At 44.7% G+C, this 288,358-nt stretch overlaps 11 protein-coding genes across 29 annotated transcripts in view; 10 read left to right on the top strand and 1 right to left on the bottom strand.

Annotated features, from left to right (window-relative positions):
* The window catches only part of LOC106592223 (kinesin-like protein KIF13A), a 267,758-nt gene extending 254,493 nt beyond the window's left edge, over positions 1-13,265 (top strand). For 2 of the 4 annotated variants that reach the window (XM_082975855.1, XM_082975854.1), the window contains 5 exons: positions 3,511-3,607; positions 3,854-4,005; positions 9,117-9,308; positions 11,132-12,326; positions 12,631-13,265. In XM_082975855.1, coding sequence (XP_082831981.1) covers positions 3,511-3,607; positions 3,854-4,005; positions 9,117-9,308; positions 11,132-12,326; positions 12,631-12,767 — 1,773 coding nt within the window. In that variant the 3' untranslated portion in view covers positions 12,768-13,265. The remainder of the gene's footprint in view (positions 1-3,510; positions 3,608-3,853; positions 4,006-9,116; positions 9,309-11,131; positions 12,327-12,630) is intronic. The other 2 variants (XM_082975857.1, XM_082975856.1) reach the window with 1 other exon arrangement.
* A 23,877-nt stretch (positions 13,266-37,142) lies between these two features.
* Positions 37,143-53,568, top strand: LOC106595240 (RNA-binding protein 24). Of its 2 annotated transcripts, none has more exons than XM_082975852.1 (4): positions 37,143-37,557; positions 38,164-38,353; positions 39,368-39,422; positions 49,838-53,568. In XM_082975852.1, the coding sequence occupies exons 1-4, from the start codon at positions 37,384-37,386 to the stop codon at positions 50,193-50,195; spliced, it is 777 nt and encodes a 258-aa protein (XP_082831978.1). In that variant the 5' UTR covers positions 37,143-37,383; the 3' UTR covers positions 50,196-53,568. The 2 variants fall into 2 exon arrangements, with proteins under 2 accessions (XP_082831978.1, XP_082831979.1); XM_082975853.1 differs by having other exon boundaries at positions 37,151-37,557; positions 38,164-38,287.
* Positions 53,569-59,016: 5,448 nt separating this feature from the next.
* On the top strand, positions 59,017-72,589 carry grina (glutamate receptor, ionotropic, N-methyl D-aspartate-associated protein 1 (glutamate binding)). 4 transcript variants are annotated; one of them, XM_082974875.1, is made up of 7 exons: positions 59,017-59,210; positions 65,943-66,336; positions 66,559-66,674; positions 66,924-67,124; positions 67,411-67,539; positions 70,683-70,826; positions 71,247-72,588. In XM_082974875.1, exons 2-7 carry the CDS (start codon positions 66,000-66,002, stop codon positions 71,394-71,396), a joined length of 1,077 nt encoding a protein of 358 aa, XP_082831001.1. In that variant the 5' UTR covers positions 59,017-59,210; positions 65,943-65,999; the 3' UTR covers positions 71,397-72,588.
* Positions 72,590-72,848: 259 nt separating this feature from the next.
* On the top strand, positions 72,849-93,343 carry LOC106592634 (speriolin-like protein). Of its 2 annotated transcripts, XM_082975851.1 has the most exons (5): positions 72,849-73,242; positions 74,107-74,307; positions 78,705-78,829; positions 91,823-92,028; positions 92,438-93,338. In XM_082975851.1, exons 1-5 carry the CDS (start codon positions 73,077-73,079, stop codon positions 92,562-92,564), a joined length of 825 nt encoding a protein of 274 aa, XP_082831977.1. In that variant the 5' UTR covers positions 72,849-73,076; the 3' UTR covers positions 92,565-93,338. The 2 variants fall into 2 exon arrangements, with proteins under 2 accessions (XP_082831977.1, XP_082831976.1); XM_082975850.1 differs by having other exon boundaries at positions 72,849-74,307; positions 92,438-93,343.
* A 708-nt stretch (positions 93,344-94,051) lies between these two features.
* LOC123724062 (sphingomyelin phosphodiesterase 5) lies at positions 94,052-102,595 on the top strand. 4 transcript variants are annotated; one of them, XM_045719218.2, is made up of 8 exons: positions 94,052-94,283; positions 95,258-96,457; positions 96,903-96,978; positions 98,271-98,411; positions 98,669-98,758; positions 99,153-99,216; positions 99,816-99,975; positions 101,805-102,595. In XM_045719218.2, the coding sequence occupies exons 2-8, from the start codon at positions 95,279-95,281 to the stop codon at positions 101,913-101,915; spliced, it is 1,821 nt and encodes a 606-aa protein (XP_045575174.2). In that variant the 5' UTR covers positions 94,052-94,283; positions 95,258-95,278; the 3' UTR covers positions 101,916-102,595. The 4 variants fall into 4 exon arrangements, with proteins under 4 accessions (XP_045575174.2, XP_045575171.2, XP_045575173.2 ...); XM_045719215.2 differs by having other exon boundaries at positions 94,053-94,283; positions 95,170-96,457; XM_045719217.2 differs by having other exon boundaries at positions 94,058-94,295; positions 95,173-96,457.
* A 355-nt stretch (positions 102,596-102,950) lies between these two features.
* On the top strand, positions 102,951-112,507 carry malsu1 (mitochondrial assembly of ribosomal large subunit 1). Its single transcript, NM_001141515.2, is given in 4 exon segments — positions 102,951-103,323; positions 104,402-104,580; positions 104,824-104,905; positions 111,994-112,507. Coding segments are annotated over 4 exon segments (732 nt in total). The 5' UTR covers positions 102,951-103,013; the 3' UTR covers positions 112,155-112,507.
* A 1,740-nt stretch (positions 112,508-114,247) lies between these two features.
* Positions 114,248-148,148, top strand: LOC106577404 (serine/threonine-protein kinase 31). Its single transcript, XM_082974953.1, has 25 exons — positions 114,248-114,522; positions 114,626-114,678; positions 114,853-114,951; positions 115,058-115,126; positions 115,960-116,118; positions 116,297-116,419; positions 116,507-116,718; positions 125,570-125,714; positions 125,810-125,935; positions 132,880-132,995; positions 133,272-133,428; positions 133,646-133,771; positions 134,037-134,219; positions 134,558-134,680; positions 135,441-135,560; positions 135,865-135,996; positions 139,561-139,662; positions 141,361-141,441; positions 141,719-141,844; positions 142,217-142,348; positions 142,842-142,928; positions 144,801-144,950; positions 146,951-147,082; positions 147,402-147,476; positions 147,655-148,148. The coding sequence occupies exons 1-25, from the start codon at positions 114,516-114,518 to the stop codon at positions 147,754-147,756; spliced, it is 2,937 nt and encodes a 978-aa protein (XP_082831079.1). The 5' UTR covers positions 114,248-114,515; the 3' UTR covers positions 147,757-148,148.
* Positions 148,149-153,090: 4,942 nt separating this feature from the next.
* On the top strand, positions 153,091-154,631 carry LOC106592859 (pro-neuropeptide Y). The gene is made up of 4 exons (XM_014184208.3): positions 153,091-153,158; positions 153,519-153,700; positions 153,984-154,073; positions 154,348-154,631. The coding sequence occupies exons 2-4, from the start codon at positions 153,519-153,521 to the stop codon at positions 154,373-154,375; spliced, it is 300 nt and encodes a 99-aa protein (XP_014039683.3). The 5' UTR covers positions 153,091-153,158; the 3' UTR covers positions 154,376-154,631.
* A 1,180-nt stretch (positions 154,632-155,811) lies between these two features.
* Positions 155,812-199,615, top strand: LOC106591575 (protein PALS2). Of its 4 annotated transcripts, XM_082975848.1 has the most exons (14): positions 155,812-156,093; positions 161,893-161,992; positions 171,900-171,985; positions 172,434-172,552; positions 176,518-176,670; positions 186,547-186,696; positions 187,074-187,301; positions 189,788-189,919; positions 193,081-193,177; positions 193,655-193,726; positions 195,868-196,029; positions 196,561-196,763; positions 197,345-197,473; positions 197,822-199,615. In XM_082975848.1, the coding sequence occupies exons 4-14, from the start codon at positions 172,436-172,438 to the stop codon at positions 197,996-197,998; spliced, it is 1,620 nt and encodes a 539-aa protein (XP_082831974.1). In that variant the 5' UTR covers positions 155,812-156,093; positions 161,893-161,992; positions 171,900-171,985; positions 172,434-172,435; the 3' UTR covers positions 197,999-199,615. The 4 variants fall into 4 exon arrangements, with proteins under 4 accessions (XP_082831974.1, XP_082831972.1, XP_082831975.1 ...); XM_082975846.1 differs by lacking the exon at positions 171,900-171,985 and having other exon boundaries at positions 155,816-156,093; XM_082975849.1 differs by lacking the exons at positions 171,900-171,985; positions 172,434-172,552 and adding an exon at positions 180,123-180,153 and having other exon boundaries at positions 155,820-156,093.
* A 3,467-nt stretch (positions 199,616-203,082) lies between these two features.
* LOC106606044 (gasdermin-E) lies at positions 203,083-217,365 on the bottom strand. Of its 4 annotated transcripts, none has more exons than XM_082975844.1 (10): positions 217,211-217,365; positions 216,611-216,818; positions 215,244-215,436; positions 211,845-212,019; positions 209,285-209,405; positions 208,216-208,335; positions 205,391-205,518; positions 204,095-204,497; positions 203,830-203,903; positions 203,083-203,436 (listed from the first exon to the last, which is right to left on the bottom strand). In XM_082975844.1, the coding sequence occupies exons 2-10, from the start codon at positions 216,816-216,818 to the stop codon at positions 203,212-203,214; spliced, it is 1,647 nt and encodes a 548-aa protein (XP_082831970.1). In that variant the 5' UTR covers positions 217,211-217,365; the 3' UTR covers positions 203,083-203,211. The 4 variants fall into 4 exon arrangements, with proteins under 4 accessions (XP_082831970.1, XP_082831969.1, XP_082831971.1 ...); XM_082975843.1 differs by having other exon boundaries at positions 216,611-216,871; positions 217,136-217,356; XM_082975845.1 differs by having other exon boundaries at positions 217,136-217,356.
* A 15,920-nt stretch (positions 217,366-233,285) lies between these two features.
* LOC106592543 (gasdermin-E) lies at positions 233,286-255,225 on the top strand. Of its 2 annotated transcripts, none has more exons than XM_045719213.2 (10): positions 233,286-233,550; positions 235,108-235,360; positions 236,350-236,554; positions 238,408-238,552; positions 240,148-240,268; positions 240,443-240,568; positions 244,250-244,377; positions 252,464-252,635; positions 252,744-252,817; positions 254,815-255,225. In XM_045719213.2, the coding sequence occupies exons 2-10, from the start codon at positions 235,138-235,140 to the stop codon at positions 255,037-255,039; spliced, it is 1,419 nt and encodes a 472-aa protein (XP_045575169.2). In that variant the 5' UTR covers positions 233,286-233,550; positions 235,108-235,137; the 3' UTR covers positions 255,040-255,225. The 2 variants fall into 2 exon arrangements, with proteins under 2 accessions (XP_045575169.2, XP_045575168.2); XM_045719212.2 differs by having other exon boundaries at positions 238,408-238,582.
* Positions 255,226-288,358: the final 33,133 nt, after the last annotated feature.

Here is a 288,358-nt window from a genome sequence, read left to right as displayed (position 1 = left end):
GTACAGTAGGATGGTTCATTATTATAAACAGACCTGATTGGCTGGGAGGATGTAGACTGGAAGGTACAGTACAGTAGGATGGTTCATTATTATAAACAGATCTGATTGGCTGGGAGGATGTAGACTGGAAGGTACAGTACAGTAGGATGGTTCATTATTATAAACAGATCTGATTGGCTGGGAGGATGTAGACTGGAAGGTACAGTACAGTAGGATGGTTCATTATTATAAACAGATCTGATTGGCTGGGAGGATGTAGACTGGAAGGTACAGTACAGTAGGATGGTTCATTATTATAAACAGATCTGATTGGCTGGGAGGATGTAGACTGGAAGGTACAGTACAGTAGGATGGTTCATTATTATAAACAGACCTGATTGGCTGGGAGGATGTAGACTGGAAGGTACAGTACAGTAGGATGGTTCATTATTATAAACAGATCTGATTGGCTGGGAGGATGTAGACTGGAAGGTACAGTAGGATGTAGACTGGAAGGTACAGTAGGATGTAGACTGGAAGGTACAGTACAGCAGTATGACTCTTTATTAAACAGTCTGATTGGCTGGGAGGATGTAGACTGGAAGGTACAGTACAGCAGTATGACTCCTTGTTAAACAGATCTGATTGGCTGGGAGGATGTAGACTGGAAGGTACAGTACAGTAGGATGGTTCATTATTATAAACAGATCTGATTGGCTGGGAGGATGTAGACTGGAAGGTACAGTACAGTAGGATGGTTCATTATTATAAACAGATCTGATTGGCTGGGAGGATGTAGACTGGAAGGTACAGTACAGTAGGATGGTTCATTATTATAAACAGATCTGATTGGCTGGGAGGATGTAGACTGGAAGGTACAGTACAGTAGGATGGTTCATTATTATAAACAGATCTGATTGGCTGGGAGGATGTAGACTGGAAGGTACAGTACAGCAGTATGACTCCTTATTAAACAGATCTGATTGGCTGGGAGGATGTAGACGAAGGTACAGTACAGCAGTATGACTCCTTATTAAACAGATCTGATTGGCTGGGAGGATGTAGACTGGAAGGTACAGTACAGTAGGATGTAGACTGGAAGGTACAGGAGGATGTAGACTGGAAGGTACAGTACAGTATGACTCTTTATTAAACAGATATCTTACTGTAGGTCTACTGATCTAACACATAGAATGGAAATGTCTAATAAAACTGTACTGTCTGGTCCTCCTCCAGGACCATTGTGACTCTAACCTGTCTGTCTGTCTGGTCCTCCTCCAGGGCCATTGTGACTCTAACCTGTCTGTCTGTCTGGTCCTCCTCCAGGGCCATTGTGACTAACCTCTCTGTCTGTCTTGTCCTCGTCCAGGGCCATTGTGACTCTAACATGTCTGTCTGTCTGTCTGTCTGTCTGTCTGTCTGTCTGTCTGTCTGGTCCTCCTCCAGGGCCATTGTGACTCTAACCTGTCTGTCTGTCTGGTCCTCCTACAGGGCCATTGTGACTCTAACCTGTCTGTCTGTCTGGTCCTCCTCCAGGACCATTGTGACTCTAACCTGTCTGTCTGTCTGGTCCTCCTCCAGGACCATTGTGACTCTAACATGTCTGTCTGTCTGTCTGTCTGTCTGTCTGGTCCTCCTCCAGGACCATTGTGACTCTAACCTGTCTGTCTGTCTGGTCCTCCTCCAGGACCATTGTGACTCTAACCTGTCTGTCTGTCTGGTCCTCCTACAGGGCCATTGTGACTCTAACCTGTCTGTCTGTCTGGTCCTCCTACAGGGCCATTGTGACTCTAACCTGTCTGTCTGTCTGGTCCTCCTCCAGGACCATTGTGACTCTAACCTGTCTGTCTGTCTGGTCCTCCTCCAGGACCATTGTGACTCTAACCTGTCTGTCTGTCTGTCTGGTCCTCCTCCAGGACCATTGTGACTAACCTGTCTGTCTGTCTGTTCCTCCTCCAGGACCATTGTGACTCTAACCTGTCTGTCTGTCTGGTCCTCCTCCAGGACCATTGTGACTCTAACCTGTCTGTCTGTCTGGTCCTCCTCCAGGACCATTGTGACTCTAACATGTCTGTCTGTCTGTCTGTCTGTCTGTCTGTCTGTCTGGTCCTCCTCCAGGACCATTGTGACTCTAACCTGTCTGTCTGTCTGGTCCTCCTCCAGGGCCATTGTGACTCTAACCTGTCTGTCTGTCTGGTCCTCCTCCAGGGCCATTGTGACTAACCTGTCTGTCTGTCTGTCTGTCTGTCTGTCTGTCTGTCTGTCTGTCTGTCTGTCTGTCTGTCTGTCTGGTCCTCCTCCAGGACCATTGTGACTCTAACCTGTCTGTCTGTCTGGTCCTCCTCCAGGACCATTGTGACTCTAACCTGTCTGTCTGTCTGGTCCTCCTCCAGGACCATTGTGACTCTAACCTGTCTGTCTGTCTGGTCCTCCTCCAGGACCATTGTGACTAACCTGTCTGTCTGTCTGGTCCTCCTCCAGGACCATTGTGACTCTAACCTGTCTGTCTGTCTGGTCCTCCTACAGGGCCATTGTGACTCTAACCTGTCTGTCTGTCTGGTCCTCCTCCAGGACCATTGTGACTCTAACCTGTCTGTCTGTCTGGTCCTCCTCCAGGACCATTGTGACTCTAACCTGTCTGTCTGTCTGGTCCTCCTCCAGGACCATTGTGACTCTAACATGTCTGTCTGTCTGTCTGTCTGTCTGTCTGTCTGTCTGTCTGTCTGGTCCTCCTCCAGGACCATTGTGACTCTAACCTGTCTGTCTGTCTGGTCCTCCTCCAGGGCCATTGTGACTCTAACCTGTCTGTCTGTCTGGTCCTCCTCCAGGGCCATTGTGACTAACCTGTCTGTCTGTCTGTCTGTCTGTCTGTCTGTCTGTCTGTCTGTCTGGTCCTCCTCCAGGACCATTGTGACTCTAACCTGTCTGTCTGTCTGGTCCTCCTCCAGGACCATTGTGACTCTAACCTGTCTGTCTGTCTGGTCCTCCTACAGGGCCATTGTGACTCTAACCTGTCTGTCTGTCTGGTCCTCCTCCAGGACCATTGTGACTCTAACCTGTCTGTCTGTCTGGTCCTCCTCCAGGGCCATTGTGACTCTAACCTGTCTGTCTGTCTGGTCCTCCTACAGGGCCATTGTGACTCTAACCTGTCTGTCTGTCTGGTCCTCCTACAGGGCCATTGTGACTCTAACCTGTCTGTCTGTCTGGTCCTCCTCCAGGACCATTGTGACTCTAACCTGTCTGTCTGTCTGGTCCTCCTACAGGGCCATTGTGACTCTAACCTGTCTGTCTGTCTGGTCCTCCTCCAGGACCATTGTGACTCTAACCTGTCTGTCTGTCTGGTCCTCCTCCAGGACCATTGTGACTCTAACCTGTCTGTCTGTCTGGTCCTCCTCCAGGACCATTGTGACTAACCTGTCTGTCTGTCTGGTCCTCCTCCAGGACCATTGTGACTCTAACCTGTCTGTCTGTCTGGTCCTCCTCCAGGACCATTGTGACTCTAACCTGTCTGTCTGTCTGGTCCTCCTCCAGGACCATTGTGACCTTCATCAGGATGTCTCTGACTGTACTCCCCAGGACGGAGGTTCTCTGTGTGGGACGCCACTCAAAAACAAGACAGAGAATCACGGTAAACAACAAGAAATCAATAACCAGGAGGCCTGACCAGGAAACTCTTGTTTTAGATCATATTTAGGGCCCTGAGTGTTTCTCAGTCAGGAAAACCTCCAGGCCCTCTCTCCGTATGAGGACTGTGATAAGAAATCAATGGTTGGTTTCCCAGGCACAGATTAAGAATAGTATAGGACTAAAAGCATTCTAAATGTAGAATTTAAAGAGCTATGATGTTTGTTTTTACTACTGCGTTCCCCCTCAGGTCTGGTACCAGAGAGCCCCACCTTCTTCAACTCCAGCCCGTTCAAGGCCCTCTCTCCCCAGACGCCCAAGTTCCTCAAGTCTCTGCTGCCGGTCAGAGAGGAGAGCAAGACCAAGAGAGTCCTGGAGGCACGACCACTCCTGGGACAGGAGGTATGGGCCACAACCATCCCTCTCTCTCTTTATCCATCCATCCCTCTCTCTCTTTATCCATCCATCCCTCTCTCTCTTTATCCATCCATCCCTCTCTCTCTTTATCCATCCATCCCTCTCTCTCTTTATCCATCCATCCCTCTCTCTCTTTATCCATCCATCCCTCTCTCTCTCTCTCTAGCCATCTCTGGCCCCTTTTATCTCATCTCTCCTCTCTTTCTTTCTTTCTTTTTTCTATCTTTCTTTCTTTCTGTCTTTCCTTATTTTCTTTCCTGTGTTTTGCTTCTTCATCTCCTTTTTCTTCCCCTGCCGTTCCCATCGTTTCTCTTCATTCAGCGTCCAGTGACATCCCTCCTTTTCTGCAATGTGACAGTACATCAGTAGTAGTCATTGAAAACAGGACATTTTCCCCATTCTAAGTGAATCCAGTACACACAGACAGATATTTACTACATTCAACAGCTACTAATTCTACTAAACCTGTCTGATGATTGCTGATTGTTCTGGCTGAATGTGATCTGCTCACATACAGTCAGGGGAAAAAAGTATTTGATCCCCTGCTGATTTTGTACTTTTGCCCACTGACAAAGAAATGATCAGTCTATCATTTTAATGGTAGGTTTATTTGAACAGTGAGAGACAGATTAACAACAAAACAATCCAGAAAAACGCATGTCAGAAATGTTATAAATTGATTTGCATTTTAATGAGGGAAATAAGTATTTCACCCCCTCTCAATCAGAAAGATTTCTGGCTCCCAGGTGTCTTTTATACAGGTAACGAGCTGAGATTAGGAGCACACTCTTAAAGGGAGTGCTCCTAATCTCAGTTTGTTACCTGTATAAAAGACACCTGTCCACAGAAGCAATCAATCAATCAGATTCCAAACTCTCCACCATGGCCAAGACCAAAGAGCTCTCCAAGGATGTCAGGGACAAGATTGTAGACCTACACAAGGCTGGAATGGGCTACAAGACCATCGCCAAACAGCTTGGTGAGAAGGTGGCAACAGTTGGTGCGATTATTCGCAAATGGAAGAAACACAAAAGAACTGTCAATCTCCCTCGGCCTGGGGCTCCATGCAAGATCTCACCTCGTGGAGTTGCAATGATCATGAGAACGGTGAGGAATCAGCCCAGAACTACACGGGAGGATCTTGTCAATGATCTCAAGGCAGCTGGGACCATAGTCACCAAGAAAACAATTGGTAACACACAACGCCGTGAAGGACTGAAATCCTGCAGCGCCCGCAAGGTCCCCCTGCTCAAGAAAGCACATATACATGCCCGTCTGAAGTTTGCCAATGAACATCTGAATGATTCAGAGGACAACTGGGTGAAAGTGTTGTGGTCAGATGAGACCAAAATGGAGCTCTTTGGCATCAACTCAACTCGCCGTGTTTGGAGGAGGAGGAATGCTGCCTATGACCCCAAGAGCACCATCCCCACCGTCAAACATGGAGGTGGAAACATTATGCTTTGGGGGTGTTTTTCTGCTAAGGGGACAGGACAACTTCACCGCATCAAAGGGACGATGGACGGGGCCATGTACCCTCAAATCTTGGGTGAGAACCTCCTTCCCTCAGCCAGGACATTGAAAATGGGTCGTGGATGGGTATTCCAGCATGACAATGACCCAAAACACACGGCCAAGGCAACAAAGGAGTGGCTCAAGAAGAAGCACATTAAGGTCCTGGAGGGGCCTAGCCAGTCTCTAGACCTTAATCCCATAGAAAATCTGAGGAGGGAGCTGAAGGTTCGAGTTGGCAAACGTCAGCCTCGAAACCTTAATGACTTGGTAAAGATCTGCAAAGAGGAGTGGGACAAAATCCCTCCTGAGATGTGTGCAAACCTGTAGCCCAACTACAAGAAACGTCTGACCTCTGTGATTGCCAACAAGGGTTTTGCCACCAAGTACTAAGTCATGTTTTGCAGAGGGGTCAAATACTTATTCCCTCATTAAAATGCAAATCATTTTATAACATTTCTGACATGCGTTTTTCTGGATTGTTTTGTTGTTATTCTGTCTCTCATTGTTCAAATAAACCTACTATTAAAATTATAGACTGATCATTTCTTTGTCAGTGGGCAAACGTACAAAATCAGCAGGGGATCAAATACTTTTTTCCCTCACTGTATGTTTTAAATCTATTGTGTGAATGGGGAGCTCCATGCTCTAAATCTATTGTATGAATGGGGAGCTCCATGCTCTAAATCTGTTGTGTGAATGGGGAGCTCCATGCTCTAAATCTATTGTATGAATGGGGAGCTCCATGCTCTAAATCTATTGTGTGAATGGGGAGCTCCATGCTCTAAATCTGTTGTGTGAATGGGGAGCTCCATGCTCTAAATCTATTGTGTGAATGGGGAGCTCCATGCTCTAAATCTATTGTGTGAATGGGGAGCTCCATGCTCTAAATCTATTGTATGAATGGGGAGCTCCATGCTCTAAATCTATTGTGTGAATGGGGAGCTCCATGCTCTAAATCTGTTGTGTGAATGGGGAGCTCCATGCTCTAAATCTATTGTATGAATGGGGAGCTCCATGCTCTAAATCTATTGTGTGAATGGGGAGCTCCATGCTCTAAATCTGTTGTGTGAATGGGGAGCTCCATGCTCTAAATCTATTGTGTGAATGGGGAGCTCCATGCTCTAAATCTGTTGTGTGAATGGGGAGCTCCATGCTCTAAATCTATTGTGTGAATGGGGAGCTCCATGCTCTAAATCTATTGTGTGAATGGGGAGCTCCATGCTCTAAATCTATTGTGTGAATGGGGAGCTCCATGCTCTAAATCTGTTGTGTGAATGGGGAGCTCCATGCTCTAAATCTATTGTATGAATGGGGAGCTCCATGCTCTAAATCTGTTGTGTGAATGGGGAGCTCCATGCTCTAAATCTATTGTGTGAATGGGGAGCTCCATGCTCTAAATCTATTGTGTGAATGGGGAGCTCCATGCTCTAAATCTGTTGTGTGAATGGGGAGCTCCATGCTCTAAATCTATTGTGTGAATGGGGAGCTCCATGCTCTAAATCTATTGTGTGAATGGGGAGCTCCATGCTCTAAATCTGTTGTGTGAATGGGGAGCTCCATGCTCTAAATCTATTGTGTGAATGGGGAGCTCCATGCTCTAAATCTATTGTGTGAATGGGGAGCTCCATGCTCTAAATCTGTTGTGTGAATGGGGAGCTCCATGCTCTAAATCTATTGTGTGAATGGGGAGCTCCATGCTCTAAATCTATTGTGTGAACTGGGGAGCTCCATGCTCTAAATCTATTGTGTGAATGGGGAGCTCCATGCTCTAAATCTGTTGTGTGAATGGGGAGCTCCATGCTCTAAATCTATTGTATGAATGGGGAGCTCCATGCTCTAAATCTGTTGTGTGAATGGGGAGCTCCATGCTCTAAATCTATTGTGTGAATGGGGAGCTCCATGCTCTAAATCTATTGTGTGAATGGGGAGCTCCATGCTCTAAATCTGTTGTGTGAATGGGGAGCTCCATGCTCTAAATCTATTGTGTGAATGGGGAGCTCCATGCTCTAAATCTATTGTGTGAATGGGGAGCTCCATGCTCTAAATCTGTTGTGTGAATGGGGAGCTCCATGCTCTAAATCTATTGTGTGAATGGGGAGCTCCATGCTCTAAATCTATTGTGTGAATGGGGAGCTCCATGCTCTAAATCTGTTGTGTGAATGGGGAGCTCCATGCTCTAAATCTATTGTATGAATGGGGAGCTCCATGCTCTAAATCTATTGTGTGAATGGGGAGCTCCATGCTCTAAAGCTATTGTGTGAATGGGGAGCTCCATGCTCTAAATCTGTTGTGTGAATGGGGAGCTCCATGCTCTAAATCTATTGTATGAATGGGGAGCTCCATGCTCTAAATCTATTGTATGAATGGGGAGCTCCATGCTCTAAATCTATTGTATGAATTGGGGAGCTCCATGCTCTAAATGTATTGTGTGAATGGGGAGCTCTATACTCTAAATCTATTGTGTGAATGGGGAGCTCCATGCTCTAAATCTATTGTGTGAATGGGGAGCTCCATGCTCTAAATCTATTGTGTGAATGGGGAGCTCCATGCTCTAAATCTATTGTGTGAATGGGGAGCTCCATGCTCTAAATTTATTGTGTGAATGGGGAGCTCCATGCTCTAAATCTATTGTGTGAATGGGGAGCTCCATGCTCTAAATCTATTGTGTGAATGGGGAGCTCCATGCTCTAAATCTGTTGTGTGAATGGGGAGCTCCATGCTCTAAAGCTATTGTGTGAATGGGGAGCTCCATGCTCTAAAGCTATTGTGTGAATGGGGAGCTCCATGCTCTAAATCTGTTGTGTGAATGGGGAGCTCCATGCTCTAAATCTGTTGTGTGAATGGGGAGCTCCATGCTCTAAATCTATTGTATGAATGGGGAGCTCCATGCTCTAAATCTGTTGTGTGAATGGGGAGCTCCATGCTCTAAATCTGTTGTGTGAATGGGGAGCTCCATGCTCTAAATCTATTGTGTGAATGGGGAGCTCCATGCTCTAAATCTGTTGTGTGAATGGGGAGCTCCATGCTCTAAATCTGTTGTGTGAATGGGGAGCTCCATGCTCTAAATCTATTGTATGAATGGGGAGCTCCATGCTCTAAATCTATTGTGTGAATGGGGAGCTCCATGCTCTAAATCTGTTGTGTGAATGGGGAGCTCCATGCTCTAAATCTATTGTATGAATGGGGAGCTCCATGCTCTAAATCTATTGTGTGAATGGGGAGCTCCATGCTCTAAATCTGTTGTGTGAATGGGGAGCTCCATGCTCTAAATCTATTGTGTGAATGGGGAGCTCCATGCTCTAAATCTATTGTATGAATGGGGAGCTCCATGCTCTAAATCTCCAAACTCTAAATCTACCATCTCATCCAAAGCGTTGATGCGCTGCACTGAACTAGCATGACATTTAGAATGCCAACCATATTCATCTAATACACATGGTTTTCCATTCAATGTGTCCTGCATGTCTGTATCAGCAGTTCCTCTAACTACCTCTACACCCTATTGACTGTACTGGACTGTGCATGTCTGTATGTTAACTCACCTGCTCCATGCATGCCTCCTGTGTGACTCCCATCTGCAGAGCATGCGCTCCTCATGTGTGGACAGCTCCGTGCTGCTCCCCCCTCCGTGCCGCGGCCATGCCCCCTGGCGCAGGCCCAGAGCGGGCAGCGAGGGCCACCGCAGCCCCTCCACCACCACCCTCACCCCTTCCACCCTCACCCTCAGTACCTGCACCAGCAGGCAGCTCTGCCTCACACTGCCACACACAGCTGTAAGTCACACACACACACACACACATGCCATGGTGTCTTGAAGTGAATACGGCATGAAGTGCATGATGTCATCAGCTCATGTTTCTTCCAACATCATCTCAACCAACCACCATCCATCCATGGTTACAGTCACTGTCCTCAATGCATTTTAATATCATGTAATAGGTGGTAGGCTCCAGTGGGGGCTGGTGACACATTCAGTCAGTAGACAGGAGACTGATTCAGTCAGTAGACATCCATGGTTACAGTCACTGTCCTCAATGCATTTTAATATCATGTAATAGGTGGTAGGCTCCAGTGGGGGCTGGTGACACATTCAGTCAGTAGACAGGAGACTGATTCAGTCAGTAGACATCCATGGTTACAGTCACTGTCCTCAATGCATTTTAATATCATGTAATAGGTGGTGGGCTCCAGTGGGGGCTGGTGACACATTCAGTCAGTAGACGGATCTTTGTAAACAGCTGGATGGTAGAAAACATATCAAACACTTCTTTAATTCCATTCACTCAATTCAAGCCCCCTCCCCTGATAGGCTCCCCTGATAGGCTCCCCTACAGAAAGAAACAGTAGCTGACATTGTCCCTGTGTGATGTCTGTCCTGTGTCCCTGTCTGTCCTGTGTCCCTGTCTGTCCTGTGTCCCTGTCTGTCCTGTGTCCCTGTCTGTCCTGTGTCCCTGTCTGTCCTGTGTCCCTGTCTGTCCTGTGTGCCTGTCTGTCCTGTGTCCCTGTCTGTCCTGTGTCCCTGTCTGTCCTGTGTCCCTGTCTGTCCTGTGTCCCTGTCTGTCTGTCTGTCTGTCTGTCTCTGTGTGGTGTCTGTCCTGTGTCCCTGTCTGTCCTGTGTCCCTGTCTGTCCTGTGTCCCTGTCTGTCCTGTCTGTCCCTGTCTGTCTCTGTGTCGGTGTCTGTCCTGTGTCCCTGTCTGTCCTGTGTGCCTGTCTGTCCTGTGTCCCTGTCTGTCCTGTGTCCCTGTCTGTCCTGTGTCCCTGTCTGTCCTGTGTCCCTGTCTGTCCTGTGTGATGTCTGTCCTGTGTCCCTGTCTGTCCTGTGTCCCTGTCTGTCCTGTGTCCCTGTCTGTCCTGTGTCCCTGTCTGTCCTGTGTGATGTCTGTCCTGTGTCCCTGTCTGTCCTGTGTCCCTGTCTGTCCTGTGTCCCTGTCTGTCCTGTGTCCCTGTCTGTCCTGTGTGATGTCTGTCCTGTGTCCCTGTCTGTCCTGTGTCCCTGTCTGTCCTGTGTCCCTGTCTGTCCTGTGTCCCTGTCTGTCCTGTGTCCCTGTCTGTCCTGTGTGATGTCTGTCCTGTGTCCCTGTCTGTCCTGTGTCCCTGTCTGTCCTGTGTCCCTGTCTGTCCTGTGTCCCTGTCTGTCCTGTGTCCCTGTCTGTCCTGTGTGATGTCTGTCCTGTGTCCCTGTCTGTCCTGTGTCCCTGTCTGTCCTGTGTCCCTGTCTGTCCTGTGTGATGTCTGTCCTGTGTCCCTGTCTGTCCTGTGTCCCTGTCTGTCCTGTGTCCCTGTCTGTCCTGTCTGTCTGTCTGTCTGTCTGTGTGTGGTGTCTGTCTGTCTGTCTCTGTGTGGTGTCTGTCTGTCTGTCTCTGTGTGGTGTCTGTCTGTCTGTCTCTGTGTGGTGTCTGTCTCTGTGTGGTGTCTGTCTGTCTGTCTCTCTCTGTGGTGTCTGTCTGTCTGTCTCTGTGTGGTGTCTGTCTGTCTGTGTGGTGTCTGTCTGTCTGTCTCTCTCTGTGGTGTCTGTCTGTCTGTCTCTGTGTGGTGTCTGTCTGTCTGTCTCTGTGTGGTGTCTGTCTGTCTGTCTCTGTGTGGTGTCTATTCCAGGACTCTGAGGAAGAGACAGACATGGTCCTGAGTTTGGGCCTGGGCTCTCAGGACTTCCACAGCTTCCAGTCCTACATCCCAGAGGACTTTGCCAACTTTGAGGTGTACAACGCTACACTGGAGAGCCAGGAGGTGGGGGTTGGTGTGGCGGGGGTCAGGGGAGAGCTGAGGGGGGGTCGGGGAGGTGGTGGAGGGGGGGATAGAGAGGGGGCTCCACGGAGCCCCACCGCCAGCAGCTGCACCAGCGGTTACTTCTCCCACAGTGCCTCGGACGCCACGCTCTCTGACGTGCCATTCGGCGGCAGCGACAGCTCCGACCAGCTCAGCGCCTCCGCACTGGCTCAAGACAGACATGACCCTGACCGGGAAACCCACAATCTGCACCCCCACGAGTCCCCCTCCTTCCACTGCACCAGCACGGGCCGAAGCTGCGCCCAGACCAGAAGTGCCTCGCCGTGCGGTGACACCCAGACCCCTGCATGTCCCCCTGGCGTCCCCTCCCAGCCCCTCCCCACCCCCCAAACCACCACCTCCCCCTCCTCCCCTGTCAGTATTCCTAACTGCTCAGAGCAGCCACCCTCACCGTGGCCCCGCAGGTGTGTCCTCAGCGTCAGCCAGGAGTTTACAGACTTCAAGGGGGCCGATGACGGCATGGAGGATCTGGGTGAGCTGGGACACTTCCAGCCTGGGGATGCAGCACACATATCCCCTGTCCCAGCGGAGGAGGAGAAAGAGTGCTCTGGCAGCAGGGACCAGACCTCTGACAAATCCCTGGTCGTCATCAACCCACAACAACAACAACGTTCATCTCACCTCCCTCAGCCCCACTCACACCTCCACAACGGCAAACAGTGTGTCGGCAGCGTAGCCGTGCCCTGCCCACCCCCCTCCATCCCCCCAGGCCAGCTAGCAGGAGGAGAGCCCCAGGTCCAGGAGCCAATCCAGGGAGACCTACCTCCAGGGAGCCCCTGTCCCAGCCCAAGCTGCCCCAGCCCCAACCCCAGCAGCACTGAGGCCTCTGGGGACTCCTGCAGTGGGGACGAGGGCTCTGGTTCTCCCGTGGCCCAGCTGCCTGACTGGATGGCTCCCGGGGAGCAGGTGTGGGTGGGGAAGAGGAGCGGCACGGTGCACTACGTCGGCGGGGTGGAGTTCGCCAAGGGGATCTGGGTCGGGGTGCAGCTGGACCTGGCTGTGGGTGAGTGGCTGTTTAGTTATCAAATGATGTTCTGTGTAATAATGATGTAATGGGATGCCTCCCAAACAGTACCCTATTCTTTATCTACTGTAGTGCACTATGTAAGGTGCACCCATAGTGCGCTGGTCAAAAGTAGTGTACTATATAGGGTGAGACTGTCATTTGGGACACTCTCTTAGAGTGCTGGTGCTCTGGCAATACTTAACTGACCTTAATTGGACCTGTGAGGAACCTGTCATGTGTTTGAGATGTATGGTGAATGGTCACATGACTCCTGAATATCCCCTCTGTCTCCACTGTCCAGGCAAGCACAACGGGACAGTCCAGGAGAGGGTTTACTTCCGCTGTCCTCCAGGCCACGGGGTGTTCGTCAAGCCCTCCTGTCTCACTAGAGGACCCCCCTCCATGGACACCACAGACCCCCAGCCTCTGGTCCGATAAAATTCACTAAACTCCCCAAATTCCCAGTCTTTCCAGGAATCCCAGTTGGAATATTCCCAGAATCAGGAGGGAATAAGAAGGAACTCATACCAGCATTTCTGGAAAACCTGGGAATTTGAGGAAAGTGACTTTCCACCCAGGACTATCATCTAAAGGGGGTCCCCAGATCCAGAACAGTTCCTACTAGACCAGGCCCAGATCCAGAACAGTTCCTACTAGACCAGGCCCAGATCCAGAACAGTTCCTACTAGACCAGGCCCAGATCCTGAACAGTTCCTACTAGACCAGGGCCAGATCCAGAACAGTTCCTACTAGACCAGGCCCAGATCCTGAACAGTTCCTACTAGACCAGGCCCAGATCCAGAACAGTTTCTACTAGACCAGGGCCAGATCCAGAACAGTTCCTACTAGACCAGGCCCAGATCCAGAACAGTTCCTACTAGACCAGGGCCAGATCCAGAACAGTTCCTACTAGACCAGGGCCAGATCCAGAACAGTTCCTACTATCAGATCCAGAACAGTTCCTACTAGACCAGGGTCAGATCCAGAACAGTTCCTACTAGACCAGGGCCAGATCCAGAACAGTTCCTACTAGACCAGGGCCAGATCCAGAACAGTTCCTACTAGACCAGGGGCAGATCCAGAACAGTTCCTACTAGACCAGGGTCAGATCCAGAACAGTTCCTACTAGACCAGGGGCAGATCCAGAACAGTTCCTACTAGACCAGGCTCAGATCCAGAACAGTTCCTACTAGACCAGGGTCAGATCCAGAACAGTTCCTACTAGACCAGGGCCAGATCCAGAACAGTTCCTACTAGACCAGGCTCAGATCCAGAACAGTTCCTACTAGACCAGGCTCAGATCCAGAACAGTTCCTACTAGACCAGGGCCAGATCCAGAACAGTTCCTACTAGACCAGGGCCAGATCCAGAACAGTTCCTACTAGACCAGGCCCAGATCCAGAACAGTTTCTACTAGACCAGGCCCAGATCCAGAACAGTTCCTACTAGACCAGGGTCAGATCCAGAACAGTTCCTACTAGACCAGGGTCAGATCCAGAACAGTTCCTACTAGACCAGGCACAGATCCAGAACAGTTCCTACTAGACCAGGGCCAGATCCAGAACAGTTCCTACTAGACCAGGCCCAGATCCAGAACAGTTTCTACTAGACCAGGCCCAGATCCAGAACAGTTCCTACTAGACCAGGGTCAGATCCAGAACAGTTCCTACTAGACCAGGGTCAGATCCAGAACAGTTCCTACTAGACCAGGCACAGATCCAGAACAGTTCCTAATAGACCAGGACCAGATCCAGAACAGTTTCTACTAGACCAGGGCCAGATCCAGAACAGTTCCTACTAGACCAGGGCCAGATCCAGAACAGTTCCTACTAGACCAGGGTCAGATCCAGAACAGTTCCTACTAGACCAGGGGCAGATCCAGAACAGTTCCTACTAGACCAGGGCCAGATCCAGAACAGTTCCTACTAGACCAGGCCCAGATCCAGAACAGTTCCTACTAGACCAGGGCCAGATCCAGAACAGTTCCTACTAGACCAGGGCCAGATCCAGAACAGTTCCTACTAGACCAGGACCAGATCCAGAACAGTTTCTACTAGACCAGGGCCAGATCCAGAACAGTTCCTACTAGACCAGGGCCAGATCCAGAAGAGTTCCTACTAGACCAGGGTCAGATCCAGAACAGTTCCTACTAGACCAGGGCCAGATCCAGAACAGTTCCTACTAGACCAGGGCCAGATCCAGAACAGTTCCTACTAGACCAGGGGCAGATCCAGAACAGTTCCTACTAGACCAGGGTCAGATCCAGAACAGTTCCTACTAGACCAGGGGCAGATCCAGAACAGTTCCTACTAGACCAGGCTCAGATCCAGAACAGTTCCTACTAGACCAGGGTCAGATCCAGAACAGTTCCTACTAGACCAGGGCCAGATCCAGAACAGTTCCTACTAGACCAGGCTCAGATCCAGAACAGTTCCTACTAGACCAGGCTCAGATCCAGAACAGTTCCTACTAGACCAGGGCCAGATCCAGAACAGTTCCTACTAGACCAGGGCCAGATCCAGAACAGTTCCTACTAGACCAGGCCCAGATCCAGAACAGTTTCTACTAGACCAGGCCCAGATCCAGAACAGTTCCTACTAGACCAGGGTCAGATCCAGAACAGTTCCTACTAGACCAGGGTCAGATCCAGAACAGTTCCTACTAGACCAGGCACAGATCCAGAACAGTTCCTACTAGACCAGGGCCAGATCCAGAACAGTTCCTACTAGACCAGGCCCAGATCCAGAACAGTTTCTACTAGACCAGGCCCAGATCCAGAACAGTTCCTACTAGACCAGGGTCAGATCCAGAACAGTTCCTACTAGACCAGGGTCAGATCCAGAACAGTTCCTACTAGACCAGGCACAGATCCAGAACAGTTCCTAATAGACCAGGACCAGATCCAGAACAGTTTCTACTAGACCAGGGCCAGATCCAGAACAGTTCCTACTAGACCAGGGCCAGATCCAGAACAGTTCCTACTAGACCAGGGTCAGATCCAGAACAGTTCCTACTAGACCAGGGGCAGATCCAGAACAGTTCCTACTAGACCAGGGCCAGATCCAGAACAGTTCCTACTAGACCAGGCCCAGATCCAGAACAGTTCCTACTAGACCAGGGCCAGATCCAGAACAGTTCCTACTAGACCAGGCCCAGATCCAGAACAGTTCCTACTAGACCAGGACCAGATCCAGAACAGTTTCTACTAGACCAGGGCCAGATCCAGAACAGTTCCTACTAGACCAGGGCCAGATCCAGAAGAGTTCCTACTAGACCAGGGCCAGATCCAGAACAGTTCCTACTAGACCAGGGCCAGATCCAGAACAGTTCCTACTAGACCTGGGCCAGATCCAGAACAGTTCCTACTAGACCAGGGCCAGATCCAGAACAGTTCCTACTAGACCAGGGCCAGATCCAGAACAGTTCCTACTAGACCAGGGCCAGATCCAGAACAGTTTCTACTAGACCAGGGCCAGATCCAGAACAGTTCCTACTAGACCAGGCCCAGATCCAGAACAGTTCCTACTAGACCAGGGCCAGATCCAGAACAGTTCCTACTAGACCAGGGCCAGATCCAGAACAGTTCCTACTAGACCAGGGCCAGATCCAGAACAGTTCCTACTAGACCAGGGCCAGATCCAGAACAGTTCCTACTAGACCAGGGCCAGATCCAGAACAGTTCCTACTAGACCAGGACCAGATCCAGAACAGTTTCTACTAGACCAGGGCCAGATCCAGAACAGTTCCTACTAGACCAGGGCCAGATCCAGAACAGTTTCTACTAGACCAGGGCCAGATCCAGAACAGTTCCTACTAGACCAGGGCCAGATCCAGAACAGTTCCTACTAGACCAGGGTCAGATCCAGAACAGTTCCTACTAGACCAGGCTCAGATCCAGAACAGTTCCTACTAGACCAGGGCCAGATCCAGAACAGTTCCTACTAGACCAGGGCCAGATCCAGAACAGTTCCTACTAGACCAGGCCCAGATCCAGAACAGTTTCTACTAGACCAGGCCCAGATCCAGAACAGTTCCTACTAGACCAGGGTCAGATCCAGAACAGTTCCTACTAGACCAGGGTCAGATCCAGAACAGTTCCTACTAGACCAGGGTCAGATCCAGAACAGTTCCTACTAGACCAGGCCCAGATCCAGAACAGTTCCTACTAGACCAGGACCAGATCCAGAACAGTTTCTACTAGACCAGGGCCAGATCCAGAACAGTTCCTACTAGACCAGGGCCAGATCCAGAACAGTTCCTACTAGACCAGGGCCAGATCCAGAACAGTTCCTACTAGACCAGGGCCAGATCCAGAACAGTTCCTACTAGACCAGGCCCAGATCCAGAACAGTTCCTACTAGACCAGGGCCAGATCCAGAACAGTTCCTACTAGACCAGGGCCAGATCCAGAACAGTTCCTACTAGACCAGGGCCAGATCCAGAACAGTTCCTACTAGACCAGGCCCAGATCCAGAACAGTTCCTACTAGACCAGGGCCAGATCCAGAACAGTTCCTACTAGACCAGGGCCAGATCCAGAACAGTTCCTACTAGACCAGGGCCAGATCCAGAACAGTTTCTACTAGACCAGGGCCAGATCCAGAACAGTTCCTACTAGACCAGGGTCAGATCCAGAACAGTTTCTACTAGACCAGGGCCAGATCCAGAACAGTTCCTACTAGACCAGGGCCAGATCCAGAACAGTTCCTACTAGACCAGGCCCAGATCCAGAACAGTTCCTACTAGACCAGGGGCAGCTGTCAGCGCTCAACAGCTGAGCCCGAAAACCAGCTCTTCTCTCATTCTCACCCTCCCTCTGTTCCACTAGACTTCCGATCATGTGTTCTGTCTGTGGGTATAAACATCTGCTTTCCCTTTAACATATCTGTCCCATGCGTTTTATGAAGGCATATCATCGTTCAATATCGTTGTTCACTGAAAGTCAAACGCACACATCCAAGTTTCCTGCTGCGTTATTTTAGCTAGAGAGCGTGTAGATGGATAGACATGACCCACACGTGTTTATCTAACGCTAGTATCATTCAATCAGCTCAGCAGCTGATCCTGTTGAAACACCAGATCTTCCTGTAATGGTGACAGAGTTGTCATCTGGGGTGTGTGGATCCAGAATGTACTAGTGTTGATAACTCACTGATATCCGGATTGGTTATCCAAGTCACTGTGATATGTCGTCAGGGGTAACCAAAGAACTAAGGTTTCATATCTGCTGTTTTAACTGATATCTTATGTTGCTTGTGTGTGTGTGTGTGTATGTGTGTGTATCTGTGTGTGTGTGTGTACATATTATATGTGTGTCAAAGTAAACATAGTGCCTAGGCCACGAGTCCTCCTGAACTTTTGGGCCGTCTGCAAACAAGTAATGAATTGAACATGAATTGATGAATCATGAATTTGAAGATGTACAGTACGTATGACTGTGGATGCTATGTTGCCCATGAAGGCTTCATTAGCCTGTTGTTGGTGGTGTACTGTAACACTGTGGAATGACAGACAACCCCTCCACTGAAACTATTGGGACTGTTGCCATTGCTGACTGACTGAATCATGCTTCTTGCACTGGAGTGGATCAACCCTCGCAGAGTTCCTCAGACAAGACTTCTGTCTTCCATTCAGGACAAATGAAACATATACTATCCTATTTGTGCGTGTTTCTCGACTGTCCTACATTGTGCCTCTCAAGGGGGTGGAAACTGAGGAGTCCATGTTGGATCTATGCTGTGTCAACTATCTGAATGAAGCGACTAGGCTTCCTCTGGGTCGTATTCACTAGGCACAAAATGGAAGAAAATGGACTGAAAAGGGGAAGGAGTACATGAACTTGTCCAATAAGAAACTCTGGTTTTTGTTTTGCGAAACATTTTCCGTTGCAGAACGTTTTGCTACGGTGTACACTAATGAATATGACCCCGGTTGTGAGGATTACTTCACTGAGTATACAAAACATTAAGAACACATGCTCTTTCCATGAGATAGACTGACCAGGTAAATCCAGGTGACAGCAATCCCTTTTTGATGTAACTTGTTAAATCCACTTGTAGATGAAAGGGAGGAGACAGGTTAAAGAAGGATTTTTAAGCCTTGAGACATGGATTGTGTATGTGTGCCATTCAGAGGGTGAATGGGTAAGACAAAATATTTAAGTGCCTTTGAACGGGGTATGGTAGTAGGTGCCAGGCGCACCGGTTTGTGTCAAGAACTGCAACGCTGCTGGGTTTTTCACATGCAACAGTTTCCTGTGTCAATCAAGAATGTTCCACTACCCAAAGGACATCCAGCCAACTTGACACAACTGTGGGAAGCATTAGAGTCAACGTGGGCCAGCATCCCTGTGGAATGCTTTCAACTTCTTGTAGAGTCCATGTCCTGAGAAGTTAGGCTGTTCTGAGGGCAAAAGGAGGTGCAACTCAATATTAGTAAGGTGTTCTTAATGTTTGGTATACTCAGTGTATACTATAATGCATTGTGCCTCTCAAGGGGGTGGAAACTGAGGCTAGACTGGGCCTGACTGAAGGCTGGCTGGCCTGATGCATTATGACCTGAAGCTCACAGGCATTTACAATGCCCTCCACCAATACCCTGGACTGTTACTGTTAGGTTGAATGCCCTCCACCAATACCCTGGACTGTTACTGTTAGGTTGAATGCCCTCCACCAATACCCTGGACTGTAACTGTTAGGTTGAATGCCCTCCACCAATACCCTGGACTGTAACTGTTAGGTTGAATGCCCTCCACCAATACCCTGGACTGTAACTGTTAGGTTGAATGCCCTCCACCAATCCCCTGGACTGTAACTGTTAGGTTGAATGCCCTCCACCAATACCCTGGACTGTTACTGTTAGGTTGAATGCCCTCCACCAATACCCTGGACTGTTACTGTTAGGTTGAATGCCCTCCACCAATACCCTGGACTGTAACTGTTAGGTTGAATGCCCTCCACCAATACCCTGGACTGTAACTGTTAGGTTGAATGCCCTCCACCAATCCCCTGGACTGTAACTGTTAGGTTGAATGCCCTCCTCCAATCCCCTGGACTGTTACTGTTAGGTTGAATGCCCTCCACCAATACCCTGGACTGTTACTGTTAGGTTGAATGCCCTCCTCCAATCCCCTGGACTGTAACTGTTAGGTTGAATGCCCTCCTCCAATCCCCTGGACTGTAACTGTTAGGTTGAATGCCCTCCACCAATACCCTGGACTGTAACTGTTAGGTTGAATGCCCTCCTCCAATCCCCTGGACTGTTACTGTTAGGTTGAATGCCCTCCTCCAATCCCCTGGACTGTAACTGTTAGGTTGAATGCCCTCCTCCAATCCCCTGGACTGTAACTGTTAGGTTGAATGCCCTCCACCAATACCCTGGACTGTAACTGTTAGGTTGAATGCCCTCCTCCAATCCCCTGGACTGTTACTGTTAGGTTGAATGCCCTCCACCAATCCCCTGGACTGTTACTGTTAGGTTGAATGCCCTCCTCCAATCCCCTGGACTGTAACTGTTAGGTTGAATGCCCTCCTCCAATCCCCTGGACTGTTACTGTTAGGTTGAATGACTAACGATGAAGCCTACCGAAGCCTACAGTGATTTGCTCTGACAGCATTTTCTATGTTAATTTGACTAATGAGTAACATTTAAAGTATTTTTTTAAAGAGGTACTCATGTCAACAAATGAATGGAGTTTCTTTTACAGGGAGAGCTGTATGAACGGGGGATAGACACTATGAGGAAATGGGAGGGGAGAGGAGGGGACGTCACATAGTTTTACAACCTGAAGGATGAACCATGTCTCTAACATTTTGTATTTTATTGGAGCTGTGGATGTGGCTAGCTCTGGTCCAGGGGGTTAGTGCATTCCTCGCTAACGCCCTGGACCAGAGCTAGTTGTGGCTAACTGTGGTGGGACTGAGGAGAAATAGAATTTTAAAATGCTGTAAAAGAAACCCAAGACCTTACTTTAAAGACAAGATCAAAGCTGCTCTCCCTAATGAGGAGTTGTACATATAAATATATTTGAACATAGTATTATTTGCAATATTATAATGTACAGAATTGTATTTATATTGTATCTCAACAAACTGTTTTAATTGGTACCAAGATGTTCTAGAATACAGAACGTTTACAATCTAAACACTTGTGTGTGTCGCCTCTTATTTGCATCCAATCAGTTGAGTCAATGCAGGTATTTATTGAGTCAATGCAGGTATTTATTGAGTCAATGCAGGTATTTATTGAGGCAATGCAGGTATTGAGACTCGTGCAACTATTTCTTTGTGATTATAGTCTCATTGTAGTGTTTGAGTGTAATTCAAGGTGTCCAGTAGGAATAATTATACTGAACAAAAATATAAAGGCAACATGTAAAGTGTTGGTCCCATTTTTCATGAGCTGAAATAAAAGATCACAGACATTTTCCAAATGCACAAAAAGCTTATTTCTCTCCAATTTTGGCACAAATTAGTTTACATCCCTGTTAGTGAGCATTTCTACTTTGCCAAGATAATCCATCCACCTGACAGGTGTGGCATATCAAGAAGCTGATTAAACAACATAATCATTACACAGGTGCACCTTGTGTTGGGGACAATAAAAGGCCACTCTAAAATGTGCAGTTTTGTCAAACAACACAATGTCACAGATGTCTTGTCACGTCCTGACCAGCAGAGGGCATAATTGTATTAGTTTTGGTCAGGACGTGGCAGAGTTTTTCTATGTTTAGTTAATTGAGGTTGGACTCCCAATTGAAGGCAGGTGTGTTGAGTTGCCTTTGATTGGGAGTCCTATATAGTAATGTGTATTTTTCTTTGGGGTTGTGGGTAATTGTTTCTTGTTTAGTGTGTTTGCACCTGACAGGACTGTTGGCTGTCAGTTTCCTTGTTTTGTTTGTTATAGTGTTCTTTCTAATTAAATTGAAAGATGAATACTAACTCCGCTGCATTTTGGTCCATTCCTGAAGACAGCCCTTACAGAATTACCCACCACAAAAGGACCAAGCAGCGGAGGAGGAGGGAGCCACAGGAGAACAGCGTTGATGGATGGACTTGGCAGAAGGAGCGAAGATTCTGGGAGGACAAGTTAAGGGAGCTAAGGGAACCCGAGAGGCAGCCCCAAGACATTTTTTGGGGGGGCACAAGGGCTGTTTGACGGGGCGAGGATGGAGCCCCAGGCCAGCTCCCCGTACCCTGTTTAGGCTGAAACAGACTGGACAGGTCCCGTGCTTTGGGGTTGGGGCTGTGGTGAGGCCTGGGATTTTCAGGCCGGTAGGCACAATACTAGCGCCCCGCTTGTGCCAGGGCGAAGTGAGCATCGAGCCTGAAGGGGTGATGCCAACCCTGCGCTCAAGACCGCCAGTGCGCCTCTACAGTCCGGTGTTTCCCGCTATACGCACTAGCATGGAGGTGCGTGTCTCCAGGCTGGCACGTCCAGTACCAGCCCCACGCATCAGGCGTCTAGTGCGTCAGCCCAGCCTCGCCAGTCAGGAGCTGCCAGAGCTGCCCGGCAGTCAGGAGTCGCCGGAGCCGACGGCCAGTCAGGAGACGCCGGAGCCGCCCGTCAGTCAGGAGTCGCCGGAGCCGCCCGCCAGTCAGGAGCCGCCGGAGCGGCCCGACTGCCCGGAGCCGCCGGTGCGGCCCGACTGCCCGGAGCCGCCCGAGCGGCCCGCCTGTCCTCCGGCCCAGCCCGAGCGGTCCATCTGCCAGGGTCAGCCCGAGCGGCCCGTCTGTCCGGCGCAGCTATCGGCGCCACCGAAGTGGGCGACGCCGAAGGTGGAGCGAGGTTCACGTCCCGCACCTGAGCCACCTCCTGGATAGGTGGGTTGGAGAGGGAGGGTGTAGCACAGTGCCGTCGTTGACGGCAGCCACCCTCCCTTCCCTCCCTTATTGTTTAGGGGGTATTGTTTATTGGTTTTGTTGGGGTATTTGGGATTTTTTTTGTGTTTTCTTTTTTAAGGTGCATTCCGGGGTCTGCACCTTTAGGGGGGGGTACTGTCACGCCCTGACCAGCAGAGGGCGTAATTGTATTAGTTTTGGTCAGGACGTGGCAGAGTTTTTGTTTTTGTTTTTCTATGTTTAGTTAATTGAGGTTGGACTCCCAATTGAAGGCAGGTGTGTTGAGTTGCCTTTGATTGGGAGTCCTATATAGTAGTGTGTGTTTTTCTTTGGGGTTGTGGGTAATTGTTTCTTGTTTAGTGTGTTTGCACCTGACAGGACTGTTGGCTGTCAGTTTCCTTGTTTTGTTTGTTATAGTGTTCTTTCTAATTAAATTGAAAGATGAATACTAAAACTCCGCTGCATTTTGGTCCATTCCTGAAGACAGCCCTTACATGTCTCAAGTTTTGAGGGAGTGTGCATTTGGCACCCTGACTGCAGGAATGTCCACCAGAACTTGCTAGACAATTTAATGTGAATTTCTCTACTATTAGCTGCCTCCAATGTCATTTTAGAGAATTACGTCCAACTGGCCTCACAACCGCAGACCACGTGTAACCACGCCAGCCTAGGACCTCCACATCCGGATTCTTCACCTGTGGGGTTGTCTGAGACCAGAGGAGTCTTTCTGTCTGTAATAAAGCCCTTTTGTGGGGAAAAACTCATTCTGATTGGCTGGGCCTGGCTCCCTAGTCGGTGGGCCTATGCCCTCCCAGGCCCCCCATGGCTGCACCCCTGCCCAGTCATGTGAAATCCATATTTTAAGGCCTAATGAATTTATTTAAATTGACTGATTTCCTTATATGAACTGTAACTCAGTAAAATCGTTGAAATTGTTGCATGTTGTGTTTATATTTTTGTTCAGTATGTTACTGTATGCTTCATAGTTGAAATGCTGTGTCATTGGTGCAATATTATTTTCAAAGGTTGTGTTTTAAGACTGGTTTCACTAGGTGGTGCTAGTTAACAGTCTGAGTTAGAGGTAGTGCTCTCCACGGTCACCCAGAGAAGAGACTGAGTTAGAGGTAGTGCTCTCCACAGTGACCCAGAGAAGAGACTGAGTTAGAGGTAGTGCTCTCCACAGTGACCCAGAGAAGAGACTGCGTTAGAGATAGTGCTCTCCACAGTGACCCAGAGAAGAGACTGCGTTAGAGGTAGTGCTCTCCACAGTGACCCAGAGAAGAGACTGCGTTAGAGGTAGTGCTCTCCACAGTGACCCAGAGAAGAGACTGTGTTAGAGGTAGTGCTCTCCACGGTGACCCAGAGAAGAGACTGCGTTAGAGGTAGTGCTCTCCACAGTGACCCAGAGAAGAGACTGAGTTAGAGGTAGTGCTCTCCACAGTGACCCAGAGAAGAGACTGAGTTAGAGGTAGTGCTCTCCACGGTGACCCAGAGAAGAGACTGAGTTAGAGGTAGTGCTCTCCACAGTGACCCAGAGAAGAGACTGTGTTAGAGGTAGTGCTCTCCACAGTGACCCAGAGAAGAGACTGCGTTAGAGGTAGTGCTCTCCACAGTGACCCAGAGAATTGACTGAGTTAGAGGTAGTGCTCTCCACAGTGACCCAGAGAAGAGACTGAGTTAGAGGTAGTGCTCTCCACAGTGACCCAGAGAAGAGACTGAGTTAGAGGTAGTGCTCTCCACGGTGACCCAGAGAAGAGACTGAGTTAGAGGTAGTGCTCTCCACGGTGACCCAGAGAAGAGACTGAGTTAGAGGTAGTGCTCTCCACGGTGACCCAGAGAAGAGACTGCGTTAGAGGTAGTGCTCTCCACAGTGACCCAGAGAAGAGACTGCGTTAGAGGTAGTGCTCTCCACAGTGACCCAGAGAAGAGACTGAGTTAGAGGTAGTGCTCTCCACAGTGACCCAGAGAAGAGACTGCGTTAGAGGTAGTGCTCTCCACAGTGACCCAGAGAAGAGACTGCGTTAGAGGTAGTGCTCTCCACAGTGACCCAGAGAAGAGACTGAGTTAGAGGTAGTGCTCTCCACAGTGACCCAGAGAAGAGACTGCGTTAGAGGTAGTGCTCTCCACAGTGACCCAGAGAAGAGACTGCGTTAGAGGTAGTGCTCTCCACAGTGACCCAGAGAAGAGACTGAGTTAGAGGTAGTGCTCTCCACGGTGACCCAGAGAAGAGACTGCGTTAGAGGTAGTGCTCTCCACAGTGACCCAGAGAAGAGACTGAGTTAGAGGTAGTGCTCTCCACGGTGACCCAGAGAAGAGACTGCGTTAGAGGTAGTGCTCTCCACAGTGACCCAGAGAAGAGACTGCGTTAGAGGTAGTGCTCTCCACGGTGACCCAGAGAAGAGACTGCGTTAGAGGTAGTGCTCTCCACAGTGACCCAGAGAAGAGACTGAGTTAGAGGTAGTGCTCTCCACAGTGACCCAGAGAAGAGACTGAGTTAGAGGTTGCCAGACAGCAGTGGTGATTTTAGCATGTAAATCTTGGTGGGGCAAAATCCCAAAACAAATTTGGGATGCATGCCAGCAAAGTCACTACACAACACAACACTAAACAATACATGAATTGCACTATAACAGTGTCAAACGGGGACAAACAGTGCCCACAAACTGTTAGGGCCTACATAAAATCGTCCCAACAGAAGAGCTTTCTTTTCAGCACCATGGAGTGAATCCTTACCACCGCTACACCTGGCTATCAATAGAGCCTTGTCTGGCAGCGAAACAGTTCATTCAGACTCATTTACTGCCTTTAAAAAAACATAGCTGATATGGCTGACTTGCTTAAACAAATGTGGTTTCTACTGACAATTGAGATGTATAAACTATGGCATAAGGGGACGACGAGCGGATAAGAGGCAATCGTAATTTTGATCAAGACATTAGTGAGAGAGCTAGGACAGACGTTGTCAATATAACTGTTTATCACTTTTGAAATGTACAGCAACAGAATTCAGAACATGAGCCGTTCTTACAGTATTCTCTCTGCACACCAAGTCAGAACCGTAGGATAAATAAAGGGGGCATATAAGCAGACAATGAAAGCTCTTACAATATTTGATGATTACATTTCTCTAAAACAGGCTATAGGCTACATGTGCACCACCAAGTTAGAACAGTAGGCTAAGTTATGAGGGGGAAAGGGACCAAATTATTAGGGGGAGGCACATGGGCTACTAACAGCTTACTACACAACATACACTCAGTATTGCTTTCTTAGCTACAGTATACATATCTCTCTGGCATATTACATCATTTATGCAGCAGCATACAAGACATTTTTGGACTCACCTTGTTGTGCTGTTATCACTTGAACAGGAAGGTGGTGCGGTGGTCCTTCTTGTGGCCAAATTTTGTCATCAAACTTTGTCATCAAAGTCTGCTATTCTCTGGATTTATGGTGCTGTCAAGACAACTGGGAACTCAAAAGAAACAAGGTAGAATCATGAAGTCAGTGATCTTCCAGTCGTAACTCTTGAAAGAGGCCCGAGTTCCCGACTTGGTATTCCGAGTTGGATAACCGTTCAAAACGTATTTTCCCAGTCGGAGCTCGTTTCTTTACGAGTTCCCAGTTGTCTTGAACTCACTGAAGTCTGAGAATTCACAGTTCTGAGTTTCCAGTTGTTTTGAGCGTGGCAGAAGTCATGCTGGATTGACGGCTTGGCCAATGTATTCAATCTTTTCTGGCCCATGGTGTTGCATGTGAATGTTTAACCTTTTAAGCTTGGAAAAGAGACCCTTAAACCCAGACTTGGACCATACACCCTTTCCACTGAATAGCAGGCTAGTGATTGCTTTGCAACACTTGCAGTCAGCCACTGATTCCTGAATTTGCAATTTCCAACTTGTTGTGTAATGTTTATGTCCAATGGCCAATGAGCACCGATACGTTTTATCTATAAATTCTATTCATATGACAAGGCTTGAAAAGGATTTGCCAGTAGATTGTCAACTTGATTCATGATGATGACTGCATGCTTGCTAGCTAAGATTTTGAAAGTATGATGTTGACATGATCAGTCCAATCAAAGCTACGGTAGATATAATGTGATTTGATGTAATTTTATCTGTGGCCAATGACCTTGAGTCTTCTTGGATGGGCACTTCTAATGTAACTCTATGGCAGCACCCAAGAGGCTTGAATTTTCGAGCTCTCCCTATAGATTTTGACGTGACGAAGTGTCCCCAGGAGTGACAGAACACTGAGCCAATCACTTCACAACTAGAGAACATGACCAACCCCTACGCTGTGTATTTTCCGCTGCCTGCCCCACCACCACAGAAAACACTGAGCTAGGATGAAACACCTGCATGTTGGAGATGTCTTACTCAAGAAAACACTGAGCTAGGATGAATCACCTGCATGTTGAGATGTCTCACTCAAGAAAACACTGAGCTAGGATGAATCACCTGCATGTTGAGATGTCTCACTCAAGAAAACACTGAGCTAGGATGAATCACCTGCATGTTGGAGATGTCTTACTCAAGAAAACACTGAGCTAGGATGAATCACCTGCATGTTGGAGATGTCTTTCTCAAGAAAACACTGAGCTAGGATGAATCACCTGCATGTTGGAGATGTCTTTCTCAAGAAAACACTGAGCTAGGATGAATCACCTGCATGTTGAGATGTCTCACTCAAGAAAACACTGAGTTAGGATGAATCACCTGCATGTTGGAGATGTCTTTCTCAAGAAAACACTGAGCTAGGATGAATCACCTGCATGTTGGAGATGTCTTACTCAAGAAAACACTGAGCTAGGATGAATCACCTGCATGTTGAGATGTCTTTCTCAAGAAAACACTGAGCTAGGATGAATCACCTGCATGTTGAGATGTCTTTCTCAAGAAAACACTGAGCTAGGATGAATCACCTGCATGTTGGAGATGTCTTTCTCAAGAAAACACTGAGCTAGGATGAATCACCTGCATGTTGGAGATGTCTTACTCAAGAAAACACTGAGCTAGGATGAATCACCTGCATGTTGAGATGTCTTTCTCAAGAAAACACTGAGTTAGGATGAATCACCTGCATGTTGGAGATGTCTTACTCAAGAAAACACTGAGCTAGGATGAATCACCTGCATGTTGAGATGTCTTTCTCAAGAAAACACTGAGTTAGGATGAATCACCTGCATGTTGGAGATGTCTTTCTCAAGAAAACACTGAGCTAGGATGAATCACCTGCATGTTGGAGATGTCTCACTCAAGAAAACACTGAGTTAGGATGAATCACCTGCATGTTGGAGATGTCTTTCTCAAGAAAACACTGAGCTAGGATGAATCACCTGCATGTTGAGATGTCTTTCTCAAGAAAACACTGAGTTAGGATGAAACACCTGCATGTTGGAGATGTCTCACTCAAGAAAACAAAAAAGAGACAATGTTTGTATGTGGCTTTATGTATATTACATGTATTAATGCCAAAATAACATGCAAAACAGGCAACAACAACAACAATATATATATATATTCTTTAGCTAAACAGGTGGGGCTCAAAACAGCCCTGAATGACGGGTCGCCACTTCCGGACAGACACTATCCTGTGACACACTATCCTTATCATGTGACAGACATTGTCCTGTGACAGACACTATCCTTATCCTGTGACAGACACTATCCTGTGACACACTATCCTTATCATGTGACAGACATTTTCCTGTGACAGACACTATCCTTATCCTGTGACAGACACTATCCTGTGAAAGACACTATACTTATCCTGTGACAGACACTATCCTGTGAAAGACACTATACTTATCCTGTGACAGACACTATCCTGTGACAGACACTATCCTTATCCTGTGACAGACACTATCCTGTGAAAGACACTATACTTATCCTGTGACAGACACTATCCTGTGAAAGACACTATCCTTATCCTGTGACAGACACTATCCTGTGAAAGACACTATACTTATCCTGTGACAGACACTATCCTGTGAAAGACACTATACTTATCCTGTGACAGACACTATCCTGTGAAAGACACTATACTTTTCCTGTGACAGACACTATCCTGTGACAGACACTATCCTTATCCTGTGACAGACACTATCCTGTGACAGACACTATACTTATCCTGTGACAGACACTATCCTTATCCTGTGACAGACACTATCCTGTGACAGACACTATACTTATCCTGTGACAGACACTATCCTGTGACAGACACTATCCTGTGGGACAACAGTACATAGACCTATGGATGACAGACTGAGTTGTCAACACAGGTGTTTCTTGTGAGCTCAGCTCTACATGAAGGGGACTTTGCCCCAAATGGCAACCTATTCCCTATATAGTGCACTACTTGGCCGCAAGAATAGGGTGCTGGGGACAATGCTGTCTGGATATCTGCTTTTGACTGCTAGATTTACAGGGACTCCATCTGTGGCTTGGTTTTGTAAGGGGATCCTGTCTGCCTTAGCCACAGCCTCAGACCCAGCACCGCATCACAATACTGTCTGTCTGGCTGGCCGCCTGGCTGTCTGTCTGGCTGTCTGTCTGGCTGGCCGCCTGGCTGTCTGTCTGGCTGTCTGTCTGGCTGTGTGTCTGGCTGGCCGCCTGGCTGTCTGTCTGGCTGTCTGTCTGGCTGTGTGTCTGGCTGGCCGTCTGGCTGTCTGTCTGGCTGGCCGCCTGGCTGTCTGTCTGGCTGTCTGTCTGGCTGGCCGCCTGGCTGTCTGTCTGGCTGTGTGTCTGGCTGGCCGCCTGGCTGTCTGTCTGGCTGTCTGTCTGGCTGTGTGTCTGGCTGGCCGTCTGTCTGGCTGGCCGCCTGGCTGTCTGTCTGGCTGTCTGTCTGGCTGGCCGCCTGGCTGTCTGTCTGGCTGTGTGTCTGGCTGGCCGCCTGGCTGTCTGTCTGGCTGTCTGTCTGGCTGTGTGTCTGGCTGGCCGTCTGGCTGTCTGTCTGGCTGGCCGCCTTGCTGTCTGTCTGGCTGTGTGTCTGGCTGGCCGCCTGGCTGTCTGTCTGGCTGTGTGTCTGGCTGGCCGTCTGGCTGTCTGTCTGGCTGGCCGCCTGGCTGTCTGTCTGGCTGTCTGTCTGGCTGGCCGCCTGGCTGTCTGTCTGGCTGTGTGTCTGGCTGGCCGCCTGGCTGTCTGTCTGGCTGTCTGTCTGGCTGTGTGTCTGGCTGGCTGTCTGTCTGGCTGGCCGCCTGGCTGTCTGTCTGGCTGTCTGTCTGGCTGGCTGCCTGGCTGTCTGTCTGGCTGTGTGTCTGGCTGGCCGCCTGGCTGTCTGTCTGGCTGGCCGCCTGGCTGGCCGCCTGGCTGTCTGTCTGGCTGTGTGTCTGGCTGTCTGTCTGGCTGTCTGTCTGGCTGTCTGTCTGGCTGTGTGTCTGGCTGGCCGCCTGGCTGTCTGTCTGGCTGTCTGTCTGGCTGTGTGTCTGGCTGGCCGCCTGGCTGTCTGTCTGGCTGTGTGTCTGGCTGTCTGTCTGGCTGTCTGTCTGGCTGTGTGTCTGCCTGGCTGTCTGTCTGGCTGTGTGTCTGGCTGGCCGTCTGGCTGTCTGTCTGGCTGGCCGCCTGGCTGGCCGTCTGGCTGTCTGTCTGGCTGGCCGCCTGGCTGGCCGTCTGGCTGTCTGTCTGGCTGTGTGTCTGGCTGGCCGCCTGGCTGGCCGTCTGGCTGTGTGTCTGGCTGGCCGTCTGGCTGTCTGTCTGGCTGGCCGTCTGGCTGTGTGTCTGGCTGGCCGTCTGGCTGTCTGTCTGGCTGGCCGCCTGGCTGGCCGTCTGGCTGTGTGTCTGGCTGGCCGTCTGGCTGGCCGTCTGGCTGTGTGTCTGGCTGGCCGTCTGGCTGTCTGTCTGGCTGGCCGCCTGGCTGGCCGTCTGGCTGTCTGTCTGGCTGTGTGTCTGGCTGTCTGTCTGGCTGTCTGTCTGGCTGTGTGTCTGGCTGGCCGCCTGGCTGGCCGTCTGGCTGTCTGTCTGGCTGTGTGTCTGGCTGTCTGTCTGGCTGTCTGTCTGGCTGTGTGTCTGGCTGGCCGCCTGGCTGGCCGTCTGGCTGTGTGTCTGGCTGGCCGTCTGGCTGTCTGTCTGGCTGGCCGCCTGGCTGGCCGTCTGGCTGTGTGTCTGGCTGTGTGTCTGGCTGGCCGTCTGGCTGTGTGTCTGGCTGGCCGCCTGGCTGGCCGTCTGGCTGTCTGTCTGGCTGTGTGTCTGGCTGTCTGTCTGGCTGTCTGGCTGGCCGTCTGGCTGTCTGTCTGGCTGTCTGTCTGGCTGTCTGTCTGGCTGGCCGCCTGGCTGTCGGTCTGGCTGTGTGTCTGGCTGGCCGCCTGGCTGTCTGTCTGGCTGTGTGTCTGGCTGTCTGTCTGGCTGTCTGTCTGGCTGTGTGTCTGCCTGGCTGTCTGTCTGGCTGTGTGTCTGGCTGGCCGTCTGGCTGTCTGTCTGGCTGGCCGCCTGGCTGGCCGTCTGGCTGTCTGTCTGGCTGGCCGCCTGGCTGGCCGTCTGGCTGTCTGTCTGGCTGTGTGTCTGGCTGGCCGCCTGGCTGGCCGTCTGGCTGTGTGTCTGGCTGGCCGTCTGGCTGTCTGTCTGGCTGGCCGTCTGGCTGTGTGTCTGGCTGGCCGTCTGGCTGTCTGTCTGGCTGGCCGCCTGGCTGGCCGTCTGGCTGTGTGTCTGGCTGGCCGTCTGGCTGGCCGTCTGGCTGTGTGTCTGGCTGGCCGTCTGGCTGTCTGTCTGGCTGGCCGCCTGGCTGGCCGTCTGGCTGTCTGTCTGGCTGTGTGTCTGGCTGTCTGTCTGGCTGTCTGTCTGGCTGTGTGTCTGGCTGGCCGCCTGGCTGGCCGTCTGGCTGTCTGTCTGGCTGTGTGTCTGGCTGGCCGTCTGGCTGTCTGTCTGGCTGGCCGCCTGGCTGGCCGTCTGGCTGTGTGTCTGGCTGGCCGCCTGGCTGGCCGTCTGGCTGGCCGCCTGGCTGGCCGTCTGGCTGTCTGTCTGGCTGTCTGTGTGTCTGGCTGTCTGTCTGGCTGGCCGTCTGGCTGTCTGTCTGGCTGGCCGTCTGGCTGTCTGTCTGGCTGGCCGCCTGGCTGTCTGTCTGGCTGGCCGCCTGGCTGTCTGTCTGGCTGGCCGCCTGGCTGTCTGTCTGGTCACTCCAAAGAGAGAGTTTCAGACCAATTCTTCAGCTGGTTCTCTGTTGCTCCAATTCCAAATTGACCCCCACCCCTGGTCCTGGGGCGCTAGCAGGAGATTCATGTTTTTTATTTAACTGACCTGAAAGACCAGGTTTGTTGAATTTAGGCAATCATTGAACTGATCAATTAGCTCAGTTGGTCAGGTGTGGTGTGTGGTGCCTAGTTGGAACCAAGTCCTGCATTACCTGCTGCACTACAGGAACAGGGTTCCCTACCCCTGCACTAGTCCATAGTAACCAGAGTATTTGAGCGGCGTTGAGCGGTCGGAAATCGCTCTTGGAGTGATGCTGCTCCAGCGCTCCAAATCCTTTCCCACCGCTCGGCAGTCACAGGAGAAAACAAGTCCTAACTGCCACTCCAAATTCACTCCATTTATTAGAATCACCATTTAACCAACAGCCATCTATTGTTGTGACTACCTGGACCTACCATTTGGGTTTGAAGTATTGAAGACCATATGATTTGAATGAAAGGTATTTATGAAAAGGTGAACGTAAGAAGCGCTCATGATTTCTAAATGTTATAGTAAACAGCATACGGTATAAACACTGTAAACAGGTCAGCAGCCTGACAGGGAGCCTGAGAAGGAACCATTCATTATTTAGGCTATATTATTTACATTATTTCAAGCCTATGGCCTACAAAGAAAGAAGTTGTGAAGCATAGCGACACTAGGCTGGTAGAGAGTCAGGGACATTTAAACAACATTTGGTTGTATTCAATTATTACAGTCTATAAATTGCGCATATAGGCTGTGACTTTGAATTAAATACAAATTAAATGAAAAATCCCTTAAAAGGCTAAAGTGCCTTTGAATCCATTTTTAGAAACACCCGTTTGGCCCGAGTGGTACTTGCCATGGTGCCTGGAGAGCAGAGCTTTCAGAGCCACTGCGGATGCTAAACACCCTTTTGGCCGCTCTTGCCAGGCTGGGCAGGGATGCCGAGTTAAAAAAAAAATGTATTTATAGGTATTTAAAGGTTTAAAGGTTTTTAGGCAAAATAACCCAATCAAAACGGAAAGCTCCTTGAAATGTGGAATATGCCAGGCCTATTGGTCCAAAATCAATGATGGCCTATTGGTCCAAAATCAATGATGGCCTATTGGTCCAAAATCAATGATGGCCTATTGGTCCAAAATCAATGATGGCCTATTGGTCCAAAATCAATGATGGCCTATTGGTCCAAAATCAATGATGGCCTATTGGTCCAAAATCAATGATGGCCTATTGGTCCAAAATCAATGATGGCCTATTGGTCCAAAATCAATGATGGCCTATTGGTCCAAAATCAATGATGGCCTATTGGTCCAAAATCAATGATGGCCTATTGGTCCAAAATCAATGATGGCCTATTGGTCCAAAATCAATGATGGCCTATTGGTCCAAAATCAATGATGGCCTATTGGTCCAAAATCAATGATGGCCTATTGGTCCAAAATCAATGATGGCCTATTGTATAGATAATAGAACAAACATGAAGGAACATTTTAACAGCTCAGATGTTTTGTTTATAGATACTTTGCTACAATGACACTTAATTAGCTACCCATCTCATACATTTATTTTAGCATGTGCCCCTAGTAAGTACACCATCATGCTTTCAGGACATTATATCACCACACTCCCTCTGTAAGTCACCTTGGTTTTGCACCTGTGTGTTTTTTGGCTAGGGTGGAGGGTTGACTTGGAGCTGGTGAGAGACTAGTGGCTAGGGAGTAGGGAGTAGGGTTGACTTGGAGCTGGTGAGAGACTAGTGACTAGGGAGTAGGGAGTAGGGTTGACTTGGAGCTGGTGAGAGACTAGGGAGTAGGGAGTAGGGTTGACTTGGAGCTGGTGAGAGACTAGTGGCTAGGGAGTAGGGAGTAGGGTTGACTTGGAGCTGGTGAGAGACTAGTGGCTAGGGAGTAGGGAGTAGGGTTGACTTGGAGCTGGTGAGAGACTAGTGGCTAGGGAGTAGGGAGTAGGGTTGACTTGGAGCTGGTGAGAGACTAGTGGCTAGGGAGTAGGGAGTAGGGTTGACTTGGAGCTGGTGAGAGACTAGTGGCTAGGGAGTAGGGAGTAGGGTTGACTTGGAGCTGGTGAGAGACTAGGGAGTAGGGAGTAGGGTTGACCTGGAGCTGGTGAGAGACTAGTGGCTAGGGAGTAGGGAGTAGGGTTGACTTGGAGCTGGTGAGAGACTAGTGGCTAGGGAGTAGGGAGTAGGGTTGACTTGGAGCTGGTGAGAGACTAGTGGCTAGGGAGTAGGGAGTAGGGTTGACTTGGAGCTGGTGAGAGACTAGGGAGTAGGGAGTAGGGTTGACTTGGAGCTGGTGAGAGACTAGTGGCTAGGGAGTAGGGAGTAGGGTTGACTTGGAGCTGGTGAGAGACTAGTGGCGAGGGAGTAGGGAGTAGGGTTGACCTGGAGCTGGTGAGAGACTAGTGGCTACGGAGTAGGGAGTAGGGTTGACTTGGAGCTGGTGAGAGACTAGTGACTAGGGAGTAGGGTTGACTTGGAGCTGGTGAGAGACTAGTGGCTAGGGAGTAGGGAGTAGGGTTGACTTGGAGCTGGTGAGAGACTAGTGGCTAGGGAGTAGGGAGTAGGGTTGACCTGGAGCTGGTGAGAGACTAGTGACTAGGGAGTAGGGAGTAGGGTTGACTTGGAGCTGGTGAGAGACTAGTGGCTAGGGAGTAGGGAGTAGGGTTGACTTGGAGCTGGTGAGAGACTAGTGGCTAGGGAGTAGGGAGTAGGGTTGACTTGGAGCTGGTGAGAGACTAGTGGCTAGGGAGTAGGGAGTAGGGTTGACTTGGAGCTGGTGAGAGACTAGTGGCTAGGGAGTAGGGAGTAGGGTTGACTTGGAGCTGGTGAGAGACTAGGGAGTAGGGAGTAGGGTTGACCTGGAGCTGGTGAGAGACTAGTGGCTAGGGAGTAGGGAGTAGGGTTGACTTGGAGCTGGTGAGAGACTAGGGAGTAGGGAGTAGGGTTGACTTGGAGCTGGTGAGAGACTAGTGGCTAGGGAGTAGGGAGTAGGGTTGACCTGGAGCTGGTGAGAGACTAGTGGCTACGGAGTAGGGAGTAGGGTTGACTTGGAGCTGGTGAGAGACTAGTGGCTAGGGAGTAGGGAGTAGGGTTGACTTGGAGCTGGTGAGAGACTAGGGAGTAGGGAGTAGGGAGTAGGGTTGACTTGGAGCTGGTGAGAGACTAGTGGCTAGGGAGTAGGGAGTAGGGTTGACCTGGAGCTGGTGAGAGACTAGTGGCTACGGAGTAGGGAGTAGGGTTGACTTGGAGCTGGTGAGAGACTAGTGGCTAGGGAGTAGGGAGTAGGGTTGACCTGGAGCTGGTGAGAGACTAGTGGCTACGGAGTAGGGAGTAGGGTTGACTTGGAGCTGGTGAGAGACTAGTGGCTAGGGAGTAGGGAGTAGGGTTGACCTGGAGCTGGTGAGAGACTAGTGGCTACGGAGTAGGGAGTAGGGTTGACTTGGAGCTGGTGAGAGACTAGGGAGTAGGGAGTAGGGAGTAGGGTTGACTTGGAGCTGGTGAGAGACTAGTGGCTAGGGAGTAGGGAGTAGGGTTGACCTGGAGCTGGTGAGAGACTAGTGGCTACGGAGTAGGGAGTAGGGTTGACCTGGAGCTGGTGAGAGACTAGTGGCTACGGAGTAGGGAGTAGGGTTGACTTGGAGCTGGTGAGAGACTAGTGGCTAGGGAGTAGGGAGTAGGGTTGACCTAGAGCTGGTGAGAGACTAGTGGCTACGGAGTAGGGAGTAGGGTTGACTTGGAGCTGGTGAGAGACTAGTGGCTAGGGAGTAGGGGCTAGGGAGTAGGGAGTAGGGTTGACCTGGAGCTGGTGAGAGACTAGGGAGTAGGGAGTAGGGGCTAGGGAGTAGGGTTGACCTGGAGCTGGTGAGAGACTAGGGAGTAGGGGCTAGGGAGTAGGGGCTAGGGAGTAGGGAGAATGGTTGATTTGGAGCCGGTGAGAGACTAAGGAGTAGGGGCTAGGGTTGACCTGGAGCTGGTGAGAGACTAGTGGCTAGGGAGTAGGGAGTAGGGTTGACTTGGAGCTGGTGAGAGACTAGTGGCTAGGGAGTAGGGAGTAGGGTTGACTTGGAGCTGGTGAGAGACTAGGGAGTAGGGAGTAGGGTTGACCTGGAGCTGGTGAGAGACTAGTGGCTAGGGAGTAGGGAGTAGGGTTGACTTGGAGCTGGTGAGAGACTAGTGGCTAGGGAGTAGGGAGTAGGGTTGACCTGGAGCTGGTGAGAGACTAGTGGCTACGGAGTAGGGAGTAGGGTTGACTTGGAGCTGGTGAGAGACTAGTGGCTAGGGAGTAGGGAGTAGGGTTGACTTGGAGCTGGTGAGAGACTAGTGGCTAGGGAGTAGGGAGTAGGGTTGACTTGGAGCTGGTGAGAGACTAGGGAGTAGGGTTGACTTGGAGCTGGTGAGAGACTAGGGAGTAGGGAGTAGGGTTGACCTGGAGCTGGTGAGAGACTAGTGGCTAGGGAGTAGGGAGTAGGGTTGACTTGGAGCTGGTGAGAGACTAGTGGCTAGGGAGTAGGGAGTAGGGTTGACTTGGAGCTGGTGAGAGACTAGTGGCTAGGGAGTAGGGAGTAGGGTTGACCTGGAGCTGGTGAGAGACTAGTGGCTAGGGAGTAGGGAGTAGGGTTGACTTGGAGCTGGTGAGAGACTAGTGGCTAGGGAGTAGGGAGTAGGGTTGACCTGGAGCTGGTGAGAGACTAGTGGCTAGGGAGTAGGGAGTAGGGTTGACCTGGAGCTGGTGAGAGACTAGTGGCTACGGAGTAGGGAGTAGGGTTGACCTGGAGCTGGTGAGAGACTAGTGGCTACGGAGTAGGGAGTAGGGTTGACTTGGAGCTGGTGAGAGACTAGTGGCTAGGGAGTAGGGAGTAGGGTTGACCTGGAGCTGGTGAGAGACTAGTGGCTACGGAGTAGGGAGTAGGGTTGACTTGGAGCTGGTGAGAGACTAGTGGCTAGGGAGTAGGGGCTAGGGAGTAGGGAGTAGGGTTGACCTGGAGCTGGTGAGAGACTAGGGAGTAGGGGCTAGGGAGTAGGGAGTAGGGTTGACCTGGAGCTGGTGAGAGACTAGGGAGTAGGGGCTAGGGAGTAGGGGCTAGGGAGTAGGGAGAATGGTTGATTTGGAGCCAGTGAGAGACTAGGGAGTAGGGGCTAGGGAGTAGGGAGAATGGTTGATTTGGAGCCGGTGAGAGACTAGGGAGTAGGGGCTAGGGAGTAGGGAGAATGGTTGATTTGGAGCCGGTGAGAGACTAGGGAGTAGGGGCTAGGGAGTAGGGGCTAGGGAGTAGGGAGAATGGATGATTTGGAGCCGGTGAGAGACTAGTGCCTCGTTGTGGGAGTCAGTCAGCTGTCCATGTTGACCCCATAACGTGGTGTGACTCAACAGGTGTGTTTTGTGTGTCAGGGTCAAGCCAAGTGGTATCTGTTACTTCACCATCATGCAGAGCTACGGTGTGTGGATCAACATCAACAACATGCAGATATCTGACCCTGAACTATTAGTGGACCGCCAGCTCAGATTCATTACATAGTGTTTTTAGATTGGAGGAGATTATTTCATAGATTTACAGTAAATGGCAAGTGGGATATCAATAAATGAACGTTTTTTTCAAATAGAGTACAGTAATGTTTTACACGTGGGAATAGTCAAAAGCAATGTCAGACTGACGTGTTATTTTGGGTTCTGTATTGAAATGAGCTAATGTTTCGCGATCCTATGATCGAGGTCTGTTCATGTTTGGTCGGTGCCTGTGACCCTGTATGCTACAGAGGGAGGGCCCGGGAGAGAGCGTGTTCACGGCCCAGCCCCCTGGACGTGACAGCTGGCTGAAGCTGACTTAGACACCAGTGGTAACCATCTCCTAAATTAAGCAGTGTCAAACTGAACTGAAGTTGGGGACGACTGGAAATCCGCGTCAAACAAGTGTCTGTTCAGTTCCAACGAAACCTACCTTAAATTAATCTTTCTAAATAGCCTGTGCTTTCACAGAGCTGACTGATCTCTGTGAGATTGCAAAAACATTCTATATAAAACATTGTTGCCTACCGCTTACCGCAGAAATGATGATGCACTCGTCTCAGAAAGACACAACCTACACAAAGATATTTGTAGGGGGTCTTCCATATCACACCACGGACTCCAGTCTCAGGAAATACTTCGAAGTGTTCGGTGATATCGACGAGGCTGTTGTTATAACAGACAGACAGACGGGCAAATCCAGAGGTTATGGATTCGTAAGTATTATAGATGTACATTTAAATGTCATTGTGATTGATTGATTGATAGATCGATCGACTGCGTAATTATTTTATGTCATGTTGTTAAATGCAGACATTATGGGTAGAATCTAAAATGTTTCCAGCACCAATATGTCTTAAATGAAAAAGGCTATCATTAGCCTATCCATAATGCATCTGATGTCACTTATTGATTCACACCATTTTGTATCCCATTTATGAACGGTCAGTGAATTGCATTGCATGAACAGTTCCTGAATGGACTAACCATTCTATTCTGCTAAGTATTCAGCTGAAGGTTAGGCGGGGTGTCTTTGGCTCAAGAGGCCCACGGTGATGTGATGTAATCATCCTAGAATTGCTGACTTGTGCTTCATAAACCATGTCTTTACCTTCAACTAATGAAGGGACATTTTTCTCTACACTTTCCTTATTCTGATTGTAATTCCCTCATGCTTTTCTTATTGGGACATGATTAATACTTCTAAATGAATTGTAGTTTAATGAACAACTTTAGCCAGCCTCCCCACTGAGTGAACATCTGATCAGTTCAGACAATGGAAACATGTATTTCTTTTTTATTCTTCCCTTTCCATCCCTCAGGTGACGATGGCAGACCGGGCGTCTGCGGACCGAGCCTGCAAGGACCCAAACCCCATCATCGACGGCCGGAAAGCCAATGTGAACCTGGCCTACCTGGGGGCCAAGCCCAGGGTCATGCAGCCAGGTGAGGGGATGGACGCGCTGGCGGAGGGCTGCGCCACACGTTTATTTCACAGCTTGGACGACCAAGGTGGCGTACAAACAATGACGAGCTGCTAAAACGAGCAAACTAACCACCTGCTTACAGTGTGTTAACACACGGTGTGTAACATGGTAGATGTGTAGCATGGTAGGTGTGTAACATGGTAGGTGTGTAACATGGTAGATGTGTAGCATGGTAGGTGTGTAACATGGTAGATGTGTAGCATGGTAGATGTGTAACATGGTAGGTGTGTAACATGGTAGATGTGTAACATGGTAGATGTGTAGCATGGTAGGTGTGTAACATGGTAGATGTGTAACATGGTAGATGTGTAGCATGGTAGGTGTGTAACATGGTAGATGTGTAGCATGGTAGATGTGTAACATGGTAGGTGTGTAACATGGTAGATGTGTAACATGGTAGATGTGTAGCATGGTAGGTGTGTAACATGGTAGATGTGTAGCATGGTAGATGTGTAACATGGTAGATGTGTAACATGGTAGGTGTGTAACATGGTAGGTGTGTAACATGGTAGATGTGTAACATGGTAGATGTGTAACATGGTAGGTGTGTAACATGGTAGATGTGTAACATGGTAGATGTGTAGCATGGTAGATGTGTAACATGGTAGATGTTGAACATGGTAGATGTGTAACATGGTAGATGTGTAACATGGTAGGTGTGTAACATGGTAGGTGTGTAACATGGTAGATGTGTAACATGGTAGATGTGTAGCATGGTAGGTGTGTAACATGGTAGATGTGTAACATGGGATTCAGATGAAGTGTACTGTAGTGGGGGGAACTAGCAGAAACAGTGAAGCTAGTGTGAATGAAGATACGTTATGATTAAAGTGTGTCTCCATTTTTACAGACACCAAATGTTTAAAATGTGTTTTTTTCCCTACCATTTACATGATCTATAAGTACTTGAGGAGTTACATTGGAAGCACTGATCACATTTGTTATAATGGAATTATAATGCATTTATAATATGTGTATGGTTCAAGCTTTAGATTGAAAAAATAACAGTAGAGTTAAAAACATCTTGTTCTTATTCTAGGTTTCTCATTTGGTGTTCCTCAAATCCATCCAGCGTTCATCCAGAGGCCTTATGGGTATGTTATGGCATAGTGATACTCCTTGTGTTGTTGGAAGTGTGTCATATTAAAACTATGTATTTCACTGCACCTGTCCAGTGTATGTGACAAGAACCTGTATTTTATTATTATTAACTTCTTTTACAGGGTAGAAAATGTTCAACTAGTGGAAGGTTGTAGAATTACCCTAACTTTCTCTAGATGTTCCAGAAATCCCGGTTAGAAGATTGGGACATTGGGAAAGTTACCAGAATTTTTCATCCCTAAACTAGTTGTAGAATATCATACTGTAACACCACCTGTTTTGTTCACAGCTGCTCATTTTGACTGATCTATGTGCCCGTTTCTATTCTTACCCACAGTATCTAGTGATTTTCATCTTTTAAAAAATAGCTTGGATTGTAAAATGTAAGGTTTTCCTCCTCCAGAGTGGTGTAACTGTAAGCCACCGCCCATTCATTCTCTGTTGAGTGTAGAGGTGGGACTGTGTCTTGTGTGGTGTGCATCTCTGCTGTCATTCTTACATTCTAAAGTCTGAATCAAATTGTGATTGTAAACGTTATGTCACCAGTTGTCAATGTTGTCTGTCTCTCTCTGATCTGACAGGCTGGCTTACGGTTAAGAAACATTATCTGATGGAGGGACATGATGGTTTGAGGATGAATAACTGAGTCTGCCTTGGGCAGATCACTAAGGTCTTACCTTTATACTCTGACACACACAAACAAGCTCAAATGGTGATTAGATGCATGGAAGCTGTTTTTCTTTTCATTTTTCTGTTGCGGTTTTCCATAGTCCATAGATTGGTGTGTGTGCCTTTGTTTCAGTATGAAGTGGTTTTCAGCTTAACTGCGTGCTTCTCTTTACTTGCAGTGAGGGGAGGGGGGGGGGGGGGGGGGGGTCAGGAGCGGTGGATGAGGGGTATTTCTGCAGACTCTGAGAGTTTGGATATTTCAGATTTAACTTTGTCACGGGGTGTTGATTCTGATGTGGTTTTTACTTGGTTTTTAACGACTGATTGTGCTGTAGCCTGTGTTGTTTCCCCGTTCTTTAGTTAACAACGTTTTCATATGTTTTGTTGTTGACGGGGTTGATCACCAGTGTTGCTACGTGACTTGTCTTGGACCTTCCGGACCCCCCACGCAACAAAACAACTCTTGGCTTGCATGTCGGAGATCCTTTCCTACCTTTGGTTTTCTATACTGATGATGTTGTGGTTTCAGTTTTCTTTCTCAAATTAACCCATTGCTTCCTTCTGTAGCTCACATCATCTTCTTCTGTCTCTGTCCCTCCTGCTCATGACATAGACCAGGAACCAACTCAGTGAAAGATATTTGATGGCTAGAACTAAGGTTGCAAAGGCAGGGTATATATTACTGTAAACTTTCCAAGTTTATATTGGTATCTTTCAAGGATTTTATGTAATCTGTCACAAAACAGATTATCTCAGGTGTCTAATCATCTCTGGTCCTCTCTCCGGCCTTATCACAAGTCAAATATATTAAATCATTAAATAAGATGATTTTAAAACAGAAAATAGAATGACAAAGCTGTAAAACATTCTCCTAAATACAACCATCAAGTTAGTGAATATCACTGCTGGTTAAATACAACCATCAAGTTAGTGAATATCACTGCTGGTTAAATACAAACCATCAAGTTACTGAATATCACTGCTGGTTAAATACAACCATCAAGTTAGTGAATATCACTGCTGGTTAAATACAAACCATCAAGTTAGTGAATATCACTGCTGGTTAAATACAACCATCAAGTTAGTGAATATCACTGCTGGTTAAATACAACCATCAAGTTAGTGAATATCATTGGTGTTTATATTGAGAGTTTCAGCATGAAACGATTTGAGTTATTTTACTATGTCAACATGTATTTGTTGTCAACATGTATTTGTTGTCAACATGTATTTGTTGTCAATGTTTTGGAGTCAAACTGGTGGCAGGTGAGATAAAAGTCACTAGTTGGGAGAGTTGCAGAGGTAATTGAAAGTAATTCCGTTGTTGATTAGATGCTTTTTAAAAATTAATTAGGCAATTTTTATTTCAACCATATGGTCTATTTACTAGAAAATCATGGACAATATGGACACAGATATAACAAATGAATAACATATAATAAACAAATTCAAGTATAAATTACCAAAGTTACAATAGATTGCCATAGATTTTCTGTTAATTTACCAAAATTACTGAAGATTCCAGTAACTTTTGTAAATTACTGGTAGCTTTGCAACCCTAGCTAGAACTGTGAAGCCATAAACCACTGTAGAAATGTGTCCATATAGAGAAGAGAAAGAGTAGTGAGAATAATGGCGAGAGGAAGGATGGAATCGGAGAATGGTGTCACTACTGTGGGACACACGAGCCAGTATGTTTATAGTGTGGATGGATTTGTAATGGAGCCAGGCCACTCTACTGGAACAATACAGGGAATTGAGATGACTGAGAACACCCACAGCTCCAAAAGAAACTCATTTATTCAAACGGACATCCTGATCCACTCTGGTGTCTCTCTTCGGTGACCCAATATCTCATTTGTTTTAATACCAAAGGTCTGATACTCGTTCTCACTGAGTGTAAACTGACAGCAAATACCAAATCTAAGTAGCTTGTAGTGTGGAACATAGATGAATACTAACCAAGACATCCAAGTAGGATACAGAAGTTATAACCTTTACCATGTAAAACATCCAGCATATTTAAAAGGCATACATACAGCCAGTAAACATGGAGTGTAAACTGATCTCAGATAAGTTGTTTGCAGAGTGGTAGACTACTGGTCAGGCAGCAGCTGTTCACAGTGTTCTACACGGCTTCTCAAATTCCGCTGGAAAATAAGAGTGGCTCGGCGTGCCCTAAATAATGGATGTTGTAGACAGGGCCTTCGCTGGCTCCATCAGTCGCTCGCCCGCGGACAACAGGTGGGCTGCCTGAGACATGAGCCCGGGGGCCCGGGGGCCTGTGTGCCTCTGTTCTAGGGGATTACCCATGTGTCTCAGTGATTTACAAAGCACCTTTATTTAGCCCTGAACTTTCAACACAAAATGGCCGCCTGCCCTGTCGTCCTCCAACCAGAGGAAAGGTTAATGTCGATTGGACCAGTTTTAGCAGCAGCAGTAGGAGTAGGAGCTCTGCCTGTCCTCTGTGTCTTCTACAACTCTGTCTGTCCTCTGTGTCTTCTACAACTCTGTCTGTCCTCTGTGTCTTCTACAACTCTGTCTGTCCTCTGTGTCTTCTACAACTCTGCCTGTCCTCTGTGTCTTCTACAACTCTGTCTGTCCTCTGTGTCTTCTACAACTCTGTCTGTCCTCTGTGTCTTCTACAACTCTGTCCTCTGTGTCTTCTACAACTCTGTCTGTCCTCTGTGTCTTCTACAACTCTGTCTGTCCTCTGTGTCTTCTACAACACTGTCTGTCCTCTGTGTCTTCTACAACACTGTCTGTCCTCTGTGTCTTCTACAACTCTGTCTGTCCTCTGTGTCTTCTACAACTCTGTCCTCTGTGTCTTCTACAACTCTGTCTGTCCTCTGTGTCTTCTACAACTCTGTCTGTCCTCTGTGTCTTCTACAACTCTGTCTGTCCTCTGTGTCTTCTACAACTCTGTCTGTCCTCTGTGTCTTCTACAACACTGTCTGTCCTCTGTGTCTTCTACAACTCTGTCTGTCCTCTGTGTCTTCTACAACTCTGTCCTCTGTGTCTTCTACAACTCTGTCTGTCCTCTGTGTCTTCTACAACTCTGTCTGTCCTCTGTGTCTTCTACAACTCTGCCTGTCCTCTGTGTCTTCTACAACACTGTCTGTCCTCTGTGTCTTCTACAACTCTGTCTGTCCTCTGTGTCTTCTACAACTCTGCCTGTCCTCTGTGTCTTCTACAACACTGTCTGTCCTCTGTGTCTTCTACAACTCTGTCTGTCCTCTGTGTCTTCTACAACTCTGTCTGTCCTCTGTGTCTTCTACAACTCTGTCTGTCCTCTGTGTCTTCTACAACTCTGTCTGTCCTCTGTGTCTTCTACAACTCTGTCCTCTGTGTCTTCTACAACTCTGTCTGTCCTCTGTGTCTTCTACAACTCTGTCTGTCCTCTGTGTCTTCTACAACTCTGCCTGTCCTCTGTGTCTTCTACAACACTGTCTGTCCTCTGTGTCTTCTACAACTCTGTCTGTCCTCTGTGTCTTCTACAACTCTGCCTGTCCTCTGTGTCTTCTACAACACTGTCTGTCCTCTGTGTCTTCTACAACTCTGTCTGTCCTCTGTGTCTTCTACAACTCTGTCTGTCCTCTGTGTCTTCTACAACTCTGTCTGTCCTCTGTGTCTTCTACAACTCTGTCTGTCCTCTGTGTCTTCTACAACTCTGTCCTCTGTGTCTTCTACAACTCTGTCTGTCCTCTGTGTCTTCTATAACTGTTTGACAGACAGGTTGACTCTGTTACAGTCATAGAGAGACAGACAGATGGACTCTGTTACAGTCATAGAGAGACAGACAGGTGGACTCTGTTACAGTCATAGAGAGACAGACAGGTGGACTCTGTTACAGTCATAGAGAGACAGACAGGTTGACTCTGTTACAGTCATAGAGAGACAGACAGGTGGACTCTGTTACAGTCATAGAGATACAGACAGGTGGACTCTGTTACAGTCATAGAGAGACAGACAGGTGGACTCTGTTACAGTCATAGAGAGACAGACAGGTTGACTCTGTTACAGTCATAGAGAGACAGACAGGTGGACTCTGTTACAGTCATAGATTGACATTTACTCCTCTAGTGAGGTTTCCAAAATGTCAGTGTGTCTTTTACAAAGTAATGAACTCCCTCCAGTTTATGAAGAGGATTTGGAATTGGGCGACCTCTGACATTTACCACAGTTAGACCACACCACTCAACAGCTGATTTAACAACCCACCTGTAGCCTGTAATGAAGAAGACAGAGAAGACAGAGAAGAGAGAGAAGACAGAGAAGACAGAGAAGACAGAGAAGACAGAGAAGAGAGAGAAGATAGAGAAGAGAGAGAAGAGAGAGAAGACAGAGGAAGGGAATAGTTATCCTCCAGAGTTGAAGGAGGTCATGCCATGTGCTGCTGTAGGAGAGAGAGAAGACAGAGAAGACAGAGAAGACAGAGAAGAGAGAGAAGATAGAGAAGAGAGAGAAGAGAGAGAAGACAGAGGAAGGGAATAGTTATCCTCCAGAGTTGAAGGAGGTCATGCCATGTGCTGCTGTAGAAGAGAGAGAAAGAGAAGACAGAGAAGACAGAGAAGACAGAGAAGAGAGAGAAGACAGAGGAAGGGAATAGTTATCCTCCAGAGTTGAAGGAGGTCATGCCATGTGCTGCTGTAGGAGAGAGAGAAGACAGAGAAGACAGAGGAAGGGAATAGTTATCCTCCAGAGTTGAAGGAGGTCATGCCATGTGCTGCTGTAGGAGAGAGAGAAGAGAGAGAAGACAGAGAAGACAGAGAAGAGAGAGAAGAGAGAGAAGACAGAGGAAGGGAATAGTTATCCTCCAGAGTTGAAGGAGGTCATGCCATGTGCTGCTGTAGGAGAGAGAGAAGACAGAGAAGACAGAGAAGACAGAGGAAGGGAATAGTTATCCTCCAGAGTTGAAGGAGGTCATGCCATGTGCTGCTGTAGGAGAGAGAGAAGACAGAGAAGACAGAGAAGACAGAGGAAGGGAATAGTTATCCTCCAGAGTTGAAGGAGGTCATGCCATGTGCTGCTGTAGGAGAGAGAGAAGACAGAGAAGACAGAGAAGACAGAGGAAGGGAATAGTTATCCTCCAGAGTTGAAGGAGGTCATGCCATGTGCTGCTGTAGGAGAGAGAGAAGACAGAGAAGACAGAGGAAGGGAATAGTTATCCTCCAGAGTTGAAGGAGGTCATGCCATGTGCTGCTGTAGGAGAGAGAGAAGACAGAGAAGACAGAGGAAGGGAATAGTTATCCTCCAGAGTTGAAGGAGGTCATGCCATGTGCTGCTGTAGGAGAGAGAGAAGATAGAGGAAGGGAATAGTTATTCTCCAGAGTTGAAGGAGGTCATGCCATGTGCTGCTGTAGGAGAGAGAGAAGACAGAGAAGAGAGAGAAGACAGAGAAGACAGAGGAAGGGAATAGTTATCCTCCAGAGTTGAAGGAGGTCATGCCATGTGCTGCTGTAGGAGAGAGAGAAGACAGAGGAAGGGAATAGTTATCCTCCAGAGTTGAAGGAGGTCATGCCATGTGCTGCTGTAGGAGAGAGAGGAGCTCAGCATGTCCTTTAGTGATGACAAGAGGAGAAAAAATAGCCTCCAGCCTCTCCTGTCACTCTCCCAGACGTGTGTGCGTGTGCGTATGTGTGTATGTGTGTGTGCGTGCGTGCGTATGTGTGTGTGCGTGTGTGTGTGTATGACACATCTTAGGACAGTTTTAACACCTGGTCTCTGTTTGCTGGAGGTGACTGACGCTCAGAGTGGAAATAGGGCCAAATCTGCCCAGATACACAGGCTTGGATCACTCCATTTATACCCTCTCTCTCTGTCTCTCTGTCTCTCTATGTCTGTCTGTCTCTCTCTGTCTCTCTATGTCTGTCTGTCTCTCTCTCTGTCTCTCTGTCTCTCTATGTCTGTCTGTCTCTCTCTCTGTCTCTCTATGTCTGTCTGTCTGTCTGTCTGTCTGTCTGTCTGTCTGTCTCTCTGTCTCTCTGTCTCTCTGTCTCTCTATGTCTGTCTCTCTCTCTCTCTCTCTCTCTCCCTCTGTCTCTCTGTCTCTCTGTCTCTCTATGTCTGTCTGTCTCCCTCTCTGTCTCTCTGTCTCTCTCTCTCTCCCTCTGTCTCTCTCTCTTTCTCTCTCTGTCTCTCTCTGTCTCTGTCTCTCTGTCTCTCTCTCTGTCTGTCTGTCTCTCTCTGTCTCTCTCTCTCTCTCTCTGTCTCTCTCTCTCTCCCTCTGTCTCTCTCTCTTTCTCTCTCTGTCTCTCTCTGTCTCTCTCTGTCTCTCTATCTCTCCCCATCGTGCTCTTCCAATAATAAACATATTTATATCTAGTCAACCATAGGGTCTGGAGTTCAACAATACACCTGGATTCATTAGAAATGAATGTACACCACTATTCACTATAGGATGGATTGTTCATAATGTTACTGGTCGCCGTACTCACACAATAGCACTTATCCAAGCTCTATTCACTAGTACTCATAGCAGGACAGAGAGTCATTTTACAAAAATATTTACAACAATAATATTAGAAAACTAAAGTATGTCATTTAATAATAGAAAATGTTGAAGTGTGAACCTTCATACTCCGTCTGTCTCTCTGCCACATGCTGCCACGTTTTCATTTTCTTTTGTGAGGCTTCTGTCATTTTAGTGGACTGTTTATCTGCGTTTGAGGACTTACCGTGTGTGGGCATGTGGTGTGTGGTGTTGGACTGATTGTATGTTGACTGGGATAAGTTGAGTTGCAGTTCTTTCTTGATGTGTTGTGGTGCTGTGCGATCAGCTGGCATTGTGAGAGAACCCTCGTTCAGACACAGAGGGCTGGCCGGTCTGTCTTCTCTAATGCCTAATTAAAGGATGAGGATTCCTGAGCTTCAGACAGAGCTGCTCTGGTTTCATGATGATTCCTGAGCTTCAGACAGAGCTGCTCTGGTTTCATGATGATTCCTGAGCTTCAGACAGAGCTGTCTGGTTTCATGATGATTCCTGAGCTTCAGACAGAGCTGTCTGGTTTCATGATGATTCCTGAGCTTCAGACAGAGCTGTCTGGTTTCATGATGATTCCTGAGCTTCAGGCAGAGCTGTCTGGTTTCATGATGATTCCTGAGCTTCAGACAGAGCTGTCTGATTTCATGATGATTCCTGAGCTTCAGACAGAGCTGTCTGGTTTCATGATGATTCCTGAGCTTCAGACAGAGCTGTCTGGTTTCATGATGATTCCTGAGCTTCAGACAGAGCTGTCTGGTTTCATGATGATTCCTGAGCTTCAGACAGAGCTTCTCTGGTTTCATGATGATTCCTGAGCTTCAGACAGAGCTGTCTGGTTTCATGATGATTCCTGAGCTTCAGACAGAGCTGTCTGGTTTCATGATGATTCCTGAGCTTCAGACAGAGCTGCTCTGGTTTCATGATGATTCCTGGGCTTCAGGCAGAGCTGCTCTGGTTTCATGATGATTCCTGAGCTTCAGGCAGAGCTGCTCTGGTTTCATGATGATTCCTGAGCTTCAGTCAGAGATGCTCTGGTTTCATGATGATTCCTGAGCTTCAGACAGAGCTGCTCTGGTTTCATGATGATTCCTGAGCTTCAGACAGAGCTGCTCTGGTTTCATGATGATTCCTGAGCTTCAGGCAGAGCTGTCTGGTTTCATGATGATTCCTGAACTTCAGACAGAGCTGTCTGGTTTCATGATGATTCCTGAGCTTCAGACAGAGCTGCTCTGGTTTCATGATGATTCCTGAGCTTCAGACAGAGCTGTCTGGTTTCATGATGATTCCTGAGCTTCAGACAGAGCTGTCTGGTTTCATGATGATTCCTGAGCTTCAGGCAGAGCTGTCTGGTTTCATGATGATTCCTGAGCTTCAGGCAGAGCTGTCTGGTTTCATGATGATTCCTGAACTTCAGGCAGAGCTGTCTGGTTTCATGATGATTCCTGAGCTTCAGGCAGAGCTGTCTGGTTTCATGATTATTCCTGAGCTTCAGACAGAGCTGTCTGGTTTCATGATGATTCCTGAGCTTCAGGCAGAGCTGTCTGGTTTCATGATGATTCCTGAGCTTCAGGAAGAGCTGTCTGGTTTCATGATGATTCCTGAGCTTCAGGCAGAGCTGTCTGGTTTCATGATGATTCCTGAGCTTCAGGCAGAGCTGTCTGGTTTCATGATGATTCCTGAGCTTCAGTCAGAGCTGCTCTGGTTTCATGATGATTCCTGAGCTTCAGTCAGAGCTGCTCTGGTTTCATGATGATTCCTGAGCTTCAGACAGAGCTGTCTGGTTTCATGATGATTCCTGAGCTTCAGGCAGAGCTGCTCTGGTTTCATGATGATTCCTGAGCTTCAGTCAGAGCTGCTCTGGTTTCATGATGATTCCTGAGCTTCAGACAGAGCTGTCTGGTTTCATGATGATTCCTGAGCTTCAGGCAGAGCTGTCTGGTTTCATGATGATTCCTGAGCTTCAGGAAGAGCTGTCTGGTTTCATGATGATTCCTGAGCTTCAGGCAGAGCTGTCTGGTTTCATGATGATTCCTGAGCTTCAGGCAGAGCTGTCTGGTTTCATGATGATTCCTGAGCTTCAGTCAGAGCTGCTCTGGTTTCATGATGATTCCTGAGCTTCAGTCAGAGCTGCTCTGGTTTCATGATGATTCCTGAGCTTCAGACAGAGCTGTCTGGTTTCATGATGATTCCTGAGCTTCAGGCAGAGCTGCTCTGGTTTCATGATGATTCCTGAGCTTCAGTCAGAGCTGCTCTGGTTTCATGATGATTCCTGAGCTTCAGGCAGAGCTGCTCTGGTTTTATGATGATTCCTGAGCTTCAGGCAGAGCTGCTCTGGTTTCATGATGATTCCTGAGCTTCAGACAGAGCTGTCTGGTTTCATGATGATTCCTGAGCTTCAGACAGAGCTGCTCTGGTTTCATGATGATTCCTGAGCTTCAGACAGAGCTGTCTGGTTTCATGATGATTCCTGAGCTTCAGACAGAGCTGTCTGGTTTCATGATGATTCCTGAGCTTCAGGCAGAGCTGCTCTGGTTTCATGATGATTCCTGAGCTTCAGACAGAGCTTTCTGGTTTCATGATGATTCCTGAGCTTCAGGCAGAGCTGCTCTGGTTTCATGATGATTCCTGAGCTTCAGACAGAGCTGCTCTGGTTTCATGATGATTTCTGAGCTTCAGACAGAGCTGCTCTGGTTTCATGATGATTCCTGAGCTTCAGACAGAGCTGTCTGGTTTCATGATGATTCCTGAGCTTCAGACAGAGCTGCTCTGGTTTCATGATGATTCCTGATCTTCAGACAGAGCTGCTCTGGTTTCATGATGATTCCTGAGCTTCAGACAGAGCTGCTCTGGTTTCATGATGATTCCTGAGCTTCAGACAGAGCTGCTCTCGTTTCATGATGATTCCTGAGCTTCAGGCAGAGCTGCTCTGGTTTCATGATGATTCCTGAGCTTCAAACAGAGCTGCTCTGGTTTCATGATGATTCCTGAGCTTCAGACAGAGCTGCTCTGGTTTCATGATGATTCCTGAGCTTCAGACAGAGCTGTTCTGCTTTCCTTTTGGCTTGAAACCTTCTCTTTTTTTACCCAGGGTTCCATTGGGTGGTGTTGCTGTGTTAATGAAATGAGGACTGGGTTGACGTTGTTTTGTCTTTGTGACGCCTGCTTTCCTGTGTTCCTGAGCTCGGTTTCAGTGTGTGTCCCAGATTGCTGAGTGGCTCTGTCTGTCCTCTGACCTTTGACATCTTTGTCCTGCAGGATCCCAGCCCACTACGTCTACCCCCAGGCCTTTATGCAGCCAAGCACCATGGTCATCCCTCACAGCATGCAGTCGCCCGCCGCCACCGCCTCCGCCGCCTCCTCCCCGTATCTCGACTACACCGGAGCAGCCTACGCCCAGTACTCAGCCGCAGCTGCCAGCGCCGCGGCCGCCGCTGCCTACGAGCAGTACCCGTACGCAGCCTCCCCGGCCCCTGCGGGCTACATGGCTGCAGCAGGGTATGGTTATGCGGTCCAGCAGCCCCTAGGAGCCGCAGCCACCCCAGGAGCAGCCGCTGCAGCTGCAGCCTTCGCCCAGTACCAGCCTCAGCAGCTTCAGGCAGACCGCATGCAGTAACTGACCACAACTACTACTATTACTGAGCCTGGATAACAGAGGTGGGGGGAGAGTGTGAGGAGGGGGGGATGAAGAGTGGAGTGGGGGTCATCAATCCTTGGCTTTAGAACATGCAGCGCTGCTACCAAAAGAGCCTGAAGAGAATCATCTCATAACTGAAGAGAATCATCTGGATAACAGAGGTGGGGGGAGAGTGTGAGGAGGGGGGGATGAAGAGTGGAGTGGGGGTCATCAACCCTTGGCTTTAGAACATGCAGCGCTGCTACCAAAAGAGCCTGAAGAAAATCATCTCATAACTGAAGAGAATCATCTCATAACTGAAGAGAATCATCTCATAACTGAAGAGAATCATCTCATAACTGAAGAGAATCATCTCATAACTAAAGAGAATAGTTACTTCGTTATTCAAATATCATCAGTGTTGTCATCACTAAAGTATTGTTTTTTGTTGTTGTCATTATATCAGAAATATTTAATATTTATTCATCAGGACAAATATCTAGAATTAGTATTTAAGATATGACCTCATAACCAACCTTTAAGTTTAAGTTAATAATTTTAAGTAGATTAAATGTGTGATTTTGTACAACTTTCACAAGTGCACTGAAGTCTAATCAGGTATTTTCCCCTCAAATTTCATAAACAAGATGGTCAAACCAAAAACACTATTGGTCACTTTTCACCTTTAATACTTTTAGACCTGCATTTTGAACTATGCAATTTGAACTTGTAAAAGATATTTTGTGAAATATGTCTTCTACAAATATATATATACAGTTGAAGTCAGAAGTTTACATACACTTAGGTTGGAGTCATTAAAACTCTGTTTCAACCACTCCACTAAGTTCTTGTAGCAAACCATAGTTTTGGCAAGTTGGTTAGGACATCTACTTTGTGCATGACACAAGTAATTGTTCCAACAATTGTTTACAGACAGATTATTACACTTATAATTCACTGTATCACAATTCCAGTGGGTCAATAGTTCACATACACTAAGTTGACTGTACCTTTAAACAGCCTGGAAAATTCCAGAAAAGGATGTCATGGCTTTAGAAGCTTCTGATAGGCTAATTGACATAATTTGAGTCATTGGAGGTGTACCTGTGGATGTATTTCAAGGCCTACCTTCAAACTCACTGCCTCTTTGCTTGACATCATGGGAAAATCTAAAGAAATCAGCCAAGACCTCAGAAAAAATAATTGTAGACCTCAACCTTCCAAAGGCCTGAAGGTACCACGTTCATCTGTACAAACAATAGTACGCAAGTGTAAAGACCATGGGACCACGCAGCCGTCATACCGCTCAGGAAGGAGACGCGTTCTGTCTCCTAGAGATGAACGTACTTTGGTGCGAAAAGTGCAAATCAATCCCAGAACAACAGCAAAGGACCTTGTGAAGATGCTGGAGGAAACAGGTACAAAAGTATCTATATCCACAGTAAAACAACTCCTATATCGACATAACCTGAAAGGCCGCTCAGCAAGGAAGAAGCCACTGCTCCAAAACCACCATAAAAAAGCCAGACTACGGTTTGCAACTGCACATGGGGACAAGATTGTACTTTTTGGAAAAATGTCCTCTGGACTGATGAAACAAAAATAGAACTGTTTGGCCATAATGACCATCGTTATGTTTGGAGGAAAAAGGGGGAGACTTGCAACCCGAAGAACACCATCCCAACCGTGAAGCACGGGGTGGCAGCATCATGTTGTGGGGGTGTTTTGCTGCAGGAGGGACTGGTGCACTTCACAAACTAAATGGCATCATGAGGATGGAAAATTACGTAGATATATTGAAGCAACATCTCAAGACATCAGTCAGGAAGATAAAGCTTGGTTGCAAATGGGTCTTCCAAATAGACAATGACCCCAAGCATACTTCCAAAGTTGTGGCAAAATGGCTTAAGGACAACAAAGTCAAGGTATTGGAGTGGCCATCACAAAGCCCTGACCTCAATCCCATAGATAATTTGTGGGCAGAACTGAAAAAGCGTGTGCGAGCAAGGAGGCCTACAAACCTGACTCAGTTACACCAGCTCTGTCACGAGGAATGGGCCAAAATTCACCCAACTTATTGTGGGAAGCTTTTGGAAAGCTACCTGAAACGTTTGACCCAAGTTAAACAATTTAAAGGCAATGCTACCAAATACTAATTGAGTGTATGTAAACTTCTGACCAACTGGGAATGCGATGAAAGAAATAAAAGCTGAAATAAATAATTCTCTCTGCTATTTTTCTGACATTTCACATTCTTAAAATAACATGGTGATCCTAACTGACCTAAGACAGGGAATTTTTACTAGGATTAAATGTCAGGAATTGTGAAAAACTGAGTTTAAATGTATTTGGCTAAGGTGTATGTAAACTTCCAACTTCAACTGTATATATTAATGTTACTATAATAATGTTTGAACCTATGCAGAACAGTGACGTAGAGGAGTGATGTTAGCTGTCTGTCCTGTGTTCCTATGAGGGTCAGATCAGATCCAGTGAGGGCAGGACAGAAGAGAACAGCTACTGGCCTGAAGCTGCAGCTTTTCCTGTCTATAGAAGCTGCTCCTCTCTCTATGTTCATTGTTGGAGCACCAGCTACCACACACACACACACACACACACACACACACACACACACACACACACACACACACACAGAGCAACAGAGCGGAATGTGGAGCTTTTATATTATAGAATGTTTTTCCTAATGTGCCTTAAAATATTGGTATTTGGAAAATATTTAGGTATCTTTTAATTAGAAAAGACAGATTTGCACCCTTTAGATAAGAGTCAGGGAGTAGGACTGTATTGAATAAATAATGTGTTCATGTTATATTAGAGGTATGTTCTGCTGAGATATTCACATTGTTATTGTCAGGTATGTACTATAGCTACAATGATAATTAGGACTTTTATAAAACCTAAATATAACGGCATGAAGGAAACCTTTTCTTTATCTATACAACCTATTTTCTTGTTATTTTGTAGATATCTTTCTCTTTGTAATGTGTGCGGACAACGATAGAGAAACGTTACAGTATAAACTATTAGATATACATTATAATACTCTCTATCCTTAAAAACATTGTTTTTTACATTTTATTTCCATAGCTGTGAGTTTGTTATTAACTTTGTGAGATTGACTGTTTTACAATGTTGGGAACTTTTTATACTTGAACTGTTTCTTACAAAGGAATATGTTAACACACGCTATATCTTTTAAAGAAGAATACTGTGAATATCACTGGACATAAACTACCAAGTCTCTCAGAGATTCCAGTACAATATTCTATTTATCTTGCCTTTTCAAATGTGTTGTTCTGCAAATACAATCATTCATTTAATTAGATTAAATAAACAGCCTTTTAGCTACTAATATTCGTATTATAGTTTTTACATAATTACACAACTGACAGAAAGCAGTTCACTGTACATCAACCAAGTCTGACCTGCTGGTGCACATCTTTCTGTCCAACACATTCAACACCTCATCAGCCTGATCTCTTATTTAGAAGAAACCTTGCCTTGCCTTATCATGGGGAGGTATTGGAGTTACAGGGTAGGTTAGAAGAAACCTTGCCTTATCATGGGAACGTATTGGAGTCACAGGGTAGGTTAGAAGAAACCTTGCCTTGCCTTATCATGGGAACGTATTGGAGTTACAGGGTAGGTTAGAAGAAACCTTGCCTTATCATGGGGACGTATTGGAGTCACAGGGTAGGTTAGAAGAAACCTTGCCTTATCATGGGGATGTATTGGAGTTACAGGGTAGGTTAGAAGAAACCTTGCCTTATCATGGGGAACGTATTGGAGTTACAGGGTAGGTTAGAAGAAACCTTGCCTTGCCTTATCATGGGGAACGTATTGGAGTTACAGGGTAGGTTAGAAGAAACCTTGCCTTATCATGGGGAACGTATTGGAGTTACAGGGTAGGTTAGAAGAAACCTTGCCTTATCATGGGGAACGTATTGGAGTTACAGGGTAGGTTAGAAGAAACCTTGCCTTGCCTTATCATGGGAACGTATTGGAGTCACAGGGTAGGTTAGAAGAAACCTTGCCTTGCCTTATCATGGGGACGTATTGGAGTTACAGGGTAGGTTAGAAGAAACCTTGCCTTGCCTTATCATGGGAACGTATTGGAGTTACAGGGTAGGTTAGAAGAAACCTTGCCTTATCATGGGGAACGTATTGGAGTTACAGGGTAGGTTAGAAGAAACCTTGCCTTATCATGGGGAACGTATTGGAGTCACAGGGTAGGTTAGAAGAAACCTTGCCTTGCCTTATCATGGGGACGTATTGGAGTTACAGGGTAGGTTAGAAGAAACCTTGCCTTGCCTTATCATGGGGACGTATTGGAGTTACAGGGTAGGTTAGAAGAAACCTTGCCTTATCATGGGGAACGTATTGGAGTTACAGGGTAGGTTAGAAGAAACCTTGCCTTGCCTTATCATGGGGAACGTATTGGAGTTACAGGGTAGGTTAGAAGAAACCTTGCCTTGCCTTATCATGGGGATGTATTGGAGTTACAGGGTAGGTTATAAGAAACCTTGCCTTATCATGGGGACGTATTGGAGTTACAGGGTAGGTTAGAAGAAACCTTGCCTTGCCTTATCATGGGAACGTATTGGAGTTACAGGGTAGGTTAGAAGAAACCTTGCCTTGCCTTATCATGGGAACGTATTGGAGTTACAGGGTAGGTTAGAAGAAACCTTGCCTTATCATGGGGAACGTATTGGAGTTACAGGGTAGGTTAGAAGAAACCTTGCCTTGCCTTATCATGGGGATGTATTGGAGTTACAGGGTAGGTTAGAAGAAACCTTGCCTTATCATGGGGAACGTATTGGAGTTACAGGGTAGGTTAGAAGAAACCTTGCCTTATCATGGGGACGTATTGGAGTTACAGGGTAGGTTAGAAGAAACCTTGCCTTATCATGGGAACGTATTGGAGTTACAGGGTAGGTTAGAAGAAACCTTGCCTTGCCTTATCATGGGGAACGTATTGGAGTTACAGGGTAGGTTAGAAGAAACCTTGCCTTGCCTTATCATGGGGAATGTATTGGAGTTACAGGGTAGGTTAGAAGAAACCTTGCCTTGCCTTATCATGGGGAATGTATTGGAGTTACAGGGTAGGTAGGCCATACAATGTACATAGCTGAGGTCCAATGACATGTGAAGCACACAGTCAGGGTGAGAGACTCTTTAGAGGGAAACAGCTGTGCACTGATCCAGTCAGAGGCTGCGTCCCAAATGACACCCTATTCCCTATATAGTGTACTACTTTAGACCAGAACCCTATGAGCCCTGGTCCAAAGTAGTGGACTGTATAGGGAATAGGGGGCCATTTAGGAAGCAGACAATGTTATAGAGTTTGGACAGCTGAAGATGGGGACAAGTGGGAAAATACATTCACTTCCAAAGAATGTACGAACTGTAAGAGACACTACTCTGCTCTTAACCATCAGATCATCTCTGTCTACGTGTGTCAGGTCTGAACAACGGTGGACTGAAGTCTCTTCCAAAATGGTTCTCTTCAAACTTTATTCTAAGACTCAATTCTAAATGGAACTAAAATGAATTCAGGTGAGTCAGTGTCTAGTTCATCTCTATGTGGAATTTGAATGTCTTAGTTTGCCAGTTTGGTTGCTGTCCATGGTGCTACATTCCCATGTTGTTCATGACACTGCTGTTTAGGTGATATATGATTGGCCTGACAAATCAAAACAAACTAAAACCAGGAAGAGGAAGCTGAACTAGACAACTTGTATTATTACTTCACTTGATCATCTGAAGAAGAACAAATCTTGGTTGGTGTCCTCTAGTCTAAACATTAACTCTCAAACTGGAGAGATTCTGAGTCTTGCTGATTACATTATCCCCCTCTCTTGAGAGATTCTGAGTCTTGCTGATTACATTATCCCCCTCTCTTGAGAGATTCTGAGTCTTGCTGATTACATTATCCCCCTCTCTTGAGAGATTCTGAGTCTTGCTGATTACATTATCCCCCTCTCTTGAGAGATTCTGAATCTTGCTGATTACATTATCCCCCTCTCTTGAGAGATTCTGAATCTTGCTGATTACATTATCCCCCTCTCTTGAGAGATTCTGAATCTTGCTGATTACATTATCCCCCTCTCTTGAGAGATTCTGAATCTTGCTGATTACATTATCCCCCTCTCTTGAGAGATTCTGAATCTTGCTGATTACATTATCCCCCTCTCTTGAGAGATTCTGAATCTTGCTGATTACATTATCCCCCTCTCTTGAGAGATTCTGAATCTTGCTGATTACATTATCCCCCTCTCTTGAGAGATTCTGAATCTTGCTGATTACATTATCCCCCTCTCTTGAGAGATTCTGAGTCTTGCTGATTACATTATCCCCCTCTCTTGAGAGATTCTGAATCTTGCTGATTACATTATCCCCCTCTCTTGAGAGATTCTGAATCTTGCTGATTACATTATCCCCCTCTCTTGAGAGATTCTGAATCTTGCTGATTACTATCCCCTGATGTGTGCATCCAAAATGGCACGCTACAGTAGTCCCTATATCGGTCCCTGGTTAAAAATAGTGCACTACATAGGGAATAGGGTGCCATTTGGGACGTAGTCTGATCTCTCAACCCTTCCTAGAAGGGTCGTTGGTCTGCCAACTTGCAGCCACAAGTCTCTCTGACAGCTACAACTCTCCACTGAGTATTTCATCAAAACATATCAGTTGACCAATGTAAAATACATACTGTATCATGTTTACCATATCCTGATGATAAACATCCACGCTTCAGTTCTATTAACACACATCTATATAATGAAGTACACTATACTGTATACAGAAAGCCTTTTTAATGGGGCTTTGACTTCATTCATGGTGTTGAATCCTATCAGATAGTTGATTGGTTGATTGGTTCCTACATGACGTTCCCTGCTGTGGTCAGTCAGGAAGAGCAGCCAAAGGTTAGCTGTGTGTGTGTGTGTGTGTGTGTGTGTGTGTGTGTGTGTGTGTGTGTGTGTGTGTGTGTGTGTGTGTGTGTGTGTGTGTGTGTGTGTGTGTGTGTGTGTGGATAGCAACCAGGCCGGAACAAATGAGGCTGCAAAATCTGCGACGTGACCAGTCAGAGAGGATCCTGGGAACTCCTCTTTCCCCTGTTCCACCTGTTTAGAATCCTTTTGAATTCCAGGCAAATTGGAACTTCAATATGGAAATAAAGTTAAGAGCACTGATGGCCACGTAAGCTTTAACATTAGTCTGACAGTTTCAGTGGAATAGAGGACATGGTATATAGTGTTCTATCTGCATTTAAGAGTTATAATACGATACATACATTATTGTTCATTTTCATGGAGATATATTTTGTGAGGCCAAGACTTGGTCACGCTTGTCCCCATTTTTACAACAGCTGAACCCTATTAGGCAGACAGACAGCTGCAGAATGTCACCTGTCAGGCCTCAGTGTCTGAGTGTGTGCAGGCACAGTGGGGACAGGTGGTGGCCTACAGGCCCTCCTCAGTGGAAGGAGCATAAAGATAGAGGAGTCCTCTTTATATCTGTGCCATAATAGTGTCTTTGACAGCATGGGCAGCGGCATTTAGGCTACAACCCCAGGAATCCCCACCTAGTTGACTACTTTAACTACTTTAAAATGGCGGAAGCATGCTGGAAGCCCTCAATGGTGCTGCCCATGTTAAAACTGTATTTTGACCACTAGAGGCCTCTATCATACTCAATGGGTAGGAGGAACAACAAAAGCCCTCTCGTGTTTTGTAAACAAGACCCTTGAAAATGTCTTCATTTCTCCATTCTGATCAATGTGAGAAAGAGTTAGACTTGGTCAGTGTCCTTCAATTCAACTAAATGCTGAGCTTGTGGTCTGTTCATTTAATTAGTTGTGTTAATACTGGGCTAAAGCAATTAAGCACCCTGATGCCAAGACTGGAATTAATTGAAGAACACAGAATTGTAGATGATTGAAGAACAGAGTTGAAGGGGAGAGAGCTAAGGTCAGTGTGTGTGTGTGTGTGTGTGTGTGTGTGTGTGTGTGTGTGTGTGTGTGTGTGTGTGTGTGTGTGTGTGTGTGTGTGTGTGTGTGTGTGTGTGTGTGTTCAGATGTGACATGCTGACATCTAGTAGACTTTTGGCCTAGGCTCACTTTTACTTTAAAATAATAATAATAATTAACTGGGCACTAATTTATTAATCCTCATAAATAAACAAAAAGGTATTATTGAAAGTACTTGTTGTTAAAGGCCCAGTGCGGTCAAAAACATGATTTCCCTGTATTTTATATATATTTCCAGGTTGGGATAATACTGTGAAATTGTGAAAATAATGATAAAGCTCTTTTAGTGTAAGAGCTGTTTTAAAAAGACCGCCTGAAATTTCAGCCTGTTGTGGTGGGATGGATTTTTGGTCTGCCTGGTGACATCACCACGTGGTACGTTTGTTAATAGACCAATACGAAAGAGAGTTCCAAACCTATCTGCCAATAACAGATCGTTTTCAGTTTTCTCCTACCCACTCAGACCACTCCGACAGTCCTAGCAAAATTGTTGTTTGAGAAATTTCTCTTCGCTAAGAAGCAATTTTTTGTTTCTTTTTGGCCATTTCAATAGAAAACAATCACAGTAAGGTACTTAATTGTTACGCATAAATGTATTGGCCCTTTAACGATCAAGTTATAATATTTACTCATTATTGGCCCTTTGTTGACATATGTGCGAGCCCTGCTGCCGCCAGATGGCGCTATTATCCCTCACGTCTTTTGTAATTGTCACGTAAGGAATAATCGCGCCATCTGGCGGCAGCAGGGCCACAGTTCATTCGAGAAATGACGTGTCTCAGGGGCGCGCATGACCTCTTGGACTGAAACATGTAACACAGGACTTAGCGGAACAAATATCGCCTACCGAAAAGGAAAGTAATTTTCTTCTTTCCTTTTTAGCTTCACACGACTGAATTTAAAACTGGGAGCAACTTGGAAAACGCTTACGGAAAACTTTCAAACTTCATCCACGGAGAATACCGGTAATGTGAGACTGTTGTTTGTTACAGTGGTATTTTTTTTTAGATATTTTGTACAGCCTGTTATAGTTTTCCACTTGTACAAAACAACAACGGTTGTCTGTGGCGCAGTAATAGTTCTCCACAACCGTAGTTTAGTCGACTAAACTAATCCTAGATCTGAGCTCATGAATCTTGTAACAGTGAAATCTTGCCAGTGAAAGTTATTATTGGTAGAAGGGTAAAATTGCGGCCCGCAATTTTGGCCGTTCCTGCATCTGCACCTCTTTCTTAATATGATATACAAAAGTATGTGGACACCTCTTCAAATTAGTGGATTCGGCTATTTCAGTCACATTTCTGACAGGTGTATACAATCAAGCACACAGCCATGCAATCTTCATAGACAAACATTGGCAGCAGATTTTGTTTTTTAATTTAACTAGGCAAGTCAGTTAAGAACAAATTCTAATTTACAATGACGGCCTACCGGGGAACAGTGGGTTAACTGCCTTGTTCAGGAGAAGAACGACAGATTTTTACCTTGTCAGCAAACATTCGGTTACTGGCCCATCGCTCAAAACACTAGGCTACCTACCACCCCCATAGAATGGCCTTACTGAAGAGCTCAGTGACTTTCAACATGGCACTGTCATAGGATGCCACCTTTCCAACAAGTCAGTTAATCAAATTTCTGCCCTGGTCAACTGTAACTGTTATTGTGAAGTGGAAACGTCTAGGAGCAACATTGGCTCAGCTGCAAAGTGGTAGGACATAAAACCCCACAGAACGGGACTGCCAAATGCTGAAGCTCAGTGTGTAAAAATCTCTGTCCTCGTTTGCAACACTCACTACCGAGTTCCAAACTGCCTCTGGAAACAACATTAGCACAAGAACTGTTCGTCGGGAGTTTCATGGAATAGGTTTTCATGGCCAAGCAGCCGCACACGAGCCTAAAATCACCATGCGCAATGCCAAGCGTCCCCTGGAGTGGTGTAAAGGTCGCCACCATTGGACTCTGGAGCAGTGGAAACGTGTTCTCTGGAGCGATGAATCACGCTTCACCATCTGGCAGTCCATCGGACGAATCTGGGTTTGGTGGATGCCAGGAGAATGCTACCTGCCTGAATGCATAGTGCCAACTGTAAAGTTTGGTGGAGGAGGAATAATGGTCTAGGTCTGTTTTTCATGGTTCGGGCTAGGCTCCTTAGTTACAGTGAAGGGAAATCTTAACGCTACAGCACACAATGACATTCTAGACAATTCTGTGTGGCAACTTTGTGGCAACAGTTTGGGGAAGGCCTTTTCCTGTTTCAGCATGACAATGCCCACGTGCATAAAAGTAAGGTCCATACAAAAATGGTTTGTCGATTTGTTGTGGAAGAACTTGACAGGCCTGCAGAGCCCTCACCTCAACCCCATCGAACACCTTTAGGATGAATTGGAACGCCAACTGTGAGCCAGGCCTAATCGCCCAACATCACTAATGCTCATGTGGCTGAATGGAAGCAAAACCCTGCAGCAGTGTTCCAACATCTAGTGGAAAGCCTTCCCAGAAGAGTGGAGGCTATTATAACAGCAATGGGGGACCAACTCCATATTAATGCCCATGATTTTGGAATGAGATGTCAGACGAGCAGGTGTCCACATACTTTTGGTCATGTAGTGTAGTTCCAATGGTAACCTTTTTTTAAAGCTAGGACTCCGGTACAGTAGGTGGCGGTAACGCACCATAACGTTGGATGCCAAACGTTGATAAACCCCACAGAAGAGGCGGGGGCGACAACGCTGGTAGCTAGCTAGCTAGGACAACGGTAGTCAGTGTCCTTCGCCCCCGCCTGACCGGGACTGTTTTCCCGCAGTGCGGTTAACAACGGCGAGGGCAGGCGTTAGCGAAGCCGAAGGACACCGGGTTTCAGCTAGCTAGGACTCCGGTACACATCAGGCGGGATAGGTAGCTAGCTAACGATAGCTAGGTCTCTGGTACACAGCAGGCCGGGGCGACACCGGTAGCTAGTAATGATACCGGAGCTCCGAGCCATGCGTGAAGATCTGACCGGTTCAAACAGTGTTTTGCAAAATGAGAGATCCCACTGATTTGGCCGTTGTCTCGGCGCATTCTTCTCCTATTCCAAGCTGCTTTCAAACACTGACCTGGACACAGCACTTCCAAATGTAGTTAGGATTTTGTCCAAGAAGTTTCACCTGACTGGTAGTTTAGCAGGTAGAGTATGGACCATTCAGGGACGTGAGGCATCAGGTCGAAACCCGTTGAAGGAACACCATTTAGAAGGAAAAAAAGTGAAACCACACTTTCTGCTCAGTTCAAATAATTTGTTTTATTTATTATAATATAATCTTCTGTCTTCAGCATCCTAAATAATGCCACAGATTCTGTTTTGTTTTTAAAATGTATTTTGAAGGCAAAAAGGGGAAGTAGGATTTACTGCTACACCACCGAGTTCTGATGAAAACAGTGGAGAAAAAACAACTGATAATCACACCGCTATTTATTTCTGAACAGCAGAAGTTACTGATGTGCATTGTGAACAGATAATGAAGCTCCCAGTAATTGACCCTTTTTCGGCACAATTTGGTGAAAGCGGCGAAGCGTTCAGAAAGCCTCGATTACCCAGCTAACTAGGATAACGTTACACAGATGGAACCAGGGTTGCCAGATCTAGCTCAGATGTAGAGCCCGATGATCCCTGAAACCTATACAAAATGCCTGAACTAGCCCCCCAAAAAATGTTGCAGCAAGAGAGGAGTTGCCACATTTATCCAATAAATCCTTTTCCTATAAAGTTATTAAGCAAATTAAGGAATATAATTTTAACTGACATAGGCTGAGAAGCAAAATATGGTTTTCCATCAAAATAATAATTATTGCGAGTTTAAGAATATGTCACGATAGAAGATAAATTGCCCCTATTAAACTCTCCAGAACATTTTCATCAATGGATGTCAGTTTAACTTGTTTAGACTGCTATGCTTAAGCAATAAGGCACGATGAGGTGTGGTATATGGGCTGTTCTTAGGACACAGCCCTTAGACGTGGTATATTGGCCATATACCACAAACCCCTGACGTGCCTTATTGCTATTGTAAACTGGTTACCAACAATTAGAACAGTAAAATGTTTTTGTCATTCCCATGGTACACATCTGATATACCATGGCTTTCAACCAATCAGCATTCAGGGCTCAAACCACCCAGTTAATAATTGTAAATATAAACTAGGTGGTTCGAGCCCTGAATTCTGATTGGCTGACAGCCGTGGTATATCAGACTGTATACCATGGGTATGACAAAACGTATTTTTACTGCTCTAATTACGTTGGTAACCAGTTTCTAATAGCAATAAGGCACCTCCGGGTTTTGAGGTATATGGCCCCTAGACCACGGCTAAGGGCTGTATCCAGGAACTCCGCGTTGCGTCATGCATAAGAACAGCCCTTAGCCGTGGTATATTGGCCTTATATCATAAAACCCGGAGGTGCCTTATTTTTTTAATATATCCCGTTTGCGCATGTAGATAACTATATAGATAAATCCAACAGGAGAGTGTGAGTGATGAATATTGAACAGAGGATCTCAGTCTCTGTGCTAGAAACACTTGGATTATCTTCTACAAATGAATGTTAGGAAATGTTCTGGTCATTGTGCAGTTATTATGTGCCAGATGTTAAGACTACTAACTGTTATAAACGGCCTATTTTTGGAACGCCCCGAATTGCAGGCCGCAATCACACACTGTTGGACAATTGTTGTGAACAGTCTAGTTAAGAGCGGGACGGGGAGGGATACTTTAAAGTTGGACCACTGCCCCCTCGTTTCCCGTAACCATAGTTCATTTTTAGTCACTGATCAACAGTCACAGTTTATTTTGGGTTATATTATTTTGAGCTCTTACATTGTAATGAATAGCACACTGCTGTTTGCTTATCATTGTTCTAATCTAGATAGTTTGCTGAATCATGCTCCCTCTCTCCCTCGTGATGTACAGTTAATACAGGGTGGATAGAGTATTCCCTCCCTCCCTCCCTCCCTCGTGATGCACAGTTAATACAGGGTGGATAGAGTATTCCCTCCCTCCCTCCCTCGTGATGCACAGTTAATACAGGGTGGATAGAGTATTCCCTCCCTCCGTCTCTCGTGATGCACAGTTAATACAGGGTGGATAGAGTATTCCCTCCCTCCCTCCCTCCCTCGTGATGCACAGTTAATACAGGGTGGATAGAGTATTCCCTCCCTCCCTCCCTCGTGATGCACAGTTAATACAGGGTGGATAGAGTATTCCCTCCCTCCCTCCCTCGTGATGCACAGTTAATACAGGGTGGATAGAGTATTCCCTCCCTCCCTCCCTCCCTCGTGATGCACAGTTAATACAGGGTGGATAGAGTATTCCCTCCCTCCCTCCCTCCCTCGTGATGCACAGTTAATACAGGGTGGATAGAGTATTCCCTCCCTCCCTCCCTTGTGATGCACAGTTAATACAGGGTGGATAGAGTATTCCCTCCCTCCCTCCCTCGTGATGCACAGTTAATACAGGGTGGATAGAGTATTCCCTCCCTCCCTCTCTCGTGATGCACAGTTAATACAGGGTGGATAGAGTATTCCCTCCCTCCCTCCCTCCCTCGTGATGCACAGTTAATACAGGGTGGATAGAGTATTCCCTCCCTCCCTCCCTCCCTCCCTCGTGATGCACAGTTAATACAGGGTGGATAGAGTATTCCCTCCCTCCCTCCCTCCCTCGTGATGCACAGTTAATACAGGGTGGATAGAGTATTCCCTCCCTCCCTCCCTCCCTCGTGATGCACAGTTAATACAGGGTGGATAGAGTATTCCCTCCCTCCCTCCCTCGTGATGCACAGTTAATACAGGGTGGATAGAGTATTCCCTCCCTCCCTCCCTCGTGATGCACAGTTAATACAGGGTGGATAGAGTATTCCCTCCCTCCCTCCCTCGTGATGCACAGTTAATACAGGGTGGATAGAGTATTCCCTCCCTCCCTCCCTCGTGATGCACAGTTAATACAGGGTGGATAGAGTATTCCCTCCCTCCCTCCCTCGTGATGCACAGTTAATACAGGGTGGATAGAGTATTCCCTCCCTCCCTCCCTCCCTCCCTCCCTCCCTCCCTCCCTCCCTCCCTCCCCCTCCCTCCCCCCCCCCCCGTGATGCACAGTTAATACAGGGTGGATAGAGTATTCCCTCCTCCAGTATCTGTGCATTACAGATACCTCTAAACTGATTCAAACTCCCATTAGACAGCTCTACAAGCGAGCTTACCAAATAGGGAGTTTCGCTCAGCAGCTATGTTCATTTCCTCCCGTTACGGCCTGTATGTACTTCCAAAAAAGGTCTAAATAAAAATACAAGCAACCAAAAAAAGGTCATTTTCAGCACCTCCAATGTATTGAGATGTTGTATACTTTCTGTTTGTGGCAGCATGAGTGCCGAATATGCATTTGTTTCCCTTTGCTTGTACATTTTTATTTATACCTTTTTTGGAAGTACATACCGGCCATAACGGGAGTAAATTAAGATATTTGGTGAGTAAGGAACATATTTTGACATAACGCTTGCAGAACTGTCTAATGGGAGTTTGAATATGAGCTTCCTGGGCGTTAGAGAGGAGAACCATCCTACTCATTGTCGACATCTCTAATACACAGATACTGGGGCAGCTATCCCCTAGGGATACCCGGACATCTCTAATACACAGATACTGGGGCAGCTATCCCCTAGGGATACCCGGACATCTCTAATACACAGATACTGGGGCAGCTATCCCCTAGGGATACCCGGACATCTCTAATACACAGATACTGGGGCAGCTATCCCCTAGGGATACCCGGACATCTCTAATACACAGATACTGGGGCTGCTATCCCCTAGGGATACCCGGACATCTCTAATACACAGATACTGGGGCTGCTATCCCCCAGGGATACCCGGACATCTCTAATACACAGATACTGGGGCAGCTATCCCCTAGGGATACCCGGACATCTCTAATACACAGATACTGGGGCTGCTATCCCCCAGGGATACCCGGACATCACTAATACACAGATACTGGGGCAGCTATCCCCTAGGGATACCCGGACATCTGTAATACACAGATACTGGGGCTGCTATCCCCTAGGGATACCCGGACATCTCTAATACACAGATACTGGGGCAGCTACCCCTAGGGATACCCGGACATCTCTAATACACAGATACTGGGGCTGCTATCCCCTAGGGATACCCGGACATCTCTAATACACAGATACTGGGGCAGCTATCCCCTAGGGATACCCGGACATCTCTAATACACAGATACTGGGGCAGCTATCCCCTAGGGATACCCGGACATCTCTAATACACAGATACTGGGGCAGCTATCCCCTAGGGATACCCGGATGGACTTTGATCTCCTTAAACCCCTTTTTAGATGACATTATGTACTCTTAAAACCTTTACCATCCTAACCTACTAAGATACCTACTAGGATCCTAACCACCCATCTGACTAGGTGAAAAATTGATGTGCCCTTGAGCAAGGCACTTATCCCTAATTGCTCCTGTAAGCTGCTCTGGATAAGAGCTTCTGCTAAATGACTAAAATGTCAAAAGTAACTTTTGTCATTCGTCATCATGTGTCTCTGTCTCTAGTGCCCTGTTTCTACAGTCCAGACAAGATCAACACTTCTTGAACCCCTCTCCTAGTGATGTCCCAACCTGACAGGAATATCTATTCTTCATTGGAGGGGGGCATCCAGCCCCCAAATGTAGGCTTTGGGCAGCCAAGCCCACCAGGATATGGGATGACCTTACCAAACACGCAGGGAATGCCGAACCCATTTGGGGGGCCAGGGCCTGCTCCAGGGGGGATGCCCTTCCCCACGCCTGGTGCATTTGGTCAGCCCATGTACTCCCAGGGTCACGGGAACCCAGGATATGGGATGACCTTACCCAACACGCAGGGAATGCCAAACTCATTTGGGGGGCCAGGGCCTGCTCCAGGGGGGATGCCCTTCCCCACGCCTGGGGCATTTGGTCAGCCCATGTACTCCCAGGGTCAGGGGAAACCAGGATATGGCACTGCACCTTATGCTCCCATGCCTGGGGCCTACGGTCAGGGCTTTGACAACCCAAATCATGGTGAGTACTTCAAGTGTTAAAGGGATAGTTCACTCAAACTATCTTTGAGTATTTTGTTCATTAGTCCACAAAATGATGCATGACAGCAGTGAAGTTTTCAAGATGGAGCACTTTCAGTAGGGAGCAAAAACGATGTGTGTTATCATTCATTGATAGATAGAAAGGGGCATTGGAAGTGTTTGTGGTCTGATGTGCATTGCATTGAGTCTGTCTTTTCTCCAGAACCAAACACTGATTACCACAGCGATGATCAACCCCCAGGCTTCAGTGACAATAGTTCCTTCTCTCTTGGCTCTGGACTGGATGACAAGACCATAAGACGAGCCTTCATCCGGAAAGTAAGGGACAACCAGGATGACAAGAGGCTCCAAATCAGGACCTCAAGCAAACTTGAACTAAAGAAAAAATATGAACTTAAGATAAAATGGTTGTACATGCATCTGTATAGCCATCATAATAATCAAACAAAATGGCTTCAGAACATTTTTAAAGAGCAATCCTCAGAGTCTACATTTCATCTGTAGTTGGACTTGTAGTACAGTATGTGTCCTGTATCTAATAGTCTCTGTCTCCTTGTCCACCTACAGGTCTTCATGGTGTTGACCGTCCAGCTGATGGTAACATTCTTCTTTGTGGCTCTCTTCACCTTTGTGGAGGAAATCAAAGTGTTCGTCAGGGCCAACACATGGACCTACTGGGCGTCCTATGGCGTCTTCTTCGTCTCTCTCATCACCATCAGCTGCTGTGGAGAGTTTCGCCGCAAACATCCATGGAACCTGATTGCACTAGTAAGTTAATAAGACCTGTCTCATTTAAATGGCCATTATTACCATTATAATTCTATACTTTATGGGCCTGTTTTCCAAACTCAGATGAAGCCTTTACCTGGACTAAAAAGCACACTCAATGAACAATAGTATTCCTAGCTATTCTTTATGGGCCGGTTCTGTACATTTATCTAATTGAAGAAGAAAAATGTCTTATTCACTAAGTTTGTGTTGATATGTGCACTTGTACATAAAGTATTGTTGAAGTTGTAAAAGAGGTTGATTGACTCTCCTCTGGTGTTTCCAGTCCATCCTGACCCTGGCTATGTCCTACATGGTGGGGATGATAGCTAGTTTCTACGACACTGATTCAGTCATCATGGCCGTGGGCATCACTGCTGTTGTCTGCTTCACCGTGGTTATCTTCTCTCTCCAGGTCTGTATCTCTCTATCTCTCTATCTCTCTCTCTATCTATCTCTCTCTCTCTATCTCTCTATCCACAGTTCAACATGTCATAGGGTTATCAGGGATGGGGTGTATTCCAGTCAATGCCAGAATTAAAGGTAGACTCAGTGAAATGACATTGCCATGAGCGAGATGCAAGACTTCGCTCACACACAGTATCTGTGCATGGGTTCACTTCACGCTGTTAGAGCGTGGTAGGTACGGGACCAAAACAGAGGGGGAGCTGAGCCTCACGCTTCAACGCTCTTAGTTGGGGAAATTGATGAACTTTGCTGTTTACTTTGTGCACTTACGTCATATCGCTGAGTGTACCTTTAAACAGCATTCCTATGGAATCAAATTTAACAGGAATTGAACTGGAATTGACCCCAACCCTGCCATCATAGATACTGGCCCTGTTCAGTGATGGTACCGACCCTGCCCTGTTCAGTGATGGTACCGACCCTGCCATCATAGATACTGGCCCTGTTCAGTGATGGTACCTGCCCTGTTCAGTGATGGTACCGACCCTGCCCTGTTCAGTGATGGTACTGACCCTGCCCTGTTCAGTGATGGTACTGACCCTGCCCTGTTCAGTGATGGTACTGACACAGCCCTGTTCAGTGATGGTACCGACCCTGCCCTGTTCAGTGATGGTACTGACCCTGCCATCATAGATACTGACCCTGCCCTGTTCAGTGATGGTACTGACCCTGCCCTGTTCAGTGATGGTACTGACCCTGCCCTGTTCAGTGATGGTACCGACCCTGCCCTGTTCAGTGATGGTACTGACCCTGCCCTGTTCAGTGATGGTACTGACCCTGCCCTGTTCAGTGATGGTACTGACCCTGCCCTGTTCAGTGATGGTACTGACACAGCCCTGTTCAGTGATGGTACTGACCCTGCCCTGTTCAGTGATGGTACTGACCCTGCCCTGTTCAGTGATGGTACTGACCCTGCCCTGTTCAGTGATGGTACTGACCCTGCCCTGTTCAGTGATGGTACCGACCCTGCCCTGTTCAGTGATGGTACTGACCCTGCCCTGTTCAGTGATGGTACCGACCCTGCCCTGTTCAGTGATGGTACCGACCCTGCCCTGTTCAGTGATGGTACTGACACAGCCCTGTTCAGTGATGGTACCGACCCTGCCCTGTTCAGTGATGGTACCGACCCTGCCCTGTTCAGTGATGGTACTGACCCTGCCATCATAGATACTGGCCCTGTTCAGTGATGGTACCGACCCTGCCCTGTTCAGTGATGGTACTGACCCTGCCCTGTTCAGTGATGGTACCGACCCTGCCCTGTTCAGTGATGGTACTGACACAGCCCTGTTCAGTGAGGCTAGTGATGGTACCGACCCTACCCTGTTCAGTGAGGCTAGTGATGGTACCTACCCTACCCTGTTCAGTGAGGCTAGTGATGGTACTGACCCTACCCTGTTCAGTGATGGTACTGACACAGCCCTGTTCAGTGAGGCTAGTGATGGTACCGACCCTACCCTGTTCAGTGAGGCTAGTGATGGTACCGACCCTACCCTGTTCAGTGAGGCTAGTGATGGTCCTGACCCTACCCTGTTCAGTGAGGCTAGTGATGGTACCGACCCTACCCTGTTCAGTGAGGCTAGTGATGGTACTTACCCTACCCTGTTCAGTGAGGCTAGTGATGGTACCTACCCTACCCTGTTCAGTGAGGCTAGTGATGGTACCGACCCTACCCTGTTCAGTGAGGCTAGTGATGGTACTGACCCTACCCTGTTCAGTGAGGCTAGTGATGGTACTGACCCTACCCTGTTCAGTGAGGCTAGTGATGGTACTGACCCTACCCTGTTCAGTGAGGCTAGTGATGGTCCTTACCCTACCCTGTTCAGTGAGGCTAGTGATGGTCCTGACCCTACCCTGTTCAGTGAGGCTAGTGATGGTACTGACCCTACCCTGTTCAGTGAGGCTAGTGATGGTACCGACCCTACCCTGTTCAGTGAGGCTAGTGATGGTACTGACCCTACCCTGTTCAGTGAGGCTAGTGATGGTACCGACCCTACCCTGTTCAGTGAGGCTAGTGATGGTACTGACCCTACCCTGTTCAGTGAGGCTAGTGATGGTACTGACACTACCCTGTTCAGTGAGGCTAGTGATGGTACCTACCCTACCCTGTTCAGTGAGGCTAGTGATGGTACTGACCCTACCCTGTTCAGTGAGGCTAGTGATGGTACTGACCCTACCCTGTTCAGTGAGGCTAGTGATGGTACTGACCCTACCCTGTTCAGTGAGGCTAGTGATGGTACTACCCTACCCTGTTCAGTGAGGCTAGTGATGGTACACCCTACCCTGTTCAGTGAGGCTAGTGATGGTACTGACCCTACCCTGTTCAGTGAGGCTAGTGATGGTACCTACCCTACCCTGTTCAGTGAGGCTAGTGATGTTACCGACCCTACCTTGTTCAGTGAGGCTAGTGATGGTACTAACCCTACCCTGTTCAGTGAGGCTAGTGATGGTACCTACCCTACCCTGTTCAGTGAGGCTAGTGATGGTACCTACCCTACCCTGTTCAGTGAGGCTAGTGATGGTACCTACCCTACCCTGTTCAGTGAGGCTAGTGATGGTACTGACCCTACCCTGTTCAGTGAGGCTAGTGATGGTAATCACCCTACCCTGTTCAGTGAGGCTAGTGATGGTACTTACCCTGTTCAGTGAGGCTAGTGATGGTACCGACCCTACCCTGTTCAGTGAGGCTAGTGATGGTACCGACCCTACCCTGTTCAGTGAGGCTAGTGATGGTACCTACCCTACCCTGTTCAGTGAGGCTAGTGATGGTACTGACCCTACCCTGTTCAGTGAGGCTAGTGATGGTACTTACCCTACCCTGTTCAGTGAGGCTAGTGATGGTCCTTACCCTACCCTGTTCAGTGAGGCTAGTGATGGTACTGACCCTACCCTGTTCAGTGAGGCTAGTGATGGTACTGACCCTACCCTGTTCAGTGAGGCTAGTGATGGTACCTACCCTACCCTGTTCAGTGAGGCTAGTGATGGTACCTACCCTACCCTGTTCAGTGAGGCTAGTGATATTATTATTGTTTGATAGTAAATGTCCCTTTGACCTTTGGCATTCTTCCTGACCCGACCTCCGACCCCATACAGACCAAGTATGACTTCACTTCCTGTCATGGTGTGCTGTTGGTCTGTCTGATTGTCCTGGTCCTCTTCGGCTTCCTCTGCATCTTCATCCGCAACAAGATCCTGGAACTGGTCTACGCCTCGCTGGGCGCTCTACTCTTCACATGCGTAAGTCCTTGTCACAAATGCCACCCTATTTTCTTTACAGTGCACTACTTTTGACCATCGTAGTGCACTATTTAGGGAATGGTGCTATTAGGGATGCATACTAAAATCTCTTTCTTTGGTAATGATCTTGATTATCATCGGTGGTGTCTCTTTTCCTGTAGAAACGATACTGGTGGTGGTAGTAGGGCAACTATTTAAGTATTCATGCAAGTGTTTTGATTGATGGGCCCTGGCCAAAGTAATGCACTATATAGGGAACAGGGTGCCATTTTGTTCAGTCTTAGTCATTATTTTGCATGTGTTGTCAGACCAAATCGAGACCTTATCTCACAGCACATATCTTGCTAAATAGAATGAGTAGAATGCTAATTCTAATTGTGATAATAGAATGATCATTCTTTTGAATGTGATTGATTCCAGTTCTTGGCTGTGGACACTCAGCTGCTGCTTGGCAACAAGGAGAATGCCCTGAGTCCAGAGGACTATGTTTTTGCTGCTCTCTCACTGTACACTGACATCATCAACATCTTCCTCTACATCCTGGCTATCGTTGGAAGAGCACGGAACTGAGAGCTTCCTCTAAAGGAACCATTTGAAGGATGAAGGAGTCTTTTTACAGGAGTTACTCATCTGTTCCCATATCTAGTACAACACCTGCTACACATTGTTTTATGTGCCTATGTCTCAGGTGAACACTGCTGTCGCCTGTCGTCCTAAATGTGGTTCCCTATGCGCTTTTAGAGCAGTGGTTCCCAAACTGTGGGGCGCGCCCCCTAGTGAACTCAGTCCGGCTTTGAACTTACTGTTGAAAGTTGTAACAGTAGAATGCACAAGGTGACGTTTCTAAACGGGGTGGTGCATCATCACTTCCTCTTGTCAGTCATCGCAGAGCGTGTTTGGGAAACCCTGATTTAGCAGATGTTCTTATCCAGAGCCATGTATTTTTCTATTGTGTTAATATTTTTCTTTGCTAATTTTCGTACTTTTTTAACTCTGCATTGTTGGGAAAAGACTCGTAAATAAGCATTTCACGGTGAAGTCTACACCTGTTCTATTCGGCGCATGTTACAAAACATTTGATTTGACTTAGTTCATTTAACATGGGTAACTAAACAACCACATATCACAGTCATAGCCAGTAACTCTGCTTGACTCCCTCATCTTCATTGTGCTCAGTTTTTCTTTCTTTGTAAATTATTTCTCTTTTTTCTTCTAGGGGGCATCAGCTTAATATTGCCGAAAGAATATTGCTTCCATCAATGTAATTGTCTGCATCATTTCCAATCCCCCATTTATTTTTGGGGGTAAATATATATATCCATACATGCATGCATACATATACACATACCTATATAGACATACATACTTTTTTTAAGAATATACCTTTATTATTATTCCCCGCAAACCCTACCACCGATCCCCCAATTGGAGTAAACTAATAAACACTTCGGCTTTTACCTTCAATTTATTGATCTTATACACATTTTACAGACAGTCTATTTTACAATAGTTATTTTTTTGTTTGTTTTTAGTCCTTCCTCTATTTCTGATGTCCATCCAGTTTGATTTCTATTTGTAACTGTGCTATATCACAGTTACAAATCATTGTGCTCAGTTTTACCACAATCCACACTGGTTTAAATTGTGTAGTGTGAATCATTAATAATATTTGAATTCAATTTGTTTTGTGATATTTCTGATGTTTGAGTCTTTGCAGCTGTATTTGTTGATAGTTATTCAATTAAAACTGAATTGTAATCTCTCTTTTTATCAGTGCTGGCGATTACTGGATGCTTCTAAATCGTTTCTAATGGTGTATGAATCATGATTATACACTTTGATATGATTTTTTTCTAAGCCAAAAGCATGAATGTCAGTTTGTTAATTATATTTTTCAAGACATTTGTGCCTAGTTTTCAGCTTTTCAGTCTGGAGAGAAATGGTGTGAGAAATGATTTCCTCTGATGCAATGCAAATGTACAGCGTCAGAAAGGCTATAGTCATTCTGTTTAGACGTCATAAAGGAGATTCTATAATTATGTTCAATGTGTAATTATGACACACGACATAACGGTGTTAAAAGTTAAATCCAACGTGCTGACACCCTATTATGATGCTATTTATAACCTATTTCATTTGAGGATTTGATTTATAAGACAGACGGAAAGGGTCTACAAACTTACGGGTTGTGCCTCAACTGTCTGAACGCCTGAAGTAGGCGCTTGGAGTCGGAGAAGTGTCTGGGTGGATATGGATACAGAGGGGGGCGGTGCGTCATTGCGCTTGGAGAATGAGAAACTGCGGCACGAGAATGACGACCTGAAAATAAGGCTTGGCTTGATGAAGGAAAACTTTGATCTGAAGTCCAAACTGCAAACCTCCGCTCTAACCAGCGATACTCTCAGGGAATCGACAGGTAACTGTTCAAGTATGTTTTACGCATCGCAATCTCCATCTATGTGGGTGACGGTAGTGCGCGTGCCGCTCTTTGCCACTAGAGGACGTCCAAGGACGTCAGTACGGTTCGAATTAATAAGCAGGGTTGGAGAAGCTAAACACATTTAATTGGATTTGGAATTTCACTATACGTCGTGAAATGAAATTGACTTAATCCCAACATCAGTACTGCCATGCAGGTCCTAGCAACATCCAGCTAAAATATTGGACGTATAATAATAATAATAAGGGTGGCAGATAGCCTGGTGGTTAAGAGCTTTAGGCCACTAACCGAAAAGATGCTGGTTCGAATCCCTGAGCCGACTAGATGAAACATCTGAGCAAGGCACTTAACTCTGTAAGGCACTCTGGATAAGAGCATCTGTTAAATGACTAACATTTAAATAATTTATTCAATTTATATAGCTCTATTCATTACATAAAGACATTTCGTAGTGATGTAAAGCAACAAAAATAAATAAAAAATTAAAAACAACATTAAGTTCATGAGTTGATCTAAGGTCAAGAAACTGAAGGTTGAGAACGTTCATGGTTCCATTGTTAAGACGTTGCCAGATCTTAAAACGTCTGGATAGATATTTTACCTATCGACTAACCAAATCATATGTTATAGCAATCTGTCAATCTGTCAGCATCAACCAATGGTTGCGTGCGACGTCTAAGCAACCCATGGCTTCAGTGAGGTCAGCAGAGGGAGGATGTAGTCAAAGGGGAGAGCATCTACATATAATTGCTTATTATTTTTTGCCTGGTTTCTTTTTGTCTCAATTTGTCACCCTTTTTGCATTTCGAATTGATTCTGATGTGAATTTCCTACCCAAAGGCAGGAACACAACTATTCAGTGGCAAGACATCGTGGATGAGGACAGATTCAAACATGAGCTGCATCAATCGTCCAAACATTCTCACAGAACGTCTTCCCCGGTTAACCTGGAGTCCTACACCAAGAGCTGCATGTACACAGACCCACGAGAACATGAAGAGACTGCAAGCTGTTCTTACATCATGTCTCACAAGGTGAAAGGTGTGTGAAATGGTCGTTTGCTCATTACAATGTTGTGACATGATCCTTACAGAAAAATGTTAGTCAGAAATTGAATCACCATTTTGTATCAACTGAGCTGATTATGACAATATTGTAATAGCAGAATAGAATAGAAAAATATGTATTCAAAACTATTGTGTAGGTCCCAAATTGCACCCTATTTCCTATATAGTGCATTGTTAGGTATGCGTAACTGGCTGTAAGGGAGTCATGCGCAGGAGAGCAGAATTTGGGTAGCAAACGGAGCCTTTTATTTAGGCGAACAAAAACACACTGCACAACGAACACTAAATATACTGCTAAAAAAAATAAAGGGAACACTAAAATAACACATCCTAGATCTGAATGAATGAAATAATCTTATTAAATACTTTTTTCTTTACATAGTTGAATGTGCTGACAACAAAATCACACAAAAATAATCAATGGAAATCCAATTTATCAACCCATGGAGGTCTGGATTTGGAGTCACACTCAAAATTAAAGTGGAAAACCACACTACAGGCTGATCCAACTTTGATGTAATGTCCTTAAAACAAGCCAAAATGAGGCTCAGTAGTGTGTGTGGCCTCCACGTGCCTGTATGATCTCCCTACAACGCCTGGGCATGCTCCTGATGAGGTGGAGGATGGTCTCCTGAGGGATCTCCTCCAAGACCTGGACTAAAGCATCCGCCAACTCCTGGACAGTCTGTGGTGCAACGTGGCATTGGTGGATGGAGCGAGACATGATGTCCCAGATGTGCTCAATTGGATTCAGGTCTGGGGAACGGGCTGACCAGTCCATAGCATCAATGCCTTCCTCTTGCAGGAACTGCTGACACACTCCAGCCACATGAGGTCTAGCATTGTCTTGCATTAGGAGGAACCCAGGGCCAACCGCACCAGCATATGGTCTCACAAGGGGTCTGAGGATCTCATCTCGGTACCTAATGCCAGTCAGGCTACCTCTAGCGAGCACATGGAGGGCTGTGCGGCCCCCCAAAGAAATGCCACCCCACACCATGACTGACCCACCGCCAAACCGGTCATGCTGGAGGATGTTGCAGGCAGCAGAACGTTCTCCACGGCGTCTCCAGACTCTGTCACGTCTGTCACGTGCTCAGTGTGAACCTGCTTCATCTGTGAAGAGCACAGGGCGCCAGTGGCGAATTTGCCAATCTTGGTGTTCTCTGGCAAATGCCAAACGTCCTGCACGGTATTGGGCTGTAAGCACAACCCCCACCTGTGGACGTCGGGCCCTCATACCACCCTCATGGAGTCTGTTTCTGACCGTTTGAGCAGAGACATGCACATTTGTGGCCTGCTGGAGGTCATTTTGCAGGGCTCTGGCAGTGCTCCTCCTGCTCCTCCTTGCACAAAGGCGGAGGTAGCGGTCCTGCTGCTGGGTTGTTGCCCTCCTACGGCCTCCTCCACGTCTCCTGATGTACTGGCCTGTCTCCTGGTAGTGCCTCCATGCTCTGGACACTACGCTGACAGACACAGCAAACCTTCTTGCCACAGCTCGCATTGATGTGCCATCCTGGATGAGCTGCACTACCTGAGCCACTTGTGTGGGTTGTAGACTTCGTCTCATGCTACCACTAGAGTGAAAGCACCGCCAGCATTCAAAAGTGACCAAAACATCAGCCAGGAAGCATAAGAACTGAGAAGTGGTCTGTGGTCCCCACCTGCAGAACCACTCCTTTATTGGGGGTGTCTTGCTAATTGCCTATAATTTCCACCTGTTGTCTATTCCATTTGCACAACAGCATGTGAAATTTATTGTCAATCAGTGTTGCTTCCAAAGTGGACAGTTTGATTTCACAGAAGTGTGATTGACTTGGAGTTACATTGTTGTTTAAGTCTTCCCTTTATTTTTTTGAGCAGTGTACAATACGGGTTGACATAACCCAGCGCAACCAGTCTAACGTGCGCTTACACGAAACAATAAACAATCCCACACAAAGACATGGGGGGGAACAGAGGGTTAAATACACAACAAGTAAATGAGGGAATTGAAACCAGGTGTGAGGAAAACAAGACAAAACATGTGGAAAATGAAAGTGGATCGATGATGGCTAGAAGACCGCCGAGCGCCGCCCAAACAAGGAGAGGACCTGACTTCGACTGAAGTCATGACATGCATAACTTTTGAGTAGGGCCTATAGGGCTCTGGTCAATAGTAGTGCACAATATACAGTGAGGGAAAAAAGTATTTGATCCCCTGCTGATTTTGTACGTTTGCCCACTGACAAAGAAATGATCAGTCTATAATTTTAATGGTAGGTTTATTTGAACAATGAGAGACAGAATAACAACAAAACAATCCAGAAAAACGCATGTCAAAAATGTTATAAATTGATTTGCATTTTAATGAGGGAAATAAGTATTTGACCCCTCTGCAAAACATGACTTAGTACTTGGTGGCAAAACCCTTGTTGGCAATCACAGAGGTCAGACGTTTCTTGTAGTTGGCCACCAGGTTTGCACACATCTCAGGAGGGATTATGTCCAACTCCTCGTTGCAGATCTTCTCCAAGTCATTAAGGTTTCAAGGCTGACGTTTGCCAACTCGAACCTTCAGCTCCCTCCTCAGATTTTCTATGGGATTAAGGTCTGGAGACTGGCTAGGCCACTCCAGGACCTTAATGTGCTTCTTCTTGAGCCACTCCTTTGTTGCCTTGGCCGTGTGTTTTGGGTCATTGTCATGCTGGAATACCCATCCACGACCCATTTTCAATGCCCTGGCTGAGGGAAGGAGGTTCTCACCCAAGATTTGACGGTACATGGCCCCGTCCATCGTCCCTTTGATGCGGTGAAGTTGTCCTGTCCCCTTAGCAGAAAAACACCCCCAAAGCATAATGTTTCCACCTCCATGTTTGACGGTGGGGATGGTGCTCTTGGGGTCATAGGCAGCATTCCTCCTCCTCCAAACACGGCGAGTTGAGTTGATGCCAAAGAGCTCCATTTTGGTCTCATCTGACCACAACACTTTCACCCAGTTGTCCTCTGAATCATTCAGATGTTCATTAGCAAACTTCAGACGGGCATGTATATGTGCTTTCTTGAGCAGGGGGACCTTGCGGGCGCTGCAGGATTTCAGTCCTTCACTGCGTAGTGTTTTACCAATTGTTTTCTTGTTGACTATGGTCCCAGCTGCCTTGAGATTATTGACAAGATCCTCCCGTGTAGTTCTGGGCTGATTCCTCACCGTTCTCATGATCATTGCAACTCCACGAGGTGAGATCTTGCATGGAGCCCCAGGCCGAGGGAGATTGACAGTTCTTTTGTGTTTCTTCCATTTGCGAATAATCGCACCAACTGTTGTCACCTTCTCACCAAGCTGCTTGGCGATGGTCTTGTAGCCCATTCCAGCCTTGTGTAGGTCTACAATCTTGTCCCTGACATCCTTGGAGAGCTCTTTGGTCTTGGCCATGGTGGAGAGTTTGGAATCTGATTGATTGATTGCTTCTGTGGACAGGTGTCTTTTATACAGGTGTAACGGTTGTCGTCGGGGATAGAGGACCAAAACGCAGCAGGAATGTGGATGCTCATCTTGTTATTTATTTTACATAAAGGGAACACCAAAATAACAAAACAAAGAACTCACGAACAACAAAACAGTCTTGTCATGCTCACACAGGCAAAACAAGAAACAATCTCCCACAACACTACACCGAACAATTACCCATATATAGGACTCTCAATCAGAGGCAACGAGAATCACCTGCCTCCAATTGAGAGTCTAGCACCCAAACCTAAACATAGAAAACCTAACCTAGACAGAATGCAGAAATACAACCTAGAACATACACCCAAAACCCAGGAACACATAAATCAAACACCCCTCTACAACACACACAAAACCCCCACCATACAAAACAAACATCCCTCTGCCACGTCCTGACCAAAATACTAAACAACTACTCCCTCTGCTGGTAACAACCTGAGATTAGGAGCACTCCCTTTAAGAGTGTGCTCCTAATCTCAGCTCGTTACCTGTATAAAAGACACCTGGGAGCCAGAAATCTTTCTGATTGAGAGGGGGTGAAATACTTATTTCCCTCATTAAAATGCAAATCAATTTATACAATTTTTGACATGTGTTTTTCTGGATTTTTTTTTGTTATTCTGTCTCTCACTGTTGAAATAAACCTACCATTAAAATTATAGACTGATCATTTCTTTGTCAGTGGGCAAATGTACAAAATCAGCAGGGGATCAAATACTTTTTTCCCTCACTGTAGGAAACAGGATGCCGTTTGGGATGTTGCTTATAATAGGAACATTTTGTTAAACTAGGTGTGGATGAATGTTTCTGTTGGTGTAATGAGATCTATTGAAGTAATCCATGCAGATTCAGAGGTTGGTGTTGTAATGGTGTTTATTGTTCAGATCCAGAGCGGTTGGTGGGGGAGATAGCCTTCCAGCTGGATCGAAGGATCCTGTCCTATGTATTCCAAGGCCAGACCAGACTCTATGGGTTCACTGTGCTCAATATACGAGACAAGATCATTCAGGTGGGAACTGTGTGTGCGTTGTCCTTTTATACAAAAGGCGGTCATTCTAGTTTTTGAATTTTAAGAAAGTTGGAATACCATATTCCTTCCTTCTGTCTGCTAAGGGATAATAGGCTAGTTGAACAACATATTCCTTCTGTCTGCTAAGGGATAATAGGCTAGTTGAACAACATATTCCTTCCTTTTGTCTGCTAAGGGATAATAGGCTAGTTGAACAACATATTCCTTCCTTCTAGTCAGCTAAGGGATAATAGGCTAGTTGAACAACATATTCCTTCTGTCTGCTAAGGGATAATAGGCTAGTTGAACAACATATTCCTTCTGTCAGCTAAGGGATAATAGGCTAGTTGAACAACATATTCCTTTCCGTCAGCTAAGAGATAATAGGCTAGTTGAACAACATATTCATTCTGTCAGCTAAGGGATAATAGGCTAGTTGAACAACATATTCCTTCTGTCAGCTAAGGGATAATAGGCTAGTTGAACAACATATTCCTTCCTTCTGTCAGCTAAGGGATAATAGGCTAGTTGAACAACATATTCCATCTGTCTGCTAAGGGATAATAGGCTAGTTGAACAACATATTCCTTCTGTCTGCTAAGGGATAATAGGCTAGTTGAACAACATATTCCTTCTGTCTGCTAAGGGATAATAGGCTAGTTGAACAACATATTCCTTCTGTCTGCTAAGGGATAATAGGCTAGTTGAACAACATATTCCTTCTGTCTGCTAAGGGATAATAGGCTAGTTGAACAACATATTCCTTCTGTCTGCTAAGGGATAATAGGCTAGTTGACCAACATATTCCTTCTGTCTGCTAAGGGATAATAGGCTAGTTGACCAACATATTCCTTCCTTCTGTCTGCTAAGGGATAATAGGCTAGTTGAACAACATATTCCTTCTGTCTGCTAAGGGATAATAGGCTAGTTGAACAACATATTCCTTCTGTCAGCTGAGGGATAATAGGCTAGTTGAACAACATATTCCTTCTGTCTGCTAAGGGATAATAGGCTAGTTGAACAACATATTCCTTCTGTCAGCTAAGGGATAATAGGCTAGTTGAACAACATATTCCTTCTGTCTGCTAAGGGATAATAGGCTAGTTGACCAACATATTCCTTCCTTCTGTCTGCTAAGGGATAATAGGCTAGTTGAACAACATATTCCTTCTGTCTGCTAAGGGATAGTAGGCTAGTTGAAAAACATTCCTTCTGTCTGCTAAGGGATAATAGGCTAGTTGAACAACATATTCCTTCTGTCTGCTAAGGGATAATAGGCTAGTTGAACAACATATTCCTTCTGTCAGCTAAGGGATAATAGGCTAGTTGAACAACATATTCCTTCTGTCTGCTAAGGGATAATAGGCTAGTTGAACAACATATTCCTTCTGTCTGCTAAGGGATAATAGGCTAGTTGAACAACATATTCCTTCTGTCTGCTAAGGGATAATAGACTAGTTGAACAACATATTCCTTCCTTCTGTCTGCTAAGGGATAATAGGCTAGTTGAAAAACATATTCCTTCTGTCTGCTAAGGGATAATAGGCTAGTTGAACAACATATTCCATCTGTCTGCTAATGGATAATAGGCTAGTTGAACAACATATTCCTTCTTTCAGCTAAGGGATAATAGGCTAGTTGAACAACATATTCCATCTGTCTGCTAAGGGATAATAGGCTAGTTGAACAACATATTCCATCTGTCTGCTAAGGGATAATAGGCTAGTTGAACAACATATTCCTTCTTTCAGCTAAGGGATAATAGGCTAGTTGAACAACATATTCCTTCTGTCTGCTAAGGGATAATAGGCTAGTTGAACAACATATTCCTTCCTTCTGTCAGCTAAGGGATAATAGGCTAGTTGAACAACATATTCCATCTGTCTGCTAAGGGATATAGGCTAGTTGAACAACATATTCCTTCTGTCAGCTAAGGGATAATAGGCTAGTTGAACAACATATTCCTTCTGTCTGCTAAGGGATAATAGGCTAGTTGAACAACATATTCCTTCTTTCAGCTAAGGGATAATAGGCTAGTTGAACAACATATTCCATCTGTCTGCTAATGGATAATAGGCTAGTTGAACAACATATTCCTTCCTTCTGTCAGCTAAGGGATAATAGGCTAGTTGAACAACATATTCCATCTGTCTGCTAAGGGATAATAGGCTAGTTGAACAACATATTCCTTCTGTCTGCTAAGGGATAATAGGCTAGTTGAACAACATATTCCTTCCTTCTGTCAGCTAAGGGATAATAGGCTAGTTGAACAACATATTCCATCTGTCTGCTAAGGGATAATAGGCTAGTTGAACAACATATTCCTTCTGTCTGCTAAGGGATAATAGGCTAGTTGAACAACATATTCCTTCTGTCTGCTTAGGGATAATAGGCTAGTTGAACAACATATTCCTTCCTTCTGTCTGCTAAGGGATAATAGGCTAGTAGAAAAACATATTCCTTCTGTCTGCTAAGGGATAATAGGCTAGTTGAACAACATATTCCTTCTGTCTGCTAAGGGATAATAGGCTAGTTGAACAACATATTCCTTCTGTCTGCTAAGGGATAATAGGCTAGTTGAACAACATATTCCTTCTGTCTGCTAAGGGATAATAGGCTAGTTGAACAACATATTCCTTCCTTCTGTCTGCTAAGGGATAATAGGCTAGTTGAAAAACATATTCCTTCTGTCTGCTAAGGGATAATAGGCTAGTTGAACAACATATTCCATCTGTCTGCTAATGGATAATAGGCTAGTTGAACAACATATTCCTTCTTTCAGCTAAGGGATAATAGGCTAGTTGAACAACACATTCCTTCCTTCTGTCAGCTAAGGGATAATAGGCTAGTTGAACAACATATTCCATCTGTCTGCTAAGGGATAATAGGCTAGTTGAACAACATATTCCTTCTGTCAACTAAGGGATAATAGGCTAGTTGAACAACATATTCCATCTGTCTGCTAATGGATAATAGGCTAGTTGAACAACATATTCCTTCTTTCAGCTAAGGGATAATAGGCTAGTTGAACAACATATTCCTTCTTTCAGCTAAGGGATAATAGGCTAGTTGAACAACATATTCCATCTGTCTGCTAATGGATAATAGGCTAGTTGAACAACATATTCCTTCTTTCAGCTAAGGGATAATAGGCTAGTTGAACAACATATTCCTTCCTTCTGTCTGCTAAGGGATAATAGGCTAGTTGAACAACATATTCCTTCTGTCTGCTAAGGGATAGTAGGCTAGTTGAAAAACATTCCTTCTGTCTGCTAAGGGATAATAGGCTAGTTGAACAACATATTCCTTCTGTCTGCTAAGGGATAATAGGCTAGTTGAACAACATATTCCTTCTGTCAGCTAAGGGATAATAGGCTAGTTGAACAACATATTCCTTCTGTCTGCTAAGGGATAATAGGCTAGTTGAACAACATATTCCTTCTGTCTGCTAAGGGATAATAGGCTAGTTGAACAACATATTCCTTCTGTCTGCTAAGGGATAATAGACTAGTTGAACAACATATTCCTTCCTTCTGTCTGCTAAGGGATAATAGGCTAGTTGAAAAACATATTCCTTCTGTCTGCTAAGGGATAATAGGCTAGTTGAACAACATATTCCATCTGTCTGCTAATGGATAATAGGCTAGTTGAACAACATATTCCTTCTTTCAGCTAAGGGATAATAGGCTAGTTGAACAACATATTCCTTCCTTCTGTCAGCTAAGGGATAATAGGCTAGTTGAACAACATATTCCATCTGTCTGCTAAGGGATAATAGGCTAGTTGAACAACATATTCCATCTGTCTGCTAAGGGATAATAGGCTAGTTGAACAACATATTCCTTCTTTCAGCTAAGGGATAATAGGCTAGTTGAACAACATATTCCTTCTGTCTGCTAAGGGATAATAGGCTAGTTGAACAACATATTCCTTCCTTCTGTCAGCTAAGGGATAATAGGCTAGTTGAACAACATATTCCATCTGTCTGCTAAGGGATATAGGCTAGTTGAACAACATATTCCTTCTGTCAGCTAAGGGATAATAGGCTAGTTGAACAACATATTCCTTCTGTCTGCTAAGGGATAATAGGCTAGTTGAACAACATATTCCTTCTTTCAGCTAAGGGATAATAGGCTAGTTGAACAACATATTCCATCTGTCTGCTAATGGATAATAGGCTAGTTGAACAACATATTCCTTCCTTCTGTCAGCTAAGGGATAATAGGCTAGTTGAACAACATATTCCATCTGTCTGCTAAGGGATAATAGGCTAGTTGAACAACATATTCCTTCTGTCTGCTAAGGGATAATAGGCTAGTTGAACAACATATTCCTTCCTTCTGTCAGCTAAGGGATAATAGGCTAGTTGAACAACATATTCCATCTGTCTGCTAAGGGATAATAGGCTAGTTGAACAACATATTCCTTCTGTCTGCTAAGGGATAATAGGCTAGTTGAACAACATATTCCTTCTGTCTGCTTAGGGATAATAGGCTAGTTGAACAACATATTCCTTCCTTCTGTCTGCTAAGGGATAATAGGCTAGTAGAAAAACATATTCCTTCTGTCTGCTAAGGGATAATAGGCTAGTTGAACAACATATTCCTTCTGTCTGCTAAGGGATAATAGGCTAGTTGAACAACATATTCCTTCTGTCTGCTAAGGGATAATAGGCTAGTTGAACAACATATTCCTTCTGTCTGCTAAGGGATAATAGGCTAGTTGAACAACATATTCCTTCCTTCTGTCTGCTAAGGGATAATAGGCTAGTTGAAAAACATATTCCTTCTGTCTGCTAAGGGATAATAGGCTAGTTGAACAACATATTCCATCTGTCTGCTAATGGATAATAGGCTAGTTGAACAACATATTCCTTCTTTCAGCTAAGGGATAATAGGCTAGTTGAACAACACATTCCTTCCTTCTGTCAGCTAAGGGATAATAGGCTAGTTGAACAACATATTCCATCTGTCTGCTAAGGGATAATAGGCTAGTTGAACAACATATTCCTTCTGTCAACTAAGGGATAATAGGCTAGTTGAACAACATATTCCATCTGTCTGCTAATGGATAATAGGCTAGTTGAACAACATATTCCTTCTTTCAGCTAAGGGATAATAGGCTAGTTGAACAACATATTCCTTCTTTCAGCTAAGGGATAATAGGCTAGTTGAACAACATATTCCATCTGTCTGCTAATGGATAATAGGCTAGTTGAACAACATATTCCTTCTTTCAGCTAAGGGATAATAGGCTAGTTGAACAACATATTCCTTCCTTCTGTCAGCTAAGGGATAATAGGCTAGTTGAACAACATATTCCATCTGTCTGCTAAGGGATAATAGGCTAGTTGAACAACATATTCCTTCTGTCAGCTAAGGGATAATAGGCTAGTTGAACAACATATTCCATCTGTCTGCTAAGGGATAATAGGCTAGTTGAACAACATATTCCTTCCTTCTGTCTGCTAAGGGATAATAGGCTAGTTGAACAACATATTCTTTCTGTCAGCTAAGGGATAATAGGCTAGTTGAACAACATATTCCTTCCTTCTGTCTGCTAAGGGATAATAGGCTAGTTGAACAACATATTCCTTCCTTCTGTCTGCTATGGGATAATAGGCTAGTTGAACAACATATTCCTTCTGTCAGCTAAGGGATAATAGGCTAGTTGAACAACATATTCCATCTGTCTGCTAAGGGATAATAGGCTAGTTGAACAACATATTCCTTCTGTCTGCTAAGGGATAATAGGCTAGTTGAACAACATATTCCTTCTGTCTGCTAAGGGATAATAGGCTAGTTGAACAACATATTCCTTCTGTCTGCTAAGGGATAATAGGCTAGTTGAACAACATATTCCTTCCTTCTGTTTGCTAAGGGATAATAGGCTAGTTGAACAACATATTCCTTCTGTCTGCTAAGGGATAATAGGCTAGTTGAACAACATATTCCTTCTGTCTGCTAAGGGATAATAGACTAGTTGAACAACATATTCCTTCCTTCTGTCTGCTAAGGGATAATAGGCTAGTTGAAAAACATATTACTTCTGTCTGCTAAGGGATAATAGGCTAGATGAACAACATATTTCATCTGTCTGCTAATGGATAATAGGCTATTTGAACAACATATTCCTTCTTTCAGCTAAGGGATAATAGGCTAGTTGAACAACATATTCCTTCCTTCTGTCAGCTAAGGGATAATAGGCTAGTTGAACAACATATTCCATCTGTCTGCTAAGGGATAATAGGCTAGTTGAACAACATATTCCATCTGTCTGCTAAGGGATAATAGGCTAGTTGAACAACATATTCCTTCTTTCAGCTAAGGGATAATAGGCTAGTTGAACAACATATTCCTTCTGTCTGCTAAGGGATAATAGGCTAGTTGAACAACATATTCCTTCCTTCTGTCAGCTAAGGGATAATAGGCTAGTTGAACAACATATTCCATCTGTCTGCTAAGGGATATAGGCTAGTTGAACAACATATTCCTTCTGTCAGCTAAGGGATAATAGGCTAGTTGAACAACATATTCCTTCTGTCTGCTAAGGGATAATAGGCTAGTTGAACAACATATTCCTTCTTTCAGCTAAGGGATAATAGGCTAGTTGAACAACATATTCCTTCCTCTGTCTGCTAAGGGATAATAGGCTAGTTGAACAACATATTCCTTCTGTCAGCTAAGGGATAATAGGCTAGTTGAACAACATATTCCTTCCTTCTGTCAGCTAAGGGATAATAGGCTAGTTGAACAACATATTCCATCTGTCTGCTAAGGGATAATAGGCTAGTTGAACAACATATTCCTTCTGTCTGCTAAGGGATAATAGGCTAGTTGAACAACATATTCCTTCCTTCTGTCAGCTAAGGGATAATAGGCTAGTTGAACAACATATTCCATCTGTCTGCTAAGGGATAATAGGCTAGTTGAACAACATATTCCTTCTGTCTGCTAAGGGATAATAGGCTAGTTGAACAACATATTCCTTCTGTCTGCTAAGGGATAATAGGCTAGTTGAACAACATATTCCTTCTGTCTGCTTAGGGATAATAGGCTAGTTGAACAACATATTCCTTCCTTCTGTCTGCTAAGGGATAATAGGCTAGTTGAAAAACATATTCCTTCTGTCTGCTAAGGGATAATAGGCTAGTTGAACAACATATTCCTTCTCTCTGCTAAGGGATAATAGGCTAGTTGAACAACATATTCCTTCTGTCTGCTAAGGGATAATAGGCTAGTTGAACAACATATTCCTTCTGTCTGCTAAGGGATAATAGGCTAGTTGAACAACATATTCCATCTGTCAGTTAATGGATAATAGGCTAGTTGAACAACATATTCCTTCCTTCTGTCTGCTAAGGGATAATAGGCTAGTTGAACAACATATTCCTTCTGTCAGCTAAGGGATAATAGGCTAGTTGAACACCATATTCCTTCCTTCTGTCTGCTAAGGGATAATAGGCTAGTTGAACAACATATTCCTTCCATCTGTCTGCTAAGGGATAATAGGCTAGTTGAACAACATATTCCTTCTGTCTGCTAAGGGATAATAGGCTAGTTGAACAACATATTCCTTCCTTCTGTCAGCTAAGGGATAATAGGCTAGTTGAACAACATATTCCTTCTGTCTGCTAAGGGATAATAGGCTAGTTGAACAACATATTCCTTCTGTCAGCTAAGGGATAATAGGCTAGTTGAACAACATATTCCTTCCTTCTGTCTGCTAAGGGATAATAGGCTAGTTGAACAACATATTCCTTCTGTCAGCTAAGGGATAATAGGCTAGTTGAACAACATATTCCTTCTGTCTGCTAAGGGATAATAGGCTAGTTGAACAACATATTCCTTCCTTCTGTCTGCTAAGGGATAATAGGCTAGTTGAACAACATATTCCTTCCTTCTGTCAGCTAAAGGATAATAGGCTAGTTGAACAACATATTCCTTCCTTCTGTCTGCTAAGGGATAATAGGCTAGTTGAACAACATATTCCTTCCTTCTGTCTGCTAAGGGATAATAGGCTAGTTGAACAACATATTCCTTCTGTCAGCTAAGGGATAATAGGCTAGTTGAACAACATATTCCTTCTGTCTGCTAAGGGATAATAGGCTAGTTGAACAACATATTCCTTCCTTCTGTCTGCTAAGGGATAATAGGCTAGTTGAACAACATATTCCTTCTGTCTGCTAAAGGATAATAGGCTAGTTGAACAACATATTACTTCCGTCTGCTAAAGGATAATAGGCTAGTTGAACAACATATTCCTTCCTTCTGTCTGCTAAGGGATAATAGGCTAGTTGAACAACATATTCCTTCTGTCAGCTAAGGGATAAAAGGCTAGTTGAACAACATATTCCTTCTGTCTGCTAAGGGATAATAGGCTAGTTGAACAACATATTCCTTCTGTCTGCTAAGGGATAATAGGCTAGTTGAACAACATATTCCTTCTGTCAGCTAAGGGATAAAAGGCTAGTTGAACAACATATTCCTTCTGTCAGCTAAGGGATAATAGGCTAGTTGAACAACATATTCCTTCTGTCAGCTAAGGGATAATAGGCTAGTTGAACAACATATTCCTTCTGTCAGCTAAGGGATAATAGGCTAGTTGAACAACATATTCTTTCTGTCAGCTAAGGGATAATAGGCTAGTTGAACAACATATTCCTTCCTTCTGTCTGCTAAGGGATAATAGGCTAGTTGAACAACATATTCCTTCTGTCAGCTAAGGGATAATAGGCTAGTTGAACAACATATTCCTTCCTTCTGTCAGCTAAGGGATAATAGGCTAGTTGAACAACATATTCCTTCCTTCTGTCTGCTAAGGGATAATAGGCTAGTTGAACAACATATTCCTTCTGTCAGCTAAGGGATAATTGGCTAGTTGAACAACATATTCCTTCCTTCTGTCAGCTAAGGGATAATAGGCTAGTTGAACAACATATTCCTTCTGTCTGCTAAGGGATAATAGGCTAGTTGAACAACATATTCCTTCTGTCTGCTAAGGGATAATAGGCTAGTTGAACAACATATTCCTTCTGTCTGCTAAGGGATAATAGGCTAGTTGAACAACATATTCCTTCCTTCTGTCAGCTAAGGGATAATAGGCTAGTTGAACAACATATTCCATCTGTCTGCTAAGGGATAATAGGCTAGTTGAACAACATATTCCTTCTTTCAGCTAAGGGATAATAGGCTAGTTGAACAACATATTCCATCTGTCTGCTAATGGATAATAGGCTAGTTGAACAACATATTCCTTTTGTCTGCTAAGGGATAAAAGGCTAGTTGAACAACATATTCCTTCTGTCAGCTAAGGGATAATAGGCTAGTTGAACGACATATTCCTTCCTTCTGTCAGCTAAAGGATAATAGGCTAGTTGAACAACATATTCCTTCTGTCTGCTAAGGGATAATAGGCTAGTTGAACAACATATTCCTTCCTTCTGTCTGCTAAGGGATAATAGGCTAGTTGAACAACATATTCCTTCTGTCTGCTAAGGGATAATAGGCTAGTTGAACAACATATTCCTTCCTTCTGTCAGCTAAGGGATAATAGGCTAGTTGAACAACATATTCCATCTGTCTGCTAAGGGATAATAGGCTAGTTGAACAACATATTCCTTCTGTCAGCTAAGGGATAATGGGCTAGTTGAACAACATATTCCATCTGTCTGCTAATGGATAATAGGCTAGTTGAACAACATATTCCTTTTGTCTGCTAAGGGATAAAAGGCTAGTTGAACAACATATTCCTTCTGTCAGCTAAGGGATAATAGGCTAGTTGAACGACATATTCCTTCCTTCTGTCAGCTAAAGGATAATAGGCTAGTTGAACAACATATTCCTTCTGTCTGCTAAGGGATAATAGGCTAGTTGAACAACATATTCCTTCCTTCTGTCTGCTAAGGGATAATAGGCTAGTTGAACAACATATTCCTTCTGTCTGCTAAGGGATAATAGGCTAGTTGAACAACATATTCCTTCCTTCTGTCTGCTAAGGGTTAATAGGCTAGTTGAACAACATATTCCTTCCTTCTGTCTGCTAAGGGATAATAGGCTAGTTGAACAACATATTCCTTCTGTCTGCTAATGGATAATAGGCTAGTTGAACAACATATTCCTTCTGTCTGCTAAGGGATAATAGGCTAGTTGAACAACATATTCCTTCTGTCAGCTAAGGGATAATAGGCTAGTTGAACAACATATTCCTTCTGTCTGCTAAGGGATAATAGGCTAGTTGAACAACATATTCCTTCTGTCTGCTAAGGGATAATAGGCTAGTTGAACAACATATTCCTTCCTTCTGTCTGCTAAGGGATAATAGGCTAGTTGAACAACATATTCCTTCCTTCTGTCTGCTATGGGATAATAGGCTAGTTGAACAACATATTCCTTCTGTCAGCTAAGGGATAATAGGCTAGTTGAACAACATATTCCTTCTGTCAGCTAAGGGATAATAGGCTAGTTGAACAACATATTCCTTCTGTCAGCTAAGGGATAATAGGCTAGTTGAACAACATATTCCTTCCTTCTGTCTGCTAAGGGATAATAGGCTAGTTGAACAACATATTCCTTCCTTCTGTCTGCTAAGGGATAATAGGCTAGTTGAACAACATATTCCATCTGTCTGCTAAGGGATAATAGGCTAGTTGAACAACATATTCCTTCTGTCTGCTACGGGATAATAGGCTAGTTGAACAACATATTCCTTCTGTCTGCTGAGGGATAATAGGCTAGTTGAACAACATATTCCTTCCTTCTGTCTGCTAAGGGATAATAGGCTAGTTGAACAACATATTCCTTCTGTCAGCTAAGGGATAATAGGCTAGTTGAACAACATATTCCTTCCTTCTGTCTGCTAAGGGATAATAGGCTAGTTGAACAACATATTCCATCTGTCTGCTAAGGGATAATAGGCTAGTTGAACAACATATTCCTTCTGTCTGCTAAGGGATAATAGGCTAGTTGAACAACATATTCTTTCTGTCAGCTATGGGATAATAGGCTAGTTGAACAACATATTCCTTCTGTCTGCTAAGGGATAATAGGCTAGTTGAACAACATATTCCTTCTGTCTGCTAAGGGATAATAGGCTAGTTGAACAACACATTCCTTCCTTCTGTCTGCTAAGGGTTAATAGGCTAGTTGAACAACATATTCCTTCTGTCAGCTAAGGGATAATAGGCTAGTTGAACAACATATTCCTTCTGTCTGCTAAGGGATAATAGGCTAGTTGAACAACATATTCCTTCTGTCAGCTAAGGGATAATAGGCTAGTTGAACAACATATTCCTTCTGTCAGCTAAGGGATAATAGGCTAGTTGAACAACATATTCCATCTGTCAGCTAAGGGATAATAGGCTAGTTGAACAACATATTCCTTCCTTCTGTCTGCTAAGGGATAATAGGCTAGTTGAACAACATATTCCTTCTGTCTGCTAAGGGATAATAGGCTAGTTGAACAACATATTCCTTCTGTCTGCTAAGGGATAATAGGCTAGTTGAACAACATATTCCTTCCTTCTGTCTGCTAAGGGATAATAGGCTAGTTGAACAACATATTCCTTCTGTCTGCTAAAGGATAATAGGCTAGTTGAACAACATATTCCTTCCGTCTGCTAAAGGATAATAGGCTAGTTGAACAACATATTCCTTCCTTCTGTCTGCTAAGGGATAGTAGGCTAGTTGAACAACATATTCCTTCTGTCAGCTAAGGGATAAAAGGCTAGTTGAACAACATATTCCTTCTGTCTGCTAAGGGATAATAGGCTAGTTGAACAACATATTCCTTCTGTCTGCTAAGGGATAATAGGCTAGTTGAACAACATATTCCTTCTGTCTGCTAAGGGATAATAGGCTAGTTGAACAACATATTCCTTCCTTCTGTCTGCTAAGGGATAATAGGCTAGTTGAACAACATATTCCTTCTGTCAGCTAAGGGATAATAGGCTAGTTGAACAACATATTCCTTCCTTCTGTCTGCTAAGGGATAATAGGCTAGTTGAACAACATATTCCTTCTGTCTGCTAAGGGATAATAGGCTAGTTGAACAACATATTCCTTCCTTCTGTCTGCTAAAGGATAATAGGTTAGTTGAACAACATATTCCTTCCTTCTGTCTGCTAAGGGATAATAGGCTAGTTGAACAACATATTCCTTCTGTCTGCTAAGGGATAATAGGCTAGTTGAACAACATATTCCTTCTGTCTGCTAAGGGATAATAGGCTAGTTGAACAACATATTCCATCTGTCAGCTAAGGGATAATAGGCTAGTTGAACAACATATTCCTTCCTTCTGTCTGCTAAGGGATAATAGGCTAGTTGAACAACATATTCCTTCTGTCTGCTAAGGGATAATAGGCTAGTTGAACAACATATTCCTTCTGTCAGCTAAGGGATAATAGGCTAGTTGAACAACATATTCCTTCCTTTTGTCAGCTAAGGGATAATAGGCTAGTTGAACAACATATTCCTTCTGTCTGCTAAGGGATAATAGGCTAGTTGAACAACATATTCCTTCTGTCTGCTAAGGGATAATAGGCTAGTTGAACAACATTCCTCCAGGGTGTGGTTGTGTGCCATGTAGTCATTTCAATCATTCACACACAGATGGAAATCAAAGCCTCCTAAACCGGTTTATTCCCAGGTCAAAATGGTTTTCCTTTTCCTAAGAAGTTAATTCCAAATCTGTTCTAAACAAATGTGTAAGAGAGAGTTGGATAATGACATGTACAGTATAACTGAATTAGAAACTCTACAGGCTAATCCCCCACTCCCATGAGGTTGTGACTGTGTCCCAAATGGCACCTTCTAAACTATATAGTGCACTACATTTGACTGTGTGTCCCCCAAATGGCACCCTATTCCAAATGGAGCCCTATATGGTCCCTGGTCTAAAGTAGTGCACTCTATTGGAAATAAGGTGCCATATGAGACTCACATCTGTGTTTCACTCAAACCAAAGGCTTGACCCCCCCCTCACCCCTTTCCTCAGGTCTCCACACACCCTCTGACGGGGAAGGTGGACGAGGGCTACAGGCTCCAGCTGTCCCAGCGTCACGCTGAGCTGATGGCCAAGCTGAAGCAGCTAGGCTATAGTATGACTCTCCACCCCCCCTTCACAGAGTTCATCATCAACACCTACGGCATCCTGAAGCAGAGGGCTGACTCCTACAGCGCCCAGGAGCAGGGATACAACAGGTGATGATGTAGCTCCCATGTAGTCCCTTCAGGGTACAAGCTTGGCTGTGATGTCAGAGCTCACCTTTCCTGCCATCAGGTTGGAGGTGTCAGACAATTACTGTAAAGGCTGCACTGCACGCTTCAGGAGGAGTTTCATCCCTGCGGGGGGGGTTTATCACCATGAATCATGAACAATTCTATGAAGCTTCCTCCTATATGTGCAGGTGTGGGGGGAACTGTTTACTGTTGTTTGTTTGCTGCCATGTTACAATGTGGTTTATGTAATGTGTGGTTTGTGTATGTAATGTGTGGTTTGTGTATGTAATGTGTGGTTTGTGTATGTAATGTGAGGTTTGTGTATGTAATGTATGAGCTGTAGTAAAATTTTCCTCTTGTAGGACAATAAACAACAATCTAAACTCAACAGCTCGGACTTCCTCAGGAGAGTAGTTATCAACGCAGCCCCCTGCAAACTGCTGAAGGATCTCCTGCTGCTGTTCAGTTGCCTCTCTTTCATGGCAAGGCAGGACGGCAAGCCCCTCTTCCTCTGGTAGACTCGCTGAGAATAGCTCTGGTCCAGGGCGTTACGTGCAGCTTGCTGATTCTGAGCCTTTTATAAACGTTTAGGACCAGAGCTAGACTGGGACGGCCACTGACACCACCTCCCTCCACAGCAGAGGTTTTACACTATAAACAAATGACTCAAACCCAACTCTTAACGTGTCTAAGCTTGTATTGCTTTGGAGACAAGCGCTCTCTAATACAAACTTCACACACCCTCCGCAGACAGGAGAGCTCTGCATCTCCTGCATTGGACCATTTCATAGTTTAGCCTTTTTAATTCATATTTTCCGTTCACTTGGTTTGTTGGTTGGTTGCACTGAGGCTGTCTTTGTGAGTTACCTGACATTATATTTCCATATTGAAATGACAGACATGGAAAAAACCTGGACAGAATAAATACTTCCAGGGCTCTTTGGGCCATTTAAAATGCATTTCAACAAAGAAAAAGCAGTGTGTTTAAGTAATGTAGACACAACTAATTTTCATATACACTGAACAAAGTTTAGACAACATGTAAAATATTTGTCCCATGGTTCATGAGCTGAAATAAAAAATCCCAGACATTTTTCATACACACAAAAAGCTTATTTCTCTCAAATTTTGTGCACAAATTTTATTTACATCCCTGTTAGTGAGCATTTATCCTTTGCCAAGATAATCCAGCTACCTGACAGGTGTGTCATATCAAGAAGCTGATTAAACTGCATGATCATTACACAGGTCCACCTTGTGCTGGGGACAATAAAAGGCCACTTTAAAATGAGCAGTTTTATCACACAACACAATGCCATAGATGTCTCAAGTTTTGAGGCATGGTGACTGCAGGAATGTCCACCAGGGCTGTTGTCAGAGACATGAATGTTAATTTCTCTGCCATAAGCTGCCTCCAATGTCATTTTACAGAATTTGCCAGTACATCCAACCGGCCTCACAACCGCAGCCCATGTGTAACCACGCCGGCCCATTCACATCCAGCTTCTTCACCAGCAGGATCGTCTGGGTGGTGGGTGCTGAGGAGTATTTCTGTCGGTAATAAAGCCATTTTGTGGGGAAAAACTAATTCTGATTGGCTGGGCTTTGCTCCCCAGTGGGTGGCCTGGCTGCCAAGGGGGTGGGTGGGCCCACCCATAGCTGCACCCTGCCCAGTCATGTGAAATCCATAGATTAGGGCCTAATTTATTTATTTCAGTTGACTGATTTTCTTATATCAAATCAAATTTCAAATCAAATTGATTTATATAGCCCTTCTTACATCAGCTGATATCTCAAAGTGCTGTACAGAAACCCAGCCAAAAAACCCAAACAGCAAGCAATGCAGGTGTAGAAGCATATGAACAGTAACTCAGTAAAGTCTTTGAAATTGTTGCCTTTCAATATTGTAACGATCCTGGGTTTATAAGCGCGAATCCGCGCTCAATAACCCCATATACCTATAAACCATTATACTGTTCATATAAGGAAATATGTTCAGCTCGCTTGTCATTTCAGACGAGCACGCACGCGCATACTGTCTAGACGAGTTGGCTACTCCCCGCGCGGGACAAGCCGTACACTGGTCGCTGGAATCCTTGTATTCTGTTTTATACAGGAATATTGAATGAAAAATATCCACAGCATGACAAGGCCAACTCAGCAGTAGCCATGGTTACATCTATTTAGACGGATAAATTCACATTTTAGGAAGGAAGTGGACTCTTCTATGCAGACAGGTAAGAATAAAGGTGCATAGCTCATGTTAACGTTTGCTAACCAGATAACCTATTTTAGCTAGCTAGTAGCTAACATTAGTCCACGAACGTGTGGCTATGTAAATGTGTAAGACAAAATTGTCTTGTTCATGAATGATACATTGTGCATGTGAGCACCTGCTACCTAGCCCAAATGAGTGAACATTTTCAAACTGGTTGAATTAGCCAGGTAACGTTAGTACTTCAAGTTAACGTTAGCTGGCTAGCTAGCTAACCACGCCACGTCAGTTGTGAGAACAGCATTTGGGGCGAGTCGATCATTTCAAAGTAACAAGCACACACAACGAAAACTTGAGAAACAATCGATATCACATTCATTCATGACCCATGTTGGTTGGCATGACAGTGTCAGCAGAAATGCGTGCACTCAGGACGGGCGTCATTGTCGGAAAGTGTGGGTCTTTTTGGAGCCTTGTGTGGACTATTTTGAACGTTGCACCGACCACTAGTAGTACACTACACATCTGTCGCTATAGCGATTAGTGAATTCGTGCAGATGGTGACGTCTGGATTAACAGTAGTTCGGGTAAAATACCCGTATATTCTACTCCTCTTGCCCTCCTTTCCAACAATGTCTGTCTGTCTATCCACCAACCCAGCCCTTCATGTGCGCGCAGCCCAGTAAGCCAATGTAATCTGCCTTTCTACTCCAATTGATCCCGTGTACTATGACGCACCAGCTGTCGCCCAGCCCCCTTGGGTTGATTCTGGTTTCTGAACGGGAGTCATTTCCCTGACAACCACGCAACTTCATGCACTATTGATTTACCTCACTAGTCGAGCCAGGAAAGGTCTGAAAACACCCTCTACATGTCCTGTCTGTGTGTTGTTCTACGTTTACTTCTAGTAGATTCCAGAGTCTGTCAGATGGTGAATAACCAGAGTGAGGTGAGCAGCTGGGAGCACTGATGCCTGCTCTCCCTATTTGTGTCCAGAGGTGACTGAAGGAGGGAGGCATGTCTCTGCGGGAGTCCCCATTCCCCAACTGCTTTGTGGAGGGCCTCCATGCAGTGAGCTGGGGTCTCATCCTGCCCTGCTTCTGGTTCCTGGACCGCCTCATTGCCGTCTGCATGTCCACCAGCCTGGAACGCACCCAGCGGCAGGAGCAGGAGTGTTACCTCCACCCTCTCAAGGTGTTCTTCGGCTTCATCCTCTTCCTCACCCTCTTCCTGATCACGGCTCCCCTGGCCTTCCTGGGGTTCCTGCTTTGGGCTCCCCTCCAGGCCGCCCGAAGGCCCTTCTCCTACCACCAGGAGCCCCCGTCGAGACCAGCACCAGCCGAGGAGGGGGAGAGGAACCTGGGCTTTGAGGCAGGGGCCAACAAGGCCACTTTTGGTTTTGCTTCTGCCAACTTGTGCCTATTGCCGGACGGCATCGCGCGCTTCAACAACCTGGGGCACACGCAGCGCCGTGCCACCGCCATCGGCCGGAGCATCGTGCAGGGCGTGAACCGGCCACACATCCGCATCTTCGTGGATTCACCCAGTAGCTGTGGCACCCTCAGCCCCTCCAGTAGCCTGCTCCCCGGCCCCTCCACCACCAGCCCTGCCTCATACGGCGCTACAGACCCAGCATGCCAGCCACCACCCCAGGCCCATTCAGACGAGGACCAAGCTGACGGAGCGGTCCCAACAACGACGCCCCCCAAGCCCAGTGACTCAAACTATGTGGTGTACGAGCCCTGTGACGACACTGAGGAGTCTTCCCATTCTCCTGCCCCCGTCATCAACACCAACCACAACTCCAACCAGCAGGACCGGAAGGGCCACAGGAACCCTCCACGGGCCCTACGCACTCAGGGGGTCGCCCAGCGCGGTCAGGCTGGGCCAGACGACGTGCCCTGGGAGGTGTCCTCTCTCTTCCCGGCCAACGTGGACATCCTGTGTCTGGAGGAGGTGTTTGATAAGAGGGCAGCTGTGAAGCTGACCAACACCCTGGGGCCCCTGTTCAACCACATACTGTATGATGTAGGGGTGTACGCCTGCCAGCCTCCCGGCAGCTGCTCCTCCTTTAAGTTCTTCAACAGCGGCCTGTTCCTGGCCAGCCGTTACCCAGTGCTGGAGGCCCAGTACCACTGCTTCCCTAACGGCCGGGGGGAGGACGCCCTGGCTGCTAAAGGCCTGCTCTCTGCCAAGGTACCACTCACCACCGAGATCCTATTACTTACTAGAGAGGATGAAGTCAATGGGCTGATATTGGCAGACATTTTGATTAAATTAAGGAGAAATACAGTTCTAATTTATAATTCTATGCTACTCACTGTCATTATAGCTCTTGTCTTTCTCACCTCTCGCCTGCACTGAGTTTTTTCTGCTTATAATAACTGTGATATGTGGTTGTTTTTTCCTACTAACTTTAATTGAATGCACTGACTGTTAGTCTCTCTGGAGAAGAGTGTCTGGTAAATGACTAAAATGTAAATGTGGTGTCATCTGGTTGCCATTAACGCTCACACTGTATTGAGTTACTGTTGTCAGTTATTGTAATGATAACGGCCGCTCCATTTTACCATGGGTTAAACAACAACATCAACACAGTTCATACCCAGTAGGTGAAGTAATGGTTTGTGGGTGTTCCCAGGTGCTAGTTGGCCAGAATCAGAAAGAGAAGAAGCTGGTTGGATATTTTAACTGCACACACCTCCATGCACCTGAAGGCAAGTCATCTTCATTCATTTTTTTTTTACTTAATCAAAAATGGCCACCTCTTCTCTATTTACAGCACAACTTCTCACATAGCTCATTATAATTTAGCTACTACTGTACATTGCATTCCATTTACACTGTTTATGCACCCTGAGGAGGGCACAGTGATGCCGAAATACCCATTAAATGGCTGGGAGTTTATACATGGAGTGAGCGACTTTCTTTATTTTGATAGTTTATTCTCCGTTAGTCAGCACCTCCACACACTATTATTCTGGGTGTGCACCAGCTCATGTTTTTAATACTGTTTATGCACACCACACATTTATATACTGGGTTCCTGACATAGCTCACTGTAATATACAGTGTCTACTGCTGTACATATCACTCTTAGTATATATTTTTGGTGTATATATGCACAGATTGCATTTGTTTTATGATAGTGTTGTGTTGAGGTTCTGAACAGAGTAAAAACTCAAACGGACAACTAGATAAAAGCTCAAGCCACATTTATTCAACCCACTGGGTGCCTCAGCTGCAAGCACAACATACAAGTACATATCTATACCTTCTGACTAGGAGTCACCTCCTTTTATGACTAAGATAAACAATCCGTCTCTGTTGCTAGGCAGGAACTAAATCTGTTCCTCTTACTGATGTTGTCATGGCCCTGCATGAGTCTAGAACCTTCATTAGAGCGTGGAAGTGTGTGTGTGTGAGATAGGACTGCAGTTAGCTGGTCTCCAGAGACTTCTTTTCTCTTCAACTGTTGACCTTATTGAGTTGAGTTCCACATCCCTCCTGGTCCTAGATCCACAGCAACTGGCCTGCCTTGTCAGGAACTGAGACCTCCTTCCTTAGAAATATTACTATTCAGCAATAACATGTTTAAACAGACAAACTTTCTGTACTTCCCATTGTCTCGCTCAGTAACTTTCCATAAACAAAGTTCCTATTCTTCCTTCACTGACCCCTAACATACAGTTCTTTATACTTTTTATTCTTTATGTAAAGTAATCAATAAGCTCTAATATGGTGACAGGAATAAGTATATCTCAAGCCAGAATCTGACAGTTCATTGTTGATTTGTTATGTGTGTATTTGTTTGACATTTTACTGCCCTGTTAAAAGCTAGTAGCAGAAGCATTTCACTGCACCCACTGTAACATCTGCTTAACTCTGTACGTGACCAATAAACTACGCAGTAATTATCTGTCCAGCACCAGTCTCTCTCTGCTTCTATTGCAATGGAGTCAATAGTGTTGAGAGCTGATCCCTGTGTGTCCTGTGATTGGCTGAGCAGGTGAAGGGGAGATCCGCTGTGAGCAGCTCAACATGCTCACCAAGTGGATCCAGGAGTTCCAGGTGACCAATAGCAAGCCTGATGAGGTGGTTGTGTTTGATGTGCTTTCTGGGGATTTCAACTTCGACAACTGCTCACCTGGTACGTCTGTGTCCCAAATTGAAACTTATTCTCTCTATCTATAGTGCACAACTTTTGATGAGAGCCCTATGGGCCTTGGTCAAATGTAGTACACTATATAGGGAATAGGGTGTCAGTTTTGGATACCTTTCTGTCTACGTAGAGAGTACATTGTCTCTGCATGCAGTTTGTCTTCTATAGATGGGTATCTGTGGGCTTGATGTCATGCAACAGGTTTCCACATTGTTCCATGTTTCTGTGTGTTGGTCCTTGGTCAGATGACAGTCTAGAACAGAGGCACAGTCTGTTTGAGGAGTACAGAGACCCCTGCAGGGCCGGGCCGGGCCAGGAGAAGCCCTGGGTCATTGGTGAGTTGGACTGTTGCACGCTCTTTAGGCTGTGTCCCAAATGGCATCCTATTCCCTGTACAGTGTACTACTTTTGATCAGGGCCCGAAGGTAAGTAGTGTGCTATTTAGGGAATAGGGTGCCATTTGGGATACATGCCACATAGCCGACATACAGGCCTACAAGTCATTAGGAATGATCAAACATTTCTTGATGTCCTCTTGTGCACATTTGGGACATTATTAAAGTTTTTAACCTCTTGTATAGTCAGTCTCCTGTACAGGGCCCAGCCCATGTTTACCTATGTTGTCTGTTGTTTTATGTCGTGTAAGGAGTTTATTTGATCTTTTTTTTTTAGCAAGGCACATCTGTGGAAATCAACAAAACATTTTTTTTCCTCTGTTATATCGTTCAGGCACTTTGCTGGAACAGCCTACTCTGTATCATGAGGATGTAAGGACCCCAGAGAATCTTCAAAGGTATGCTATCCCTCAGACTGCATTCACTGGATGTAGTCAATGGGCCCTGGACGAACAACGTAGTGCACTACAACACATTGCAACCACTGGCCTCTCTAATCATTTAGAACACTAGTCACTTTAATAATGTTTACATTTTTTATATACTGTATTCTATCCTATTCTACTGTATCTTAGTCTATGTATTACTCATCTCATATCGTATATACTGTATTCTATCCTATTCTACTGTATCTTAGTCTATGTATTACTCATCTCATATCTATATACTGTATTCTATCCTATTCTACTGTATCTTAGTCTATGTATTACTCATCTCATATCTATATACTGTATTCTATCCTATTCTACTATATCTTAGTCTATGCCGCTCTGACATCGCTCGTCCAACTATTTATATATTCTTAATTCCATTCCTTTACTTTAGATTGTGTGTTAGATACTACTGCACTGTTGGAGCTAGAAACACAAGCATTTCGCTACACCTGCAATAACATCTGCTAAACACGCGTATGTGACCAATAAAATATGATTTGATATGGAATAAGGTGTCGTTTGGGACATGTCCTAAGTTCCCCTGATCCCTTCCCTGTCTCTAGGACCCTGGAGAGAGAGGACTTGAGGAAGCAGTACATTTCCTCTCCTGTGGCCCTGGACGGCTGTCCCATGGTCTACCCTGAGTTGGGTCAGCCCTGGGTGGGGCGCCGCATCGACTACATCCTCTACAGAGAGAGCTCCATCTCCAAGCACTGCCGAACTGTACGTGTTTCATACTTTTCCCCTCTCTGGTTAGCTAGCTAGGTTAGCTAACATGAGCTAGCTATCAGACACCTGCCTTCTAATTCAACTGTATAGAAGAGTTGACTTCCTTCATGTTCTCCTCTCCACACTCCTGACCTCCACCTGTGTTATTGAAATGATTGCTTGGAACACCACGAGGATGTGTTCTAGGAAATACAACAGCTGTGTCTGGCTGGCTGGCTGCAGGCGTCACAACAGCGTGTGCTGGCTGGCTGGCTGCAGGCGTCACAACAGCGTGTGTCTGGCTGGCTGGCTGCAGGCGTCACAACAGCGTGTCTGGCTGGCTGGCTGCAGGCGTCACAACAGCGTGTGCTGGCTGGCTGGCTGCAGGCGTCACAACAGCGTGTCTGGCTGGCTGGCTGCAGGCGTCACAACAGCGTGTGTCTGGCTGGCTGGCTGCAGGTGTCGCAACAGCGTGTGTCTGGCTGGCTGGCTGCAGGTGTCACAACAGCGTGTGTCTGGCTGGCTGGCTGCAGGCGTCACAACAGCGTGTGTCTGGCTGGCTGGCTGCAGGCGTCACAACAGCGTGTGTCTGGCTGGCTGGCTGGCTGCAGGCGTCACAACAGCGTGTCTGGCTGGCTGGCTGCAGGCGTCACAACAGCGTGTGTCTGGCTGGCTGGCTGGCTGCAGGCGTCACAACAGCGTGTGTCTGGCTGGCTGGCTGGCTGCAGGCGTCACAACAGCGTGTGTCTGGCTGGCTGGCTGGCTGCAGGCGGTCACAACAGCGTGTGTCTGGCTGGCTGGCTGCAGGCGTCACAACAGCGTGTGTCTGGCTGGCTGGCTGGCTGCAGGCGTCACAACAGCGTGTGTCTGGCTGGCTGGCTGGCTGCAGGCGTCACAACAGCGTGTGTCTGGCTGGCTGGCTGGCTGCAGGCGTCACAACAGCGTGTGTCTGGCTGGCTGGCTGGCTGCAGGCGTCACAACAGCGTGTGTCTGGCTGGCTGGCTGGCTGCAGGCGTCACAACAGCGTGTGTCTGGCTGGCTGGCTGGCTGCAGGCGTCACAACAGCGTGTGTCTGGCTGGCTGGCTGGCTGCAGGCGTCACAACAGCGTGTGTCTGGCTGGCTGGCTGGCTGCAGGCGTCACAACAGCGTGTGTCTGGCTGGCTGGCTGGCTGCAGGCGTCACAACAGCGTGTGTCTGGCTGGCTGGCTGGCTGCAGGCGTCACAACAGCGTGTGTCTGGCTGGCTGGCTGGCTGCAGGCGTCACAACAGCGTGTGTCTGGCTGGCTGGCTGGCTGCAGGCGTCACAACAGCGTGTGTCTGGCTGGCTGGCTGGCTGCAGGCGTCACAACAGCGTGTGTCTGGCTGGCTGGCTGGCTGCAGGCGTCACAACAGCGTGTGTCTGGCTGGCTGGCTGGCTGCAGGCGTCACAACAGCGTGTGTCTGGCTGGCTGGCTGGCTGCAGGCGTCACAACAGCGTGTGTCTGGCTGGCTGGCTGGCTGCAGGCGTCACAACAGCGTGTGTCTGGCTGGCTGGCTGGCTGCAGGCGTCACAACAGCGTGTGTCTGGCTGGCTGGCTGCAGGCGTCACAACAGCGTGTGTCTGGCTGGCTGGCTGGCTGCAGGCGTCACAACAGCGTGTGTCTGGCTGGCTGGCTGCAGGCGTCACAACAGCGTGTGTCTGGCTGGCTGGCTGGCTGCAGGCGTCACAACAGCGTGTGTCTGGCTGGCTGGCTGCAGGCGTCACAACGGCGCGTGTGGCTGGCTGGCTGCAGGCGTCGCAACGACGTGTGGGTCTGTTATTAATTCTGGTGTTATTACATCCTTTTCTTTCTCTGCGCTATAGGAAATCGAGGAGGTCACCTTTGTGACCCAGCTTGCTGGCCTCACCGACCACATTCCAGTGGGCCTGAGGCTCAATGTGTTCCTGGACTCCGACACTGCCCAGTCCGAATGAGTGACAACCCAAGCCTGAATCCATTTGGGGAGAAGGGAAAGATATGTACTTCATTCCAAATGGCACACTATTCCCTATATTGTGCACTACTTTTGACCAAAGTCCTATGGGTGCCATTTGGGATGTAGGCATCTACTATGCACCACACGGGTACAACAATAACTTGACTTTGTAATTGTTGCTGTGAAAATGAACAGACCAATGAAACATGCCTGGGGGTTATGTTGTGGATGAGCTGGCCTGCATCCTCAGTCAGAGAGATGGAATGTGCATCGCAAATGGCACCCTATTCCCTGTATAGAGATGGTAAGGCATCCCAAATGACTCCCTATATAGTGCACTACTTTTGACTAGAGTTTTATGGGGAATAACGTAGAGTTTTGGACAGTACCATTGTCTGGTAGCTGCTGGATTAAAACTGATATTGATTTGCTGGTGCTGCATACAGAGACCAAATCTAAGCTAAGTAATGACATGACTCACTGAGTTTTATTTATACATACATACATACATACATACATGTGGGCCTTTTCAGGTCAGGGGCATTGATAACTCACTTTTATACAGTCAATCTTAGTTTTGGTAAATTGTTGGTACTGAAAATAATATTTTATATTTTTTCACTCTGATTTCACGATAATGCGTGTGGAAAATAAATGATCTCACTGAAATGCACCAAATGTTTGAGTCTCTTACTGCATACAAGGGTGGTCCAAAAAATATTAGAAGAATATTTGCTGTGTGGAGGGGGTGGTGAAACTGATTAAACCAAGAACAGTAACACAGTTATATGGATACATTCTGAAACCTTTATAAGAAGTTGATTGTATGGGTTTCGAGAGCGATTAAATATTTAAATGTCATGTTTTATAGCTGAAACGAGAGCAATATTATTTGGTGTGCTACTTCAAAGTCCCACGTTAGGCGGCGGTAAAGCGCATCCAGGAGGAGAACTGTACGGAAGGAGGCGTAAACAGCGAAGAAACCACCTCAACCAATCAGAGTCCTGGAATCAAACACTTCCTGATTCTAGACAGTCCTTGGAAAAACAAACTATAAACACATGCGTTTTGATGGCAATGACACGGTAGTTAAATCATGTGTGTACTCAATTGTTCTAGGCAATTTCTCTCTCAGATACTTTCACATAATGTTCTTGGAGGGTATACCGGTGTCGTTAGAGGTGCGTCTTTAATTGCAAAAGCGCGACGCAGCACAGAGTTTTTATATCGACGTTACACATGTCTTGCCTCTCAACAAATACATCCACATCTCTCTGCATTTTACAACGGTATTAGAAGGTATTACGCCGATTTACATAATGAAGAGAATGTTTCAAAGTTGGACAGCCCTGGCAAGTTTCTGGCACAACAAGATGAATATGAGATGCAGAGCGACTCAAGCCAAAGTAAGTATAACTAAAATTGATTCAATCAGATAACTAGCTAGCTAACGTTAGTAGTGTAACGTTACATGGCTACAAGGCACCCAATTCAATTACAAAGTCATACTATCTGATCTAGCTAAGCGCCATACCTTCCTCTACGTGTTACAGCAGCATACCACCCTGCATCCCACTGTCGGCTTGCTTCTGAAGCTAAGCAGGGTTGGTCCTGGTCAGTCCCTGGATGGTAGACCAGATGCTGCTGGAAGTGGTGTTGGAGGGCCAGTAGGAGGCACTCTTTCCTCTGGCCTAAAAACTATCCAAAATGCCCCAGGACACTGCCCTGTGTAGGGTGCCTACTTTTGGATGGGATGTTAAACGGGTGTCCTGACTCAGGTCATTAAAGATCCCATGGCACTTATCGTAAGAGTAGGGGTGTTAACCCTGGTGTCCTGGCTAAATTCCCAATCTGGCCCTCATACCATCATGGTCACCTAATCATCCCCAGCTTCCAATTGGCTCATTCATCCCCCCCCATCCCCTGTAACTATTCCCCAGGTCATTGCTGTAAATGAGAATGTGTTCTCAGTCAATTTACCTGGTAAAATAACGGTATAAATAAAACGTTTGTTACGTGTTTTTCCGAAAGTGCACAACACTTTTCTGTAGACCAATTATAAAGCTTCATCTGGCTGAGTTTACTCACCTCCACCTCCTGTATGGAAGATATCCTGGGTGCCAGTCTGTTGGGCCATCATGCCAACTCCTTGTTACTCAAACATGGTTGGTATGACATTGAGTGACAGGGAGTTGGAATGATGTCTCCCAGGCTAGTGTATTACTTATGAATATATATATTTTAACCTTTATTTAACTATGCAAGTCAGTTAAGAACAAATTCTTATTTTCAATGACAGCCTAGGAACAGTGGTCTAACTGCCTTGTTCAGGGGCAGAACGACAGATTTGTACCTTGTCAGCTCGGGGATTTGAACTTGCAACCTTGCGGTTACTAGTCCAACACTCTAACCACTAGGCTACAGTGCCACCCCCATACTGAATGTGTGTTTAATGTGATGATCCTCCCTCTCCCCTTGCTGTAGGAAACCCGCAGGAGGACTTTAACATGGACGTGTTGGTGTCCCTGCTCCGCCAGGAGAATGCAGCAGACATCTGTGTCATCAAGGTGCCTGAGGACATCAAGTACACCGACTACTTTATCGTTGTCAGCGGGTCCTCCTCAAGGCACCTCCGTGCCATGGCCCTCTACGCCATTAAAGTGGTAATTCCTTTATTTGATCAATTGTAGGTTTGCAAAATTCCGGTAACTTTCCACAAATTCCCAGGTTTTCCAGATATCCTGGTAGGAAGAATCGTAGAATCCGAAGGGAATAAGCAGGAAACCTGGGAATTTCCGAAAAAGTTACTTGAATTTTGAAACTCTATTTGGAACATGCTGGTCAAAGCTGTGCAGCAAACGCATTTGGCACCACTGTGTTGTAATACATGTTTCATATTTTGGCAGTACAAATATATGAAGAAAGATGGGGACCCACATGCCAAGATTGAGGGAAAGGATGCAGAAGACTGGATGTGCATTGACTTTGGTATGTTTGATGATCTGGTGCTGGATTATAGTGCAGTAGGATGATCTGCTCCTGGTGCTGGATTATAGGGCAGTTGGATGATCTGCTCCTGGTGCTGGATTATAGGGCAGTTGGATGATCTGCTCCTGGTGCTGGATTATAGGGCAGTAGGATGATCTGCTCCTGGTGCTGGATTATAGGGCAGTTGGATGATCTGCTCCTGGTGCTGGATTATAGGGCAGTTTGATGATCTGCTCCTGGTGCTGGATTATAGGGCAGTTGGATGATCTGCTCCTGGTGCTGGATTATAGGGCAGTAGGATGATCTGCTCCTGGTGCTGGATTATAGGGCAGTTGGATGATCTGGTGCTGGATTATAGGGCAGTAGGATGATCTGCTCTTGGTGCTGGATTATAGGGCAGTTGGATGATCTGCTCCTGGATTATAGGGCAGTAGGATGATCTGCCCCTGGTGCTGGATTATAGAGCAGTTGGATGATCTGGTGCTGGATTACAGGGCAGTTGGATGATCTGCTCCTGGCGCTGGATTATAGGGCAGTTTGATGATCTGCTCCTGGCTGTGGATTATATGGCAGTTGGATGATCTTCTCCTGGTGCTGGATTATAGGGCAGTTGGATGATCTGCTCCTGGTGCTGGATTACAGGGCAGTTGGATGATCTGGTGCTGGATTATAGGGCAGTAGGATGATCTGCTCTTGGTGCTGGATTATAGGGCAGTTGGATGATCTGCTCCTGGTGCTGGATTATAGGGCAGTAGGATGATCTGGTGCTGGATTATAGTGCAGTAGGATGATCTGCTCCTGACTGTGGATTATAGTGCAGTAGGATGATCTGCTCCTGGTGCTGGATTATAGGGCAGTTGGATGATCTGCTCCTGGTGCTGGATTATAGGGCAGTTGGATGATCTGCTCCTGGTGCTGGATTATAGGGCAGTAGGATGATCTGCTCCTGGTGCTGGATTATAGGGCAGTTGGATGATCTGCTCCTGGTGCTGGATTATAGGGCAGTTTGATGATCTGCTCCTGGTGCTGGATTATAGGGCAGTTTGATGATCTGCTCCTGGTGCTGGATTATAGGGCAGTAGGATGATCTGCTCCTGGTGCTGGATTATAGGGCAGTTGGATGATCTGGTGCTGGATTATAGGGCAGTAGGATGATCTGCTCTTGGTGCTGGATTATAGGGCAGTTGGATGATCTGCTCCTGGATTATAGGGCAGTAGGATGATCTGCCCCTGGTGCTGGATTATAGGGCAGTTGGATGATCTGGTGCTGGATTACAGGGCAGTTGGATGATCTGCTCCTGGCGCTGGATTATAGGGCAGTTTGATGATCTGCTCCTGGCTGTGGATTATAGGGCAGTTGGATGATCTTCTCCTGGTGCTGGATTATAGGGCAGTTGGATGATCTGCTCCTGGTGCTGGATTACAGGGCAGTTGGATGATCTGGTGCTGGATTATAGGGCAGTAGGATGATCTGCTCTTGGTGCTGGATTATAGGGCAGTTGGATGATCTGCTCCTGGTGCTGGATTATAGGGCAGTAGGATGATCTGGTGCTGGATTATAGTGCAGTAGGATGATCTGCTCCTGACTGTGGATTATAGTGCAGTAGGATGATCTGCTCCTGGTGCTGGATTATAGGGCAGTTGGATGATCTGCTCCTGGTGCTGGATTATAGGGCAGTTGGATGATCTGCTCCTGGTGCTGGATTATAGGGCAGTAGGATGATCTGCTCCTGGTGCTGGATTATAGGGCAGTTGGATGATCTGCTCCTGGTGCTGGATTATAGGGCAGTTTGATGATCTGCTCCTGGTGCTGGATTATAGGGCAGTTTGATGATCTGCTCCTGGTGCTGGATTATAGGGCAGTAGGATGATCTGCTCCTGGTGCTGGATTATAGGGCAGTTGGATGATCTGGTGCTGGATTATAGGGCAGTAGGATGATCTGCTCTTGGTGCTGGATTATAGGGCAGTTGGATGATCTGCTCCTGGATTATAGGGCAGTAGGATGATCTGCCCCTGGTGCTGGATTATAGGGCAGTTGGATGATCTGGTGCTGGATTACAGGGCAGTTGGATGATCTGCTCCTGGCGCTGGATTATAGGGCAGTTTGATGATCTGCTCCTGGCTGTGGATTATAGGGCAGTTGGATGATCTTCTCCTGGTGCTGGATTATAGGGCAGTAGGATGATCTGGTGCTGGATTATAGGGCAGTAGGATGATCTGCTCCTGGTGCTGGATTATAGGGCAGTTGGATGATCTGGTGCTGGATTATAGGGCAGTAGGATGATCTGCTCTTGGTGCTGGATTATAGGGCAGTTGGATGATCTGCTCCTGGATTATAGGGCAGTAGGATGATCTGCCCCTGGTGCTGGATTATAGGGCAGTTGGATGATCTGGTGCTGGATTACAGGGCAGTTGGATGATCTGCTCCTGGCGCTGGATTATAGGGCAGTTTGATGATCTGCTCCTGGCTGTGGATTATAGGGCAGTTGGATGATCTTCTCCTGGTGCTGGATTATAGGGCAGTTGGAGGATCTGCTCCTGGTGCTGGATTACAGGGCAGTTGGATGATCTGGTGCTGGATTATAGGGCAGTAGGATGATCTGCTCTTGGTGCTGGATTATAGGGCAGTTGGATGATCTGCTCCTGGTGCTGGATTATAGGGCAGTAGGATGATCTGGTGCTGGATTATAGTGCAGTAGGATGATCTGCTCCTGACTGTGGTTTATAGTGCAGTAGGATGACCTGGTGCTGGATTATAGGGCAGTAGGATGATCTGGTGCTGGATTATAGTGCAGTAGGATGATCTGCTCCTGACTGTGGTTTATAGTACAGTAGGATGATATGCTCCTGACTGTGGTTTATAGTACAGTAGGATGATATGCTTCTGACTGTGGTTTATAGTACAGTAGGATGATCTGCTCCTGACTGTGGTTTATAGTGCAGTAGGATGATCTGCTCCTGACTGTGGTTTATAGTGCAGTAGGATGATCTCCTCCTGACTGTGGTTTATAGTGCAGTAGAATGATCTAGTGCTGGATTATAGTGCAGTAGGATGATCTGCTCCTGACTGTGGTTTATAGTGCAGTAGGATGATCTGCTCCTGACTGTGGTTTATAGTACAGTAGGATGATATGCTTCTGACTGGTTTATAGTGCAGTAGGATGATCTGCTCCTGGCTGTGGATTATAGTGCAGTAGGATGACCTGCTCCTGACTGTGGTTTATAGTGCAGTAGGATGATCTGCTCCTGACTGTGGTTTATAGTGCAGTAGGATGATCTGCTCCTAACTGTGGTTTATAGTGCAGTAGGATGATCTGCTCCTGACTGTGGTTTATAGTGCAGTAGGATGATATGCTCCTGACTGTGGTTTATAGTGCAGTAGGATGATCTGCTCCTGACTGTGGTTTATAGTACAGTAGGATGATCTGCTCCTGACTGTGGTTTATAGTGCAGTAGGATGATCTGCTCCTGACTGGTTTATAGTGCAGTAGGATGATCTGCTCCTGACTGGTTTATAGTACAGTAGGATGGTCTGCTCCTGATTGTGGTTTATAGTGCAGTAGGATGATCTGCTCCTGACTGTGGTTTATAGTGCAGTAGGATGATCTGCTCCTGACTGTGGTTTATAGTGCAGTAGGATGATCTGCTCCTGACTGTGGTTTATAGTACAGTTGGATGATCTGCTCCTGACTGTGGTTTATAGTACAGTAGGATGGATGATCTGCCCCTGACTGTGGTTTATAGTGCAGTAGGATGATCTGCTCCTGACTGTGGTTTATAGTGCAGTAGGTTGATCTACTCCTGACTGTGGTTTATAGTGCAGTAGGATGATCTACTCCTGACTGTGGTTTATAGTGCAGTAGGATGATCTGCTCCTGACTGTGGTTTATAGTGCAGTAGGATGATCTGCTCCTGACTGTGGTTTATAGTGCAGTAGGATGATATGCTCCTGACTGTGGTTTATAGTGCAGTAGGATGATCTGCTCCTGACTGTGGTTTATAGTACAGTAGGATGATCTGCTCCTGACTGTGGTTTATAGTGCAGTAGGATGATCTGCTCCTGACTGGTTTATAGTGCAGTAGGATGATCTGCTCCTGACTGGTTTATAGTACAGTAGGATGGTCTGCTCCTGATTGTGGTTTATAGTGCAGTAGGATGATCTGCTCCTGACTGTGGTTTATAGTGCAGTAGGATGATCTGCTCCTGACTGTGGTTTATAGTGCAGTAGGATGATCTGCTCCTGACTGTGGTTTATAGTGCAGTAGGATGATCTGCTCCTGACTGTGGTTTATAGTACAGTTGGATGGATGATCTGCCCTGACTGTGGTTTATAGTGCAGTAGGATGATCTGCTCCTGACTGTGGTTTATAGTACAGTAGGATGATCTGCTCCTGACTGTGGTTTATAGTGCAGTAGGATGATCTGCTCCTGACTGTGGTTTATAGTGCAGTAGGATGATCTGCTCCTGGCTGGTTTATAGTACAGTAGGATTATCTGCTCCTGACTGTGGTTTATAGTGCAGTAGGATGATCTGCTCCTGATTGTGGTTTATAGTGCAGTAGGATGATATGCTCCTGATTGTGGTTTATAGTGCAGTAGGATGATCTGCTCCTGGCTGTGGTTTATAGTACTGTAGAATGATCTGCTCCTGACTGTGGTTTATAGTACAGTAGGATGATCTGCCCCTGACTGTGGTTTATATTACAGTAGAATGATCTGCTCCTGACTGTGGTTTATAGTGCAGTAGGATGATCTGCTCCTGACTCTGGTTTATAGTGCAGTAGGATGATCTGCTCCTGACTGTGGTTTATAGTACAGTAGGATGGATGATCTGCCCCTGACTGTGGTTTATAGTGCAGTAGGATGATCTGCTCCTGACTGTGGTTTATAGTACAGTAGGATGATCTGCTCCTGACTGTGGTTTATAGTACAGTAGAATGATCTGCTCCTGACTGTGGTTTATAGTGCAGTAGGATGATCTGGTCCTGACTGGTTTATAGTACAGTTGGATGGTCTGCTCCTGACTCTGGTTTATAGTGCAGTAGGATGATCTGCTCCTGACTGGTGGTCGTGGTGATCGCCCGACGTGGAGGCAGTAGGATGATCTGCTCCTGACTGTGGTTTATAGTACAGTAGGATGATTGCTCCTGACTGTGGTTTATAGTGCAGTAGGATGATCTGCTCCTGACTGTGGTTTATAGTACAGTAGGATGATCTGCTCCTGACTGTGGTTTATAGTGCAGTAGGATGATCTGCTCCTGACTCTGGTTTATAGTGCAGTAGGATGATCTGCTCCTGACTGTGGTTTATAGTGCAGTAGGATGATCTGCTCCTGACTGGGGCGTGGGCGCTCCGCCTGGTATAGTGCAGTAGGATGATACTGCTCCTGACTGTGGTTTATAGTGCAGTAGGATGATCTGTCTCCTGACTGTGGTTTATAGTACAGTAGGATGGTCTGCTCCTGACTGTGGTTTATAGTGCAGTAGGATGATCTGCTCCTGACTCTGGTTTATAGTGCAGTAGGATGATCTGCTCCTGACTGTGGTTTATAGTACAGTAGGATGATCTAGTGCTGGATTATAGTGCATGGAGATTAGAATAATTTACTGAAATAACACACTGATGGTCTCTAGAAATATTACACTGATATATTTTCTCTGGATATGTGGTTAATAAGGTAAGGTTATTACATTTATGTGAAAATGTCAATTTCTTACTTGCTAATCCTATTGCTCTCTCTGTCTCCCTTCTCTGTCTCCCTTCTCTGTCTCCCTTCTCTGTCTCCCTTCTCTCTGTCTCCCTTCTCTCTGTCTCCCTTCTCTCTGTCTCCCTTCTCTCTGTCTCCCTTCTCTCTGTCTCCCTTCTCTCTGTCTCCCTTCTCTCTGTCTCCCTTCTCTGTCTCCCTTCTCTGTCTCCCTTCTCTGTCTCCCTTCTCTCTGTCTCCCTTCTCTCTGTCTCCCTTCTCTCTGTCTCCCTTCTCTCTGTCTCCCTTCTCTCTGTCTCCCTTCTCTCTGTCTCCCTTCTCTCTGTCTCCCTTCTCTCTATCTCTGTCTCCCTTCTCTCTGTCTCCCTTCTCTCTGTCTCCCTTCTCTCTGTCTCCCTTCTCTCTGTCTCCCTTCTCTCTGTCTCCCTTCTCTGTCTCCCTTCTCTGTCTCCCTTCTCTGTCTCCCTTCTCTCTGTCTCTGTCTCCCTTCTCTGTCTCCCTTCTCTCTGTCTCCCTTCTCTCTGTCTCCCTTCTCTCTGTCTCCCTTCTCTCTGCTCTCTGTCTCCCTTCTCTCTGTCTCCCTTCTCTCTGTCTCCCTTCTCTCTGTCTCCCTTCTCTCTGTCTCTGTCTCCCTTCTCTCTGTCTCCCTTCTCTCTGTCTCCCTTCTCTCTGTCTCCCTTCTCTCTGTCTCCCTTCTCTCTGTCTCCCTTCTCTCTGTCTCTGTCTCCCATCTCTGTCTCCCTTCTCTCTGTCTCCCTTCTCTGTGTCTCCCTTCTCTGTGTCTCCCTTCTCTGTGTCTCCCTTCTCTGTGTCTCCCTTCTCTGTGTCTCCCTTCTCTGTCTCCCTTCTCTGTGTCTCCCTTCTCTGTGTCTCCCTTCTCTGTGTCTCCCTTCTCTGTGTCTCCCTTCTCTGTGTCTCCCTTCTCTCTGTCTCCCTTCTCTCTGTCTCCCTTCTCTCTGTCTCCCTTGTCTCTGTCTCCCTTCTCTGTGTCTCCCTTCTCTCTGTCTCCCTTGTCTCTGTCTCCCTTCTCTCTGTCTCCCTTCTCTCTGTCTCCCTTCTCTGTGTCTCCCTTCTCTGTGTCTCCCTTCTCTGTCTCCCTTCTCTGTGTCTCCCTTCTCTGTCTCCCTTCTCTGTCTCCCTTCTCTCTGTCTCCCTTCTCTCTGTCTCCCTTCTCTCTCTCTCTGTCTCCCTTCTCTCTGCTCTGTCTCCCTTCTCTCTCTCTGTCTCCCTTCTCTCTCTCTGTCTCCCTTCTCTCTCTCTGTCTCCCTTCTCTCTCTCTGTCTCCCTCTCTCTGTCTCCCTCTCTCTGTCTCCCTCTCTGCTCCCTCTCTCTCTCTCCCCCTTCTCTCTGTCTCCCTTCTCTCTCTCCTTTCCTCCCTGTAGGAAGGATGGTGGTCCACTTCATGCTACCAGAGACCAGAGAGGTGTATGAACTGGAGAAGCTGTGGACACTACGTTCTCTTGATGAACAGTTGAGCTCCATCCCCGTTGAGACGCTCCCAGAGGACTTCATATATGGAGCCCATGTCAATGTCACCAAGTGACTCAACAATTAAACAACTGTTGAGACTGGAGTGTTATTTATTGAAAAGAAGAGACACTGAGTCTGCTTCCTAAATGCCACCCTATTCCCTTTATAGTGCACTACTTTTGACCAGACCTATTCCCTTTATAGTGCACTACTTTTGACCAGAGTCTTATGGGCCCTGGTCAAAAGTAGATTACACAATAAGTGTCTTACAATCATGGTTGTTAATGTTTGCACTGGAATGTAGCTAGGAGTTTAGGGTGTTTTTGTGTGTGTTGATGTGTTGATGCAATGGGGGTGGGGGATTCGGTGGCAATGGTTGTTTGGGCATTTCATCAGAAGACTGAATTTTATTAAAGAATTCATTTCAAAAATACTTTTCTTAAGATATTGTATTGTTCATGATGACTCCTGGCTAGACACACATTATTACATTCAGTAGATGGTAACAATGACATCATCTGGTGTAGAGCTTATTATATGAACAACAGAACAATTGTTTGTTGGCTATAGTCAGTGTATAAAGCTAAACAAAATATGGTCTTGTGCAGCTCCTTGTAACTTAATGATCAGTGGTGGAAAAAGTACCCAATTTTCATACTTGAGTAAAGATAGCTTAAGAGAAAATGACTCAAGTGAAAGTCACCCAGAAAATACTACTTGAGTAAAAATAACTTAAGCGTCAAAAGTAAAAGTATAAATAATTACATTTAATTTACGGAAAGCCAGGGGTGTGGTCCAACACTCAGACATGATTTACAAACGAAGCATGTGTTTAGTGAGTCCGCCAGATCAGAGGCAGTAGGGATGACCAGGGATGTTCTCTTGATAAGTGTGAGAATTAGACAATTTTCCTGTCCTACTAAGCATTCAAAATGTAATGAGCACTTTTGGGTGTCAGGGAAAATGTATGGTGTAAAAAGTACATTTTCTTTAGGAATGTAGGGAAGTAAAACCTGTCAAAATTATCATTAGTAAAGATACCCCCACAAAAATGACTTAAATAGTACTTTCAAGTATTTTTACTTGAGTATTTTACACCACAAAAAAATTATGTTGATGCAACAAACTTTCATGTCCAATAACAAACGTACCTTTATTTACACAGTATGAAGTACTGTACCATATTTTTCGATTTTTTTATTTCACCTTTATTTAACCAGGTAGGTAAGTTGAGAACACGTTCTCATTTACAACTGTGACCTGGCCAAGATAAAGCAAAGCAGTTCGACACATACAACAACACAGAGTTACACATGGAGTAAAACAAACATACAGTCAATAATACAGTAGAAAATAAGTCTATATACAATGTGAGCAAATGAGGTGAGATAAGGGAGGTAAAGGCAAAAAAGGCCATGGTGGCAAAGTAAGATTTTTGTAGTTCGTTCCAGTCATTGGCAGCAGAGAACTGGAAGGAAAGGTGGCCAAAGGAGGAATTGGCTTTAGGGGTGACCAGAGAGATATACCTGCTGGAGCACGTGCTACAGGTGGGTGCTGCTATGGTGACCAGCGAGCTGAGATAAGGGGGGACTTTACCTAGCAGGGTCTTGTAGATGACCTGGAGCCAGTGGGTTTGGCGACGATTATGAAGAGAGGGCCTGCCAACATAAGCGTACAGGTCGGAGTGGTGGGTAGTATATGGGGCTTTGGTGACAAAATGGATGGCACTGTGATTGACTGCATCCAGTTTGTTGAGTATCAACTATTATAAACTGGGTGGTTTGAGCCCTGAATGCAGATTGGCTGACAGCCGTGGTATATCAGACCCTATACCATGGGTATAACAAAACATGTATTTTTACTGCTCTAATTACGTTGGTAACCAGTTTATAATAGCAATATGACACCTCGGGAGTTTGTTGTATACCACGGCTACGGGCTGTATCCAGGAACTCCGCGTTGCGTCAGGTTTAAGAACAGCCCTTGGACATGGTATATTGGCAATATACCACACCCCTCGTGACGTATTGCTTTAATATGTACTGCACATTATTTACACCTGCTAAGAGACCCACTGTAGAGTATGACAGAAAAAAAAAATCTTCGCGCGTGCCCGTTTTTTCATGAACGGCTTGACCTCAGCATGAATTTTCTATAAGTGCATACATTTTTTTCGTTTAAAGCATATCAAGATCCGAACAGGTGAGATTATTAGGTTGACCTACTGTAATAAAACAAATATTTTTGTCTGTTTCCACGGTAACTTCATGGACAACATCTTTTTTTAGAACAAATTACTTCTCCAAAAACTTTTCTAGATGTATAGATTTGATGTTGGCCTCGCCAGGGAGCCGTAGCCATGCATACCAGCGCATCTTCATGTTGTGTTTTTTACGTCATAGCCAATCAACCTATAAACATAGACCAATGAACGATGGACGGTGAGTATAGTCTTTTTTTCTGTCGTCTAAATATTTCTATAACTATCCACTTAATTATGGAAAATATCCTTCCCGTATTAATACTGGTTTCATTTAATTTTAGTGGAGCTTGTTGGAGTAACACACGTTTTGGATGCCATCACGTTTTGGGCACAGGTAGCTAGCTAGCTACACGTAGCACATCCCACTATTGAATTAATTAACGTTAGAACTTTGGTTGAACATTTCACCTGTTGATTGGTTCATTTGATTTACACAAGAACACCCAAGAAATGTAACCCAAACATGTACACACAGTATACCCACATGTCTGTTTGTTATGTGTTGTAGAATGTCAATGACGATCAAGCCATTGAAAACATAAGAAATGCCTTGGCAGACAAATGCCCAACAGCCCAAAGGTTACTTGGAACTCCCAATCCTCAGAAGGTAAAGAAAGGTAGAAGCTAGACTTGGAGAGATGGAGAAGAGAGAGAGAGAGAGAGACCATTATCATTGGATTCATACATTGCATCCATCTTGTGTTTGCGTCTAGATTTATGGGGCAGTCTTCTCAGAGGACAGCTGTTGGTACAGGTGCAAGGTCCTGCAGCAGACTGATAATGTGAGTCAATGAGTGTCTGGATACTACCCACATGGCACCCTATAAAGTGCACTACTTTTGACCAGAGCCCTTTGGGGAATTTGGGACATGCTGACCATCTCGCTGTCTGGAAAAGCCTACAGTACATGATGTGAGGGGGCTTATCAATGTATCATTGTGGTTCATACCTTCATTCTGACACAAGCATGATCTGTCAGTATCCACCTGAGGCTGTGCTGATGAGATCCTGCTTTGGAAGTGAAGTGGTTAGACAGGTAATAGATTTAGACAGATTTGGAATTGCAGCTGGTGTATAACCCCCCCGGGCCATAACACTGCAGGCTGTTTAGTTTATCTCAGGATGATGTTGTGCTGACTGACGTGAGGAGGCTGTGGTGATGACTGACGTGAGGAGGCTGTGGTGATGACTGACGTGAGGAGGCTGTGGTGATGACTGACGTGAGGAGGCTGTGGTGATGACTGACGTGAGGAGGCTGTGGTGATGACTGACGTGAGGAGGCTGTTGTGCTGACTGGCGTGAGGAGGCTGGCTGTTGTGCTGACTGGCGTGAGGAGGCTGGCTGTTGTGCTGACTGGCGTGAGGAGGCTGGCTGTTGTGCTGACTGACGTGAGGAGGCTGGCTGTTGTGCTGACTGGCGTGAGGAGGCTGGCTGTGGTGCTGACTGATTATGTATCCAACTTGTCTTTAAAAGAAACATTGTTTCCAAATGGCACCCTATTCCCTATAGTGCACTACTTATCCCTATAGGCCCTGGTCAAAAGTAGTGCATTATATAGGGAATAGGATGTCATTTGGGATGCAGACTGACATTCCGATCTCCATCTTGTGTCCAGTTTCACGTGTCCTACATTGACTATGGGAACACAGAGTTCATCAGTCGGTCAGCTCTGGTGGAGCTGCCAGGGGAGCTACAGTCACCTTGTCTGGCCAAGAAGTACAAGTTCTGGGGCTTCAATGTGTCCACTGACCAAGACTCAGCACATTTCCTGCAGGTACTCTGTTCCTCTCCATGTCATTAATGTCTATGTCTCACAAAATAGGATTCTTATCTCAAGGGTTAGTGTTTAGTATTTGGTGTCATATGTGTGTGAATGGGTTGACACATTGTGATGTATTTTGAATAGAGTCCTTCTGCTCACAAAATGTGCATTGTCTTGTTTTGCTCTTTAGGGAAAGGCCTTCCTTCAGAATCTGATCTATGGGAAGAAGGTCCGCATCCAGAAGAAGTCTGTCTGCTTCGACGGGACCGTCCTGGTCCAGGCTTTTCAGGGAAACCTGGACATCGGTGAAGAGGTCCTCAAACAAACCTCTCTGTTATGTCCTGTAAGGAGTTTTTATGACTCAAGGCACTTGAAAACTGACAATAAAATGCTCTCTTAGGTTTTGAAGATGAAGTTTGCCAAGTTCACCCTCCCAGGGAGTAACCGCGAGAGCCCCATGTCTGTACGGGCCCTGCAGGAGTCCCATTGCCTGTGGCCTCAGCGGGTGTTGGATTGGCCTGGCCCCCAGGGGGATGGGGACATGCCTGGCTCTACAGTCTGCATGCCCAAACTACGGCCTGCTTTCCCCGACCAGAGTCCCCTTTCAATGAAGTAAGATACCTGTCTGTCTGTTCCGCTCGGATAATTGGACCCGTGTGGCTCAGTTGGTAGAGCATGGTGTTTGCAACGCCAGGGCTGTGGGTTTGATTCCCACGGGGGACCAGTACAAAAAATAAAATGTATGCATTCACTACTGCAAGTCGCTCTGGATAAGAGTGTCTGCTAAATGACTAAAATGTAAAATAATGAAGTAAGACACCTGTCTGTCTGTTCCGCTGGGATAATGAAGTAAGACCCCTGTCTGTCTGTTCCGCTGGGATAATGAAGTAAGACACCTGTCTATCTGTTCCGCTGGGATAATGAAGTAAGATACCTGTCTGTCTGTTCCTCTGGGATAATGAAGTAAGACACCTGTCTGTCTGTTCCTCTGGGATATTGAAGTAAGACACCAGTCTGTCTATTCCGCTGGGATAATGAAGTAAGACACCTGTCTGTCTCTTCCTCTGGGATCCCAAGGACTGGAAATGTTTTGTTCCAGCCCAGCACTAGCACAGCTGATTCAACTAATCAAGAGCTTTGCGAGTAGTTGAATCAGGGGTGCTAGCAGTGGCCCATACTTTGACTTTTTCACTTGAAATTACTAATCCTGTGGTGTGAATGGTATTGGGAGATCGGGAGATCCATAGATGAACGAGTAAACTCCCACTGCCTTCCGTTCTACTAGCTAACACGCAATCATTGGAAAATAAAATTGATGATCTTCGATTATCCTACCAACGGGACATTAAGAACTGTAATATCTTATGTTTCACCGAGTCGTGGCTGAACGACGACACGGATAATATAGAGCTGGCGGGATTTTCCATGCACCGGCAGAACAGAGACGCTACCTCTGGTAAGACGAGGGGTGGGGGTGTGTGTCTTTGTCAATAACAGCTGGTGCGCGATGTCTAATATTAAAGAAGTCTCGAGGTATTGCTTGCCTGAGGTAGAGTACCTTATGATATGCTGTAGACCACACTATCTACCAAGAGAGTTCTCATCTATATTATTCGTAGCCGTCTATTTACCACCACAGACCGATGCTGGCACTAAGACCGCACTCAACCAATTCTATAAGGCCATAAGCAAACAAGAAAATGCTCATCCAGAAGCGGCACTCCTAGTGGCCGGGGACTTTAATGCAGGCAAACTTAAATCAGTTGTACCACATTTTTACCAGCATGTCACATATGCAACTAGAGGGAAAAAAACTAGACCACCTTTACTCCACAAACAGAGATGCATACAAAGCTCTCCCCTGCCCTCCATTTGGCAAATCTGACCATAATTCTATCCTCCTGATTCCTGCTTACAAGCGAAAACTAAAGCAGGAAGTACCAGTGACTCGCTCAATACGGGAGTGGTCAGATGACGCGGATGCTACTCTACAGGACTGTTTTGCTAGCACACACTGGAATATGTTCCGGGATTCCTCCGATGGCATTGAGGAGTACACCACATCAGTCATTGGCTTCATCAATAAGTGCATCAATGAAGTCGTTCCCACATTGACCGTACGTACATACCCCAACCAGAAGCCATGGATTACAGGCAACATCCGCATCGAGCTAAAGGCTAGATCTGCCGCTTTCAAGGAGCGAGACACTAATCCGGACGCTTATAAGAAATCCCGCTATGCCCTCAGACGAACAAACAAACCAGCAAAGCGTCAATACAGGATTAAAATGGAATCCTACTACACTGGCTATGACAGCAGGAGCAGTAGAGATACTCTCAATGATCGGCTATGAAAAGCCAACTAACATTTACTCCTGAGGTGCTGACCTGTTGCACCCTCGACAACTACTATGATTATTATTATTTGACCATGTTGGTCATTTATGAACATTTGAACATCTTGGCCATGTTCTGTTATAATCTCCACCCGGCACAGCCAGAAGAGGAATGGCCACCCCTCATAGCCTGGTTTCTTCCTAGGTTTTGGCCTTTTCTAGGGATTTTTTCCTAGCCACCGTGCTTCTACACCTGCATTGCTTGCTGTTTGGGGTTTTAGGCTGGGTTTCTGTACAGCACTTTGAGATATCAGCTGATGTAAGAAGGGCTATATAAATAAATTTGATTTGATTTTGATGTGGCAGGGCTTGAAATCTATTGCGGACTACAAAGGGAAACCTAGACGTGAGCTGCCCAGTGACGCGAGCCTACCAGACGAGCTAAATGCCTTTTATGTTCGCTTTGAGGCAAGCAACACTGAAGCATGCACGAGAGCACCAGCTGTTCTGGATGACTGTGTGATAACGCTCTCTGTAGCCGATGTGAGCAAGACCTTTAAACAGGTCAACATTCACAAAGCCGCGGGGCCAGATGGATTACCAGGACGTGTACTCAGTCTGTGCGGACCAACTAGCAAGAGTCTTCACTGACATTTTCAACCTCTCCCTGACTGAGTCTGTAATCCCTACATGTTTCAAGCAGACCACCATAGTCACTGTGCCCATAGTCACTGTGCCCACATCAACAGCATCCTCCTGGATATCCTAGACCAGGTATTCCCAAACTGAGGTACGTAGGCGCAATGCCGTCGGGGGTACACCAAATATAAATGTGTATTGTTTTAAAAAATGTTATTCAAATTTACAACAGTCCATTTAGATTTTCCAACGGGGCTATACATTTGGGTGAGTTTTTTTCTCACCGGAGTATTCTTGTTTCACTGCCAAAAAATAAAATGAAACCATATGGTGTTCAATAAAATAACACAATGTCAAATACAGGTAGCCTAGTCAAGTAATTAACATCCAATCACATTAACCGTTACTCTCTAGCGGGAATTCCACTAACGGTCCGTATTTAGCCAAACGTAGCTGCTGCTCATTCCGTTTGCTTGGAAATTGATTAATGTTAAAAAAAGTAAGGCCAGCGTCCATAGACACATACCAGCTCTACTGGTAGTACTACTACTACCAGCAGTACTACACCTGCACCTGTCGACGACACAAGTTGTTCCACGAGCACATCCAATGCTAGCATCAGTAATTCTACATTTGTTGTTAGCCCAGCTAGCATGGACACTGACAGTTGTGAATCTGATGCAGCTGAAAGAGCTACTGTCTCCTTACCCGGGAAAGGACCGAACAACAGACAGGGACGTTGTACCATTGAAGAGGCGCAAATATGATGAGAACTACATTGATTTGGGGTTCACTTATATTGGGAGTAGTGTTTTTCCTCAGCCACAGTGTGTTTTATATGTGATAAAGTACTCTCTCACAACTCAGTGAAACCTTCACTCTTGCACAGACATTTAGAAACAAAACATGCCAATTTGAAAAATAAGCCACGGGAATTTTTGGAGCGAGAATTAAGATGACTTTCGAGTAGTGAGACGTGTATAAAAGCAACAGATCCCATTAATAATACGGGTCTAGAAGCGTCTTATATGGTGAGCTACCGAGTGGCTAGGACAGGCAAGACCCATACTATTGTGGAAGGATTTAATTCTTCCTGCTGCTGCGGATATGGCTGGGACAATGCTGGGGGAAAAGGTAAAAAAAAACTATACAAACAATGACTTCATCAAACAACACCGTTTCACGACTTATCAGTGACATGGCTGGAGATGTTTTGAAACAATTACTGCTTCGCATACAAGCCAGTGAATTCTATGCGTTACAGCTGGATGAGTAAACAGATTTGGCGGGCCTGGCACAGCTCCTGGTATATGTCCGTTAAGTTTATGGGGGGTCAATTAAGGAAGACATCCTCTTCTGGAAACCAGGACAACAGGACATCAGGAGAGGATATTTTTAAAGTACTGGACAGCTTTGTGACATCAAATGAACTTTGGTGGTCAAGATGTGTTGGCATCTGTACTGATGGTACAAAAGCCATGACAGGGAGACATAGTGGAGTGGTAACACGCGTGCAAGCAGTTGCTCCCGACGCTACATGGGTACACTGCAGCATCCGCCAAGAGGCTCTTGCTGCCAAGGGAATGCCTGACAGCTTGAAAGACGTTTTGGACATTACAGTGAAAATGGTTAACTTTGTTAAAGCAAGGCCCCTGAACTCTCGTGTATTTTCTGCACTATGCAATGATCTGGGCAGTGACCATGTAACGGTTTTATAACATACAGAAGTGCGCTGGTTATCAAGGGGCAAAGTATTGACACTTTTTAAAATGTATTTAGAGACAAGCTTAAAGTTTTCTTTACTGACCATCATTTTCACTTGTCTGACCGCTTGCATGATGACGATTCTCACACGACTGGCCTATCTGGGTGATGTTTTTTCTCACCTGAATGATCCGGTCAGAGACCTGGCAGTGTGGTGCCAGGACAACAACCTCTCCCTCAGTGTGAGCAAGACAATGGAGCTGATCGTGGACTACGGGAAAAGGCGGGCCGAACAGGCCCCCATTAACATCAAGGGAGAGCTTCAAGTTCCACATTCTAGTTCCACATCACAAAATAACTATTATGGTCCAAACACACCAAGACCGTTGTGAAGAGAGCATGACAAAACCTTTTTCCCCTCAGGAGACTGAAAAGATTTGGCACGGGTCCCCAGATCCTCAAAAAGTTCTACAGTTGCACCACGAGAGCATCCTGACCGGTTGCATCACCGCCTGGTATGGCAACTGCTCGGCATCTGACCGTAAGGTGCTACAGAGGGTAGTGTGTAGGGCCCAGTACATTACTTATGCCAAGCTTCCTGCCATCCAGGACCTCAATACCAGGCGGTATCAGAGGAAAGCACATACAATTGTCAGAGACTCCAGTCACCCAAGTCATAGACTGTTTTATCTGCTACCGCACGGCAAGAGGTACCGGAGCATCAAGTCGGGGACCAAAAGGCTCCTTAACAGCTTCTACCCTCAAGCCATAAGACTGCTGAACAATTAGTCAAATGGCCACCGGACTATTACATTGATCCATTTGTTTTTACACTGCTGCTACTTACTGTTTATTATCTATACATAGTCACTTTACCCCTACCTACATGTACAAATGACCTCCACTAACCTGTACCCCTTACTGTTTATTATCTATACATAGTCACTTTACCCCTACCTACATGTACAAATGACCTCCACTAACCTGTACCCCCTTACTGTTTATTATCTATACATAGTCACTTTACCCCTACCTACATGTACAAATGACCTCCACTAACCTGTACCCCCTTACTGTTTATTATCTATACATAGTCATTTTACCCCTACCTACATGTACAAATGACCTCCACTAACCTGGACCCCTTACTGTTTATTATCTATACATAGTCACTTTACCCCTACCTACATGTACAAATGACCTCCACTAACCTGTACCCCTTACTGTTTATTATCTATACATAGTCACTTTACCCCTACCTACATGTACAAATGACCTCCACTAACCTGTACCCCTTACTGTTTATTATCTATACATAGTCACTTTACCCCTACCTACATGTACAAATGACCTCCACTAACCTGTACCCCTTACTGTTTATTATCTATACATAGTCACTTTACCCCTACCTACATGTACAAATGACCTCCACTAACCTGTACCCCTTACTGTTTATTATCTATACATAGTCACTTTACCCCTACCTACATGTACAAATGACCTCCACTAACCTGTACCCCTTACTGTTTATTATCTATACATAGTCACTTTACCCCTACCTACATGTACAAATGACCTCCACTAACCTGTACCCCCTTACTGTTTATTATCTATACATAGTCACTTTACCCCTACCTACATGTACAAATGACCTCCACTAACCTGTACCCCTTACTGTTTATTATCTATACATAGTCACTTTACCCCTACCTACATGTACAAATGACCTCCACTAACCTGTACCCCCTTACTGTTTATTATCTATACATAGTCACTTTATCCCTACCTACATGTACAAATGATCTCCACTAACCTGTACCCCTTACTGTTTATTATCTATACATAGTCACTTTATCCCTACCTACATGTACAAATGACCTCCACTAACCTGTACCCCTTACTGTTTATTATCTATACATAGTCACTTTACCCCTACCTACATGTACAGATTACCTCCACTAACCTGTACCCCTTACTGTTTATTATCTATACATAGTCACTTTACCCCTACCTACATGTACAAATGACCTCCACTAACCTGTACCCCTTACTGTTTATTATCTATACATAGTCACTTTACCCCTACCTACATGTACAAATGACCTCCACTAACCTGTACCCCTTACTGTTTATTATCTATACATAGTCACTTTACCCCTACCTACATGTACAAATGACCTCCACTAACCTGTACCCCTTACTGTTTATTATCTATACATAGTCACTTTACCCCTACCTACATGTACAAATGACCTCCACTAACCTGTACCCCTTACTGTTTATTATCTATACATAGTCACTTTACCCCTACCTACATGTACAGATGACCTCCACTAACCTGTACCCCTTACTGTTTATTATCTATACATAGTCACTTTATCCCTACCTACATGTACAAATGACCTCCACTAACCTGTACCCCTTACTGTTTATTATCTATACATAGTCACTTTACCCCTACCTACATGTACAAATGACCTCCACTAACCTGTACCCCTTACTGTTTATTATCTATACATAGTCACTTTACCCCTACCTACATGTACAGATTACCTCCACTAACCTGTACCCCTTACTGTTTATTATCTATACATAGTCACTTTACCCCTACCTACATGTACAAATGACCTCCACTAACCTGTACCCCTTACTGTTTATTATCTATACATAGTCACTTTACCCCTACCTACATGTACAAATGACCTCCACTAACCTGTACCCCTTACTGTTTATTATCTATACATAGTCACTTTACCCCTACCTACATGTACAAATGACCTCCACTAACCTGTACCCCTTACTGTTTATTATCTATACATAGTCACTTTACCCCTACCTACATGTACAAATGACCTCCACTAACCTGTACCCCTTACTGTTTATTATCTATACATAGTCACTTTACCCCTACCTACATGTACAGATGACCTCCACTAACCTGTACCCCTTACTGTTTATTATCTATACATAGTCACTTTATCCCTACCTACATGTACAAATGACCTCCACTAACCTGTACCCCTTACTGTTTATTATCTATACATAGTCACTTTACCCCTACCTACATGTACAAATGACCTCCACTAACCTGTACCCCTTACTGTTTATTATCTATACATAGTCACTTTACCCCTACCTACATGTACAAATGACCTCCACTAACCTGTACCCCTTACTGTTTATTATCTATACATAGTCACTTTACCCCTACCTACATGTACAGATTACCTCCACTAACCTGTACCCCTTACTGTTTATTATCTATACATAGTCACTTTACCCCTACCTACATGTACAAATGACCTCCACTAACCTGTACCCCTTACTGTTTATTATCTATACATAGTCACTTTATCCCTACCTACATGTACAGATTACCTCCACTAACCTGTACCCCTTACTGTTTATTATCTATACATAGTCACTTTACCCCTACCTACATGTACAAATGACCTCCACTAACCTGTACCCCCTTACTGTTTATTATCTATACATAGTCACTTTACCCCTACCTACATGTACAAATGACCTCCACTAACCTGTACCCCTTACTGTTTATTATCTATACATAGTCACTTTATCCCTACCTACATGTACAAATGACCTCAAATAACCTGAACCCTTGCACACTGACTCGGTACCGGTACCCCCTGTATATAGCCTAGTTATTGTTATGTTATTGTGTTACTTTTGATTATATTAGTATTTTTGACTTTAGTTTATTTGGTAATTATTTTCTTAACTCTTCTTGAACTGCACTGTTAAGGGCTTGTAAGTAAGCATTTCACGGTATGGTCAACACTTGTTGTATTCGGCGCATGTGACAAAGTTTGACTTGTTTGGTGGCTGGAAGTAGCTTTGGGGATTTAACATGATAAGCTGCTGGAGTGGAGATTGACTCTTCTGTTTAGACTGTTAAGAGTATAAACTGAGAATGTAGCTACGAGCCAGCCAGTACAATAGAATCAACGTGTGTGTGTGTGTGTGTGTGTGTGTGTGTGTGTGTGTGTGTGTGTGTGTGTGTGTGTGTGTGTGTGTGTGTGTGTGTGTGTGTGTGTGTGTGTGTGTGTGTGTGTGTGTGTGTGTGTGTGTGTGTGTGTGAGCCAGCCAATACAATAGAGTGTGTGTGAGAGAGTCAGCCTATACAATAGAATCAACATGGTGTGTGTGAGGAGAAACATGAATGCCGTAACAGCCACCTTGTTACTTTTGCAGCATGTTTATATAAAGACTTTAGAGATGTAGGGGTTGCAACAAGCTCAGGATGATCAGTGATTGGGGTTGTTTGTATTAGAGATTACTAACTGGGTTGTTTTCAGTAGTGAATACTAACTGGGTTGTTTTCAGTAGTGATTACTAACTGGGTTGTTTGTAGTAGTGATTACTAACTGGGTTGTTTTCAGTAGTGATTACTAACTGGGTTGTTTTCAGTAGTGATTACTAACTGGGTTGTTTGTAGTAGTGATTACTAACTGGGTTGTTTTCAGTAGTGATTACTAACTGGGTTGTTTTCAGTAGTGATTACTAACTGGGTTGTTTTCAGTAGTGATTACTAACTGGGTTGTTTTTTATCCTATGACTGGCTGCGTCCCAAATGGCACCCTATTCCCTGTATAACTTTTGACCAGAGCCCATATATCGGAAATGGGGTCTAAAATGGCCCCCCATTTCCTACATCCTATTCCCTAAACAGAGCACTACTTTTGACCAGGGCCCATAGGGTCAAAAGTTGTCCTTTAGAGAATAGTGTTGAGCAGCCTATGTGTGTTTTAACTCCTGCTCAGGGAGAAGAGCACGGCCACAGCCCAGCATGCTGCCAACCTAGTGAAGAAGAAGATGGAGCTGGTGGAGGAGAACCAGAGGCTGAAGGCAGAACGAGAGACCCAGCGCAGGGAGGACCAGCTGAGAGACAGTCTCTCAGAGCTCCAGGTTGAACAAACAGAGTGGAGAGACACACACACACACACACGGCAAGCTTTCCAGGACATTAGTTATGTATGAGTCTTGTGTTGTTGTAATTTCAGAAGTTGAAAGAGGAGACTGCGAATTATGCCAAAGAGGCAGAGAGATGGAAGGTGGAGAGGAACACACTTCAGAACCAATCAGAGCAGCTGGAGGAACACCTGAAAGTTGCCAAACAGGAAGTGCAGGTGAGACTTGTGTCGTATGGAGCCGATGTCTACTAGTCAATTGTCCCTGAGCACCTGCTCATGGACACATAGCATTAAGAAGTCAACATTCAACCCTCACCACAGCACATTAACGAGTCTACATTCAATTCTTAACACAGCACATTAACGAGTCCAAATTCAATTCTTAACACAGCACATTAACGAGTCCACATTCACTTCTCACCACAGCACATTAACGAGTCTACATTCAACTCTCACCACAGCACATTAACGAGTCCACATTCACTCCTCACCACAGCACATTAACGAGTCCACATTCATGCCTCACCACGGCACATTAACGAGTCCACATTCAACTCTCACCACAGCACATTAACGAGTCCACATTCAACCCTCACCACGGCACATTAACGAGTCTACATTCAACCCTCACCACGGCACATTAACGAGTCCACATTCAACCCTCACCACAGCACATTAACGAGTCCACATTCAACCCTCACCACGGCACATTAACGAGTCCACATTCAACCCTCACCACGGCACATTAACGAGTCCACATTCAACCCTCACCACGGCACATTAACGAGTCCACATTCAACCCTCACCACGGCACATTAACGAGTCCACATTCAACTCTCACCACAGCACATTAACGAGTCCACATTCAACCCTCACCACGGCACATTAACGAGTCTACATTCAACCCTCACCACGGCACATTAACGAGTCCACATTCAACCCTCACCACAGCACATTAACGAGTCCACATTCAACCCTCACCACAGCACATTAACGAGTCTACATTCAATCCTCACCACAGCACATTAACGAGTCTACATTCAAACCTCACCACAGCACAATAACGAGTCTACATTCCAGCCTCACCACAGCACATTAACGAGTCTACATTCAAACCTCACTACACCTAATCTATGGATTTCACATGACTGGAAATATAGCTATGCATCTGTTGGTAACAGATACCTTAAAAAAATGTAGGGGTGTGGTGGATCAGAGAACCAGTCAGTATCTGGACTGACCACCATTTGCCTCATGCAGCGCGACACATCTCCTTCGCATAGAGGTGATCAGGCTGTTGATTGGCCTGTGGAATGTTGTCCCACTCATCAATGGCTGTGCGGAGTTGCTGGATATTGGAGGGAACTGGAACACGCTGTCGTACACGTCGATCCAGAGCATCCCACACATGCACAATGGGTGGCATGTCTGACAAGTACGAGGCAATGGAAGGACTGGGACATTCATCCGTGAAGAGCACACTTATCCAGCATGCCAGTTGCCATCGAAGGTGAGCATTTGCCCACTGAAGTCGGTTACGACACCAAACTGGTCAGGTCAAGACTCTGGTGAGGACGACGAGCACACAGATGAGCTTCCCTGAGAAATTGTTTGGTTGTGCAAACCCACAGTTTCATCAAGTAAAGAAGTTGGATGTGGAGGTCCTGGGCTGGCGTGGTTACACGAGGTTTGTGGTTTTGAGGCCGGTTGGACGTACTGCAAATTCTCTAAAACTATGTATTTTATTTTTATTTCACCGTTATTTAACCCAGTAAGCAAGTTGAGAACAAGTTCTCATTTACAACTGTGACCTGGCCAAGATAAAGCAAAGGAGTGTGACACAGACAGCAACACAGAGTTACACATGGAGTAAACAAGCATACAGTCAACAACACAATAGAAAGAAAAGGATATATACAGTGTGCAAATGGCATGAGGTAAGGCAATAAATAGGCCATAGTAGTGAAGTAATTGCAATTTAGCAAATTAACACTGGAGTGATAGATGAGCAGATTATGATGTGCAAGTAGAAATACTGGTGTGCAAAAGAGCAGAAAAGTAAATAAAAACAATATGGGATGAGGTAGGTAGATTGGGTGGGCTATTTACAGATGGGCTATGTACAGCTGCAGCGATGGGTTAGCTGCTCAGATAGCTGATGTTTAAAGTTAGTGAGGGAAATATAAGTCTCCAGCTTCAGCGTTTTTATATATATATATTTTTTTTTTATTATTTTTTTTTGCAATTAGTTCCAGTCATTGGCAACAGACAACTGGAAGGAAAGGCGGCCAAAGGAGGTGTTGGCTTTGGGGATGACCAGTGAGATATATCTGCTGGAGTGCGTGCTACGGGTGGATGTCGTGACCAGTGAGCTGAGATAAGGCGGAGCTTTACCTAGCATAGACTTTTATAGATGACCTGGAGCCAGTGGGTCTGGCGACGAATATGTAGCGATGGCCAGCCGACTAGAGCATATAGGTCACAGTGGTGGGTGGTATAAGGGGCTTTGGTGACAAAACGGATGGCACTGGGATAGACTGCATCCAGTTTGCTGAGTAGAGTATTGGAAGCTATTTTGTAAATGACATCGCCGAAGTCGAGGATCGGTAGGATAGTCAGTTTTACGAGGGTAAGTTTGGTGGCGTGAGTGAAGGAGGCTTTGTTACGTAATAGGAAGCCGATTCTAGATTTCATTTTAGATTGGAGATGTTTAATATGATTCTGGAAGGAGAGTTTACAGTCTAGCCAGACACCTAGGTATTTGTAGTTGTCCACATATTCTAAGTCAGAACCGTCCAGAGTAGTGATGCTAGTCGGGCGGGCAGGTGCGGGCAGCGAACGGTTGAAAAGCATGCATTTGGTTTTACTAGCATTTAAGAGCAGTTGGAGGCCACGGAAGGAGTGTTGTATGGCATTGAAGCTCGTTTGGAGGTTAGTTAACACAGTGTTCAAAGAAGGGCCAGATGTATACAGAATGGTGTCGTCTGCGTAGAGGTGGATCAGGGAATCACCCGCAGCAAAAGCGACATCGTTGATATATACAGAGAAAAGAGTAGGCCCGAGAATTGAACCCTGTGGCACCCCCGTAGAGATTGCCAGAGGTCCGGACAACAGGCCCTCCGATTTGACACACTGAACTCTGTCTGAGAAGTTGTTGGTGAACTAGGCGAGGCAGTCATTTGAGAAACCAAGGCTGTTGAGTCTGCCGATTAAGAATACGGTGATTGACAGTCGAAAGCCTTGGCCAGGTCGATGAATACGGCTGCACAGTAATGTCTCTTATCGATGGCGGTTATGATATCGTTTAGTACCTTGAGCGTGGCTGAGGTGCACCCGAGACCAGCTCGGAAACCGGATTGCACAGCGGAGAAGGTACGGTGGGATTCGAAATGGTCAGTGATCTGTTTATTAACTTTGCTTTCGAAGACTTTAGAAAGGCAGGGCAGGATGGATATAGGTCTATAACAGTTTGGGTCTAGAGTGTCACCTCCTTTGAAGAGGGGGATGACCGCAGCAGCTTTCCAATCTTTAGGGATCTCAGATGATACGAAAGAGAGGTTGAACAGACTGGCAATAGGGGTTGCAACAATGGTGGCGGATAATTTTAGAAAGAGAGGGTCCAGATTGTCTAGCCCAGCTGATTTGTACATGTCCAGGTTTTGCAGCTCTTTCATAAAATCTGCTGTCTGGATTTGGGTGAAGGAGAAGCTGGGGAGGCTTGGGCAAGTAGTTGCGGGGGGTGCGGAGCTGTTGGGGTAGCCAGGAGGAAAGCATGGCCAGCCGTAGAGAAATGCTTATTGAAATTCTCGATTATCGTGGATTTATCGGTGTTGACCGTGTTACCTAGCCTCAGTGCAGTGGGCAGCTGGGAGGAGGTGCTCTTGTTCTCCATGGACTTTACAGTGTCCCAAAACTTTTTAGAGTTAGAGCTACAGGATGCAAATTTCTGTTTGAAAAACCTAGTCTTTGCTTTCCTGATTGACTGCGTGTATTGGTTCCTGACTTCCCTGAAAAGTTGCATATCGCAGGGACAATTCGATGCTAGTGTAGTCCGCCACAGGATTTTTTTTGTGCAGGTCGAGGACAGTCAGGTCTGGAGTGAACCAAGGGCTAGATCTGTTCTTAGTTCTCCATTTTTTGAAAGGGGCATGCTTATTTAAGATGGTGAGGAAATTACTTTTAAAGAACAACCAGGCATCCTCGACTGACGGGATGAGGTCAATATCCTTCCAGGATACCCGGGCCAGGTCGATTAGAATGGCCTGCTCACAGAAGTGTTTTAGGGAGTGTTTGACAGTGACGAGGGGTGGTTGTTTGACCGCGGACCCATAGCGGATGCAGGCAATGATCGCTGAGATCTTGATTGAAAACAACAGAGGTGTATTTGGAGGGCAAGTTGGTCAGGATAATATCTATGAGGGTGCCCATGTTTACGGATTTAGGTTTGTACCTGGTGGGTTCCTTGATAATTTGTGTGAGTTTGAGGGCATCTACCTTAGATTGTAGGACTGCCGGGGTGTTAAGCATATCCCAGTTTAGGTCACCTAACAGAACGAACTCTGAAGATAGATGGGGGGCAATCAATTCACATATGGTGTCCAGGGCACAGCTGGGAGCTGAGGGGGGTCTATAACAGGCGGCAACAGTGAGAGACTTATTTCTGGAGAGATTAATTTTTAAAATTAGAAGCTCGAACTGTTTGGGCATAAACCTGGAAAGTATGACAAAACATGCAGGCTATCTCTGGAGTAGATTGCAACTCCTCCCCCTTTGGCAGTTCTATCTTGACGGAAAATGTTGTAGTTGGGTATGGAAATCTCCGAATTTTTGGTGGCCTTCCTTAGCCAGGATTCAGACACGGCAAGGACATCTGGGTTGGCGGAGTGTGCTAAAGCAGTGAGTAAAACAAACTTAGGGAGGAGGCTTCTGATGTTAACACGCATGAAACCAAGGCTTTTTCGGTTACAGAAGTCAACAAATGAGTGCCTGGGGACACGCAGGGCTTGGGTTAACCTCCACATCACCCGAGGAACAGAGGAGGAGTAGGATGAAGGTACGGCTAAAGGCTATCAAAACTGGTCGTCTAGTGCGTTGGGGACAGAGAATAAAAGGAGCAGATTTCTGGGCGTGGTAGAATAGATTCAGGTCCTAATGTACAGACGGGTATGGTGGGGTGCGGGTACAGTGGAGGTAAACCCAGGCACTGAGTGATGATAAGAGAGGTTGCATCTCTGGACGGGCTAGTTATGCTGGGTGAGGTCACCACATGTGTGGGAGGTGGGACAAAGGAGGTATCTGAGGCATGTTGAGTGGGACTAGGGGCTCCGCAGTAAACTAAAACAATGATAACTATCCTAAACAATAGTATACAAGGCATATGGACATTTGAGAGAGACATAAAGCGAGGCATAAAGCAATCACAGGTGTTGATTGGGAGAGCTAGCTAAGACAACGGCGGCTTATGGTAGAGAAATTAACATTCAATTCTCTGGCAACAGCTCTGGTGGACATTCCTGCAGTCAGCATTTCAATTGCACGCTCCCCCAAAACTTGAGACATCGGTGGTATTGTGTTGTGTGTCAAAACTGCACATTTTAGAGTGGCCCCAGCACAAGGTGCACCTGTATAATGATCATACTGTTTAATATGCTTCTTGATATGCCACACCTGTCAGGTGGATGGATTATTTTGGCAAAGTAGAAATGCTCACTAACAGCTACGTAAACAAATTTGTGCACAAAATATGAGAAGAATAAGCTTTTTGTGCTAATGGAAAAAAATGTGGATCTTTTATTTCAACTCATGAAACATGGGGCCAACACTTTACATGTTGCATTTATATTGTTGTTCAGTGTATAATGCAAATGTTTGGCTTTGTCCTCAATGATGTTTTTGTTGTTGTTGGCAGGGTCGTAAGTGTGGAGGGACATGGTAGTGCAGGTATGAGGTTTTAAAGGCATAGACCTGGGTCCGGTTTTCCAAAAGCATCTTAATGCTCAGTTCATCCATAGAACCTTCCTAGCAACATTGTTAAATCGCCGAGCTGTTTCCCCAAACCATCGTTAGTAAAGTTGCACTTGAAAACTCACCATTTTTTTTAGTCTGCCTCAGTCTTTACAATTGAACAAGAACCTAGATGACTGCATTATTTTTTTTAAATGCATTCAGCTGATGTATTTCAATCATATTGAAATAAATGTCATGTTCTGTTTGTAGGCTACACGGTCTGTCATTTTTGCCTGAATATATTTCATGTGTAACAACGTGCGTAATGATGCGCCAAATGAATGAGTGCATTACGGAATAAGCCGCCTCCAATTTTTGTAGCCATTAGGTTTTAATATCTCTAGGAGCTGATCTATCGTCAGTATTGTAGAATAATTCTAATGTTAAGGTCAGATTTGAATGGAGAAAAGCTTATCACCACTGGACCGAGATGTCAGTTAAAAGTCTAGTTTTGATTTGCATTTGGTTGAGTTGTCAACTAACCGTGAATTCAACATGAAATCCACGACAAATGTCACCATGTCATTGGATTTAGGTTAAAAGTTGGATGAAATAAAAACACTAAATGCCCTTACGTTGATGACTTTTTGCAAATTCAATCAGTTTTCCACGTTGATTTAACTTCATCACATAGATGTTTGGGGTTGAAATGACATGATTCAGACAGATTTTGCCCAGGGGCCGAGAGCAGCGCTGCCTTTCTTTCAGTAGCAACACATTGCCCAACGTACTTAGCGAACGCTCTTTCTGCGTGGTGTTTTAGGAAACGCATGTTACATCTTCGGCTGTTGCAGGAAAGATACATGGTTAAAACACTTGTAAGCCTAAATTCCAACGCTTTGGGGAAGCCGGGCCCTGGTTTATAGTTAGTATGAATGTTATGAAAGACTGAAGGAACGTAAAGGTACATCATGTGACTAATGTCCTCATTAGCGGCATAAACAATGTAGCAGGTGTCATGTGGATGTATTCCTCGTGTCACCATTCACTTTTTTTAGATTTTTTGTTGTTGATCTTTAACACTGTATTGTTGGAAAAGTCAGCATTTCACTGCCAATCTACAGCTGTTGTTTCCAAAGCATGTGACAAATAGGATTTGATTTGTGCTACTGTGTTTCTGTCTTTGGTGTTTGAATGCTTCTCCCTGTGTTTAGGCTATGAGGGGACAGTTAAAGAAGAAGGAGAAGCAAGTGGATAAGCTCCTGGACTCAGCGGTGGCTGAACGGTTCTGTCGACTGGCTGAGAGAGTCGATTCTCTGAGAGGATTAAGGTACTGTGATGGTCTGAGTTGCAAATGGTGCCCTATATAGTGCACTCTGGTCGAAAGTAGTGCACCATATGGTAATGAGGTGCCATTTTCTGACTTCCCCCCCCACACCTCTCGAATAGGAGGTATTTTATAATAGAATAACGAAAATTAAGTAACCAAATGTTTTATTATTATTATTATTTCTATTTGTAATTTTTTTACAATTCAACTTTTCACATTGAGTTACTCTTACTTTCTTTTGATTTGCATTATTGTGGTTTCATTTCTACTGGTCAGAGAGAGAAACCCAGGTAACACGGATAGTGACAGCCTTACGGAGTCTATCAATGTTGTCATAAACAACAGCATCTCTGCTCCGGTTGCCATGGAGAAGCTGGAGTCGGCATGGAGAGATTACAGCCTGGCTCAGGAGAAACTCAAGGCCTGTCCGACGGTCAGTATGCATGCTGCTGTTAAAGGCTGCGTACAAAATGGCACCCTATTCCCTATTTAGTGCACTACTTTTGACCAGGGCCCATAGTGGTTTGGTTGAAAGTAGTGTACTAAATTGGGAATAGGGTGTCATTTGGGACACAATGACACACATCTCATCAGATCAGAATACAGTTTCTCATCAGTGAAATGACCATGTTTTGGCATCCATTTTGCAGAAGGAGCAGCTTGGGGATCTGATAGACAACCGGAATAAGGTGCGAGGTGTTCTGGCTGCCACTGTAGAGTCCTTCCTTCAGGAGGCTAAGTGTTTGCCAGTCAGACAACGCATGGACAAACTGAAGGTACTGAAAATGAAAACTATGATTCTGTCATTTGAATTTTTTTTTTTTCATTCAACACTCCAAATATTTGAAGTGTTAGTTATTTCTAGATGACCTTACAGGATTGGGGTTATATCAAGGCTATCAGCTGAACATGCTCTGATGCATCAACATCTAAGAATGTGGCCCAAATAGCACCCTATTCCCTAAATAGTGTACTATATAGGGTATTATTTGGGACGCGTGCTATAATCAAGCTGTTGTTACCCATGTGTCCGTGTTACAGGAGGTGAGCTCTTCCCTGACTGCTGTGTTTGGTCCAGCCTCTATGGAGGGTCATGTTGGAGAACAGGCCTTTGAGCAGTACTACCAGTGGAGGACTCAGAGGAGTCGGCTCACCAGCTCCGTCAGAGATGGGACGGACAAGGCCCTCAAGGCCCTCTGTACCTGGTCGGAGAACGTTGGCAAGGTACAGAATGATCCAGTACCGCTTTGGTTTGGGTGAACTGAGGATGAAGAACCTTAAAAAAGAGAGTCTGTGTTTATTTCTCCCAAGCTTTTGTGTGTACTGTGAAGGGTGGGAATGGGAAACAGCTGTTCTCTTTACAAAAGTGATTGAAGATATGTAATACTTCTCCAGTGGTCTTCCTGGGTATGGAACTGTACACTTTGGGCCGGTTTCCCGGACACAGATTAAGCCTAGTCGTGGACTAAGAAACATGTTCAATCGAGTTTCTCCATTGAAAAGATTTTTTAGTTAAGCATTGGGCTTGTCTGGGAAATCCTAATCCTCCAATGTCCCTTCAGTTTTTCTGCCTGTCAGCTAAGACAGTGGTGGGAGTGAATGACATAGTGGACGGAGTGAATGAGCTGTTGAAGCAGGCAGAGATCAACGTGGCCAAGGAGCTGGACTCTCCCCTGTCAGTCGGAGTGAGTTTGGCCAGTTCCCAAATGTCACCCTATTCCCTTTTTATAGTTCACTACTTTTGACCAGGGCCCATATTTCATCTGTCCACCCCTACATGTCAGTGAGTCTTATGGTGCTTTGAAGACAACTGGGAAACATGACGTCAGTGATCTTCAGGTCGGAAAGTTGGCGCTTTAGAAAGATGGCAGAGTTTCCTGACTTGGAATTCTGAGTTGGATGACCGTTCAAAACTACTAGCTGGTCCCCCCCACCCCGAGTTCCCAGTTGTCCTAAACACACTGAAGTCGGAGATTTCCCAGTTGTCCTAAACACACTGAAGTCGGAGATTTCCCAGTTGTCCTAAACACACTGAAGTCGGAGATTTCCCAGTTGTCCTAAACACACTGAAGTCGGAGATTTCCCAGTTGTCCTAAACACACTGAAGTCTGAGATTTCCCAGTTGTCCTAAACACACTGAAGTCTGAGATTTCCCAGTTGTCCTAAACACACTGAAGTCTGAGAGTTCCCAGTTGTCCTAAACACACTGAAGTCTGAGAGTTCCCAGTTGTCCTAAACACACTGAAGTCGGAGAGTTCCCAGTTGTCCTAAACACACTGAAGTCGGAGAGTTCCCAGTTGTCCTAAACACACTGAAGTCGGAGAGTTCCCAGTTGTCCTAAACACACTGAAGTCGGAGAGTTCCCAGTTATTTTGAACACGGCATTAGCTCATCGTGTTCTTTACTGTTTGTTTGTTGGTGTTGACTTATTTGTTTACTCAACAGGAGCAGAACAACCATGAGACCAAGGTAGTGTCCAACGCTTTCCACAAAGTCATGCAGCACATCCAGAGTGAACAGAGTCTGCTGAGTGACATTATGGAGAAATATCTGCTGAACACAAAGGTGAGAGAATTGTTTTAGATGTTTAAAGTGTTTAATTACCAGATTTTCCAGAAATCAAGGTTGGAAGATTCCCAGAATTGTGAGGGAATATGCAGGAAATCTGGAATCATCCATCCAAGATTTCTGGAAAACCTAAAAGTTCCCTTAATGTTGCGACCCTAATCTGAATAGATCTTGCTGTTTGTCTTTAACCATATAGCTTCTCTTTCTGCTGTGTCAGAACACTAGCAGACTGGAGCTCTTATTTCACTCAAACTCATATTTTCTTATCAAGGATGTTCTATTCAGTTTGTGTTCTATTCAGTTTAAGGGTGAGATGCTACAGTGGCAGAATGCTAGCCCGACTCCAGACTCTCTGTTCTCTGTGAAGAAACGTATCCGCAGCCTGAGGGCTCAGCTGAGGTGGAGACAGGTGGAGGAGGCCAGTCTGGAGGAGGTGAGAGACTAGGGAGTCTATTTAGTGCACTACTTTTGACCATGGCCCTCATAAATCAAGCTGCACTTGTACAGATAACTCCTCCAAAGGGCTTTGACTTGTCAAACAGGGCAGAAAGCTAACACAATATGATGCCCCATTTCCTTATTCATTCAGCCATTTACTTAGATAACTAGCTAGTTAAACTTAAGGGTCACCCTAATGCAGAATTCTATGCTTTTCACTCAGGGGGAAAAAATATAAATCTCATATCTCATTGTAAACGCAGATCTAAAATGCTTCTTATTGTAATTTCTGTTCGGCATCAAACTAATTTCATTCATCAGTTGCGCTTCTCCACTCGGATGAGAATTCAGGAATGGGCATTCTATCAGCAGACAGAACTCTGACTGATGTGGAGCTACTGTTCTCCATCATTCTATCAGCAGACAGCACTCTGACTGATGTGGAGCTACTGTTCTCCATCATTCTATCAGCAGACAGCTCTCTGACAGATGTGTAGCTACTGTTCTCCATCATTCTATCAGCAGACAGCACTCTGACTGATGTGGAGCTACTGTTCTCCATCATTCTATCAGCAGACAGCACTCTGACTGATGTGGAGCTACTGTTCTCCATCATTCTATCAGCAGACAGCGCTCTGACTGATGTGGAGCTACTGTTCTCCATCATTCTATCAGCAGACAGCACTCTGACTGATGTGGAGCTACTGTTCTCCATCATTCTATCAGCAGACAGCACTCTGACTGACGTGGAGCTACTGTTCTCCATCATTCTATCAGCAGACAGCACTCTGACTGATGTTGAGCTACTGTTCTCCATCATTCTATCAGCAGACAGCACTCTGACTGACGTGGAGCTACTGTTCTCCATCATTCTATCAGCAGACAGCACTCTGACTGATGTGGAGCTACTGTTCTCCATCATTCTATCAGCAGACAGCTCTCTGACTGATGTGGAGCTACTGTTCTCCATCATTCTATCAGCAGACAGAACTCTGACTGATGTGTAGCTACTGTTCTCCATCATTCTATCAGCAGACAGCACTCTGACTGATGTGGAGCTACTGTTCTCCATCATTCTATCAGCAGACAGAACTCTGACTGATGTGGAGCTACTGTTCTCCATCATTCTATCAGCAGACAGCACTCTGACTGATGTGGAGCTACTGTTCTCCATCATTCTATCAGCAGACAGCACTCTGACTGATGTGGAGCTACTGTTCTCCATCATTCTATCAGCAGACAGCGCTCAGACTGATGTGGAGCTACTGTTCTCCATCATTCTATCAGCAGACAGCGCTCTGACTGATGTGGAGCTACTGTTCTCCATCATTCTATCAGCAGACAGCACTCTGACTGATGTGGAGCTACTGTTCTCCATCATTCTATCAGCAGACAGCGCTCTGACTGATGTGGAGCTACTGTTCTCCATCATTCTATCAGCAGACAGCACTCTGACTGATGTGGAGCTACTGTTCTCCATCATTCTATCAGCAGACAGAACTCTGACTGATGTGGAGCTACTGTTCTCCATCATTCTATCAGCAGACAGCGCTCTGACTGACGTGGAGCTACTGTTCTCCATCATTCTATCAGCAGACAGCACTCTGACTGATGTGGAGCTACTGTTCTCCATCATTCTATCAGCAGACAGCACTCTGATGTGGAGCTACTGTTCTCCATCATTCTATCAGCAGACAGCACTCTGACTGATGTGGAGCTACTGTTCTCCATCATTCTATCAGCAGACAGCACTCTGACTGATGTGGAGCTACTGTTCTCCATCATTCTATCAGCAGACAGCACTCTGACAGATGTGTAGCTACTGTTCTCCATCATTCTATCAGCAGACAGCACTCTGACTGATGTGGAGCTACTGTTCTCCATCATTCTATCAGCAGACAGCACTCTGACTGACGTGGAGCTACTGTTCTCCATCATTCTATCAGCAGACAGCACTCTGACTGATGTGGAGCTACTGTTCTCCATCATTCTATCAGCAGACAGCGCTCTGACTGATGTGGAGCTACTGTTCTCCATCATTCTATCAGCAGACAGCCCTCTGACTGATGTGGAGCTACTGTTCTCCATCATTCTATCAGCAGACAGCCCTCTGACTGATGTGGAGCTACTGTTCTCCATCATTCTATCAGCAGACAGCGCTCTGACTGATGTGGAGCTACTGTTCTCCATCATTCTATCAGCAGACAGCACTCTGACTGATGTGGAGCTACTGTTCTCCATCATTCTATCAGCAGACAGCCCTCTGACTGATGTGGAGCTACTGTTCTCCATCATTCTATCAGCAGACAGAACTCTGACTGATGTGGAGCTACTGTTCTCCATCATTCTATCAGCAGACAGCGCTCTGACTGATGTGGAGCTACTGTTCTCCATCATTCTATCAGCAGACAGCACTCTGACTGATGTGGAGCTACTTTTCACCAGTACTTTTCTCAGTGTAGCCAGCCTATTTTTCACCATTAAAATGCAAGATTAACTTTAAACAAAACATTAGGACATTTAGCTGGCTACATTCTTTCTATGATAAACATTAGAAATATAATGGCCATGCATCGTTGTTTGCAACAACAAAAAATACCTTTCTTTTTCATTGTAAGCTCATTTACTTGTGTGGCTGCCAGCCAAATAGTGTGGCACTTCTGTTGTAAAAGAAGCTATTTTCTGCTGAATGTGTTGCATTCATGTATTTTCTGCTGAATGTGTTGCATTAATGTATTTTCTGCTGAATGTGTTGCATTAATGTATTTTCTGCTGAATGTGTTGCATTCATGTATTTTCTGCTGAATGTGTTGCATTAATGTATTTTCTGCTGAATGTGTTGCACTAATGTATTTTCTGTGAAGGAGAACTAAAGTTGCATGTCCCTGATCACTATTGAAGCGAAAACAAAAATGACTTTCAATATAAAACAATGACCCCTGTGAACACAAAGCTGGACTCACCTACTCCCACTTTCTCCTGTTGTGCTATTTCCAAACAAACACGTGACTGTCTCAACTGTTCTGGGGAACTACGCTGAGCTTCATAATGTGACAGGTGAAATGATCACCGCGATCTGCTTTATCTCCTAACGTATTGCACAAGTTGACTGCAGGTATTTACTTAAGTAGCTACAAATATAAACATGTATTGAAACACTTCAACTTCCAGTAAATAACATCGTCCTATCACTAAAATATGTACAAAAGCACAGACTTTGACCACACTGCTCTGGACTAATACTATGGCTAAACATGCTGTAAGTGGAGACATGGAGAATAGTTCTGTATTGAAACCCCCCCCCCCCCCAAATAGTTTCAACGGTATTGAAAAACCAATCTGTGGCCATTTCCAAATACCCCGGTATACGGTATACCGGCCAAGCCTATAGGATGCCGCTTGGAACACAGTCCCAGAACAGCTGGTTTGTCTGCGGAGGACACCCAGCTCATGTGCTCAGTTTGTATAGTTATAATGGCTGAATGATTTCCTGTCAATGCAGTAGTGAGGAGAGTGGTAATATAGGAAGGGGAGGGTTATTAATGGTTTCTCCTGTCAGGCTGAAGATTTTGACCTAACAGAGATTCTGAAGAAGAAGGAAGAGATCGCTGAGATCAGAAACACTCTTTTCCAAGAAATCGGTCAAGAAAGAAAAGAATATGTACGTTACATGTTCCAACATCTTTCCATCATTCTAATTCTGTCATTTATGTTCTGTCATTCTAATTCTGTCATTTATGTTCTGTCATTCTAATTCTGTCATTTATGTTCTGTCATTCTAATTTTGTCATTTATGTTCTGTCATTCTAATTCTGTCATTCTGATTCTGTCATTCTAATTCTGTCATTCTAATTCTGTCATTCTAATTCTGTCATTCTAATTCTGTCATTTATGTTCTGTCATTTATGTTCTGTCATTTTAATTCTGTCATTTATGTTCTGTCATTCTAATTCTGTCATTCTAATTCTGTCATTCTAATTCTGTCATTCTAATTCTGTCATTCTAATTCTGTCATTTTAATTCTGTCATTTATGTTCTGTCATTTATGTTCTGTCATTCTAATTCTGTCATTCTAATTCTGTCATTTATGTTCTGTCATTTATGTTCTGTCATTTATGTTCTGTCATTTATGTTCTGTCATTCTAATTCTGTCATTTATGTTCTGTCATTTATGTTCTGTCATTTATGTTCTGTCATTTATGTTCTGTCATTTATGTTCTGTCATTCTAATTCTGTCATTCTAATTCTGTCATTCTAATTCTGTCATTTATGTTCTGTCATTTATGTTCTGCATTTTAATTCTGTCATTTATGTTCTGTCATTCTAATTCTGTAATTTATGTTCTGTCATTCTAATTCTGTCATTCTAGTTCTGTCATTCTAGTTCTGTCATTCTAGTTCTGTCATTTATGTTCTGTCATTCTAATTCTGTCATTTATGTTCTGTCATTCTAATTCTGTCATTTATGTTCTGTCATTCTAATTCTGTCATTCTAATTCTGTCATTTATGTTCTGTCATTCTAATTCTGTCATTCTAATTCTGTCATTGTAATTCTGTCATTTATGTTCTGTCATTCTAATTCTGTCATTTATGTTCTGTCATTGTAATTCTGTCATTTATATGTTCTGTCATTGTAATTTGTCATTTATATGTTCTGTCATTGTAATTCTGTCATTTATATGTTCTGTCATTGTAATTCTGTCATTTATATGTTCTGTCATTCTAATTCTGTCATTTATATGTTCTGTCATTCTAATTCTGTCATTTATGTTCTGTCATTCTAATTCTGTCATTCTAATTCTGTCATTCTAATTCTGTCATTCTAATTCTGTCATTCTAATTCTGTCATTTATGTTCTGTCATTCTAATTCTGTCATTTATGTTCTGTCATTCTAATTCTGTCATTTATGTTCTGTCATTCTAATTCTGTCATTTATGTTCTGTCATTGTAATTCTGTCATTTATGTTCTGTCATTGTAATTCTGTCATTTATATGTTCTGTCATTGTAATTTGTCATTTATATGTTCTGTCATTCTAATTCTGTCATTTATGTTCTGTCATTGTAATTCTGTCATTTATGTTCTGTCATTGTAATTCTGTCATTTATGTTCTGTCATTGTAATTCTGTCATTTATATGTTCTGTCATTGTAATTCTGTCATTTATATGTTCTGTCATCCTAATTCTGTCATTTATATGTTCTGTCATCCTAATTCTGTCATTTATATGCTCTGTCATTCTAATTCTGTCATTCTAATTCTGTGTTCCAACTAAGTCCGGGAACACTTCCACACTTCTCATCAAATCAGTTCCACTCATCACACCCCTCCCTAATAGCTGTGTCATGTTTGAGTTGTAGATGAAGCTCAGTGCTCTGGCTGAAGGCTGCTGTCCTGAGCTCCCCCTGCTCTACCCTGAGGCAGACATCCACAGCCACATGGTGAGACACAACCGGAGTCCTGACTGATCCAACTATACCTCTGTACAAGACCATATGGAAAACAGGACATGGTCACATTGTGCTGCAGTACTATCCCCGAGTGGAAATCTGTCAATGTGTCCAGTATTATTTCAGTGTGTGTTCCTAATTACCATGTTCTCATCATGTATGTATTATTAGCAGCACCTACGTATTTCACAGATGTGAGTATGATGACCACAACCGTGTGTGTGTGTGTGTGTGTGTGTGTGTGTGTGTGTGTGGTGTGTGTGTGCAGAGCTCTGGAGGTCTGGTGGTGAAGAGTCTGGACAGGGACATGTTTGACGCTGAGCCCATGAAGGAGCTGAGTGGACGCAGGCCTCTGGTCTGTACTGAGTTCCAGGGACAGAGGGTCATACTCAAGGTAACCCCTTTTTCACACACCTTTTTAGGGCTACGTCCCAAATAGCACCCTATTCTCTATATAGTGCACTACTTTTGACTAGGTCCCCATAGAGCTCTGGTTAAAAGTTGTGCACTATATAGGGAATAGGGTGCAATTCGGGAGTTAACCTTACAGGTTAAAAACATTGTGTAAATGTGAAACTCTGTCAGGCCTAAATGTGAGCAAACATTTTGAAACAGAATGGTTGTTCTTTTTGAACATGTTCAGGTATTACTGCTGCTGTTTTAAAGATGTTTTGATCACGTTTAGTGCCAACTGAGAGACCCTGGTCTTTTGACAGAGGTTTAGCTGTTATCCTTATTGGTGGTTTGTGTCTGGTTTCCCTGTCAGGGTTACACTGTGAATGAGGAGGCAGAGGCCAGAGTGTTGGAGAGAACCACCCAGTTTCACAGAACCAGGACGCAGCGGGAGAGTCAGACTGACACTGGAATACTCCCTCTTCTGGCACTGTTCTTTGGCAAGGTACAGCTCACTCAGCTTCCCTGTCTCGACCCAGTCACTAAGCTTCAAATGTCTTCCTGTCTTACAAGCCACATGTTTCATGATCTGAGGAACTTGACTTGATCTGAAAATGCGGTCGGAGGCTTCGTATGGAGGGTGTGATGTAATTGCGGAGCCTCCTGAGGCGTGCAGAGGCCAAGTCAAGCTCCGTACCGCATCGCCGTGAGCCTCCCAAATGTTGTAACAATGCAGAGGGCTCTGTTTAGCTCTGCGTTGACAGTAGGTGGGGGCGTTACGTCCTGTATAAACACACACACTTCCTTGACAACTTCCTTCCCAACAGCTCTGCTTCCCTAAGCGTGAGAAGTATGAAAGCCCTGAAGTCCATGGAGGCTACATCGTAGTAAATGTTGTACAGCCACTTCAGATGCCTGATTGACCAGGCAGAGCCTTTTAGAGGTCGTGTTCTCCATTTGTCATGATGTATGTTTTACTAGGATCCCTTCTCTTTCAGTCAGACCCTCTTGCCTATGTGATGGTGCCATACTTCCCCAATGGAAGTCTCTGGGCTGTTCAGGCTGCCAAACCCCTAACTGCCACAGTGAGTTCTCTCGGCTACCTTCCTCATATTTCACGTTTAGAGTTACAAAATTCCCAGGTTTCCAGAAATCTTGGTTGGAGGATTCCTGGATTTCCCTTCTTCCAACAGAGTTTTCTGGAAAATCGTGCAATTTTGGAACCTTATTCACATGCCCTTGTTTTGTAGTAGTATAACACATTGACCTACTGTCCTGTCTCTCCCATCAGGAGACTGGTAGTATAACACATTGACCTACTGTCCTGTCTCTCCCATCAGGAGACTGGTAGTATAACACATTGACCTACTGTCCTGTCTCTCCCATCAGGAGACTGGTAGTATAACACATTGACCTACTGTCCTGTCTCTCCCATCAGCAGACTGGTAGTATAACACATTGACCTACTGTCCTGTCTCTCCCATCAGGAGACTGGTAGTATAACACATTGACCTACTGTCCTGTCTCTCCCATCAGGAGACTGGTAGTATAACACATTGACCTACTGTCCTGTCTCTCCCATCAGGAGACTGGTAGTATAACACATTGACCTACTGTCCTGTCTCTCCCATCAGGAGACTGGTAGTATAACACATTGACCTACTGTCCTGTCTCTCCCATCAGGAGACTGGTAGTATAACACATTGACCTACTGTCCTGTCTCTCCCATCAGCAGACTGGTAGTATAACACATTGACCTACTGTCCTGTCTCTCCCATCAGGAGACTGGTAGTATAACACATTGACCTACTGTCCTGTCTCTCCCATCAGGAGACTGGTAGTATAACACATTGACCTACTGTCCTGTCTCTCCCATCAGGAGACTGGTAGTATAACACATTGACCTACTGTCCTGTCTCTCCCATCAGGAGACTGGTAGTATAACACATTGACCTACTGTCCTGTCTCTCCCATCAGGAGACTGGTAGTATAACACATTGACCTACTGTCCTGTCTCTCCCATCAGGAGACTGGTAGTATAACACATTGACCTACTGTCCTGTCTCACCCATCAGGAGACTGGTAGTATAACACATTGACCTACTGTCCTGTCTCACCCATCAGGAGACTGGTAGTATAACACATTGACCTACTGTCCTGTCTCTCCCATCAGGAGACTGGTAGTATAACACATTGACCTACTGTCCTGTCTCTCCCATCAGGAGACTGGTAGTATAACACATTGACCTACTGTCCTGTCTCTCCCATCAGGAGACTGGTAGTATAACACATTGACCTACTGTCCTGTCTCTCCCATCAGGAGACTGGTAGTATAACACATTGACCTACTGTCCTGTCTCTCCCATCAGGAGACTGGTAGTATAACACATTGACCTACTGTCCTGTCTCTCCCATCAGGAGACTGGTAGTATAACACATTGACCTACTGTCCTGTCTCACCCATCAGGAGACTGGTAGTATAACACATTGACCTACTGTCCTGTCTCTCCCATCAGGAGACTGGTAGTATAACACATTGACCTACTGTCCTGTCTCTCCCATCAGGAGACTGGTAGTATAACACATTGACCTACTGTCCTGTCTCTCCCATCAGGAGACTGGTAGTATAACACATTGACCTACTGTCCTGTCTCTCCCATCAGGAGACTGGTAGTATAACACATTGACCTACTGTCCTGTCTCTCCCATCAGGAGACTGGTAGTATAACACATTGACCTACTGTCCTGTCTCTCCCATCAGGAGACTGGTAGTATAACACATTGACCTACTGTCCTGTCTCTCCCATCAGGAGACTGGTAGTATAACACATTGACCTACTGTCCTGTCTCTCCCATCAGGAGACTGGTAGTATAACACATTGACCTACTGTCCTGTCTCTCCCATCAGGAGACTGGTAGTATAACACATTGACCTACTGTCCTGTCTCTCCCATCAGGAGACTGTGAAGGTGATGAGAGGCGTGGCCAGGGGCCTCCAGGCCCTCCACGCTGCAGGCGTCACCCATGCCTCCCTCAACCCCAACAACGTCTTCGTCCTCCACCGACACCAAGGCATGGTGGGAGACTACGACTTCATAAAGACTCCTGTGAGTAGCCTGTCCTCAATCCTAACTTGGAGGCGAAAGAAACGCACACCTGTTTTAGTAGAGGTGCTGGCTAGCGGAGTAGAACACCTGTTTAGGAGAGGTGCTGGCTAGCAGAGTAGAACACCTGTTTAGGAGAGGTGCTGGCTAGCGGAGTAGAACACCTGTTTAGGTGAGGTGCTGGTTAGCAGAGTAGAACACCTGTTTAGTAGAGGTGCTGGTTAGCAGAGTAGAACACCTGTTTAGGAGAGGTGCTGGTTAGCAGAGTAGAACACCTGTTTAGTAGAGGTGCTGGTTAGCAGAGTAGAACACCTGTTTAGGTGAGGTGCTGGTTAGCAGAGTAGAACACCTGTTTAGGTGAGGTGCTGGTTAGCAGAGTAGAACACCTGTTTAGGTGAGGTGCTGGTTAGCAGAGTAGAACACCTGTTTAGGAGAGGTGCTGGCTAGCGGAGTAGAACACCTGTTTAGGAGAGGTGCTGGCTAGCGGAGTAGAACACCTGTTTAGTAGAGGTGCTGGCTAGCGGAGTAGAACACCTGTTTAGGAGAGGTGCTGGCTAGCGGAGTAGAACACCTGTTTAGGAGAGGTGCTGGCTAGCGGAGTAGAACACCTGTTTAGGAGAGGTGCTGGCTAGCGGAGTAGAACACCTGTTTAGGGGAGGTGCTGGCTAGCGGAGTAGAACACCTGTTTAGGGGAGGTGCTGGCTAGCGGAGTAGAACACCTGTTTAGGAGAGGTGCTGGCTAGCGGAGTAGAACACCTGTTTAGGAGAGGTGCTGGCTAGCGGAGTAGAACACCTGTTTAGGAGAGGTGCTGGCTAGCGGAGTAGAACACCTGTTTAGGAGAGGTGCTGGCTAGCGGAGTAGAACACCTGTTTAGGAGAGGTGCTGGCTAGCGGAGTAGAACACCTGTTTAGGAGAGGTGCTGGCTAGCGGAGTAGAACACCTGTTTAGGAGAGGTGCTGGCTAGCGGAGTAGAACACCTGTTTAGGAGAGGTGCTGGCTAGCGGAGTAGAACACCTGTTTAGGGGAGGTGCTGGCTAGCGGAGTAGAACACCTGTTTAGGGGAGGTGCTGGCTAGCGGAGTAGAACACCTGTTTAGGAGAGGTGCTGGCTAGCGGAGTAGAACACCTGTTTAGGAGAGGTGCTGGCTAGCGGAGTAGAACACCTGTTTAGGAGAGGTGCTGGCTAGCGGAGTAGAACACCTGTTTAGGAGAGGTGCTGGCTAGCGGAGTAGAACACCTGTTTAGGAGAGGTGCTGGCTAGCGGAGTAGAACACCTGTTTAGGAGAGGTGCTGGCTAGCGGAGTAGAACACCTGTTTAGGAGAGGTGCTGGCTAGCGGAGTAGAACACCTGTTTAGGAGAGGTGCTGGCTAGCGGAGTAGAACACCTGTTTAGGAGAGGTGCTGGCTAGCGGAGTAGAACACCTGTTTAGGAGAGGTGCTGGCTAGCGGAGTAGAACACCTGTTTAGGAGAGGTGCTGGCTAGCGGAGTAGAACACCTGTTTAGGAGAGGTGCTGGCTAGCGGAGTAGAACACCTGTTTAGGTGAGGTGCTGGCTAGCGGAGTAGAACACCTGTTTAGGTGAGGTGCTGGCTAGCGGAGTAGAACACTTAAATGAAAGGAGCCGCACACTCTAGGAGCTCAGATGTAATAATTGAATAACCTAATAACCAACGTTTTGACAGACAAGCTGTCTTCATCAGGGTATAATGACAGACACTGCGGGTGACTAGTTTATATAGTGCCAAAGGACACACTGGTGTCTGTAATCATGGCCGGGTGTGGCCTGATATCATTGGTTAATTCTCAGATATAAAAATAACATGCAAAAAACATGAATGGACAGCATAACCCTAACTTACAACATCTCGCTCGTCAAACAAAAACAACTGTTTTCCCCCTCCATTTTAAATACACTATCTCATGTACCTTGGTTTCTTTTACACCCGTCTGAATGAGCGCCATATATGGTTGTTTCATGGTTGTACGTACCATGTTGGTTCCAGGTACAGAGGGCAATGGACAGTGGGATGGTGGCCGGCTCTATCAGCCTGGTGGCCCCAGAGCTCTGCCAGACACAAGGCACACCTCCTACTCCAGCCTGTGACATGTACTCCTACGGCTGCCTGCTGTTCTGGGTAAAATACCTTCATGTTGCCCTCTCTGTAGATCAGCCCAGGTTTCTGTATAACACAAGATGGATGGCTCTATAGCCCATGGTCAAGCAGCTTTGGGACAGAGTGGAATACAGCAGGAATTGATATGTATTTTAAGGGGTTTCAGGGAATCTCTGACATGTCATACAGGAGAAATCATTAGCAAAAGTTAATGATAACATTGATTATTCATCCGGAGAAACTCTAGGAGATGTGAACAATAGACTTGTTGAAAATAAGCTCTCAGTAAGCAGTTGGGTCCATACCATTTATTTTTTGTCATCAACAACTCTGTTTGCAGCTGCATGCCCCAGGGTTCAACGGGGATCTGGATAGTGGAAGAAGACTGGCCCTGGATATCAGCGGAGTGAAACTGGTCAGTAACCCTGATAGCCTTTTCATGCTTCAATTCATTTAGAATGCATTTTATTTTTGCTCCCAAACTGCAGGTCATGTGTTTTAATTAGGAGAATAATACATGTCATTTTTAACATGCTTTCCATTGAAAGACAATCACAAAGTGCTAAAAGGATGATGTGTATCCTCTTGGCCAGGAGGCCAGACTCCAAGCCCTGCTGTCTAAGCTGCTGGTGTGTGTTGGAAGACTGACTGCAGCTGAGACCCTGGCTGATGACTACTTCCTGTCTGACCAGTAACCAGGCAACAAGGAGCTAGTACAGTAACCAGTACATACTGGGATAGTTTGGTTGACAGTTTTACTTTAATACTAGCCTGGGTAACGTCTGTTTAGCTAACATTCCACTCCGTGACATGCCAAAGATGGTTTAGTATGTCAAGAAGTGGAATAATGGCTAAACAGACCAGTACCCAGACTACTTCAATACTACAATGTTTTGTTGATCTGCCAATATAAAAGCACAATATATTTGTCAGTCTGCTGATGTAAAAGCACAGTATCATGTTGTTTAACTGTATATTCTTTTCCTTTTTAAATGTTCTGTTCAGTAATTAGATTATGTTGGGGTATCCTGTCTTGCAGTTGTCACTTTCTAGAGTAAATAAAAGACGTGTTCTGAGATGGACCTGATCTGTATGGACCTGATCTCATTTACAACTCAAAAGGAACCACCACCAGCACAATGCTTTCAGTTCTAAGAAGTTAGAGTTTTTGCTGCTATGTACTCTTTAACACTTGTTCTGTGCTCTGTTGCTGACTGTCTCCTGTCTTGCCTGATCGGGATGTTGTCAGCATCAATCTACTGTAAAATCTTTGAAAACCCCTTGGAAAACGCTCCCCCAAAGAAAATTGTTATCATTATATGGTTTCTCACCCTTCAATGGTTGAAAACTATGGTCAGATTTTTGTGCCCCCTACGTGCCCCTATTTTACAGAACTGCGGGTTGATGGTTTTGCACTCTCCAAATGTCCTTTGATTTGGAGAGGTATTCATTAGAAGTTGGGCTTTTTTTGTTGTCTATTTCCATCTGTCAAAACACAATGTTCATATTGTATTTTTGCCTCATTCTCATCATTTAATTTCATATCCAAACTGCTGGAGTAAAAATAATAAAGTTGCTTCAATGCCTCATTCCATATGGAGCCAGATGTGTATATGGGCTTGTCCTTATGTGGTGATGACTTCCTTAATCCTTGTTGTTCTGATGTGGAACAACAGGCATCCATGAGAGAGGACTACTGCTGCCCATCTTCTGCCTGTCTGGGAATGGTTACTTCCTTAATCCTTGTTGTTCTGATGTGGAACAACAGGCATCCGTGAGAGAGGACTACTGTTGCCCATCTTCTGCCTGTCTGGGAATGGTTACTTCCTTAATCCTTGTTGTTCTGATGTGGAACAACAGGCATCCATGAGAGAGGACTACTGCTGCCCATCTTCTGCCTGTCTGGGAATGGTTACTTCCTTAATCCTTGTTGTTCTGATGTGGAACAACAGGCATCCATGAGAGAGGACTACTGCTGCCCATCTTCTGCCTGTCTGGGGATGGTTTTCCATGACAGTTAATGGCTCATCAAATTGGGGAGGATCTGTAAGAGTGGTGTCACTGGTTTGACAATGACCTGTCTGCATTAGGGCTTGTGAGAGATTTACCCAGAGGTCTTCTTTTCCTTCAGGACTGTTGGTGGTGTATCCTTTGAGTAGACTTGCATTGAAATTGATAGGTAAATTATTCAGGAGAAATAATGGCTGTCTATCGGGAGCGGTTCTTTACAAAACCTTACCCAACTATAATTTTATGCCCTTTTGCCTAATGGTTGGCTGTTTGAATTGCTTGCATCTTATGTGGTAGAAGTTGCTATTTTACACATGGTCAACTTTGAACATGTCCCAAGTAATCGCTGTTACATTTTAGCAGATGCTCTTATCCAGAGCAATCAGGGTTAAGTTCCTTGCTCAAGAGTGCATCGACAGATTTCACCTAGTCTGCTTAGAGATTCCAAATCCAGCGATCTTTCAGTTACTGGCCCAATGCTCTTAACCCCTAGGCTATCTGCTGCCCTGTTGGTGTATGTAGGAGTCTCAGGACGTTGTTGTGATTCAGTGTTTGGAAGAGGCACTATCCCCCTGGAAGATGCATCATTCTGATAAACTTCACTTTGTAATAGGAAGGGCTGATGGAGGAAGATGAGCAGACAGTTCATGTAAACACTACTTTTTACTGTTAGGACTTGTCAGCCTGTTTTAAAATACACTTCTTGTCCCTTTTAGTGTTTTAAACTAACATAACTAAATTCTCCATTCACCAGAACCACTGGGACATATTTTTAATAAACACATTTTAATGCAAAATGAACAAATGAACCATCAGTCGATTCAAGATAAGCATCAGTGGTTTTCTAGTGGAAAACCATGAAGAGCTTGTCAGGCAAGCAGTTATCTCAAAGTGGGCACTCTTTTTAAATGAAACGTTGAAACTATAAATCCACTTCAAGACATTGTCCCTGCCTGGACTCTGGCAGTTGTACAGCAATCTCTCTTCTGGACAGATCCATTTAGGTGAACAAGGGACTGGATGAAAAGCATGCTGTGATCGTATCTGTGATCACTGTGACCTGCTGTGCCCTCACTCACACATGTACTCCTGATGCATTAGGTTACAGCTCCGGTTACATACTAGGGAATATGATTCATAGTGATCCCAATGTAATACTCTGCTATCCAGATTGGTGTCAGTGATAGTAAAATAACATACAGTATGGGGTATGGCTGTAGACAGACTTGCCTCATCAAACAAACTGATGTGATTTTTACTATGCAAATTCTCCAAATAATGTTATGGTATGAACTGATGGGATCACTGGAAGTAATGAACCTGCTTTGCTGCTTTCTCTAGCTGCTTGGGGTGCATCCAAAATGGCACCTTATTCCTTACATAGTGCACTACAATGGCACCCTATTCCCTACATAGTGCACTACAATGGGAATAGTGTGCTATTTGGGACGCTGTTGATCCTCCCTCCGATACGTCCATCAATATTAACGGTCAATTATAATTACTGAAGACCACAAGAGCAAAGCAGCTAAACTCTTCTTAATTGCTGAAGGCCACAAGGGCTAAGCAGCTAAACTCGTCTCCTGTCTGACTAGATGCAGGAAAGTCAATCGTGAGCGAAAAGACGGGAGAATGTTCTAGATCAGGAAATGTATTATTGGTTTCTTAATTTTTTTTGCAGTATATTGATGAGCATAAAATAAGTCTCTAAAGGATTGATTCACTGGAGCCAACGATTATTACTTAGATTATTATAAAAGGCACGTACATACATTTCAGTTTTCCATTTTTAATTAGTAAACTTTTCGAAAAACATAATTCCACTTAAACATCTTGGGCTAGTATGTGTGTACAGTTGAAGTTGGAAGTTTACATACGCCTTAGCCAAATACATTTAAACTCAGTTTTTCACAATTCCTGACATTTAATCATAAAAATTCCCTGTCTTAGGTCAGTTAGTATCACCACTTTATTTTAAGAATGTGAAATGTCAGAATAATAGTAGAGATGCTTTTATTTCTTTCATCACATTCCCAGTGGGTCAGAAGTTTACATCCACTCAATTAGTATTTGGTAGCATTGCCTTTAAATTGTTTAACTTGGGTCAAACGTTTCAGGTAGCCTTCCACAAGCTTCCCACAATAAGTTGGGTGATTTGTGGCCCATTCCTCCTGACAGAGCTGGTGTAACTGAGTCAGGTTTGTAAGCCTCCTTGCTCACACACACTTTTTCTGTTCTGCCCACAACATTTTCTACAGGATTGAGGTCAGGGCTTTGTGATGGCCACTCCAATTGCTTGACTTTGTTGTCCTTAAGCCATTTTGCCACAACTTTGGAAGTATGCTTGGGGTCATTGTCTATTTGGAAGACCCATTTGCAACCAAGCTATAACTTCCTGACTGATGTCTTGAGATGTTGCTTCAATATATCCACACAATTTTCCTGCCTCATGATACCATCTATCCTGCAGCAAAGCACACCCACAACATGATGCTGCCACCCCCGTGCTTCACGGTTGGGATGGTGTTCTTCGGTTTGCAAGCCTCCCCTTTTTTCCTCCAAACATAATGATAGTCATTATGGCCAAACAGTTTTATTTTTGTTTCATCAGACCAGAGGACATTTCTCTAAAAAGTACGATCTTTGTCCCCATGTGCAGTTGCAAACCGTAGTCTGGCTTTTTTATGGGGGTTTTGGAGCAGTGGCTTCTTCCTTGCTAAGCGGCCTTTCAGGTTATGTCGATATAGGACTCGTTTTACTGTGGATATAGATACTTTTGTACCTGTTTCCTCCAGCATCTTCACAAGGTCCTTTGCTGTTATTCTGGGATTGATTTGCACTTTTCTCACCAAAGTACGTTAATCTCTAGGAGACAGAACACGTCTCCTTCCTGAGCGGTATGACGGCTGCGTGGTCCCATGGTGTTTATACTCGCGTACTATTGTTTGTACAGATGAACGTGGTACCTTCAGGCGTTTGGAAGGTTGAGGTCTACAATTATTTTTTCTGAGGTCTTGGCTGATTTCTTTTGATTTTCCCATGATGTCAAGCAAAGAGGCACTGAGTTTGAAGGTAGTCCTTGAAATACATCCACAGGTACACCTCCAATTGACTCAAATTATGTAATTTAGCCTATCAGAAGCTTCTAAAACCATGACATAATTTTCTGGAATTTTCCAAGCTATTTAAAGGCACAGTCAACTTAGTGTATGTAAACTTCTGACCCACTGGAATTGTGATACAGTGAATTATAAGTGAAATAATCTGTCTGTAAACATTGTTGGAAAAATGACTTGTCATGCACAAAGTAGATGTCCTAAACGACTTGTCAAAACTATAGTTTGTTAACAAGAAATTTGTGGAGTGGTTGAAAAACGAGTTTTAATGACCCCAACCTAAGTGTATGTAAACTTCCGACTTCAACTGTAGATCAGCGACACAATCTAAATTGAATCCATTTTAAATTCCGGCTATAACACAGTTTCTGAAGTATTCAGTACATGCTATCTGAATTCAGACTTGAATCTGGGTACATCCATATTCCAGAGAGCCTTTCAATGGAAGCTCATTATTGAGACATGGACTTCCACTGGCATTGCTTATCATAACATAAATTGCAGTTGTCAGAGGTCGATGGCATGGTTGAGCAAAGTTTTTAGTGACTCATTGCAAATATTTAGTTTCCTATGGATGTAATGCTCTTAACAAGTTTACGTCCCTTCAAAGAGGATTCTACTCAGACTACAGTTGACAAATGATTTATTTGGTATGCGAAATTATTCAGATGTCCGTCCAGACATTTGATTACACACCCAAATAAAAGCTGTTGATGACAATGACACATTTCCCTATATATATATATATATATATTATATATATATATCCTGGTTTAATGTTTGTCAGAGTGCTATTACCCATCCCTGAATTCTGAACATTACTTATGTGTTCTTTTGGGCACCCTCCCCTCTCCTCCTCCAAATGCGCTCCATGCCACAGATATAAAACTCCCAGGATGCTTGCTGCCAAAGACAGTTGCGAGCACAGAACAGTCATTCAACGAAACCATCTCCAGTCTTCACAAAATAAAGTGAGTAAAAAGCACTTTTCTGTCGCTGACTATTTGTCTTTGTATCGACTTCCAGGGTTTTGTAAAGTTGTTCTTGATTGAATTACTAAAGAAAATATTTGTTCTCATGGAAAACCTTGTTTGCTGCACATTCATATTTTCAGAGTTGGTTCATATTTTTTCAGTTGGTTATTAAAGATGATGGAATATAGTTTTGGATAACAAGGTGTCGTTGGCTTTATGGTTTATTTACAAGTTATTACGCACAGTAGCAAATAAAAATGATTGCATTTTATTGGCTACATTATGAACTAAGGACAGGAGCACAGTCACAGTGCATTTGTTTTCTAGTTTGATTCTCTGTGCTTTTGTGTGGTTTAGATGCGCCCTAACGCAGCGATGTCTCTGGGTATGCTGGCGGTGTACTCGCTGGTATGCATGTCCACTCTGATGGACGCGTATCCATCCAAACCTGTCATTCCCGCAGAAGATGCACCTGTCGAGGACTTCGCCAAGTACTTCTCTGCACTCAGACACTACATCAACCAAATCACTCGACAGCGGTGAGTTCTTCATCTGGTGAGGGGAAGATACAGCATATGATGAAGATTATTATTATTTTGGGTAAACCATTAAATGCATACATTAAACAAGATGTGCATTTGATCCCAGAAGATAACACTTGAAAAACACTTATTTCCAAAGTGGTTCTGATGATGATGCTTCTGTTTTGTTACCTTTCACAAAATATCTGTATTTCATATAAGGTTTAACTTTGAAGGAAATAAAGGGTTGCAATAAAAAATGTTTTCCTGTTTTCTTTGACTTTTTCTTTACCTCTCTCAGGTATGGGAAAAGATCCAGCCCTGATACAGTGTTCTCTGACCTGCTACAGAGGGAGAGCACAGAGAGCGTCCCACTAGCAAGCTATGGAAGGTGGGTGTAAAAACATACCAAGGATACCGATATACCTGTCCTCAGAATGATCAGCTTTAGCCATCATCTTTTTGGGGGTGGGGATTAGTAGCCTAGATCTAATCCATTATTTTTGTTTTAAGTAGTTTTGTTTATTGATCCACTATAACCTATAGGCTAAAGTATATTGTGCATTTGAGAGTAACAGACACAGCAATAGTCAATTAGTTATTAATCAATGCCAACATAATAATGGCCCAACATAAATGAACACTTTGCTTGTTTCTCCTGACAGATATGAAGACCTACCGTTGTGGTGGTGAAGCCAGTGTATTACGGACTTCCATACCAGTCCCTTTCAACAAACCCACTGCCTGTTTGTCACAACAACACCACACTGCCTGTTGGTCACCGACTCGACCTGGACTTTAATAGATATCTGCAGCCTGCATGCAACCACCTCTCTCTCTGTCTGTCTGTCATAGTAGAAGTGTCCTGTACATATGTTACTTTCTTCTTTTGTGCATCACACTGTGTACTGTAAACCAAAATAAACATCTACTGGTTGGATTAAATACATCATATAAAGTACCTTGGATCATTGTTTTATAATGTGACTCTGTTTTAAGTATATAAACAAGAAAATCCTAGGACTCCAGAATCAGAAAGTAAGCAACGTGGTCTTCCTTAAAGAAAAACGTTTCTAGTGTGGTTTTTACACTTATTGGATACTAGTTGTTCCTGCCACAACCAGGACCAGGATCTACACCTAGAACCACTGCTGCACAGGGTTCTCTTTGTTCCCACTGGTTTTACTAAGATATACTGCCCTCTTCTGGACTGGCCTTAGTACTCTGATACCGTTATACTCCAGCTTGGAATGTAGCCTTCAAACAGCTGTCTGGCGTGAGAGGTGAGAATAACAATCTATTCATTCTGTCCATTATTTCAATGTGTAACATTGTTAACCTTTCACTGGTCTGTGTGGATTTTGATTGTGTACAATCATTCTATATAACAGCACCTTGCCTAACGTGAAAACAAATGTAAGGTGTAGAATCATATTAAATGGCCTGGGATCCCTGGTCAAAAGTAGTTCACTATGGAATAGGGTACGATTTGGGACACTAACCTGGTTACCTCCAAAGGGACATGTAATAATGAGATCCGGTGCATGAACCCAGTTACCTAATATGTGTCCCAAATGGCACCATCTGTAGTGCACTATTTATCGCCTGGTAGTGTGCCACTTGGGACTAAGTCCCGTTTTAGACAGAAGATAGAACAGTCCCTGCATACTAATGGGTTCATTGTTCTAGAATGCTCAAATGTAAAACAAGATTCTGTCCCAAATTGGCACCCTATTCTCTATATTGTGGACTACTTTTGACCAGGGCTCTGGTCTAAAGTAGTGCACTATGTAGGGAATAGGGTGCCAATTTGAGACTAGACCAACAGTAGGATTCTTTATGTTGACAGCCAGAGAATCATGTCAGGTCTATATGTAATGTCTTTGGCTGTACTGAATACATAGGCTACTGCTGTCTGGTGTTTAATGCTTGTTATTTATTTCACAAGGAGTATGAATGTGTAACAGTGCCTAGTTGTGTAACTAACATAGGGCAATTCCGTCCCAAATGGCACCCTATTCCCTATATAGTGCTCTACTTATAGTGGGCTTTACTATATAGGGTGCCATTTGAGGTGTTTATGTGTGGGTTAAAACGGTTTGTGGAGCTCAGGAGACCCAGATGGTCATAGTCGATGTCAAATACAGAATCTATAATTTATGAAATAATTACTGCTATTAAACTATATGAACAGAAAAGAGCATGTCTTCAGTTTTCACACTATCTGTAGTACGTTAAGGAGTGGGTGGGAACTACATTAGCTAGCTGCTCGTCTCTAAAGGGGACTTCGAGATCAAACGTCACCCGGCGGCATGTCTCCATGACAGGAGAGCTGCGCGCTAGACAAACTAGCCTCGTCTGGGGTGCAACGAGTCTATGGAGACTTGAAATTCTGACACGGAGAACGTCAGGTAAAGTCATACATTTTTTATGACCATCTTCTTCGTAGCCCATTGGACTTCGAAACAGCGTGAGGGGCTCAGCGCCACGAAAATGGGTTCAAATAGCGAAACGCAAGTCAGGTTAGGCTAGCAATCCACTCACCATTCTTGCAACACTCGCTAGCTAGCTGACACTAGCTGGATCCAGTCAGGCTGGGACTCAGTTGATTGCTAGCAAGCTAATAATAACATGCTAGCTACCATTGCTAACCTAACATCGGGCTTGTTAGCTGTATTTCTAGACTAGGTTTTAACTAGTTAGCTTGTTGGCTAGCTAAGCCATATATCCAGTTGGATTGTTTGCCACAAGTTATGACGTGGAATTGGACCAATGCTCCGCTGTCATTTTGATTAGCGTCAAATTGTGCTCTAAATAGCTCAAATATCAATTAGTTAATTGGCCAGAAAAGTGGTATTTGCTTTATCTAACGGGACAGTTTACTAATAAAGTTAGCAAACCACTAGGAATGGGTTCAATGCGACCTCTCATCTGCTCCGTCTCAGCCGAATGGGAAACCAAAAATGTCTACACGTGTTCTGCACCCCGCACAGGAAGCTAGCTAATAATGTGTGTGCCTTTGTAACAAGTTGTGAGTCCCAAATGTGTTATGTGGAGTGTAACTAGGGTGTTTGTGAGATTTGTGTTGGCTTTCTGGAAGGTTCCACGTGTTGAGCTGTAAGAGTCAGACATAGCTATGTTAGACACGTTGAGAAAGAACACTTTAGTGTCAACAATGGAGAGGGTAGCCAAATGTTTTACTTTGCATGGATCGGCCCTTTTTTTGTTGTTGGCTATGTGTAGTTAGTTACCCTATACATTATTCTGTTAGTGCCGGCTTACTCACATAATGAGCCCATCGTTTCACCATGACTTGGACGTTTCCATTGCCACAATGAATGATAAAACAGATTGTCCCATCTAACAAGTGTCCCAAATGATACCCAATTCACTACATAGTACACTAGGTGGCCTGGTCAAACGTGGCGTCACTATACAGAGAAAGCGTTCGAGGTGGGACGGAAGTCTTTTTAATGCCTTTATTTGGGAGACGTGATCTGTTTTGGATCAACAGTAAAACACAGACCAGAAATTAAGGTCGTGCCGAATTTGGACTTGTTCCTGTAATTAGTGTTTTTTTTGTTCATTCCTGTGGTAGTGTTCAAATCCTTGTTTGCGTCTGAGATTGAGCTTTAAACATCTTTCATCTTTAAAAAGCCTTATGAAATGGTGTCCGTTAATGAAATAAAAGCAAAGCTCAGGGGACAGACAGGTATGTGTCTTATTCAATGGAGTACAGTAGTACGATGCTTCAGATAGGAAAGTATACTTTTCTATTTAAATGGTCTGTAACATTACACTGAAGCACTCTCCTGAATAAGCCTCTGGTCTGACAGTGAAACCCATTCATCCCTGTAGCCTGCTGCTTATTATATACCCTGGCCCCTTCCCCATGGTCCCTGGTTGGGTCCCTTCCCAGATCCTTTCCCCCTGGTCCTGCCCTGGCTGGGTCCCTCCCCGGCTCGGCGGGTCCCTTGCCCCCCCCAGGCCCTGGTGGGCCCTCCCGTCCCCCCGGCTCGCCCGGCTGGGCCCCCCCTGGTCCGGCTGGGCCCTGCCCCCCCATGGTTCCTGGCTGGCTTCCTTCACCCAAGTACTTAGCTTGGTCCCTTTCCCCCTGGTCCTTAGTTGGGTCCCTGGTCTGGTCCCTTTCTCCCTGGTCCCTGGCTGGGACTCTGGCTGGCATCAGGGTTTAATTGAGGTATTGGAGAATCCAGACAATTTCAGCCTCTGTGGGAATGCTGCTGGCAAGAGCAGCAGTGGGGAACATACCCTGGTTGTCTCCAAAATGGCACCCTATTCCCTTTTATAGTGCACTACTTTTGACCATGGGCCATAGGGTAGTGTACTGTATAGAGAAAGGGTGCTATTTGGGAGAGAACCAGGGTGTGAATTCTGATTCCCTCTGAAGTGTGCAGTCAATGTGTACTGCACTCATTCACTCCCCCTCACATACAGTATTTGTAAAGGAATGGACTGGTGTGAACCTCAGTTGAAACAATAACAAAGTGACCCACCCGGTTTCAGGTTTGTTCAGAAGCTGAGGGAAGAGCCTGGAGAAATGTAACCACTCTCAAATGCATAGACAGAGCTATGGATGCAAGGACTGACCATCCATGATATCAGAATTATAGGTTTATCCATGTTTTGAGGCTATACAGTGTTTGTTTACATTTACATTGTTTCCAAACATTGGAGTTTATATTTTGTGTTCTGATGGGGTACAACAGTTGAACTAAGCTCATGAGACATAAGTTAGCCTATATTCTTCAAGAATCAATGGGTATATAGCATTCATGTAGAAGTCCAAAAATGAATGTAGCAACTAAGGATTGTAGCTTTAAGGAATATGGTGGATATAATCCCCTCTCAAATTCATGCTTAAACTGATCTAGTGCTCTAATTTAAACCCACATAATAAAAATACTACAGTTTACTATGGAATATTATAGTATAATACTATACTACACTCTGTAGTATCCCTCGATCATGTGTAGTACTTAGTATAGAATTGTGTAGTATAGTGTACAATGCTATAATAAATATTGTTATTATCCACACAAAAAACACTAGTAAATACTACACTATTTAATTTGCATATACCCTGCCCATTCCCCCTCCGCCATATCCCAATTTGTGCCACCTGTAAGTGAGAAACCTACATGACACGTACAGACCATATAATGTTTTACCTATGGTTATAGAAAAGAGTAGAAGCTCTGAACTCCCCGTTCAGAACCCAGTCCTACCTATCTGCAGGTTATCTGATCTTTTAGTCTTTCACAGAACCCAGTCCTACCTATCTGCAGGTTATCTGATCTTTTAGTCTTTCACAGAACCCAGTCCTACCTATCTACAGGTTATCTGATCTTTTAGTCTTTCACAGAACCCAGTCCTACCTATCTGCAGGTTATCTGATCTTTTAGTATTTCACAGAACCCAGTCCTACCTATCTGCAGGTTATCTGATCTTTTAGTCTTTCTCAGAACCCAGTCCTACCTATCTGCAGGTTATCTGATCTTTTAGTCTTTCACAGAACCCAGTCCTACCTATCTGCAGGTTATCTGATCTTTTAGTCTTTCACAGAACCCAGTCCTACCTATCTGCAGGTTATCTGATCTTTTAGTCTTTCACAGAACCCAGTCCTACCTATCTGCAGGTTATCTGATCTTTTAGTATTTCACAGAACCCAGTCCTACCTATCTACAGGTTATCTGATCTTTTAGTCTTTCTCAGAACCCAGTCCTACCTATCTGCAGGTTATCTGATCTTTTAGTCTTTCACAGAACCCAGTCCTACCTATCTACAGGTTATCTGATCTTTTAGTATTTCACAGAACCCAGTCCTACCTATCTACAGGTTATCTGATCTTTTAGTCTTTCACAGAACCCAGTCCTACCTATCTGCAGGTTATCTGATCTTTTAGTCTTTCTCAGAACCCAGTCCTACCTATCTACAGGTTATCTGATCTTTTAGTCTTTCACAGAACCCAGTCCTACCTATCTACAGGTTATCTGATCTTTTAGTCTTTCACAGAACCCAGTCCTACCTATCTGCAGGTTATCTGATCTTTTAGTCTTTCACAGAACCCAGTCCTACCTATCTGCAGGTTATCTGATCTTTTAGTCTTTCTCAGAACCCAGTCCTACCTATCTACAGGTTATCTGATCTTTTAGTCTTTCACAGAACCCAGTCCTACCTATCTACAGGTTATCTGATCTTTTAGTCTTTCACAGAACCCAGTCCTACCTATCTGCAGGTTCTGATCTTTTAGTCTTTCACAGAACCCAGTCCTACCTATCTGCAGGTTATCTGATCTTTTAGTCTTTCTCAGAACCCAGTCCTACCTATCTGCAGGTTATCTGATCTTTTAGTCTTTCACAGAACCCAGTCCTACCTATCTACAGGTTATCTGATCTTTTAGTCTTTCACAGAACCCAGTCCTACCTATCTGCAGGTTATCTGATCTTTTAGTCTTTCACAGAACCCAGTCCTACCTATCTACAGGTTATCTGATCTTTTAGTCTTTCACAGAACCCAGTCCTACCTATCTGCAGGTTATCTGATCTTTTAGTCTTTCACAGAACCCAGTCCTACCTATCTACAGGTTATCTGATCTTTTAGTCTTTCACAGAACCCAGTCCTACCTATCTGCAGGTTATCTGATCTTTTAGTCTTTCACAGAACCCAGTCCTACCTATCTACAGGTTATCTGATCTTTTAGTCTTTCACAGAACCCAGTCCTACCTATCTAGCAGGTTATCTGATCTTTTAGTCTTTCACAGAACCCAGTCCTACCTATCTGCAGGTTATCTGATCTTTTAGTCTTTCTCAGAACCCAGTCCTACCTATCTGCAGGTTATCTGATCTTTTAGTCTTTCACAGAACCCAGTCCTACCTATCTGCAGGTTATCTGATCTTTTAGTCTTTCACAGAACCCAGTCCTACCTATCTGCAGGTTATCTGATCTTTTAGTCTTTCACAGAACCCAGTCCTACCTATCTGCAGGTTATCTGATCTTTTAGTATTTCTCCAGTAGGTTTCCTCAAGGAGAAAGCTCCCCACTTCTATCTCAAAGATAAACAAAAACACTTCAGTAAATACTACATACAGTAATGTCCCCAAAAACACTTCAGTAAATACTACAGTCTGCAAAACACTACAGTAATTACTGTTTCTATATAAAAAAAATACTACAGTATTTGTACTATAGTAAACTGTAAATACTGCAGTCTGCAAAAACACTACAGTAATTACTTTTTCTCTATATAAAAATGTACTACAGTATTTATACTATAGTAAACTGTAAGCACTACAGTATATATTAGTGTTGGGCGATACCCTGATTTTCATACCGTCATATTGATTCTGTACCGTACTGTTTACTATAGTAAACAGTGATTTATTTGACACACAGATTTCTTGTAGTTAGTTATAAGCAGTGGCGTAGGCACTCACCCTCAGTCCAGCGTGCGGGGGTGCCCCCAACCCCAAAATAAGTCATATATTTTTTTTAAACGGTATTGAAAATCATACTGTCGGTATTTCGAAATACCCCGGTATATCGCCCAAGCCTAGTATTGTAGTGTTTTTGCAACACTACAGTGAATACTACAGTATTCCTACCATAGTATACACTATAACACTAGTATTTCTTTCATGTGGGAACCCACAAGGTGTAGTGAGTTAAGTACACACACCTCAGGGAGAAGGCCTGGGTAGAGAATCTGGACGGTTTGAATGTTGAACACTTTAAATGCTACTGATCCCTGTGGTGATGAAAACCAACCTGACAGATATAGGCCATTTAATGATACCAGGGACTTGGCAGCTCTGGAGTTGACTACTTGCACTCTTGACCTCTAGGGTAATCAACATAATGGGATTAATGCTTTTCAGTCTCTCCCCCCCAGACCGGTATGACCACATGACTTTCTTTGTCCAATCAGAAAGCACACACTAAGAGTGAGGAATGAAAGCCCTCTGGAGTGGCAGTGATCTGACCAAATGGAAACTGTTGAACATTACAGCATGTTGTCTACAGCAAGACTAAAATGGTTGGACTATTGTCCTTTAAAGGTCGACGCGGCTATTTCAGATGAGTCACTCTGAAGGTATTTAAGTTGGAAAGCAAGCATTTCAGGTTAGCTAGCAATCCCTTATTATTGGGCATTGGGTAATAACAAGGTGTTGTCTCCCTGGGTTCCCTTCAGGTTCTTCTGTGTTGCCACAGGCAGGCAGGGCACCAGATGACTGGTGTGTACTGGGAGTAGGGCTTTGAGCCGCTGCGCTGCATTGGAGCACAATTCACAGGTGAGTGTCAGATTCACTTCCTACTTTACTACTACCATTCTTCTGTCACATACGGCCACCATTTTTTTAACACTGATTGGTTAAGCATGAATCTCTATTTGAAACAATGCTCCATTCATGATGATGTCTGAGTAACCAAGGTGTGAAGAGGGACAACAATGTGTCTGTTGTGGAAATGTCTTTTCTGGTGTGTGTGTGTGCATGCGTGCGTCCGTCCGGATGACCCAGCCACAGCGTGTTTGGTTAGGGCAGTATGTACTCTCCTCTGTCTGGACGGTGGGGTTGGTTAGGGCAGTGTGTACTCTCCTCTGTCTGGACGGTGGGGTTGGTTAGGGCAGTATGTACTCTCCTCTGTCTGGACGGTGGGGTTGGTTAGGGCAGTGTGTACTCTCCTCTGTCTGGACGGTGGGGTTGGTTAGGGCAGTATGTACTCTCCTCTGTCTGGACGGTGGGGTTGGTTAGGGCAGTGTGTACTCTCCTCTGTCTGGACGGTGGGGTTGGTTAGGGCAGTATGTACTCTCCTCTGTCTGGACGGTGGGGTTGGTTAGGGCAGTATGTACTCCTCTGTCTGGACGGTGGGGTTGGTTAGGGCAGTGTGTACTCTCCTCTGTCTGGACGGTGGGGTTGGTTAGGGCAGTGTGTACTCTCCTCTGTCTGGACGGTGGGGTTGGTTAGGGCAGTGTGTACTCTCCTCTGTCTGGACGGTGGGGTTGGTTAGGGCAGTGTGTACTCTCCTCTGTCTGGACGGTGGGGTTGGTTAGGGCAGTGTGTACTCTCCTCTGTCTGGACGGCGGGGTTGGTTAGGGCAGTGTGTACTCTCCTCTGTCTGGACGGCGGGGTTGGTTAGGGCAGTGTGTACTCTCCTCTGTCTGGACGGTGGGGTTGGTTAGGGCAGTGTGTACTCTCCTCTGTCTGGACGGTGGGGTTGGTTAGGGCAGTGTGTACTCTCCTCTGTCTGGACGGTGGGGTTGGTTAGGGCAGTGTGTACTCTCCTCTGTCTGGACGGTGGGGTTGGTTAGGGCAGTGTGTACTCTCCTCTGTCTGGACGGCGGGGTTGGTTAGGGCAGTGTGTACTCTCCTCTGTCTGGACGGTGGGGTTGGTTAGGGCAGTGTGTACTCTCCTCTGTCTGGACGGTGGGGTTGGTTAGGGCAGTGTGTACTCTCCTCTGTCTGGACGGTGGGGTTGGTTAGGGCAGTGTGTACTCTCCTCTGTCTGGACGGTGGGGTTGGTTAGGGCAGTGTGTACTCTCCTCTGTCTGGACGGCGGGGTTGGTTAGGGCAGTGTGTACTCTCCTCTGTCTGGACGGCGGGGTTGGTTAGGGCAGTGTGTACTCTCCTCTGTCTGGACGGCGGGGTTGGTTAGGGCAGTGTGTACTCTCCTCTGTCTGGACGGTGGGGTTGGTTAGGGCAGTGTGTACTCTCCTCTGTCTGGACGGTGGGGTTGGTTAGGGCAGTGTGTACTCTCCTCTGTCTGGACGGCGGGGTTGGTTAGGGCAGTGTGTACTCTCCTCTGTCTGGACGGCGGGGTTGGTTAGGGCAGTGTGTACTCTCCTCTGTCTGGACGGCGGGGTTGGTTAGGGCAGTGTGTACTCTCCTCTGTCTGGACGGCGGGGTTGGTTAGGGCAGTGTGTACTCTCCTCTGTCTGGACGGTGGGGTTGGTTAGGGCAGTGTGTACTCTCCTCTGTCTGGACGGTGGGGTTGGTTAGGGCAGTGTGTACTCTCCTCTGTCTGGACGGTGGGGTTGGTTAGGGCAGTGTGTACTCTCCTCTGTCTGGACGGTGGGGTTGGTTAGGGCAGTGTGTACTCTCCTCTGTCTGGACGGTGGGGTTGGTTAGGGCAGTGTGTACTCTCCTCTGTCTGGACGGTGGGGTTGGTTAGGGCAGTGTGTACTCTCCTCTGTCTGGACGGTGGGGTTGGTTAGGGCAGTGTGTACTCTCCTCTGTCTGGACGGTGGGGTTGGTTAGGGCAGTGTGTACTCTCCTCTGTCTGGACGGTGGGGTTGGTTAGGGCAGTGTGTACTCTCCTCTGTCTGGACGGTGGGGTTGGTTAGGGCAGTGTGTACTCTCCTCTGTCTGGACGGTGGGGTTGGTTAGGGCAGTGTGTACTCTCCTCTGTCTGGACGGTGGGGTTGGTTAGGGCAGTGTGTACTCTCCTCTGTCTGGACGGTGGGGTTGGTTAGGGCAGTGTGTACTCTCCTCTGTCTGGACGGTGGGGTTGGTTAGGGCAGTGTGTACTCTCCTCTGTCTGGACGGTGGGGTTGGTTAGGGCAGTGTGTACTCTCCTCTGTCTGGACGGTGGGGTTGGTTAGGGCAGTGTGTACTCTCCTCTGTCTGGACGGTGGGGTTGGTTAGGGCAGTGTGTACTCTCCTCTGTCTGGACGGCGGGGTTGGTTAGGGCAGTGTGTACTCTCCTCTGTCTGGACGGTGGGGTTGGTTAGGGCAGTGTGTACTCTCCTCTGTCTGGACGGTGGGGTTGGTTAGGGCAGTGTGTACTCTCCTCTGTCTGGACGGTGGGGTTGGTTAGGGCAGTGTGTACTCTCCTCTGTCTGGACGGTGGGGTTGGTTAGGGCAGTGTGTACTCTCCTCTGTCTGGACGGTGGGGTTGGTTAGGGCAGTGTGTACTCTCCTCTGTCTGGACGGTGGGGTTGGTTAGGGCAGTGTGTACTCTCCTCTGTCTGGACGGTGGGGTTGGTTAGGGCAGTGTGTACTCTCCTCTGTCTGGACGGTGGGGTTGGTTAGGGCAGTGTGTACTCTCCTCTGTCTGGACGGCGGGGTTGGTTAGGGCAGTGTGTACTCTCCTCTGTCTGGACGGCGGGGTTGGTTAGGGCAGTGTGTACTCTCCTCTGTCTGGACGGCGGGGTTGGTTAGGGCAGTGTGTACTCTCCTCTGTCTGGACGGCGGGGTTGGTTAGGGCAGTGTGTACTCTCCTCTGTCTGGACGGCGGGGTTGGTTAGGGCAGTGTGTACTCTCCTCTGTCTGGACGGCGGGGTTGGTTAGGGCAGTGTGTACTCTCCTCTGTCTGGACGGCGGGGTTGGTTAGGGCAGTGTGTACTCTCCTCTGTCTGGACGGCGGGGTTGGTTAGGGCAGTGTGTACTCTCCTCTGTCTGGACGGCGGGGTTGGTTAGGGCAGTGTGTACTCTCCTCTGTCTGGACGGCGGGGTTGGTTAGGGCAGTGTGTACTCTCCTCTGTCTGGACGGCGGGGTTGGTTAGGGCAGTGTGTACTCTCCTCTGTCTGGACGGCGGGGTTGGTTAGGGCAGTGTGTACTCTCCTCTGTCTGGACGGCGGGGTTGGTTAGGGCAGTGTGTACTCTCCTCTGTCTGGACGGCGGGGTTGGTTAGGGCAGTGTGTACTCTTTTCCCTTTATAAGGAACTACTTCTGACCAGGGCCCATAGGGTGCTATTTGGGGCACAACCTTTATCCAGAAGGAGTGGGGGAAAACCCATCCTCTCCACCAAGGCTTTGAAACTATGTGAAAGAGAGTGATCAACGTTGTTGTTAACATCCTGGTTGGTAGCTGATGAAGTGGAAACCTTTTGATGTGGGTCCCTACCCTCTCCAGCCTTCCAGGTGCTGTGTTGTCTGCCTGAGGTAGGGCAGACAGACTGGGTTTGATGTAGGGTGAAGTTGCCCTTAGACACTGATCTTGGAACAGCTTTTAGCATTTTCCCCCACTAATGGTTAGGATTGGAGGCGCAGAAGCCTATCCTAGATCTGTACCTAGGGGTAAGTTCATCCTGTAGTGTTATTGTTCCATTGAAATGTCTCTCAAAAACACATTATTTACAAGGTGTTATAATGGGACGCTGTTGTTTGCATTGTGGGTACATGGGGTTTGTTTACAGGTTGTATAATACACCTGAGTATACCACACCTTAGGAACACCTGCCCTAATAGTGAGTCTCAAAGGATCATAGGGGTTTAAAGGGTGTGTCTCAGTCACCAGATCTCAACCCAATTTCAACACTTATAGGAGATTCTGGAGCGGCGCCTGAGACTGTGTTTTCTATCAACAAAACACCAAAAGATGGAATTTCTCATGGAAGAATAGTGTCACATCCCTCCAATAGAGTTCCAGACACGGTGCATTGAAGCTGTTCTGTTGGCTCGTGGTGCCCAACACCCTATGTTGGGGTTTCCTTTATTTTGTTACCTGTATGTTCGTGTGCAAGTCAACGTCCTTTATGCTTTTCTCCTGATTTATTTTTTTCTTCTGAAGATTAGAACTCAGACCAGAGAAAGCTGTAAGTAGGCTGTGACAAGCCTTGGTTTGAGAGTTTCACCAGTAACCACTTACAGGTTTGAATTGGGAAACGGTTCTGTTCCCTTATATAGTTAATGTTGGAGACATCTACCAGTGGGACCCATCCATGTCTGTCCCAAATGGCACCCTATTCCCTATATGGTTAAAAGTAGTGCACTATAAAGGGAATAGGATGCCATTTGGAACTTCTCCATTGTTTTAGCGAGTTGCTTGTTAGGGTTATGGAAATGAAGGCTTTTCATACTGAATCACTCCATTGATGGTAGCTTACTGCTCCAGTTGTTTCACGCCTTGTTATGCCGGGTATTTTACATCAAGGTCCTACATTTGTGTTTGATCTTGATTTTTGGAATTTGTCACTGTGCACTCATTAATATCCAAATCAAATGTCGTTACTATAGAAGTTAAAATAGACAGTTTAAAGGGGCGTGACGTGTTTCATCAACATCCATCTTGAATTATACAAAGGGTGGGTCTAATCCTGAATGCTGGTTGGTTAAAACTGCATTCCACCCGGTGTCTATTCCATAAGTTACAACCGGCTAAATCTATGACTTTTTAAATTTAATCTGTTCTTTCTGACTGCGCAATCCACTGTCTCATCAGCCCAGCCAGGCAATTTATAAACTTGATCTCCACTATAAAAAGTATCTAGACTTTATCTCACGTTTCTTTTAGGCTAACATTTAGTTTACAGCAGTGGGGATATGTATAAACTTGATCTCCACTATAAAAAGTATCTAGACATTACCTCACGTTTCCTTTAGGCTAACATTTAGTTTACAGCAGTGGGGATATTTACATTCGTCATTTAGCAGACGCTCTTATCCAGCGCGACTTACAGTAGTGAATGCATACATTTCATACATTTTTTTCCCCCGTACTGGTCCCCCGTGGGAATTGAACCCACAACCCTGGTGTTGCAAACACCATGCTCTACCAACTGAGCCACATGGGACCTTTCTCTCTGACATTTGAAACATTTGAATATTGAAACAGTGTAATATCAGCTGTCCCATGGTAATGAAGGATTCGGGACAAGACAGGAGACGGCTTTTCTCAGCCAGTCCAAATCAGGAATCAGCTGGCATCATTTTTCTGGTTTGTTCCTTCTAAATGTTCTATTGCCATACTGGCTGGTAACGTTCTTATCCCTTGCTTGCTAGCTAGCCAACTACAGATAACTTACAGTCACATCAAACAGCAAAGGAGCTGCATTTTCATTTGTTTAAGCTGTTTTCCAGTGACATTTATTTGGATACATCCAATGCGCTAATGAGGCGTGATTTCACCTGGCATAGAAAATGTGTTCTCTCGTCAGGACTCTGTTGTTCATAGGAGCTAGCCAACAACACAGCCAACACAATCACATCAAACTGAAGATGGAAAGACTGGAAACTAGCTGCACTTCGTTTTGACCTTTTTTCAATTGACATTTCTTTGTATATGTGTGTAAAAATGATGCCAGCTGATTCATGATTCAACTGGCTGAGAAACGCTGCTTGCCTGCCTGCCTCCCTGTCTGTGGCTGAGAAACGCTGCCTGCCTGCCTCCCTGTCTGTGGCTGAGAAACGCTGCCTGCCTGCCTCCCTGTCTGTGGCTGAGAAACGCTGCCTGCCTGCCTCCCTGTCTGTGGCTGAGAAACGCTGCCTGCCAGCCTCCCTGTCTGTGGCTGAGAAACGCTGCCTGCCTGCCTCCCTGTCTGTGGCTGAGAAACGCTGCCTGCCAGCCTCCCTGTCTGTGGCTGAGAAACGCTGCCTGCCTGCCTCCCTGTCTGTGGCTGAGAAACGCTGCCTGCCTGCCTCCCTGTCTGTGGCTGAGAAACGCTGCCTGCCTGCCTCCCTGTCTGTGGCTGAGAAACGCTGCCTGCCTAACTCCCTGTCTGTGGCTGAGAAACGCTGCCTGCCAGCCTCCCTGTCTGTGGCTGAGAAACGCTGCCTGCCTGCCTCCCTGTCTGTGGCTGAGAAACGCTGCCTGCCTGCCTCCCTGTCTGTGGCTGAGAAACGCTGTCTGTCTGTGGCTGAGAAACGCTGCCTGCCTGCCTGCCTCCCTGTCTGTGGCTGAGAAACGCTGCCTGCCTGCCTCCCTGTCTGTGGCTGAGAAACGCTGTCTGTCTGTCTGTGGCTCAGAAACGCTGCCTGCCTGCCTGCCTCCCTGTCTGTGGCTGAGAAACGCTGCCTGCCTGCCTCCCTGTCTGTGGCTGAGAAAGTCTGTCTGTCTCTCTGTCTGTCTCGTCCCGACTCGTTTATTACTATGGGACAGCTGGAGATCGAATTTGAATATTGAAAACATTTTGCAAATGTCAGAGACAGACAGCAAGGTTTATACAAATCTCCGCTGTTGAAAATGAAATGTTAGTCTAAAAGAAATGGTAGATAATGTCTACATACTTTTTATAGTGGAGATGAAGTTCATAAATGACCTGGCAGGGTAGATGAGACAGTGGATTGCGCAGTCAGATGGAACAGAGTAAATAGGCATTTTAACTTAATAAATGTAGCTGCTGGTAACTTGTGGAATAGACACAGGCTGGAATGCGGTTCAGGATTAGACCGACCCGTTGTATAAAACTAGACCTGACCGCCTGGTCTTCCCGATATCTACTGAGGTGTGAGACAGGCCGTTCATACAAGGACATGTACATGCAGTGTAGAGGTCGACCGATTAATCGGAATGGCCGATTTAATTAGGGCCGATTTCACGTTTTCAGAACAATCGGTAATCGGTATTTTTGACCACCGATTTGCCATAATTTTTTTTGATAGGCTTGAAGTCATGAACAGCGCAATGCTTGAAGAATTGCGAAGAGCTGCTGGCAAAACGCACGAAGGTGCTGTTTGAATGAATGCTTACGAGCCTGCTGCTGCCTACAATCGCTCAGTCAGACTGCTCTATCAAATCATAGACTTAATTATAACATAATAACACACAGAAATACGAGCCTTTGGTCATTAATATGGTCGAATCCGGAAACTATCATTTCGAAAACGAAACGTTTATTATTTCAGTGAAATACGGAACCGTATTTATCTAAGTCTAAATATTCCTGTTACATTGCACAACCTTCAATGTTATGTCATAATTATGAACAATTCTGGCAAATTAATTACGGCCTTTATTAGGAATAAATGGACTTCACACAGTTCGCAATGAGCCAGGCGGCCCAAACTGCTTTATATACCCTGACTGCTTGCACGGAACGCAAGAGAAGTGACACAAATTCATGTTAGCAGGCAATATTAACAAAATATGCAGGTTTAAAAATATTTTAAAGAAAGGCATTGATGTTTATGGTTAGGTACATTGGTGCAACGACAGTGCTTTTTTCGCAAATGCGCTTGTTAAATCATCACCCGTTTGTTGAAGTAGGCTGTGATTCGATGAGAAATTAACAGGCACCGCATCGATTATATGCAACGCAGGACACGTTAGATAAACTAGTAATATCATCAACCATGTGTAGTTAACTAGGGATTGTTAAGATTGATAGTTTTTTATAAGATAAGTTTAATGCTAGCTAGCAACTTACCTTGGCTTCTTGCTGCCCTCGCGTAACAGGTAGTCAGCCTGCCATGCAGGCTCCTTGTGGAGTGCAATGTAAGGCAGGTGGTTAGAGCGTTGGACTAGTAACCGGAAGGTTGCAGAAATGAATCCCGCCTGAACAAGGCAGTTAACCCCTGTTCCGAGGCCGTCATTGAAAATAAGAATGTGTTCTTAAATCTGACTTGCCTAGTTAAATAAAGCCTCAAATAAATAATGAAACATGTTCAATTTGGTTTAAATAATGCAAAAACAAAGTGTTGGAGAAGAAAGTAAAAGTGCAATATGTGCCATGTAAAAAAGCTAACGTTTAAGTTCCTTGCTCAGAACATGAGAACATATGAAAGCTGGTGGTTCCTTTTAACATGAGTCTTCAAAATTCCCAGGTAAGATGTTTTAGGTTGTAGATATTATAGGAATTATACGACTATTTCTCTCTATACGATTTGTATTTCATATACCTTTGACTATTGGATGTTCTTATAGGCACTTTAGTATTGCCAGTGTAACAGTATAGCTTCTGTCCCTCTCCTCGCTCAAACCAGGAACACATCGACAACAGCCACCCTCGAAGCAGCGTTACCCATGCAGAGCAAGGGGAACAACTACTCCAAGTCTCAGAGCGAGTGACGTTTGAAACGCTATTAGCGCGCACTAGCTAGCCATTTCACATCGGTTACACCAGCCTAATCTCGGGAGTTGACAGGCTTGAAGTCATAAACAGAGCTGCTGGCAAAACGCACGAAAGTGCTATTTTGAATGAATGCTTACGAGCCTGCTGCTGCCTACCACCGCTCAGTCAGACTGCTCTATCAAATCATAGACTTAATTATAACATAATAACACACAGAAATACGAGCCTTAGGTCATTAATATGGTCGAATCCGGAAACTATCATCTCGAAAACAAAACGTTATTCCTGTTACATTGCACAATCTTCAATGTTATGTCATAATTACGTAAAATTCTGGCAAATTAGTTCGTAACGAGCCAGCCGACCCCAAACTGTTGCATATAGACTCTGCGTGCAATGAACGCAAAATGACACAATTTCACCTGGTTAATATTGCCTGCTAACCTGGGTTTCTTTTAGCTAAATATGCAGGTTTAAAAATATATACTTGTGTATTGATTTTAAGAAAGGCATTGATGTTTATGGTTAGAGCAACGTGTACCTAAGCGATTATATGCAACGCAGGACAGGCTAGATAACTACACATGGTTGATGATATTACTAGTTTAACTAGTGATTATGATTGATTGATTGTTTTTTATAAGATAAGTTTAATGCTAGCTAGCAACTTACCTTGGCTTCTTACTGCATTCGCGTAACAGGCAGGCTCCTCGTGGAGTGCAATGTAAAGCAGGTGGTTAGAGCGTTGGACTAGTTAACCGTAAGGTTGCAAGATTGAATCCCTGAGCTGACAAGGTAAAAATCTGTCATTCTGCCCCTGAACAAGGCAGTTTACCCACCGTTCCTAGGCCGTCATTGAAAATCGGCCAAATCGGCGGCCAAAAATACCGATTTCCGATTGTTATGAAAACTTGAAATCGGCCCTAATTAATCGGCCATTCCGATTAATCGGTCGACCTCTAGTATTCACCCCTTTGCTATGAAGCCCCTAAATAAGATCTGGTGAAACCAATTACTTTCAGAAGTCACATAATTAGTTAAAGTCCACCTGTGTGCAATCTGTGTCACATGATCTCATTGGCCTGGTCAAAGCCCAGACCTCAATCCAATTTAGAATCTGTGGTATGACTTAAAGATTGCTGTACACCAGTGTAACCCATCCAACTTGAAGGAGCTGGAGCAGTTTTGCCTTGAAGAATGAGCCAAAATCCCAGTGGCTAGATCTGTCTAGCAAGTTGAGACATACCCCAAGAGACTTGCAGCTGTAATTGCTGCAAAAGGTGGCTCTACAAAGTATTGACTTTGGGGGGGTGAATAGTTATGCACGCTCAAGTTTTAGTAGTTTTTCATCTTAATTCTTCTTTGTTTCATGATAAAAAATATTTAGCATCTTCAAAGTGGTAGGCATGTTGTGTAAATCAAGTGATACAACCCCCCCCCCCCCCCCAAAAAATTTTTTGGGGGGAAGTTTGTAGAAACCATCTCAAGGATGATCAATGGAAACAGGATGTACCTGAGCTCAATTTCGAGGTTCTGAATACTTATGTAAAGAAGGTATTTCTATTTTTTTTTTGTTATAAATTGGCAAACATTTCTCAGCCTGTTTATGGGGCATTGTGTGTAGATTGATGAGGAAAGAAAATAAATATAATGTAATCAATTTTAGAATAAGTCTGTAACGTAACAATGTGGAAAAAGTCAAGGGTTCTGAATACTTTCTGAAAGCACTGTAGCTAGACATGACCGCCTGGTCTTCCTGATAGCTAATTAGATCAGACAGGAAGTCCCACCATCAGTGCACATTTACAAACATTCTCTTGTCAGAACATCCTGGTTTGATGTTGATGTGTGTTCTTATGTACCAAATATGCCAGGTGTTGTGGGGGAAGACCAGAGGGAGGTGTTCATTTTGGGAGTGTTTTTCTTTTTTTTATCCCTACATGGAGCGGACCTTTGCTACCAAGTTTCTGAAATACCAGGCCGTTTTGTGTTTGTCCTCCAGCCATGCAGCAGGTGCTGGATAACCTGAGAGACCTGCCTCCCACCACGGGGGCCAAAGACATCGACCTCCTCTTCCTCAGGGGAATCATAGAGAGCCCTATAGTCCGCTCCCTCGCCAAGGTAACATACACACTCCATCATATCATCAATTAAGAGAGTAGAGAAGGAGGGGAGAGGAAAAGGCACTCAGCGCCACCATATAAATGTCTCCTCCATCTTGTCAGAACGGACTGTGCCAATAACGGCCATGAGTCAAACAGCAGCAGTCTGGAACGTTTTGGCCACGAGTGTTTGAATGTAGGGTATGGCCCATTAGCCAGCCAGTCTGCCAGGTCAAGGCACAACTTGCCAGCAATTTTAGTTGCTTGCAACCGAGTTGTTTCTTGATTGCTTGGGGAAACACCCCCCTGCAACCAATAAGCATCTCATCTGCAACTTGGTTGAATCCAGTTGAAACTTTGCAACTAGTTGCAAGCAACAGCCAATCAAAACAAACACTTTTGTCACATGATCCATTTGAAGGTTCGGAATTCCGACCCAACTGTCATGTCAACACAGCTATCCGCGCTGCGCAGAACAACCCGCGTTCAGGGTTGACAGAACAGAGACTAACACAACAGGAATTGTATACACATTATTTGTACATGGTTTAGCAGTCAATAAATGTAATTTCGAAGAGAAGCCAAACCTCTCTTTGACCAGTTTCAACTGAAATTGTCCACCATGAACTGTGCTAGCTTGGTTAGCTCGTTGTTAACTAGCTAGGTGTTGGTGTTTGCAGTGTAATTTTGTCTAGCTAGCTAGCTGTGTTGGTGTTTGCAATGTCCTTTAGGCTAAATTGTACAGGCTGCGTTTCTACTGTGTCCTTGCTGTTCCAATAACCAAACAGTTGGTCAACACATTAGTGAAACCACAACGTAATGCAGCAGATCACATGGTTTGAGTTTAGAATTCTCAAACCATCAGCTTCAATTTGATTGGCTGTTGCATGCAATTTTAATCACATTTGAGTTGCTTCATGTAACAGCAAAGTTGCTTGAGATTACGTCACTTGCAACTGCAACTAAAATTGTGTTAAAGTTGCTTTGTGTAACACCAGCCTAAGTCTCGGTGGTTACTGCCGGGTGCATGGAGTTAACAGCTGCACATCTATGTTTAACACTGCAGTGAAATGTCATCTACAACGTGTTTCAGAGGGCCAGCCATGTCACAGAGTCTGTAGAGGCCAGGGACCTGCCTAATTTATAAACCGCAGTGGTGTAAAGTACTTAAGTAAAAATACACTGCTCAAAAAAATAAAGGGAACACTTAAACAACACATCCTAGATCTGAATGAAAGAAATAATCTTATTAAATACTTTTATCTTTACATAGTTGAATGTGCTGACAACAAAATCACACAAAAATAATCAATGGAAATCCAATTTATCAACCCATGGAGGTCTGGATTTGGAGTCACACTCAAAATTAAAGTGGAAAACCACACTACAGGCGGATCCAACTTTGATGTAATGTCCTTAAAACAAGTCAAAATGAGGCTCAGTAGTGTGTGTGGCCTCCACGTGCCTGTATGACCTCCCTACAACGCCTGGGCATGCTCCTGATGAGGTGGCGGATGGTCTCCTGAGGGATCTCCTCCCAGACCTGGACTAAAGCATCCGCCAACTCCTAGACAGTCTGTGGTGCAACGTGGCGTTGGTGGATGGAGCGAGACATGATGTCCCAGATGTGCTCAATTGGATTCAGGTCTGGTGAACGGGCGGGCCAGTCCATAGCATCAATGCCTTCCTCTTGCAGGAACTGCTGACACACTCCAGCCACATGAGGTCTAGCATTGTCTTGCATTAGGAGGAACCCAGGGCCAACCGCACCAGCATATGGTCTCACAAGGGGTCTGAGGATCTCATCTCGGTACCTAATGGCAGTCAGGCTACCTCTGGCAAGCACATGGAGGGCTGTGCGGCCCCCCAAAGAAATGCCACCCCACACCATGACTGACCCACCGCCAAACCGGTCATGCTGGAGGATGTTGCAGGCAGCAGAACGTTCTCCACGGCGTCTCCAGACTCTGTCACGTCTGTCACATGTGCTCAGTGTGAACCTGCTTTCATCTGTGAAGAGCACAGGGCGCCAGTGGCGAATTTGCCAATCTTGGTGTTCTCTGGCAAATGCCAAACGTCCTGCACGGTGTTGGGCTGTAAGCACAACCCCCACCTGTGGACGTCGGGCCCTCATACCACCCTCATGGAGTCTGTTTCTGACCGTTTGAGCAGACACATGCACATTTGTGGCCTGCTGGAGGTCATTTTGCAGGGCTCTGGCAGTGCTTCTCCTGCTCCTCCTTGCACAAAGGCGGAGGTAGCGGTCCTGCTGCTGGGTTGTTGCCTTCCTACGGCCTCCTCCACGTCTCCTGATGTACTGGCCTGTCTCCTGGTAGCGCCTCCATGCTCTGGACACTACGCTGACAGACACAGCAAACCTTCTTGCCGCAACTCGCATTGATGTGCCATCCTGGATGAGCTGCACTACCTGAGCCACTTGTGTGGGTTGTAGACTCCGTCTCATGCTACCACTAGAGTGAAAGCACCGCCAGCATTCAAAAGTGACCAAAACATCAGCCAGGAAGCATAGGAACTGAGAAGTGGTCAGAGGTCCCCACCTGCTGAACCACTCCTTTATTGGGGGTGTCTCGCTTATTGCCTGTAATTTCCACCTGTTGTCTATTCCATTTGCACAACAGCATGTGACATTTATTGTCAATCAGTGTTGCTTCCTAAGTGGACAGTTTGATGTCACAGAAGTGTGATTGACTTGGAGTTACATTGTGTTGTTTAAGTGTTCCCTTTATTTTTTTGAGCAGTATACTTTAAAGTACTACTTAAGCAGTTTTTGGGGGGTATCTGTACTTTACTTTAAAACCTGTTTCTGCATCTGGGCTGTATGGGTGAGAGGTAGTGTGTACAGTACACTGTGCAGTTGTCCCTTGGTAGTATTTGATTCGATCTTTTTTCCTTTTGCAGTGGTGTAAAGTACTTTACTACTTTTAAAGTATTGTTACTAAAGTATTTTTTTGGGGTGAATCTCTACTATAGTAATCATATTTTTGACTACTTTTACTTCACTACATTCCTAAAGAAAATGTACTTATTACTCCATACATTTTCCATGACACCCAATAGTACTCGTTGTGTTTTGAATGCTTAGCAGGACAGGAAAATTGTCTAATTGACACACTTATCAAGAGAACATCCCTGGTCATCCCTACTGCCTCTGATCTGGCGGACTCACTAAACAGAGAACATCCCTGGTCATCCCTACTGCCTCTGATCTGGCGGACTCACTAAACAGAGAACATCCCTGGTCATCCCTACTGCCTCTGATCTGGCGGACTCACTAAACAGAGAACATTCCTGGTCATCCCTACTGCCTCTGATCTGGCGGACTCACTAAACAGAGAACATCCCTGGTCATCCCTACTGCCTCTGATCTGGAGGACTCACTAAACAGAGAACATCCCTGGTCATCCCTACTGCCTCTGATCTGGCGGACTCACTAAACACAAAGAAAAAATATGCGTTTAATGTTTACTATTTTTTTTGTACCATCTTAGAAATGCAAGAGAAAGGCCATAAGGAGTAGTGTGTTTGTTTGTTTGTTGTGACATGCTGACATCTGGTGGACATTTACACTAGGTTCACTTTTCACAGGAAGAAAACTGACCAGGGCACGCATAAATCAAATCAGGCTTTATTTCTACAGCATGGAATGCAACACAATGTGCTTCATAGGAAAAAACAAATAAAAACTGAAATATTTCATATTTACTACACAACAAATGAAAGAATAAGAATAAAAACTGAACGACTAAAAAGCACCCAAAGGAAAAGCTCAACTTAAAAGATGTTTTAAGATCTCTTTTAAATATGTCCACAGTTTCAGCCCTCCTCAGGTTGTCTGGCAGGCTGTTCCAGAGGCTGGGGGCAGAATAACTAAACGTTGTCTCTCCATGCCTCTTGGTCCTAGGCGTTGGGATAGTTAAAAGGACCTGAACTAAATACTGTGTGTATTAATGTGTCTCTCTGCAGGCCCATGAGAGGCTGGCGGATGTGAAGCTGGAGGCTGTGAGAGACAACAACCAGCAGCTGGTCTCAGAGATCCTAGACTTCCTCACAGGACTGAGTAGTAGAGACGCCTCCGCTGAGGAACTAGCCAACATCCTCCAGGAACCACACTTCAAGGTACACACACACACCCATGTATACACCCACACCCCTATGTGTACACACTCACACCCCTATGTGTACACACTCACACCCCTATGTGTACACACCCACACCCCTATGTGTACACACCCACACCCCTATGTGTACACACTCACACCCCTATGTGTACACACCCACACCCCTATGTGTACACACCCACACCCCTATGTGTACACACCCACACCCCTATGTGTACACACTCACACCCCTATGTGTACACACTCACACCCCTATGTGTACACACTCACACCCCTATGTGTACACACTCACACCCCTATGTGTACACACTCACACCCCTATGTGTACACACTCACACCCCCATGTGTACACACTCACACCCCCATGTGTACACACTCACACAAGTATCGTTGAGTTGTTAGAGCTAGTCTGAGAGTAGACTAGAGAATGACTCTCCTGTCAGAGCTGTTTACAGAAACAATCACCATATTACTCCTGAAGTCTCTGCCTCTCTGTCTCTGCCTCACTGTCTCTGCCTCTCGCTCTCTCTCATTTCAATTTGCTTTATTAGCATGATGTAACAATGTACATGTTGCCAAAGTTTACTTTGGAGATTAACATTATTAAAATAAAAATCATAATCTCTTTCTCTCTGCCTCTCTCTCGCTCTCTTTCTCTCTGGTTGGAACTACACTACATGGTCAAAAGTATGTGGACACGTGCTTGTCGAACATCTCATTCCAAAATCACAGGCATTAATATGGAGTTGGTCCCTCTTTGCTGCTATATCAGCCTTCACTCTTCTGGGAAGGATTTCCACTAAATGTTGGAACATTACTGCAGGGACTTGCTTCTATTCAGCCACAAGACCATTAGTGAGGTCAGCACTGATGTTGGGTGTTTAGGCCTGGCTCGCAGTCGGGGTTCCAATTCAACCCAAAGGTGTTCTATGGGGTTGAGGTCAGGGCTCTGTGCAGGCCAGTCAAGTTCTTCCACACCGATCTTGACAAACTATTTCTGTATGGACCTCGCTTTGTGGACAGGGGCATTGTCCTGCTGAAATAGGAAAGGGCCTTCCCCAAACTGTTGCCACAAAGTTGGAAGCACAGAATCATCTAGAATGTAATTTTATGCTGTAGCGTTAAGATTTCCCTTCATTGTAACTAATGAGCCTAGCCCGAACCATGAAAAACAGCCCCAGACCATTATTCCTCCTCCACCAAACTTTACAGTTGGCACTATGTAGTGTTCTCCTGGCATCTGCCAAATCCAGATTCGTCTGTCAGACTGCTAGATGGTGAAGTGTGATTCATCTTTCAAGAGTGATTTTCCACTGCTCCAGAGTCTAATGGCGGTGAGCTTTACACCACTCCAGCCGACGCTTGGCATTGCGCATGGTGATCTTAGGCTTGTGTGCGGCTGCTCGGCCATGGAGACCCATTTCATGAAGCTCCTGATGAACAGTTCTTATGCTGACGTTGCTTCCAGAGGCAGTTTGGAACTCGGTAGTGAGTGTTTCAACCGAGGACAGACGATTTTTACGGCATTCAGCACTCGGCGGTCTTGTTCTGTGAGCTTGTGGCCTACCACTTCGCGGCTGAGACGTTGTTTGCTCCTAGACGTTTCCACTTCACAATAACAGCACTTAAAGTTGACCGGGGCAGGTCTAGCAGGGCAGACATTTGACGAACTGACTTCCTATGACAGTGCCACGTTTTAAAGTCACTGAGCTCTTCAGTAAGGCCATTCTACTGCCAATGTTTGTCTATGGAGTTTGCATGGCTGTGTGCTCGATTTTATAGACCTGTCAGCAACGGGTGTGGCTGAAATAGCCAAATCCACTAATTTGAAGGGGTGTCCACATACCTTTGTGTACAGTATCCATCAGACAGGACACTGTGCTTTCTGATGGTGTCAAGTTACCTGGATATTACTAAAGGTGTCCTGTAGTGGTCGATTTTTGGGGACCTGTCCTCTTTACTATTTATATTCCGTCTATCTGCAAAAACCTGTAACATTCATCTGTATGCAGATGACACTGTTATGTACGCTATTGCCCCTCCGGCTGACCAGGCTGTTGAAGCTGTAGTCTGATTTTGTCACCTAGCAGAAAGTCCTTGTTGATTTATAATTGGTTCTTCATGCGGTAAACTAAATGTATGATGTTTTCTAATTCTCGTAGAAATACTTCAGATGGCTTACACATTTATGCAGTGGATGGTTCTTTCATCGAGCAGGTTCCTGCCTATAAATATCTGGGCTTTTGGATGAACAATAATTTGACCTAGATGAGCTAGTTTAAAGGAAAAATTCCACCACAAAACTATATTTTAGTATTTGTTTCATTAGTCCATTGTTGACATAGTCCCAAAAGGTTTTCAAGATATGTAACTTCCAAAATGCATAAACCATCCCTGTATGATGCATTTGACATGATATGGGGATGAATTCTGTATGTCAACACTGGACTAATAAAACAAATACCAAAAGAGTTTTCCTTTAAGAAGCTGATATTTTAAAGTAGGCTTCTTTTTATGTAAATAGATGATGCCTCTCCCTAAACAGCAGGAAGGAGATTTATACAGTCAACTCCTCCTGCCACTTCTTGACTATGGTGACACCATCCATGGGAGTGTAGCAGCCACTAATCTTAAACCATTGGATGCCGTCTGTCTACCGTAGCGTCCTTCACTTTATCACAGGTGACAGTTTTAATACGCATCACTGCATCCTGTATCAAAAGGTTGGCTGGTCCTCATTAAAGTCCCGTACATCACTTCTTTACTCTCTTTCTGTTGACAAAGCTTTACTGTAGAAGCTTCTGATCTAGCTCACTTCACTGTTACAACCCATTCACAGGGATGGTGAACTGTCCAGGTTCCACTAGTACGTACCGATGTAGGTGCCCTCCATTTTTGTAAAAGCCTGCAGAACGTCAGACATATTGACTCTCTGATGCCTCTACGGCAGTTAGAGCTGTAATACTGAATGTGTTTAAGGAGAACTGCAACTGTTTGGATTGAATAATTGTTTTTGTGGTGTTGGAAGCCGTTGTGTTAAGTTTGTCATTTGTAATAATATTATTATTAATAATAATAAATTGTTGTCCTCAGGGCACCATTGGTTATTAATAATCTGTCTTTGACTCTCACTCTCTCTGCCTCTGCTACTTGCCCCTCCTAGAGAGAAAAAAATAGCCTTTTCTGTCTGGACCAATGAGAAACTGCGGCCTGAGGGGGGCTATGTCCCTGGTCCAATGGGAGTGGAGGGGTCTAGTGGGGAGGTAGACACTGATTTCTGGGTTAGGGAGTTCTATCATGTGTGAACCAGATCTGTACTGATGCATGTTGCTGCTCTCTCTCATTGTCTTTCTGTGTTTCTCTCTCTGTCTCTCTGTCTCTCTCTGTCTCTCTGTCTCTGTCTTTCTCTCCTTCTGTTTTTCTCTCTGTGTCTCTGTGTGTGTGAGTCAGACATTCATCCTGTGATATGGCTGCTCTGCAGGTGAGAACTTAACAGTCTTGTTCCTCCTTTCCTTCCTTTGGGACTGATTCATGATTGTATTTCCTGCATGCTGCTTTTGGTCTTAAACATGCACTGGTTGTGTTGGAAGAAGTCTAGTCTATTTGTGAAGAAGAGCTGTGATTGGTTCATATACCTGGAGGGGCAGTTACCCAGTAGGCTGTGTGTTTCTCTCTTGTCATTTGGTAGTAAATCAGTGAGTGCTGCTTGACTATGACATGATGAAATAGTGTTGTTGAAGAGGAGGGTGTGGATACAGGTCTGTGTGATATGTTGGTGTGTCTTGTGATGTTGTAACAGGTGTGTACTTGATTAACAGTGTCACGTTCTTCCCTGTCCTTGTCCCTTACTGGGCTGCAACCAGGGATCCTCTGCCTCACAAACAAACATGACTACACACTAGACAACGTCTTAGCAGAACTGCTCTATAGAAATGTCAGCCATTGTTTTCACTTTTTTTATAGCGTGAGTGGAGACATGTTCAGCTGAGGAGTGAGGTTATGAATCCAACTCTTTTACTCTGTTTCCTTTCTGTGTGGTGATGTTTTTAGTTCCCCTGTTGGCTTAGTGTTCTACTGGAATAATACAGTCACTGTTCAATAATCATTTCTCCTCCAGTCTCTGTCTCTCTCCTCCAGTCTCTGTCTCTCTCTCCTCCAGTCTCTGTCTCTCTCTCCTCCAGTCTCTGTCTCTCTCTCCTCCAGTCTCTGTCTCTCTCTCCTCCAGTCTCTGTCTCTCTCTCCTCCAGTCTCTGTCTCTCTCTCCTCCAGTCTCTGTCTCTCTCTCCTCCAGTCTCTGTCTCTCTCTCCTCCAGTCTCTGTCTCTCTCTCCTCCAGTCTCTGTCTCTCTCTCCTCCAGTCTCTGTCTCTCTCTCCTCCAGTCTCTGTCTCTCTCTCCTCCAGTCTCTGTCTCTCTCTCCTCCAGTCTCTGTCTCTCTCTCCTCCAGTCTCTGTCTCTCTCTCCTCCAGTCTCTGTCTCTCTCTCCTCCAGTCTCTGTCTCTCTCTCCTCCAGTCTCTGTCTCTCTCTCTCCAGTCTCTGTCTCTCTCTCCCAGTCTCTGTCTCTCTCTCCTCCAGTCTCTGTCTCTCTCTCCTCCATCCTGTCTCTGTCTCTCTCTCTCCTCCAGTCTCTGTCTCTCTCTCCTCCGTCTCTGTCTCTCTCCTCCAGTCTCTGTCTCTCTCTCTCCTCCAGTCTCTGTCTCTCTCTCTCCTCCAGTCTCTGTCTCTCTCTCTCCTCCAGTCTCTGTCTCTCTCTCTCCTCCAGTCTCTGTCTCTCTCTCTCCTCCAGTCTCTGTCTCTCTCTCTCCTCCAGTCTCTGTCTCTCTCTCTCCTCCAGTCTCTGTCTCTCTCTCCTCCAGTCTCTGTCTTCTCTCTCCTCCAGTCTCTGTCTTCTCTCTCCTCCAGTCTCTGTCTCTCTCTCCTCCAGTCTCTGTCTCTCTCTCCTCCAGTCTCTGTCTCTCTCTCCTCCAGTCTCTGTCTCTCTCTCCTCCAGTCTCTGTCTCTCTCTCCTCCAGTCTCTGTCTCTCTCTCCTCCAGTCTCTGTCTCTCTCTCCTCCAGTCTCTGTCTCTCTCTCCTCCAGTCTCTGTCTCTCTCTCCTCCAGTCTCTGTCTCTCTCTCCTCCAGTCTCTGTCTCTCTCTCCTCCAGTCTCTGTCTCTCTCTCCTCCAGTCTCTGTCTCTCTCTCCTCCAGTCTCTGTCTCTCTCTCCTCCAGTCTCTGTCTCTCTCTCCTCCAGTCTCTGTCTCTCTCCTCCAGTCTCTGTCTCTCTCTCCTCCAGTCTCTGTCTCTCTCTCCTCCAGTCTCTGTCTCTCTCTCTCCAGTCTGTCTCTCTCTCCTCCAGTCTCTGTCTCTCTCTCCTCCAGTCTCTGTCTCTCTCTCTCCAGTCTGTCTCTCTCTCCTCCAGTCTCTGTCTCTCTCTCCTCCAGTCTCTGTCTCTCTCTCCTCCAGTCTCTGTCTCTCTCTCCTCCAGTCTCTGTCTCTCTCTCCTCCAGTCTCTGTCTCTCTCTCCTCCAGTCTCTGTCTCTCTCCTCCAGTCTCTGTCTGTCTCTCTCCTCCAGTCTCTGTCTGTCTCTCTCCTCCAGTCTCTGTCTGTCTCTCTCCTCCAGTCTCTGTCTGTCTCTCTCCTCCAGTCTCTGTCTGTCTCTCTCCTCCAGTCTCTGTCTGTCTCTCTCCTCCAGTCTCTGTCTGTCTCTCTCCTCCAGTCTCTGTCTGTCTCTCTCCTCCAGTCTCTGTCTCTCTCTCTCCAGTCTGTCTCTCTCTCCTCCAGTCTCTGTCTCTCTCTCCTCCAGTCTCTGTCTCTCTCTCCTCCAGTCTCTGTCTCTCTCTCCTCCAGTCTCTGTCTCTCTCTCCTCCAGTCTCTGTCTCTCTCTCCTCCAGTCTCTGTCTCTCTCTCCTCCAGTCTCTGTCTCTCTCTCCTCCAGTCTCTGTCTCTCTCTCCTCCAGTCTCTGTCTCTCTCTCCTCCAGTCTCTGTCTCTCTCTCCTCCAGTCTCTGTCTCTCTCTCCTCCAGTCTCTGTCTCTCTCTCCTCCAGTCTCTGTCTCTCTCTCCTCCAGTCTCTGTCTCTCTCTCCTCCAGTCTCTGTCTCTCTCTCCTCCAGTCTCTGTCTCTCTCTCCTCCAGTCTCTGTCTCTCTCTCCTCCAGTCTCTGTCTCTCTCTCTCCAGTCTCTGTCTCTCTCTCCTCCAGTCTCTGTCTCTCTCTCCTCCAGTCTCTGTCGTCTCTCTCCTCCAGTCTCTGTCTGTCTCTCTCCTCCAGTCTCTGTCTCTCTCTCCTCCAGTCTCTGTCTGTCTCTCTCCTCCAGTCTCTGTCTGTCTCTCTCCTCCAGTCTCTGTCTGTCTCTCTCCTCCAGTCTCTGTCTGTCTCTCTCCTCCAGTCTCTGTCTCTCTCCTCCAGTCTCTGTCTCTCTCCTCCAGTCTCTGTCTCTCTCCTCCAGTCTCTGTCTCTCTCCTCCAGTCTCTGTCTCTCTCCTCCAGTCTCTGTCTCTCTCCTCCAGTCTCTGTCTCTCTCTCCTCCAGTCTCTGTCTCTCTCTTCTCCAGTCTCTGTCTCTCTCTCCTCCAGTCTCTGTCTCTCTCCTCCAGTCTCTGTCTCTCTCTCCTCCAGTCTCTGTCTCTCTCTCCTCCAGTCTCTGTCTCTCTCTCCTCCAGTCTCTGTCTCTCTCTCCTCCAGTCTCTGTCTCTCTCTCCTCCAGTCTCTGTCTCTCTCCTCCAGTCTCTGTCTCTCTCCTCCAGTCTCTGTCTCTCTCCTCCAGTCTCTGTCTCTCTCCTCCAGTCTCTGTCTCTCTCTCCTCCAGTCTCTGTCTCTCTCCTCCAGTCTCTGTCTCTCTCCTCCAGTCTCTGTCTCTCTCCTCCAGTCTCTGTCTCTCTCCTCCAGTCTCTGTCTCTCTCTCCTCCAGTCTCTGTCTCTCTCTCCTCCAGTCTCTGTCTCTCTCTCCTCCAGTCTCTGTCTCTCTCCTCCTCCAGTCTCTGTCTCTCTCTCTCCTCCAGTCTCTGTCTCTCTCTCTCCTCCAGTCTCTGTCTCTCTCTCTCCTCCAGTCTCTGTCTCTCTCTCTCCTCCAGTCTCTGTCTCTCTCTCCTCCAGTCTCTGTCTCTCTCTCCTCCAGTCTCTGTCTCTCTCTCCTCCAGTCTCTGTCTCTCTCTCCTCCAGTCTCTGTCTCTCTCTCCTCCAGTCTCTGTCTCTCTCTCCTCCAGTCTCTGTCTCTCTCTCCTCCAGTCTCTGTCTCTCTCTCCTCCAGTCTCTGTCTCTCTCTCCTCCAGTCTCTGTCTCTCTCTCCTCCAGTCTCTGTCTCTCTCTCCTCCAGTCTCTGTCTCTCTCTCCTCCAGTCTCTGTCTCTCTCTCCTCCAGTCTCTGTCTCTCTCTCCTCCAGTCTCTGTCTCTCTCTCCTCTAGTCTCTGTCTCTCTTCTCCAGTCTCTGTCTCTCTCCTCCAGTCTCTGTCTCTCTCCTCCAGTCTCTGTCTCTCTCTCCTCCAGTCTCTGTCTCTCTCTCCTCCAGTCTCTGTCTCTCTCTCCTCCAGTCTCTGTCTCTCTCTCCTCCAGTCTCTGTCTCTCTCTCCTCCAGTCTCTGTCTCTCTCTCCTCCAGTCTCTGTCTCTCTCTCCTCCAGTCTCTGTCTCTCTCTCCTCCAGTCTCTGTCTCTCTCTCCTCCAGTCTCTGTCTCTCTCTCCTCCAGTCTCTGTCCTCTCTCTCCTCCAGTCTCTGTCTCTCTCTCTCCTCCAGTCTCTGTCTCTCTCTCTCCTCCAGTCTCTGTCTCTCTCTCTCCTCCAGTCTCTGTCTCTCTCTCTCCTCCAGTCTCTGTCTCTCTCTCTCCTCCAGTCTCTGTCTCTCTCTCTCCTCCAGTCTCTGTCTCTCTCTCTCCTCCAGTCTCTGTCTCTCTCTCTCCTCCAGTCTCTGTCTCTCTCTCTCCTCCAGTCTCTGTCTCTCTCTCCTCCAGTCTCTGTCTCTCTCTCCTCCAGTCTCTGTCTCTCTCTCCTCCAGTCTCTGTCTCTCTCTCCTCCAGTCTCTGTCTTCTCTCTCCTCCAGTCTCTGTCTGTCTCTCTCCTCCAGTCTCTGTCTGTCTCTCTCCTCCAGTCTCTGTCTGTCTCTCTCCTCCAGTCTCTGTCTGTCTCTCTCCTCCAGTCTCTGTCTGTCTCTCTCCTCCAGTCTCTGTCTGTCTCTCTCCTCCAGTCTCTGTCTGTCTCTCTCCTCCAGTCTCTGTCTGTCTCTCTCCTCCAGTCTCTGTCTGTCTCTCTCCTCCAGTCTCTGTCTGTCTCTCTCCTCCAGTCTCTGTCTGTCTCTCTCCTCCAGTCTCTGTCTGTCTCTCTCCTCCAGTCTCTGTCTGTCTCTCTCCTCCAGTCTCTGTCTGTCTCTCTCCTCCAGTCTCTGTCTGTCTCTCTCCTCCAGTCTCTGTCTGTCTCTCTCCTCCAGTCTCTGTCTGTCTCTCTCCTCCAGTCTCTGTCTGTCTCTCTCCTCCAGTCTCTGTCTGTCTCTCTCCTCCAGTCTCTGTCTGTCTCTCTCCTCCAGTCTCTGTCTGTCTCTCTCCTCCAGTCTCTGTCTGTCTCTCTCCTCCAGTCTCTGTCTCTCTCTCCTCCAGTCTCTGTCTCTCTCTCCTCCAGTCTCTGTCTCTCTCTCCTCCAGTCTCTGTCTCTCTCCTCCAGTCTCTGTCTCTCTCTCCTCCAGTCTCTGTCTCTCTCCTCCAGTCTCTGTCTCTCTCCTCCAGTCTCTGTCTCTCTCTCCTCCAGTCTCTGTCTCTCTCTCCTCCAGTCTCTGTCTCTCTCCTCCAGTCTCTGTGTCTCTCTCCTCCAGTCTGTCTCTCTCTCCTCCAGTCTCTGTCTCTCTCCTCCAGTCTCTGTCTCTCTCTCCTCCAGTCTCTGTCTCTCTCTCCTCCAGTCTCTGTCTCTCTCTCCTCCAGTCTCTGTCTCTCTCTCCTCCAGTCTCTGTCTCTCTCTCCTCCAGTCTCTGTCTCTCTCTCCTCCAGTCTCTGTCTCTCTCTCCTCCAGTCTCTGTCTCTCTCTCCTCCAGTCTCTGTCTCTCTCTCCTCCAGTCTCTCTCTCCTCCAGTCTCTCTCTCCTCCAGTCTCTGTCTCTCTCCTCCAGTCTCTGTCTCTCTCCTCCAGTCTCTGTCTCTCTCTCCTCCAGTCTCTGTCTCTCTCTCCTCCAGTCTCTGTCTCTCTCCTCCAGTCTCTGTGTCTCTCTCCTCCAGTCTGTCTCTCTCTCCTCCAGTCTCTGTCTCTCTCCTCCAGTCTCTGTCTCTCTCTCCTCCAGTCTCTGTCTCTCTCTCCTCCAGTCTCTGTCTCTCTCTCCTCCAGTCTCTGTCTCTCTCTCCTCCAGTCTCTGTCTCTCTCTCCTCCAGTCTCTGTCTCTCTCTCCTCCAGTCTCTGTCTCTCTCTCCTCCAGTCTCTGTCTCTCTCTCCTCCAGTCTCTGTCTCTCTCTCCTCCAGTCTCTCTCTCCTCCAGTCTCTGTCTCTCTCTCCTCCAGTCTCTGTCTCTCTCCTCCAGTCTCTGTCTCTCTCCTCCAGTCTCTGTCTCTCTCTCCTCCAGTCTCTGTCTCTCTCTCCTCCAGTCTCTGTCTCTCTCCTCCAGTCTCTGTGTCTCTCTCCTCCAGTCTGTCTCTCTCTCCTCCAGTCTCTGTCTCTCTCCTCCAGTCTCTGTCTCTCTCTCCTCCAGTCTCTGTCTCTCTCTCCTCCAGTCTCTGTCTCTCTCTCCTCCAGTCTCTGTCTCTCTCTCCTCCAGTCTCTGTCTCTCTCTCCTCCAGTCTCTGTCTCTCTCTCCTCCAGTCTCTGTCTCTCTCTCCTCCAGTCTCTGTCTCTCTCTCCTCCAGTCTCTCTCTCCTCCAGTCTCTGATTGAGGCCCATGACAAGGTGGCAGCTAACTCTCTCTCTCTGTATTTCTGTCTCTCTCTCTCTCCAGTCTCTGATTGAGGCCCATGACAAGGTGGCAGCTAAATGTTATGAGATGCTGCCGTCGGAGGTGAACAGTAATGCCATGGCGACCAGCCCGCTTGTGCTCGCTGACGCCGTCAGGATGATTGGCATTCAGAAGAAGGCTGGCGAACCACTGGTGAGTTAATGACTGAGTCCCAAATGGCACCCTATTCCTTATATAGTGCAATACTTCTGACCAGGGAGCAATAGCCGGGCTCCGGTCAATAGTGGTGCACTATGTAGGGAACAGGGTACCATTTAGGACGTTGTCTCAGACATTACCAATCAATCTGCAAGATCTGGATGACTGTTCATAGTTTGTAGTTAGCAGGTTAGTTACATGGAATATTTAAATCCCCTATCTGATGCATTAACCACTCTCTCTGTCTCTCTGTCTCTCTCTGTCTCTCTCTGTCTCTCTCTCTCTCTGTCTCTGTCTCTCTCTCTCTCTGTGTCTCTCTCTCCATTCTCTCAATCCCCCTCTGTCTTTCTCTCCTCTCTTCTCCTCCTCAGGGCGTGACGTTCAGGGTGGCACGCGGGGAGCTGGTGATAGCCAGGATCCTGCACGGCAGTATGATTGACCGGCAGGGCATGCTGCACGCGGGAGACGTCATCAGGGAGGTGAACGGGCGCGAGGTGGGCAGCGATCCCAAGGAGCTGTTGGAGCTGCTGAGGGACTGCCAGGGGGGCATCACCCTCAAGATCCTGCCCAGCTACCGCGACACTCCAGCACCCCCACAGGTGAGAACAGGGTCCTATTTATTAGTGAACCGTAGCAGAATGTTTTGCAACAGAAAACAAAAATAACAGTTTGTTATTGACCAGATTTCAGGTAGGTCCCTCAGTTTCAGTTAGCTTCCATTCACATCCTAATGACTCCAACACGGGTGGCTAACCATCCTCCTCTTGGAGTGACATTGGGAATGTAGACTTTTTACACCAACACACCTGATTCACTTCATTGAGGTGATTAGTAGAGTCAGATGTGTTAAAGCAGGGCTGGAACAAGAAAATGTTGCCGTCTGGTTTTCTACAGTAAAAAATGATTAGAAATGATTTATACTTTTACCTTTTGATACTTAAGTATATTTTAGCAATTACATTTACTTTTGATACATATTTAAAACCAAACACTTTGACTCAAGTAGTATTTTACTGGGTGACTTTTACTTGAGTCATTTTCTATGAAGTTATCTTTGCCTTTTAACATCCCTCTGTTTTTGTACCTGTCAGGGTGGTTGAGGGGGAGACAGTTGACCTGGTCCTAACCCAGAATGACAGGGCATGGGCCTGGAACTGTTACCCTGCCTGGGACACACTGGTCCTATTAATACACTTCATGGGATAACTGGGGCACTGAGGAGGAAGGAGGGAGGGAAGAGGAAGGAGGGAGGGAAGAGGAAGGAGGGAGGGAAGAGGAAGGAGGGAGGGAAGAGGAAGGAGGGAGGGAAGAGGAGGGAGGGAGGGAGGGAAGAGGAGGGAGGGAGGGAGGGAAGAGGAGGGAAGAGGAAGGAGGGAGGGAGGGAAGAGGAGGGAGGGGAGAGGAGGGAGGGAGGGAGGGAAGAGGAGGGAGGGAAGAGGAGGGAGGGAAGGAAGGAAGGAAGGGAAGAGGGAGGGAGAGAGTGTATTAAAGAGAAGGAAAGCCTATCTGGGGCATGGGGAGGAGGAAAGGAAAGGACAGCTGATCTGGGGCATGGGGAGGAGTAGGGAACTGTATACATATACACACCAACCAGAGCACATTCTGCTGTGAGGCCTTATGTAGGACAGGGCTCTCTAACCCTGTTCCTGGAGAGATACAGTCCTGTAGGACAGGGCTCTCCAACCCTGTTCCTGGAGAGATACAGTCCTGTAGGACAGGGCTCTCCAACCCTGTTCCTGGAGAGATACAGTCCTGTAGGACAGGGCTCTCTAACCCTGTTCCTGGAGAGATACAGTCCTGTAGGACAGGGCTCTCTAACCCTGTTCCTGGAGAGATACAGTCCTGTAGGACAGGGCTCTCCAACCCTGTTCCTGGAGAGATACAGTCCTGTAGGACAGGGCTCTCTAAGCCTGTTCCTGGAGAGATACAGTCCTGTAGGACAGGGCTCTCCAACCCTGTTCCTGGAGAGATACAGTCCTGTAGGACAGGGCTCTCCAACCCTGTTCCTGGAGAGATACAGTCCTGTAGGACAGGGCTCTCCAACCCTGTTCCTGGAGAGATACAGTCCTGTAGGACAGGGCTCTCCAACCCTGTTCCTGGAGAGATACAGTCCTGTAGGACAGGGCTCTCCAACCCTGTTCCTGGAGAGATACAGTCCTGTAGGACAGGGCTCTCCAACCCTGTTCCTGGAGAGATACAGTCCTGTAGGACAGGGCTCTCTAACCCTGTTCCTGGAGAGATACAGTCCTGTAGGACAGGGCTCTTCAACCCTGTTCCTGGAGAGATACAGTCCTGTAGGACAGGGCTCTCCAACCCTGTTCCTGGAGAGATACAGTCCTGTAGGACAGGGCTCTTCAACCCTGTTCCTGGAGAGATACAGTCCTGTAGGACAGGGCTCTCCAACCCTGTTCTTGGAGAGATACAGTCCTGTAGGACAGGGCTCTCTAACCCTGTTCCTGGAGAGATACAGTCCTGTAGGACAGGGCTCTCCAACCCTGTTCCTGGAGAGATACAGTCCTGTAGGACAGGGCTCTCTAACCCTGTTCCTGGAGAGATACAGTCCTGTAGGACAGGGCTCTCCAACCCTGTTCCTGGAGAGATACAGTCCTGTAGGACAGGGCTCTCCAAACCTGTTCCTGGAGAGATACAGTCCTGTAGGACAGGGCTCTCCAACCCTGTTCCTGGAGAGATGCAGTCCTGTAGGACAGGGCTCTCCAACCCTGTTCCTGGAGAGATACAGTCCTGTAGGACAGGGCTCTCCAACCCTGTTCCTGGAGAGATACAGTCCTGTAGGACAGGGCTCTCCAACCCTGTTCCTGGAGAGATACAGTCCTGTAGGACAGGGCTCTCCAACCCTGTTCCTGGAGAGATACAGTCCTGTAGGACGGGGCTCTCTAACCCTGTTCCTGGAGAGATACAGTCCTGTAGATTGTTTCTCTCTGTAGATTCTCACAGTACAGACTGTAGAGCGTTGGGCTGTTGGTGATTTACAATCTGAAGAGGATGTCATTGTTGTTAAACACCCCTCCTATTTCCTTTTTCTACCTGAAGCCGTATCTATGGTAACACAGACCTTGTTTTCCAGGTGCATCTGAAAACCCACTTTAATTACAGCCCAGCCACAGACAACTTGATCCCCTGTAAGGAGGCTGGCCTGGCCTTCTCTAAAGGAGATGTATTGCACATTGTCAACAGAGAGGACCCTAACTGGTGGCAGGTAGGTACTGCTGACCCCAGAACAGCCCTTAGCTGTGTGTTATTCATCTGTAATCCACAGGTCCTCATGCCTTATTGATCAAATATATGGCTCTGCTACTACTTTCAGAGGAACGTTCTCTTAGACTCAGGGTTGAATGACTTTCCCACATCCACCCTTAGGATGGACAACAACTGGATGGATAGATGCAGTGTAAGCAATATGGTAATAGCTCCATGCTCCATCTTGTCTTCTGATTGGCTAGGTGGAACTTTTAATTAGGGATCCACGATATATTTCGGAATCGAACGATATTAAGCTAAAAATGTTGAACATCGGCATCGGCCCGATGTCTAGTTTAACGCCGATGTTAAAAACAGATGTCAAAGCTGACGTGCATACCTATATGACGTAATGACGCCACGTAAAATGTGGCACTACACGTGCATTCCTAACCTAGCCCACAATGTCTGCTGTGTGGATCGAGCAGTCATTTGAAAGAGTAAGAACATTTCAGCGAGACAACTCGAAGGCGAAATCCATTAACGCCAAGATAATGGAATTCATTGCTCTTGACAATCAACCGTTCTCTGTCGTGGGTGATGTTGGCTTTCGCAACTGGTCGAGCACCGGCACACTAACGCCACCAAGTGCGCTATTGTTCAGATGTTGCCCTACCGGAGTTACACAGTATTAGCTTCACGACATGCTATGGAGCGCCGTTTGGGTCTTTGCGTGTCAAAAAAGATACACGTCAAATAACACTATTTCACAATAACACTATTTGATGTGTTAAATAAGCTTTAATTTGAGACGTAAAACAACACAGTTCTGTTGTAGAATGTTGTGTTGTGAATTTGCATGTGCAAGCCAAGCACCACCACTACTTTTTTTTAGCACCACCTCTACTATCAGTAGCACTGTCAAAATTGTACAAAAAGGTCTGCAAACACCGGCCACGAACGATGTGTTTACAATACCGCGTTGGTAATAAAGCATCATTTGTTCAACTGCAACTTCTGGGGTAGCTAGCTAGCTTTAGCTTGGCACCTAGCTAGCACCAATACAACCAGCCTGAAAATAATGACCAGTAGAAACTGCAGTCATTTTCACTATTCTTAGCAATGATTTAGGAATCCTTGTGAGTAAGCATTAGCTAGGTAGCCACTTGTTGTTCGCCTATTGAAATTGAACTTCAGTTCATGAAGATAAATAGCTAGCCAGCTAATTAACCTTGTTGCCCAAAGCTAACGTTATAAGCAGCCAGCTTGCTTCATCTGGCTAGTGAGTCTCAACGGGACTGGGTTATGTGTTGTGAAGCTAGCCGCAAAAAGGATTAGGCACAATAGAGGAATTTGCGGTTTGCCTTCAAAATAAAAGTACCCGTTTGAAAGTGATGCAGAAGGTTACAATTGGTGGAATCATGCCATATTTAGACTAGATAAAGTTAAACAAGGTTGGAATGTGAAGCAATGAAATGGGGTATCAGTCTACACGGTGACACCCACAGAACACAACTGAAGAGTTTACGCAAATATTAGCGTTGTAGCTCTTATCGCGGGACTGTGACTGTGTGAAATCACCTCCACAGTCAGCCTATTGTGTGTGTTGACATTCATATTGCACTGTACAGTTTTACATAAGGATTGGGATCAATGAAATGGGGTATCAGTCTACTCAATACCCAATATATTTTTTCCCAACGTCCTCCTCAGTTATCAGACTCCAAAACATCCACGTAGTATAGGTTGACAATAAATGTGGCTCAATTCACAGTTGTTTCAGAGTCCTGCAATAAGAACTATAATGCTAATGTTCTCTGGGTGTCACTGAGTAGACTGATACCCCATGTCATTGATCCACAACCCATAGGTAAGGCTGTACAGTGAAATAAGTATGCCCCCAATGCAATTCTAAAGTATAATACATCCAGTGTGTTTTCAAAAGCTTTTGTCAAATTAACAAATTGTCTTTTGTTGATTTTATATAACATTCCAACCTCGTTTAGCATGATCTATTAAACTATGCCATATTTATACTATTTGTATTCATTTGCATCACTGTCAATGGCATACCTTTATTTTGAAGGCTAACCGCAAAGTCCACTATTTTGGCTAATCCTTATTGTGGCTATCTTCACATAGGTGTGTCCGACCACCATTAATCAAATAAGAACTGTCTTATAAATGAGGGTTATTTTAGATGACACCTAGCTATAACTATAGCTACTGAAACAGATGATGTCGTTTTGCTATGTTTTTGGGGGAGAACATTGTTTGCATCTATGAGCTAGCTAGCTTTTTTTTAATGACCAGCACTGTAGGTACACGAGACAACTTTATCAGCATCATAGCATACGTATCGATGAATCGTTGTGACATGAAATACGAGTGATAGTGTAATAACTACGTAAAAAAAATTATGAACGCTTTAAATTATTATGTGACGTGCAGTCACTGATTGGTCAACAAGCTTATTTGACGTGTAACTTTTTTGACACGCAAAGACCCAAACGCATTCCATGGAAATCCTGGTTGAGAATGAAACGTCTGAACAAATGAACAACCAAACAGCACAGCAAGTAAGTGAAATAAATATGTTTTGATGATGTTTTACTGGTAATGGGGACATGTGTAAATGCCAACATAGTAACTTTGTGGTGTGTGTAACCTTTATTTAACTGGGGGAGTCAGTTAAGAACACATTCTTATTTACAATGACGGCCTACCCCGGCCAAACCCGGACAAAGCTGGGACAATTGTGCGCCGCCCTATGGGACTCCCAATCATGGCCGAATGTGATACAGCCTGGATTCAAACCAGGGACTGTAGTGACGCCTCTTGCACTGAGATGCAGTACCTTAGACCGCTGCGTCCATGTGTGTGTGTTAACTATTTAACTGTACTAGAATGCTTAAAAGGCCTTTTTTTCTGAGGGGGATATCGGTATTCTTTTTTTTGGCAAGGAAGATATCGGTATCGGCCAAAAATGTAATATCGGTGCGTCACTACTTTTAATCATATTGCTTCCAACTGTCCTAACCCGGCCCTGAGCGCCCCTAATGGGATAGGGACTAGTATTCCATTTGTGACTTTTAATTTACAAAAAATGAACTGATCCTTAAGAGTAGAGCAAGAGAAGCAGGAAGTAGCACGTCTCTGACCTCACATCCTGTCCCTCAGGCAGTCAACGTTGTGGGAGGAGCCACAGGACTGATCCCCAGTCAGTTCTTAGAGGAAAAGAGGAAGGCCTTTGTGAGGAGAGAATGGAATGGATCAGGTACATTTCTGACTATGTAAAGTGACTTTGGGTGTTTGAAAAGTGCTTAAAATGTCATTATTATTAGGTAGTTAGACTTTTTTACACCTGCCTATATAACTCAGTTGAACCAGGCAGTATTCTAAGGTGAAATGGAATTGTAACACACATCTCTATACTCAACAAAGTACTGACATCTACCCCAAAGTCGTATCTTCTTCCCACCTGTTTGTGTCCTCGGCTGTGTCCCAAATGGATCCCTTTACCCTATATAGTGAAAGTAGTGTACTATATACACACAGCCTCTATACATGACAGTTTATTTCTCAAATGATCACATTTGGCAGCAAACTGTCATGAAAGTATAGGCTGAATCCACACTCTAATGAATAACTTCCTCTCTACTTGTGTCCACAACTCAGACGTACTTAGGAAATATGTTTACTCTGGTGCCCTCTTGTGGTTCAGTGAACTTTTAATGTGTTTTGTTCCTCCCAGGTGTTCTCTGTGGAACACTAACAGGAAAGAAGAAGAAGAAGAAGATGATGTACCTGATGTCCAAGAATGCAGGTGAGTTCAGCACCATTAGACCTCTCTGATCCTGCTCTAAAGGGCTTCAGTTCACCATGTGGGTGTTGTTATAGTGATAACAGTAGCTCCAGCCATTAGACCTCTCTGATCCTGCTCTAAAGGGCTTCAGTTCACCATGTGGGTGTTGTTATAGTGATAACAGTAGCTCCAGCCATTAGACCTCTCTGATCCTGCTCTAAAGGGCTTCAGTTCACCATGTGGGTGTTGTTATAGTGATAACAGTAGCTCCAGCCATTAGACCTCTCTGATCCTGCTCTAAAGGGCTTCAGTTCACCATGTGGGTGTTGTTATAGTGATAACAGTAGCTCCAGCCATTAGACCTCTCTGATCCTGCTCTAAAGGGCTTCAGTTCACCATGTGGGTGTTGTTATAGTGATAACAGTAGCTCCAGCCATTAGACCTCTCTGATCCTGCTCTAAAGGGCTTCAGTTCACCATGTGGGTGTTGTTATAGTGATAACAGTAGCTCCAGCCATTAGACCTCTCTGATCCTGCTCTAAAGGGCTTCAGTTCACCATGTGGGTGTTGTTATAGTGATAACAGTAGCTCCAGCCATTAGACCTCTCTGATCCTGCTCTAAAGGGCTTCAGTTCACCATGTGGGTGTTGTTATAGTGATAACAGTAGCTCCAGCCATTAGACCTCTCTGATCCTGCTCTAAAGGGCTTCAGTTCACCATGTGGGTGTTGTTATAGTGATAACAGTAGCTCCAGCCATTAGACCTCTCTGATCCTGCTCTAAAGGGCTTCAGTTCACCATGTGGGTGTTGTTATAGTGATAACAGTAGCTCCAGCCATTAGACCTCTCTGATCCTGCTCTAAAGGGCTTCAGTTCACCATGTGGGTGTTGTTATAGTGATAACAGTAGCTCCAGCCGTTAGACCTCTCTGATCCTGCTCTAAAGGGCTTCAGTTCACCATGTGGGTGTTGTTATCAGTAACATGTTGTTGTCCAGAGCCATCTCCTAATGCATATCAAAGCAAAAAACAGCTGGATTATACCTCTATCTCTCGTTATTGGCAGCCATTCATTTAATATTTCAGTGATATAAAAGTGTACTACAGTATAGCCTAACAAATACGTATGTGTGGAGTAGGTTCATTTTCCATCTATTGTGGGCTCTACACTGAGTGTACAAAACATTAGGAACACCTGCTCTTTCCATGACAGACTGACCAGGTGTCACTTGTTAAATCCATTTTAATCAGTGTTGATGAAGGGGAAGCAACTCAATAGTAGGAAGGTGTTCTTAATGTTTTGTACACCCAGTGTATATATCTGTAGTATAAATGACTGTATATTATACTGAACGAAAATATAAACACAACATGTAAAGTGTTGGTCCCATGTTTCATGAGCTGAAAGAAAAGATCTCAAATGTTCCATACGCACAAAAAGCTTATTTCTCTCAAATGTTATACCTCCCTTGCCAAGATAATCCATCCACCTGACAGTTGTGGCATATCAAGAAGCTGATTAAACAGCATGATCATTACACAGGTGCACCTTGTGCTGGGGACAAAAGACCACTCTAAAATATGCGGTTTTGTCACACAACACAATGCCACAGATGTCTCCAGTTTTGAGGGAGTGTGCATTTGGCATGCTGACTGCAGGACTGTCCACCAGAGAATTGAATGTACATTTTTCTACCATACGCCGCCTTCAATGTCGTTTTAGAGAATTTGTCAGTACGTTGAACTGGCCTAACAAACGCGGACCACGTGACACCACGCCATCCTAAGACCTCCACATCCGGCTTCTTTACCTGCAGGATCGTCTGAGACCAGCTACCAGGACAGCTGATGAAACTGAGGATTATTTCTGTCAGTAATAAAGCCCTTTTTGTGGGGAAAAACTCATTCTGATTGGCTGGGCCTGGCTCCCCAGTGGGTAGACCTATGCCGAACCATGGCTATGCCCCTGCACAGTCATGTGAAATCTATAAATTAGGGTTTAATGAATTTATTTCAATTGACATATTTCCTTTTAACTAACTCAGTAAAATCGTTGAAATTGTTGTATGTTGTGTTTTTATATTTTTGTTCAGTAGTTATGTGTTAGTATTGTTACTGAGCAAACTAAGCTGATGGTGGTAGTGTGTCTGTTGTCGTGACGACCAGAGTTTGACCGCCACGAGCTGCAGATCTACGAAGAGGTGGCCAAGATGCCTCCGTTCCAGAGGAAGACCCTGGTTCTGATTGGTGCTCAGGGAGTGGGCCGGCGCAGCCTGAAGAACAGACTGATCATCATCAACCCCCTGCTCTATGGAACCACCGTCCCCTGTGAGTCCCAGTCCACCCCCCCGTGTGTGTGTATATCAACGCCCTGCTCTATGGAACCACCGTCCCCTGTGAGTCCCAGTCCACCCCCCCGTGTGTGTGTATATCAACCCCCTGCTCTATGGAACCACCGTCCCCTGTGAGTCCCAGTCCACCCCCCCGTGTGTGTGTATATCAACCCCCTGCTCTATGGAACCACCGTCCCCTGTGAGTCCCAGTCCACCCCCCCGTGTGTGTGTATATCAACCCCCTGCTCTATGGAACCACCGTCCCCTGTGAGTCCCAGTCCACCCCCCCGTGTGTGTGTATATCAACCCCCTGCTCTATGGAACCACCGTTGTGTGTGTGTGTGTGTGTGTGTGTATCAGGGGTACAGCAGAAGACAAACTTCAGTCTCCTATGGATTAATGAGATTTTTCCTCCCCCCCCCCCCCCTTCTCTCCTCAACCCCCCCCTCTTTCTCTCCTCAACCCCCCCCCCTTTCTCTCCTCACCCCTCCTTACCTCCCACCATTCCTCACCTCCCTCCCTCCAGTCACGTCTCGGCCTGCTCGGGAGGAGGAGAGAGACGGCCAGTCGTACTGCTTTGTGTCTCGGTCCCAGATGGAGGCAGACATCAAGGCCAGTCGCTACCTGGAGCATGGAGAGTACGATGGAAACCTCTACGGAACCAAGATGAACTCCATCCACGAGGTGGTGGACGCAGGACGTACCTGCATCCTGGATGTTAACCCACAGGTAGGGCTGACACACATTTCACACACTCAGGATTTATTCATTTAAAGGCCCAGTGCTGTCAAAAATGGGATTCTCCTGGGTCTTTATATATATTTCCGTACTCAGGTTGGAATAATACTGTAATGTGAACATTATGATCATGCCTTTCAGTGTAAGAGCTGATTGAAAAGACCGCCTGAAATGTCACTGTTTTTGTGGGATGGAGTTTTGGTCTGCCTGGTGACATCACCATGTGGAAAATGAGTTAATAGACCAATAAGAAACAGAGTTCCAAACCTCTCTACCAATAACAGCTAGTTTTTAGTTTTCCCCTCCCCATTCAGACCACTCCCAGACAGTCTTGGATAAATTCTTTCTTGACAAATTGTTTTTGCTAAGAAGCTATTTTTGTTTCTTTTTGACTATTTTGATTGAAGATAATGACAGTAAGGGACCTAATTTGTTTCCCAGAAAGGATTTGATATTGAGATAAATACAGATGCATGGGTCTTAAGCAAAACCTGAATAAGCATGATTACGTGATGAGTCGTGTGTGTTGATGGGTTGTGTGTGTGTGTGTGTGTGTGTGTGTGTGTCGTCAGGCGCTGAAGCAGCTGAAGACAGCAGAGTTCATGCCGTTTGTAGTGTTTGTTGCTGCTCCAGAACTGGACACACTAAGAGCTATGCACAAAGCCGTGGTGGACGCTGGACTCACCACCAAACTGCTCACGGTCAGTCTCTGGATGTTGGTGGATCTGTGCACAATTCTGAGTGTTGTACTTATTCAGAAGATAATCACTGATGGAAACCTCTCTCTCCCCCCCTCTCTCTCTCCCCCCCTCTCTCTCTCCCCCCCTCTCTCTCTCCCCCCCTCTCTCTCTCCCCTGCTCCCTCTCTCTCCCCTGCTCCCTCTCTCTCCCCTGCTCCCTCTCTCTCCCCTGCTCCCTCTCATCTGCTCCCCCTCTCTCCCCCCTTCTCTTCTGCTCCCTCTCTCTCCCCTGCTCCCTCTCTCTCCCCCTCTCATCTGCTCCCCCTCTCTCCCCCCTTCTCTTCTGCTCCCCCTCTCTCTCTCCCCCCAGGAGACAGATCTGAAGAAGACTGTGGATGAGAGCGCCAGGATTCGCCGGGCCTACAGCCACTACTTTGACCTGACCATCGTTAACGACAACCTGGACAAGGCCTTTGAGCAGCTGCAGGTGGCCGTGGAGCAGCTGTGTTCTGAGCCCCAGTGGGTCCCCGTCAGCTGGGTGTACTGAGAGACACCGGTCCTGTCCTCTCCTGCTGCCCTGCCTGGTTAGGCTGCTCCCTACTGGGCTGGAGGACACGCCGCCTGCTGCTGGGCCCAGCAGTACATGGAGACTAGGAAGAGGTTGTCCCTAACCACCACGGTTGGGGTCAATTCCATTTCAATTCAGTTAATTCAGGAAGTAGATTGAGGAAAAGTGGAATGTCAGTGAACTTCCTAAATTGACAGAATTTAAATGGAATTGACCCCTACAGGGATGTGAGAGCTGAGGACCCATTGAGACTTGTGTATGTATGGGACTTTACCATGCAGACCCACCCCACCAGGCTGTCTGCTCTGCACCACAGGCCCCATCTGTTCACTATGCAACACCCTGGATATGTCCCAAATAGCACCCTATTCCCTATGTAGTGCACTACTTCTGACCAGCACTACATGGGGAGTAGGGAGCTATTCGGAATAGAACCAATGTTCACAATATACAAGAAGTACTTTATTTATTGAACATAGTTTTCTAACTTTAACTTAACTACCTTTCTGTCTATATGGATATGGAACGAGAAACAAAATCATGGAGTTGAGGATATTTTACAAATATTTAATGTTTTATTTTATCACTGTTGGTTGCTCACAACTACTACAATATTTATCATAAGGTTTAGAACAATAATAGACGAGTATTTATTCTGAAAGAAGATGTGAGGGCTTGCTTTGTGACGATACCTCAGTGTGTTAAACCTCTTCTCAGTTTACATCGCATACAGTACTTCATCTCCTGTTCCTTATATAGTGCACTACTTTCACCGGAGCCCTATCAGCCCTGGTCAAAAGTAGTGCACTACATAGGGAATAGGGTGCCATTTGGGACACTGCGCTACATAGGGAATAGGGTGCCATTTGGGACGCACACCTGGTCTCACGTCATCTCTGAACCCTCCATGTAGAATAACAGCCATGTTCTCTCTTTAAGGCAGACTAAGGGCTGAGAGAGAGAGATGGTAATATCACACCACATCTGTGAGATAAAGGTCTTTGTTGCTGTTTCTAATACTATTTCCACCCTTGTTACGTTGCTTTCTGTGTTAGGAGATGGAGAATGGTTTCATTAAAGGTTGACTCAGCCAGATGACGTTGTGTGCACAAAGTTAACACATAGTGGATCCATTTCCTCGACAACTAGGGAGCGTTGAAGCGTGAGGTTAAACTACTCTGCTGTTTTGGTCCCGTAGCTACCACGTTGTAGCAGTGTGAAGTGCACATGCGCAGATACTTTGTGTGACTGTATGAGAGCATAGTCTTGCATCTTGCTCATCTCTATATCTTCGTTGCAACGCCATCTGGAGGAGTCTACTTTTAATTCCATTGTATTGTAAATGTCTGCCTGTTAGCCCGGTCTGTACGGTGCTGTGTTTTATGTTGGAATAATATTTCCAGGATACTCGTCTGGACCTTGACAGTGTACTGCATCTCAGAGAACCATCCCTTTTTCATGTGATATTACTGAAACTTAACTGTTTTCTTAACCAATTGCCATATCTACTTAAAAGTTATATATTTTACAATTTCAACAGAGCAAAACATTGTATTTTCAGATGTGTCAAATAAATTAACTTTTTTTTTTACACAACTTGCACTTATCTCAGGTAATATCTTCATCATATCTGGAGTGTTTAAAAAATGTGACTTAATTAGTTTCACAGAAGGGTAAATTTGTTTATTAAAAAAAGAACAAATAATATTTCAAAGGTCAAAATGTCTCTGTTAGTCAATAGAAACAACCATTTGGCTTAGTTCACTAAATGTCAGTAGTTAGTGCCTTCAGGAAGATTCACAACCCTCAACTTTTCCCACATTTTGTTGTTACAGCCTGAATTGTTTTGATTTACATTTACATTTTTTATCACTGGCCTGCACATGACACCCCATAATGTCAAAGTGGAATTCTTTATTTTTACAAATGAACTAAAAATGAAAAGCTGAAATGTCTTGAGTCAATAAGAATTAAACCCCTTTATGGCAAGCCTTTAACTTAAATCTATGGCAATACCTGAAAATGGTGGTATAGCAATGATTAACAGCCAATTTGACAGAGCTTGAAGAATTTAGAAAGGAATGTGCAGATGTTGCAATATCCAGGAGTGGAAAGTGCTTAGACTTACCCAGAAAGACTCACACCTGTAATCACTGTCAAAGGTGCTTCTACAAAATAGTGACTCGGGTGTGAAAACTCATGTAAATGATATTTTTGTATTTCATTTTCAGTAAATTTGAAAACATTTTTTAACATACATGTTTTCACTTTTATTATGGGGTATTTGTGTCTAGATGGGTGAGGAGATTCAGGCTATAACAAAAAATATGGAATAAGTCAATGGGTATAAATACTTACTGAAGACAATCTCTGTACTGAACAAAACATGTAAAGTTTTGGTCCCATGTTTCATGAGCTGAAATAAAAGATCCCAGAAATGTTCCATACACACAAAAAGTTTCTCAAATTATGTGCTCACAATTGTTAACATCCTTGTTAGTGAGCATTTCTTCTTTTGCCAATTTAATCCATCCATCTGACAGGAGTGGCATATCAAGAAGCTCATTAAACAGCATGATCATTACACAGGTGCACCTTGTGTTCAAGTTGAGGGAGAGTGCAATTGGCATGCTGACTGCAGGAATGTCCACCAGAGAATTCAATGTTTATTTCTCTACCATACGCTGCTTTCAAAGTCGTTTTAGAGAATCTGGCAGTATGTTCAACTGGCCTCACAACTGTGGACCACTTGTAACCACGCCATCCCAGGACCTACACATCAGGCTTCTTCACCTGCGGGATCGTCTAAGACCAGCCACACGGACAGCTAATGAAACTAGGTTTGCACAACTGAATCATTTCTGCACAAACTGTCAGAAACCGTCTCAGGGAAGCTCATCTGCGTGCTCGTCATCCTCACCAGTCTTAACCTCACTGCAGTTTGGCGTCGTGACTGACTTCAGTGGGCAAATGCTCACCTTCTATGGCCACTGACACGCTGGAGAAGTGTGCTCTTCACGGATGAATCCCAGTTTCAACTGTACCGGGCAGATGGCAGACAGCATGTATGGCGTCGTGTGGGCGAGCGGTTTGCTGATGTCAACGTTGTGAACAGAGTGCCCCGGGGTGGCGTTGGGGTTATGGTATTGGGCAGGCATATGATACGGACAACTAACACAATTGCATTTTATCGATGGCAATTTGAATGCACAGAGATACAGTGACGAGATCCTGAGGCCCATTGTTGTGCCATTCATCTGCCGCAATCACCTCTTATTTCAGCATGATAATGCACGGCCCCATATCCCAAGGATTTGTACACAATTCCTGGAAGCTGAAAATGTCCCAGTTCTTCCATGGCCAGACGTCACCCATTGTGCATGTTTGGAATGCTCTGGGTCGACGTAAGACAGCCTGTTCCAGTTCCCGCCAATTTCCAGCGACTTCACACAGCCATTGAAGAGAAGTGGGACAACATTCCACAGGCCACAATCAACAGCCTGATCAACTATTTTTAAAGGTATCTGTGACCAACAGATGCATATCTGTATTCCCAGTTGTGAAATTCATAGATTAGGTCCTAATGAATTTATTTAAATTGAACGATTTCCTTATATGAACTAACTCGGTAAAATCTTTGAAATTGTTGTTTATATTTTTGTTCAGCGTAGCTTTGCTGGAGGCCATTTTCCCTGAAAAGCCTCATAATTGATGTTTGGTCCATACAGTACCATGTTACCAGACCCCCTGTTTTCCTCCAAACTACTCTTTACTTTTCTAAAGCCAGTAGAGTCGACCAACTGTCCAATCATTGCCATTTTTACATTTAAATGTACTGTAGGTCATTTAGCCAACACTTATCTAGAGTGACCTGAATATATGGCGTGGTAAACACCAGTAAAATGGAAAGGAAAATCCTTACACTGCTGCTCATGCTCCCAGGTGATTTTCTAACGTTTCGACCCTGGGAGCGTGAGCAGCGTTTTCCATGAGTTTTGCCTACAACTCCAGCACCTGCGGAAAGTACCTGGATGTCCATATGTTCTCCAGCTGTTATAAATGGTGTAAAGTTTTAGTATCCTGACAGAAAAAGAGCATAATGAAATGAGGACCGTCCTTGTAACTTGCCATGCAGGAGAAAAGATCCATGGAAAAGGGGAAACAAAGAACTTCTCAGTCTGTATCACTGAAGAGTTAGATTGCACAGTAGAAATTAAGAAAATGTTCCTGTTTTTTTTAAGCCGGCATTCAGCGATTTACCGTGAATGTGTTCTCCGCTAAAGCAGGAACATTGCCTTTAAATTTAACACACTGGAACGCTGAACTTTTACGATATGGATTGAATAAATCCCTTAATGCTCCCAATTCTGAGGAGTAGTTTTAGGCCAGCATCCAAGACACGTGTAATGCACTGCTCTATAATAACGACTTTTAAAGGTAATTTACGCTTTATGCACCTTTTGCCGTGAATGCAAATCTCCAAAAACCAAAAAATGCCTTTAAAAGGATCATTGTCAGCTGTCCAGTGCACTACTCCATAACGTGCCTTGGATTGAATACCGGCTTTTAAAACACTCAACAGTTCTTGGTTGTAGTCTTAATACTGATCCTGTAAGGTTATACCACTCCTATTGGCCATGACAACGTCATCCGGTAATAGTGCCTTCAGAAAGTCTTCACACCGCTTGACTTTTTTTCACATTTTGTTGTTACAACCGGATTTTAAAATGGATTACATTGAGATTTTGTGTCACTGATCTACATACAATACCCCATAATGTCACAGTGGTATTGTTTTTCGAGATGTTTAAAAATGAAAACCTGGTTATGGCAAGCCTAAAGTTCAGGAGTAAAATCACAAGTTGCATGGACTGTGTGTGCAATAATAGTGTTTAATATGATTTTTGAATGACTACCCCACACATACAGTTAACTGTAAGGTCCCTCAGTCGAGCAGTGAATTTCAAGCACAGGTTCAACAAAGACCAAGGAGGTTTTCCAATGGTTCGCGAAGAAGGGCACGTATTGGTAGATGGGTAAAAAAAGCAGACGGTGAATATCCCTTTGAGCATGGTGAAGTTATTTATTACACTTTGGATGGTGAGTCAATACATCCAGTCACTACAAAGATACAGGGGCCCTTCCTAACTCAGTTGCCGGAGAGGAAGGAAACCGCTCCTCAGTCTCTCTCCTTACACTAAAGAGGCCAGGCCTTTCACAGTGATACTCATGACTAGAGGAAGGTATCCAGGCTGGTCCTTCATCTCTGTCCTCAGTGTGTCCTCCTCTCTCTTCAGTGTAACTTTAGAGTGACCAAAGAGACTCTCTGTCCTCCCAAACACCTCCTCCGTCAGAACAGCCAGACCTGCATCTCTCAGAGAGAGGGTCTCCCCACTCCCTGCTGCCACATGCTGCACCTGGAGGACAAGCAGCACAGGAATATGATTATATACTGCGATGTCATGTCTGTAAGATGCAATGACAATTTCAAAATGGAGAATGAAGTATTGTAATAATAATTTGGGGGTGTTTATATTTGTCCTGTTACACACAAGTGTGTAATGGAAAGGTGTTTGTTGCATATCCCGACACCCACAGGGAGTGGGGTCACGGCTAGGGTTACTGGCCCAACGCTCTAACTGCAAGGCTACCTGCCACCCTTAATCTATTCCAAACAACTATTGGAGGAATTGAACCTTTATTTAGCTTAGCCAAGTGGTGAACAGGTCACACAGTACAATATTTTTGAAGAAATATACAGACTTTTTTTTACCAGGCTAAGTGTAACAAAAGGGGAAGTGTGAACTCACCAGGATCTGCAGGGCCTGTAAGACTGGAGGACTGCAACAGGGTCCCAACACAGAGAGACCCTCATCTGTCATTCCTGAGAAATAAAGATTCACAGATGGCGTGAAACAGGAAGTGGTTTTCAGAGCATTGTGGGGACTGAGAAAATAAAATGTTAATGAAGTGAGATTACAGTTTTCCTGATAAATGCAATTGCTAGAGACTTGTGAACTGAACTGGCACTTAATATTCAACTAGTCAACTAATGTTCAGTGTTCAGTGTCTCACCATCCATGGCACTGATAATGAGATGAGTGGCACTGAGGAGGGAGGGTGTCTGGCTGGAATCACTGAGGAGGGAGGGTGTCTGGCTGGAATCACTGAGGAGGGAGGGTGTCTGGCTGGAATCACTGAGGAGGGAGGGTGTCTGGCTGGAATCACTGAGGAGGGAGGGTGTCTGGCTGGAATCACTGAGGAGGGAGGGTGTCTGGCTGGAGTCACTGAGGAGGGAGGGTGTCTGGCTGGAATCACTGAGGAGGGAGGGTGTCTGGCTGGAATCACTGAGGAGGGAGGGTGTCGGGCTGGAGTCGGAATGCTCTAGAAGGTCCAGTATGGCCTGGACTGTCTGCATCTGATTCGCTTCCTTAACCTCACCCAGGTCAGCTGTCTTACCTGTGCACATCTGGTCCAGCTGTGAGAAGAAGAGACATTATTAGAAAGAATAGGTGAGATGTGTGGTTTGTTTTTTCCTGCTAAACTTAGTTGAATGTACTGACTGTAAGTCACTCTGGATAAGAGTGTCTGGTAAATGAGTCATATGTACATGTAAACACAAGAGTGAAGGTTAGAGACAGAAGATATTTAAGATACTATGGTAGACTATAATGATGACAGACTGAACGTAATGAGAAGTTAGTATGTTCAGTATTCTGAAAGGTTAGAGACAGAAGATATTTAAGATACTACGGTAGACTATAATGATGACAGACAGGATGTAATGAGAAGTTAGTATGTTCAGTATTCTGAAAGGTTAGAGACAGAAGATATTTAAGATACTATGGTAGACTATAATGATGACAGACTGAACGTAATGAGAAGTTAGTATGTTCAGTATTCTGAAAGGTTAGAGACAGAAGATATTTAAGATACTACGGTAGACTATAATGATGACAGACTGAATGTAATGAGAAGTTAGTATGTTCAGTATTCTGAAAGGTTAGAGACAGAAGATATTTAAGATACTATGGTAGACTATAATGATGACAGACTGAACGTAATGAGAAGTTAGTATGTTCAGTATTCTGAAAGGTTAGAGACAGAAGATATTTAAGATACTATGGTAGACTATAATGATGACAGACTGAACGTAATGAGAAGTTAGTATGTTCAGTATTCTGAAAGGTTAGAGACAGAAGATATTTAAGATACTACGGTAGACTATAATGATGACAGACAGGATGTAATGAGAAGTTAGTATGTTCAGAAAGCTGCTGATTTCATGTCCAGTAATCCGCTCATAATAAAGTGTGTCTAACTGTAGGACTGTGTGTGTGTTTGGGCCCTGTTTCTGTACGTCCCACTCACCACACTCTCCAGCACACTGACTGCCTCTCTGTCCACCATGGTTGTCTTGAGGAGCTGGAGCAGAGAGGAACGTGTGGCTGCTGGCAGGACTGACAGCAGCTGGAAATGACCACTCAGTTTCTCCAGTTCTGTCAACACAAACACTTTTCATCCAGTGGAAGTTTGACTCAGCTGCCACCGTATCACAGAGATTTCACAACCAGAAAACTATCATATGTACGATTTATTCTGCAACCACGATGGGACATGAATAATGTATGAATTTATTTTAAAAAAATGAATTGTCAGAGAAAATATAATGATCTCTCCAAGGCAGTGCTATCCTTTAACCTTTAACCTTTTACATGAAGGCACACGATCCTGCTTATGAGCTCTTTTGTTGATATTACCCATTTATTTATCTATCTAAGTTCAGAATAAATTCTTATTTACAACAACAACCTAGGAACAGTGGGTTAACTGCCTTGTTCAGGGGCAGAATGACAGATTGTTACCTTGTCAGCTCAGGATTCGATCTAGCAACCTTTCGGTTACTGGCCCAACGCTCTAAACCACTAGGCTACCTGCTGGTTACTGGCCCAACGCTCTAAACCGCTAGGCTACCTGCTGGTTACTGGCCCAACGCTCTAAACCACTAGGCTACCTGCTGGTTACTGGCCCAACACTCTAAACCACGAGGCTACCTGCTGGTTACTGGCCCAACGCTCTAAACCACTAGGGTACCTGCTGGTTACTGGCCCAACGCTCTAAACCACTAGGCTACCTGCTGGTTACTGGCCCAACGCTCTAAACCACTAGGCTACCTGCTGGTTACTGGCCCAACGCTCTAAACCACTAGGCTACCTGCTGGCTACTGGCCCAACGCTCTAAACCACTAGGCTACCTGCTGGTTACCGGCCCAACGCTCTAACCACTAGGCTACCTGCTGGTTACCGGCCCAACGCTCTAAACCACTAGGCTACCTGCTGGTTACCGGCCCAACGCTCTAAACCACTAGGCTACCTGCTGGTTACCGGCCCAACGCTCTAAACCACTAGGCTACCTGCTGGTTACCGGCCCAACGCTCTAAACCACTAGGCTACCTGCTGGTTACCGGCCCAACGCTCTAAACCACTAGGCTACCTGCTGGTTACCGGCCCAACGCTCTAAACCACTAGGCTACCTGCTGGTTACTGGCCCAACGCTCTAAACCACTAGGCTACCTGCTGGCTACTGGCCCAACGCTCTAAACCACTAGGCTACCTGCTGGTTACCGGCCCAACGCTCTAACCACTAGGCTACCTGCTGGTTACCGGCCCAACGCTCTAAACCACTAGGCTACCTGCTGGTTACCGGCCCAACGCTCTAAACCACTAGGCTACCTGCTGGTTACCGGCCCAACGCTCTAAACTACTAGGCTACCTGCTGGTTACCGGCCCAAGGCTCTAAACCACTAGGCTACCTGCTGGTTACCGGCCCAACGCTCTAAACCACTAGGCTACCTGCTGGTTACCGGCCCAACGCTCTAAACCACTAGGCTACCTGCTGGTTACCGGCCCAACGCTCTAAACCACTAGGCTACCTGCTGGTTACCGGCCCAAGGCTCTAAACCACTAGGCTACCTGCTGGTTACCGGCCCAAGGCTCTAAACCACTAGGCTACCTGCTGGTTACCGGCCCAACGCTCTAAACCACTAGGCTACCTGCTGGTTACCGGCCCAACGCTCTAAACCACTAGGCTACCTGCTGGTTACCGGCCCAACGCTCTAAACCACTAGGCTACCTGCTGGTTACCGGCCCAACGCTCTAAACCACTAGGCTACCTGCTGGTTACCGGCCCAACGCTCTAAACCACTAGGCTACCTGCTGGTTACCGGCCCAACGCTCTAAACCACTAGGCTACCTGCTGGTTACTGGCCCAACGCTCTAAACCACTAGGCTACCTGCTGGTTACTGGCCCAACGCTCTAACCACTAGGCTACCTGCCGGCCCTACATAAACAACCTCTGGACCTTCATGGTCCTACGGTAGGATACGCTAGACATTGGCCCTGTACACACTCATGTCGTATGTACAACGCATTTGGCACAACGAGCTTTTCTGGACAAAAATAATTACACAAGCGTTGTGGACTGTGGAGCCACGGCACAATGATTGAGTAAACATTTCTGTGGGGACAATTTATCACAAAAATAACAGTTGTAACACAACAACCATTGTGTTAAATGTGTTGTAAATCAGTTGTACAACCTGAGTGTGACAGGGTCATTAAGAGTTTCACATAAAGAACAACATGTAACATTCCATTCAGTATACGTCTACCACTAGACCAGGGACGGGAACTTTGATGGGGGTTGGGGCCACAAAAAATACGAACTCATCCTGAGGGGCCGCAGTGGCTCGCGGGTCTGCCTACCCACATCCATTCCCACACATGCAGTCAGATTTTGCCCTAAGCAACAATGTTTGCAGTTTTTAATATGATATCTGAGTGAGAGTGACTAACCAAATCAACGGGGGTGCTTCTACACCTGCATTGCTTGCTGTTTGGGGTTTTAGGCTGGGTTTCTGTACAGCACTTTGAGATATCAGCTGATGTCACAAAGTTTAGACAGCTGGTTAGAATAACTTAGCAATCTAAAACATGTTGATCCACAACCAAAAACTGTTGATCCACAACCAAATGTTGAAACTGCACCTTGTGAATTCTACTATTCTAACTCTCAACAGGAAGTTGAGACCCCGACTGAGTTCCCCTGCCAGAAATCTAATGATAATAATAATAACAACTATTTAAATTGGTACGTGGGCCTACAAAAGGAGGGGAACTTCCATTAGTCTCGTTACCTCTCTGAAAGCAGCTTTTCTTTGGGGTGTCGTCGTGAGCGCCAGGCACCCCCACTAAGCTCTTCTTAACAGGCCCATCCACCTCAAACCCCCCAAGAGTGTCGGACATTAGGCACAGCTCTGAGGACAAGAGTGTCGGACATTAGGCACAGCTCTGAGTACAAGAGTGTGGGACATTAGGCACAGCTCTGAGGACAAGAGTGTGAGACATTAGGCACAGCTCTGAGGACAAGAGTGTGGGACATTAGGCACAGCTCTGAGGACAAGAGTGTGGGACATTAGGCACAGCTCTGAGGACAAGAGTGTCGGACATTAGGCACAGCTCTGAGGACAAGAGTGTGGGACATTAGGCACAGCTCTGAGGACAAGAGTGTCGGACATTAGGCACAGCTCTGAGGACAAGAGTGTGGGACATTAGGCACAGCTCTGAGGACAAGAGTGTGGGACATTAGGCACAGCTCTGAGGACAAGAGTGGCGGACATTAGGCACAGCTCTGAGGACAAGAGTGTGGGACATTAGGCACAGCTCTGAGGACAAGAGTGGCGGACATTAAGCACAGCTCTGAGGACAAGAGTGGCGGACATTAGGCACAGCTCTGAGGACAAGAGTGTGGGACATTAGGCACAGCTCTGAGGACAAGAGTGTGGGACATTAGGCACAGCTCTGAGGACAAGAGTGTGAGACATTAGGCACAGCTCTGAGGACAAGAGTGGCGGACATTAGGCACAGCTCTGAGGACAAGAGTGGCGGACATTAGGCACAGCTCTGAGGACAAGAGTGTGGGACATTAGGCACAGCTCTGAGGACAAGAGTGTGGGACATTAGGCACAGCTCTGAGGACAAGACAAGGAGACAGTAGTATGAACCTATTAATACAGACACACATTCAAATACAATGGACAAACTGAACATGAACAGAGACCATGTACATAATAAGGCATTGTAATATACAACCTACATAGTCTGATTATGGGTCCAGGTGAGAGTTTTTCATTCCCACTACAGTTTAAAACATTTGTTTTCACCTGAGAAACTGGAAAATAAACAGGAAAATAAAGGCTCCCTCACCATAGTGTCCGTTGAGTTTGATCTCCAGCTCAATAATGCAGTAAGCGATGACGGTATGGGCAGGAATCTCCAGAGACACGTTGCTGTCTTTGTGCAGACTGCTGTTCTCCTTCACAGACACCTGTGGACAGTGGTGTAAAGTACTACTTAAGTCCTTTTTGGGGGTATCTGTATTTTACTATTCAGATTTTGACAACTTTTACTTCACTACATTTCTAAAGAAAAGAATGTACTTTTTACTGTATACATTTTCCTCCGACACTCAAAAGTACTCGCTACATTTTGAATGGTCCAATTCACACACTTATCAAGAGATCATCCCTGGTCATCCCTACTGCCTCTGATCTGACGGACTCACTAAACAGAGAACATCCCTGGTCATCCCTACTGCCTCTGATCTGGAGGACTCACTAAACAGAGAACATCCCTGGTCATCCCTACTGCCTCTGATCTGGAGGACTCACTAAACAGAGAACATCCCTGGTCATCCCTACTGCCTCTGATCTGGAGGACTCACTAAACAGAGAACATCTCTGGTCATCCTACTGCCTCTGATCTGGCGGACTCACTAAACAGAGAACATCCCTGGTCATCCCTACTGCCTCTAATCTGGAGGACTCACTAAACAGAGAACATCCCTGGTCATCCCTACTGCCTCTGATCTGGAGGACTCACTAAACAGAGAACATCCCTGGTCATCCCTACTGCCTCTGATCTGGAGGACTCACTAAACAGAGAACATCTCTGGTCATCCTACTGCCTCTGATCTGGCGGACTCACTAAACAGAGAACATCCCTGGTCATCCCTACTGCCTCTGATCTGGCGGACTCACTAAACACAAACGCTCATTTGTAAATGATGTCTGAGTGTTGGAGTGTGCCCCTGGCTATCTGTAAATGATGTCTGAGTGTTGGAGTGTGCCCCTGGCTATCCGTAAATGATGTCTGAGTGTTGGAGTGTGCCCCTGGCTATCTGTAAATGATGTCTGAGTGTTGGAGTGTGCCCCTGGCTATCTGTAAATGATGTCTGAGTGTTGGAGTGTACCCCTGGCTATCTGTAAATGATGTCTGAGTGTTGGAGTGTGCCCCTGGCTATCTGTAAATGATGTCTGAGTGTTGGAGCGTGCCCTGGCTATCTGTAAATGATGTCTGAGTGTTGGAGTGTGCCCCTGGCTATCTGTAAATGATGTCTGAGTGTTGGAGCGTGCCCCTGGCTATCTGTAAATGATGTCTGAGTGTTGGAGTGTGCCCCTGGCTATCTGTAAATGATGTCTGAGTGTTGGAGTGTGCCCCTGGCTATCTGTAAATGATGTCTGAGTGTTGGAGTGTGCCCCTGGCTATCTGTAAATGATGTCTGAGTGTTGGAGTGTGCCCCTGGCTATCTGTAAATGATGTCTGAGTGTTGGAGTGTGCCCCTGGCTATCTGTAAATGATGTCTGAGTGTTGGAGTGTGCCCCTGGCTATCTGTAAATGATGTCTGAGTGTTGGAGTGTGCCCCTGGCTATCTGTAAATGATGTCTGAGTGTTGGAGTGTGCCCCTGGCTATCTGTAAATTAAATAAAACAAGAACATGGAACCACCTGGTTTGCATAATATAAGACATTTTAAATGATTTATACTTTTACTACTTAAGTATATTTTAGCAATTCCATTTACTTTTGATACTTAAGTATATTTAAAACCAAATTCTTCTAGACTTTTACTCAAGTAGTATTTTACTGGGTGACTTTCACTTTACTTCAAGGGAAATGAACAAGTGCACATGAGGGATAACTAGGATATAGAATAAGAGCCTAACATGACAAGGCAGTGTTAATAAATCCTGAATAGTCATTCACATGACTACTCATTTCACTCCACATACATTAAAAACCATTCATCTGTGGCCTTGCTGGTCCAGCAGTAATGACGCAGCCTCCAGCACACATAGGCCTATCTGCGGTGTTGGCATAGGTCCAATCCAGCCTCCAGCACACATAGGCCTATCTGCGGTGTTGGCATAGGTCCAATCCAGCCTCCAGCACACATAGGCCTATCTGCGGTGTTGGCATAGGTCCAATCCAGCCTCCAGCACACATAGGCCTATCTGCGGTGTTGGCATAGGTCCAATCCAGCCTCCAGCACACATAGGCCTATCTGCGGTGTTGGCATAGGTCCAATCCAGCCTCCAGCACACATAGGCCTATCTGCGGTGTTGGCATAGGTCCAATCCAGCCTCCAGCACACATAGGCCTATCTGTGGTGTTGGCATAGGTCCAATCCAGCCTCCAGCACACATAGGCCTATCTGCGGTGTTGGCATAGGTCCAATCCAGCCCGCTGCCCTTTGAGGCAACCTCTTTCTTTCCCTGCTGTTATCCTCTCTCTCTCTGTTTAATAAAGTCAGAAAATACCTCGTATATATGTTTATATATTAAAGATTCATCTATACAGGGTAAACTACATGGTTAACTTCAACATTAGTAAAATACATTATCCAAGCCTAACAATAGTTAAATAAAGGTTCAATTATTATTATTATTTATTTTTTCTATATAAATCCTACAACTCTCTCCATCTACCTGGGTGCTCTTGGGCCCACAGAAGCTCAGCAGCTCCTCTAACTGCCCTCCCTGCTGGACCTCCTCTATGACCGAACACGGCTGGGTCGTCACAATCCTCTCCTTCACCACCCCAAACACCTCCCTGGTCTTCTCACGGGTCTGCTGCATCAGACAGTGGGACATGTCCAGAAGCCTGCAGGAGAGACAAATCAGAGAGTTGTCCTTTGATGAGGGCAAAGATGATTCAAGTTATGTTTCTTGGATGATTATAAAGTAGCTTGGAGAAATCCAGTCTGTTTGTGACAACATTCCACTCCTCATTGTGCCAAACATGACAAGCAGTGGCAAGGAGTGGAATGTTAGCACAGACAGACTGGATTTCTCCAGGCTACGCATAAAGCTGTATTCAGCTTCATTAATACATTTACTGGTATTATAAATCTATTTTCCTTTTTCAACTATAGCATACATATGGTGTTGGGCAGTCAGAATACAGTCAGCTCATATGGTGTTGGAATACAGTCAGCCCATATGGGTAGTTAGAATACAGTCAGCCCATATGCTGTTGGTAGTTAGAATACAATCAGCCCATATGGGTAGTTGGAATACAGTCAGCCCATATGGGTAGTTAGAATACAGTCAGCCCATATGGTGTTGGTAGTTAGAATACAATCAGCCCATATGGGTAGTTAGATTACAATCAGCCCATATGGTGTTGGTAGTTAGAATACAGTCAGCCCATATGGGTAGTTAGAATACAGTCAGCCCATATGGGTAGTTAGAATACAGTCAGCCCTTATGGTGTTGGGTAGTTAGAATACAGTCAGCCCATATGGTGTTGGGTAGTTAGAATACAATCAGCCCATATGGGTAGTTGGCACCATCTCCCAGTCCCTGCCACTGAAAAACATCCCCACAGCATGACGCTGCCACCTCCATGCTTCACTGTAGGGATGGTGCCTGGTTTATTCCAGACGTGACGCTTGGCATTCAGGCCAAAGAGTTAAATCTTGGTTGTAGCATCATACCCAAGACTCTAGGCTGTAATCATTGCCAAAGGTGCTTCAACAAAGTACTGAGTAAAGGGTTGAATACTTATGTAAATATAATATTTCAGTGTTACATTTTTTGACATTTATTAGAAAACAAAATTAAAAACCTGATTTTGATTTGCCATTATGGGGTATTGTGTTTAGACTGATGAGAGAAAAAAAAACAATTGAATCAATTTTAGAATAAGGCTGTAACGTTACATTTTTTGGGGAAAAAGTCAAGGGGTCTGAATACTTTTGAAATGCACTGTACAGTCGTGGCCAAAAGTTGTGAGAATGACACAAATATTAATTTCCACAAAGTTTGCTGCTTCAGTGTCTTCAGATATTTTTGTCAGATGTTACTATGGAATACTGAAGTATAATTACAAGCATTTCATAAGTGTCAAAGGCTTTTATTGACAATTACATGAAGTTGATGCAAAGAGTCAATATTTGCTGTGTTGACCCTTCTTTTTCAAGACCTCTGCAATCCGCCCTGGCATGCTGTCAATTAACTTCTGGGCCACATCCTGACTGATGGCAGCCCATTCTTGCATAATCAATGCTTGGAGTTTGTCAGAATTTGTGGGTTGTTTGTTTGTCCACCCACCTCTTGAGGATTGACCACAAGTTTTCAATGGGATTAAGGTCTGGGGAGTTTCCTGGCCATGGACCCAAAATATCGATGTTTTGTTCCCCGAGCCACTTAGTTATCAGGTTTGCCTTATGGCAAGGTGCTCCATCATGCTGGAAAAGGCATTGTTCGTCACCAAACTGTCCTGGATGGTTGGGAGAAGTTGCTCTCGGAGGATGTGTTGGTACCATTCTTTATTCATGGCAGTGTTCTTGGGCAAAATTGTGAGTGAGCCCACTCCCTTGGCTAAGATGCAACCCCACACATGAATGGTCTCAGGATGCTTTACTGTTGGCATGACACAGGACTGATGGTAGCGCTCACCTTGTCTTCTCCGGACAAGCTTTTTTCCGGATGCCACAAACAATCGAAAAGGGGATTCATCAGAGAAAATGACTTTACCCCAGTCCTCAGCAGTCCAATCCCTGTACCTTTTGCAGAATATCAGTCTGTCCCTGATGTTTTTCCTGGAAAGAAGTGGCTTCATTGCTGCCCTTCTTGACCCAAGGCCATCCTCCAAAAGTCTTCGCCTCACTGTGCATGCAGATGCACTCACACCTGCCTGCTGCCATTCCTGAGCAAGCTCTTTGCTGGTGGTGCCCCGATCCCGCAGCTGAATCAACTTTAGGAGACCGTCCTGGCGCTTGCTGGAATTTCTTGAGCCTTCTTCACAACATTTGAACCGCTCTCCTTGAAGTTCTTGATGATCCGATAAATGGTTGATTTAGGTGCAATCTTACTGGCAGTAATATCCTTGCCTGTGAAGCCCTTTTTCTGCAAAGCAATGATGACAGCACGTGTCTCCTTGCAGGTAACCATGGCTGACAGAGAAAGAACAATGATTCCAAGCACCACCCTCCTTTTGAAGCTTCCAGTCTGTTAATCGAACTCAATCAGCATGACAGAGTGATCACCAGCCTTGTCCTCGTCAACACTCACACCTGTGTTAATGAGAGAATCACTGACATGATGTCAGCTGGTCCTTTTGTGGCAGAGCTGAAATGCAGTGGAAATGTTTTTTTGGGGATTCAGTTCATTTGCATGGCAAAGAGGGACTTTGCAATTAATTGCAATTCATCTGATCACTCTTCATAACATTCTGGAGTATATGCAAATTGCCATCATACAAACTGAGGCAGCAAAGTTTGTGAAAATTAATATTTGTGTCATTCTCGGAATAGGGTGCAATTTGGGATTCAGCCTGTGTGTTTTCCTTTCACTAACCACTGACTCTACTGTAGGAAGAGGTGAACTGAGTGTACCCTAGGCCTACTGTAAGAACAGGTGAACTGAGTGTAACCTGGGGTTACTGTAGGAACAGGTGATCTGAGTGTAACCTGGGGTTACTGTAGGAACAGGTGATCTGAGTGTAACCTGGGGTTACTGTAGGAACAGGTGAACTGAGTGTAACCTGGGGTTACTGTAGGAACAGGTGAACTGAGTGTAACCTGGGGTTACTGTAGGAACAGGTGATCTGAGTGTAACCTGGGGTTACTGTAGGTACAGCTGAACTGAGTGTAACCTGGGGTTACTATAGGAACAGGTGATCTGAGTGTAACCTGGGGTTACTGTATGTACAGGTGAACCGAGTGTAACCTGGGGTTACTGTATGTACAGGTGAACTGAGTGTAACCTGGGGTTACTGTAGGAACAGGTGAACTGAGTGTAACCTGGGGTTACTGTATGTACAGGTGAACTGAGTGTAACCTAGACCTACTGTAGGTACATATTAGAGAGAGAGGAACTCACTTGTCTTTGGAGTCGCGCAGCAACTTCTGTACATCCACCTCCTCTTTCTTCAGGCTGCCGAAGGACGACTGGAGTTTAGATGTGTCTTTCCCCTCCACTTTAAGGTTTACAGCAACCAAATTTGACTCAAAGTTTCCTGATTTGTTGTCACCAAATGTCCCTTGGTACTTTAGGAAATCAGTCTTGACCACAACTGTAGGAGGCAAGCAAAAATGTTTTTAAAAATTCTTCTAGCTCTGTCAAATTGTTTTTTGATCATAGATTTTCAAGTAGATTTAAGATAAAACTGTAACTCAGCCACTCAGTGACATTCACTGTCTTTTTGGAGCAACTCCAGTGTAAATTTGGCCTTGTGTTTTAGGTTAGTGTCCTGCTAAAAGGTGAATCTGCCTGTGCTTAGCTCCATTCCGTGTATTTTTTATCCTGAAAAACTCGCCAGTCCTTAACGATTACAAACATACCCATAACATGATGCAGCCACCACTATGCTGGAAAATATGGACAGTGGTATTCAGTAATGTGTTGGATTGGATTTGCCCCAAACATAACACTTTGTATTCAGGACAAAAAGTGAATTGCTGTAAAATGTTTTGCAGTATTACTTTAGTGCCACGTTGCAAACAAGATGCATGTTCTGTACATGCTTCCTTCTTTTCACTCTGTCAATTAGGCTAGTATTGTGGAGTAACTACAATGTTGTTGAACCATCCTCAGCTATCTCCTATCACAGCCATTAAACTCTGTAACTGTTTTAAAGTAATCATTGGCTTCATGGTGAAATCCCTGAGTGGTTTTCTTCCTCTCTGGCAACTGAGTTAGGAAGGACGCATGTATCTTTGTAGCGACTGGGTGTATTGATACACCATCCAAAGTGTAATGAATAACTTCACCATGCTCAAAGGGACATTCCATGACAGCTTTTTTTTTACCCATCTACCAATAGGTGCAAAACCTCCCTGGTCTTTGTGGTTGAATCTGCGTTTGAAATGCACTACTCGACTGAGGGACCTAACAGATAAACATAATTCCACTGTGACATTATGGGGTATTGTGTTTAGGCCATTGACAAAAAAAATCTAAATGTAATCCATTTTAAATTCCGGCTGTAACGCAACAAAATGTTAAAAGTCAGGGGGTGTGAATACTTTCTGAAGTCACTGTATGTATCATTATGTATCATGATAGGATCCTCTTCATAATCTTTCCAGTAGCATGGATAACAGAATCGACGCTCAGATCTTTCACAAGGAACACATTCACACAGCATCACACTGAGGGAGAGAGGAGCCTATACCTGCAAACAAACAGGTAGCAAGTACAGGTGTGCAGCCTAATCATTTCAACTGAAGGGCTGCTCTTGTGTTTACCTGGGGTTAAGGGTGTGTCTCCAGTCAGTACATCACTGAGGGTAAAATCAGTGGGCAGGTACTTGGGTTTCTGCCAAATCCAAAAACGCTTGCGTTTCACAACCAGTGAGAGAGGGACTAGTTTGTCTGAGTCAATCAGACTGGACACAGGGATCAAGCTGCCATCATCTATCTCCTCCACAAAGTTTCTTGTGGCCGTGGAAAACATCTTCAATGGGAGACAGACACAGAAATGGTCGAGGATGATGTCTCTGTTTGCAACTGATAACAAACACGACAAGAACACAAGATTAATAATACGATAATATTCACATTGAAAAGTTCCCATTCATTTACTATCTAAAAAAATACAACGTTAAAGACATGACCTATGAGCCATATGAGTAGCAGACTGGATACGCTCAGAAATCAGACTACACAGAGTCAAAATACTGTGGTTGTTATTCGTAAACGTTCATGGACGTCTATCTATGCGTTCATAATTCACGACTCAAAATGTTGAAAATTGAAACTACTGCTACCTACAGGAGCAATATATTTGACCGTTTATCCTGGCTATGTCCTATCCGAACGCGAAAGCCCGTTCTAAGTTAGAGTTACCGGTTTAGATAGAGGTAGATATTCTGTCGCAACAGCAGAAGAAACACCGTAATAACATGAGGTTCGCTCCAGCCCTTTCTCCAGCCACGTTCACGGGGTGTGGTTTGGTTCTGTCTCTCTGTGCTTCAATCTCCACCTCCTGTCCAGGGCACACCAGCTTCACAGTCAAACCAGAGGTTCTCATTGTTCTTGCTGTGGTAAAACATTGCAAAATAATGTAGCCATGATGATAATATTTTATTACATGTTCATAGATAGACAAGCTTGGTTCCACGAAGACAAATATGATACATATTAAAGTATAAGTAAATACATAAACTACAGTAGGCCTACATGCAAAAAAATAAAACGAATTAATGTACAGTAATGGGCATTTCTGTATTGATTTATTCGTATATTGTTTTATAAATGTTTCTTCACACGTGTCTATTTACTTATTCTTACATTTTTTTCACCGCTCCAAGTTTCTTTGCATCATCAACAATATGTTAGCATGGGCAGCGCTAGCCTGTGCACAAACCTATTGGGGGGTAAAGTATTTTGCAAAACTATTTTGAACTGGAATAGCCTAAATGCTGCACCTGTTAATAATGATCAACACAATTCTAGTGAAAATAGAACATTGTAAGAAATACTGTAGACTGCCATTACTATATCCAACCCAACTCTATTTGTTGCCACTGTCATGTATCCCAGTGGGTTTAACGTTTTTGACCCCGGACTCCCAAAAAGGAGTGGTACAAAACTTGTGACCACCGCATACGTGCATGCACGTGTGCACACGCGAACATGCGCGCATAATTGCTCCTCAAATGTAGCCTGTCATTACAGCCATAAGCGAAAAGAGTATCCATGTTTTGCTAACAATAGCTAGCCAGTTAGTGCTAGCTACTTGGCTGGCTAGTGGTTAACTAGCCTAGCAGCACACTTATGCAGGGAAAACAAGCCTACCAACTAAACTAAAGATCTTTACAACTTTTGAACAAACATAATTTAGTCATAGAAAGTAAATCATAAGCTTCCTACATTGGTAACACCAAAGTTAAAGTTTGGTAGCAAGGTCCAGCTAGTCAAAATGTTGCAAACATTTGAGCAGAGTTAAGTACCTAGGCCAGGCCTACTCTACTCTACTCAAACGTTTGTAACATTATATAGTCTATTAGTATATAGTCTCGGTTAATGATATTTGATGTTCATTAATGTTTTGGATATGTGTACTAAATAGCCCTCTACTTTTTTTATTTTCAAGGCACAAACACCAGTGAATGGAGACAGCATCTGGTGTTGATCTCGGAGCCCCAGCGCTGCCTGTTCACCGGCCCTAAACACTACCTTTGCCCCCAGTACTGACTGGTGATCGGCCCCCAGCGCATCTCCCGCACTGAGTTGCAGTGCAGATTTAGAAACAATCTAGTAGCAGGGGTGTGATCTCCTCAGCGATGCCACAGAGCAGCAGCAGTAGTAGCAGGGGTGTGATCTCCTCTGAGATGCCACAGAGCAGCAGCAGTAGTAGCAGGGGTGTGATCTCCTCAGCGATGCCACAGAGCAGCAGCAGTAGTAGCAGGGGTGTGATCTCCTCAGCGATGCCACAGAGCAGCAGCAGTAGTAGCAGGGGTGTGATCTCCTCAGCGATGCCACAGAGCAGCAGCAGTAGTAGCAGGGGTGTGATCTCCTCTGAGATGCCACAGAGCAGCAGCAGTAGTAGCAGGGGTGTGATCTCCTCAGCGATGCCACAGAGCAGCAGCAGTAGTAGCAGGGGTGTGATCTCCTCTGAGATGCCTCAGAGCAGCAGCAGTAGTAGCAGGGGTGTGATCTCCTCTGAGATGCCACAGAGCAGCAGCAGTAGTAGCAGGGGTGTGATCTCCTCTGAGATGCCACAGAGTAGTAGCAGGGGTGTGATCTCCTCTGAGATGCCACAGAGCAGCAGCAGTAGTAGCAGGGGTGTGATCTCCTCTGAGATGCCACAGAGCAGCAGCAGTAGTAGCAGGGGTGTGATCTCCTCAGCGATGCCACAGAGCAGCAGCAGTAGTAGCAGGGGTGTGATCTCCTCAGCGATGCCACAGAGCAGCAGCAGTAGTAGCAGGGGTGTGATCTCCTCTGAGATGCCACAGAGCAGCAGCAGTAGTAGCAGTAGTAGCAGGGGTGTGATCTCCTCAGCGATGCCACAGAGCAGCAGCAGTAGTAGCAGGGGTGTGATCTCCTCAGCGATGCCACAGAGCAGCAGCAGTAGTAGCAGGGGTGTGATCTCCTCAGCGATGCCACAGAGCAGCAGCAGTAGTAGCAGGGGTGTGATCTCCTCTGAGATGCCACAGAGCAGCAGCAGTAGTAGCAGGGGTGTGATCTCCTCAGCGGTGCCATTGACTTGTTTATTGTGTTATTGGCTTGTTTATTGTTTACTCCATGTGTAACTCTGTGTTGTTGTCTGTGTCACACTGCTTTGCTTTAGACTCTGACAGAGCTCCAGAGTTCCTCTGTGGAGATGTGAGAATCTTCCAGAAGGACAACCATCTCTGCAGCAGTCCCCCAATCAGGCCTTTATGGTAGAGTGGCCAGACGGAAGCCACTCCTCAGTAAAAGGTACATGACAGCCTGGATGCCAAGCGTCACTTCTGTAGGAAACTTGGCACCATACCTACGGTGAAGCATGGTGGTGGCAGCATCATGATGTGGGGATGTTTTTCAGTGGCAGGGACTGGGAGACTAGTCAGGATTAAGGGAAAGATGAATGGAGCAAAGTACAGAGAGATCCTTGATGAAAACCTGCTCCAGAGCGCTTGAGACCTCAGACTGGGGCGAAGGTTCACTTTCCAACAGGACAACAACCCTAAGCACACAGCCAAGACAACGCATCAGTGGCTTCGGGACAAGTCTCTGAATGTCCTTGAGTGGCCCTGCCAGAGCCTAGACTTGAACCCGATCTAACAACTCTGGAGAGACCTGAAAATAGCTGTGCAGCGACGCTCCCCATCCAACCTGACAGAGCTTGAGAGTATGTGCAGAGAACAACGGGAGAAACTCCTCAAATACAGGTGTGCCAGGCTTGTACCATCATACCCAAGAAGACTCAAGGCTGTAATCGCTGCCAAAGGTGCTTCCACAAAGTACTGAGTAAAGGGTCTGAATACTTACAGTTGAAGTCGGAAGTTTACATACACCTAGGTTGGAGTCATTAAAGCTCATTTTTCAACCACTCCACAAATTTCTTGTTAACAAACTATAGTTTTGGCAAGTCGATTAGGATATCTACCTTGTGCATGACACAAGACATTTTTCCAACAATTGTTTACAGACAGATTATTTCACTTATAATTCACTGTATCACAATTCCAGTGGGTGAGAAGTTTACATACACTAAGTTGACTGTGCCTTTAAACAGCTCGGAAAATTCCAGAAAATGGTGTTATGGTTTTAGAAGCTTCTGATAGGCTAATTGACATCATTTGAATATATTTGAGGTGTACCTGTGGATGTATTTCAAGGCATACCTTCAAACCCAGTGCCTCTTTGCTTGACCTCAAGGGAAAATCAAAAGAAATCAGCCAAGACCTCAGGAAAAAATTGTAGACCTCCACAAGTCTGGTTCATCCTTGGGAGCAATTTCCAAACACCTGAAGGTACCACGTTCATCTGTACAAAAAATAGTACGCAAGTATAAACGCCATGGGACCACTCAGCCGACATACCACTCAGGAAGGAGACGCGTTCTGTCTCCTAGAGATGAACGTACTTTGGTGCGAAAAGTGCAGATCAATCCCAGAACAACAGCAAAGGACCTTGTGAAGATGCTGGAGGAAACAGGTACAAAAGTATCTATTTCCACAGTAAAACGAGTTCTATGTCGACATAACCTGAAAGGCCGCTCAGCAAGGAAGAAGCCACTGCTCCAAAACCGCCATAAAAAAGCCAGACTACGGTTTGCAACTGCACATGGGGACAAAGATCGTACTTTTTGGAGAAATGTCCTCTGGTCTGATGAAACACAAATAGAACTGTTTGGCCATAATGACCATCATTATGTTTGGAGGAAAAAGGGGGAGGCTTGCAAGCCGAAAAACACCATCCCAACCGTGAAGCACGGGGGTGGCAGCATCATGTTGTGGGGGTGCTTTGCTGCAAGAGGGACTGGTGTACTTCACAAAATAGATAGCATCATGAGGCAGGAAAATGATGTGGATATATTGAAGCAACATCTCAAGACATCAGTCAGGAAGTTAAAGCTTGGTTGCAAATGGGTCTTCCAAATGGACAATGACCCCAAGCATACTTCCAAAGTTGTGGCAAAATGGCTTAAGGACAACAAACTCAAGGTACTGGAGTGGCCATCACAAAGCCCTGACCTCAATCATAGAAAATTTGTGGGCAGAACTAAAAAAGCGTGTGCGAGCAAGTAGGCCTACAAACCTGACTCAGTTACACCAACTCTGTCAGGAGGAATGGGCCAAAATTCACCCAGCTTATTGTGCGAAGGTTGTGGAAGGCTACCCGAAACGTTTGATCCAAGTTAAACAATTTAAAGGCAATGCTACCAAATACTAATTGAGTGTATGTAAACTTCTAACCCACTGGGAATGTGATGAAAGACATAGAAGCTGAAATAAATCATTCTCTCTACTAAGATTCTGACATTTCACATTCTTAAAATTAAGTGGTGATCCTAACTGACCTAAGACGGGGAATTTTTAATATGATTAAATGTCAGGAATTGTGAAAAACTGAGTTTAAATGTATTTGGCTAAGGTGTATGTAAACTTCCAACTTCAACTGTATGTAAATGTAATATTTCAGTTTTTTTATTTTATCAATTTGCTAAAATATTGTCTAAAAACTGTTTTTGCTTTGTCATAATGGAGTATTGTTTGTAGATTGATGAGGGGAAAAAACTTTAATAAATGTTAGAATAAGGCAGTAACATAACAAAAAGTGGAATGCATTGTATACACAATTCATGCCTCAGTTGACTCAAGGGTTGAAAATCTATTTTATCCTGTCTCCCCCCTTTCATCTACACTAATTCAAGTGGATTTAACAAGTCACATCAATAATTGATCATAGCTTTCACCTGGATTCACCTGGTCATGAAAGAGCAGGTGTTCTTAATGTTTTGTACACTCGGTGTTTGTTGGATTTATTCTTCTGGGGAGTGCCAATATGGATGATCGTTGGCTTCAAAGCCTTTCATTGGCCAATACATAGCATCAGCAATCCAAGGTTTATATACATCATTGGTTGTCATACACAGCCTAAAGCTAACCAACATCCTGATACAGCCGTGCTATTCTAGGAGATAAACCAAAGGCTATAATTATGCTATTTGTAGCATATACCCAATGTTGCTAGTCTAGGAGATAAACCAAAGGCTATAATTATGCTATTTGTAGCATATACCCAATGTTGCTAGTCTAGGTGATAAACCAAAAGCTAGAACTATGCTATTTGTAGCCTGACTGCATGTGTGTAATTTAATGTGAAAGGGACATATGAAAGTCTATATCTGCTGTATGACAGTCAGCTCACCTCTCAATCTTTTGATCTCTTAGAATTAGAAAACCAGACATTAAACTCCATTAGGAGCACATCATCCTCGACATCATGAAGTAAACTTTACAAAGTACACAAGTGCTAGTGTGCAAGTGTAGATTCGAGTTCACAGGTTACAGTACATCATTGGCCTAATACCATAATCTAACCCTGCTGTGTTCACTGGTTACAGTACATAATTGGTCTAAAACCATAATCTAACCCTTCTGTGCTCACTGGTTACAGTACATCACTGGTCTAATACCATAATCTAACCCTGCTGTGTTCACTGGTTACAGTACATCATTGGTCTAATACCATAATCTAACCCTGCTGTGTTCACTGGTTACAGTACATCACTGGTCTAATACCATAATCTAACCCTGCTGTGTTCACTGGTTACAGAACATCATTGGCCTAATACCATAATCTAACCCTGCTGTGTTCACTGGTTACAGAACATCATTGGCCTAATACCATAATCTAACCCTGCTGTGTTCACTGGTTACAGTACATCATTGGTCTAATACCATAATCTAACCCTGCTGTGTTCACTGGTTACAGTACATCATTGGCCTAATACCATAATTTAACCCTGCTGTGTTCACTGGTTACAGTACATCATTGGTCTAATACCATAATCTAACCCTGCTGTGTTCACTGGTTACAGTACATCATTGGTCTAATACCATAATCTAACCCTGCTGTGTTCACTGGTTACAGTACATCATTGGCCTAATACCATAATTTAACCCTGCTGTGTTCACTGGTTACAGTACATCATTGGTCTAATACCATAATCTAACCCTGCTGTGTTCACTGGTTACAGTACATCACTGGTCTAATACCATAATCTAACCCTGCTGTGTTCACTGGTTACAGTACATCACTGGTCTAAAACCATAATCTAACCCTGCTGTGTTCACTGGTTACAGTACATCATTGGTCTAATACCATAATCTAACCCTGCTGTGTTCACTGGTTACAGTACATCACTGGTCTAATACCATAATCTAACCCTGCTGTGTTCACTGGTTACAGTACATCACTGGTCTAAGACCGTAATCTAACCCTGCTGTGTTTACTGGTTACAGTACATCATTGGTCTAATACCATAATCTAACCCTGCTGTGTTCACTGGTTACAGTACATCATTGGTCTAAGACCGTAATCTAACCCTGCTGTGTTCACTGGTTACAGTACATCATTGGTCTAATACCATAATCTAACCCTGCTGTGTTCACTGGTTACAGTACATCACTGGTCTAAAACCATAATCTAACCCTGCTGTGTTCACTGGTTACAGTACATCATTGGTCTAATACCATAATCTAACCCTGCTGTGTTCACTGGTTACAGTACATCACTGGTCTAATACCATAATCTAACCCTGCTGTGTTCACTGGTAACAGTACATCACTGGTCTAAGACCGTAATCTAACCCTGCTGTGTTCACTGGTTACAGTACATCACTGGTCTAAAACCATAATCTAACCCTGCTGTGTTCACTGGTTACAGTACATCATTGGTCTAATACCATAATCTAACCCTGCTGTGTTCACTGGTTACAGTACATCACTGGTCTAATACCATAATCTAACCCTTCTGTGTTCACTGGTTACAGTACATCATTGGTCTAAAACCGTAATCTAACCCTGCTGTGTTCACTGGTTACAGTACATCATTGGTCTAATACCATAATCTAACCCTGCTGTGTTTACTGGTTACAGTACATCATTGGTCTAAAACCGTAATCTAACCCTGCTGTGTTCACTGGTTACAGTACATCACTGGTCTAATACCATAATCTAACCCTGCTGTGTTCACTGGTTACAGTACATCATTGGTCTAAGACCGTAATCTAACCCTGCTGTGTTCACTGGTTACAGTACATCATTGGTCTAATACCATAATCTAACCCTGCTGTGTTCACTGGTTACAGTACATCACTGGTCTAATACCATAATCTAACCCTGCTGTGTTCACTGGTTACAGTACATCATTGGTCTAAGACCGTAATCTAACCCTGCTGTGTTCACTGGTTACAGTACATCACTGGTCTAAAACCATAATCTAACCCTTCTGTGTTCACTGGTTACAGTACATCATTGGTCTAATACCATAATCTAACCCTGCTATGTTCACTGGTTACACTACATCATTGGTCTAAAACCAGATTCTAACTTTGCTGTGTTCTCTTGGCTATAGAGGTGCGTCACTTTGGAAAAGGTGGGTTTGAAAAAGCCCAGAAAAGGGTGGGCAAAGGTCGGCCATCCTACAGGTCCTTTGTCGTGTCGTTCCAAGAGGAATTCTCCCTCCCTCCCTCCCTCCCTCCCTCCCTCCCTCCCTCCCTCCCTCCCTCCCCCCTCCCCCCTCCCCTCCTCCTCCTCCTCCGTCAGAACAGCCAGACCTGAGAGAGATTATAATACCCATAAAAACACAAAAATGGTTACAATGGTTTTTCCGCCATTAATTTGATAAAAAAAATCTAATGAATAACTTTTGATGTTGGCTTACCTTGGCTGTGGCGGATTTAGGCATAGGTGACATGGGCAGCCGCCCATGGCTTCATTTTGCCGTGGGAACGCCCGATGAAAAAATACAAAAATGTAATAAAAAATTAAATAAAACGATGAAGAAAAAGAATATTCTGAATATTCTGAATTTGCACGATCGGTTTTCTATTGCTCATTTGCACGTCACATCAATGATATCATGTCACCGTGTGGGACTGTGTGTCAATTAACCTTGTCGGAGTGGGCGCCTTGATTCTAGTTTGTGAGCTTGGCAGGCTACTGCCTGGGAAGGTCTCCCACTCAGAAGTACGAGATGGAGAGGGGGTAGATTGACCTCAGATTGACCCCTTCTTTTTGATATTTATGAGTCTTATTATTTCGCCCAGGGAGCCATACAAGCGAGAACCGCCACTGCCTTGGCGTAACATTTTGCTAACCGTATAATTGTCACGTCCTGACCATAGAGAGCTCTTATTTTCTATGGTAGAGTAGGTCAGGGCGTGACCATAGAGAGCTCTTATTTTCTATGGTAGAGTAGGTCAGGGCGTGACTGGGGGGGGTTTATTCTAGTTTTATTTTTCTATGTTGTTTGGTTCTAGTTTCTGTTTTTCTATGTTGGGTTTTTTGGATGATCCCCAATTAGAGGCAGCTGGTCATCGTTGTCTCTAATTGGGGATCATATTTAAGTAGTTGTTTTTCCCACCTTTGTTTGTGGGAGATTATTTTGAGTTAGTGCATGCAGCACCTCTTCGTCACGGTTTGTTGTTTTGTTTATGGTTTATTGTATGTCTTGCATAGTTTCACATTAAAATAAAATATGTGGAACGATATTCACGCTGCGCCCTGGTCCGTTCCTACACACAGTCGTGACAATAATTCTCGCTTGGACAAGGTGAGTTTTATCAATATATGCAATGCTAATTATTGATCAAAGTTACCTTGTCTGTGAGAGATTTGAGCAGTTATCAAAACGTTATGCCAGGGTAAGCCTACACCAAACACAGACCTTATATGAAGAAGTTCTAAAATCCCAGATGGAAGAATCAATGGTGGAAAAACGATTGGAACCATTTCTGGGTTTTATGACTTATACTGTGGTACTCAATTGCCAACCTTTTACTTAGGCATCTTAAAACACTTTACAAGATATTCTTAACTGACTTGCCTAGTTAAATAAAATAAAAAATAAAATTACAAGTATCATCCGATCCGACTATCACCTATCAATTATGGATACCGCACCCTTACTCCCACCTCTCACTGGAGCTGGCTACACACAGGGATGTACAGACTGGTGGCTTGTTAACCAACACTGGAGCTGGCTACACAGGGATGTACAGACTGGTGGCTTGTTAACCAACACTGGAGCTGGCTAGACACAGGGATGTACAGACTGGTGGCTTGTTAACCAACACTGGAGCTGGCTACACACAGGGATGTACAGACTGGTGGCTTGTTAACCAACACTGGAGCTGGCTACACACAGGGATGTACAGACTGGTGGCTTGTTAACCAACACTGGAGCTGGCTACACACAGGGATGTACAGACTGGTGGCTTGTTAACCAACACTGGAGCTGGCTACACACAGGGATGTACAGACTGGTGGCTTGTTAACCAACACTGGAGCTGGCTACACACAGGGATGTACAGACTGGTGGCTTGTTAACCAACACTGGAGCTGGCTACACAGGGATGTACAGACTGGTGGCTTGTTAACCAACACTGGAGCTGGCTACACACAGGGATGTACAGACTGGTGGCTTGTTAACCAACACTGGAGCTGGCTAGACACAGGGATGTACAGACTGGTGGCTTGTTAACCAACACTGGAGCTGGCTACACACAGGGATGTACAGACTGGTGGCTTGTTAACCAACACTGGAGCTGGCTACACACAGGGATGTACAGACTGGTGGCTTGTTAACCAACACTGGAGCTGGCTACACACAGGGATGTACAGACTGGTGGCTTGTTAACCAACACTGGAGCTGGCTACACACAGGGATGTACAGACTGGTGGCTTGTTAACCAACACTGGAGCTGGCTACACACAGGGATGTACAGACTGGTGGCTTGTTAACCAACACTGGAGCTGGCTACACACAGGGATGTACAGACCAACAAAACTCACAAGTGTACAACTTTGGGGCAAAACAGACGGGGTTGGCTTACAATCAAAGGATTATTGACAACATGTAAACTGTATCCAAATGTTTATTAAAAACAAATACATTTGCAAAAGGGCACTTGTCTCAAATACATCATTACAGTAGTTGGTTGGTTAGCTAGCTAGCAATTTTTTTGCCATATTAGCATAGAGGTGACATCAGTCAAAACACCTCAAGACAAGATACAAAAAGCTGAAACAAGCCATCTACGATTCCCCACACGTGACATCTTGTCATTGTTGCTAGCTATCTGACCACTCAGGGTGGTTTGGTTTTGGGGTTGGTTTGGCACGGGGGTAAGATGGGGTTGAATTCAATTCACTGTTGTTCTATGTTCTATGGTGTTCTACTTGCATCGTTCAAACAGGGAGAGGCCCTGCTGGTGGGTCTAATGACCATATTGGAATGAGCCAAGTTGTAGTTCCTCACCTGGAAAAGAGGCGTTTGCTTATCTAAAAGGGCGAGAAACCAGAAAACAAAGTGCTTGGGGAAGGTCCTGCATTTTTGCATTGTCACGCCTCAGGTGACCCAGATGAGAAGAACAGAAACAGAATCCTGTTTAAAAGAACTGTTAACACCAGAATCATGTTTAAAAAAATGATTGTTCAAAATAGAATCCCGTTGAAGATCTTGCATATGGGTCTTTCTATAAATAATGTGGCCAATGTGTGACATTGGGATCAACATTTCAAACAAATAAAAATGATTTTTATGCAGTTCCACCTTTAGAGGAATAAAAGTGAATGCATGCTAACTGACCCTTAACTCCACCTATACAACAACAGTCCTAGGACTATACATCCTTTAAGCAGGCTTCATACAGACATGTCATACAGACATTCACAAGTCAAATTCAAGGACTTTCATCATTGTAATTTTCAAGGACCTTAATGTTATATAATAATCTATATAATTGTACCTAAAAAGTAGCCCATTACCACTTTAAGAATAATGTATTTTTTAGGCCTTGCCAATGCATTGATATTCAAATGATTATTACATTCTAAAATATGCGAGAATAATGTGGACTTGCCTGACTAAATAGATTGGACGCATGGCGATGTTTCTGTAGCATATGTGGAGGACGCAGGTACACATAATGGAGGTAGCATTAATCTCACCGTTTCAATTTCACCATTTCTGAGATCTCTATACAGAAAACTGTCCGATAGGTGCAGTGAAATGTGTTGTTTTACAAGGTCAGCCATAGTAGTATGGAGCCCCTGAAGCAAATTAGGGTTGAGTGCTTAGCTCAAGGGCACAGACAGATGTTTTACCTTGTTGGCTTGGGGATTCAACGCTCTAACCTGCTGCCCCAGTCTTTGTATTAATAGATAATTCAATTCCTCTCAATTCCACGTTTGGGTACATTCCAATAATGGAATTCCCAATTCAATATTATCCCCCAGAATTCCACAAATTCAAATTCAATTCCCTCAGACTTTCAGGATGATCATGTCACTGTTCAGACATCCTAGTTATACTGGAAATATAGAAATACAGGTTAAAATGATTTAAAACAAATTTGGCAGTAAAATGTTACTACTAAGTGCATTAATTCCATTAACTGGAAACACGTGCATCCAATTTCCTTTGATCATCCTTGAGACATCAATTCAATTCCATAATAACATATTTTTAGAATTCCAATTCAAAGTCTTTGTCTAAACATTCTAATTCTAAATAAATTCCTTAACTTGAAGATTGTTGAAATTAGAATTGAATTTAGTGTAAATTCTCCACTTCATTAGTGGATTAAATAATTGACTTGGAATTTGAAATTAAATTGTAATTGACCCCAACCATGCTATGTATACTTATACTATGTAACAGATAAGATAGTACTTCATTAATTGCACCAGTCAATACATACAGTGCCTTCAGAAAGTATTCATACCCCTTGACTTATTCCACATTTTGTTGTTACAGCCTGAAATAAAAATCGATTAAAAATGGATTGTTTTCATTCAGCTGTGTACACACAATACCCTATAATGACCAAGAGAAAACATGTTTTTAGATATGTTTGCAAATTTATTGAAAATTAAAAAGATATCTAATTTACATAAGCAGCTCAGCTGCATCCAATTTCCTTTGATCATGCTTGAGTTATCACCACAACTTGATTGGAGTCCACCTATTGCCAATTCAGTTGCTTGGACATGATTTAGAAAGAAACACACCTGACTATATAAGGTCCCACCGTTGACATTGCATTTCAGAGCAGAAACTATACCAAGTCCAAGTAACTGTCTGTAGCTCTCTGAGATAAGGCATATATCTGGGGAAGGGTATAAAACAATTTCTAGAGTGTTGAAAGTTTCCAAGAGCACAGTGGTCTCCGTCACTGGAATATGGAACTACATAGGCTCTGCCTAGAGCTGGTCGTCCGACCAAACTGAGCAACCGGGCAAGAAAGACCGTGGTCAGAGAGGTGACCAAGAACCCAATGACCACTCTGACAGAACTACAGAGTTCCTTGGCGGAAATGGGAGAACCTTCCAGAAAGACAACAGTCTCTACAGCACTTCACCAATCTCTGCTTTATGGGAGAGTAGCCAGAAAGATGCCATTCCAGAGAAAGGCACATGACGGCATGCCTGGAGTTTACATAAAGGCATGTGAAAGACTGAGAGCATAAGGCAAAAGATTCAGTGATCTGATGAGACAAAAATGTATCTCTTTGCCCTGAATGCAAAGCTCTATGTCTGGAGAAAACCAGGCACAACTCATTACCCGTCTAACACCATCCCTGCAGGGAAGCATGGTGGTGGCAGCCTCATGCTATGGGGATGCTTTTCAGCGGCAGGGACTGGGAGACTGGTAAGGATAGAGGGAACAATGAATAGAGCTAAATACAGGCAAATCCCCGATGATAACCTACTTCAGAGTGCAACAGACCTTCGACTGGGAGATTTACGTTCTAACAGGACAGTGACCTGAAGCATACAGCTAAAGCAACGCTGGAAGGGCTTCAGAACAAGAATGTGAAAGTCATTGAGTGGCCCAGCCAAAGCCCAGACTTGAATCCCATTGAAAATCTGTGGAAAGACTTGAAGATTGCTGTTCTCTGCTAATCCCCATCTGACTTAACAGAGCATGAGAAAATCTGCAAGGAACAATGGGAGAAAATCCTCAAATACAGATGTGCAAAGCTGATACAGACATCCCCATGACGACTCAAAGCTGTAATCGCCGCCAACTGTGCTTCTACAAAGTATTGACTCAGGTGTGAATACGTACAATATTTTCCACACTTTGTTATGCTACAGCCTTATTCTAAAATGTATTACACATTTGTTTAAATCCATTTTAGATACCCCATAATGACAAAGCGAAAACAGGTTTTTAGAAATGTTTGAAAATGTATTAAAAATAAAATCAGAAATATATTATTTACATAAGTATTCAGACCCTTTGCTAAGAGACTCAAAAATGAGCTCAGGTGCATCCTGTTTCCATTGATCATCCTTGAGATGTTTCTACAACTTGATTTTAGTCCTCCTGTGGTAAATTCAATTGATTGGACATGATTTGGAAAGGCACACACCTATCTATATGAGGTCCCACAGTTGACAGTGCATGTCAGTGTAAAAAATAAGCAATGAGGTCGAAGGAATTTTCCGGAGAGCTCCGAGGACAGGATTGTGTTGAGGCACAATGGGGGTAGAAACTCAAACTATGGGGGAAGAAACTCAAACTATGGGGGTAGTAACTCAAACTATGGGGGTAGTAACTCAAACTATGGGGGTAGTAACTCAAACTATGGGGGTAGTAACTCAAACTATGGGGGTAGTAACTCAAACTATGGGGGCAGTAACTCAAACTATGGGGGCAGTAACTCAAACTATGGGGGCAGTAACTCAAACTATGGGGGCAATTGGAATGCATCTCCTGTGTCGTTGTTGTTGTTTTTGTGAAAGATATTTGATTTTATTATTTATGTTAGTCTATGTCTGAATAGATTATGAAAATGATCGTGTCATGGACGTAGCTGTTACAGATACAGTGCCTTGCGAAAGTATTCGGCCCCCTTGAAGTTTTCAACCTTTTGCCACATTTCAGGCTTCAAACATAAAGATATAAAACTGTCATTTTTTGTGAAGAATCAACAACAAGTGGGACACAATCATGAAGTGGAACGAAATTCATTGGATATTTCAAACTTTTTTAACAAATAAAAAACTGAAAAATTGGGCGTGCAAAATTATTCAGCCCCCTTAAGTTAATACTTTGTAGCGCCACCTTTTGCTGCGATTACAGCTGTAAGTCGCTTGGGGTATGTCTCTATCAGTTTTGCACATCGAGAGACTGAAATTTTTGCCCATTCCTCCTTGCAAAACAGCTCGAGCTCAGTGAGGTTGGATGGAGAGCGTTTGTGAACAGCAGTTTTCAGTTCTTTCCACAGATTCTCGATTGGATTCAGGTCTGGACTTTGACTTGGCCATTCTAACACCTGGATATGTTTATTTGTGAACCATTCCATTGTAGATTTTGCTTTATGTTTTGGATCATTGTCTTGTTGGAAGACAAATCTCCGTCCCAGTCTCAGGTCTTTTGCAGACTCCATCAGGTTTTCTTCCAGAATGGTCCTGTATTTGGCTCCAGCCATCTTCCCATCAATTTTAACCATCTTCCCTGCCCCTGCTGAAGAAAAGCAGGCCCAAACCATGATGCTGCCACCACCATGTTTGACAGTGGGGATGGTGTGTTCAGGGTGATGAGCTGTGTTGCTTTTACGCCAAACATAACGTTTTGCATTGTTGCCAAAAAGTTATATTTTGGTTTCATCTGACCAGAGCACCTTCTTCCACATGTTTGGTGTGTCTCCCAGGTGGCTAGTGGCAAACTTTAAATGACACTTTTTATGGATATCTTTAAGAAATGGCTTTCTTCTTGCCACTCTTCCATAAAGGCCAGATTTGTGCAGTATACGACTGATTGTTGTCCTATGGACAAAGTCTCCCACCTCAGCTGTAGATCTCTGCAGTTCATCCAGAGTGATCATGGGCCTCTTGGCTGCATCTCTGATCAGTCTTCTCCTTGTATGAGCTGAAAGTTTAGAGGGACGGCCGGGTCTTCGTAGATTTGCAGTGGTCTGATACTCCTTCCATTTCAATATTATCGCTTGCACAGTGCTCCTTGGGATGTTTAAAGCTTGGGAAATCTTTTTGTATCCAAATCCGGCTTTAAACTTCTCCACAACAGTATCTCGGACCTGCCTGGTGTGTTCCTTGTTCTTCATGATGCTCTCTGCGCTTTAAACGGACCTCTGAGACTATCACAGAGCAGGTGCATTTATACGGAGACTTGATTACACACAGGTGGATTCTATTTATCATCATTAGTCATTTAGGTCAACATTGGATCATTCAGAGATTCTCACTGAACTTCTGGAGAGAGTTTGCTGCACTGAAAGTAAAGGGGCTGAATAATTTTGCACGGCCAATTTTTCAGTTTTTTATTTGTTAAAAAAGTTTGAAATATCCAATACATTTTGTTCCACTTCATAATTGTGTCCCACTTGTTGTTGATTCTTCACAAAAAATGACAGTTTTATATCTTTATGTTTGAAGCCTGAAATGTGGCAAAAGGTCGAAAAGTTCAAGGGGGCCGAATACTTTCGCAAGGCACTGTATGTGTTTTGTGGCATAAGAGTCCATGGTCATGTTGAACTTTCCCTCAGCTGTCAAGGAGAGTGACATTGTGGACTACAGTGGGGCATTTTGTGACAGCGGAGAAGCCAGCGTAGACATGGGGACACAATTGGCAGCAGATGCAGTGGATTTAAACTTTAATTCTTGGACTGAACACGTCTCCACACTCGAGTTGTCCTTTGAAGAAAGAGGAAGTGAGACTGAAGAAAGAGGAAGTAAAAGGGTTACTTAACAACTCAAAAGACAAGTAAGTTACCATCTTATATATGTGGAAGAGGACGTTTAAAAAGAAAAGTAACATCTTTAGAAACACACACACTATGATCGGTGAAAGCTGCTGTGCTGGTTTAAAGTACCAAAAGAGCGTGCATTGATTTCAACTGAAAGCCGATGCCCAGAGTTACCCATGATGTTACACAGTGATTGAAGTCAATAATTGTCAGACTCAATAGGACCTGAAGGAAGAAACTGTGAAAAACTGTAAGTATTGAAGCTCTTGCAGATTATGAAATACAGGTTATGTTTTGGATACATATATGCGTTGGATAGCTGTGCCATCATTGATATTAGAATGTTGGAAGTTTAGCCACACACAGAAAAAGATGCTATGTAGAACCTAAAAGGGTTCTTTGGCTGTCCCCATAGGATAACCCTTTGAAGAACCCTTGTTGGTTTTAGGTAGAACCCTTTTGGTTCCCAGTAGGACAGTTTTAGGGTTCCATGTAGAACCCTTTCTACAGAAGGTTCTACATGGTACCCAAAATGGTTCTACCTGGAACTAAAAAGGGTTCTATGGTGACAGCCTGAAGAACCCTTTTGGAAAAATGTTTCTAAGAGTGTAGATTTATGCGACTTGGTTAAGTCGCACATGCATAACCACAGATGTAGGCTGTCTAAAGTGGAAAGCTATACTTCTGTGGTTAGCACAAAGCCTTGGTGTCAAGTCTGAATTTGCTAGTAACGGAAGTTGGACTGATATTTTCTACCACTCATTTGGTAGATATGCCAAATTCAAAGGCGTTATCTTGCATCTTATCTAATAGTACAGTATCTGTTCATTGCTTATTTGAATCAAGATCAAACTATTTTAAACTCTCAAAGTAAAGGTTAAGTAGTGTGGTTATTTTAGTTTCCTCTGCTTGTTTATTTTATACCCTTTGTTGTAAGAGCAAGGTATACATACAACTTTCATTAGAAGTGAACGTTAGGTTGTTTGCTTTCTGTTGAATGTTAATAAAAAAATTGTTCCTGACTTGAAATCCTAATTTAGGTGTCAGGTATTCAGCAAATGATCTATTAAGAACATTTGATTACGAATATGAGGTTAAAAAGTGGTGGCATTCTCCTTTAAGTTTGTACAGGGCTAATGTCAGGGCTCAGATTATAATGGGTCCCTCCTGCAGAGTTCTGGACATGTCCCATCCTGTGATCAAGCAGACCCGCGTGAATCCCAGGGTAGTGTTAGGCATCTTGACGGAGAGGATTATAACATCACTACCTTGCCTGGTCACAAACAACGTCCAGAAGCAGTAACTTGGCATGTACCAAGGACCTAAACATGATGACAGCCAATTCCCTGCACCCTGCATTTTAGACATTCTAGAATGTCATTCTTAATAACAAACTGTATCTTTACAATTTATCAGTGTCATAAGGACCCAGAGGAAGAAGCAGTGAGAACCTAGTATTGAAACTCTGGCTGATTTTTGCGATATAAAAATGAAGTAAGAAAAATCTACAGCATGCTATGAATAGCCTTGAATGATACACAACCAATGGTTTTGACTGAAATTATATCCTGTTTGTGTTTATATCCTGTCTTGTCAAAAGCAATGCCACTCTGTTCTGATCCACTCTTTTCCCAGCGAAAGGGAACCTTTCTAAGAGATTGTGTTTGCATTATTGAGTGTCTTGCCAACTGTGAAATGTATTTAGAATGCTCTTCAGAAGCTGTTGTATGTATTGAGTGTCGATGTGTTCATCCTAGTTTTGTTTCTTAGATGTCTTTGTCATTTGTGTCTTTGTCATCTGCTGCAGGAAGAAAAACGATCCACCACCATCTCTCAGATGTTTGCCAAAGCCACAAAAGCCTTCGTGAAGGACACAGATCATGAGGGACGCCTGATCCCTGTGTCCAGTCTGAATGACACAGACAAACTGAATCTCCGATCACTCATTGTCAAGACCAAGCACAGATGCTTCTGGCAGGAACCCAAATACCAGTCCCCTGGCTTTACCCTCGGTGATGTCCTGAGGCCTGGAGAGCCTGGAAACACACCTTTAAGCCCAAGTAAGCACCAGAGCATCCCGCTAGTGACAAATAACTATGGTGTTACGAATCCCTTTTGGCCCTGCAGTCTAGGGGGGGATGGATACGAGACCCGTAACATAACTCATGCAAATTATAATAGTGACGAGTAACAGTGAGAACCAAAAACCACAGACAACTTAAGTTTACCGTCAAACTCTAAAGGTTTATTGCTAAACACACGGTAATGGGGTGTGAGAAAAGGGGCTGAGCTGGACCCAAGCAAAGAAACAATAATCCAAAACACCCCTAAGTTAGACTAGCCTACCTCAAGAACAGCTAGCTAACTAACCAAAAATACAGTGGGTGGTCCGCCCAGTTCTAACTAGGGTACTTAGACAAAGTATTCCTACGGGTAATGTATGCCCATGGGCGACTTGTCTTGGTACCCCCTTTTCCCACCAAACTAACAAACAACAAAACTCACAGGATAACCGGACAAATGTGACATGTCGTCGCAAAAACAAACGAGAGAGAGAGAGAGAGAGAGAGAGAGAGAGAGAGAGAGAGAGAGAGAGAGAGAGAGAGAGAGAGAGAGAGAGAGAGAGAGAGAGAGAGAGAGAGAGAGAGAGAGAGAGAGAGAGAATGAACACAAAGATTGATCTGGGGAGAAAACAACTGACTGGATTTTTAAACCAAGGGAAAGGGGCTGTGATTGGTTGAGGGAAAAGGAGCAGGTGTCTTCTGTTTGGGGACTGATTGATGACTGATTGGGGAGTGATGATTGTCACCTGTGAGGAGGAGAAGGAGAGAAAAGAAATACACATACAGGATACACACACAGGATACCTGTATCCGTAACATATGGGTTGTTGTTGTTCTAAAATATCTGACCATTGATTTCATTACTTATTCTACTCTTGTTTTTCTGAGCAGAATAGGAAAATGATAATGTCATGGATGTGGCTGTTATAGATATGTGCTGTGGTATAATAGCATAGAGTCCATTCAAATGTTGAACATTCCCTCAGCTGTCAAGGAGTCTGACTTTGTGGACTACAGTGGGATATTTGGTGACAAGAAAGAAATGAACACAGACGGAAACATTGAGGCTAAGTTGGCTGATTTCAACATTACCGTGAGAGGGAAATGGTCCACCAAACAGAAGCTGTCCCTTGGCAGCCTGAACAAAGAGAAGGTTGATGTGAAGGAGTTACACAACTACTCAAAAGACAGGTGAGTTACCCTATACTGTACGTATGTTCAATACAGTCATAATACAGTCACAATACAGTCACAATACATCATAATACATCATAATACAGTCACAATACAGTCACAATACATCATAATACAGTCACAATACAGTCATAATACATCATAATACAGTCATAATACATCATAATACATCACAATACATCATAATACAGTCATAATACATCACAATACAGTCATAATACATCATAATACATCATAATACAGTCACAATACAGTCATAATAGTCACAATACAGTCACAATACATCATAATACAGTCACAATACAGTCACAATACAGTCACAATACATCATAATACAGTCACAATACAGTCACAATACAGTCACAATACATCATAATACAGTCAGAATACAGTCAGAATACGTCATAATACAGTCATAATACATCAGAATACATCAGAATACAGTCATAATACAGTCATAATACAGTCACAATACATCATAATACAGTCATAATACAGTCACAATACATCATAATACAGTCAGAATACAGTCAGAATACAGTCATAATACATCATAATACAGTCACAATACAGTCACAATACATCATAATACAGTCACAATACAGTCACAATACATCATAATACAGTCACAATACAGTCACAATACATCATAATACAGTCAGAATACAGTCAGAATACGTCATAATACAGTCATAATACATCAGAATACATCAGAATACAGTCATAATACAGTCAGAATACATTCACAATACATCATAATACAGTCAGAATACAGTCAGAATACAGTCATAATACATCATAATACAGTCAGAATACAGTCACAATACATCATAATACAGTCATAATACAGTCAGAATACAGTCATAATACAGTCAGAATACAGTCAGAATACAGTCATAATACAGTCATAATACAGTCAGAATACAGTCATAACTGTAATGCGATGCTACTGGCGGCAGAGAAGTCAGGCGCAGGAGAGCGGAAACTGATTTACAACGGTTGTGTTTAATAACCATAAACCACCGTCAACAGAACAATACAATAAATGGGTCAAACAAAACCCGGTAAATACCAGCATACCGTGCACAAGCACTACAACAAACAATTACGGACAAGGACAACATGTAATTGATGGAATTGGAACCAGGTGTGATGGAAGACAAGACAAAACCAATGGAAAATGAGAAGTGGATTGGCGATGGCTAGAAGGTCGGTGACGTCGACCGCCGAACGCCGCCCGAACAAGGAGAGGAACCAACTTCGGTGGAAGTCGTGACAATAACAGTCAACATACAGTCATAACAGTCATATACAGTCATTATACAGTCATTATGCAGTCATTATACAGTCATTACAGTCATTATACAGTCATATACAGTCATTTACAGTCATTATACAGTCATTATACAGTCATTATACAGTCATTACAGTCATTATACAGTCATTACAGTCATATACAGTCATATACAGTCATATACAGTCATATACAGTCATATACAGTCACGATACACTCACAATACAGTCATAATACATCATACAGTTCACCTTCCCAAGGAGTCAATATTTAGATCCAAGACCAGCAGGCAAAACTGTTTGCAATGACATCAGGCTGGCATCTTTTGTGTAAAAATGACATTTTCAGGTTGAAGTGCTTTCAGATAACAAAGAAGTGGAACTGTACTGGTTTAGCAACTTCCTTAAATTTAAACAACATCCTCACTGTTTTCACTACTAGCTTAGCTTAAAGGGACAATCTGTGATTGGTACATCAATTCTTTTTACTTTTAAAGTAGCTTTCCAGTGTTTCCAGATTTCTATGAAATATGACCTAAAATGTGTCCCTCCTGCAGAGTTCTGGACATGTCCCATCCTGTGATCAAGCAGACCCGTGCGAATCCCAGGGCAGTGTTAGGCGTCTTGACGGAGAGGATTATGACATCACTACCTTGCCCGGTCACAAACAATGTCCAGAAGCGTGGCAATGTAGGAGCCAACGTGAGTGCCTGTGTGTTCCTGAGCGGGAAGGTAGGAGGAAAGATTACCAAGTGTTCTACTGAAGTGAATTATATTTTCCTCATATTTTACTGGTAACTCAGATTTAGTTGTAAAATAGATTTTTAATCTCAATAATCTCACTTTATGATAGATAGCTAGGCTTTCATAAATAAAGTAAATGTCAGGACCATATTGGCAGATCACAGATGTCTGTTCAGTAGTGGTAATGGTGATGGAAATTTCACAATTCTTTACCTAGGCAGTTTTACATATTTTAAGAGGCCATTCTACACAATGGAGATTAAAAGTTGGGTTCACAGAAATTGAACAGTTCCCAAGTACAGTAAATTGACATGAACTAAAAACTGCTGTTCCGTAGTGGTAATACTCACAGATGTCTGTCTGTTCAGTAGTGGTAATACTCACAGATGTCTGTTCAGTAGTGGTAATACTCACAGATGTCTGTTCAGTAGTGGTAATACTCACAGATGTCTGTTCAGTAGTCGTAATACTCACAGATGTCTGTCTGTTCAGTAGTGGTAATACTCACAGATGTCTGTTCAGTAGTGGTAATAATCACAGATGTCTGTTCAGTAGTCGTAATACTCACAGATGTCTGTTCAGTAGTGGTAATAGTCACAGATGTCTGTTCAGTAGTCGTAATACTCACAGATGTCTGTTCAGTAGTCGTAATACTCACAGATGTCTGTTCAGTAGTCGTAATACTCACAGATGTCTGTTCAGTAGTCGTAATACTCACAGGGTACCTTTGATATTTTCAGTACAATTTTTTTATTTGAATTAAGACTTTCTAAAACGCCACAATTCAGCATTTTGACTGTGACTTCTGGAAATGTTTAACCCACTTATTCCAACATTTCTCCACGTTTTCACCATCATTGTAAAAACCCTAGTTCTTTTGTTGTTTTGACAAAGTCATATCTGAAGATTTGTATTTATTTACTGTGATTCATTTACGTCTGTCCATCTTTTTAAGGTCAACCCTGTTACGTGAACTGAACTCTTGTTTTAATATGGTGAAACTGTTTTCTAAAGAAATACTGAACATCCAATAGTCAAATGATAGTGTAAAAGCAGGTAAACTGCTTCTACTCTTTTAGTCAATATTCTGGTGTTTTGTGGTGGAAAACTGAGTGGGTCGAGCATAACACTTCAAACCTGTTATCCACAGATTTAAACAAATAAATGGGGAAGCTTGCTTTCCACTGCCACTCCCTGAGAACAACAGGCTTCCATTCCCCCTGTCACAAGGATATTTATGGCTGATTTAAAATGGTCAACCCTGTTACTTAATAGGCACTTACTATAATCATAAAAAAAAATACCTCTTGAGATGGGAAAACATGTTTTTTTACGAAGTTGAACCCATACTCTTTATGAGAGACTGTTCAAATTAGGTGAAATCCCCAAATAAATTTGAGCAAGTTACACTTCTCAAAAGGCAGCAAATCGTGTTTTTATCATTAAAACCACTTCCTGAAAATGTGGTGGTGTAGTATATGTGACTGTCAGGGTTAGAATCTGGGTCATCTGTGCACCAAACGTCTCTGACTAATTTTAAATGTTTTCCACAGGCCTCTATGAAGCAGAGCGGTAGTACTCAGACAGAAAGTGATGTGTCGCTGGGTATTCCTGCAAATACTGTCATGGCCTACAGTCTGATTGAACTCTACGTCAAATGCAATGGAACGTTTGGTGAGGAAGTGTATGGTTTATCAATGTCCCAGGTATAGCTGCATGGTTAAGTACCATGATAAAGTACACAGCCAGCGTCTATGTTCCTCAGTGTATTTAGTACAGCCACTGTATCTGTCTGTGTGTGACTGGTTATGTCTGGTTATGTGACTGGTTGTCTGCTCTTGTCCACAGAGCTGTGCCTCATCCGCAACAATGGGGGCTTTGAAAAGGTTTGGTCAAAGGATGAGATTGAAGAGGATGGAATTATGGACCTGAGAGGCGACTTTGCTCCCAACAGCCCCCTAAATCTGAACGAAGGTAATAATGCCAGTGGAGGGTAATGTCTCCTGTCTAGTGGTAAACATGTAGTCTACTGAATGGAACGTCTGGTCAACATGTAGTCTACTGAATGGAACGTCTGGTCAACATGTAATGTAGTCTACTGAATGGAACGTCTGGTCAACATGTAATGTAGTCTACTGAATGGAATATCTGGTCAACATGTAATGTAGTCTACTGAAGGGAACGTCTGGTCAACATGTAGTCTACTGAATGGAACATCTGGTCAACATGTAATGTAGTCTACTGAATGGAACGTCTGGTCAACATGTAGTCTACTGAAGGGAACGTCTGGTCAACATGTAGTCTACTGAATGGAACATCTGGTCAACATGTAGTCTACTGAATGGAACATCTGGTCAACATGTAGTCTACTGAATGGAACGTCTGGTCAACATGTAATGTAGTCTACTGAATGGAACATCTGGTCAACATGTAATGTAGTCTACTGAATGGAACGTTTGGTCAACATGTAGTCTACTGAATGGAACGTCTGGTCAACATGTAGTCTACTGAATGGAACATCTGGTCAACATGTAATGTAGTCTACTGAATGGAACGTCTGGTCAACATGTAGTCTACTGAAGGGAATGTCTGGTCAACATGTAGTCTACTGAATGGAACATCTGGTCAACATGTAATGTAGTCTACTGAATGGAACGTCTGGTCAACATGTAGTCTACTGAATGGAACGTCTGGTCAACATGTAGTTTACTGAATGGAACGTCTGGTCAACATGTAGTCTACTGAATGGAACATCTGGTCAACATGTAGTCTACTGAATGGAATGTCTGGTCAACATGTAGTCTACTGAATGGAACATCTGGTCAACACGTAGTCTACTGAAGGGAACGTCTGGTCAACATGTAATGTAGTCTACTGAATGGAATGTCTGGTCAACATGTAATGTAGTCTACTGAATGGAACGGCTGGTCAACATGTAATGTAGTCTACTGAATGGAACGTCTGGTCAACATGTAGTCTACTGAATGGAACGTCTGGTCAACATGTAGTCTACTGAATGGAACGTCTGGTCAACATGTAGTCTACTGAATGGAACGTCTGGTCAACATGTAGTCTACTGAATGGAACGTCTGGTCAACATGAAGTCTACTGAATGGAACGTCTGGTCAACATGTAATGTAGTCTACTGAATGGAACGTCTGGTCAACATGTAGTCTTCTGAATGGAATGTCTGGTCAACATGTAATGTAGTCTACTGAATGGAACGTCTGGTCAACATGTAATGTAGTCTACTGAATGGAATGTCTGGTCAACATGTAATGTAGTCTACTAAATGGAACATCTGGTCAACATGTAATGTAGTCTACTGAATGGAACATCTGGTCAACATGTAATGTAGTCTACTGAATGGAACGTCTGGTCAACATGTAGTCTACTGAATGGAACGTCTGGTCAACATGTAATGTAGTCTACAAAATGGAACATCTGGTCAACATGTAATGTAGTCTACTGAATGGAACGTCTGGTCAACATGTAGTCTACTGAATGGAACGTCTGGTCAACATGTAATGTAGTCTACTGAATGGAACGTCTGGTCAACATGTAATGTAGTCTACTGAATGGAACGTCTGGTCAACATGTAATGTAGTCTACTGAATGGAACATCTGGTCAACATGTAGTCAACTGAATGGAATGCCTGGTCAACATGTAGTCTACTGAATGGAATGTCTGGTCAACATGTAGTCTACTGAATGGAACGTCTGGTCAACATGTAGTCTACTGAATGGAACGTATGGTCAACATGTAGTCTACTGAATGGAACGTCTGGTCAACATGTAATGTAGTCACCTGAATGGAACGTCTGGTCAACATGTAATGTAGTCTACTGAATGGACCATCTGGTCAACATGTAATGTAGTCTACTGAATGGAACGTCTGGTCAACATGTAATGTAGTCTACTGAATGGAATGTCTGGTCAACATGTAATGTAGTCTACTGAATGGAACGACTGGTCAACATGTAGTCTACTGAATGGAACGTCTGGTCAACATGTAATGTAGTCTACTGAATGGAACGTCTGGTCAACATGTAATGTTGTCTACTGAATGGAATGTCTGGTCAACATGTAATATAGTCTACTAAATGGAACATCTGGTCAACATGTAGTCTACTGAATGGAACGTCTGGTCAACATGTCTACTGAATGGAACGTCTACTCAACATGTAATGTAGTCTACTGAATGGAACGTCTGGTCAACATGTAATGTAGTCTACTGAATGGAACGTCTGGTCAACATGTAGTCTACTGAATGGAACGTCTGGTCAACATGTAATGTTGTCTACTGAATGGAATGTCTGGTCAACATGTAATATAGTCTACTAAATGGAACATCTGGTCAACATGTAGTCTACTGAATGGAACGTCTGGTCAACATGTAATGTAGTCTACTGAATGGAACGTCTAGTCAACATGTAATGTAGTCTACTGAATGGAACGTCTGGTCAACATGTAGTCTACTGAATGGAACGTCTGGTCAACATGTAATGTTGTCTACTGAATGGAATGTCTGGTCAACATGTAATATAGTCTACTAAATGGAACATCTGGTCAACATGTAGTCTACTGAATGGAACGTCTGGTCAACATGTCTACTGAATGGAACGTCTACTCAACATGTAATGTAGTCTACTGAATGGAACGTCTGGTCAACATGTAATGTAGTCTACTGAATGGAACGTCTGGTCAACATGTAGTCTACTGAATGGAACGTCTGGTCAACATGTAATGTTGTCTACTGAATGGAATGTCTGGTCAACATGTAATATAGTCTACTAAATGGAACATCTGGTCAACATGTAGTCTACTGAATGGAACGTCTGGTCAACATGTAGTCTACTGAATGGAATGTCTACTCAACATGTAATGTAGTCTACTGAATGGAACGTCTGGTCAAAATGTAATGTAGTCACCTGAATGGAACGTCTGGTCAACATGTAATGTAGTCTACTGAATGGACCATCTGGTCAACATGTAATGTAGTCTTCTGAATGGAATGTCTGGTCAACATGTAATGTAGTCTACTGAATGGAACGTTTGGTCAACATGTAATGTAGTCTACTGAATGGAACGACTGGTCAACATGTAGTCTACTGAATGGAACATCTGGTCAACATGTAATGTAGTCTACTGAATGGAATGTCTGGTCAACATGTTGTCTACTGAATGGAACGTCTGGTCAACATGTAATGTAGTCTACTGAATGGAACGTCTAGTCAACATGTAATGTAGTCTACTGAATGGAACGTCTGGTCAACATGTAGTCTACTGAATGGAACGTCTGGTCAACATGTAATGTAGTCTACTGAATGGAACGTCTGGTCAACATGTAGTCTACTGAATGGAACGTCTGGTCAACATGTAATGTAGTCTACTGAATCGAACGTCTGGTCAACATGTAGTCTACTGAATGGAACGTCTGGTCAACATGTAATGTTGTCTACTGAATGGAACGTCTGGTCAACATGTAGTTTACTGAGTGGAACGTCTGGTCAACATGTAATGTAGTCTACTGAATCGAACGTCTGGTCAACATGTAGTCTACTGAATGGAACGTCTGGTCAACATGTAATGTTGTCTACTGAATGGAATGACGACACTGACAAAATGGTCTCTGTGTTGTTTGTGTGTTAACAGAGCTGGACAAACTGAGTGGTCATTTCCAGCTGCTGTCAGCTCTGCCGGTGGCCAAACGTTCCTCTCTGCTCCAGCTCCTCAAGACAACCATGGAGGACAGAGAGGCAGTCAGTGTGCTGGAGAGTGTGGTGAGTGGTAGAGGTCTTCATGGGTCCAACAGATCCGAAATCCTAAATTCTGACTTTTGTCTCTGCTCTGGGTTGGGTCTGATCTAATTGCCACGGGTTTTGGGTATGTGCAATTACAATTGATTAACCGAATGGACCTGATTGGACCCGTCCTCTTGATGTCTGTTTCAGCCAATTGCAACTCAATAAAATGTATAGCTAATGTCCAACTGAAACTGATTCCGGCCGCTCACCTGACGTGCCCCTGCTGCTGAGGAGCGGGAGAGAGAGAGCGAGTGAGTAAAAGGAGCCTTTGTATAGGCTACTGTTATTCCTGAAGATTGAGGCCTTTTTCAATGAAGTAAAGCGAAGGTTAGAGGAAAAAGAGTATTATCAGGATAAGGTAAGACCCAGATGCAGACTGTGTCGAAGTAACAATGTTTATTTCAGCAACAGAGGCAAAGGTACAGGACGGCATGCAGGCTCAGGGTCAGGTCAGGCAGAGGTCGGAAATCTAGATAGGGGCAAAGGTACAGGACGGCAGGCAGACTCAGGGTCAGGTCAGGCAGAGGTCAGAAATCTAGATAGGGGCAAAGGTACAGGACGGCATGCAGGCTCAGGGTCAGGACAGGCAGAGGTCGGAAATCTAGATGGGGCAAAGGTACAGGACGGCATGCAGGCTCAGGACAGGCAAGGGTCAAAAACCAGGAGGGCGAGAAAAATAGAAGCTGGGAAAAGACAGGAGCTGACAGGACAAACGCTGGTAAGCTTGACAAACAAGACAAACTGGCAACAGACAAAAAGAGAACACAGGTATAATAAGTACACAGGGGATAACGGGGAAGATGGGCGACACCTGGAGGGGGTTGGAGACAAGCACAAAGACAGGTGAAACAGATCAGGGCATGACAGTACCCCGCCCTCTAGGAGCGACACCTGGCGTCCTACATGGGCGCATACCTGCTTGATCGGGGTGCCAGCGGTGGAAGTCGGCGATGAGGGCTGGGTCCAGGATGTCTCTAGCGGGGACCCAGCACCTCTCCTCCGGGCCATAGCCCTCCCAGTCAACCAGGTACTGGAAACCCCTGCCCCGTGGTCGAACCCTCAGGAGGCGTCTCACCGTGTACGCCGGATGGCCATCGACGACCCGGGGAGGAGGGGTGGGCCTGGAAATGGAAGACAAGGGACTGTGAGACACGGACTTGATACAGGACACATGAATGGTGGGGTGTATACGAAGGGTACGGGGCAACAGAAGACGAACAGCAGAGGGGCTAATGACCTTGGAGATGGGGAAGGGGTCGATAAACCGTGGGGACAGTTTGCGAGACTCCACCCGGAGGGGCAGATCCCGGGTGGAGAGCCATACATTCTGCCCGAGACGATGCCGGGGTCCGATGGCAATCCGCTTGCCGTAAAGGACTACTACTATAGGACTACTAGCCCTATAGTAGTGGTCCTATAGTAGTAGCCCTATAGTAACCCTATAGTAGTCCTATAGTAACCCTATAGTAGTAGCCCTATAGTAGTAACCCTATAGTAGTAGGCCTATAGTAGTCTATAGTAGTAGCCCTATAGTAGTCGTAAATTAGTATACTACTATAGGACAACTACTATAAGACTACTACTATAGGGTTACTACTATAGGACTACTACCGTAATTCCCGGACTATTAAGCGCACCTGAATATAAGCCGCACCCACTGAATTAAAAAAAAATATATATTTTGAACATAAATAAGCCGCACATGTCTATAAGCCGCAGGTGCCTACCGGTACAGTGAAACAAATGAACTTTACACAGGCTCTAATGAAACACGGCTTGTAACAAAAATAAATAGGTTTTAACGAAACACTGCTTGTAACAAAAAAATAAAAATTTACAGTAAGCTTTAGTTGTCTTTTTGCACTGAGTCAATTCCTCACGCTGCTGTTTCCAACGTCTTATCATCGACTCATTAAGACCAAGCTCCCGTGCAGCAGCTCTATTTCCTTTTCCAACAGCCAGATCAATCGCCTTCAACATGAAAGCTGCATCATATGCATTTCTCCGTGTCTTTGCCATGATGAGGGTGACAAAATGACTACCGTAATCAGAATGATGGGAAGTTTGAGAGCGCTCGATTTAATCTAAACAGTAAACAAAGAAGTTGTTTGACCTTAACCCTTTCGGCAATTTCATTGGTCTAATGAAAGCTTCATGCCGCCAAAAAACTGAGCACGTCACATAATGTTTTTTTGGAAGAAAAAAAATTGAAAGCGGGAAAAATCCATATATTAGCCGCGTCATTGTTTAAGCCGCGAGGTTTAAAGCTAGGAAAAAAGTTGCGGCTTATAGTCCGGAATTTATGGTACTATAGGGCTACTACTATAGGACTACTACTATAGGGCTACTACTATAGGGCTACTACTATAGGGCTACTACTATAGGACTACTACTATAGGGCTACTACTATAGGACTACTATAGGACTACTACTATTGGGTTACTACTATAGGGCTACTACTATAGGGCTACTATAGGACTACTACTATTGGGTTACTACTATAGGGCTACTACTATAGGCCCGGCTACTATAGGACTACTACTATTGGGTTACTACTATAGGGCTACTACTATAGGGCTACTATAGGACTACTACTATAGGGCTACTATAGGACTACTACTATTGGGTTACTACTATAGGGCTACTACTATAGGGCTACTATAGGACTACTACTATTGGGTTACTACTATAGGACTACTATTATGGGGCTACTATAGGACTACTACTATAGGGCTACTATAGGACTACTACTTTAGGGCTACTATAGGACTACTACTATTGGGTTACTACTATAGGGCTACTACTATAGGGCTACTATAGGACTACTACTATTGGGTTACTACTATAGGACTTGTCACGGTTGTCGTTGGACTACTACTATAGGACTACTACTATAGGGCTACTATAGGACTACTACTATAGGGCTACTACAGGGCTACTACTATGGGGCTACTACTATAGGACTTGTCACGGTTGTCGTTGGACTACTACTATAGGACTACTACTATAGGGCTACTATAGGACTACTACTATAGGGCTACTACAGGGCTACTATATGGCTACCATAGGACTACTACTATAGGGCTACTATAAGACTACTACTATGGGGCTACTATAGGACTACTACTATAGGACTACTACTATAGGACTACTACTATAGGACTACTACTATAGGACTACTACTATAGGGCTACTACTATGGGGCTACTACTATAGGGCTACTACTATAGGACTACTACTATAGGACTACTACTATAGGGCTACTATAGGGCTACTACAGGGCTACTATATGGCTACCATAGGACTACTACTATAGGGCTACTATCAGACTACTACTATGGGGCTACTATAGGACTACTACTATAGGACTACTACTATAGGACTACTACTATAGGACTACTACTATAGGGCTACTACTATAGGACTACTACTATAGGACTACTATAGGACTACTACTTTAGGGCTACTACTATGGGGCTACTACTATAGGGCTACTACTATAGGACTACTACTATAGGACTACTACTATGGGGCTGCTATAGGACTACTACTATAGGACTACTACTGTAGGACTACTACTATGGGGCTACTATAGGACTACTACTATAGGACTACTACACGACTACTACTATAGGGTTACTATAGGACTACTAGTATAGGACTACTACACGACTACTACTATAGGGTTATTATAGGACTACTAGTATAGGGCTACTATAGGAAGACTATAGGGCTATTATAGGACTACTATAGGGCTACTATAGGACTACTACCATAGGGTTACTATAGGACTACTACTATAGGACTACTACTATAGGGCTACTACTATAGGACTGCTACAATGGGGCCACTATAGGACTACTACTATAGGGCTACTACAGGGCTACTATATGGCTACCATAGGACTACTACTATAGGGCTACTATAAGACTACTACTATGGGGCTACTATAGGACTACTACTATAGGACTTCTACTATATGACTACTACTATTGGGCTACTACTATGGGGCTACTACTATAGGGCTACTACTATGGCGCTACTACTATAGGGTTACTACTATAGGACTACTACTATGGGGCTACTATAGGACTACTACTATGGGGCTATAATAGGACTACTACTATAGGGCTACTACTATAGGGCTACTATAGGACTACTATTATAGGACTACTACTATAGGACTACTACTATAGGGCTACTATAGGACTACTATTATAGGACTACTACTATAGGACTGCTACAATGGGGCCACTATAGGACTACTACTGTAGGGCTACTAGAGGTCTACTATATGGCTACCATAGGACTACTACTATAGGGCTACTATAGGACTACTACTATAGGGCTACTACAGGGCTACTATATGGCTACCATAGGACTACTACTATAGGGCTACTATAAGACTACTACTATGGGGCTACTACTATAGGACTACTACTATAGGACTACTACTATAGGACTACTACTATAGGGCTACTATAGGGCTACTATAGGAGCTACTACTATAGGCTACTACTATAGGGCTACTATAGGGCTACTACTATAGGGCTACTACTATAGGGCTACTATAGGGCTACTACTATAGGGCTACTACACGGCTACTACTATAGGGCTACTACTATAGGACTACTACTATAGGGCTACTATAGGGATACTACTATAGGGATACTACTAGGGCTACTATATGGGCTACTATAGGACTACTACTATAGGGCTACTACTATAGGGCTACTACTATAGGGCTACTACTATAGGGCTACTACTATAGGACTACTACTATAGGGCTACTACTATAGGGCTACTACTATAGGACTACTACTATAGGGCTACTACTATAGGGCTACTATAGGGACTACTACTATAGGGACTACTACCATAGGGCTACTACTATAGGGCTACTATAGGACTACTACTATAGGACTACTACACGACTACTACTATAGGGTTACTATAGGACTACTAGTATAGGGCTACTATAGGGCTACTATAGGAAGACTATAGGGCTACTATAGGTTTACTATAGGGCTACTATAGGGCTACTACTATAGGGCTACTACTATAGGGCTACTATAGGGCTACTACTATAGGGCTACTACTATAGGGCTACTACTATAGGGCTACTACTATAGGGCTACTATAGGGCTACTACTATAGGGATACTACCATAGGGCTACTACTATAGGGCTACTACTATAGGGCTACTACTATAGGGCTACTACTATAGGGCTACTACTATAGGGCTACTACTATAGGGCTACTACTATAGGGATACTACCATAGGGCTACTATAGGGCTACTACTATAGGGATACTACCATAGGGCTACTATAGGGCTACTACTATAGGGCTACTACTATAGGGCTACTACTATAGGGCTACTATAGGGCTACTACTATAGGGCTACTACTATAGGTTTACTATAGGGCTACTACTATAGGGATACTACCATAGGGCTACTATAGGGCTACTACTATAGGGCTACTATAGGGCTACTACTATAGGGATACTACCATAGGGCTACTATAGGGCTAATACAGGCCTACTTACACTCAAACCATGACAAAGAAAAAACAGAGGGCCAGACATCATTCTAAATTTAATGTCACAATATAGTAACCTGATCCTGTTGTCCCTATTAACCATGACTTGACTAACTGTTGACGTTACCCTGATAAAGTTAAGAAACTGTTGACATTACCCTGATAAAGTTAAGAAACTGTTGACATTACCCTGATAAAGTTAAGAAACTGTTGACGTTACCCTGATAAAGTTAAGAAACTGTTGACATTACCCTGATAAAGTTAAGAAACTGTTGACGTTACCCTGATAAAGTTAAGAAACTGTTGACATTACCCTGATAAAGTTAAGAAACTGTTGACATTACCCTGATAAAGTTAAGAAACTGTTGACATTACCCTGATAAAGTTAAGAAACTGTTGACATTACCCTGATAAAGTTAAGAAACTGTTGACATTACCCTGATAAAGTTAAGAAACTGTTGACGTTACCCTGATAAAGTTAAGAAACTGTTGACGTTACCCTGATAAAGTTAAGAAACTGTTGACATTACCCTGATAAAGTTAAGAAACTGTTGACATTACCCTGATAAAGTTAAGAAACTGTTGACATTACCCTGATAAAGTTAAGAAACTGTTGACATTACCCTGATAAAGTTAAGAAACTGTTGACATTACCCTGATAAAGTTAAGAAACTGTGGACGTTACCCTGATAAAGTTAAGAAACTGTTGACATTACCCTGATAAAGTTAAGAAACTGTTGACATTACCCTGATAAAGTTAAGAAACTGTGGACGTTACCCTGATAAAGTTAAGAAACTGTTGACGTTACCCTGATAAAGTTAAGAAACTGTTGACATTACCCTGATAAAGTTAAGAAACTGTTGACATTACCCTGATAAAGTTAAGAAACTGTTGACATTACCCTGATAAAGTTAAGAAACTGTTGACATTACCCTGATAAAGTTAAGAAACTGTGGACGTTACCCTGATAAAGTTAAGAAACTTTTGTGATGGTGTGGCTATTAGTAGGCTATAGTCCTACTGCAGGCCTATGAATGCAGTGCGCCGACAGTTGAACTTGAGGTGAGGAACAATGTTTTAGGTCTACCGGATTTACTCGTTTATTCTACTAATATAATGGTTATCTTTATAAACAAATATTCTGCTCGAAAATTAACGAATTTTAGTAAAGGGCTGTTTTATAGTTTTTAATGGCGTTAAGAATGTGTCAAACTCATTCCACTCATTCTGTATAGCAGTAGTATCTGTCAAGGATAAAGAAATGTCGGTGTGGTGAACATGGCACCCCTATATGTCTATCTTTCTCTTGGTCTCCCTAGAGTGGGCCTAAGCTTCCATATATTTATTTTCTATTCATATAATACAGTATATCTACAGGAATGTATGCATGCAATGCCCTGATGCATTTGCGCTCAAATCTCTGACAGCTGAACTGAGAGATGAACAATTATTGTTTTAGGCAAGTAAAAACCAATACTTCACACAGAAACACAACGATTAATTTATTTTGTCTTTTGTTAAAGGCAGTTTTTAAGGATACATAAATGTGAACCAGTTGGCTAATATCGCTCGTTTATTGAAGACACTATCTGCGCCAAGTCGGAGGTTTATTTCTCTCGCTCTTTCTGCTCTTAGATCTGAATGGGTCTCTCAGGTCCGAACCGGCGTGGGTCTGTTTAGGTCTGTTTTTCCACAAGCCTTTTTTGGAACGGGTCTGACTGGCCTCGGGTCCATTCGGAATGGGTAATGTATGCATATTGGGTCCTGTGGAAAAGTCCCGGATCCATTTCGGAACGGGACCAACTTTTTTGGCATGTACAGAAACAGCGCCAAAACACACACACACACATACACACATACACACACACACACACACACACACACACACACACACACACACACACACACACACACACACACACACACACACACACACACACACACACACACACACACACACACACACACACACACACACACCTAATGGCAGGAATGAATATATTCCTTTGAGTCTAAGACGTTGGGGGGCACAAAACTACCTTCATACTTACATCTGTTTTTTTATTCCAGTAATGTTTACCTTCAGACGAGTCCCGTGACACTTGTGGTCGTAGAGAAACACGGAGAACACCATCGTGTTCGTGAGAATCTCCCCTTTCTATAGTGGGGTCCCCTTACTTTGTATCCCAAACGTTGGGATGCTACCAATCAGTAGTTGACACATCGACAGTACCGACTTCAGACTAGTCTCCTGACACTTGTGGGGGTCGTAGAGCAAAACAGAGAACACCTTCGTGGGACTCTCCCTTTTCCATAGAGTAGTTTGTAGGTCAAACCGTTCAGAAGATACCACATATCTCTAGCTTTAACTAACACATTTTGATGGGGATTGTTTTGTTATGTAACTTAGATTGACGCACCAGTGGATCAATCAACACTAGGGGGTTAATATATCAACCAGAAAATCTGTAACATACTCTTGTCTTAAATATATTCTCTCTCTCTCTGTCTTATCACAGCTGGATCAGACGTGTGATGGTGAGACTCCTGACCTGGGTGATCTGGAAGAGTCTGAGAGGGAAACAGTCCAGGCCATACTGGATCTTGTAGACCAATGTGTTGGGAAGGATGAGGATGAGTTCAGATCCTCACTTCTCAGTGCCGTCCACCTCATTGTCAGTGCCATGGACGGTGAGATAGAGAGCAGTTTTCAGTTATTCTCCAGTTATTATTTGATCAGTTCCTGGGAAACCATGTTCACTACTGTGGTTTTATGTGTGTCCATATTTATATCTTCAGGAATGACAGATGAGGGTCTCTCTGTGTTGGGATCCTGTTGCAGTCCTCCAGTCTTACAGGCCCTGCAGATCCTGGTGAGTTCACACCTGCTTGATTGAGCCTCCAGTCCTGTATGACCTGGAGTTAATTTTTCTAGCTTTTTGTTCATGTAAATGTATTGGGGCATATCTTCCATGTTAAATAAACTAATATTTATACCATTATGATAACATTGTACCACCAGTAGCAGTAGTAACACCAATGATGCTAACCAGTGGTGATTTTTAACATAAAAATATTGGTGGGGAAACTCAATGAAAAAAGTGAATATGCATCGATAAATTACTACACTACACATTGAATGCACCATCCTAAATAATGACCAATCCCAGCAGTGAGTTTGAGCCACACACACAAATGTTATAACATAAGGGTTATTACCAGTGTATAGGCTACTTTCCCATATCTTTGGCTCCTATTGCAAGGAAGACCACAGTTGTCAAGCATACTTTATAGAGTAAAGTCTATTTTACTTCAGAAATATATCACCATCGGTCTGCAATATTGCTAATCATTGTTAGAGTATTGGGACGCAGCAGAACACCATTCTGAGTGCAGTTACATGTCTGTTAACAAGATGCTCAGGTTATGAATAAAGCAACAACGTTTATAAAGCTACTCCCTGCCTACCTTCAACCATTGTATAGATACAGTTCCCTGGGTTATTACATTCTGACATCAATCATTAACAACACGTAGTAGCTAGCTAGCTAGCTAGCCTCCTCAAACAGCTGTTAGCCACCGCAAGTTCCATCCAAACCACTCAGGTTTAATTATTTTCTAACTTGCTTTATTTTAACTGAGGCCTGTTCAGTGGTTGATGAGCACAAAGATGTTTTAGCTCTACACGTTTTAAAATAATTTGCTAGGAGATTGTTGACATGATGTATGATGACTTTTCAGCTAGCTAACTAGAAGACGATAAACAACTATGAAATTGCTACAGGAGAAAAGATGTCTATTTATCTGTGGCAAATGACATCAAGCCTTCTTGGGCGGGCACTACTAATGAATCTCTATAGCAGCACCCAAGTGGGCTACAGCTGACTGAGTCCCCAGGCTAGCCTCTCCACAACAGATCACTGAGTGAGAATGAAACAGCTGCATTAGGGAGCTGCCTTTCCTCAAATAAAATGTACCAAAATAACAATACAACAGAGAAGCGAGCACGTCCTGTATGCTTTATTAACTCAAGCAATTACAAATCAAATGTGTTTGCATACTGATATAATGTTGTGACATGAATGAAAGCCAGAATTACATCCAGAACAGCACCATCTACTGGATAGTGGTGGGGCTGCCCTGAATGATGTGTTGCATCAAAGTATAGGTCACACCAATGACACATTTGTCAGTAATTTAGGCCACCGATCTCAAATCTAAGGTCATTTAACCTTTTAAAAGTAATTGACTTAATCATTTACTAAAGAGATTTGATTAATCGTTTTGCTCAGTGTAATTTCCCTTCATTTAAATTGAGTTACACCAATGACATGTTTTATTTAAACACCAAATGATCACTGGAATGATAACATGTATGACATACTAAAAGGGTCTGATTAGCTAATCATTTTATTTAATATAGACCCCTACCCTGATAACAGTTTGCCACTGGAAAGAATGCTCACGGTCCTTGTATATCTTTGTAATGAGTGATTTACAAGGCGGTAACACTAATGATATTAAATACATTTGTTTATTATATAGCATTCAAAATAATAGATAGACGTCTCTAAATCCCTGAAACATGTCACTACAACTCTACACATCACTACTGGGACAAGCCTATTTGCTTTCCCTAAGTACTTTAAACAATGCATAAAAATCAAGTTTTGCAGTATACAGGACTTCCATTATGTTTCACATTGATAAACAGTTCAATATCAATTAAAATATGTATAATCTCTAACTATTTGTCATTTTAAAGTGTTTGTCATTATTGCAAAGTCGAGGGATGGAAATGCAACCTTAATTCAAGAATGACCCATAAAATAAAGCATATCAATGTATTCCTGTGCTGCTTGTCCTCCAGGTGCAGCATGTGGCAGCAGGGAGTGGGGAGACCCTCTCTCTGAGAGATGCAGGTCTGGCTGTTCTGACTGAGGAGGAGGTGTTTGGGAGGACAGAGAGTCTCTTTGGTCACTCTAAAGTTACACTGAAGAGAGAGGACACACTGAGGACAGAGATGAAGGACCAGCCTGGATACCTTCCTCTAGTCATGAGTATCACTGTGAAAGGCCTGGCCTCTTTAGTGTAAGGAGGGAGAGGAGGGAGAGGGAGAGGGAGAGAGAGAGAGAGTCCATGCAACTTGTAAATCCAGTTTGAATGGATACACTCAGTACTCCATTCCATGCTTTACTCTTGCGCTAGTTGAGCTAAAGAACTAGTGAACAACAGTGTATGTATACTTGTAATGTTTTCAATAAAGTTCAACAAACGATCAGACGTCCCGACCTCCATTCTTCTAATCATTAGATAATACAACATAAAGCATTACAGAGGGAGGAGGGGATTTGAGCATTGTCAAGTGACCCACATGACAAGAACAGAAGCAGAATCCTGTTCAAAATACTGTTCACCAGAATCATGTCCAAAGAATATTCAAAAACATTTCTGTGAAGTCTGTTATTATTGTATACTCATTTGAACGTGTAAACTTTCTCACATTACTGTGCTACAGTGTGTAAAAAGTATACTTATTAAAACAAAGAGGAAGTCCATCACCCTGGTAATCTTGATGTTTAGAATACCAGGGTGATTACGTTGTTATTCATTTTAATAATGATTCTATACTCAAAGATAACATCACCAATATGTGGAGTCAGTATGATGGTCCATCTCTGTGATATCTGTGAGAATCAGTGTTTGAACAACAAAGACATTTTGTCATCAGAAACCCTATGCGGTGTGTGTGTGTGTGTGTGTGAGTGGGTATATGTTTGGGTGTGTCTATACATATGAATGGGAGAGTGAAAGAGGGTGAATATGAATATGTGTAGGCGGGTGGGAGAGAATGGGTGTGTGGAGGACTAAGCTATATGTTGTGTGTGAATGAAGGAGAATGGATGAGGAAGTAGAGGGGAGGTGGTGACAAACTGGGTCTGGTGGGTAAGAGGGGAAGGATGGAAGGGTGGGACAAGCTTGGCTTGGGGAGGCAAAGGGGAGTAAAGATGGGAGGTGGGGTTAAGCGTGGCTTTGGTGGGGTTAAGGGGGGAGGACAGGGGGGTGGAGAGGGATGGATTTTGTTAGAGAGAGAGAAGGAACAACTTAATTATACTACGATGTCATTGTATTTATTTCTTTATGACTTGTAATACCATTACAAAATGATTAAGAGTTCAGGACAGATTAGGAAAGGATGTCGAATCATTATTATTCCTTGTTTGTCATTACAACTAAGATGTAATGGTGGTTATTGGTGAGAATGGAGAGGGGCTATATTCAGGGGATTGGGACGGGGTGACTGGGAGAGCATTAGACACTTCTCTGAGGTGAGAGGGGCTATATTCAGGGGATTGGGACGGGGTGACTGGGAGAGCATTAGACACTTCTCTGAGGTGAGAGGGGCTATATCCAGGGGATTGGGACGGGGTGACTGGGAGAGCATTAGACACTTCTCTGAGGTGAGAGGGGCTATATCCAGGGGATTGGGACGGGGTGACTGGGAGAGCATTAGACACTTCTCTGAGGTGAGAGGGGCTATATCCAGGGGATTGGGATGAGGTGACTGGGAGAGCATTAGACACTTCTCTGAGGTGAGAGGGGCTATATCCAGGGGATTGGGACGGGGTGACTGGGAGAGCATTAGACACTTCTCTGAGGTGAGAGGGGCTATATCCAGGGGATTGGGACGGGGTGACTGGGAGAGCATTAGACACTTCTCTGAGGTGAGAGGGGCTATATCCAGGGGATTGGGACGGGGTGACTGGGAGAGCATTAGACACTTCTCTGAGGTGAGAGGGGCTATATCCAGGGGATTGGGACGGGGTGACTGGGAGAGCATTAGACACTTCTCTGAGGTGAGAGGGGCTATATCCAGGGGATTGGGATGGGGTGACTGGGAGAGCATTAGACACTTCTCTGAGGTGAGAGGGGCTATATCCAGGGGATTGGGACGGGGTGACTGGGAGAGCATTAGACACTTCTCTGAGGTGAGAGGGGCTATATCCAGGGGATTGGGACGGGGTGACTGGGAGAGCATTAGACACTTCTCTGAGGTGAGAGGGGCTATATCCAGGGGATTGGGATGGGGTGACTGGGAGAGCATTAGACACTTCTCTGAGGTGAGAGGGGCTATATCCAGGGGATTGGGATGGGGTGACTGGGAGAGCATTAGACACTTCTCTGAGGTGAGAGGGGCTATATCCAGGGGATTGGGACGGGGTGACTGGGAGAGCATTAGACACTTCTCTGAGGTGAGAGGGGCTATATCCAGGGGATTGGGACGGGGTGACTGGGAGGGCATTAGACACTTCTCTGAGGTGAGAGGGGCTATATCCAGGGGATTGGGATGAGGTGACTGGGAGAGCATTAGACACTTCTCTGAGGTGAGAGGGGCTATATCCAGGGGATTGGGATGGGGTGACTGGGAGAGCATTAGACACTTCTCTGAGGTGAGAGGGGCTATATCCAGGGGATTGGGACGGGGTGACTGGGAGAGCATTAGACACTTCTCTGAGGTGAGAGGGGCTATATCCAGGGGATTGGGATGGGGTGACTGGGAGAGCATTAGACACTTCTCTGAGGTGAGAGGGGCTATATCCAGGGGATTGGGACGGGGTGACTGGGAGAGCATTAGACACTTCTCTGAGGTGAGAGGGGCTATATCCAGGGGATTGGGACGGGGTGACTGGGAGAGCATTAGACACTCATCTGAGGTGAGAGGGGCTATATCCAGGGGATTGGGATGGGGTGACTGGGAGAGCATTAGACACTTCTCTGAGGTGAGAGGGGCTATATCCAGGGGATTGGGATGGGGTGACTGGGAGAGCATTAGACACTTCTCTGAGGTGAGAGGGGCTATATCCAGGGGATTGGGACGGGGTGACTGGGAGAGCATTAGACACTTCTCTGAGGTGAGAGGGGCTATATCCAGGGGATTGGGACGGGGTGACTGGGAGAGCATTAGACACTTCTCTGAGGTGAGAGGGGCTATATCCAGGGGATTGGGATGGGGTGACTGGGAGAGCATTAGACACTTCTCTGAGGTGAGAGGGGCTATATCCAGGGGATTGGGATGGGGTGACTGGGAGAGCATTAGACACTTCTCTGAGGTGAGAGGGGCTATATCCAGGGGATTGGGATGGGGTGACTGGGAGAGCATTAGACACTTCTCTGAGGTGAGAGGGGCTATATCCAGGGGATTGGGACGGGGTGACTGGGAGAGCATTAGACACTTCTCTGAGGTGAGAGGGGCTATATCCAGGGGATTGGGACGGGGTGACTGGGAGAGCATTAGACACTTCTCTGAGGTGAGAGGGGCTATATCCAGGGGATTGGGACGGGGTGACTGGGAGAGCATTAGACACTTCTCTGAGGTGTGCGTGGGGCCTCCACCAGAGTATGTTAGCGGTGTGGAGCTGGAGCGGAGCGAGGAGCAGAGCAGCCCAATTTTACTGGAGCTTGGAGCGAGATTCCCAAAGGCTGGAGCGTCGGCTTTCTCTGCCGCTCCAATTTCACTCTAGTAGCGCTCACTTCACGAGCTCTGGGCATGCCCGCCCCAGCATGCATTTGTAGTCTGCTTGTGTGCTGCTCTAGTCCCTTGCTTTAGCTATTGTCATGGAGTTCACTCATTTATTTAATAAAGAAACTGATAAAACACGCAGGTGTTAAATCAAGGTGACTTACAAAGATGAGGACCAAGAGCAAGAGATGGAGTGCGGTGATGTAAGTATCCACTCTTATGTGTAAGGCTTGGATGCCACATGCTGGTATGGTGCTAAACTGCTACTGTAGGTTATAGACCGGATGCCATTGTTCTATGCGCGGGATATGGCAGTTGTTACACGCTGGCTACATTAAACATCCACAACTAAAGAATCATTGTGGAATCTGAAAAGACATAAACCAAAAGTATGATGGTGTGCTTACTACATGCACATGCTAAAATAAAAGGAATGAAGTGGGTACATAACGAAGTGTCATTGGAGCAAAGAAATTATAATCCCAACGATGTTAGGATGAAACAGTCAGAGCTCACCAAGCGCAACATAGCTTCAGCGTGTAAATCGGCTAGAAAGATGTCGGCATCGATTAATTGTCTCTGGCCCCCTCCCAGTTAGGGGGAGTGATGAGCTCTACAGCAGAGTCTCACAACCCAATCGCTGGTTGAAAACTGTGTTCTGCCCCTCCCAAAAGATAGAATTTGTAGATAATTGGCCCTCTTTCTGGGACTCACCCACAAACAGGACCAAGCCTGGCCTGTTGAGGAGTGACGGACTCCATCCTAGCTGGAGGGGTGCTCTCATCTTATCTACGAACATAGACAGGGCTCTAACTCTCCTAGCTCCACAATGAAATAGGGTGCAGGCCAGGCAGCAGGCTGTTAGCAAAATTAAAGATGGCGGTGTTCGCTTTAGCAATCTCACTAGTATAAAGACCTCCTCCATTCCTGCCATTATTGAAAGAGATTGTGATACCTCACATCTCAAAATTGGGTTACTTAATGTTAGATCCCTCACTTCCAAGGTAGTTATAGTCAATGAACTAATCACTGATCATAATCTTGATGTGATTGGCCTGACTGAAACATGGCTTAAGCCTGATGAATTTACTGTGTTAAATGAGGCCTCACCCCCTGGTTACACTAGTGACCATACCCCCCGTGCATCCGGCAAAGGCGGAGGTGTTGCTAACATTTATGATAGCAAATTTCAATTTACAAAAAAAAACAATGACATTTTCGTCTTTTGAGCTTCTAGTCATGAAATCTATGCAGCCTACTCAATCACTTTTTTATAGCTACTGTTTACAGGCCTCCTGGGCCATATGCAGTGTTCCTCACTGAGTTCCCTGAATTCCTATCGGATCTTGTAGTCATAGCAGATAATATTCAAATTTTTGGTGACTTTAACATTCACATGGAAAAGTCCACAGACCCACTCCAAAAGGCTTTCGGAGCCATCATCGACTCAGTGGGTTTTGTCCAACATGTCTCTGGACCTACTCACTGCCACAGTCATACTCTGGACCTAATTTTGTCCCATGGAATAAATGTTGTGGATCTTAATGTTTTTCCTCATAATCCTGGATTATCGGACCACCATTTTATTGCGTTTGCAATTGCAACAAATAATCTGCTCAGACCCCAACCAAGGAGCATTAAAAGCCGTGCTATAAATTCTCAGACAACCCAAAGATTCCTTGATGCCCTTCCAGACTCCCTCTGCCTACCCAAGGACGTCAGAGGACAAAAATCAGTTAACCACCTAACCGAGGAACTCAATTTAACCTTGCGCAATACCCTAGATGCAGTTGCACCCCTAAAAACTAAAAACATCTGTCATAAGAAACTAGCTCCCTGGTATACAGAAAATACACGAGCTCTGAAGCAAGCTTCCAGAAAACGGAAATGGCGCCACACCAAACTGGAAGTCTTCCGACTAGCTTGGAAAGACAGTACCGTGCAGTATCGAAGAGCACTCACTGCTGCTCGATCATCCTATTTTTCCAACTTAGTTGAGGAAAATAAGAACAATCCGAAATTTATTTTTGATACTGTCGCAAAGCTAACTAAAAAGCAGCATTCGCAAATGGAGGATGGCTTTCATTTCAGCAGTAATACATTTATGAACTTCTTTGAGGAAAAGATCATGATCATTAGAAAGCAAATTACGGACTCCTCTTTAAATCTGCGTATTCCTCCAAAGCTCCATTGTCCTGAGTCTGCACAACTCTGCCAGGACCTAGGATAAAGGGAGATACTAAAGTGTTTTAGTACTATATCTCTTGACACAATGATGAAAATAATCATGGCCTCTAAACCCTCAAGCTGCATACTGGACCCTATTCCAACTAAACTACTGAAAGAGCTGCTTCCTGTGCTTGGCCCTCCTATGTTGAACATAATAAACGGCTCTCTATCCACCGGATGTGTACCAAGCTCACTAAAAGTGGCAGTAATAAAGCCTCTCTTGAAAAAGCCGAATCTTGACCCAGAAATTATGAAAAACTATCGGCCTATATCGAATCTTCCATTCCTCTCAAAATTTTAGAAAAAGCTGTTGCGCAGCAACTCACTGCCTTCCTGAAGAGAAACAATGTATACGAAACGCTTCAGTCTGGTTTTAGACCCCATCATAGCACTGAGACTGCACTTGTGAAGGTGGTAAATGACCTTTTAATGACGTCAGACCGAGGCTCTGCATCCAACCTCGTGCTCCTACATCTTAGTGCTGCTTTTGATACCATCGACCACCACATTCTTTTGGAGAGATTGGAAACCCAAATTGGTCTACATGGACAAGTTCTGGCCTGGTTAAGATCTTATCTGTCGGAAAGATATCAGTTTGTCTCTGTGAATGGTTTGTCCTCTGACAAATCAATTGTACATTTCGGTGTTCCTCAAGGTTCCGTTTTAGGACCACTATTGTTTTCACTATATATTTTACCTCTTGGGGATGTCATCCGAAAACATAATGTTAAATTTCACTGCTATGCGGATGATACACAGCTGTACATTTCAATGAAACATGGTGAAGCCCCAAAATTGTCCTCGCTAGAAGCCTGTGTTTCAGACATAAAGAAGTGGATGGCTGCAAACTTTCTACTTTTAAACTCGGACAAAACAGAGATGCTTGTTCTAGGTCCCAAGAAACAAAGAGATCTTCTGTTGAATCTGACAATTAATCTGGATGGTTGTACAGTCGTCTCAAATAAAACTGTGAAGGACCTCGGCGTTACTCTGGACCCTGATCTCTCTTTTGAAGAACATATCAAGACTGTTTCAAGGACAGCTTTTTTCCATCTACGTAACATTGCAAAAATCAGAAACTTTCTGTCCAAAAATGATGCAGAAAAATGTATCCATGCTTTTGTTACTTCGAGGCTGGACTACTGCAATGCTCTACTTTCCGGCTACCCGGATAAAGCACTAAACAAACTTCAGTTAGTGCTAAACACAGCTGCTAGAATCCTGACTATAACCAAAAAATTTGATCATATTACTCCAGTGCTAGCCTCCCTACACTGGCTTCCTGTTAAGGCAAGGGCTGATTTCAAGGTTTTACTGCTAACCTGTTGGGGCTAGGGGGCAGTATTGAGAATTAAGAAAAAAATATGTGCCCATTTTTAACTGCCTCCTACACCAACTCAGAAGCTAGGATATGCATATTATTACCAGATTTGGATAGAAAACACTCTGAATTTTCTAAAACTTTTTGAATGGTGTCTGTAAGTATAACAAAACTCATATGGCAGGCAAAAACCTGAGAAAAAAAATAATTTTGTGGCTGTACTATTTTTTTTGAGTCATTGTTAATAGATAACACAGTGAGAAAGGATTCATTTCGCACTTCCTACGGCTTCCACTAGATGTCAACGATCTTTATAAAGTTGTTTGAAGCGTCTATGATGAACAGAGACCGGATGACAAGGAAGAGAAGTTGACCTCCCTGGGATGTCGTCACTTCATTATTGCCCGCACCTGCGCAATCATTTGAGTTCGTGTCAGGCGAGACATTTTTCAAAAACGTTTTTCAAGACACAGGATAGGTCGGGTTGAAACATTACTGATGTTTCACGTTAAAAATGGCTCTAAAGATTGATGCTAAACAACCTTTGACATGTTTGAACGAACGTAAATAGATTATTTTTTTTACTTTACGTCGTGACTCCCCCCCCCCCCCCCTACTTTTTAGTAGCCTACCGAAGCGCTAACAACTTGGAGTTATTTGGACATCAATTATGAACTTTGTCGAAAGAAACCACATATGTTGTGGACCTGGGATTCCTGGAAGTGCCAATGGATGAAGATAATCAAAGGTAAGGGATTATTGACAATAGTATTATTGATATTAGCTGGTTACAAGATGGTGCTAACTGTATAGCCTAGCCTATTGTTCTTAGCATTGTACCCCGTTTATTGCAAAATGTGATTTCCCAGTAAAGTTATTTTGAGATCTGGCAATGCGGTAGCATTTACAAGATGATAATATATTATTCTTTGAATGACAATATTATAATTTAGCAATGTTTTCGAATAGTAATTTTGTAAATTGTAACGCTGAATTCAAGGAAGCATTTGAGGCGAAAAAAATTCAGAATTTCTCCGCGACTGTAAATGCTGTTTTTGGATATAAATATGAACTTGATGGAACAAAAAATGCACGTATTGTATAACATAATGTCCTAGGAGTGTCATCTGATGGAGATTGTCAAAGGTTAGTACATAATTTTAGCTGGTTTCTGCTTTTGGTGACGCCTGACCTTGAATTGAAAATGGATGTTTGTACTTTTTTGGCTATGTACTGTCCTAACATAATCTAACTTTATGCTTTTGCTGTAAAGCCTCTTTGAAAATCGAACAATGTGGTTAGATTAAGGAGATGTTTATCTTTTAAATGGTGTAAAATAGTTGATTGTTTGAGAAATTGAAATTATTAGATTTTTGATGTTTTGAATTTCCAGCCTTGCTAGCAATCCCATCTCGGGGTTTAATGCTACCCCCTAGCCCCAACAGGCTAACCTACAAAGCATTACATGGGCTTGCTCCTACCTATCTTTCCGATTTGGTCCTGCCGTACATACCTACACGTACGCTACGGTCACAAGACGCAGGCCTCCTAATTGTCCCTAGAATTTCTAAGCAAACGGCTGGAGGTAGGGCTTTCTCCTATAGAGCTCCATTTTTATGGAATGGTCTGCCTACCTATGTGAGAGACGCAGACTCAGTCTCAACCTTTAAGTCTTTACTGAAGACTTATCTCTTCAGTAGGTCCTATGATTAAGTATAGTCTGGCCCAGGAGTGTGAGGGTGAATGGAAAGGCTGGAGCAACGAACCGCCCTTGCTGTCTCTGCCTTGCCGGTTCCCCTCTCTCCACGGGGGTTCTCTGCCTCTAACCCTATTACAGGGGCTGAGTCACTGGCTTACTGGTGTTCTTCCATGCCGTCCATGGGAGGGGTGCGTCACTTGAGTGGGTTGAGTCACTGACGTGGTCTTCCTGTCTGGGTTGGCGCCCCCCCCCTTGGGTTGTGCCGTGGCGGAGATCTTTGTGTGCTATACTCGGCCTTGTCTTAGGACGGTAAGTTGGTGGTTGGAGACATCCCTCTAGTGGTGTTGGGGCTGTGCTTTGGCAAAGTGGGTGGGGTTATATCCTGCCTGTTTGGCCCTGTCCGGGGGTATCATCGGATGGGGCCACAGTGTCTTCTGATCCCTCCTGTCTCAGCCTCCAGTATTTATGCTGCAGTAGTTTATGTGTCGGGGGGCTAGGGTCAGTCTGTTACATCTGGAGTATTTCTCTTGTCTTATCCGGTGTCCTGTGTGAATTTAAATATGCTCTCTCTAGTTCTCTCTTTCTCTCTTTCTTTCTTTCTCTCTGAGGACCTGAGCCCTAGGACCATGCCTCAGGACTACCTGGCATGATGACTCCTTGCTGTCCCCAGTCCACCTGGCCATGCTGCTGCTCCAGTTTCAACTGTTCTGCCTGCGGCTATGGAACCCTGACCTGTTCACCGGACGTGCTTGTTGCACCCTCGACAACTACTATGATTATTATTATTTGACCATGCTGATCATTTATGAACATTTGAACATCTTGACCATGTTCTGTTATAATATCCACCCGGCACAGCCAGAAGAGGACTGGCCACCCCTCATAGCCTGGTTCCTCTCTAGGTTTCTCCCTAGGTTTTTGGCCTTTCTAGGGAGTTTTTCCTAGGGAGTTTTTCCTAGCCACCGTGCTTCTTTCACATGCATTGCTTGCTGTTTGGGGTTTTAGGCTGGGTTTCTGTACAGCACTTTGAGATATCAGCTGATGTACGAAGGGCTATATAAATACATTTGATTTGATTTAATCTAAAAATCATATCTCGTTTTCGTTCTATTTTCTTTTATTTATTTAACCTTTATTTAACTAGGCAAGTCAGTTAAGAACATATTCTTATTTACAATGACGGCCTACCAAAAGGCAATAAGCCTCCTGCTGGGCCTGGATTGGGATAAAAAAAAAGAAGGACAAAACACACATCATTTGAACATCATGTTCTGTTATAATCTTCACCCGGCACAGCCAGAAGAGGACTGGCCACCCCTCATTGCCTGGTTCCTCTCTAGGTTTCTACCTAGGTTCTGGCCTTTCTAGGGAGTTTTTCCTAGCCACCGTGCTTCTACACCTGCATTGCTTGCTGTTTGGGGTTTTAGGCTGGGTTTCTGTACAGCACTTTGTGACATCAGCTGATGTAAGAAGGGCTTTATAAATACATTTGATTGATTGATCATGACAACACAACACTACATAAAGAGAGACCTAAGACAACAACATAGCAAGGCAGCAACACATGACAACACAGCATGGTAGCAACACAACATAACAACAACATGGGAGCAACACAACATGGTAGTAGCACAAAACATGGTATAAACATTCCTGGGCACAGACAACAGCACAAAGGGCAAGAAGGCAGAGAAAACAATACATCACACAAAGCAGCCACAACTGTCATTAAGAGTGTCCATGATTGAGTCTTTGAATGAAGAGATGGAGATAAAACTGTCCAGTTTGAGTGTTTGTTGCAGCTCGTCCCAGTCACTAGCTGCAGCGAACTGAAAAGATGAGCGACCCAGAGATGTGTGTGCTTTAACAGAATGTGACTGGCAGAACAGGTGTTGTATGTGGAGGATGAGGGCTGCAGTAGATATCTCAAATAGGGGGGAGTGAGGCCTAAGAGGGTTTTATAAATAAGCATCAACCAGTGGGTCTTGCGACAGGTCTACAAAGATGACCCGTTTACAGAGGAGTATAGAGTGCAGTGATGTGTCCTATAAGGAGCATTGGTGGAAAATCTGATGGCCGAATGGCAAAGAACATCTAGCCGCTCGAGAGCACCCTTACCTGCCGATCTATAAATTATGTCTCCAGAATCTAGCATGGGAAGGATGGTCATCTGAATCAGGGTTAGTTTGGCAGCTGGGATGAAGGAGGAGCGATTACGATAGAGAAACCAAGTCTAGATTCAGTTCAGATGTCTTTGTCTTGTCGTGTATTTTTTTCCATCTATTTATTTTGTATATATTTTTAATATTTTTAACCTCAGTTTCAACATACTCTCCTGTAACCCGCCTCACCCAATGTGGTATGGATCTGCTATTTTCTATACTTTAGAACCGAAACCCCCAACAGAAGTTAGCCAGCTAACTAGCTACTAGCAAGTATTCAGCTAGCCACTGCTAGCGGTCATCAGCTATCCTGAGCCCGGTCAACCCCTGCCAGTCTGCACAGCGCGATTCAATCCAGAGCATACCGGACTGCTTTTTCTCCACATCTCCGGATTCCTACCGCAAGCTCTGAACCTTTTCACCTGGATCATCACAGCTAGCTAGCTGCTATCCGAGTGGCTACCCCTGGCTAACGTCTCTATCACAAAGCAAGCACCAGTGAGCCTGGAACTAGCCTCATGCTAGGCCCATCTCCCGGCTAGCTGAAGAAGATCATCAGCCACTCCTTGGGCTACAATACCTATTTTGCCAATTGGCCTGGACCCCTTTTATTTCCGACATTGAGCCCCGCCGATCCATCACGACTGGTCGACCGACGTAATCCGCCCGAGGGGTTTCAACAGGCTCCTCCGTCGCGACGTCCCCTGAAGGCCCATCTGCTAACCTGCTAGCAGTGGCCCGCTAGCTGTCTAGAGCATATCGGACTGTTAGCTGAAGAGGTCCATCAGCCAATTTCTTGGGCTACAATACCTATTTTGCCAAATTAGTCTGGACCCTTTTACTGCCTACACGGAGTCCTGCCGATACATCACGACTGGTCTGCCGACATAACCGTCCGAGGGGGCTACAACAGACCCGTCGTGATGTCCCTCTAAGGCCCTTCTGCTAGCCTGCTAGCCCCGGCCCGTTAGCTGTCTGAATCGCCGTGTCACCAGCTCGCCTAGCTACCCACTGGTCCCTATGATCACTCGGCTACACATGCCTCTCCCTAATGTCAATATGCCTTGTCCATTGCTGTTTTGGTTAGTGATTATTGTCTTATTTCACTGTAGAGTCTCCAGCCCTGCTGGATATGCCTCAGCTAGCCCTTTTGTTTCACCTCCAACACACGCGGTGATCTCACCTGGTCTAAATGGTGTCTCGAGAGACAAAACCTCTCTCATCGTCACTCAATGCCTAGGTTTACCTCCACTGTATTCACATCCTACCATACCTTTGTCTGTACATTATTCCTTGAATCTATTCTTCTGCGCACAGAAACCTGCTCCTTTTACTCTCTGTTCCGAACGCACTAGTCGACCAGTTCTTATAATCTTTAGCCGTACCCTTATCCTACTACTCCTCTGTTCCTCTGGTGATGTAGAGGGTAATCGAGGCCCTGCAGTGCCTAGCTCCACTCCCATTCCCCAGGCGCTCTCATTTGTTGACTTCTGTAACCGTAAAAGCCTTGGTTTCATGCATGTTAACATCAGAAGCCTCCTCCCTAAGTTTGTTTTATTTACTGCTTTAGCACACTCCACCAACCCTGATGTCCTAGCCGTGTCTGAATCCTGGCTTAGGAAGGCCACCAAAAATCCAGAAATGTTCATCCCTAACTATAACATTTTCTGACAAGATAGAACTGCCAAAGGGGGCGGAGTTGCAATCTACTGCAGAGATAACCTGCAGAGTTCTGTCATACTATCCAGGTCTGTACCCAAACAATTCGAGCTTCTACTTCTAAAGGTCCACCTTTCCAAAAACAAGTCTCTCATCGTTGCCGCTTGTTATAGACCACCTTCTGCCCCCAGCTGTGCCCTGGACACCATATGTGAATTGATTGCCCCCCATCTATCTTCAGAGCTCGTACTGTTAGGTGACCTAAACTGGGACATGCTTAACAACCCGGCCGTCCTACAATCTAAGCTAGATGCCCTCAATCTCACACAAATTATCAATGAACCTACCAGGTACAACCCCAAATCCATGAACACGGGCACCCTCATAGATATCATCCTGACCAACCTGCCCTCTAAATACACCTCTGCTGTCTTCAACCAGGATCTCAGCAATCACTGCCTCATTGCCTGCATCCGTAATGGGTCTGCGGTCAAACAACCACACCTCATCACTATCAAACGCTCCCTAAAACACTTCTGCGAGCAGGCCTTTCTAATCGACCTGGCCCGGGTATCCTGGAAGGATATTAACCTCATTCCGTCAGTAGAGGATGCCTGGTTATTCTTTAAAAGTGCTTTCCTCACCATCTTAAATAAGCATGCCCATTTCAAAAAATGTAGAACCAGGAACAGATATAGCCCTTGGTTCACTCCAGACCTGACTGCCCTTGACCAGCACAAAACAACCTGTGGCATACCGCATTAGCATTGAATAGCCCCCGCGATATGCAACTTTTCAGGGAAGTTAGGAACCAATATACACAGTCAGTTAGGATAGCAAAGGCTAGCTTTTTCAAACAGAAATTTGCATCCTGTAGCACAAACTCCAAAAGGTTCTAGGACACTGTGAAGTCCATGGAGAATAAGAGCATCTCCTCCCAGCTGCCCACTGCACTGAGGGAAGGAAACACTGTCACCACCGATAAATCCACAATAATTGAGAATTTCAATAAGTATTTTTCTACGGCTGGCCATGCTTTCCACCTTTTCACCCCTACCCCAGTCAACAGCCATGCGCCCCCCACAGCAACTTGCCCAAACCTCCCCATTACTCCTTCACCTAAATCTAGATAGCTGATGTTCTGAAAGAGTTGCAAAATCTGGACCCCTACAAATCAGCTGGGCTAGACAATCTGGACAGTCTCTTTCTAAAATGATCTGCCGAAATTGTTGCAACCCCTATTACTAGCCTGTTCAACCTCTCTTTTGTATCGTCTGAGATCCCCAAAGATTGGAAAGCTGCCGCGGTCATCCCCCTCTTCAAAGGGGGAGACACTCTAGACCCAAACTGTTACAGACCTATATCTATCCTACCCTGCCTTTCTATGGTCTTCGAAAGCCAAGTTAACAAATAGATCACTGACCATTTCGAATCCCACCGTACCTTCTCCGCTATCCAATCTGGTCCTAGCTAGTCATGGGTGTACCTCAGCCACGCTCAAGGTCCTAAACGATATCATAACCACCATCAATAAAAGACAATACTGCGCAGCCGTATTCATCGACCTGGCCAAGGCTTTCGACTCTGCCAATCACCACATTTCTCAAATGACTGCCTCACCTGGTTCACCTACTACTTCTCAGACAGAGTTCAGTGTGTCAAATCGGAGGGCCTGTTGTCTGGACCTCTGGCAGTCTCTATGGGGGTGCCACAGGGTTCAATTCTCGGGTTGACTCTTTTCTCTGTATACATCAATGATGTCGCTCTTGCTGCTGGTGATTCTCTAATCCACCTCTACGCAGACAACACCATTCTGTGTCCTTCTGGCCCTTCTTTGGACACTGTTAACTAACCTCCAGACAAGCTTCAATGCCATACAACTCTCCTTCCGTGGCCTCCAACTGCTCTTAAATGCAAGTAAAACTAAATGTATGCTCTTCAACCGATCGCTGCCCGCACCTGCCCGCCCGTCCATCATCACTACTCTGGACGGTTCTGACTTAGAATATGTGGACAATTACAAACACCTATGTGTCTGGTTAGACTATAAACTCTCCTTCCAGACTCACATTAAGCATCTCCAATCCAAAATTAAATCTAGAATTGGCTTCCTATTTCGCAACAAAGCATCCTTCACTCATGCTTCCAAACACACCCTCGTAAAGCTGACTATCCTACCGATGCTCGACTTCGGCGATGTCATTTACAAAATAGCCTCCAACACTCTACTCAGAAAATTGGATGCAGTCTATCACAGTGCCATTCGTTTTGGCACCAAAGCCCCATATACTACCCACCACTGCGACCTCTATGCTCTCGTTGGCTGGCCCTCGCTTCATATTCGTCGCCAAACCCACAGGCTCCAGGTCATCTATAAGTCTTTGCTAGGTAAAGCCCCGCCTTATCTCAGCTCACTGGTTATCATAGCAGCACCCACCCGTAGCACACACTCCAGCAGGTATATTTCACTGGTCACCCCCAAAGCCAATTCGTCCTTTGGTCGCCTTTCCTTCCAGTTCTCTGCTGCCAATGACTGGAACGAATTGCAAAAATCACTGAAGCTGGAGACTCATATCTCCATCACTAACTTTAAGCATCAGCTGTCAGAGCAGCTCACAGACCATTGCACCTGTACATAGCCTATCTGTAAATAGCCCATCCAACTACCTCATCCCCATACTGTTATTTTTTTCTTTTTTCTCCTTTGCACCCTGTGGTGGATGAATCAGAGTTAGTTGGGTAACATAGATAATTAAGATGTTTTATTTGCATAATATGCTTATGTGAGATACTTGTCAAATGTGAATGTATCTGTTAAACCATGTGAAGGGATGGCATGATTAATGGGGAACCAATTACTTGTCTCCACAATGTCTGTGCGCAAGTCACTCCCTCCTTTGGCATTGGGGGAAGGTGTATGGCAGTGTCTGGACCATTGTATGTCCCCTCTGATGTTGCACTTATCTTGGGACAGTGTATGACCTAGAGGCTCACTCCCCTCAGTGAGCTTGTCCAGGAGTGGAGTCAAGAGGGTGTTTACTTGAGATGGGAGTATCTAGAGTTCTCAATTGATTTATGCCATTGGATGAGATGGTGTTTCTGTTCTATACCGTACCAGGGAGAGACATTTCCAGTTTGGATTAGGAGGACCAGACACTGGTCTATACAATGAAAATTGTTGACTCAGCAGTTGCTGTCTGCTATGTTTTATAGATATCTTTCATACAAAACGTAACTTTTGTGAACTGTTCCTAAGATCTGTGGTTCGTCATGTACATTGAGAGGGGTGTATCTTGGCTATAAAAGATCTTTGTACTTTTGTGTAATCACTTTTCAATGGTTCATTAGAGATAGCGCATCATTGAAAGTCAAAGGGCTTTTGCAAAAGCTTATTAAATATGTAGTTTTAAGTATAACTCTGACTGGTGTGTGAAGTTTGTAACTCTCCTCATTTGGTAATGCAGACATTAGCCACCACAACCCCAGTATCTCTACTTGCACATTCATCTTCTGCACATCTATCACTCCAGTGTTTAAATGCTAAATTGTAATTACTTCGTCACTATGGCCTATTTATTGCCTTACCTCCCTAATCTTACCTCATTTGCACACACTGTACATTATATAGATTTTTTCTATTGTGTTATTGACTGTACGTTTGTTTATTCCATGTGTAACTCTGTGTTGTTGTTTGTGTTGCACTGCTTTGCTTTATCTTGGCCAGGTCGCAGTTGTAAATGAGAACTTGTTCTCAACTAGCCTACCTGGTTAAATAAAGGTGAAATAAGAAATAAAATGAGGTGACTACATCAAGCTCTAAACCTTCAGAGGTTGTAATCACACCTGTAGGGAGAGGGGAATTCTTCTTACCAAACCACATGACCTTTGTTTTAGAGGGGTTCAGAACAAGGTTAAGGGTAGAGAAAGCTTGTTGGACACTAAGAAAGCTTTGTTGTAGAGCATTTAACACAAAATCCGGGGAGGTGCCAGCTGAGTTTAAGACTGTATCATCTGCATATAAATGGATGAGAGAGCTTCCTACTGCCTGAGCTATGCTGTTGATGTAAATTTAGAAGAGCGTGGGGTACTCCCTTGGTGACGGGCAGTATTATCTATACAATAGGCTATCATTGATTTTGGCCCAATATGCCTGGCATATTCCCACGTTCAAGGAGCTTTCCGTTTTGATTGGGTTATTTTGCCTAAAAACCTTTAGGCCTACCTATATATATAAATATTTTAAAAACTCTGCATCTCTGCCCAGCCTGGCAATAGTGTCCAAAAGGATGTTTAGCAACCCCAGTGGCTCTGAAAGTGTGGAGAGGATATTCTCCGGTGCTGGTTGGCTCTCCAGGCACCATCGCATGAGCCTGAAGCCACAGACTGGTCAAACTCCTGTTTCAAAAAATGAATTCTAAAAATGAATTCAAAGGCACTAATGAGTCATGTTTCGTTCAATTTGTGTTTAATTCTAAGTAAGTCACAGCCTATATGCACAATTTATAGACTATAATGATTTAATACAACTAAATGTTGTTTCAATGCTGCACGCTTTATGTCCCTACAAGCCTACTGTGCCGCACGTGCAAATGCTTCACAATGTATTTCTTTCTAGGCTATAGCCTTGTCAGAATTAAAATAATATAGCCTAAATAATTCCCTGTCTGGCTCCTGACCTATTTAGAGTGTTTATGTAGCCTATTTGAAGTGATGTTCGCTTCTTACATTCACTTTTCCATGTTTATTCAAATACTTTTCATATGGTTTGGTTTCAATACTTAAAAAACAATTGGTAGGTCCAGGTAGTCACAAAAATAGATATTGTGTTGGTTAAAATGTGGTTTTAATGAATGGAGCGAATTTGGAGCTCAAGTTTTTTTCTTCCTGTGAGCGTGGAGTGGTTTTGAGCTGAGCTGTAGGAAAGGACATAGAGCAATGGAGCGCTGCTTGCTGAACGATGAGCAGGATTTCCAACTGCTCCACTCCACTCACATACTCTGGCCTCCACTCATCCCATTTCAGTCTCTCACCCCAAGTAGACACACACCAGCCACTATAATTTACTTTAATTTATAAGGTAATACAAACTGATCACAGTAAGTTGACTCTTATCCCCCTCACTAGCTTTAAGCACCAGCTGTCAGAGCAGCTCACAGATCACTGCACCTGTACATAGCCCATCTGTAAACAGCCCATCTATCTACCTCATCCCCATACTGTATTTATTTATTTATCTTGCTCCTTTGCACCCCAGTATCTCTACTTGCACATTCATCTTCTGCACATCTACCATTCCAGTGTTTAATTGCTATATTGTAATTACTTCGCCACCATGGCCTATTTATTGCCTTAACTCCCTTATCTTACCTCATTTGCACTCACTGTATATAGACTTTTTGTTTATTTTTTTGTACTGTATTATTAAGAGAATTATATTCTCAATGTTCATAAACTGAACTTCAATTAAAATACTCCGTCTGCAACTCAGAGTTCTTAAAGTTCTGGTTTAAATAAAACAAACACACTTTCCAGCTTACAATAGTCAAAAACGTTTATTCACGAGGGCGCTTTGAATTCCATTGACAAAAACATTTATTATATACCAGGCTCCTTATTTACGCCCACACATACACGCGAACATTAAGGAGAGTTAGTTATCTTCTTCCCCAGAACTCTCAACACAGTAGATCATCACCCAGCCGACAGTTTCATTCCTCTGAGATTAGGGAAACCTTGAGGAATACTCCCTCTCATATCTTAAACCCTCAGAGTTCAAGCTAGGTCAGGTCAACCACAGTTTAACGGTTCTTGGTGTTTACTTAAACACACACACTAACATTCCTCTCTTATCCTAGTCCAACCTTGTTAGACATTTGTTTAACACTTTAATTATTCATTATACATACTACATAGACTATATCACTAATAGTTAGGTTTCAGGGTAGAATTATTTAATCATTATCTTTAAACATATAAATTATTTTATAAATTATTGACATAGCTCAAATAATCTGACAGAAGAGGGGCAGTGTGGTAGAGAAAGGGTCAGAGGAGAACATTCCGGGGGTCCTGGATAAGAGAGAGATGATGGGGGATACATTGAACGGCCCTTTCACGTTGGCTGAGATGAAGAGAGTATTAGCTAAAGCTGGGGTAACATCTCCTGGGAAAGGATGAGATGTGTTCTTAAGAGTGGCAAGGAGTAGAATGTTGGCACAAACAGACTGGATTTCTACAGAATACTTTATAATCATCCCAAGGAACAAATCTTTTCATTAAATGTCAACTCTGATTTATTTGTGTCTCTCCTGCAGGCTTTTGGTTGTGGGTCAAAAGGGAAATAAAAGTATTGTTCGAGTTTTTCACCACCGCCTCCTGTGTACCGGAGTCCTGCTAGCTAGCACACAGTGTCTCCCTGCCTGCTGTGTACCGGAGTCCTGCTAGCTAGCTAACTAGCACACAGTGTCGCCCTGTCTGCTGTGTACCGGAGTCCTGCTAGCTAGCACAGTGTCTCCCTGCCTGCTGTGTACCAGAGTCCTGCTAGCTAACTAGCTAGCTAGCACACAGTTTTGCCCTGCCTGATGTGTACCGGAGTCCTACTTACTAGCTAGCTGGAGGCATGGGTGACACCGGTAGACAGTGTCCTTTGCTCCCGCCTGCAGAACACCTGTCCTCACCATCGCTAACAGAACTGCGGGGAAAACACAGCCAGACAGGCACAGGCAAAGGACACTGTCTACTGGTTGTCTCCGCTTCCCAGTAGTTTTTCCGATACACAGAGGCTGGGGAATCACTGTGTGCTAGCTAACTAGCTAGCTTGCGACACCATGTGCTAGTTAGCTTGCTAGTTAACTAATTAGCTAGCACACGGTGTCACCCCCGCCTCCCGCTTGCTGTGTACCGGAGTCCTCCACGGACTAGCTAGTTAGCACACAGTGTCCTTCGCTCACGCCTGCCAAACACCTGCCTTCACCATCATTAACAGGAAAAACAGTGACCGACAGGCGGGGGCAGTTGTGTAAAGTACTTTAGAAAATATACTTTGTAGGTTGTAGCTATACATTTTTTTTAAATAGATGTATAAGATAAGTAAATGTCTTAATGAATCTGAATATAGCTTTATAAGTAACCTGGAGAAATCCAGTTTATTTCTGCTAACATTACACTCCTTGTCATGTTTGGCACAATGAGGAGTGACAAGGAGTGGAATGTTGGCACAAACAGACTGGATTTCTCCAGAAAACTTTATAATCATCCAAGAAAAATAATATATTTGAATCATCTTTGGCATACGAGAAAAACCCATTTAAGGCCAAGTGGCAAACAATAATGCACGTACTAGTGATGGTGGTGTGTCACGACACCGACAGAAGGTGGCGCCCCTCCTCGACCGGGCGGCGCTCGGCGGTCGTCGTCGCCGGCCTACTAGCTGCCATCGATCCTTGTTTGTTTCACTTTCTGTTGGTTGGGTCTAGGTAGGCACGCACCTGTTTTGGGTTAGTTATTAGTAGGGGGGGTTATTTAGTCTAGGTAGGTATGTTTGTGTTTGTGCGTGATTGTATTTTCATCAGGTTGTACGTTCTGGGGGAACAGGTGTTTTTCCTTTCTGCCTGTGGGTTTTGTAGCAGTGTATTTTGGGCTGCATCCCTACGCTGTTTTCGGGCTGTTTATGGGCATTTGTTTTACCTTGCCCCGCCCTTCCTGTTTTGGCAAATGTGTATTATTTATTCAAAGAAACGAGTGTTCACGGACTTGTGTCTCTTGCGCCTGACTTCACCCTCCTGCTTCCTCGAACAGTCTGACATGGTGTGAGCATGCAGGTCTGGGCAGATGAGATGTAGTCATTATTTGTGTGCATCTGTAAGTTGTTGTTCGTATGTATAAGTTTTCTATCTTGAGTGCAATAAAATATATATATATAATAATATGAAAACAAATAAATATACAGTACCAGTCAAAAGTTTGGACACACCTACTGATAAAGGAATGTATATGTTTAAAGTAATTACTAAAGTATTCCACCCTAAAACTGTATAATTGTGTGAAATGTATTAGAATTATAAGGCTATAATACTGTGTTAGAGTCATAATTCAATAATGTGTGTGACTAGGCCATTGTGTTACTATTTTGCAAGATGAGCTGAGTATAGTTGAGACATTCAAGGCCAACTGAACTGCCGACTTGTGATAACTGAGGCCTCCCCAACCTAGGTAGGGGAGTAACGGTTAGAAAGGGCTTGCAGAAGATAATGAGAAACCATGTGTTAGTTTTGTGGAAAAATACAGCCCACCTAAAGAGGTGGAGTTTCTACTGATGTGAGTTTGTGTGTGTGTGTGTGTGTGTGTGTGTGTGTGTGTGTGTGTGTGTGTGTGTGTGTGTGTGTGTGTTATAAAAAAAGATTGTGTTCTCTTTCTGAGCGCTCTCTGAATAAAGGGACTGATCTATTGCAGACTGAGACTTTGTCTAATTCTTTATTAACCAGAGCCTTACAACCTCTGGGAATTGGTCAATGCTAGAGTGATAGTTGAGTTCAACAATTGAGATAGCAAAATTCTCGTGACACCTACTCATTCAAGAGTTTTTAATAAGTTGTACTTTTTCTACATTGTAGAGTAATAGTGAAGACATCAAAACTATGAAATAACACATATGGAATCATGTAGTAATCAAAAAAGTGTTAAACAAATCAAAATATATTTTATATTTGAGATTCTTCAAATACCCACCCTTTGCCTTGATGACAGCTTTGCACACTCTTGGCATTCTCTCAACCAGTGTCATGAGGTAGTCACCTGGAATGCATTTCAATTAACAGGTGTGCCTTCTTAAAAGTTAATTTGTGGAATTTCTTTCCTTCTTAATGCGTTTGAGCCAATAAGTTGTGTTGTGACAAGGTGGGGGGGTATACAGAAGATAGCCCTATTTGGTAAAAGACCAAGTCCATATTATGGCAAGAACAGCTCAAATAAACAAAGAGAAACGACAGTTCAGCATTACTTTAAGTGTCATGACTTCCACTGAAGTTCGTGCCTCTCCTTGTTCGGGCAGCGTTCGGCGGTCATCGTCACCAGCTTTCTAGCTGCCACCGATCCATGTTTCTTTGTCCATTTGTTGTCTTGATTGTTCACACCTGGTTCCCATTTCGTTATGATTATTTCCCTATTTAAACCCTCTAGTTGTCATGATGTTTTGTGCGTTATTATTTTCCTGTTTGTCGTGTTAGTTGTGTTTTGTCAATATTGTTTTATCCCTGCATGGATTTTGACTGATGAGCTTTTCTAGAGTAAATACGTTATTTTTACTCAGTTCGGTGTCCTGCGCTTGACTCTATTCCTCACCTCCACTATACTGAAACTGACAGAATAACGCACCATATTATGGAGTCATCAGGCGCATCGGTTCCTCCGGTACCAGTAGAGGAACAAGTCCAGCAGCATGCAACAATGCTACAACATCTTGGCTCAGCCATGGATTGCGTGCTGCTCACCATGGAGCGTTGGGAAAAAGTTTTTTTTCCTACGACTTCATCCACATCACCTCAACCAACACCACCGCTGCCCACCCCTCCGTCAAGTGGACCCAGTGGGATTAGGCTCTCGCTTCCGAGGGCTTATGATGGAACGGCTGCCGAGTGCAAGGGTTTCCTGCTCCAGATGGAACTATACCTAAGTGCCACCGGGATACGAGAGCGTGTCCGCCCTCATCTCCTGTCTGTCTGGGAAAGCCCTTGAGTGGGCCAATGCGGAGTGGGGGAGTATAGACGCTACGTTGGTCCGCTAGGAGGATTTCACCTGTCGCTTTCGGGCTGTCTTCGATCATCCACCTGAGGGGAGAGTGGCAGGTGAATGGTTGTTCCATCTCAGACAGGGGATGAGGAGTGCTCAAGAGTTCGCACTGGACTTTAGGACCCTGGCTGCCAGCGTGGGATGGAACGAGAGGGCCCTGATCGACCATTACCGATGTAGTCTATGAGAGGACGTCCGTCGGGAGCTGGCCTGCAGGGACACCACTCTTACCCTCGACCAGCTGGTGGATTTATCCATCCGGCTAGATAACCTGTTGGCTACCCGCGGACGTCCAGATCGGGGTCCGTCCGTTCCATCCCCCAGTACCTCCGATTCTACACCTATAGAGCTTGGGAGTGCTGCTCTAAGGGGGACCGGAGGGGGAGCTATTTCCTGCACTACCTGTGGCCGCAGAGGACACACTGCTGGACGGTGCTGGAGAGGCACCCCAGGAAATCGAGGCAGCAGGCAGAGTACTGGTGGATCATCCCAGGTGAGTAGGCACCCAACTCACCCAGAGCTTCCTGTTGCGCATATGTTTATCTCTATAGAGTTCCCTGAGTTTTCCCCGAATTCTCAGCATAAGGCGCTAGTAGATTCAGGCGCAGCTGGGAACTTTATTGATTGTGTGTTTGCTCATAGTTTAGGGATTCCTATTGTTCCTGTTGATGTGCCCTTCTGTTAAAGGAATTCCTGCTTGAGTGTAAATGATTAAATAATTCTACCCTGAATTTAGGGATATGGTCTATATAGCCTGTAGAATAAGTAACTAAAGGGTTGAGCATAAGTCTCATGAGATTGACTAGGATAGGAGAGGAATGGGTGTCTGTGGGTTTAAGTAAACATCAAGAACTGTTCAACTGTGGTTGACCTGACCTAGCTTGAACCCTCCAGGTTTCCCTAATCTCAGAGTACTAAAAATGTCGGCTGGGTAAGAATTTACGGTGTTGAGAGTTCTGGGGAAGAACAATTAACTCTCCTTAGTGTTAGTGTGTAATGTGTGTGCTTAAATGAGGAGCCTGGTATATAATAGATGTTTTGTGTATGAACTGCAGAGCGCTCTCCTGAATAAACAATTATGATTCTTGTAAGCTGGTCCTCTGTCTGTGTTATTAAACCAGAATCTTACACATTCTGGATGGCAGACTGAGTATTTTAATTGAAGTTAAGATTGAGAACATAATTCTCTTAACAAATTGGTCCTTCGAGCCGGATCCAAAAATCTGTCCCTGTCTTCCTAAGGTAACACGCCGAAAACCATGCACGGGTGGGTCATAGACTCGTTAATTAAAGACCTGTCCCCTGAAATTGGGGTTCCAAAACAGGCCGGTAAATATCTAAGGTCGACAGAGACGGTGACGGAATCCAACCTACATTGCTTTTCCCAGCCTACAAAACGAAGGTCAGTAAATCTTTATTCACGGATTTGGGGAATTGACGTCTAGGCTACATTCAGAGAAATATTTTAAGGATTCTTGTGTGGTTTGGACGTTGATCTCTAGATTTGATTGCGCATTCTAACCTGGTGATAGTATTCTATGCAATTGGAAGATTGGAATTGGGAGTAGAAGCCACCTGGGAATTGTTAAGTCCTCAGTGACTTTGTCCGAAATGACATTGGGTATCTGCACTACCAGTGTAAACTAAAAGACCCTGGTGAAAAGTCTTTAAAATGTTGTGTAGAGAACCCTGATATAGGTAGTATTCTAGGCAATTGGAAGAGAGGAATCGGGCGTAGTAGGAGGAAGAGATACACACATAGAGAGTAGTAGCAACACATAGACACATTGGGAAATTTCCACGGGGGTAAGAAGATAATTACGTGTGAGATAGATATAATAATCTATCAAAAGTCGCCAAAAGAATTATTCTAAGATCCTAGAGGAAATTAACAGTGGGTAAGGAATACACATAGAAGTAATGGAATCAGAGTTTTGAAAGCACACCAATAGAATAAGAAGATAATTATTTGCGTGTGAGATAGATATATTGGTCAGTCGAAAGTCTCAAGAAACGACATAAAAAAGTATAACTTATAGTCGTATACGTGTGAGATTTAAATAATATATCAGGATTCATACATAATAAAAACAATAGTAATTGACACATAGACACATTGGGAAATTTCCACGGGGGTAAGAAGATAATTACGTGTGAGATAGATATATGGATCAGTCAAAAGTCGTATACATGTGAGACGAGACCTAATAATCTATCAAAAGTCGGCAAAATAATTATTATAAGATCCTAGAGGAAATTAATCAGTAGGTAAGGAATACACCTAGAACTAATTGAATCAGAGTTTTAAAAGCACACACAGAGATAAATAGCAGTCCACATAGGTTGTGAGGAGAAGCATAATAAAAACAATAGTAATTGAACGAACATGAGTAGTAAATCCTCTCAAACGGAGAGGACTCCCAAGTTCCCCACAGAGACACAGAAAGGAGAACAGGATTTAGCAAACTTATTGAGAAAAGTGTATAGAGATAGATGCTTTAACTGTAACAAACCGGGTCATTTCGCTAGAGATTGTGAGGCACCATGTAAACAGTGCAATAAAGTAGGTCATAATAACCGAGACTGTAAAAAGAGTGAACCGGTTGAGGTAGAGCATCTAACAGTAACTGTAGGGGTAACTGTGTTCAAGAAGAAAAAGAAAAGAAAAAAGGGATAGGAATAAGGCAAATACATGTTTCAACTGTCAGAAGTCGGGGCATTATGCAAGGGATTGTGAGGCACTGTGTAAACATTGTAACAAAACGGGACATAATAACCGAGATTGTCAAAAGGAGAAAGTGGGAAACAGGGAGGGTAGAAAAAGGATAGAACCAGACAATAGAAAGCCTTTTAATTGCGATAAGACAGGACATTTCGCCCGGGAGTGTAAGGCTCCCTGTAAACATTATGACCGAGTAGGACACAACCACCGAAATTGCAGCCCTAAGCAATAGCATTGGTGGTTCAGTGGTAGAATTCTCACCTACCATGCGGGAGGCCTGGGTTTGTATCCTAGCCCATGCACCAGGGGACTAAAAATGTAATTTAATTATTGTTATGTTTTGACTGGAACGATACGGTTGTTAGTGTTTGTTTAAGATAGAAACCAAACGTTTTGATAGCTTGTTTAGTTTAAATTGAAAGACTAATTCATTCAAAATTATAGCGAGGCGAATTCGATAAATAGGTTGTTTGTGGCCTAAATGGCCTGCTGAAAGGATTTATAGAGAATGGAAGTTGTATTTGAATGACGGAATCAAGGAAAAGGCAGTTACCTAAATCTAATGAATTATAAGGAGCGGATAGGTAATTGTGATAGAATTGTAACCACCGAAAGGTGTTTATTTTTATGCTAAAAGAGTTGAAAGAAGTATTTTATAAATTTGGCAATATACATGGTATTTTTAAAGTCTTGGACATTTCATAAGAGTGAAGCCGAAAGAGAGATAAAGTTGTAACATTGGTTTTAATCTTACGATAGAGGTAAGGCAGAAAGTTGTTTGAAAAGAGGTAATATTTTTCCCCACGGGTTAAAAGAGGAGAGTTGGTTGTGAACGCTGGACTATATGTGGCTGGAAGCGATTCTGGTCTGAATAATGGAATCATAAAAGTTTTGTGATAGATTCTGGTTATTGATTGGTGGTTTGATTGTTTAGTAACACCAGTGAATTGAACAGGAAGTGAATGTAAGCTAACATTATAATCTGTTTCCATTGCATGGAAAAATGTCAAGTCAGTAAAGTGAATTGCAGGTTGAGTTAATTTTAACTTTACAGGGACGGTGCACATTAAACACAGTTGTGTGTATAATGGCAGGGTATTCCTAGCAAACAGAATGGGCCTGTTTGTAGACAAACTGAAGAAGTTTTAAGGTTTTAAGCAAGCTTGGGTCCAATTAATCAAATAGTACGTTAAATAGGGGAGTTTCATAGATTTTAAATACAGGATTGTATCCAAGGGTAGTGTATGTTCAGTTAAGTACACATAACCATCGAGGAAGTTTAAAACGAATGATTAATGATTTGAGGATGAACTGAGGAGTTATTATTAGGTTTTGTTTGTAGTCAACGTTTGGGTTTCTGAAGCGGTGTAATATAAGGAATGATGATCAAATGTTTGTGGTTATTTTATGGAAAAAGGAGCGCTTAGTTGTCTCGTTGGAAAAATTCCTAGGGACAGGATATCATCTTAAAGGGGTAAACACACATGGCATTTTGGAAGTTTTATTTTCTGAGTTTTAATTAAACACGTGAATTATTTTTATAAGGGAAGTTCCGGGAACCTGAGATACAATATGTAGATAAAGTTGGACGATTTTTCGTTAATTTGTCTAAATCTAGGAAGAAACCCTTCTGTGAAGGAGTGGTATGACTTTTGACCTCTATTAAGGCTCTCCTGTGGGGTCTGATCAGCCGCATAGGAGGGCCATTTGGATAAGGAAGAAAAAGGGTCACTTGTGATACTAACTTTAAGGAAATTTGTAGAACTGATAATTAGGATGGAGTTTAAAGCTCTTAGACATATCTGTAATTTAAGCACATGAGACGGCAGTGCAAGAATTTGAGGACAACAAGGCTGTGAAATTGGTTTAACAAGTATTATTATATATTTTGTTATTGAACTAGGTTATGAAATTAGCAATAATAAGTTTAAATAACGGTAGACTTATTTTAAGTAGTTAGGATATAATTTAAGTCTGAAGGAGTAAGAACAAATGAGGAAAAGATTTTGGTTGTTCAACTTCTGGACATCAGACAGCGGAAAGACTGTCTGCTCCATTGGTTATGAAACAGGGGATGTCAGGAGAGTAGGCATGCAATCCAATCCTGACCTCCAGGTTATGTCTAGATAACCTGTTGAATGATTCTGTTGAATGTGGTTGGCACCCCCACAGAAAGCCGAGGCCATAAAATAGATTACTCCCACCTTTGAAGACTTGGTGGAGGGGGGTGTAATTAGAGAAAGTGATGCATAGAGCAGTTCTCCAAGGTTTTGGCCAAGAGAGCAGCCCCAGTTGGGAATTCTGCCATAAGAGGAATGGTCTATTGGTCTAAGTCTTTTTTTTATGACCATAGGAGTATAATCATTTTTCTTGGTGGAGTTTTTCAGAGTAGTGATTTTGGTTTGATTGTGTTATTTGAAATGTTGTTTTATCTTTTGACCAGTAGTAGTGGGTTTTTAAATACATTACTCTGATACGGTCCTTTGAGGTTTGGATTCTATATAAAACATTGGGAGTTTCAAAATAACCTTATAACAATGTTTTTGCTTAAGTAATGTTTAGTAACCTATCAAAGTTTTATTTTCCCTTAGGTAGTTAGCTGTGGTTGTATGAAGATTATATTTTTGTGTGAAATTTAACACAACAAGGCTGTGAAATTGATATTATAGTATTATTATATTTTCTTTGTTGAATAAGGTGCGAAAGTTAGCTGGAATAAGTTTTAATTATGGTAGACTCATGTTAAGTTTTTAGGACATATTTTAAGCCAACAGGGCAGGAAAATAGATGAAGATAGAAACATTTTGATTTTATAAGCGTTAAAATTCTACCATAGACATGTTGATTTTTCTAAAAATCCATGAGTGCAAACAGGGAGACAGTGAGACAGTTAGTCAATATTGGAAATAGAAACCCTAGTTGATATTGACTGTAATGGGAAAGAAAATAAAATTTGATCCTCCACGTGGAAGCCAAATTTTGATATATGTAGACGATATATTGGTGGCGAATCCCTCCCAGGAGGGCTGTAAAGCTGACACCCTGGCTCTGTTAGTATTCTTAGCAGAACAAGGTCATAAAGTTAGCAAGAAGAAGTTGCAACTCTGGCAGGAAGAGGTTATTTATTTGGGATATACTATAACTCAGGAAGGGGGAATACTTAATTCTACCAGAGAGACAGCCATTCTAGAAGCACCTAAACTACTTAATAAGAAACAGATTTGTTTTCTTGGAATGATTAACTATTGTCGTGCGTGGATACCCTGCTTTGCATTACATACAGGGAAGCTCAGGGAGTTGATATATGGTAAAGCTATGACAGCAAAAGATAAGATCAAGTGGATAGATGAGGCTGAGGACCAGTTTGTAAACATAAAGAAGTTATTGACATCTAGCTCTGTCCTAGCGTTTCCCAGATATGATCATCTCTTTACACAGACAGTAGACTGTAGGGAAGGGTTCATGACGTCAGTACTAACCCAGAGACACGGGGGGAAAAAATAGGCCTATTGCTTACTATTCCTCCCGATTAGATGAAGTCGCTCCTAGCAATGCCACTATGTTTGCAGTCTGTGGTGGCAGCAGCTCAGGCAGTTGAGGACTCGGCATCTGTTGTGCTTTATCATGATTTGACTTTAAAAGTTCCACATGCAGTATCTATACTGTTGTTAGAACATAAAATGGCTTATATGTCACCAGCTAGACATCTGTCTAGTATGATAATCCTTTTGAACAGGCCTAATTTGATAATCGAGCGTTGTACTACTCTGAACCCCTCCACATTAGTTCCTATTGCAACAGATGGCAGCCCACATGATGGTGTTACAAACTGACAGAGTTGTCTTACTATGACCCGATTTGACTGATCTAGCTTTATCTGATGGGGAACTGACTATGTTTGTAGATGGATCATCACGAAAGAACCCTGATGATACTAATGCCAAAAACATTTGTCATAAGAAACTAGCTCCCTGGTATACAGAAAATACACGAGCTCTGAAGCAAGCTTCCAGAAAATTGGAACGGAAATGGCGCCACACCAAACTGGAAGTCTTCCGACTAGCTTGGAAAGACAGTACCGTGCACTATCGAAGAGCCCTCACTGCTGCTCGATCATCCTATTTTTCCAACTTAATTGAGGAAAATAAGAACAATCCGACATTTCTTTTTGATACTGTCGCAAAGTTAACTAAAAAGCAGCATTCCCCAAGAGAGGATGGCTTTCACTTCAGCAGTAATAAATTCATGAACTTCTTTGAGGAAAAGATCATGATCATTAGAAAGCAAATTACGGACTCCTCTTTAAATCTGCGTATTCCTCCAAAGCTCCGTTGTCCTGAGTCTGCACAACTCTGCCAGAACCTAGGATCAAGGGAGACACTAAAGTGTTTTAGTACTATATCTCTTGACACAATGATGAAAATAATCATGGCCTCTAAACCTTCAAGCTGCGTACTGGACCCTATTCCAACTAAACTACTGAAAGAGCTGCTTCCTGTGCTTGGCCCTCCTATGTTGAACATTATAAACGGCTCTCTATCCACCGGATGTGTACCAAACTCACTAAAAGTGGCAGTAATAAATCCTCTCTTGAAAAAGCCAAACCTTGACCCAGAATTTTTTTTTTTTTAAACTATTGGCCTATATCGAATCTCCCGTTCCTCTCAAAAATGTTAGAAAAAGCTGTTGCTCAGCAACTCACTGCCTTCCTGAAGACAAACAATGTATACGAAATGCTTCAGTCTGGATTTAGACCACATCATAGCACTGAAACTGCAATTGTGAAGGTGGTAAATTACCTTTCAATGGCGTCAGACTGAGGTTCTGCATCTGTCCTCGTGCTCCTAGACCTTAGTGCTGCTTTTGATACCATCGATCACCACATTCTTTTGGAGAGATTGGAAACCCAAATTGGTCTACACAGACAAGTTCTGGCCTGGTTTAGATCTTATCTGTCGGAAATATATCAGTTTGTCTCTGTGGATGGTTTGTCCTCTGACAAATCAACTGTAAATGTCGGTGTTCCTCAAGGCTCCGTTTTAGGACCACTATTGTTTTCACTATATATTCTTTCCTCTTGGTGATGTGATTCAAAAACATAATGTTAACTTTCACTGCTATGCGGATGACACACAGCTGTACATTTCGATGAAACACAGTGAAGCCCCAAAATTGCCCTCCCTGGAAGCCTGTGTTTCAGACATAAGGAAGTTGATGGCTAAACTCAGGCAAAACAGAGATGCTTGTTCTAGGTCTCAAGAAACAAAGAGATCTTCTGTTGAATCTGACAATCTTGATGGTTGTAAAGTCATCTCAAATAAAACTGTGAAGGACCTCGACGTTACTCTGGACCCTGATGTCTCTTTTGACGAACATATCAAGACTGTTTCAAGGACAGCTTTTTTCCATCTATGTAACATTGCAAAAATCTGAAACTTTCTGTCCAAAAATGATGCAAAAAAATGTATCAATGCTTTTGTCACTTCTAGGTTAGACTACTGCAATGCTCTACTTTCTGGCTACCCGGATAAAGCACTAAATAAACTTCAGTTAGTGCTAAACACGGCTGCTAGAATCTTGACTACAACCAAAAGATTTGATCATATTACTCCAGTGCTAGCCTCTCTACACTGAGAAGATTCCATACAGGAAGTGCACTGTCTGACAATTTGTTCACCTTCTGTGGCATCTCTATCAAAAATACAGCATCTCTGCTGTAACGTGACATTTTCTAAGGCTTCCATAGGCTCTCAGAAGGCGCCAGAAAGTGGAATGACGTCTCTCCAGTCTCTGGGCGAAAAACAGCAGGAGTTTTTGTTAGTGGTCACCTGGGAACAGTTACACTAGAATGCGCGTCCATGTGAATTCGCCATGTTTTTCTTTCTCTCTTTGAATCAATACAACGTCGCCTGGTTGGAATATTATCGCTATTTTACGAGAAGAATCGCATAAAAATGGATTTTAAACAGCGTTTGACATGCTTTGAAGTACGGTAATGGAATATTTTGACATTTTTTGTCACAATATGCGCCACGCGCGTCACCCTTCGGATACTGACTTGAACTCACGAACAAAACGGAGCTATTTGAATATAACTATGGATTATTTGGAACCAAAACAACATTTGTTGTTGAAGTAGAAGTCCTGGGAGTGCATTCTTATGAAGAACAGCAAAGGTAATCCAATTTTTCTTATAGTAATTCTGAATTTAGTGAGCGCCAAACTTTGTTGGTGTCAAATTAGCTAGCCATGATGGCCGGGCTATCTACTCAGAATATTGCAAAATGTGCTTTTGCCGAAAAGCTATTTTAAAATCTGACACCGCGATTGCATAAAGGATTTCTCTATCTATAATTCTTAAAATAATTGTTATGTATTTTGTGAAGGTTTATGAAGAGTAATTTAGTAAATTCACCGTAAGTTTTCGGTGGGTATGCTAGTTCTGAACATCACATGCTAGTGTAAAAATCTGGTTTTTGATATAAATATGAACTTGATTGAACAAAACATGCATGTATTGTATAGCATAATGTCCTAGGAGTGTCATCTGATGAAGATCATCAAAGGTTAGTGCTGCATTTAGCTATGTTTTGGGTTTTTGTGACATATATGCTAGCTTGAAAAATGGATGTGTGGTTATTTCTGGCTATGTACTCTCCTAACATAATCTAATGTTTTGCTTTCGCTGTAAAGCCTTTTTGAAATCGGACAATGTGGTTAGATTAACCTCTATAGGACCGGCGGGACGAATTCGTCCCACCTACGTAACAGCCAGTTGAATCCTGTGGCGCGATTTTCAAAATCTTTGAAATGCTATTACTTCAATTTCTCAAACATATGACTATTTTACAGCTATTTAAAGACAAGACTCTCGTTAATCTAACCACACTATCCGATTTAAAAAAGGCTTTACAACGAAAGCAAAACATTAGATTATGTCAGCAGAGTACACAGCCAGAAATAATCAGACACCCATTTTTCAAGCTAGCATATAATGTCACAAAAAACAAAACCACAGCTAAATGCAGCACTAACCTCGGGCACGCGCCTAATTCCATTGTCCTCTGATAGACCACTTGGAAAAGGCGATAATGTGTTTCAGCCTGAGGCTGCCTCGTCATCCTTCAGGTTTTTCCCAGGCTCTGAGAGCCTATTGGAGCCGTAGGAAGTGTCACGTTACAGCTAAGATCCTGACTCTTCAATACACAGAAGCAAGAACAACAACACCTTGTCAGACAGGCCACTTCCTGCATGAAATCTTCTCAGGTTTTTGCCTGCCATAGGAGTTCTGTTATACTCACAGACACCATTCAAACATTTTTAGAAACTTTAGCGTGTTTTCTATCCAAAGCCAATAATTATATGCATATTCTAGTTACTGGGCAGGAGTCGTAACCAGATTAAATCGGGTACGTTTTTTATCCGGATGTGAAAATACTGCCCCCTAGCCCAAAGAAGTTAACGAGTCTTATCTTTCAAATGGTGTAAAATAGTTGATTGTTTGAGAAATTGAAATTATTCGATTTATGCTGTTTTGAATTTCACGCCACGGTAGAACATTTGCTGTTGACTAGAGTGGGACGCTGACGTCCCACCTAGCCCATAGAAGTTAAGGCAAGGGCTCATTTCAAGGTTTTACTGCTAACCTACAAAACATTACATGGGCTTGCTCCTACCTATCTTTCTGAGTGTGAAGGTGAACGGAAAGGCACTGGAGCAACGAACCGTCCTTGCTGTCTCTGCCTCACCAGTTCCCCTCTCTCCACTGGGATTCTCTGCCTCTAACCGTATTACAGGGGCTGAGTCACTGGCTTACTGGTGCTCTTCCATGCCGTCCCTAGGAGGGGTGCGTCACTTGAGTGGGTTGAGTCACTGATGTGGTATTCCTGTCCGGGTTGGCGCCCCCCCTTGGGTTGTGCTGTGATGGAGATCTTTGTGGGCTATACTCGGCCTTGTCTCGGGATGGTAAGTTGGTGGTTGAAGATATCCCGACAGTGGTGTGGGGGCTGTGCTTTGGCAAAGTGGGTGGGGTTATATCCTGCCTCTTTGGCCCTGTCCGGGGGTATCATCGGATGGGGCTACAGTGCCTCCCGACCCCTCCTGTCTCATCCTCCAGTATTTATGCTGCAGTAGTTTATGTGTCGGGGGGCTAGGGTAAGTCTGTTACATCTGGAGTATTTCTCCTGTCTTATCTGGTGTCCTGTGTGAATTTTAAGTATGCTATCTCTCTCTCTCGTTCTCTCTTTTTCTATTTCTTTCTCTCTTTTCTCTCCTTTCTTTCTATCTTTCTTTCTTTCTCTTGGAGGATCTGAGCC

Source organism: Salmo salar, chromosome 05 (genome assembly GCF_965601325.2).
Source record: "Salmo salar chromosome 05, fSalSal1, whole genome shotgun sequence".
Classification (NCBI taxonomy): Eukaryota; Metazoa; Chordata; class Actinopteri; order Salmoniformes; family Salmonidae; genus Salmo; species Salmo salar.
Note: the sequence above shows the minus strand (reverse complement) of the source record. Positions and strands in the feature narration are given on the sequence as shown.

Coding starts and splice junctions, on each gene's coding strand:
- LOC106592543 (XM_045719212.2), top strand. CDS start 235,138: ATGTTTGCCAAAGCCACAAAAGCCTTCGTGAAGGACACAGATCATGAG. Junction 244,378..252,463: donor TCAGTGTGCTGGAGAGTGTG/GTGAGTGGTAGA, acceptor GTCTTATCACAG/CTGGATCAGACGTGTGATGG. Junction 252,636..252,743: donor CATTGTCAGTGCCATGGACG/GTGAGATAGAGA, acceptor TTATATCTTCAG/GAATGACAGATGAGGGTCTC.
- grina (XM_082974874.1), top strand. CDS start 65,904: ATGTCCCAACCTGACAGGAATATCTATTCTTCATTGGAGGGGGGCATC. Junction 66,675..66,923: donor GACGAGCCTTCATCCGGAAA/GTAAGGGACAAC, acceptor GTCCACCTACAG/GTCTTCATGGTGTTGACCGT. Junction 70,827..71,246: donor GCGCTCTACTCTTCACATGC/GTAAGTCCTTGT, acceptor GATTGATTCCAG/TTCTTGGCTGTGGACACTCA.
- LOC106592634 (XM_082975850.1), top strand. CDS start 73,812: ATGGTTCCATTGTTAAGACGTTGCCAGATCTTAAAACGTCTGGATAGA. Junction 74,308..78,704: donor CATGTCTCACAAGGTGAAAG/GTGTGTGAAATG, acceptor TTTATTGTTCAG/ATCCAGAGCGGTTGGTGGGG. Junction 92,029..92,437: donor CAGGAGCAGGGATACAACAG/GTGATGATGTAG, acceptor TAAACTCAACAG/CTCGGACTTCCTCAGGAGAG.
- LOC106577404 (XM_082974953.1), top strand. Junction 115,127..115,959: donor TCCTGCAGCAGACTGATAAT/GTGAGTCAATGA, acceptor TCTTGTGTCCAG/TTTCACGTGTCCTACATTGA. Junction 116,119..116,296: donor ACTCAGCACATTTCCTGCAG/GTACTCTGTTCC, acceptor TTTGCTCTTTAG/GGAAAGGCCTTCCTTCAGAA.
- LOC106592859 (XM_014184208.3), top strand. CDS start 153,519: ATGCGCCCTAACGCAGCGATGTCTCTGGGTATGCTGGCGGTGTACTCG. Junction 153,701..153,983: donor AACCAAATCACTCGACAGCG/GTGAGTTCTTCA, acceptor TACCTCTCTCAG/GTATGGGAAAAGATCCAGCC. Junction 154,074..154,347: donor CCACTAGCAAGCTATGGAAG/GTGGGTGTAAAA, acceptor TTCTCCTGACAG/ATATGAAGACCTACCGTTGT.
- LOC106606044 (XM_082975844.1), bottom strand. CDS start 216,818: ATGTTTTCCACGGCCACAAGAAACTTTGTGGAGGAGATAGATGATGGC. Junction 209,406..211,844: donor GTGGGCCCAAGAGCACCCAG/GTAGATGGAGAG, acceptor CACTGTCCACAG/GTGTCTGTGAAGGAGAACAG. Junction 205,519..208,215: donor GAAAAGCTGCTTTCAGAGAG/GTAACGAGACTA, acceptor TTGTGTTGACAG/AACTGGAGAAACTGAGTGGT.
- LOC106591575 (XM_082975848.1), top strand. CDS start 172,436: ATGCAGCAGGTGCTGGATAACCTGAGAGACCTGCCTCCCACCACGGGG. Junction 172,553..176,517: donor TAGTCCGCTCCCTCGCCAAG/GTAACATACACA, acceptor GTCTCTCTGCAG/GCCCATGAGAGGCTGGCGGA. Junction 196,030..196,560: donor CTATGGAACCACCGTCCCCT/GTGAGTCCCAGT, acceptor CCCTCCCTCCAG/TCACGTCTCGGCCTGCTCGG.
- LOC123724062 (XM_045719218.2), top strand. CDS start 95,279: ATGTCTCTGCGGGAGTCCCCATTCCCCAACTGCTTTGTGGAGGGCCTC. Junction 98,412..98,668: donor CTTCGACAACTGCTCACCTG/GTACGTCTGTGT, acceptor GTCCTTGGTCAG/ATGACAGTCTAGAACAGAGG. Junction 99,976..101,804: donor TCTCCAAGCACTGCCGAACT/GTACGTGTTTCA, acceptor TCTGCGCTATAG/GAAATCGAGGAGGTCACCTT.
- LOC106595240 (XM_082975852.1), top strand. CDS start 37,384: ATGATGATGCACTCGTCTCAGAAAGACACAACCTACACAAAGATATTT. Junction 37,558..38,163: donor AATCCAGAGGTTATGGATTC/GTAAGTATTATA, acceptor TCCATCCCTCAG/GTGACGATGGCAGACCGGGC. Junction 38,354..39,367: donor TCACAGCTTGGACGACCAAG/GTGGCGTACAAA, acceptor TTCTTATTCTAG/GTTTCTCATTTGGTGTTCCT.